General features: G+C 43.4%; 2 protein-coding genes, 1 long non-coding RNA gene and 1 other non-coding gene across 4 annotated transcripts; 3 read left to right on the forward strand and 1 right to left on the reverse strand.

The window, feature by feature from the left end:
• Positions 1 to 27981: 27981 nt before the first annotated feature.
• Positions 27982 to 107813, forward strand: GALNT2 (polypeptide N-acetylgalactosaminyltransferase 2). Its single transcript, XM_077346460.1, has 16 exons — positions 27982 to 28204; positions 73114 to 73204; positions 79721 to 79874; positions 84958 to 85056; positions 85162 to 85229; positions 85590 to 85655; positions 88434 to 88555; positions 89793 to 89880; positions 95135 to 95222; positions 96604 to 96707; positions 98714 to 98840; positions 100524 to 100616; positions 100800 to 100883; positions 101798 to 101924; positions 104208 to 104327; positions 104870 to 107813. Exons 1-16 carry the CDS (start codon positions 28094 to 28096, stop codon positions 105023 to 105025), a joined length of 1698 nt encoding a protein of 565 aa, XP_077202575.1. The 5' UTR covers positions 27982 to 28093; the 3' UTR covers positions 105026 to 107813.
• Positions 88936 to 89043, forward strand: LOC143828042 (U6 spliceosomal RNA). Its single transcript, XR_013227487.1, has one exon. It is a non-coding gene; the product is annotated as a U6 spliceosomal RNA (small nuclear RNA).
• Positions 107814 to 119717: 11904 nt separating the features above from the next.
• Positions 119718 to 225680, reverse strand: PGBD5 (piggyBac transposable element derived 5). The gene is made up of 7 exons (XM_077346467.1): positions 224971 to 225680; positions 163825 to 164252; positions 154574 to 154708; positions 140232 to 140412; positions 134096 to 134293; positions 132800 to 132905; positions 119718 to 130005 (listed from the first exon to the last, which is right to left on the reverse strand). Exons 1-7 carry the CDS (start codon positions 225665 to 225667, stop codon positions 129810 to 129812), a joined length of 1941 nt encoding a protein of 646 aa, XP_077202582.1. The 5' UTR covers positions 225668 to 225680; the 3' UTR covers positions 119718 to 129809.
• LOC143841916 (uncharacterized) lies at positions 149094 to 179272 on the forward strand. Its single transcript, XR_013232946.1, has 4 exons — positions 149094 to 149153; positions 152940 to 153044; positions 154963 to 155035; positions 179108 to 179272. It is a non-coding gene; the product is annotated as an uncharacterized LOC143841916 (long non-coding RNA).
• Positions 225681 to 261200: the final 35520 nt, after the last annotated feature.

Genomic DNA, 261200 nt, shown 5'->3' on the forward strand with positions numbered 1-261200 from the left:
ACCAGGCAGCTGGATGGGTCTCTCCGTTGCAACGAATCAACACAGATTCGTTGCAATGGGTCTGTTTTTTTTTTTAAACTTTCTTAAAGGGAAAGGGGCTGTTTGGGAGCATGCTAACGGCTGCCCATTGGCTGCTTGACGGCCAGGGGCGGGACGAGCTTGGCAAGAGCGCTTCCTTTCTAGCGATTTTTGCCGAGACCGGAAGCCTGTGGGAAACGCTACAAAACGCAACTGGATTCCACTACAAAGGCAGGTATGCATAACGACGAATTCCACTATTTTAAATGGCGATTTTTCATTCAGCAACCAATTTGCTACAAAGATCCTGGTGCGGAAAGCCCCTGAGTTCCACAGGGCTTGCAAGATGGAGCTCTTCTGCCAGGCTTTTGTTTGAGGCCGGGCTGAATACTGGGTTAATAAGAGCAGATCCTCCCCCATTCTTGTGAAATCTGGACACCCTTCAGGAGGGATTAATCATTGCCCCATTGATTTACATCTTTTTAGATAATACAACTGGGAATGGATGACCTGAGGAGTAATTGGTCTAGTAAAGGATAGTTATTGTCACCATCTATTAGATTCAAATGGGTAGCCATGTTGGTCTGAAGTAGCACAATAGAATCAGAGTCCAGTAGCACCTTTAAGACCAACAAAGATTTATTCAGGGTGTGAGCTTTCAAATGCAAGCAAGAGGGCTTGCACTCGAAAGCTCACACCCTGAATAAATCTTTGTTGGTCTTAAGGTGCTACTGGACTCTGATTCTATTGTGTCACCATCTATGTTATTCTATCCCACCTTCCTTTCTGTATTGTTATCTTGTCAGCAAGATGGCATAGTCTTATGGGGGCTTAGTGTTTTTATTGCTATGCTTTTATTGTACATGTACACCAGCACAAGCTAGCTGGTCCAGGAGTAGCAGTATAGAAATTTAATATATACATTTTTGAGCCAAATAAATAAATAGCTCAGTTTATGCTGACTTACTTGTAAACTGAAGCACAAATTTTAAGGACAGTATGGAAGCTTTGAATCCCCAAATAAGGTTTAGGCCACCATAAATCATACACCCCAAAGTTATCTTCTTGTGCCAGCTGACCCATGCAGTGATTGGGCCCAGGCTGTACCCAAAAACAATCTTTGGACCACCAAAAATAACCCATACCCACACTGCAGACATTGTCCCCTGCAAGAAGACATACAGTGGTGCCCGTTCATAACACTGGGTCTGGCACCATGAATTTCTATTGGGGTTAATCCCAAGAAGTCTACATTAAAAATAAAATTTGAATAAGGAACTGGAACAACTGCATGCCTTCTACACCCCAAAATGAAGGTTGGACCACCAAATACCTCTCCATGTTCTGGTGACTCTGCCCTCTTAGAGGACATGTGCTCTTTCTTGAACTAAAGCCCATTTCTTGTTCCAGCTGATCCGAAATGGGGTGCCCCCAGGGCAATTGCACAGACAGATACTGGGGCTAGGCTTCACCCCAAAACAATCTTTGAGACACCCCAAACGAAACACCCCCAACACCCCAACACGCCAAGCGAAACACCCCCACATTCTGGAGACTGTCCCCTGCTTTAGGATGCTTTTAGGACTGCTTTAGGATGCTTTGGGCTGATCCTGCATTGAGCAGCGGGTTGGACTAGATGGCCTATATGGCCCCTTCCAACTCTATGATTCTATGATTCTATACAAGAAGATATATTATGGTTCGTGGTTCAAACACCAGTTCTGGCACCATGAGAATCTACTTGGGTTGCCTCCAAGAGGCCACCATTGCAAAGAAAATTTGAATAAGGAACTGGAATGCCATTTGAACCCCAAAATATGGTTTGGACTGCCACATGTCATCCCCCCACCCACAAATACACATTCCGGAGACTGCCCTCTGAGAGGACATATGTTGTTTCCTGGGAAAGTGCTTGTTAGCCCATTCTACATGTGGGTGCACGCACACACAAATCACCACTTCTGAACCATGGTCTCTTTAATTTTGAAAAGACTCCTGCCTGTACAATCAGCTCTTTTCCTAGTGATGAACTCATGTTAACAGACTCATCCCACTTATAATCCCCCCCCAAGCCCCAAGTTTACATGATGGGAAAATTAAGCAATAGTGGAACTTGGACACTGGTGAAGGGGGGGGGGGGAGAGAATGCCGGAAGGTGCATAGTGGGAGAAATTATTTCAATACGGGTCATGGGTTGGCCTCTGGGAGGTGAAAAACAAGCAGTAGGAAGGAGGAAACCAGGGGAACTTGTATACTTTTGAATTCCCTTTGACTTGGAAGTGAAGCAAGGGAAAAACTACCATAAAACCTGGGGAAACAGCAACTGGAAAGCAACCTGAATGCTTGAAGGAGGAATGCTCAGCAGGAACCAATGCCTCCCGGCACTTCTCTCAATGGCCTGGTCAGTGACTGGCATAACAGACTGCTGACTGCCATTGATGAGATAGCTCCCCAACACCCTCTCCAGCCCCGTCTCAAGCGAGCTCCCTGGTACACTGAGGAACTTCGCAACAAGAAACAGGAACTGAGAGCGAGTTTGGAGGAAGACTCGTGACGAAGCCTCAAGAACATCTTATAGAATGCAGATGAAAGCCTATGAGATGGCGGTGAAGTCAGTAAAACGCAATTTTTACTCGGCTACCATCGCATCTGCAGACTCACGCCCAGCTCAATTGTTTAAGGTAGTTCGATCCCTCACTGCCCTGATTGAAGGGCAACAAAACAGTAGCCAATTGGACATCAGCTGTGAGGCATTTGCGAGTCGTTTTGCGGACAAAATCTCGACACTCTGCCACAACCTCCCTCCAACCTTAGATACTAAAAGTGAACTAGAGGCACCTTGGCCGTCTTTGGAGAAAACTATAAGTAACTTCAGACGACTCACACTGACCGAAGTGGACAGGATTCTAGCGACAACAAGACCAACTACATGCCCACTAGATCCTTGCCCATCCTGGCTCTTGAAAATAATCAACCTATCTCTAACAACAGGAGAATTCCCGGAGGGTTTGAAAGAGGCTGTGTTACGTCCACTGCTGAAAAAAACATCTCTAAACCCACAAGAGCCTAACAACTACAGGCCCGTCTCGCACTTAGCGTTTCTGGGCAAGATGATAGAAAGGGCAGTCGCAAACCAACTGACGGAATACCTGGAAGAAGCTTCGGTCCTAGACCCATCCCAGTCAGGCTTCCAGCCTTGCCATGGGGTTTAGACAGCGCTAGTCGCCCTGACGGACGACCTCCGTCACCAGTTGGATCGAGGCGGGTCGGCACTGCCGATATTATTAGACCTCTCAGCAGCGTTCGACACAGTCGATCACGAGCTTCTAGCTCGCCACCTCATCAATGCTGGAATACAAGGGACAGCCCTTCAATGGCTGATCTCCTTCCTCCAGGATCGTGGACAGAGGGTTGCAATAGGAGAGAAAACATCAGGCCGCCGGCAACTTACTTGTGGAGTCCCACAAGGAGCGGTCCTCTCTCCTATCCTATTCAACATCTTCATGCGCCCTCTCGCACAACTGGTCCAGAAGTTTGGGCTGGGTTGCCATCAATATGCAGATGACACCCAGCTCTTCCTCCTGATGGATGGCCGCCCTGACTCTCCCCCAGAAGCATTAGCCAGCTGCCTGGAAGCAGTGACAAGATGGCTCAAGCAGAGTCGTCTGAAGCTCAATCCTTCAAAGACGGAGGTCCTGTGGCTAGGTAGGAAGGGCCCATGCGAGGAAGCGCGCCTGCCTACCCTGGATGGCGTGCAGCTCTCTACGGCTCACTCCGCCAGGAACCTAGGCGTGATTCTGGACGCCTCCCTCACAATGGAGGCCCAGATCACAAAGGTAGCGCGGCTGGCATTCTACCATCTCCGCCAAGCCAAACTACTAGCGCCCTACCTGGCCCTGGAACACCCAGCCACAGTGATCCATGCGACGGTCACCTCTATACTGGACTTTTGTAACTCGCTCTGTGCAGGCCTGCCCTTAGCCCTGACCCGGAAACTACAACTAGTTCAAAATGCAGCAGCCAGGATCCTCACGGCAACACCGTGGAGGTCCCATATCCGGCCTATTCTCCATCAGCTGCAATGGTTACCAGTTGAATTCCGGATCAGACTAAAGGTTCTGGTAATTACCTTCAAGGCCATACGCGGTCAGGGCCCAGTGTACCTGAGGGCCTACCCTCCTATGCCCCCAAATGAGCTCTACGCTCTACTGCCTCCAATCAGCTAAGGATCCCTGGCCCTAAAGAAGTCCGTCTGGTCTCGACCAGGGCCAGAGCATTCTCTGTTCTGGCCCCTACCTGGTGGAACGAGCTCCCAGAGGAGATCAGGGCCCTGACGGAGCTTAAACAGTTCTGCAGGGCCTGCAAAAAGGAGCTCCTCCACCAGGCATTTGGCCGAGACCAGACGTAATCTACAGCGACCAAGGGCCCCTGTTCCCCCCCACCCCCCTTCAGAATTCAATCAATAAGCCACCCCCCTCAGAATCCCATCAACAATCCCTGGACCTGTTTGTATTACAATTGTTTACTGTTATACTGTGTTGTGTTCGGTTGCAATTGTTGGTTATCGATGTACATGTTCTACAGACTGTTTTATGTATGGTTCTCTGTTATAATGTAAACCACCCTGAGCCTCCGGGGAGGGCGGTATAGAAGTATGATAAATAAATAAACAAACAAACAAACAAACAAACATCAGTGCAGCATGACATGCATGCTGAAAGTGAGAGAAAATGCAGAACAAAAAAGAAAACCCAACGGACATGCATGGTGAAACAGAGGGAAAATACCCATGCGTAACAGGCCAAAATTACATAGAATATTCCTAAACAAGCCCAAACATAATCCCATATCAAAGCAACAGTCTAGCAGAAATCAACTGAAATGACTGCAATTTGGAAGAGAAGTTACCTTTAGATGTAAATATGAGAAACATGGAGAACAGGACAATCTCTGCAAGCAGAGAGTCTGTACCAGTTAGCAGAGAGAAACAAAATATCAGTTCTCTGAGGAATCTAAAACTGGCTCTAAATTCAGGCCAGCTGCCCTTCTTTTGTCCCACTCTGGATAATATGGGATCCTTTGAACATCAAAAAACTGGTACTTGACAGAAAAGTGGGAAAGCTGTGAAACTGAAAGTTTATTGCTAGAGGAGGAACCTTGAAGGTAGGTTTACATCTGAGATTAAGGAAGGCAGGTTTGCATGGCAATTTAGAAATCAAATGACAAAAGCACCTTTAAGATCAACAAAGATTTATTCAAAGCGTGAGTTTTCAAGTGCCTGCACTCTTCCTCAGACAACATACAATGCAACAAGGATCATGAAAGTACAGATATAAGAAAGTAAAAGAGTAGCAAATTAGTAAACTGTGTCATTACATCCAAATTACACAATGTGATAATCCTTTGCTAAAAAGGCTACTCAGTCTTTGGGGTTCAGTTGTAGTTCACAAAAACATTGGAGAAATAAAAATGTCAAGGTTAGTAATTAACAGCAAATTCATATTTTGTTGTGCTGCTTCAGACCAACATGGCTACTCACTTGAATCTAGAAGTCAAATGGTCAGTGATAGCAGCATATCACGTCAACATACTGCAGGAGGGCTAAGCTTTGCCTTCTCACTTAATGGGACTTAATGGTCTTTATCCTGTTGATACAAAGAAAGCAACAGATTCTAGGCTAGCTGATACCAAGGAGGGTTCAGAAAAATCAACACAGGCTCTCATCTATCACCAACCTAACAATTCCCCTTTCCCAGATTGTCACTGGCCTGCTGGCATCTTCAAGTGCATGTCCACAGTACCCACAGAAAGCCTTTGTTGGCAGGTGAAACATCAAAAGCCTACATTAATAACACATGGATGTTCTTGTACATGTGAAACTTACCCTCCCTTCAAGTAATGACATGAGTCCAGCAATGGGGTGGCAACTGGGTTGGTGCATTCCATGTTTGGGGTGGCACTGACCCTCCCCCCCATGCCACCCCGTCTCACCTAGGATGACACTACCAATGTTAAGTAGGAGATCATGCCTAAGGTTTTGATTTCTTCCTTAGGAACTTAATTCCTTTTCTACAACCACAAGAGATAGTAACATAGTATAGTATCTCTGCACTCATTTGTTAGGGTATATAACTACAATCATGATAAAACAGCTCATGCACATTCATGGCACACAAACTGCCTATCCAAGCAAACTGCAAGTTGAGCTAGATTGTGTAGAAGATGCCTACCACAATTGCAGCTCCTGTAATTACAGCAGTCTGTACCATGAACTTCTCAACAGGTGCAATTTTGGACTTAGAGCCAATGGAATGGATCTGTCATGTAAACTCTTGTAAATGGTAGCTTATAGAATGGAATGGGAAACCTCATCATGAACCTTGTTGCAATGAAAGGCCTGTCTGCTTGACTCTAAGTCCTGAAGTTTATCAGAGAGCCTTTTCTTCTCTGAAGCATCAAAACATCCTATTTTAAAAAATGAGACCTCTCCCATAGCACTTTAAGAACATCCCTCAATTCTCAATGTGGTATGTGAGATAATGAGATTTGGGTAATATGTGCTTCTCAAGAGTGGATTGTTCAAATGGAAGCAGCAATCCATTACTAAACGAGAATGGTGAAGTTAACAGTCCTTTGCTGTACTGTAGCAGGCTGTTCTGCCAAAATGTTTTTTAATACTGATGATTTATGAACTAGTGTGGACTCTGGAAGAGTATTGCAAAATATGGTAACAAAAGCAGGAAGATACTGACTGGTACTGAGCTGAGCAAGTATTGCTATTATGGAATATTTATTTAGTGCTCATGGCACTATACTATGGTCTGTACAAAACCCAGAAAGTGGCCCTGGGACTTCTATGACAAGATTTGGGAATAATCTGCTCTGCATTTCTACTGAGAACGTAATGCTTATACTGGCAGTGGTTGCCAGCTCTGGGTAGGGAAATACGTAGATATTTTGGGAGTGCAGTCTGAAGATGGTGGCATTTGGCACATAATGCCTTACAGACCACCTTCCAAAGTGGCTATTTTATTTATTTTTATTTATTTATTTATTTATTTATTTATTTATTTATTTATTTATTTATTTATTATAAATAATAGGTAAAACGCAAAAGCAGGAGATCTCCACCACCTGGAAGTCGGTAACTCTTTGTGGGAAGAGTTAACCAAGGTTGCCAATTTCCAGGTGGGCATATTATAACTGATATCTAGATGACAGAGATCAGTTCCCCTGGGGAAAATGACTGCTTTCAAAGGTCGATTCTATGGTATCATTTCTAGGTTCAATTCTACCCAAACTCTGCCCTCCACAGGCTCCACTCACAAATCTCCAGGAATAATCTAGGCCAGAGGTGACACCCCCCCCCTCCCCCTGCAACATATCAGTTTCCAATAAGGGAAGAAAGCCAGTCTCTGGTTTCCCACAAACCACGTAGTGTATCAGCCATTGCGGAAAAATGCAGCCTAATTTCTTCCTGGCACCCTTTCCTCATCTTGAAAACCTGCTCAAGTCCTGGAGCAATAAAATGGAACTCCAGAGTAAAGCTTAGAATGGGTAACGGTTGCAGAAAGGAGAGGGGGGGAGCACATGTAGTGGTAGAAAAATAAGTTCAAAGGCAGAACAACAACATGCATCTTTAGACTGCTTCCCCATGGGGAATATTCTCCACGTTTTCCTTAAGCTTGTTTATTAAACATTTTAATGAAGAAAAAAGGAAATAAAAATGAAAGGAAAAAAGGAAACAGGAAAGAAAAAAATTCTCAATTGTGCTTTCATTGCCATGGTCAGTGGCGAGGCATTTGCAGCAGTGAGAGAGGATCCACAGGGGTATTCTCCTTGCTGTCATCTCAGGCTCACCAGCCACCTTCCTTTAATAATAAAAAAGGTAGTTGGTACACTGCTATTATGTTATAATGCTATAGTAATATATGTACTGCAACACTTTTGTGAAGAAGGGGGGATGGTGGGCAAAAGGGGAAATGGGAGAGGAAATAGTGCCAAATGTAGGCGCAGAGATCCACACTGTCCTGTGCACCCTGTGACAAATTTCACTTTGAATACCCAGGATCATTATGCTATAACATATTAGGGGAAACTCTCAGAGGAAAAGAAAAACCTGGGGGCTGGAGAGTTGCATAACAAAGGCTGATTCCACACGGCGGTGGCTGTGCCGGGCTGCTGGCGGTGGATTGCTGCAGAGCTGCATGTTCCACAGCAGTCTGTGTCCACACGCTGAAATATGTCTCCCTGGGAAACAAAACAGTAGTGGTTTGGTTCTGCCACACAGGGGCCCCTGCACGCACGTGGGGTGTGAGTGTCTTTATTCTGCACGCAATCCCACCTTCCTGCAAAGTGACAATAAATGCCCCGGTACACGCCGCAAAGCCGACTGGGACATTGTTTGCCTCCTCTGGGCCACTGTAGGACAGATTCTGTCGGCCCTCGCAGTGGGCTGAGGGAACGCAGAAAATTCCATGCTCCCTTAGCCTAGGGCTTCTGGGGTCTGATCCACACCAGGCCTGTGTGTGTGTGTGTGGGGGGGGGGGTGTGGCAGCCTGGTGGCAACATCATATAGAAGCAGGGATTTGTCCTCTCGGCCTTTTCTGTCCATGCATAATTGGCCAAAGTCACACAGCAGCTTTAAAAAGAGACTGCAATTTGGTAGGGAAGTGTGGCTCTAAAAGTCCATGCAGAAGCAACCTTATGCTGCCTGTCTTTTAGACAACGCAGTATACATTTACTTGGTGTGTCCATTTTAAGAGAGGAATATCACAATCACAAATATTTATGCTTTTAAAATATGCTCTTTGTTTTGTTTTACAAGAATGAGGTAGCTTTGAAATATCTGCAATTAAGCAACATCATGTTAATAGAAAGAGTGGTGTCATTAACCTTTCTTTTGCCCTCTGGATAAGGAATCCTGAGTAGGCTGCCAAATACCAGCTACTGTCAGACAGTAACAATTTTTGGTAATTACCGGGGCAATGACAGCCAGCGAACCTCCGTATTCCACTCCCGGTTCCCTGAACATGCCATTTTGCTGAAGAAGGCATTTTAGAAAGAGAACCCATAGTTAAAGTCAATTGAAGTTTGAAGGAATCAGGTGTTTTCTCCCCCCTTCAAACTGACAGCACTTTTAAAGCAGAATTTCACTGGGCATGTCTGAGAAGGTTGAAAGGGGGTGACAGGAAAAATGGAGAGGCGAGGAAAGAATTATTTCTATGCTGAAAAAGGGACTAAAACCCAAAAGCAGAGGATGAGTTTGTGTTCTTTCCCCCAGAGTGCAGGCAGAAAAAAAAACCAGGGTAGGAAATGAGGTGGAAGTATTGTTTATGTGGAACCTCAGGAAGCATCCTTCTGTCCCTTTTTGTCTTCCTTCTAATGAGGGACTCTGTTTAGTGTAATAAATGGGCAGAGTTGCCACTTTAAGAACCAATGGACTGAGAGGTAGGGTGGAGTAAATGAATACTAAGCCCACTTGTGGAAATGGGCAGTCAATAATAATAATAACAACAACAACAACAACAACAACATTTTGTGGCTATACTGACATCTATACCTCTGATGAAATATATTTGAATTAAAAATATTGTATTTAAAAAAACCTGAATTTTATTTTACTTTTGCCACCACAATCTGTTCTATCCAGAATCCAGAAACTGGATCCCAGCTCCAAAATGTCACCCTCTGAACCTCAAGTTACCTACTTTCTCTTAACTGAAAGCAAACATGGATCTTTGCTATGTCTATTTTCTGTTTACTGAAGCGAGGGAACTGATAGATTTCCATAAATACTGTCTCTGAGAAACTGGGCAGGGGAATCTCCTTCCAGAGCTGCTTTACTCAGAGGGTGAAAGAGGTCTCAATTTCAGGGATCCACCATGCCAGCCTCCAAGTAATGCCCCCTGTAGCAGCAACCCTGCTAGCTTTCCTTTATAACCTGGAGGGGGCAGCTAGACAGGTACACGGGTATATAGAGGAGGCAGTCAACAAGTGGTGCTAGCTGCTGCTGCACACATACCAATGGGTCAGATGCCCAGCTCCTCATTGTTTTTGCCAGGCATGTCTGCAACAGTGTACTTGCCTCAAAGCTCAATCCAAAACAGATGCCAGCAGTCCCTGTTAGAACCAAGGCAACAAATTCATTAACCTGCCATGTACTGAGTGGCTGGTAGCAGCTCTCCAGGGTCTCACGTAGAATCTTTCAAGTCAGCTACTTCTTGATCCCTTTAACTGCTAAGGATTGAAACAGGGACTTTCTGCAAGCAAAGCAGATGCCTAGTCATGGCCTCCAACCCTAAAAGCAGCAGACAGAACAGGCATTGGAGATGTTGATGTCTTCCATCAGTTTGCCAAGACAGGGAAGCCCTTGTCAAGACAGCCTTGTTGGGTCAAGGGATATTTATAACTAAGATGAATTCCTGGCTGTGGAAGAGGCAAAAACGCCACTACAGAGGCGGGCAATGGGGTTGGAGACTGTCCCTCACCAGAATACCTGCTATAAACTTGTTGAGAAGAGACAGGCATGGAGAAAGGAAACACATCTCCCACTTGGGAAACTCAGATGTTAGATCATACTCCAAGAAAGTCCTTCTCCTATTCCATCAAGAAAGAGCAAAAAGGATGGGAGTCTCTCTGTTGAGGATGGGAGTCCCATTATCCCAATCCTAACTGTTTTCTATAGACATGTTTGTCTCAAACAATCTCAAGCAGTACGGCATGTGGGGAAGCCCAGGTCCATCTTGTCACTTAGCTATCAGGCTGAATGTCACATTTTCCTGACATTTTTAATTTTAAAAATCTAGTCTATATTTTCCTAGAAACCAGCCTCCATGGTACCATACACGTTGTATCATACCAGACATTAATCGTTGCATCTGAACTGTTTCAGGGCTTGGGAAATTGTGAAAAACAGCAGCTAAACATTTGGCATGCTACAGTTGTTGGAGCAGTGAGGGTTCTCCCCCCACCCAATGTTCTTTGGTGTCACAATTCTGTTCAACATGTCATGATGTTGAAGTACATTTGTAGCCGGAGGACATTCTATTTTTCCAGTAGGTTCTACCTAAGAAAGATGGAGGAGGGCACTAGTTCATATTTTGCCCAGGGGCTACCAGGCTACCTGTCCCTCACTACCTTTCATCAGTTTTTAAATAATCCATTACATTTTCATGTCACCGTTATTTCAAAAAGCTCTGGGTGGCAGACACAATCCTTCCCTCTCCCCACTGTATCCTGTGGGGTAGGTTAGGCTGAAGGACAGTGACTATCCACATTAATCCAGTGCATTACTTCCACAAAATGAAAAAACAGTGTGTGTGTGGGGGGGGGGGAGGAGGAATCTTCAAAAGATTCACTGTGCACATTAAAATAAAATTAAAGTATACATACACTCATTCTACCCAACCCCTCATTACGTGGCACACAAATAACAACAATCGCAAAAATATTAAGGTATGGTTGCTAGGCAGGGGAGGAAAAAATCCTCATCAGTATATAAATACACCAAATACCACACCAAACACAGGGAAATGTTTTCTTTAAGATATACCCGAGAATGGTGAAATCATTCAAAGTTCACAAGAAGTAGGTGGTACTATGAGATATAAAGATCATAGAAAAAAATCTGGGGAGGCATCATTGTTTAAAAGGTTCCAACCACAAATCTCTACAACCTGCAGAAATAATTCCCCACTAAAGATCTCCCACCATGGGCTACTAGGTGGTAAATGTGGGAAAGACCTGTTGCTTGGAAAAGATCCCTTTACCACACATATTTTGTGTCACAGCAAAAAGGACATCATGTTTGTTGTCATACAGACGAACAAGCAACCATGCAAAAAACTCTACTGTGCTAATCTATAGTGGCTTCAGGAGTGCTTGGTTCAACTCACAACCTGTTCACCTGATCAAACTGGTTTGTTCATTTGTTGCATTCCTTCCCACGTACTCAGACAGCACAGAACAATCAGCAAAGTTTCATGCATGAGAATTCTCACACAGCTTACTGTGACTCCCACTTTTCCCCTCCCACATGGACCTATTGCTGCTGCATGGCACTTGGTAGTCAAATGGATAAATAAACAGTGATCAAATCCATCAGTCAGCCAGTGATAATAAACACTGTACTAAAAAAAACTACCTTGCCATTTGGTGTTCAGCTCATTGTTATTATTTCACACATGTGTATTTTGCACAACCTGATTACCTGACTTGACCATCTATGATCTTGGATCACATCATCTCATCCATGTCACAGATACAAAAGCTCCTGTAAGGACAGGAATAAAACTGTACCCCATGTAAACTAAACTCTTCCACCACGATTACCATGCAACTGTTAAGCAATTAGTCATGCAAGGTTGATGGCAGACAGATAAAGGAACTGGAGTTCTGTTTATGGGTGATCACAGATGTCAAATATGCTGTGCTTGAGTATTGAACATGTTAGCCACAGTGGTTGGGATTTTATATATGCATTGCTTTTCAAAGGAATTTGTCATTGTGAAATACAGACAGAAGTGAATTACCAAATATCGTATGCTGATTAATTGTCTGAAGAGCAATATTATTACGTTTTGCTCTTTGGGCTTGCACAATCCTAAGTAGCGTAGTAAAGAACTCATTACTTTCTTCTGCTGCCTAGGGCAGTGGTCCCCAACCTTATTATCACCGGGGACCAGTCAACGCTTGACAATTTTACTGAGGCCCGGGGGGGGGTAGTCTTTTGCTGAGGGTCATCTCCGCCACCTGAGCCCCTGCTCTACTTGCTTTCCCACCGCCTGCTGGGGGGCGCCAGCCATGGTGGCCGCTGGAGAGCACCAAAGGTGAGCTGGCGGCAGAGTGGCAGGGCAGCCCCCGAGGCAGCAGCTGGGGAGGAGGAAGAGGAGCCATGGCCCGGTACCGACTGATCCACGGACCGGGGGTTGGGAACCACTGGCCTAGAGTATCAATGAATCTGATAGATTCAGTACATTTTATTTCTTTAGAATATTGTGATTGTTGAAGACCATGGAGAGTTCAGAGAGAGAGAGAGAGAGAGAGAGAGAGAGAGAGAGAGAGAGAGAGAGAGAGAGAGAGCATTTTCCAGAGATACCTTTTAATCTCTGTTTTTAAGACTCAGTTGACCTTCTACTCATCTTCTCTGAAAATGATTACAATAATTGCACAGAGTTCTTCAGATAATAATCAGCACTTTCTTTGTAAATATTATTGGATATAATTAGCAGAGGAAATGTTGCATCCGTGAATGAAGTATAGAGTAATAATAGCATTAATAATAGCAATGAGAGGTCTCTACAGACATGCAAAGGTCTAATAATGAAGGACTAGACAAGCACTCGTGAGAGTCAAATGATACATTTGTGTGAGTGAAGTTCCCAATGAGGCTTGGCTCAGGTGTAACTGCAGTTGTTTTAGTATGGCTCTGGTTCAAACTAATAAAAGTGCAGTAAGTGGTTCAGTACACTTTTGGAATCCATTCAGTTCCAAGGTGAAACATAAATATGATTCATTTTAGATTGCTGATTGCAAACCAGAGTGGAGAAAGTTAATAGGTCTAATGGTACAACTAAAGTGTCAGCTGTAACCAGTAAGTACCATGAAGCAACCCAGAATATTAAATTCTCAGGCATCCAATTTAATAGGTTTAATATTCCCAGGAAGATTAATGGGCCAGATAGGAACTGCCACCAGGAACTTCCAGGCTAGAACTAAAAAGAACCAGTAGCTGGGTACCAGATTGCCAAATACAAAGGGCTGTAGAGTAGAAAGCATAATGTTAAAAGTAAATATGATATCTGAAGAATATTGGGGAATTTCATCATATTATATATATGTGTTTCCTAAAATGTACTGTTCTTGTCTATGTTCTTCTGGATCTAATTCAAGGACCCTTCACAATTTGGGTCCTGCATATCTGAGGAACAATCTTTGCCTGTATTAACCCATGTGCTAGTTACAGTTGGCATACTTCATGTGACTTTAGGATTGCAACTAGGAATAGTGTCTTTATTATCTTGACTCCTCCTAAACATCAAAATGATCTGGGGGGGGGGGGAATCAGAAAGTGCTGTTCTTTGTTTATCTTTCATTTAATCCTAGCATTTGGCTTGTATTTGACTGACTTTGCTTGGTAAAATTATCTCTTTCTGTGTGTTTTTTTTTTAAAAAACTATCCTGTTATCTAGAATTGATGTTATATTTGGTGTTATTTTTGTGTCCTAGAAATATTATTCTTTCAACTATGCCTCTACCCTAGAATGGAAGAAGTTTTTCTGGCCTAAGGTACCTTCATTCATCTTAAGTAGCTCATATGTTGAAGACTTCAAAGTTTGCTTAGCAGTGTGGAAGGATCCAGGCCTGAAAATGACACTGCTCAACCCCTGTGTATATTGTTCTGAGATCATGGTGAGGAAAACAGAATCCAGAAACGATCAGTTGTGTTAGCATGTTCCATAGACTTTTGTTTTCAGCCTTTGATATATGTGATGATTTGAACAAACACCAATTGTATCTTGGTTTGATCAGATTTCCTTGGTAATGCATACAAATGACCTGATTCCTATTTGCTTTGTATCACCTTTTCAAAAAAGGGACAATATCAAACAACTCTCCTTTGATGTTATCAGAAGGGCTCCTTGAAACCCAACCCCCCCCCCAAAAAAAAATTTCTGAAAGATTTATAGATAATCTACTGGCTAGCCATATGGCCCCTGTTCAGAATCATTGATGTAGAAGTTGAATTCGTCACATCACCTGTACAGCACAGCATAAACTTTGACAGGGCAACTGTCCCTAGTGAAACCTTGCCCTTGATCTGACAGGAATGGTGTGAATACCATCTGGTTTCCTAGACTCTTCCTCTGATGCCTTAAAGAGTCGTAGTCACCTCTGCTACATACTCTTGGCATTGGTATAAATACAAAGAAAAGCAGTCTGATTTCTGTCAGAATTCACTGTTAAGGCTCACGCAGAAAAAGATTTGTGACTGTTGCAATGCAGGACCTGATTGGGGGATCTGTCTTCAGTCATCTTAAAAAAGCAGGCAGGCATTTTCTTTTAAAGAACCAGGGTTCAGTGCATGAAATGTCAACCTTGGAAATTAAATACTAAAGCTAAAAACAACAAGGGCTTTTCTACATATCTTAATTTTAGTGTCATACTTACCCTCTGAAGATGCTATATTTGGGACGTTCCACATGACATTGCCAACCTCCAGCATCTGGCCTGCAAACTGCTTGCTATATCCGCCATTTTAAAACGTAAGTTGGTGAATCCCAAAAAGTGGATTCACTAACCTAAAAAGTGCTATCTCCCAGCGGACAACCAGGAGGCCACCAGCCAAAGAAATGTATGGAAGCACTACCTCCGTCTCCAGTGTCTTGCCCTTCACCCACCTCCCTCTCCCTTCTTATGGGGGAGGGGAGGTGCTTTTTAAAAATTGAGAACAGCCTGGAACAATGAATAGGCGCACAAGCATGCAGGCGATGCCAGAAATAAAAGTATTTTTTCCAAAGTTGTGACACAAAGCATGCCTCTCTAAAGTTCCCCTCCCCCAAAAAATATCAGGAATAAGATTAATGTTTAAAAGTATCTAAAGACTCATGATTCCCTAGGGGGTGGTGTTTTAAAAAAAAAACAGAATCAGGGAGTTTTGTATGGGGGGTGGGGGGTGGGGGGTGGGACTGGCATGTTGAATAAACTTCCTGCTTGGTCCAATGGGCATGTTTATGTTAACACTGCCCTGAGCCACCTGAGAAAGTGGTATATACATTCAATTAACAACAACAACAACAACAACAACAAGGCATTTCTTCAAGTTGCTGTGTTTACTCTCCAGTGTCAGTCAGGACACACTTATTTTTGTGACATGAGCTTAGGAATAGCCAATTTTTAAAAGTTTGTTTTTCAAAAGCCCAAAATTTGTACTGAATCTACTAGAATTGGCATGCAGAACTTGGAAGGGTGAAGGTGGGGTGAGGTTTGTTAAATTCTGTGATGGAAAGAATTACTGGCCAAAGCCAGAATCAAGCAACCTCTGTGTATCTAGGCTATGTCCCTCCCCCCTAAGCCATTGAATAGGCTGCAAACTAGCTCAGAAAAACACCATCTAAAACTTTCCCTGATTTGTTTTTAAACCAGGGAAGTGAGGCTTTTGCTGCCTCATTGGAAATGGGGGAAAAAACCAAACTAAATAAACCTGCAATGCAACATCGTGTTGGAATGGTTAAAATAAAGGAATCCAACTGTAGTGAATTCCCTTAATTAAATATTTTAAAATTGAAAAGATGGGAGGGGAAAGGAGGAAGGCAGACGGCAGTTCTTGGGAACGTGTCTTACCCCCTCCCCCCATGTGATGCTAGCATCAGGAAGAAGAAGGGGGGGCAGCTGGAGGGGATCGACAAAGCATGGCTTATCTATAGTTCTAACACTGAACCTCAATTCTCACAAACTTAAGGGGGGCTTATTTAGAAAATGAAACACTTAAGCTGTACTAGAAGGTGGGAGAACCTTACACTAAATGGAAATCCAGAAATGAAAGAAGCTTTAAGAATATCTCCTTATAATTTCAAAAGGTCCGCTGCCTGAAACTGACCAGTGAGCAGAGACACTGGCACAAATCAGTGGTAGAGGAGGAGAAAATTCAATGGAGGAGCTGCATCTGCTTGTGGAAGACTGTGTGATGGATGTGCATTTCTCACTCTTGGATACCTGTGTGTGTGTATGGGGGGGGGGGGGGGGATGAACTAACTCCATGGTGGAGCCTGAATATTGTGAATACAGTGCAGATGGAAAAAAGGGGGGAAACACTTCTGAGTGGAGAGCTGCAGTAGATGCAGAAATTTTATTTTAAACTGAGTGGAATGGACTGCTGAGCTGCAGGAAACCCCAGTACATAATCGGCCCTGGTTTCCCAAGTACAGAACACTGGTGTTTTATTAGAATAGTGATATATCTTTTCTCTTTTTGAAAGGATATTTGTAGCTCAAGTGGCTTCATAATAACTGACTTCCTGCTAATAAAGGGCACTCTCTTATCATTTGAAGTCCCAAATTAAGCTTGAATACATAGAAGCAATTTCTTCTGAAGTTAATGGTAAAGGAAATTTGATGGTGTCCTTCATAAACCAAAAGCAGAGATTCATCTCATCATAAGAAGACCAAAAGCTGCACATGCATTGTAAAACACAGGAAGATTGCAATTCAAATGTAAATCAGCTTCCTGCATGGCCATTAATTGATTCAGAAATGTGGTACAAGAATATTCAGAATTGCCTTTCTGTTTTTCTCATGTATGCAACAACTGTGGGAGCAGAGCTGAAAAGTGTTTTGTGGAAGTTCAACCACAGAGTTCTCCCTGTCTGCCTGGAGTTTTTGAATGTTCCTCATGTCTGATATTTCTTTTCCCAGCATTAATAAATGCAAAATATTAAAATGGTATGAACAAACTACCCAGCAAATTCATCTTGGCCCAGAATCCATGATTTTCACAGTGTACAGTTTTGGCTTTCTGACTGCAGAGTATTCTCAGAGTATTCTCGGATTCTCTTGTACAAAATTCTAATCTACACACAATAATAATACTTTGCATTTGCATAGCACAGCAAAATGTTCAAAGCACTTTGAGACCATTATCACAGTAATCCTTTCAATTAACCTGTAAAATCTAATAGGAAACTGGCTGATAACAGAATAAACCAGGCCACTCACAGACAAGATGGGGAGCCTGACATAATGGGGGGGGGGATCTCTAGATACATAAGACAAATATGATCTTGTAGATTAATCAAACTGGGGTGGGAGGAGAGAGATGCTCCAGAAAATACACCGATTGATATCTGAGGACAACACAACTAGGGACATAAGCCTGAGACAACCCACAGTAGCTAGTTAGATAAGTGGGAGAGAAAGAGTCTCTGGGGTACAGTATAGTGCACAAAGTCTGGAACAGGCTGAGGAACCTAAGGGCATTTCCACACATCGGGAAAAATAGCGTTATGCCAGCTGAATGGTGTAGCACTAAATATTATCGCGCCTCCCGGCCACTCTGCACCTTTTTGCTGTCTTGCTCTTGTCTGCAGCCTTTTCGTGCTTCTTACCTTCCATACGCGGCTGGAAATGGCAGAAGAGAGTAAGATGCTTTATACGTTATTCTTTTCCACCTGTCAATCAATTCAGGCAGGCAATCACCTTTCTCCATTTTTAAAGGTCCCGCGATGCCCACTAATTTTTTTAAAAACTTAATACTTCTCTGTTTAAATGCATATGCATCTAATCATAGATGCATAGTTTTTTTTTTGAACACCGCCCCTTATGGAATTATGATACTTTTAAAAATTAGTCTCATTCCTGATTTTTGAGGGGGAAGACTTTAGAGAGACATGCTTTGTGTTACAACTTTGGGGGAAAATATTTCTGGCATTTCTGGCATGCTTGTCTACCTATTCGTTGCTCCATTAAAAAAAAAATCCCGTCCCCGGGAACAAGGAAGAGGGCGGTAGGTGCAAGGGCAGGACGTTGGAGGTAGCGCTCCTTCACCTCTATACAGTTCTTTTGCTGCTGGCCTGCTGGTTGTCCGCTAGGGGGAATATCACTTTTAAGGTTGGTGAATCCACTGTTTGGGATTCACCAATCTGCCCTTTAAAATGGCAAATATAGCAAGCAGTTTGCTGGCCAGATGCAGGAGGTTGGAGACGGCATGCGGAGCAGCTGGAATATAGCATCTTCAAATGGTAAGTGCACAATTGCTCTTAGTATTCACATTGTTTAGCATTCCACCTCCTCCCCAATGGAAGCTTATAGCCTTCTCCCTGGTGCACTTAGAGATCACTGAGGCAGCAGTTGTATGCAAAACAATGGCTGGAGTTGTCAAATGGATGTGCAAGAGGTTGTCCTGTCCCAGAAAGGAAAAACAACCACTTAGCTGCTTCATCCCTGAGCCTATGGGCATGTTGCTTCAGCATTCAATCAACTTTCAGAGGGAGGGATAGAAAGTTGGAGGGAAGCACACCAGGAACTAGTTCAGGTCTGCTTAACCAAAGTGCTGACAGTATGAAGGGTAGCTCTGCCTGGTAGAGTGGTATAGCTCTGCCTCTGGGAGAAGATGGAGTACTCAGTTGTTAGGTGATGAGCAGACCTTATACCATTTAATCTGACTCTTGGGGAAGGGCATCTGGTGTGGGTGGAATCCTTTGTATATGTGTGTGAAAGTACCCAACTTAGTGGCTCGTCAGTGAAAGCCTGTTAGTACCTATAAGTATTAAAGAAATCACACTCTGTAGCTACAACTAGCTAAAATGTATGTGATTCTGCCAGACTTCATCTTTGACTGTCTGGAGACAGTCCTTAGAGGTCCTCAAAAAGTACTGCTTTACTTTCTGATATTTTCTAAAGAACTCAGAAATATAAGGGTTCATTTGATAAAAAAACTATTTAAACTTATGAGGATCAATCATATGCCAACCAAGAAAGGGCTGAAAAATGGAAATAGAAATGGTTCTATTTCCAAAGCCGAACTATTTGTTCCAATAATTTCCTGTAATTGTACCAGATAAACCATTCCAAAAATGGCAAACTCTTTAACTATTAATACATGGAACAGTAAGAGATCTCACCACAGTAAAAACAAAAACGTACATATAGTGAAAAGGAAGATGTATGACAACCAACTTAGAATGAACTGCAATGGAAAATAATACCAACAATAATAGCTTTCCACAAATGTTATTCATTAGGGCTACCGTCCTCACAAAAATAGACAATGTGTGTAATCATTTTATATTAATTACCATGAAAATATGGAGTCAAGGGATTAAGCAATTAGCATTATTGAAATCACAATAATAATGTATACAACCACCCAGAACATAAGAAAATGGATAGAAATTCTAGTTTTCGTTTTTGGAAACAGAAAGGAATTTTCTGCTTTGTTAACATTATATTAAAATGGCAATAAATCCAGCTCACTACCAACCTGGAAGGGTAGATGTAAATTGGTATCAATTATTACAAGCCCAGCACTTTGTTACCTATAACTAGATCTGTACTTAGATTACACAAAAACTGACAGGCCTGGAATAAATGCCCAGCTATCCTAGCCTAAAAGAATCAAATTGACTCCCATACAAATTGTTGCTCAAACTGTTCAATATGGTACCCATAAGGCACCAAAAGTATGTTGGGAAGCCATCAGTCGCATAATAGATCAACTACAACATGACAATTGCTTTTGCTCAGGATCTATGGAGGTAGTCAACAGTGGAACGTGGGAGGTGGGCTGAAAATGCTGATCAAGTGAAGAACAAGAAGAGTTGGTTCTTATATGCTGCTTTTCTCTATTAGGAGTTTCAAAGTAGCTTACAAGTGGCACCTTCTTTTAAAATTTTCAAAAATTGGGCCAATTGTTGAACCAATTATTGTTATCTATCATAAGCCTTGTTTGTGAGTGGCAGGATACAAATAGAAATATAATAATAATAATAATAATAAGAAGAAGAAGAAGATATAAAGAAGAATTAAAATAAAAGAAGATATAAATAGATGGGGAAAACTAAATTAATCGTTAATAGGAAGAATTTTTGTAATTAAATCAAATATTTTACCCAGAGTTATTTCTTTTCCAAAATATACCTACGTATTTTAAATTCAGGCAAACCACTACACTGTTGGCAAAAGATTTAGCAAAATTCACTTGGCAGGATTGAAAAACCAGAATTAAAATAAAAACACTCTGGCCAATTCTGTGTGGGTAGAAAAGACCAGAGCGGCATCAGTATGAACCTGGGGCTAATCCCTGGGTTCACACGATGTCGCCACCAGGCTGCTGCCCTCCTGGGCTTGGTGTGGATTGGGGCCCAGAAACCCCTAAGGGAACATGGATTCTTCCGCATTGTTTTGATGCTACAGGGACCAACAAGGCCAGTCCCATGGCAGGCCTTACGGAGGCTGGCAGCGGGCAAAAAAATGCCCTGGACACATTCACGGTGCTTCATATCGCTGCAGGGAAGACCAGGGCTTTTGTTTTATTTTGCATGGAATGCAACCCCACCTTCCTACAAAATAACCCCACCACCTGCGTGGCAGAACCTTTCTGCCTCCACTGTGTTTCCTGGGGGACAAATTTCAATCGGATACCTGGTATCCTGCTTAAATGTGTCTCCCATGAGGACACAGAATGCCACGGAGCATGTAGCTCCACAGCAACGTTCTGGTGATAGCTCAGAGTGGCACCACTAGTGCGGAATTGACTTCTGTAATGCTAAAGAGGAGGTCTAAAATTTTCTAACAAAACTTTACTTTGAAGCAGTGGCCCTCACCTGGTTTAAATATTGGCTATTACTAAAAAATCATTGACTCCTATATTTGGTATTGGTCACCATATATTAAGCTTTGATTAAACAGGATATGGAGAAAGTATAAGGCAAAATTATTAGATAAAATTACATCATGGCTGTCTCCTCATGAAGTGCTATCGAGGAGTCAGATGAGTATAGAGAGGAATCATGGCTTACATATACAGAATTATTGGTAGAATTAAGAGAAGATGGTAAGATAGAATTATTTTTATTTTTTTATTAATTTAATTTCTATGCCACTGCTCTTCTCCAGCTGGCCAATGGTGGCTCACATCATATGATAAGATAAAATAGCTGGCTGGATAGCTGGCATTTTTTTCACCACTGCCAAGCCAAGCTACTAGCATCCCACTTGGCCCCAGAACACCTAGACATAGTCACCCATGCAACGGTCACCTTTAATCTTGCTCCAGAAACTGCCACTGGTCCAGAATGCATCAGCCAGGGTTTTTACAAGAGAACCCTGGATAGTGCCCATTCATCATGTGCACTGGATCCCAGTGGAATTCTGGATCAAATTTCAAGTATTTGTACTTACCCATAAGGCTATTCATGGTCCAGTCCCTGCGTACCTGAGAGACCGTCTATCTATTCCCCCCAAAGAGTGCTTCGCTCTGCTAACACCAGTAAATAAGTGGTTCCTGGCTCCACAAATTGGTGTCAACACAGAGCCAGGACTTTTTCTGTCCTGGCCCCTACCTGGTTGAATGAGCTCCCAGAACAGATCCAGGTCCTGTTGGAACTGTCACAGTTCTTCCACTAGGTTTTTGGTTAGGGCCAATGACATGAGTAACATATTCCGATCCCCCTATTGCAAGATGCCCCAGACTGGAGTTTGGTTTTGGGAGAATTGAGAAAATCTAGGATTGTTGATGTCCAACCCAGATTGTCATTATTGGTTTCAATTTAATTTTACATTTGAATGTGTTTTAATTATTTGTATGTTCAGAAGGAAATTGATGTATGCTGCCCTGAGTCAGCTTGCTGGGGAGGCGGTATAAAAATGAAATAAATAAATATGATTATGAGTATTTGATAAGGTTGGCTGTATAGCCTTTAGAATAAGATATTATTAGATATTATTATGACATAATAAACTATGATATAATAAAATATTTTCTGTAAGAACTATTTCTCTGTAAGGAAAGCTGGAATTCACTTGTAAATTATGTTACTTTTTTCTCTTTTTTATATTTGTACTTCTTGAATCATTAACCTGTAACTCTAATGTAACTGTTTTGTATAACTAAATCATTTTAAAGATTTAAAATTAAGATCAAATGGATGTCGTATCGGTCCCCAACAAACACAGCGACTTTGCAGTAGCGTAGATGGACTTTCAGGATATCATTGGGTGAATGCTTGTATGTACTCTCAACTCACAGGAGGTAGCAATGATGCCCAACAGGCCTGGCTAGTACTTTATAAAAACCCAATTTACTCCTTTATATTTTATATATATTCTCTGTAGAGCTTTAGCTGCAGAGCCCATTGAGAGAAGGTGATACAGGGAATGTTTCTTATAATGGTGGTGGCAGAAAGTGCCAAGTCAGGCCTTACTTGTGGCAACTGAGTAGGGTTCTGAAGACAAGATATGTTTGGAGGTAGTTTGCCATTGCCTCCTTCTGTGTAGCCACCCTGGATTTCTTGATGGTCTCCCATCTAAAATACTAATCAGGACTGATTCTGCTTAGCTTCTACGAGCTGGTGATATTGGGCTAGCCTGAGCCATTCCAGTTAAGACTGCCTTAAGGTAGGAAGCCTGAAAACTATAGGCTGGCATTAGCTTGTCATGTACAGCTTGTCCTACTGGGAGAAAAGAAGCAGCACCTGCTGAAATTCTTTGTTCTATACAACTATTCTACATGTCTTCCTTTTGCACCTTATGGAGGTTACAATTTCACCCCTCTTGCTATTGCTATGCTCATTGATATGCTTGCAAGCAACCCAGCCAAGAAAAAAAAGTTAAAACTAGGGAAACACTGCAGCAACCCAACAACAAGTCCCATGATCTCACTCACAAAACCTCCACTCTGTCTGCAAATGTTTACTTAATTTTTATTAACATCTTGCAAGACCAATTGGTGTGATGAGTTTCAGCTCTGCATTTGGTCCTGGTCCAGGAGGTTCCTCCTCCCTCCAGAAGAACATTGAGTTAAAATACTGAATGATTAGAAATGGAAAGAATAACAGCTGTATTTACTATGCAGAAGTATTGACTTGCAGATGATTCACTCCAGTTGTTATAAAACATGAAAATGCAGGGCAGTAAGCCACAGAAATGGTCATGGCCTAGGACTCTGGATGATTTTGCCACAGCTGGACTCCAAGACTGAAAGCAAGTCCAGCTGACAGAAAAATCATCTCAGGAAACAGATGTTAGGGAAATCATATGCAAGTAGGGATCATTTCAAGCCTCCACTCCTTTGCTTCATTTTCTATGTCAGTGGGACAGATTTAGCTTTAAACACTTGCATAACTACTACTAAACAATCACAGAGGCTGAAGTTGCATGAACTGATCTCTCACATTTTAGAGAAGACTACGAATAGCAGCATTGGGAGAGCCTAATAGAAATCAACCCCTATGCTTTTTCAAAATGCAAAACTAGCCCCCACTGCTGCTGTTTGACCCGAATGGAAAATATGATCCCGGGGAGAACAACTGGAGGAGGTGAGATATTTACTTCAAGCAAGGATTAACACCTTCCCCAACACACATATATGGCTACCATGCCGTTTTCTATTCTGTTTTTTGGCCTCCCCATGACTGCTTTTAACATTTAAAGGACCACAGAAGATCCATTCCTGGATCTCCCACTACAATCCCTTTTGTAGCCCTTGTTCCCTGAGGATGCACATAGAAGGCCCGCATGAAGAAACCATGCACTGCTGTGGAAATGAACCCTACTGAATGACATGGTACCTACTTCTGAGTAGACCTACTTAGGATTGCTCCCAGTTTCCTCTTTGGAGGTCCTATGACAACAGCAATTTTATATGGAACAAAGGAAAGCACATCAAAACTAAACACTCATGCCTCGATTCTTCAAGACAATATAGAGGCAGAGAAGCAGATAGAAAAGACTCTTAATGGGATCCCTGGAGTCTCCCTGAAGCTTAGTTCATGACAGGCCATCTTCTTCTGTCTTCAACCCTATATGGACCCAGACATGTGACCCAATAATAAAGGGGCCATATGTAGAGTTGTATATTTGCTGAAATAGAAAAACCCTGGATTTGTTTTGGGTCTATGGTCTGCCTGAAAAGGAACACATATGGGAGAAGGAGGTAGGACAGCCTAAGGTAAAGGTATCCCCTGTGCAAGCACCGGGTCATGTCTGACCCTTGGGGTGACGCCCTCTAGCGTTTCATGGCAATATGGGGTGGTTTGCCAGTGCCTTCCCCAGTCATTACCGTATACCCCCCCCCCCAGCAAGCTGGGTACTCATTTTACCGACCTCGGAAGGATGGAAGGCTGAGTCAACCTTGAGCCGGCTGCTGGGATTGAACTCCCAGCCTCATGGGCAGACAGCTTCAGACAGCATGACTGCTGCCTTAACACTCTGCGCCACAAGAGGCTCTAGGAGAGCCTATCATAAGACTTATACTATGAAAAGCAGCATTACTAATTGTGTAGAGGAGCTGCAAGCAGTGAGCTGAATGCATTTAAGACTCACTGCAGATTTCACTGACCATGCATACAGTACATTTGGGGTCACTACTTCCCTCTGAATGTACCTATTGTATTTATTTAATTTGTTGTTGTTATTTTGTTTTTATATGCCACCCTACCCTATGGCTCAGTTTAAATATGCATATAGAGCTAGAATAATATGCAAAGTGCTAGAATGACTGGTGGAAGGGCCCATGTGGCTAACTGTTTGATATGCTTATGCTCTTAGAATGCTTTCCTTCTTTTCCAGTTCCCTTTATCTCTCCCAGCCACTCATCATCATCATCATCATCATCATCATCAATATTTAATGCATTTCAATCCACCTTTTGACCCAACTCAGGTTCCCCAAGGCAGTGAACATTAAGACTTCACACATTATAAACAGCATTTAAAATACAAGCGTATATAAATATTTTAAACACACATACAAAGAGGGAGGAGAGCTAATAAGAGTTAGTGAAGGAATGCCAAACAATATAAAAAAAGACTTCACCTGTTGGCTAAAGTTAATTATAGAAGCAGACAAATCTCCTTGGGGAGGGAGTTCCAAAGTTTTGGTGCCATGACTGATAATGCTCTTTCTCAGGTTGCCACTTGTCTAGCTTCAGATGTCAGGGGAACCTAAGCAGAGTCCCTTGGTGCAGCTGGAGGCTGGAATGTTGAAAGTTAAGGCAAGGGTCACACTTTCCTCTCTCCAGCTTTGACTTAAACTGTTTTCTAACCCTAGAGGCCTATTACCTTTAATTCTAATGGACAGCTTTCAGTCTAGCTGGCTAGTGGTGGTTAGACATAAGATTGAATGTCTAGGCTTTCCCTCTCACACCTTCCTCTCAATAGGCATGGACTCAGCTAGAAATTTGATAAAACAGAGAATTCAAGATACTGAATGGCAAGCAGATCTTGCTAGTGCTTCTATTTTTAGGTCATCATCCAGCAAAAGATATATTCTCTCCCCTGCCACATATCTTTTTCCTTTGGAAAGCAACAGCCACAGAAGAGCTTTTACCTTGGCTAGAAACACAGTGTTGCCATCTGTGGTATTGACTGGGGGGTACAAAAATATATCCTTCCTTGAAAGGTTATGCCCCTGTAAATCTGGCCAAGTGGAAGATCTCGATGGTTTTCTAAGTTGCTCTTTTTATGCTAAGGCCTGAGCTAAGTTCATCCATCCTTTGGTGAAGTAAAACCCGGGGTAAACTACATTAAATATTTCTGCTTTTAGTTTTAATCTTTGTCATAAATTTTAATTATGCAATTTTAATCTATTCATGTCTATATATATGTATATTAGTACATTTATACTGAAGCAGTGTTCATTGGCAAACATATACTGTATGTGATTGTTTTTTGTATCGTTCTGGTTTAAGAGTGGGTGAGTTTGGTATTAGTCACAATCTTGGACATTGTGGAAACTGTTTGGTATTTGGGTTGTAATTTTATTGGGGTTTTTACTGTAAGTTTTATTGTGATAACCTGCCACAAGCCATTGTGAGTGGCGGGATAGAAATCAATCAAACAAACAAACATACACACACATTAGCCTATGCTTTAAGTCAGTGGTCCACAACCTTTTTATCACCAGGGACTGGTCAATGCATGACAATTTTACTGAGGCCCGGGGGGGGGGTAGTCTATTGCCGAGTGATGTCGCTGCCACCTGAGCCCCTGCTCCACTTGCTTTCCTGCCAGTGCCCCTGACTTCCTGCCGCCTGCTGGGGGTGCTGCCAGCAGCAGCAGCTGTGCAGTGCCATGCCGAGGGGGAGCCCCAGCCATGGCGGCCGCTGGGGAGCACCAAAGGTGAGCCGGTGGCAGAGTGGCAGGGCAGCCCAAAGGCAGCAGCTGGGGGGGGGGGGGAGGACGAGGAGGAGCCACGCCCCGGTACTGACTGATCCATGGACCGGGACCGGTCCCCAGACCAGGGGTTGGGCACCACTGCTTTAAGTTACACCAGCCACAAGCCCCTTTTGTCCACTGAACCCCCCTGGCTCAACTGTTGGTCTGAATTTCCCCCCTTTATTTACAAAATCAGTTGGTTACAATTTCTGATGGGACAGTTGTGTTGCACTCTGACCTGGGGAGACTGATCATCTCAGATCTTGAAAGCTAAGCTAGGTAAGCCTTGGTTAGTAATTGGATGGGAGATCACCAAGGAAGTCCACGGTGGCCATGCATAGCCAGGAAGTGGCAAAGCAGCTTTAATAACTTCTTGCCTTGAAAATCGCTGAGGGGTTGCCATGTCAGCTCTGACTTGATGGAGGAAAGGGGAAGCTATGTGGCAGCAAAAGCAAGAGGAACACATGCACTGTGAGTGTTTTTTGGCCCGTTTGACCATGTGAAGTGAATTCTCAGCAACCACAAGAAGCGAAGCCAAATTGCAAAGAAAGAGAAATTCTAGTTATGCCATTTCTATGTAAAACCCAAAACTGTTTGCAGTTAAGTACAATAACACTTCCAACTGGTGATAATGACTTAAGTTATGAGACGCATGAGGAAATGCTCATTTTCTCACGCTCCTCTCCGATAAATTCCACCGCCACCGGCTGGCGCGGTCCCTTTTGTCAAAGGCTGTCTTTCAGCGGAAAGTGAGTGGCACCTTCTCCCGCCGCTCTCCCTGGCGAGGGGGGGGGGGGACTGAAGCAAGAAGGCTTGACACTAACGCAGAGGCGCTGGCGGACGGGAGGAAGCAGCGGCTCCGCCTGCTTGCTTTCTATCCGCCGCTGCACGGGCGGCCGGCGCCAGAACTTCGCTGCCCTGTACCGCATGGCCGCAGCCCGTCCGGCGGAATGCCCGGCAATCCTGCAGCGCGAGCCGGGGGGGGGGGGGAATGGGAGGGACCCCAAGAGGCTTAGCGTGTTGCAACCATGGCGACGCACCTGGCTCCGCCCCGCGCGGGGTTGGGCTGCCGGCGATTGGTCGGTGGGTGGGCGCTCGCCCTCTGCCCCCTGACCCTGCGCGGCGGCCGCGGCAGCGCCTGCTGCCCGTTTCCTGCTGGCCTGGCGGCGGCTGGTGCCGCTGCTGCAGCACTGGGCGGGCGGGAGAATGCGGCGCCGGTCGCGCATGCTGTTCTGCTTCGCCTTCCTCTGGGTGCTGGGCATCGCCTACTACATGTACTCGGGGGGAAGCGCCGCGCTCGCCGGAGGCGGCAGGAAGGTGAGGGCGGGAGCCGGGGCGGCAGAGGTGGGTGGGTCGCCCTCCCCTCCTCCCTCCCCTCCTCCCTCCGGCAGGGCGGCTGAGCCCTCGTGCCGGCGCCTCCGGGGCCGTCTTCCCCTCCGTCCCCCGAGCTGCTCCGCGGCGGCTCCCCTCCGGCCAGCCCGCCCGCCCGCCGCCTTGGCCGCCCCTCGCTCCCTTCTCCGACCCCGCCCGCCGTCCCCCCTCTGTGCTTCTCGCCGCGGTGCTCTCGGAGCCTCTGCAACTGGAGTTCTCGGCGGTGTTGCTGCTTTTTCCCCACTCCTCTTCCATGAAACATGGCCGGGGTTGCTGCCCGCTTCTTCTGCCGAGTGTGTGTGTGTGTGGGGGGGTTATTTCTGCCTGCCTTTCTGCCCCACAGCCTGCCGAAGCATCGCTTTCCTGGAGAAGGCGAGGCTCCCTTTTTCCGTGGGGGGGAGGAAGGGGGTGACGCTTCCCCCACTGTGTGTGTGTGTGTGGGGGGGGGTCCTACAGCATTACCGAGCAGTTTCCCGTCCCCACCTCAATATGACATTGGCACGAGGTGAGAGTTGTTTGTTCTTTACTCTCGAGAGAGGAGAGAGAGTGTGTGTGTGTGTGGGGGGGGGGGGGAGTCCGGAAACCCCTAGTACCAAAACGCGGACTGCCTTTAGCTTTTTCTTACCGCTCCTCTTTAGTGAGGGACGGGCAGCTCGCTTGACTCATCCTCTAAGCGCATTTCTTGTATATAAAAATAATTATGTGTATATAGATAGATATAAAAGGGCAGATAGGTTTCTTTGTGGACTTTAAACTAGCTTCCAACTCGTCATTGCACGAATCGCTTCCAAACCAACAAGCGTCAGCCACGTCGCAGATTGCGGGGAAATTCGTGTGGGAGGAAGTGATATTAGAAATGGGGAAATCTGGTAGGAATAATGTTTTACTCTGGATTCTCCTTGTGTGTAGGAGTCGCTTATCTCTTAAGAATTATGGTTTATTTTTTTAAGGAAACATGACTCCTTTTCCTCCTGAGTTAATGTTTTAGATTGTTTAAAATTATTACCTTCACTATTTGAGTAGTGCTAAAAAGAGGCGGCCCAGATCCTTTTTTTCATTGTATGCCCATTGAGCTGTGTTTAAGCATTTCCTTGGCATGCTTTAACAGTTCATTGGATTGGGATTACATTCAACAAACTGCTGACCAAGGAAGAGCTAGGTTTCTTGTTGATCAAATTACGATAAGTGTACATGAAACACCCTGATGTGGATGACTCAGGCTAGCCTGATCTTGCTCGATCCCAGAAGCTAAGCACAGTGAGTCCTAGTTAATGTTTATATAGGAGATGTGTGATAGCCAAGGAGAGCCAGGATTGCTACTCAGAGGCAGGCAATGGCAAACCACCTCTGAATGTCTCATGCTTTGGAAACCCCCACAGGGTTGCCATGAGGCATCAGCAACTGGCCAGCACTTTCCACCACCATACATGAGAAATCTCATACAAAAGAAACCTTGTTTTCCTGCTGAAGTGCATATTTGATTGGTGTGGTGTGGTATTTGAGTTCAACCGAATAATTTGGCAGTATATATACCAGAATAGCAAAATGGAATTATTTTATGTGGGAGCCAAAGAAGGTGAAAGATGCAAAGTTGTGGTTTCCTTTGTATATTTATAGTAGTTGTTGGTGTATAGAACAGATAAGTGCTCTTTTTTTAAAAAAGTGTCTAGGATAATTTAAACAAGTTATGTCAAATGCAATGTATTTAAATGATACTTTTCAACATTCATATAATGATTATACAATCATAAAGTAACTTTCTACTTACTGCCATTTATTTCAACATGATGATATTAGAGTCAATCGGCCTTGTGTGCCAAAAATTTACAGCAATGGTAATCAGCAATGAATTTCTTTGAGAAATAAGGATGCCCACTTAATGGTTGGAAAGAGTTTATTTACCGTATAATCTTATGCAGAATTCCTCCAGCATAAATACATTGATGTCAGTAGGTTTAGACTGTAGTAACTCTGAATAAGATGGCTGTATTGGTGATTCCTGTGGTTCAGGGATGTCAGTAAATGTATTGCATTTGGACTATGAGAGTTACTGTAAATACGTCAGCATTGTGTGGGCATTGTCATGCAAATTTTATCTTTGCTTTTGCAATTGTTATGTGTGAATGTTAGTATTAAGCTTGTTTTATGGTTTAGGAAATGAGGTTATATAGGAAAATTAAGGTTGGAAAAAGAGAACATGATTCTTTACACAAATCTGTAGTTTGGAAAGTATAAAATAATGGCACAGTAGGGCTGAAGGATGGACTCTGTGTGCATGTATGTATGGGGAAGATGAACAATTATATATGGCTTGGTTATTTAGGATTCTATTGCCTGTCAGTGAAGCATAACATTTCATCCTAGTCATTAGAGTAGTTTAGTGATTGTAAGTAGAAGGGTATGTAACAGTAATAGCGTTTGAAATTATTGTGAAAGGCTCATTACCAGGCCGTGAAATAAAACTGGTCTGTTTACTCTATGAATTATGCTGTAGTGATCTACCCAGTTTCCTTGAGTCTTTCTGTTATCCTAATTACTCCCAAACCATTGTTAAATATCAAACTATGCAGTTGGATTGTTGAATTTATAGGACTTGAAAAACTGTGACCAATAAGTGGCTAAGAGAGCCAGTTTGGTGTAGTGGTTAGGGGTGCGGACTTCTAATCTGGTGAGCCAGGTTTGATTCTACATTCCCCCACATGCAGCCAGCTGGGTGATCTTGGGCTCGCCACGGCACTGATAAAGCTGTTCTGACTGAGCAGTATTATCAGGGCTGTCTCAGACTCACCCACCTCACAGGAGTCTGTTGTGGAGAGAGGGAAGATGAATGTAAGTCACTTTAAGACTCCTTCAGGTAAAGAAAAGTGGCAAATGAGAACCAGCTCTTATTCTGATGTCTTATTACTGAGATAATGTTTTGCGTAGTATAGGCCACTGTGTTGACTAGTCTGCTTTATGGTTGTCACCTGGGATTGGTATCCTTGTGCTGTTGCTGGTCTCTGCTGATGCTTCTCTTCTGCCCACTGGCTTTAAAATTCCATGCACAAAGACATGGGATTAAATATATGGAACAAGTGGGGGTAGGGATAGAAACAAGATGAGAGCCATGAAAAAGAAAGAGACAGGGCATCAGTTGTTACAGAGGTTAATTTATATACAATTCAGAGGGTGATTAGAGGATTGTAAGTGAAAAAGTGTTATTTCTTGTGTACTACCCAGTTTCAGTTCAGCAATCTTTGTAACATCCTTGTGACATATTGTAATATCCTGCAGAACTGTAGTCACTCTTCCCACTCACACTGTAACAGAAAGTAAAAAAAAAAAAAGTGTGAGAATCAGATTGTCACAGATGACGTGGAAACACATTCCATCCTCCTGCGGTCCTGGGTGTGCCTTAACATCTACCACTGCTGCCCACCTTCCCTCACTGTCTTCCCCTGAGGCTGCGTCCACCACAAGTGGCCAGTTGCACTTGTTCTCCCTCTGTCGCAATGTGAAGATCTGATTCTTGCTTTAATTCTTTGTGGGAACATCATGGCCACGGGTGGTGGGGGGTCCTTGTGCACCTGGGTTGCCAACCTCCAGTTGAGGGCCTGGAGAGCTTTAGGTACCAATTGGAAGGGAGAAGAAATGAAGGAAGGAAAGAAAAAAAGGAAGGAGGAAGAGAGAAGGAAAGAAAAAGAGTGAATGAGGGAGAAGGAAGGGAAGAGAGCCTGCAAGAGGAAGGTAGGTAGGTGGGTGTCCAGCTATGGGCTCCTCAAGGGCCGTCCTGGACTCCTGCCCCTCACTGGCAGATTCTTGCCCCTCCAGAATGCATCCGAGGAACCCCCACTGACCAATCTGAAGGCCCACCTGATGCAGCCATCAGAGCTCCTCTGCAGGGCTGGCACACATCCCCATGCCGCTACAGCTTCGACCCAAGGGCTGGGTGGTGATGAACTTTTGGTGGTCCAACAGCCCTGGGTTGTGTTGGAGGCTTACAGAGAGTCAGACACCAGGCCTGATGATGGGAGGGGACACACACAATGGGGAATAGGAGGAAGAGGCTTCCCCCGAATAAGAGGGGCATGGGAGGGCTGGGGAGGGCGAGGGAGGGAAACACAAACAGAGGGCATGCAGCTGGGGTGAGGTAATATGGATGGTAAGGCTCTGGCCTTTGCTTTGCATGTGAGTCCATCCTGCTGCCTCACTGCTCTTCTACACATGTTCAAAAGTTGCCCCACAGCACCTTGGAGATCAGGTAAGCTTGGCACGGCAGGGTGGCAGGTGACTGTGTGCCCCAGGTAGTGCGGTGGAGGGCCAGGGCCCTGGGCATCCTGAAGCATCTGCTCATGTGACCCAGCTGTTTCCCTTCTACCCCTCCATGGCTGGTTGTCAGGGTCCCTGCAGGCTAGATGGGATCACTAACAGTATGGCTGTGATTGCTTATGCCTCGCTCGGGGGCTGGAGAGCAACAACAGGGGTGGAATGGATACACATTACATCCATAGTCATTTCCATTTCTTTTCAGTCTCCAAGTCTGCAGAAGATGTGTTTCCACACACTTTCCTCTTGCCGGCTTGCTGATAATTAACTTAGCAGATAACAAAATGTAACAATGCAGACACTTATGCCAGCTATAATAATTTGGAGGAACTAAAGTACATGGGGCGGGATAGTACAGAATATTATGGAGATGCTGGGTGTGGGGGGATGCTTGTAGAAGAAGAACTTTGGCGTAGAGTTGACTGAATCTATAATAAATCACAGGCAGTTTTGCGCATTGCAGACCACATGATCCTGCGTTGAGCAGGGGGTTGGACTAGATGGCCTGCATGGCCCCTTCCAACTCTATGATTCTATGATTCCATAGTTCTTGTTAACCTTTTTGAAACAAAATGTGTATATATGTTTTTTTGGCATCAAGCTGCATCTGACTGGCGGTGTCCAGACAGGCAAGAGATGAAAAGAGGTAGTTTGCCATTGCCTGCCTAGGTGTAGCAACTGTGAACTTCCTTGGTGGTCTCCCATCCAACTACTAATTAGGGCTGACCCTGCGTAATTTCTGAGATTTGATCAGGCTAGCCACCCAGGCTAGAGTTCACTTACAGCTATACTAGCGTGATATCAATTTACATTTAAGGATATTTTAAAATTATGAAATATCAAGCAGTATAGAATACTTACATGGGAGAAAGTACATATAACTTTTGCTTAAAGGCTCTGTGATAAATGCAGAGATCATCCTACACATCACTGTACTGAAGGCTGGACTAATTCATGAACTCCCATAGCCAAGAGCAAACAAACAAGTGTAGGACATCTGTTTCACCCTCTGAAAACAACTTTTACTTGAGAGTGGCAAACTTATGTAGTCTTGTTAATATTGATACAGCCACTAAGGTTCAAATACAATTGCTTAATGGGAGAACTATTACATAGGTTTTTTTTTTTAAATAGTTATGTGATGGTTTCTAGTGTTACTTAGCTGCTGTGGGGTCTCAAATCTGTCACCTTAAACTGGTCCATAAACAATTGGGGAGAGTTAATATGTTCTGCAAGATATAATCTGAAAGAGGGCCACAGAATACATACTTTTTCAAGCATCCTTTGCAGTTCTGTGCCAAGATTGAGCATATCCAGTTTAAAGGATTTTGGTCCACAGGGCTGGGAAATCAGAATAGATAATAGATAATACTGGGCAGTATGGACCAATGGACAGAGCTGGTATAAGAGAGTTTTATAAGGTCATATGCAACTTATTTAAGGAGAAAATATGGATCAGAGAAGAAAGGAAATGGGGGGCTGAATTTGGAAATTTGCTATCTGTAGCAATTTGTTACAAGGAGGGGTTTAGGATGGCATTGCATACTGTGAAGGTTTTTTTTTTGCCATTGCTATATCTAATTTTCCCCCTCATCCCCAGTCCTCTCAACTTCTTCCACTATTTTACCTTGAAATCAAGAGTTCTCAGGTCAGACAAACCTTGATGTCTTGGTGGAATTGGTCCCTCTGTGTTTCCCTGTGTTTCCCAATGCTTGTTTTCTTGAATATGAGAGTTCCACAATAAGCAGTGGTGGTTTTTCCAAGTGTTTGGCCTGTTAAGGATAGAGTTCAGCACATGGTTTTCCTGCTGTTAGATGCTTTAGTCACTTTGAAGAGTCTTTCATGTAAGATACTTCTGGAAATGTGTCTGTATTGAAAGGTAGACTAAACTGATATTTGGTGAAATGTAGGTTCAAAGGATGCTGGATTTAATTTTATTTGTAGTTCATGTGTGCTCATGAGGTAGAATCTTTGAAAGAGTTAGTGTTTTCTTTTAAAAATGTGACTCCCTGAAAAATCAAGGGCATGATTATTCTCTGAAACAAGGGCAGAATGATTAACCGATGGTTCAGCTGGCTATGAACCACTATGCACTCGTGATATCCCACCTTAAGCCATGTTTTTTCCCAAAACATCTTATGGATTCTTTGAAATACTGTATTAAGTATTCTGTTGGGACATTCTGCTTTTTCAAGGGCACGCATGCTAATATTGTGATGTATTAGAATGTGTTCTTGTTGAGTTTCCTACAAAGTGGAAGCTGCTCCTCAGCCTGAAGTATGATACTAAAAATACTTAAGCGGGCAAATAGGAATCTCTGTGTGTAAAAATCAACTGCAGATTAATAAGGTGTCATCTTTGTGGCTTGCCAGTCACTTACGTGGCTGTCAAATATGGGTGCTTGCCAAGTATAGAACAGTGGCTCATTGAATTAGACAATCCTAGCAGTTTTGTGATTACCTGCAAAGTTGTAGAATTATTTTAAGTCCCCCCACCATTTAAAAATATTGTGCTTCAAGAGGAAAACCATTTTGAAACACACATTTCTACTTGTCCTAAAAGAAACTATCAGTGAAATTACAAATGAATTTTTGTCTATTCCATTAGTATTTGCTGCCTGCTTCTTGGAAGATCAGGTGTAGTATTTCCCATCAGGTTATATATTCTTTTGTTCCCCCCACCCCGCCAATACTCCCTGCTGTTGGAAGATGAGCTCTGGGGGAAGGGAATATGGATAGAAGGGGCCTCACAAGGGAGTTGGGAAGATGTATGGATTTTCCTTTTGCCTGGTTTTTATAAATTAGGATCTTCTGAAATTTTCTGAGAAAGCATGATGCCAGTCTGAATTGAGATGGACCATATTTGTGAAAATACGATCCCCGGCCCCTGGGAAGGGCTTTAGGCTGGGGGAGGTGGAGAAAGCCCTTCCCAGGGGCCAGGGAGAGCGACCGCTGGCTTTAGGCTGGGGGGGGGGGGCGGAGGAAGCCCTTCCCAGCGGCCGGGGAGAGCGACCGCTGGCCAACATAGGAATGGCCGCCGTGGGGTGCAGGTTTGGCCACATGGGAGGTTGGGCAGGTTGGGAGCTGCTTGCTGGGGCAAGGAGCCAATCAGCAGCCGCGCTGTGCACGGCTGCTGATTGGTGCTTTGGGGCCAGACTGACGAGCGGAGGGCCCTCTGCTTGTCAGTCCGGGGGAAGGGTCCAATGGGCACCCTTCCTCATCCCGGACAGGGCCCACCCTAAGGGCCCTTAGTCTTTTATTTCTACCGCTCCCGCGGAGCGGTTTAAAGATGATTGATTACAAGATCAGTGACTAATTATACCAGGGTGAAATGATGTGACTTCTGTCCATACTGCCAAGAAACCTTCCAAGGGAAAACCATTTAGGCATGGATACCATTCTTAATAAAAACAGCTTTCTGGTTTTAAAGATCTGCAACATTTTCACCCAAAACGTGTGTGCTTTCATTGAAGTAACAGTTCTTTCATCACAGTGATTTTAAATGCATGTTAAATTGCCTAATGGTAAATTGTACATGTGAAATTAGTTACGGTTTTAAAAGGGTGGTTGCAAGAAAACAAATAGCACTCAATTATGTCAATATAGATAGATGTGTTTAAAGTAGTTCCAAGTGCTGTCCTTCCTGTCTCTAAAACTGCATAAAACTCATTCCAGTTAATGCTAACAGTTTACTTCTCATGCTTGCTGGCTGCTTGCCACAGTGCTTTTTGTGGGTTGATGGAAATTACACTGCTGGTAAAGCAGTCCCCTTTTATTTAGCTGATAGCTCTTATAACTGTATAAAAGTAGGTTAGTCTGCATAGCTGTGCATGAAACACAGTATGGGCTAGAGTTGAGTTCATTGATGAGTTAGTTCTTTGCATGTGGGAAGGAACCAAGTGTATAACCAGTGACTACGTACCATTGATTCTTAACTGAAAATATGAATAGTGATAATTATATTTGACTCCTGTCAAGAGATATCTTTATCCAGTGACATAGCTAAGTGCATAATTATTGAAGTGCTATGCTCGTATATTGCTTGTATAGTGTTGTGCTCATATACTGTTATGGTTAGAGTCTCAGATGATGACTGAGAGAAATTCCTGTTCTGCTCAGCGAGCAACCTTGGGCCAGTCACTCTGTCACTCTGCCTACCTCACAATGTGGTTGTGAGGATAAAAAGAGGAAGGTGTTGGAAACTGCTTTGTGTCCCCAATAGGGAGAAAAACAGGATATAAATTAGGAATTTTCCTCATGGGTTTTAATGAAGCTTCAGGTTGAGATATTCACATTGTCAAGAAGATCTAACTTAACGATACAATGATCAGCAAAATGGCAACTGGTTTTTCTCAGTTTAGTAAGCTTTATAGTGCTTTGTACATAGTGAAGTAGTTAATGGTGACTTTTGGGGGGAAGCTTTAATACATGTTCTCAACAGTCCCATTAGAGAAACACCTGACTTGCTTGATCTGTCTAGGTAACAACTGAATGATAATTATAAAAATGCAGAAACTAACCCGCTGTGAGAGGTGGAAGCAATTTTCTAAATTGTAGACTTACTATAAAAAACTGTATTAATTGACACAAAATGTGTTTGTATATTTATGTCAGAAATATCTATGGATAATTCACCTTATGCCATGGAAATATATCTGTGTTCCTATGTGTCACATGAAAGCAACACCCTAGTGTTAGATCTCAAGATTTATTTGCCATTTCTACTGCATTAATCTGGGGCAAGATTATTTAATGATGGTATTAGCTACTTGGGTCCTGTGCAGAAGACACAGCTGCAATGGCTTCCTCTGAAGTCCCGTTTTGATTCTTGTGTTCTTCTTCAGCAAAGCTGCTCTCTCCAATGGCAAGTTATCTGAGGAGGGCCAAGCCAGAATTTGCTACTTGAATGAGCATGGCTTCTTTCTGCAGGGCATTCTGTTATCCACTGATAACTCTGTGGTGACAATGAACATGTGGTGCTTTGCCCAGGGGATTCCATACTTTGCGGATATTAGAGTAGTACAACCTACACTGTTGCCCTCAGATTTGCCTAATTGGCACTCTTGGAGCAGAAGATAGTGGTAGTGCATGGATGGTGATGGAAATACCAGTGTGGAGGGTGTCGGTTGTATACAGTTGTCTTTTTATGTTTTATTCAGGCTAATCAGGCACTTCCCTGTCAAAATTAGTAATATAGCAAGCTTTGCTTGAGGGAAACAAAATCTCAGTCTCAGGCTTAGAGAGTTTTTTTTTCTTTCTTTTTTCTTTGGTAGAGCAGGCTACAAGTCAGTGTGGCCTAGCTAGAAACAACGGACAAGTGTTGGCACCTTCATCGGCTTCTTGCGTATGGCAGACCCATTGTCTGTCTGTGCCAGTTTTTTGCTTGTATGGTTGGTAACACTAGGAGCTTTTAAAAGAATGTTGCTAAATGTAAGCCTGAGCAGTACAGCTAAAGAATTAACTGGCACAGTTGACACGTTCATTACAGTTTCTTTATTGACGAGGATCTTAACTCAAATTTGAATTTGTATCAATGAAGAATAATGGACTTGTAAAAAGCACTTCAACTGTCTTGCCCCAAGTCTGTAAAAGTTAGTCATGGTATACCAAGAAAAGCTACTTTGTGGATCCCATAAGATGACAAAGTAGAATGTGGGCACCTACGCAGGTGATAATATTTCCCCTCGCTTCCCGCCATTGTTTCCGGGGGGGGGGGGGCGATCTGTAGAAGCTACTTAGCTCAGAGGGTCTAGCTTGCTAGTGGCTTGCTAGCATGTAGCTGAATCTGGAGAAGTGATCTGTTTTTTCCTGGTCTAAATTCAGCAGTAAGGCATAAAGAGAAGTGACCACTCTTTCCATAGAGCAATACAGTTACAGCATTTATGTAAAAAAATGGTCTTTTTATTATCGGATAAGGTAAAGGTAAAGGTATCCCCTGTGCAAGCACCGAGTCATGTCTGACCCTTGGGGTGACGCCCTCTAGCGTTTTCATGGCAGACTCAATACGGGGTGGTTTGCCAGTGCCTTCCCCAGTCATTACCGTTTACCCCCCAGCAAGCTGGGTACTCATTTCACCAACCTCGGAAGGATGGAAGGCTGAGTCAACCTTGAGCCGGCTGCTGGGATCGAACTCCCAGCCTTATGGGCAAAGCTTTCAGACGGCTGCCTTACCACTCTGCGCCACAAGAGGCTCTATTATCGGATAACAACCCCCTAATTAGTTATAATGTTTCATTATTTGCATTAGCAGCAAGGAACATTTAAGCCAAATTTACACCACCAGAGATCTAGAGACCTGAATTCTTATTGTCTTTCATCATCTATGGATGCATATATTCTAATTCTTTTACAGGTTTTTTATATCAACAGATATGATATTGCTGCCATTGTAATGGCCTATGGCTGGAAACAGTAAAGTCTAATACATACATACATTTATGTAAATTAATTATTTAAAATATTTATATCCCACCTTATCTCTGTACAGTCAAGATGCCCGTAAAGTTGGTTTCAATGAAACATCATGTTATTTAGTATTGAATATACAGAAAAACAACTGTTGAAGAAAATACTGTGGAGACTATAAGCTTTAGTATAATAGCTTTTGTTTCATCTATAGGTGTGGGTGACTTCTGTATGTGGCAAGTGATAATAGGGTAGGTGCATTTCACTGACTGAGAATGGATGGAGATGCTGCTCTGATAAGATGTCAGCAGTGAAGTCATGTGACAGGGGCTGGTTATTTCTTAGTGCCGACTTTTCTAGAGGACAGTGTTATTAAACTTAATTAGAATTCTGAGGTAACTGGGGATGTGTCTCAACTTTGCCTATCTTTTGAAGATAAAAGATTCTGTGCACTTCCGTATTCTTTATATTGCTATTTCACTGCTTGTCTTACTTTTCTTTGCCTGAAAAAAATGCAGAGAAGGAAGAAAAGCAAAGTAAAATGCTGAGTACTTCATGGGGGCAGCAGCGAAGAAAGAAGCAACTTTGTGTGCTGGGAACCACCACTTTGACAGGCTGGGATGAAAGAGACTTAGATGAATTAATGGCAGATTTTCATCTTAATGAGCTGTATTTTCGCCTGGAGTTCACCAACTCATAAGACTTTGGGAGACTGAATAGTAGAGTGAGGGCTGCTGCTGATACTAAATTGTTTGTACTCTCAGGCATCGATTAGTAGAAGAAACAGATACCTATAGTAAGCAATAGGCATTTTTTGCAAAGATAGAGTAGTCGTCTATACCCCTCCTTCCCCCCCCCCCCCCCAAGTCTGTTCTCAGTGATTCTACTGGAACCAGCTTAACTGTTTATTTTAAAATTAGCCGGGGAAAGTGTTGAAAATGACATGGCAGAGGGGAATTGCTTTTTAGATTCATTGTGGAGGAGGAAGGTAGATTAGGTTCAGGCCCAGTTACAACCTCCTTACTTGTGAATACTTGAGTGGTGTAGAGCAGTGGTCCTCAACATTTTTATCACCAGTCAACGCTTGACAATTTTACTGAGGCCCTGGGGGTGTAGTCTTTTGCCAAAGTAGTCGCCGCCGCCTCAGCCCCTACTCTGCTTGCTTTCCTGCTGTGGACCCTGATTTCCTGCCACCCACTGGGGGGCACTGCCAGCAGCAGCTGCGCAGTGCCACACTGATGGAGAGCCCCAGCTATGGCAGCCGCCAGAGAGCACCAAAGGTGAGCCAGTGGCAGGGCAGCCCCTAAGGCAGCAGCCAAAGAGGAGCGGCGGCCCCCCACATGCAACCAGCTGGGTGACCTTGGGCTCGCCACGGCACTGATAAAACTGTTCTGACCGGGCAGTGATATCAGCGCTCTCTCAGCCTCACCCACCCCACAGGGTGTCTGTTGTGGGGAGAGGAATGGGAAGGCGACTGTAAGCCGCTTTGAGCCTCCTTCGGGTAGGGAAAAGCGGCATATAAGAACCAACTCTTCTTCTTCTTCTACTGACTGGTCCCTGGACCCACGGGTTGGGAACAGCTGGCGTACAGAAACTACCTAATCTGAAGTGATCCTGTGGCAGAGAGGGAGGAGGATGCTGCAGTTATCTAAATTCCCTCTGTTCCTCTTCTTATTTGATTAATTGATATCAAAGGGAGTCTGAATTTTGCTTGGTTCTCTTTGAGCTTCCAAAGCTATTATGAAGAGAACTGGATTCATGACTGTGCCTCTGCAGGTTTAAGGTTTAAATTTGGTGTGCCATGGATGTTTATTACCCATGAAAATATCATCTTGCTGCAGCATGGAGGGATGTGCATGATCAGCCCTATGTTGTGAGGGAGGGGGAACACAGGGTTCTAGAACTTTCTCTCCTCTTGTGTACACAAGATGCTGAAATATAGTAATAGGTGAAGGTAAGGGAAAACATTAATGAAATTACTGCCATTTGCTTGCTTTGGGAAAATCTGAGGTACAAAAAGAAGAGAATCTATAAATATTAGTGTGACCTCTTTGACTGTGGTAATTGTGATGGCAACAATTTTGAAATCACTAGGATGAGATGACTTACTGGCTCTTTGTACAAGGCAGTAAACTGTTCTGTTGTGCTTTTATTTTTATCCCGCTGTTCATCCAGGAAGGCAGCATATATTATTTACTGTTTTACCCTTGCAGGAACAATGTGAAAGAACACCTGTCCCAGTGTCCTCTAGGGCAGGGGTAGCCAACCTGTGGTCTTCCAGATGTACATGGACTACAATTCCCATGAGCCCCTGCCAGCAAACGCATGGTTGAACGGAGATATAAACATGGATATCTTTTGGTCTGTCAACCACTTAGCCATGTTTCCAATCTGTGTTGTTGCTTATCACAGTTGTAGACTGTTATCTGACCAAAGAGCCAGGAAGAAAGAGTGTATGTGTCTTTCATCTCCTCATGTATAGGGTCAGCTGGAAGGCAGAGAGAATAGCTTGGCCAAGACCTTGTGTGAGGATTCATGACCCAGTGGGAATGGGAAGTGGGAACTGGTTTCTGTCATCTTCTGAATTATATATTCCAGCTACAGCTCAGTCTCTGTCACTCATTACTTTGCCTGGCTTGCATAAATTCCCATGCCTTGTACATTGTCTCCTTCAAACACATTGAGTGTTTACTTATTCAGTCTTTCACACTAACATGTACAAAAAGAGTCCATTTATATAAAGCTGTTTTTTTGAACAAAACTAAACTCATACAGTCACAATAGACTGACAGCATAGTTGGGTACCAAAGTAAATGTTTTAACATTGAAAGCACTGAGTTTGTTCAATAATGAATTGACATAGACATTACTGCAAATTAAATGTGACTAATATTTTCCATAATGAAATAGTAAAAATACTGAAAACGTATGCAGTTTACACAGGAATTATCAGTGCATTGGATGCAGTGATCCAATGGCTTTAGTAATGCATATACTTTTCTACTGATTTTCTTCACTGTACCAGCACTCTGTGGCTTGCCCAACATGCTATGCTTGTTCACGTCTTTTGTAATCCTAATCTATTGCTTAGTAGATGTTTTATTAGCTGTAACAATTTGTACTGTGTAGCCTTCTTTGAGTCTTAGTGAGAAAGGTGGACTATAAATATAATAACAATAAAAATAAACATAAAATAAATGTTCTTCTCACCCCAACTGTTCCTTCTAACTCTGTAAAGTTACGGCTTACAATCTAACTAAAGTTGATTCACAAGATTCAGGGACCCAGGTGAGCTAATAGCCACTGGGATTAGGGGGCTGTACTGAGAAGGAGGCTGTTAGTGAAATTGCCCCTTTTTCCTCAAGATGCTGGGATTGATCTCGCCTCTTCCTCATTGCTGCTGAAAATCTGTGACTTTAGACTCATGTAGTTTCTACAGCTCTGTCGGTTTTGGGGTTTTTGTTGGTTCCCACTCACTTCACAGTCTTTCTGTCTGAGCTGACAAAGGGGTCTTGAGGTGGTGCTGAGGACCCCTAGGTTGGCTGTCTTGAGGGATTTCAAGTCATGTTGATGTTGTCTTGTCAGGAGCAGCTCATGATTTCACAGCCTTCAAGAAATGGCCTTTCTCAAGTAATGACTGGCCCCGCACACTGTGCAGTTGACACTCTTGATATGGTATTTTATTCTCCGATTTTATTCTCTGTCGGTGGAAAAATTGATGATGGGTCCTTTGTCATGGATGTATCACTTTATTTATCGTATAGTGTGTATGTAAGTACTACAGCCAAGAGATCCTAAGATTGTCTGGCTGCCAAGAAAGAGATGTTTGAAGATGGCTTGCCATTGCCTGTTCCCATTGCTTGCATTTACATTTCCAGAGATACCAAGGCTGCAGAGTTGAGGGAATTTAGTAAAACAATCTGCTCTTGGTCTGGGATGGATCTGAATTGCTTCCTCTAGAGCATTTTCCAGTTATGGCTGGTGCTTCAGATGATGCCCTGATTGACCTTTGCAAAGGGAAAATAACCCAGACAGCTGACTCATTTCTGGACACCCTGTCTCTAGTCTTAGAGCTCAGATATTCCCTTGATTTACTCAGGGCCTTCTGCTAATGAAAAGGCAAATGAGATGACTAGTGTGACAGTGAAGGAAGACTTGGGATGAGACCAATAAGATCTGGGCAAAAACTAATTTTAAAGTTTTCTCATGGCTGTTATGGCAGCACAGAAATAATACTTTTCTGCTGCCATTGTGTTTGTGTAATGTAGGCCCATGGTGCTGCTTTGAGTGGTCAGGGGGCTGTTGGGCTCTGGACTGCAGGAAGAGATGGAGTGTTCAATGGCCTACTGTGACTGTATCACTCAGCACTTTTCAGATAAAAATATCTTGTGTCTGTTGTCTTTGACATACATTAGCAATGACAGGGTTAGACGGTTTGACTGTGCTGACCTGTCCTGTTATTTTCAGTTTATTCAGTCTGAGGATGTGGGCAGGATCCTTGGAGGTCTAAGGCCTACCATCTACTTGTTTGATTACTGTAATGCACTCTGTGGGGTCTGCCTGTGAAAAAGGTTCAGAAACTTTCATTGGTGCAGAATGCTGTGGCCAGTATAATGAGTGATATGGGTTCTAGGGATGCTATCACTTAAGTCTTAGCCCATCTGCACTAGCTCCCAGTTGGTTTTTGGGCTTAGTTGCTGGTGCTGACCTTAAAATCTGTACTTGGTTCGGGATCAGCATACCTGAAGGACTGCCTACCCACTTATGAACCCACCTAACTATTACAGTCATCTTTGGAGACTGTACTTTGTGTGCCCCCTGTTTTCTGACAATAGGTAGGTGGCAACTCAGGAGAGGGCTTTCTCACTAGTGGCACCAAAACACTTTAACTCTGTCCCCAAGAAGACTTTCCTTTTGCCATCTTCTGCCAGCAGGTGAAAACCTCTTTGTTTGGCATTCCCTCCATAATTTCTCCTTCCTGCCTTATGTTTTGATTGGTTTTATGATTTTATATGTATTTTAGCTCATGCTTTAGTTGTTGTGCCTTTTGTAGGTTTTAATGGTTTATAATGTTTTATGGTGAATATGAGGACAGAAATGCAGGATATAAATCTTCTTATAAAATAAAATAGAACAACTAAACTTCTTTAGGGTTGGAAGGGACTCCTGAAGGGGAAGTAACTGGGCAGTTGTCCACATCTGCCATACCTTCCATGGCCATGTTTTATGTAAAAATCTTCATACTGCACAATTCGAGTAGTATGAAATCTTGCTTCAAAAATCATCTCTCCCCACACACACCTAGTATCCGAATGAGAAAACACTCTGTTGGAACTTCTCTGGTTCTTCCTATGTTTTCCTTGGGGATTTGAAATAAAAGGCCTGTGGAGGATAGAATCAAACAAGAAAGCCTTGAACTTTTCTTGGATTTTTATTCTGGCTGCTTTTTTTAGGCCTTCATATCACTAGGTGTGTGGGTGATTGGTATGGAGAAAAGGGAAAGCTAGCATTATTACTGTAGCAATCATGGCTTAGTTGATAATCTCTCAACAATGAAGGCAAGTATTTTTAGGGCAAATAGCTGTTGCATCGGCCCTGATTAAAATTGGGTTGGGTCATGACCGTGGGAGGAGGGTTAGTCCTGAAAAAAAAAATGACAGGAAACAAAGATAGTTGCCTTCAAGGGCTGTTTGGGGCAGAGGTTGATTGTGATTGGTGAAATGATATGGAAGTGAAAAGTTAAAGTCAAGGAAAATTCAGTCATGAATCTCCCAGCATTTCATTTTGTCTCACTGTGAGCATGGGGCCTTAGAGAAAAGGCAGGTACTATATTCTAGTGCATTATTGCAAACATATGACTTCCGAGGCTTCATATATCTGTAATTCTGTAATTAAAACTTGACAGAATAAAAACTTCTAAAATAAATAGCCAGGTTAAAGTAAGATACCAGTTGCAAAAACAGTATAGTTTTCAATATATCTATAACACTTGCGCAAACAAGGTGGCTTTAGTCTTCAAAAAAGCACAAGTTTTTTTTAATGATCCTCACTCCTTCTCAAAAAGTGGACTCTGATGATGCAGTCCTAAGGAGAATTATATCCCTCAAGGCCCATTGTGTTCACTGACTTACGATGCAGTAGGAAAAGGTCCTGAAAAGCTTTGTGTTGGTATGATGTGGTTTCTAAGATATGCAGGGTCAGATGACAAAACAGCAATATGAATTTTGTATGGAAACAAAGAGTCTATACAGCTGCTTCAACACAGGTTGAATGTGTTTCTCCCTGTCAGGAGCCTGGGCAGGCTGGAGATGGTCCTGTGTAGCCATATCATAGAATCATAGAAACATAGAGATGGAAGGGGCCATACGGGCCATCTAGTTCAACCCCCTGTTCAACGCAGGATCAGCCAAAAGCATCCTAAAGCATCCAAGAAAAGTGTGTATCCAACCCTTGCTTGAAGAGGGGGAGCTCACCACCTCCTTAGGCAGCCTATTCCACTGCTGAACTACTCTGACTGTGAAATCTTTTTTCCTGATATCTAGCCTATATCATTGTACTTGTAGTTTAAACCCATTACTGTGTGTCCTTTCCTCTGCAGCCAACGGGAACAGCATCCTGCCCTCCTCCAAATGACAACCTTTCAAATACTTAAAGAGGGCTATCATGTACCCTCTCAACCTCCTTTTCTCCAGGCTGAACATTCCCAAATCCCTCAAGCTATCTTCATAGGGCTTGGTCCCTTGGCCCCAGATCACCCTCGTCGCTCTCCTCTGTACCCTTTCAATTTTATTTACGTCCTTCTTGAAGTGAGGCCTCCAGAACTGCACACAGTACTTCAGGTGTGGTCTGACTAGTGCCGTATACAATGGGACTATGACATCTTGTGATTTTAACGTGATGCCTCCGTTGATACAGCCCAAAACTGCATTTGCCTTTTTTACCGCTGCATCACACTGCCTGCTCATGTTTAGTTTACAATCCACAAGTACCCCAAGATCTCGTTCACACACAGTGTTACCTAGAAGCGTATCCCCCATCCAGTAGGTATGCTTTTCATTTTTCTGACCCAGATGCAGAACTTTACACTTACCTTTATTAAATTGCATCTTGTTCTCATTTGCCCATTTTTCCATTGTGTTCAGATCTCGTTGAACTCTGTCTCTATCTTCTGGATTATTTGCCAGTCCTCCCAATTTGATGTCATCTGCAAACTTGATTAGTTCCTCCACCCCCTCATCTAGATCATTAATAAATATGTTAAAAAGTACCGGACCGAGCCCTGAGTTACCCCGCTACTCACCTCCCTCCAGTCTGATGAAACACTATTGACAACAACTCTTTGAGTGCGGTTCTCTAACCAATTCCCTATCCACCTAACTATCTGAAAATCCTGATTGCAGTCCTTCAATTTATCCATCAGAACATCATGGGGAATCTTATCAAAAGCTTTACTAAAATCCAAGTAAATGACATCAACTGAATTTCCATGATCCAGCAAACCTGTTACTTGGTCAAAAAAGGAAACCAGGTTGGTCCGACAGGACCTGTTGGAGACAAATCCATGCTGACTTCCTTGGATCACCAAATTGTCCTCCAGATGTTTGCAGATCTCTCCCTTTAATATCTGCTCGATTATCTTACCCACAACTCACTGGTCTATAGTTTCCCGGGTCATCCTTCCTCCCTTTCTTGAAGATCGGAACAACGTTTGCTCTCTTCCAGTCCTCCAGGACATCTCCAGTCTTTAAAGAGGTCCTGAAGATGATGGACAAAGGCTCTGCAAGTTCTCCGGAAAGTTCTTTGAGCACTCTCGGGTGCATTTCATCCGGCCCAGGGGATTTGAACTCATCCAGTGCAGCTAAATGCCTCTCGACAACTTCTCTGTCCATGTGAACCTGCCCCCCAGACACTATCTCTTTGCTACTGCCATCTCTAGATGTGCCTAAACCCTTTGATCTGTGGGGAAAAACAGATGTAAAATAGGCGCTGAGCCTTTCTGCTTTCTTTGCATCCTCCATTAGAGTTTGTCCATCCGCACCCAACAGTAGGCCTATTGCATCCTTTACTTTACGTTTGCTCCTCACATAACTGAAAAAACTTTTCTTGTTACAGTGGGCTTCCCTGGCCAATCTTAGCGCACTCTCAGCTTTGGCCTTTCTAATGATTGATCTACAGTGCCTAGTAACCTGTAGGTACTCTTCTTTAGAGCTCTGTCCTTCCCTCCATTTCCTGAACATTTCCCTTTTCTTTCTTAGTTCCTCTTGAAGTTCTCTGTTCATCCAAATAGGTTTCTTAGAGCTCCTGCAGTGTCTTCGTCTTTCTGGGATAGTCATTGATTGAGCATGCAATAGCTCTTGTTTGAGTAGCGCCCAGCCTTCACATGCTCCCTTCCTTTCCAGCATTCTCGTCCATGGTATGGCACTCATCATGTCTCTGAGTTTATTAAAGTTTGCCCTACGAAAATCCAACATCCGCGTCTGGCTACAAGCTTCCTTGCCTCCCCATTTCAAAAGGAATTCCATGAGGACATGGTCACTTTCCCCTAGGGTCCCCACCTCCTTCACCTCATCCACCAAGTCTTGCCTGTTGGTCAGTATGTCAGTCTTTTGTTTCTGGCATTTGCTGTATCCTCTAAAATCAGAGGTAGCCCTGATACAAATAACCCGGGCTAGCCTGACCTCAGAAGCTAAGTAGGTTCCAATTAGTATTTGGATGGGAGGATGCCAGGAAAATCCAGGATCACAGAGACAGGCAATGGCAAACCAGCTCTGAATCTCTCTTACCTTGACCTTAAGTTCGTTTCGACTTGATTTCGTTTCGACCTATGCTGAAAATTCAGCGAACTTGGAAGATAAGAAAAATAAAGTGGACTGGAAGAGTTGAAATGAACAGGATGCTGCTTTCTGTTATTGGATATAAACTTTGTTAAGGTTGTGTGAACCAAGTTAGAGGATTTGAATTGTGCATGTCTACCACACATAATTGTCTCCCATAGTTAGTAGATTATACTAGAAATATTTTGAGGGACTAAAGGCTTGCACTGAAAAAAGCATTTTACTTAGCATTCTAAAAAAAAAATAAAGATATCAGTATTTTAGAAAAAGTAGAGAAGGACAGCATCACCCCATTCCAACAGGTGATGGGTGTGTGATTCTGAGTCCCCTTGACCCCCTCTCCCATCTTCAGAACACTATCTAAAATTGAATCACAAGATAAATAAAACTAATTAACATGATTGTTGTGAATGCCCATTCATGATACTTCAACTCTTTTTAACGGCTTTTTTTGCTATTTGTTATATTCTGGCTTGCTATGTTTCTTCTTCCTCAGATTTAGGTTAAAAGCTGTTATAGGTAATTCCTTTAAAAAAGCTTTTAGGAATGTGGCTGGAGAATTATGGATCTCTCTCCCTCTTCCCCATTTTAACATCTGTTTGCATTGGGTGTTCTGTTCTGAAAAGATTCTGGCATACCGTCTGAGTATGGTTTTTCGATATCCTGTGTGCCACATCAATTTAAGGTCACTGGAGTCTTCATTTTTAATTACTTCAGATACAAATGTTAGGGGGAAAGTGAAGAATAAGTAAATGAAGAACAATTGCAGAAGGCACAACTGCATTCTAAAGGACTTCTTGGCAGCAAAAGATTATTTCTCTACTTAATGAGTTTTGCAGAGGGAGCACTGTAGAATATAGAACATATATTTATTACCTACTGCAGTGCCATTAACAGGACTGCTTGCATGGGAAAACAATATTGTTGCTTGAAGGAGGAGAGCACCCCTGACTGGATGATTCTATTAATCTGATTTGAAGACATGGGTCCACAGCTACTTGTCTTCACTTTGTGAAATACCCTTCTGTTTGTTTCTTGTTTTGGGAAGGGCTGCAGGGTGCTTTGTTTGTTTGTTGAGAGCCCTTTTTACCTTGCTCCCAGGCTAGAATCCTTACATTCCTTTTCCAGCTTTCTATGTTTCTGTTTTTCTTAAGATTGTGTGTCATTCTTTCTACCTGAAAGAGTCAGTTGAGTGAACATTTAATCTATCAAATGACAAGCAAACATTATTAAGAGATAAAGGAATATATTAAAAGGTGGAGAGGCTGTCTTTATGACTGATGTCTGCCTGGATTCCATGGTGAATGAAATGGGATCTCAAATATGAATATATTCGTGAGGTACTGAAAACTCAGTACTGGACTCTATGGCGTTAGCAGACAATGGAAATCTGTTTGCATGTTGTGATCTTCCGACTTTTTCAAAAAATCTTCAGATTTTGAAACATTTCAAGTTCTGGGCATTACCATTTGCTCTTACAACTTCACTTGAGGGTCCTCATCCAAGCTGATGATGGTGACAATTTCATACCTCATTGTTTTTGGAAGTTGTTCTACTTTCGACTTGAAGTAAGGGTCTTGCAATAATCACTACTGCTTTTCTATAATATCTCAATAAGAAGACTTTGACACCTATTCCTGGCCCCCTGAGTCAGAACATGAGGTGGTTGTCTCTGCCAGTACCCTGACCATGAGTGCCCACTGTCTGGACTCCAAATCTTGGCAAAGCCCTGGACTTGCCCTGCTTTTTGCTAAAGGAACATGTTGCTTCTCTATCCTGTCTAAAAGCATGCATTTAATTGTTTCTGATTTCCCCCCAAGAGTGCATGAATCCATTTGCATGATGAAATCACCTCCAAGGAAGTGCAATTAAATTAAACTTTACATTTGAATATACTTTTCTTCTTTAAGCAGGCCTGTGTATAGCCATTTATTTATTTTAGATTTACATTTATAGACCTCTACTCTTGGGCCAAGCCAGCTCGAGGCAGTTTACAATAAAATCTCAATAAACACTGATAAAAATAAATCCCCAGGTGACATAACCCAAATGATTCTCCCCCTCCAGTCCAATACCCTGCACCCTCTACCAGTCCGCCTGGGGCGAGGGGAACTATCTTTCCTAGATGTACAGTGTGACCTGAGGAGGGGGCCTCAATCTTCCACACTCCAGACCCAATTGAATGCCTGGTGGAAAAGTTCCATCTTGGAGGCCCTGAAGTACTGTGCCAGCTCCGTCAAGGCCCTCAGCTCTCCTGAGAGCTCATTCTTCCAGGTTGGGACCAGGACCGAGAAGGTCCTGGCCCTGGTCAAGGCCAGGGACCACCAGTAGGTTCATATCTGCAGAGCAGAGAGCCCTGTGGAGGGCATAAGGAGGACAGGCAGTTCCTCCGATATGTAGGACCCAAACTATGGATGGCCGTAAAGGTTAATACCAAAACCTTGAACCGAATCCAGAACAGAATTGGCAGCCAATGCAGCTGCCTCAGCAAAGGCTGGATATGGGTCCACCAAGATGACCCAGCAGCTGTATTTTGCACCAACTGTAATTTCTGGGTCAGGGACAAGGGAAGGCCCATGTAGAGCGAGTTGCTAAAGTCTAGTCTGGAAGTTACGTTATGTGATGCTGCTGTGCTATGTTACTATACTTAGCAAAGAAAAGTTTATTTTATTTTTTATTCATATTTATATACCGCCTTCCCCGAAGTCTCCGAGCGGCTACCAAAAAATAAATTTGGTAATGGGATTTCTAAAGTGAATTGGGTTGAATCCCACCAACTTTACTGAAAGCAAAGGACCCTGTGATAAACAAAAAGGATTGTGGATTGTGACATTCCTGAGGACAGAGCTGTGGTGAGGACAATTAGGAATATGGAACAGAAAAGCTGGTAGGGTCCTGCCCACTTGGAGAGTAAGGATAATTTGCAAACAGATACTGACTTCTATGGGAAGTTCTTCCAGCACCAACTTCTCTATGCCACCGTCCTATAAAACTGATTTCTGCCTGGATTCCATGGTGAATAAAATGGGATCTCAAATATATGAATACATTTATGAGGTACTGAAAACTCAGTACTGAACTGGCTCAACAAGCTGGTTCACAGATAAAAGGAAAAAGAAAATCACGAACTCCTCAGACATAACAGTATAATAATACCACAGATAAGCAGAAAACATGCAAACTGCAAACATTAAATTATTACAAGGAGCAAAAACAAGTGTTTGCTTCTTCAAAGGCCTAATTAAAAAAAAAACACTTGTTACCTACTATCTAAGCTTTAAAGGTAAGAATCCATGCAAGTCCTGGACAGTACATTTTGAGTTTTCATAGATAAAATTTTAGAAGTGAAAAGAAATACCAAGCGAAGGTAGTTCAGAAATTGTACTTCAGCAACTCTTTCATGAGAATATATACAGCTTCCTTTTCCTCCCTTGCTTTCACATCAGACAGCTCCTTTTCAGAGTGCGCACATCAAACTACATTTGCCTGTAAAGACATGAATCCTGAACACAATCCAGTGAGAACCACATCAGCGGCACTTTAAATCAAGTTTAAGGGGAAAGTTTTTTGTACCCACCCTCAAGGCTAGATGTGGGATGGGAGCTGATTCTGTAGGACCAGAAACTCCTCAGAAGGCCCTATTCAGGTTCCAATCAGTCTCATCCCTTGATTGGTAAGAACTTTGCATTGGATACAAGAAAAAACCTCCTTACCAATTATCCCCTTCTAGCCAGAAGCTTTCAGTACAAGGATGTAGAGTGGTACAGAAAGTTTCAGAGCTGTTCGTAGAAATGGAAGACGAGTTTTGTTCGGTGTGAACTGGTTCGTGATTTGAGTATAGGTATTGGCTGAAGATGCAGATTGGCCTCTTTTTCTATCAAGTGAAAAACTTTGTAGCAGAAAATAGAGTTTGTTTAAAATATTTATATGCTGCCTTATCTTCTTAGACTCAAGGCTAACAAAGCAGTAACACACAACATATAAAAACAATATAATGCTCCATCAACAAGATAAAAGCACACAAGATAAAAACACAGCCTGATCTACCAGAACAATTTACTGCCCGTCAAATGCTCTCTCAGATAAAACTATTTTACTTGTCTTCATGAATGTAAAAAATAAAGGCACTCTCTGCATCTCTTGTAAGCCACTTGAAAGGATTGGACCTGCCATAGAAAAAAAGTCAGTCCTAAAAGAAGGTACTGCATGGAGAAATTGTGAAAAAAATGTAGGATACTGGGAGATGCAGTTAGGTTACATATTCATTTATACTCGTCTTCAGACCAATCTAGGTTAGGCTGGAACTGTACAGCTTACCCAAGGTCACCCAGCAAGCTTTCATGGCAAAGTGGTAATTTGACCTTGGCCAGGTTCCAGAAACGTGTGTGTGTGTGTGTGGGGGGGGCCCGTTTTGATAAATCATAGAATTGGAAAGGACTATAGAGCCAAAAGTGTCCCCATCCAGTATATGTGCTTCTCATCTTTGTTACCGTGATGTACTGTGCAATTATTCTAGTTAAATTGCATCTTATTCACATCTCACTTTTCCAGGGCATTCAGATGTCATGGAATTCTATTTCTATCTTCCAGTTTGTTTGCCTCTCCCTTCATTTTGGCATCATTTGGTAGTCTCTCTACCCCCCCCCCCCATCAGCATAATTTGTAAAAATATTGAAAAGTATTAGACCCAGAGCTGAGCCCCATGGCACCCCACTGGATACTTTCCTCCAATCTCATGAAATGCCATTTACAGCTTCTCTTTAGAGTGTGAATCTCCAACCAGTACCCTATTTGCCTAACTGTCCTCCTCAGACCTCCAATTTGCCCATCAGCAAGTCATGGGGAACCTTGTCAAAATTTTTAATGAAAACCAGGTAAACAATATCTACAGCATTTCCACGATCCAATAAGTTCATCTCTCAATCACAGAAGGAAATGAAGTTGGTCTGGCAGGACCTGCTGGAGATGAATTCATGCTAACTTCTCTGGATCACCAAGTTGTCCTGCAGATGCACACAGATTGACCCATTTAGAATCTACTCCAGTATCTTCCCTGGAATAGAGGTCAGACTGACTGGCCTGGAGTTTCCTGGGTCATCCTTCCTCCCTTTTTTGATGACTGGGATAACATTTGTCCTCCAATCTTGTAGCACATTTCTTACCCTCCCAGATGTTTTGAAGGTGGTGGACAAGGCTCTGCGAACTCTCTAGACAGTTCTTTGAGCACTCTTAGATGCATATAATTTGGTCTGGGGGATTTGTACTCACCTGTTGCAGCTAGGTGCCTCTCAGCCACCTCTCAGTCTGCCCTGAATGTCAGATCATGGAATCTAAACAGAATCAATGTTGGCTAGTATTTGGCTGCAAGACCTCCAAGAATTTGGGTGGTAGGTCCTCCGAAGAAAACTAGGGGTCATGATGTGGAGGCAAGAAATGGCAAAGCACCTCCAAACGTCCTTTGCTTAGCTGCCAGACAATCCTCAGATTTCCTGATAAATAATAGTAACACTTCTTTATCCATGTCAGCCAGCAGCCCTGCTTACCACCAGTTCTAGATAAACCTGTTCTCTTCTTCAGAAAAAAAAAGCTAAGGCAAAATAGGCATTGAGACTTTTTGCTTTCTCTGTAACAGAGTTTCTCCATTTTCAACCAACAGTGGACTTATTATCTAGTTTACCTTGCATTTTCTCCTCAAACAACTAAAGAAACAACTTGTTATGGCAAGTCTCCTTGGCCAACCACAGCTCATTGTGAGCTTTGATCTCTCTGATGGCTGATTTCCAGTGTCTGGCAACTTGCAGATTCTCTTCTTTAGAGGTATGTCCTTCCTTTGTTTCTTGATAATTGTCATTCCTGAACTTTCAGAGGAAATTAAAAGTAATGTTAAGGGCCTCTCCCTTCCAGATAGCAGGAGCAGGTGGGATGAGGAAGCACATCCCTGTCCCCAGCTGGTCTAAACTTTTAAACTGTGTTCATAGTTGGTGAATTTGGGCTCTGGAATCCAGTTCAGCTCTACTACCCATTGAAAATAATAGTGTTTAAAGGGGCCAGTGTGCTGCAGACCTGCTGAATCCTCTGAAATAGCAGTGGTGGCAAGGGAGCAGGAGAGAGAGTGCACTCCACAGTTAGGCTACACTGCATCAACCTCTTTCGAACTTTAAAGGGCCATTATTTTCCATGGGTGTTTGACTTGGTTTGCCAACTCCAGAGCCAAGGTCTACTACTCATTGAAAAATTATAGGCGAAGCCCATTGTTTCCAATATGTTCCAGCTGGACCATTGTGCATTGGTCATTTAATCAGGCATTCTGTAGGTCCAACAGTATCCAATTGCACACCATAGTAATAATCCTCTCTGAAGCTCTGGGTGATCCTTGCCAAAAAATCAACATAAAAGGTTAAAGAATGAAAATCCTAAACTGGAGAGAATTCTAGTTGTAACTCCCTTGGTACAACTAGTTAGAATTCAAGCGCTAAGCTGTTGCTTTTCAGCACAGTTAATGCATTTTCTGGCTAGTGGAGATTACATGGAAGCTAGATGACTACAGATAGTGGCAACTATATGAGCTTCTGTCCTTTGAAAGGGAAAGAAGAGTATTCTGCTCTCTGAAGCTGAATCCCTCTACCCTACCCCAAGAAAGTGGAGAGGGCTTTGCTTTTGTGTTAACCAGAGAGTATTAGAAGCTTTTTTGCTTTTTTGCTTCTACAAGTACTCACAAATGCCTGGAATACCCACCCTTCATACAGTTTGAGCTAGTTATATTTTTACTTCATGGAAGCTTGGAGAGTGCCTTGAATAGGTTTGATCCTTATATTCAGGTGTGATGCTGATATTCAGTGGCATCTACATTGCAGTAAGACTGTCAGTCCAGAATACTGAGGAGTTCATTAGTAAAAACGATGTATTTTAGATAAATTGACGACTTTTGACATAATGCAGTCCTTTGTCCCATAGGAAGGTACTGTAGTGGGATTAATTGAAATTTTGAAATCCTACTAGAGCACGAGAATGAGTTTTTAAAGTGTTTTCTCACATCTTTCTATTGTTTTAAGTGCAGAAATCTTTGGTTTACCCAATATTATTGCTCTTGTCAGTCTTGCTTAAGACATAACAATGGCTTATTGATCTGCAGTTATATTTATATAAGGAGAAGGGGATTGCAGTTTGGGCCTGTGACTGTCCTATAAAAGCTGCAGATGTTAGTGTTGCCTTATAGATATTCTTTATTACTAATTAGTTGTAAAGCCCGCTGCATGCAGAAATGCAGTAGGCGCTAGCATGAGCAAGGTGTGTGTGGGGGGAGGCAGGCCTGTGGAGGGGCAGAGTGGGGTCCCGGCCACTTGGCCATTGCCCCCTCCTCAGGTTGCAGGTAGCAGGTGTGTTGGCTTCCGCCAGCAGTGAGGTCTCCTCTCGGGGCCCAGTGGCGGCAGGACCTACCTTCAGACAGTGGCAGGGCCATGACCTCTCCGCCTTGCTGACACCGCAGCATCACCGCCGCCTCATTCTGGATGCCGTGGCCTCATCGTTTCCAGTGGTGGCCTTTTCGCTATCATGGCCTCCTTCGTGCCAGTGGCACATTCGCCGCTGGCATCCTCTCTCCACCGCCGTGTTCTCCCCGCTGCCTTCTTTGTGGCAGCGCTGCCTCCTGCTTGCCACAGCCGGCGCCTCCTTCCTGCCGCCATTGCCTTGTTTGCCTCTTCCTCGTCCTCGTAGTGAGGGCTGTCCACGTACAGGCTGGCCACACCCTGATTGGGCTGGATTCGACCCCTTCCCTCTGGGCAGTTTCCCAAATATATAGAGAAACCTTGGGTGGATAAGGATATTCTTTGTGTATTTGCATGTGTGAGATGAAATGTTCTGGTTTCTGTTATCTAGAGACAATGTTCTTTGTAGTTTTATTTTAGGAAATGTCAAGCTGCTGTGACAAATATTAACTTAATAGCTTTAACATGCAAAGTCAACTGCTTTTTGTTATGTGAATATTTCAGTTGTTCACTTGTAGATGGAAGTTTTTCTTTGCTACTGCTCTTCACTGCCTCTTTCTGTCTTGGGCTTCTTCTGCCTTTGAAGTACCGAGCTGTGGCACATATGCCCCATTCATTTCTCTTCTCACTCAAACCTGTAAAACTTGTCTGATGTTATTACTCTGATGCCCTAGGCTTATCTTTGACCATGCTGTAATAACATAAACACAATCATCCATGTTATTTAAATACAATTTAATGCTGTACTAGCCACTATCCTGCATGGTGTTTGTCTAGGATAAACACTTGTCCTGTAATTTCTTCTGCCACTTGCTATTTGAGTTCATAGCCTTTTTCCTATAGCTTTGCCATTTCCTCTCTGAAGTTGTTAAGCAGCTGACTGGATTGTTTGGTTTTAAAAGCTGGTCTAGAACACTGAATATATATTTAGCCCTTTGAAATAGTAGCATGTGAGTTTGCTAGCGATATTTCTGATATTTTGACCAAGAACTGAATAGTCTCAGTTATACAGAGTGATTATTGTACAATTTGTATCTGAAAGTGAAGAACCAAAATGATTCAGTTATTTTGCTCATAGTGAGGTTCTCCAGATGTGCTCTGGACTGTGCCCACTTAATCTGGCTTGGCAGTAGTTACGTATAACTCAAAAAATGTTTGGATGCAACTAGACAGGGGAAGAAGTTCATGTCCCCAGTCTTTAAAGCTGGACTCATTTAGAAGTCTCAGGTGGAACTAGGCTGTTTTTTGTGTCCATGCGTGCAAAGATGTTCAAGACAGTGTAATTTTCAGAGGTGGAAAAAAGCAGTGGAAAAAACTACTTATCTTCTAGTTTGTGTGGCAAGGTGGAATGAGGACTCTACACAAATGTAATTTTTGGCAAGAAACTGGCCACAACTTTTATTATGCAAACTAGGGGCAAAGCCCGTTGTCTCCAAGAATACAACCGGCGCTAGAGCTTGGCAGTGGGAAGAGGAAGGGGAGGAGTTGTCCAGTCTGTAAGGGCATGGGGTTGTCATGTGTGTTGTGTGGGAGGTTGTGGTGGCATGGTGGCAAATGAGGCCATGGTTGTGGAGATATGGGTGTCAAGAACCTGTGGTGTGGAATGTTCGTTGATTGTGGGAGAGGACTGACCTTTGGGAATTGTGGCATAGTGGTTACAGATGAGCTTTCCAGAGCCATGTCCTCAGATATGTGAAGGGAAAATCAGACTGGAGACTCTTCTTAGGGGAAGATTACATGCCAACCAATTCCCCCGAGTTCTGCGTCATTTCCCTTCTTGTGTGAATTAGGCCACATTCACCGAAATGCCCCTCTGCCCTAATACACATAGGGTAGTCACAGTACACAGGTGTCCACCCTGTTCCTTCTGTCTCCCATATTTTCACTGTTGGTAAAATGTCATGTGCCCACATGCTTCTTTCATGGTTGCTCCTTAGAAGAACGGATTTTTGTACCCTATTGCTTACTACCCAAAGGAGCCTCAAAGCGGTTTACAAAGACCTTTTCCATTTGTCTCTCCACAATAGTCAAGCTGTGAGGTATGTAGGGTTGTGAGAGATCTGAGAGAACTGGGAATGGGCCGCAGTGACCCAGCAGGCCTCAGGTGTCTCAAAGCATTTTCCAATCGTCTTCCCCTTCTCTCCCCATAGCAGACTCCCCATGAGGGAGGTGGGGTAGGGAGCCTCACAGGGAAGCTGGCAAAAAGAGGAAGACTGTCTGTGCACAGCAGTCTTGACCTTAGTAAGGTTTTTAATACTGTTTTTTTATTTGCCAGGCCAAGGTTATTTGCCAGTTACTATTTCAGTTACTATGTGTCTCCAGACATTTACTTGTTCTCTATTTAGTTTCAGGCTGTAAATATTTATTTAGATCTTCCTGCACTTTCCAGACTCACAGGACTGATGCTGGTCTGCCTGTCTGCGCCCCAGAATACAAACAGTTGCTGGTAAGGGCTGGCCATAATCCATAGGCCAGGAGGGACACTCCTGCACCACTCCCTCCCAACTGCAGGCAAAAATGGCTCCTTTGAAGGCTGGACTCTGAGGCATTGTATGATTTTTAAGTCCCACCTCCAAACCTCCAGGAATATTTCCAACCCAGGGGTAGCCAACCTCCAGGTGGGGCCTGGAGAGCTCCTGGAATTACAGCTCACCTGCAGAGTATAAAGATCAGCTCCCCAGGCAGAAAGGGCTACTTTGGACAGGGTTGTGGTAGAGAAGAAACATTTAAGGCTTCCCACACAGGTTGTTGTTGAATTGAAAGACTTGAGGCCTACTGCACAGGGTTGTTGTGCAGATGAAACAGGAGACAAAAGAGCCAGCTTCCTCTGCAGAATAACGCTGTGCAGTGGCCTCAAAACTGCAGAGAGTTGCAAAGAAGAAAGACACATGGCTTGGCTGTGGTTACCCCCGGCCAGAGCAGTATTTTAAGTGAGAAGGGGCTTTTCTGTGGCCTCCCTGTCAGGCAACTGTTTGGCAGAAGGGGGAAGTCCACCCCCCCTCAAAAGGAAGGCCCTCAGGCTCCCCTGCGTTGCTCTTGGAAAGGCCTCCTCCCCTCAGTCAGGGGCTGTCAGAGGCTCCTTCGCAGCAGGCCTGAAGGGGGGCAGGGGGAGCACTCTGCAGCCTCCTGCCAGCTCTGTCAGGGTTCTGAGGCAATTTGCAGTTGGACATGACAGTTAGGACAACCTTGGGGCGAAAAGGGCTGGCGCAGCCTCTGTTCTCATCCCCCTTGGCAGCCCTGCTGACCTCCTCTCCCTGCAGTGATCAGGAGCTGACTGGCAGCCGGACTGGGCTGGGTGAATGGAATTTTGGTCTGTCCTGGTGAGGGGCCAATAGGAAGGCACTTTGCGCGCCTCCCCATTGGCTGCTTGGCCCTGGATGGACACTCGGAGGGCCCAATCAGGAGCCGCTTCGTGGCTCCTGATTGGGCCCTCTGAGTTTTTATCCTGGACAGGGCCCGCCCTAACTCCTCCCCAGGTGGCCTTACTCTTTTATTTAATAGGACCCTGCCCTATTTAAAGATGACTGTAAGCACAGTATGAGGAGATCCAGCCATCTTGTGGCCAGCAGACCACAAGGAAGCCCACATCCCAGCAGCCACACTCATAAGTGCCCGTAAACACACATGCATGACACTGCCTACCCAGGGCTTGCTGAGAAGGATCCTTTGTTTTATCAGGGACTCTAGGAGCCACTGCTTCCTTAGTAATTTTCCTGAGGTTGTTGCTCCTTTTACTCCTAGAAACCTTGCCATAAGGGGGCGCAGTAGAGAAACTCAACACAAAATTATAAAAGCAGCAAAAATACACCAGGGCAGTAGGATCATTGCCCCCAAAAAATCAAGTTGGAGGAGCGGCAACCAAGGAAATTAACCAGCCACGCCAGGCATACCTCCCAATGAGGCACAAAGCAAGGGAACAGTGAAAAATTTACACAACAAAACCAGCATAAAATCAGAGTCCTGCTGCCCAAGTGATCACACTCTACCAAACAGGCCAGCAATTAAACAGATCCCCCCCCCCCCCCGTGAGGCAAGCCCAACAGCCACCAGTAAACACTGGCTACCTGATGCTCCCAAAACACCACCCTGACCACTAGCTGGAACCAAGCGAGGCTTTAGAGACTTCGCCCTGATGCTAGTTTTTAGCTTGCCTCCTTCAATCAGAAGCCTCCTGCTGCTGCAGATAAAGATACGCCCCAATGCCACAACTGCCACGTGCATCAGGCACCATTTCTGCTGTGTAGCAAGAGTGAGAAGGAGGAAAAGGCCGGGCCTTGGCAGGCACCTGAATTTAAAGGGTCTGCTGGCTTGGCTCCCACCTCAGCCCCTGGTGTTACCTGTCAGTTGCGCCAGCGCACAGGGCAAGCTGAGAGTGCCGCTTCAGTGGGCCACTTCTGGCCACCCACAAAAGACCTCTTCTGGCCCCAGAGTTCCATGTGTGTGGCCTAGGTGAGTAGTGGCTGCACTTTTCACAGGAAGTTGCTGATGTTGTAGCATTATCATTATTGTTAATACGTCACTCTCAGTGTAGCCAAATCAGTGGATACTTGAATGCTTGGAACTGGAGTCATGAACACACAGTCCAGATCTTTGTAGACTTGAGAAAAAGCCCAAGCTTTGCAGAAAGATCTGAAATCTGGAAGAGAAAAAAGAGGGAGTGCGTGTGTGTAAAATTCCCCTGAAATCATGGAAGCAGCACCTGTAGCTTTAAGAAACCAGTGTCATCTGTGTCCTTTCCTAGTAGCCCACATCTGTATTGCCAGTCTTAGTGTTAGCTTGTCTGGGGTGGGAGGGAGGGCCCTTTCCATGGCTGTTTTTGACCTTTGAGGGAGAACTTATCAGGGCCAGGCTCAGCAGCAACCACCAAGTGACTTGGTACCATCTGTAGCATTTTGCTCTTTTCTGCTACACCCCTTATATGTAACCTTTGTAAATGTCTTTCACTGTAGTATTCTGAGTTGAAGTGTGTTATGTTGCCTCCTTATCTTACTTCGTGTTCCCACTCATTTCCACAGCCACCAAAGGCTCTTGCCTTGGAATTCTTAGTGAGACTTAAAGGACATGATGGCTTATTTGTAGATGATAGATTGACAGAATGGTCAGTGAATGGGAGTGGCTATGAAGTGAAAGGAGATCCTTTACTCTAAAATAGTTGTTTCTCTTAAACATAATTAGATTGTATTTATAAGTAAAACAGTGTAATTGTTTCTGTATATAGTTAATAAGCGTAATAGTTTCAGATAAGTACATAAGCATAATGTTTCCTGATATGTCTACGATTCTTGTTTCTCTAAAGTTCTTAAATCTAGCTACGAAAGCATATTTCGTGGGGGGGGGGTGATGGAGTTAGTTATTGTTTGCCTGTTGCCTAACAATGTTGATATTGTTGATTGATCAGTTTTAATCGGTTTTAACTATGGATTTTATTGTAACATTTTATTCTGCAAACCGCCGTGAGCCTAAGGGAACAGCGGTATAAAAATTTAATGAATAAATAAATAAAATATTTTCCTCACCTGCCACATAGGCTAGTAACTTGCACAAACCTTAATTTCAAAATGTGTTGCCTAGGCTCATAACTTCCATACAGGCTTATTTCCCTCACTTACCACTTAGATTCGTAACCTCCACACAGAACACCCATTTCTCTCACACTCTGCAGAACCTCAGTCAGTCTCCTTATTCCACACACACTCTGTCTCTCATACGAAGCCCCTCAGAACTAAGCATTCAATAGCTACCCCACAAAAGCCAGCGGTTAGACTTTCACATTAGGATGTGGGAGACCCAGGTTCAAATCTCTACTCTGCCATAGAAGCTCACTTTGTAACTGGCCCAGCAATACCTTTCTATGACAGACTCTTTTTCAAAGAAAACCAGAGGACTTCAATAGGACTCAAAGACAAAAGAATAGTAAGAAGTGTTTAGGTAAACACAGGAATAAAAACCGCTCAGTGTAAAGAAAACTCAGAAACTAGGAAAAGCTATTAGAATAATAGAATCATAGAGTGGAAAGGGATCTCCTGGGTCACATAGTCCAACCCCCTGCACTGTGCAGGACACTCACAACCCTATCACTCATTCAGTGTAACCTGCCACCTCCTTGAACCTTCACAGAATCATAGAAGCATAGAGTTGGAAGGGGCCATACAGGCCATCTAGTCCAACCCCCTGCTCAGTGCAGGATCAGCCCAAAGCATTCTAAAGCAGGGGTAGTCAACCTGTGGTCCTCCAGATGTCCATGGACTACAATTCCCATGAGCCCCTGCCAGCAAACTGCCCGCAAATGCTGGCAGGGGACTCATGGGAATTGTAGTCCATGGACATCTGGAGGACCACAGGTTGACTACCCCTGTTCTAAAGCATCCAAGAAAAGTGAGTATCCAACCTTTGCTTGAAGACTGCCAGTGAGGGGGAGCTCACCACCTCCTTAGGCAGCCTATTCCACTGCTGAATTACTCTGACTGTGAATTTTTTTTCCTGGTATCTAGCATATATCGTTGTAATTGTAGTTTAAACCAGTGGTCCCCAACCTTTTTATCACCGGGGACCGGTCAACACTTGACAATTTTACTGAGGCCCGGACGGGGGTAGTCTTTTGCCAAGGGATGTCGCTACCACCTGAGTCCCTGCTCCACTTGCTTTCCCGCCGTCCGCTGGGGGGCTCTGCCTGCAGCAGCTGCGCAGTGCCACGCCGAGGGGGAGGCCCCAGCCATGGTGGCCGCCAGAGAGCACAAAAGGTGAGCTGGCGGCAGAGTGGCAGGGCAGCCCCCCAGGCAGCAGCCAGAAAGGAGGACAAGGAGGAGTTGCAGACCGGTACCAACTGATCTGCAGACCGGCACCGGTCCCCGGACCGGGGGTTGGGGACCACTGTTTAAACCCATTACTGCGCGTCCTTTCCTCTGCAGCCAACAGAAACAGCATCCTGCCCTCCTCCAAGTGACAACCTTTCAAATACTTAAAGAGGGCTATCATGTCCCCTCTCAAAAAAAGAGATAAGGTTGGTCTGATATAACCCGTGCTGAGTTTTTGAAATCACAGCTCTCTGTTCCAGCTGCTCAAGGACCGACTGTTTGAATATTTGTTCCAAAATTTAGCCAGCTACAGATGTCAAGCTGATGGGTTGGTAGTTACCTGGATCCTCCTTTTTCCCCTTCTTGAAAATGGGGACAGCATTCACCCACCTCCAGTCATTTGGCACCTCACCTGTTCTCCAAGAAGTATCAAAAATAATGGGCAGAGGTTTAGAGATGGCATCTGCAAGTTCTTTTAGTACCCATGGATGCAATTCATTTGGCCCAGAAGACAGTTAAAATCTGCTTTCCTGAAGTCCAGTCTGTACATCTGACTACATTAAGTTTTACTCTTTCCCAGAGTTGTAAATTCCAGAATTATATGTTCACTACTACCAAATGTTCCCACTACTTCTACCTCAACTAGTTTTTCCCTATTGGTGAGAATGAAGACTAAAGTAGCGGATCCCCTGGTTCCCACCTCTACTTTCTGGGAAATGAAGCTGTCGGCAAGACAAGCTAAGAAATTAATGGTGTTTGTATTTTTAGCAGAGTTGGTCTTCCAACAGATAGCTGGGTAAAGTCACCCATGACCCATGACTTCACCCATGACCACTGTTTTCCCCCTCTTTGAGAATTGTGTAATTTGGTCTAGGAGTATCTCATCTAAGTCCTCTGACTGACTTGGTGGTCTATAGCAGACCCCCACTATAACTCTCTAAAGCCTGTATTTTGTTGTTGTTAGGTGCGAAGTCGTGTCCGACCCATCGCGACCCCAATGGACAATGACCCTCCAGGCCTTCCTGTTCTCTACCACTCCCTGGAGTCCATTTAAGTTTGCACCTACTGCTTCAGTGACTCCATCCAGCCACCTCATTCTCTGTCGTCCCCTTCTTTTTTTACCCTCGATCGCTCCCAGCATTAGGCTCTCCTCCAGGGAGTCCTTCTCAGGAGGTGGCCAAAGTATTTGAGTTTCATCTTCAGGATCTGGCCTTCTAAGGAGCAGTCAGGGCTGATCTCCTCTAGGACTGACTGGTTTGTTCGCCTTGCAGTCCAAGGGACTGGCAAGAGTCTTCTCCAGCACCAGAGTTCAAAAGCCTCAATTCTTTGACACTCTGCCTTCCTTATGGTCCAGCTTTCACAGCCATACATTGCAACTGGGAATACCATAGCCCTGACTAAATGCACTTTTGTTGGCAGGGTGATGTCTCTGCTTTTTAGGATGCTGTCTAGATTTGTCATAGCTTTCCTCCCCAGGAGCAAGCGTCTTTTAATTTCTTTGCTGCAGTCCCCATCTGCAGTGATCTTGGAGCCCAGGAAAATAAAATCTGTCACTATCTCCATTTCTTCCCCATCTATTTGCCAGGAATTGAGAGGGCCGGATGCCATGATCTTTGTTTTCTTGATGCTTAGTTTCAAGCCAACTTTTGCACTCTCCTCCTTCACCTGCATCAACAGGCTCTTTAATTCCTCTTCACTTTCTGCCATTAGAGTGGTATCATCTGCATATCTGCGGTTGTTGATATTTCTCCCTGCAATCTTGATCCCAATTTGTGACTCCTCTAATCCCGCCTTTCTCATGATGTGCTCCGCATACAAGTTAAATAGGCAAGGTGACAGTATACAGCCTTGACGAATTCCTTTCTCAATTTTGTAGGATTTTGAGCATAATTTAAAAGCCTATATTTAAGAGCTACCAACTGTATTTATTTTATTTATTTATTTATTTATTTATCATACTTCTATACCGCCCTCCCCGGAGGCTCAGGGCGGTTTACATTATAATAGAAAACAATACATAAAACAGTCTGTAGAACATGTATAACTGATAACTAATAATTGTAACCAAATAACAACACAGTATAACAGTAAACAATATAGTAATACAAACAGGTCCAGGGCTTATTGATGGGATTCTGAGGGGGGGGAGCAGGGGCCCTTGGTCGCTGATTGATTACGTCTGGTCTCGGCCAAATGCCTGGTGGAGGAGCTCCTTTTTGCAGGCCCTGCGGAACTGTTTAAGCTCCGTCAGGGCCCTGATCTCCTCTGGGAGCTCATTCCACCAGGTGGGGGCCAGAACAGAGAATGCTCTGGCCCTGGTCGAGACCAGGCGGACTTCTTTAGGGCCAGGGATCCTTAGTATAACAACTGAGTTTTACTACAAAACTATATTTTATCTTGGCATAGTCATCTCGGGGTGGTATACATCAATTTAAAACCAACATATAAAATACAATAGTCACTTAATCTACAATAACAATTGGTCTCCTTTGTTCCTGGGCCCTGTTGCATTACTCGCCATGTTACTCTCTCACATTACTCACCTCATCCAGGGTGTTACAAGTGTTTTACAGGGGGGGGGGAGTTAGAAGTGGGGTTCTTACATGTGACTGGTGTCCCAGCCTTAACTCTGAGCTCTGACAGGGCCCATGTTGCCTCTGGGAGCCCATTTCGGCAGGTGGGAGCCAGGACCAAAAAGACTCTGGTCCTTGTTAAGGTCACGCGAAGCTTTCTTTGTCCAGGGACCACTAGCTGGTTAGAAGTGGAGGAGTGTAATGCTCTTTGGGGAACACATTTAAGATATATCACTTCATTCCATCCTACCCTCCTCTGTGTGCTAAATAATTTTTTTTGTTAGACTTTAGCATCATCGCTGTAAAGGGGGCTCTTAAATCTTCTCTTAAGGCTCCAGGGCTGAGTTAAAGCAAAATCTTCTGTCAGTGTCAGGGTAGGACTGCCAGCTTTACCATTTTACTAGTATTATTTTATTAATAGAATTGTATTGTATTTTGGATTTGTTGTCAACTGCCGGAAGTTATCTGGCTGGGATCAGCAGCCCACAAATGCAATTAAACAGACAAACACACACACACAAATTAAAAGCTTAGAGGGTGTTTGCCCCGTTCTTGCCCCTTTTGGGAATTGGAATTTGTAATCAGTGCTCAGCACTGTTAATGTTTTATTTCTAGCTTTCCTGTTGAAAAAACCTCTTGTGAAACGAGGGAATACCAGGAACGTGTCCAGCATTGCTTGGGTGATATATTTGTGTAACATTTTTGTCTGAATAATTTCCTCTGGATTATTCTCATTCTATATTAAGATTTAAACAGGAAATAAAGAAACCTTTTAAAATTACTTGTGCTTTATTGTATAAATAGATCCCAGGTCATAGGTTCTTTGCTTTCATAGACCATTAGAAGGACAAAGTGAGAAGAGCGACTTCTACTTTCAGAAACCAAGAATACTATCACCCAACAGCAGAACTATGAGGTTTCATGAGTGTTTGTGCTGTGGGCTCATGAAGCTGGAATACCTCCATCTGATCTCTAGTCTTTAGCAGCTTTATGTTGGTTGGAGCAGTCTTTTAGACACTGGTCCCAAGTCTTTTAGAAATTTGAAGGATAAAACCAATGCTTTTGAATTTCATCTATGAACTAAGTGAGACCCTGTGCAATGGATGCAATACTGATATTTTATACTCGTCACAGGCAGGTTCAATTCAAACACTAGTTTCTGGACAGCCCAGTATGTATGTAGAAACACTAGTCCAGTTCTAAAGCCCCACCAGTTCTGCTTCAATTCTGTCTTGGAACTAGGGGGAAAGAGAGAGTAGAGTAAAATTGGCGTTACTGATGGCACTGGAGTCCAGCACACCGGAGGATTCTTCCAAGCAATTCCATGTAGATGTTAATCAAAATGGAACTTCTAGCAGCACATCAGTTAGCTATCAAGCAGCTGGCTAGAATACAGCTAGAATTTTTAAAAGCTGAAAATTCAGGAAGAGTCCAGATATATAAATGAAAGGCCGCAAAAGAGATAGCTGTCCATTTGATAACTACTGCCCAACTTCAGTTCCCAGAATTTATTCCCATTTATTTATATTAAAATATAGATTCCATGAATCAAAGCACATGTAGCAGATGGAAATACTTGAGCCAGGACTGAGTCAGCTCTTAAATGTGAGTGAATCCAGATAGAGTCAGGTAGCAGAAACAATCATTGTATTATAGTAAAAATGATATCTTGAGCTGGGTAACCTCTGCCTCTGAATTTGCAGCTTTCTTTATAGTATCAGGTATATTTGCAGCATTTCTTATAGACAACTAAGGTATTTGTACTTTTAAATTAAATAAATATGACAAATATAATTTTAGATGCTTACTGAGTTATAAATTATGTAAAGGTAAAGGTAAAGGTATCCCCTGTGCAAGCACCGAGTCATGTCTGACCCTTGGGGTGACGCCCTCTAGCGTTTTCATGGCAGACTCAATACGGGGTGGTTTGCCAGTGCCTTCCCCAGTCATGACCGTTTACCCCCCAGCAGCAAGCTGGGTACTCATTTTACCGACCTCGGAAGGATGGAAGGCTGAGTCAACCTTGAGCCGGCTGCTGGGATCGAACTCCCAACCTCATGAGCAAAGCTTTCAGGCGGCTGCCTTACCACTCTGCGCCACAAGAGGCTCATAAATTATGTGGTTTATGTTAAAACAGTATAATAGGTGTAGGGTTGATAAGTATTGTCTATATTTCAGTTTTCCCCCTCTTTCCACTTTTTGAAAAATAATTAGGAAGGAAAGGTTTTATTTCTCAGAAATTTTTCATTTTTATTATTGCTGCCACAAAGTCTATGATAAGCACACATTTTCTGGCTATTCTGATTCTTTATCCTTCCTGTTCCAATTGGAACAATTATAAAAGTGTAAATTCCCCCATCGGGGAATATCTGCAGATCTTATGGTGTGATTTTCACATCTGCCATGCTGATGTTACTGCAATATATATTTAAAAGTTGTATGGGTTTAAAGAACTGATTGGAATGAGATTTGATGATGAATGGGGCAAGAATAGTGCTGCATGTAGAAACACTATAGACTTCTGATGTCCTCGCCCCATGTCTTTTAAATGCCATTCACAACTTTAATAGCATGTGGCTCCCATTTCCATCGCAAGATCAGTGGTGTTTATTTTCTAGTGGGTTATTGAAGTGACTGTCACTGCTAGTCTGCAGTGCTATCTGTCTGCTTTAAATTTTAACTCATAAAATTGTCTTGGTATGCTTGATTTGTTCAGAATAGTTAGACAGATGGCTAGTCTTAATTCCAAAGGGATGCCTTGTAGCACCTTAGACTGGCCTTTTTCAACCTTTTGACCATAGAGGAACCCCCAAATAATTTTTCAGGTTACAAGGCACCTCAGGAGTGATGTTCTGTCTTCTTGCCATACACACCAGAAGTGACATGTCACTGGAAGTCACCACCTGTGTTAACAGACAGACTCAAGGGGGGGGGGGAGAGGAGACAGTTTAAGGTGTGAGTAGGTGTGCAGATTCCAGCCCCTCCCAGCTGCGGACACCATGAGAGAACCCTCTTTAAAATCTACTTTGCAACTGAATTTTACTGTGTGGAATAGCAAATTCCACTTGCAAACAGCCACAAAAGTGGATTGAAACAGCATTATTTAGCAAGCACCCTGTGACTTCAGGGTCTCTTTCACTCTCAGAAAGTTTAGATGTCATTACATTATACTTAAAAGCTGGGATTTTTTTGTTTGTTGTGATGTGCTTCACCTTACACTGACCAACATTAAACTTAATTTGCCCCATTGTTGCCCACTCACCCAATCTGTGGCGCTTCTTATGGAGCACTTCATAATCCACCTTGGTTTTCCCCATACTGAATAATGTGTCATCTATGGGCTTGGCTATTACTCTGCTCACCCCCAGTTCCAGATCATTTATGAACAAATTAGACCTAATGCTCTACCTTCCTTCCATTGTTAGAATTGTCAATTTATTCCTATTTTTTGCCTCCTGTCATTTTATCAGTGTTTAATCCATAAGAGTACCCAGCCTTATCCCATGACTGCAAAATTTACTCAGGAATCTTTGGTGAGGTACCTTACCAAAAGCTCACTTCTTGTCCACCCCAGAGGGATATCCTCAGTACCAAAGGATATTGGTCATGCAAGGAGGTGTCCCTGATGTCCTCCAGTCCTTAAGACTCTAACTCTCCTCAACAGCTTCCTGAGATCCAAGAATTCCACAGAGTGTACACCTAGGATTTCTGCGGTACTCTGCAAGAAACCGGATAGCTCCCACTCAGCTGCTGACTTTCTACCTTCATTGCTAGTTCGATTATTTTAAAATATTTTAGGGTCAAATAATGTTCATGATCTTAATTTTTTAAATTCTGTTTTATTAACATAGTATAAGGTCTGATTAATGGAGAAATTATTGTTACAAGTAATGCTGTAATGGGATTAAATTTTGCAGATAGTGAATCAAAATTGCTCGGCTACCAAATCCATCCATCGTTTTTTGAATCCCTGTTTATTTGAAATATTTTTTGTAAGTCTAAACATGGGCATGATGCAGGATGGATTGGAATACACTTATTCTGCAAAAGACTTAAGCATAATAGGCTCGCCAAGCACTTTGAAGAACCTTGACTATGCAAACCTAGTATCCAGCCAGTTGTCTGTGTATAATTGCTTAGATAGGGGATAGCTCTTATTTTGGATTCAAATGATTATAGGGAAGTGTGAAGTTCTAATCTTCGAGTGAAACCTTGCTGCAGTAAATTGCACAGCACATTTGAGTTGCAGAACGTAATGGTGGGTCAGGAAGGAGCAAGATTTGTCAATGTTGACTATATTTAAATACAGATATAAATTATGAAGTACAAAAGTTGTAGTACTTATTCAGGGAGTTAGCTTCCATTACACCGTCCAGATTAGAATGTCTGTTTAGACTTGTATCTGATCTATTTCTTATGTACCATGAGTTGCTTTTGAAGTCAGTGAACCTACTTATCAACAGAGCAGACTTGCTGTTACAGATACTTTCTTTGAATTGCAAGAAGACAGTTACCAAGATGGAACGAGGACTCCATACAATATAGTTTTTGTAAGAAATTTGGCCACAGTTGTATTGTTATGGAAATTAGTGTAGGTTCAGCATGGGATTTCCAGTCATCATGTGGCCAGCCAACCATAAGGCAGCCCCCCACATCATCAGCCAGAACCTCAAGCAACCATCCATACATATGCATGATTCCATTTCCATAAGGTTTCCTGGGTATGTGGAAAGTGGCAGGCAGATTGGGGAGCCTGCAGGCATCAGCATCTACTAGGTCCTCCATGCCATCTGGAAACGCCCCGGGGATGGCATTGTGGCTCCACATCTACACAACCTCCAAAAGAGGCCCCCTCAATTGAGGGAGGCTGGAGAACAAGGTTGACCTCCCCCCAAAACAGCACTGTAAAGCAGGGGTAGTCAACCTCAACCTGTGGTCATCCAGATGTTCATGGACTACAATTCCCATGAGCCGCTCATGGGAATTGTAGTCCATGAACATCTGGAGTACCACAGGTTGAGGTTGACTACCCCTGCTGTAAAGCACTGTAAACCTCCCAGAGCTGCAAAGAAATGGGCGGTATAGAAATCTAAATAAATAAAGCATGGTGAATATTGTGCAGCCACATGTCAAGTCCCCGGTCCGACAAGTGTCCAACGTTGTTGCAGAACAAAGGTAGCTGCTTGAAGCTAATGTCAGGGTGGGAAAGCAACCATCCAAGTCACAAAGGTATTGAGCCATTGCCTTTCAGAGGTGTCTCCTGGCCAGATTCACACTAACAGGTGCCACCATGCCCTTCCAAGGCTGGGCAGACCGAGTAGTGTGGGCACCAGGTAAACTGCCAGATGGTCTTCTGATCCTAAGTGATGGCCGTGGAAAGGCAGAAAATTCCAGGCAGGTCATTCTCCCCCAGCTCAATCATGAGCACTGCTGGAGGCCTGGAGTGACAAAACATTGATGCTAATGACCCCAACAGAGGAGACCACCACATATCACAATGTCCCACCCAGAGGATGCAAAGTTGGTCCCCAAGACACAGATCACTGCCCCAACTAGATGCTGACATATAACCGGCAGCCCAATGCACAATACTGTGACCAATAATAAAAAGGACTGGAGGAGGCAAAAAGAACATGTAAGAAAAACAGGAGATGACTAAGAGGTTGGACTGTACATAGCTCTTATAAGCAGAATAATACCTAGCACCATGCTGCATGTGACATCCAAGCCTGCATAGCAGCCCTAAACTGAAAGGAGCTTATGCCTAAGTGCTCTGGCTGGAGACCAAGTTTGTCAGTGTACTGCCTCATAACTGCAGCAAACTGGTACCTGGACAGGAATGTGCCATCTATCTGTGCTAGGAGCGGGCTTGAAGCCGATGATAGAATAAGTACACTGTACCCTAAGAGTTTTGGATTTGCAGAGTCTGATTGCTGTTCCATCCCTACCACATCCACATTGTGAATTACCTACGTCCTGAGGCTGAGTGTGATGCAGAGAGTAGCTTACTGCTGCAAAAAGCATTGACGAAAACCTGCTGCTTGGTGTAGTGGTTAGGAGTGCAGACTTCTAATCTGGTTAGCCTTGTTTGAATCCCTGCTCCCCCACGTGCAGCCAGCTGGGTGACCTTGGGCTCATCACAGCCCTCATAAAGCTGTTCTAACCAAGCAGTAATATCAGGGCTCTCTCAGCCTCATCTGCCTCACAGGGTGTCTGTTGTGGGGTGAGGAAAGGGAAGGTGATTGTAAGGCTTCCTGGTGTCCTCTCTTCAGGGTACCAGCTTCTTTCATCTGTTTATTGCTTGCTGATCTAGAAAGGGACTGCCAGGGTCCCACCAGTTCATAAGATTGCAAAAGAATGAAGTTCTGCTGAATGAACATTCATGGCCTTTGATGTGAGCCCACAGGTATGCAGATGAACCAGGCAATGCAAAACAGCCTCATCTGAGGGGGGCAAGGAGATAAACAGCCCCAAGTATGAGAGAATTACTCATATCTATAAATTCCCCCATCATAAGTCCACTGAGAAGTTGGTGCCAAGGATCCCATCATCCCTTTCACAATGAGACATCACCAAGGCTCTAAAGCTCCTCCAGGAAGGCGTCAGGAGTGTTGTTTGCCGATGGCACCAGAGCCTGGAACTACTCCTCCTGGAATCAAGACAGGGTGTCTTCTGTGTCATCACTGGAACCTGCAATACTTCTCAGTGAAATAGATTAGAATCCAAGCAGATGAAGAATAAACCTTCAGACCAGGTGCATAACCCACTCAGAACATGAGGATTCCCTGTTCACAATATGGACCACTGCCTGATTATCGCACCAGAAGAACACCCTGCAATCTAGAAACAAGTCCCACTGGATGGTGACCATTACCATGATGGGAAAAAAACTCAAGGAAAGTTAAATCTCTCACCAAATCCATTCCTTGCTGTGGGGCCATTATAATACATGGCAAATCCTAGACTACCCATTGTGAGTGGCATCTGCCAAATAGCAGTACCATTGAACTTGGCCAGAAATTCTGACCATATAGACAAATCCCCAACCATGGACCTGCTCAACGTGGCACAAAACACCCTGCCAGGGGTGACTGCCTTACATGCAAAGTTGAGATGCCCTAAGAGGGTGCACTTCTTCATGTCCAGCATGCCCATGAAAAGCCCCCTTAGAATCTGTAATTTGTTCTAATAATTGATTTTGGAAATTTAATGATTTCAACTAGCCAGTATGAACTGGATCTAAGAGCAATTTGCTGACATTTTTATAGTGATCCTTGGCAGTAATTGATGTACTACTTGTTTGATCGGTCAACAGAACATATTTGAAGTAAGGGGCGACCTCTTTGCTCACTAATTCACCTTACAAAGATTAAGTGTGCATGTGCATGTGTGGTGCAGGCCGTGTGTGTGTGTGTGTGTGTGTGTATTGCTAAAGTGAACTGCTGAACACGCTGTTATCGCAATGCAAGTAGAAAGCACAAAGAACAATAGCTGCTTGTACACTTACATGCAAGAATCTTCTGGGTTTGAGTACTGGCCTGAAGGCCAAAAGAGATACATGGATACATGTTATGTGCCAGTGACGTTAATAAAAGATGCCGTTCTTAGGGGGGAGCACGGCTGAAAGTCGGGAGACTTCCCTTACACTCGGATACCTGTGTGTGTGTCTGAATCTCTCACATCCCAACACACATGAAAGATTATACCTTGAATAAAACTTGGTTGCTCTTAAAAGTGCCACTGGACTCAAACTTTATTTGGCTGCTTCAGACCGATACGGCTATATACCTGAATCTAATTTATGGAGATAGTTAATTTTGGATTTGAAATTTAAAAACATATTTATTTATTTTATTTATTCCCTGCCACTTGCGAGAATGGCTTGTGGTGGGCTACAACATCCAATAAAACCCCATTAAAATGGACAACACTCATAATACAAAAACCGGCAACATGACGATAATGACTCTGTACAATACTCCCCCACCCCCACCCAATCACTGTCTCTGAAGGGATGGAAGGAGGGGTCGAGATCTCAGACTGATTGCTGGCTGACTGGGGGGAGGGGGGATTGATCTTCTTCGCTGCCCTGGCCTCAACCATAGACCTGGCGGAAGAGCTCTGTTTTTAGTTTCAAAATATATTTGTGTTATGTGCTATCAAGTTGCTTCCAACTAATGGTGATCCTGTGAATTATTTACCTCCAAAATGTCCTCTCATTAACAGCATTACTCAGGTCTTTCAAACGGAAGGATTTGGCTTCCTTTATGGAGTAATTCCATCTCATGTTGGATCTTCCTCTTTTTCTACAGATGTCTGTTTTTCCTACCATAATTGTCTGCTTTATATTCTCATGATGATGTGGCCAGAGTATGATTGCCTCAGTTGTAGAAGTAGCCATTTATCCTCTTGGTAAAAATTATTTGATTTAATGATACATCTGCCTTTTCCCTTTCTCCAGGAGGACCTAAATAACATTGCATTAAATAAGAAAGATCAGCGTAATAACAATGGGGATGAAAAGTCACAAGGCATGGAAACCCTTCCACCAGGTATTTAAATAGTGCTTATTATCTAACCTTGAATGTTAGCACTGGTAGTAAAAGCTGGGTGGAAAGTCAGTGGTATCAAAGTATAAAAGTAGGTACAGGAAATTGGAAGTTAAATGAGAGATTGGCAAGCTCTTTTGCCAGTGCGTATGCTGGTGTTGAGATTTCTCAGTGAAAGCTATATTTATGACATACTTAGTCTCTGACCATCACAGAGAACTTTTATATAGCAACAATGCTTTAAGGGTTAACTCCCAATGACTCCAAATAAATTTTCATTTCATAACTATTGAATTAGCAAATTCCAGCTGTCTGGATTTCTAGTTAGCTCTGCTAGTAAGGATATGCTTACTACTCATCAACCCAGAAGCCATTTTCTGAAAAAAGAAACATGCCAATAGTGAGACACTTGGCTCCAGAGCTGTTCTGGAATATTTGTGGCATACACAGGCAAAGCAAACATGGAACATAAATAAGTGAAGACAAAAAGTTGTATACATGTTAGGTTCCAGATGAGGTATTTTATTACAGCTCAGCTAGCAAGATTATTTTGATACTAGTTTTTTAATTGTTAAAAGAAAGAGCAGCAGCAAATTAATATATGCAGTAGCATTTCCTGGCTGTATTATTGCTATACTACTCTAACTTACGATTATCTGTTTGGTACATTTGGAACCAACATTTCCTCCAGGGAGCTCAGAGTAGCACTCAGAGATCTCTCCTGTTGGACTATGATCTCAGGCCCTGATTTGATTGCCCACTCTGCTAAGTGACTGTGGCCCCACCAAGGGGCAACAGGTGTAGAATAATGTCTTCCATGGTGTTTTTTTGCAGGAGATAAAAAACTTGAATTTACAACTGGCTGTTCAGAAAAGATTTATATCCAGCATTGTGGATTAATACTCTCCAGTCCATATGTATTTGTATCATTCTTAAGTTGTACTAACCATTAATGGCCATACTTTTAAAAACTAAAGCTTCTTAATATACCTTATTTTTTCTATTAAAACAAAAAATATAATATTGGGACTAACTAAGTTTAAAACAGTCAAGCACTTTATTTGTTTATACTGATTGATTGATTTTTTTACCACCACTCTTCCAGTGGTCTCGTTGTGGTTCACACAAAATAAAATGATAAAATACAATAAAACCCCATAAAACACCCCTTACAACAATAGACAGGAAGACAGACACACAAATAGATGGCGACTTCTTATTCAACATCCCCAATCCCCTCCCTCCCTCCCTCCTCCTCCCCACATTCAACCGGAGGGTCAAGTTTTCTTCCGCTGGGAGTGAGGAGCCAGATCTAATAAGCCTCGGGGGGGGGGGGAATCCTCTGATGAAAACACGGGACTCCACCTTGGTCTCAACCATATATCTTGCAGGCCCTGCAAAAAGCTGACAACTCTGGCAGTGCCCTCAGTTCTTTTGGGAGCTCATTCTACCTGGTTGGGGCCAGGACCAAAAACGCACTGGCCCAGGTCGAGGCCAGGGGGACAACTAGTAAATTCATACCTGCAGAGTGAAGAGCTAATGTTTCCTAACTTGCCAGTTTTCCTAGTACAGACAACTTAATTTACATCTATTATAAAAATTGATCAGTCCTGTTTTTGTAATGAACCCAGGTTCTGTAGGTATATTGACTTAAAGCAGGCTACTCTGATGTAGTGCTACAAATGTGGGAGAAACATTCGATACTGGGGCACTTAGTTTATTGGATAATATATATGATATGAAGTGGTCCTAAAATGCTGCAGGGCTTTCTCCCATATACATGTTTTCCAAAATGTGGAAACTGTGGTATCTTCTGTCACTCTTACAGAATTTAATTACTGTATTTTCAGTTTGCTTTTCTCACTGAAACCCAAGGCATGTATTTTACATGCCATCAAATCACTTCTGACTTATGGCAACCCTGTGACCTCCAAAACATCCTATTATTAACAGCCTAGTTCAAGTCTTGTAAACTGAAGGCCATGGCTTGCTTTACTGAGTAAATCCATCTCTTATTGGGTCTTCCAGTCTTCCTGCAGCCTTCAGTTTTTCCAGTGAGTTTTGTCTTTGTATCTGACCAAAGTTTGATAGCCTCAGTTTAATCATTTTAGCTTGCAGGGAGTATTCAGACTAGATTTGATCTAGAAACTACTTTATCTTTCTAGTGTTCCATGGTACCTGTAATACCTCAACCTGTAAAACTGTTCTCCAACAGTAAATCTCAAGACTACATTTTACTTCTTTGTCAACCTGCTGCACTTTGGGCCTGATCACAATGTTCAAATCACCACTTTAAAACAGTGGTGGTACCCCCATGGCCTAGGTGGGTTGGTGCTGCTGTTCAAATCATGTCTTGCTGGTATCATGGGATGCTTTCCCAACGCCTAGTTGACATGAGGATACAAGGACAGCTTTCAAATCCACAAGACTGCCTCCTCCATTTTATATCTTCTGTATAGTCCTTCAGTTTAATGTTCCCTTTTCTTTATTTTTATTTAATTTGTTTATAATTGGATTTATTATTGGCCTGACCGGCTTGTGGCGGTTTACATAAAATATAAAACGTATATTAAAAAACCCTCTGCCTGAGCCAACCAGTCACTGCTTCCAAACAACTGGCAAATGATTCGGAGGGGGAGGGGAAGTCTGTCCGACCATCCATCAGGAGGTAGAGCTGGATGTCATCTGTGTATTGGTGACATCCCAGCCCAAAGCCCCCAGATCAGCTGGGCCAGAGAGCACATATAGATGTTGAAAAGTGTAGAAGAAAGTATCTCCCCTTGTGGAACTCCACACGGGAGTACGAAGGGGTCAGGGAATTTTGTTCAGTGAATGTTTCAGCATGCTTAACTGTGGTTTAAATTTCACTCTGATTTCTTGAATCTTGTGAAATAGATATCTTGTTATTCTTTTTTATGTTTTTCTTTTAATTCTTTAGACTAGTTGTTATAATGTCTTTGTCCCAATACACAAGTAGCTGTAACACAGCAAGTACAACCTACATATCTACAGACCTGCGTTCTTGTGTGCCAGTTATGGTTTTCACCTGCTTGTTATTCCCCACTCAGAGTAGCCTGCCATGCATTAGCTACATCCTCGGCCTTTTCATCACAGCTCTCACATTGCAGGATGCATTCCATGAAGTGGTGAGGGGGTCCTATAGTTGAAGCTTGTTAGGAGGCACTGCAAGGCTTGCTTTTGTGCAAAAGCTTGAACAGCAGACATCTTGGGGGTTGGTGGGTTGGTTTTTATTTGGTTTTAGTCTGTATAACATTTTAATAGCTACTGGTCAACTGCCTTGAACCAAGAGATGGGGTCAATACATAAATTAAACAATGCAATAAAAATTAGAATAAAAAACCGAGAATGTAAAAAAAAAATCACAGTATAATATATAAAATAAAACAATGCAGTAAAGACAGTACCCCCTATACACTAACTGCCTCTCCTGCCTTTTCCAGTATAGTGATGTTGATAATGATAGATTGTATACAACTACTGCAGAAAAATAACTGTGCTGTATGCTAATGAGAAGATAAATGTGTCTTCTAAAAATATATAAGGCTCTTTCTAACACTAGCAAGTGAGATCTGATCTGCATGATAAACAACCAATTTGCCATCTGGCCTGGGAAAAAGAGCAAATTGGTGTTTTAGGGCTATAGTGCTATGGAATTTGATGGGGAGGTCTGGATAGTAACAATGAATTCAAGAAAATGCTTACTTAAGAGAGGCTCTGCTAAGTACTTGACTTGACATTGCTAAAATATGAATACTGTTTCAACTGCAGTTTATATTGAAATTGCCGTACCACACATGGTAGTTCTGGAAGCTAAGCATGTTTTTCAAATTAATTGACTATTAGGAGGGGTTGCAATTTGTTAAAGAAAATCCATTGTTAAACAGGGGATTGCAAACTGTGTTTTGGGATGTAGAATATATGTGGATTGTGGAATGTATGTTCAGTATCTATTCTAGTATGTGTAGCTGTCCTATATATGTACGGGATGCAGGTCATCTATTTATTGCATTTATATCCCATCATGGAACAGTGGCTTACACAGGAGCCTGGGAGGAGCCTGTTCAGTCTCTGCCCACACTTAGAGCAACAAGGCTACTGTATGATAAAAATATTTCAACCATACCCTGGGACTCCCTACCTGTTTGTATAGTGTAAGGGTCTATTTCCTAGTTCTTATCATAATTTGCTATCCTGCAGGTTCATAGAAAGAAGACTCAGTCATTGGAGAGCTTCAGTAATGTTAAAATGCAGCTCCTTCAAATTAAATTTTTCAGCCACCTATATAAAATTTATTTGACGTGTGATCCAGCATTGCTCTTGCAGTACATGCACCATATTAAATGGAAGTATGGACATACCTCAAACTTAAACTTTGTGTCCTACTGATATTTTTCTGCAGCATCATGTCATTGTAATTTGCAGAATATAGAAAGGATTCCAGTAAGCTTGGGTTTTATGGTCCCCCTTGAGGTCATACAGCTACTCATAATTTGGGTATGTTTGATTCTTGGGTACCCCGCAAGCTTTTGATGCAGTTATGATACCTGAAGCAAAGCCTCTTGGGTCTCAGCTGATACAATTCTTTTGTGATGGGTACTTAACAAATCTGGCTATTCAGCATATCTGTAGTATGAAGGCAAGTGCTTGTTTCTGTTGTGTGGTAACTGTCGATGGAAAATATATCATGGTAGAGCAGCAACTTCCAGTTTGTCCTTTCTGCATCAGTAGAGATTATGGGAAGATTGATCACTCTCACCTAGACTGAAGGCTAAAAATCCCAGTACACCATCAGAACCCCTATTTACTGCTGGACATCTTGGTTTAAAGATTATCTTCCAATGTGCTGTGTTACTGTGCAGAAGCTGTTCAGATTTTGGACTATAGTTAGTGAGAATCGTTAATTAAAAAAAATATTTATCTGTTTATCCTATAACTGCACTTGGCATAAACCCATTTACTAGATTTTGCAGCTTTGTGTTCTGGGTCTAAATCTGACAAAACTGGCTGAAATCCACATTGAAAAGGTGGATGTAATTTCCCATTGTGAGGGCAACCACCAGCTTGCCACAAGCCCCACAAGGAAGGAGTCTTGCACAGTTTCATGAAACAAGGGGAAGGTGCCACATTGTGGAATGCTGCTGATCAGAGCCACAGCCAGCATGCCAAATATCCACATATGGCTCCAGAGCCGCTGAGTGAATATCACTGTCTGAGAGGACAAAGGATTGAGTGAATTACCAAAAAGATTACGGAAATTGTGGATAAGTACAACTGTGAACAAATTCTTTGTATTTGTTTGTCATCAGTCTGGGAGATGTTGGGCAGGTGACAGAATTCTTGAGTCAAATATAAATGTCCAGAGAAGTAGCCACAGGGCTAATTGTGTGGTCTATAGCAGGCTTTCTCAACTTTTTTACCATTGAGCAACCCCTTGAAACATTATTCAAGCTTCAATAAACCCTAGAAGCGGCATGATATGGTTGGGAATCATAGCTGTGTACATGCCTAAGGGTAACCATGGGGGTGGGGGGAAGCATTAATTACAAGCTTGAAATTGACACGCTCGCCTGATATTATTCTGGCAGTGGCATCCATCTGGCATGTGGGTTTTCCAGAAAGATTTTCTTATTCAAATTTAAATGTTAGCAAAATTTAAAGCATGTTACCAAAAGAAGACAAATATACCATGTACCAGCCCAAATAATATACAATTGCTTCATATCCCACATTTAGCCTGCATGATTTATTTGTAGCACAACATTCCTGACAATCGTATGCAAGGACTTTATTTACACATGTGGGGTGAAAAAATATAATGCTGCAAAATTGTGTGGACAATTTTCTGGCACACATCACTGGTATCTGTTCATTGCTACAGATTTTATGAAACAGTGGATATTTAGAAATAGAAAACTGTATGCAGAAAAAATATTTTGAGCAGATTTTCTACTCCTATTTCTGATTGAAAGAAACATTTGAGTGGTCTTAGGCAGCTTCATACATTCATGTTGAAAAAAAAAACCTTTTGAATTAACTTGAAGATTACCACCTACCTTATTTAAAATTTTGGCCAAACTAAATGTGACAGCATCCTTGACTCTGCTATAGGGGTCCCACTACTGTTTTAAAGTGATCTGAAAATTGTAATGATCAGGCACAGAGTGCAGCAGGTTGAGGTGTTCGTGTTTCAACCTAGCTACTTTTCAGGTGCTCAAAAAGTGCTCCTAAAGCCATGTGTGTGTGACTGCTTGAGGCACGAAAAGGCTTGAGGAGAGAACAAGAACGCATCAGCCCAACAAGCTGTAGGCCTGATCATGATCTGGCCATCACAATATGTTTAAATCAATTTAATATTGGGACAGTGTCCCTATATTGGACCCAGGGATGCTGTTATGTCTAGTTTGGCCCATTGTATTGGTTTATAGCATGCATGTTGTTGATAGAAGACATAGAGATTTGTTTGAATCGGTTAATTCCTAGATTTTCTTTCCTCCTTAGGAAAAGTTAGGTGGCAAGATTTCAACCAGGAAGCTTATATTGGGGTTACTATGGTCAGAGCTGGACAAGACCCCTATGCTCGTAATAAGTTTAATCAAGTGGAGAGTGATAAATTACAAATGGACAGAAATGTTCCAGACACTAGACATGATCAGTAAGTATCAACAGTAAGTAACCACTGTGTCATCTTAAGGGGGTAAATAAGGCAAGTTATACAGTTCATTGTGGCTATCAAAATTTCAGTCTTTGTGATGTCTGTAACTGAATTCCAAATAAGCCAATTAACAGTAGGAACAGGGTAAATGAAGCAATATACAGGGGTCCAGTTGACTTGCAGCATACTTTGCATGTGTGTGCCTCCCATCTTCTACTTTCTCCACAATGGGAACTTAGAGCAGCTTACAGTATTCTCCTCTCCTCTATTTATCCTTGCAACAAGACTTTGAGTTAGGTTAAATTGATTATGTATGTGTGGCCCAAGTTCAATAAGTGAGTTGCCATAGCAGAGGGGGGATTTGATCCCCAGTCTCCTGGACCCTAATGTAACCTCTACACTATGCTGGCTTCTTGGACAGTAGCAAGCAGCCAGCCCTGAATGAGTCATGCACGTTGTGTGGTATCAGGTCACCAGTGTTTGCTGCCAGGCCTGGCCTTGATGAGTCCTCTCTCAAAGGATATGACCAGCCATGTAAAGGGCCCTCCCCATGCCGTTTACTGACAGAAACACGGCCTTGAAGACTGGCCCTATTGTTATGGTTGTCTAACAAAGGGCATTTTCCCATAAAGATACAGGTGCTGTTATAATTTGGGGGGACGGACCCCCGGGTTTTGTTTTTTGTTTTAAAGCTTTCAGCTTTGTTTGCAAACCTGGAGCTTTTTCCAGGTTTTTAAAAAGGTCCCTCTTGCCATCCTCAGTCTCCAAATTTAAGTATCCAGAAATGGGGCTGTGTTATGAATTAGATATACTGAGGAATTATCATTTCTTGTTTCCTGTGTTATGTATAAACTGCCCTGATCCATAAGGGGAGGGCAGGAGATAGAGAGATAGAAATAAAGAGTTTAATGCTGTGGGTTGCCATTTTTTTCATGTAATCCATTTTCCATGAGTAAAAGCTTGCCAAAAAAGCATTTAGTTCTTTCCAATTTTTTTAAAAAGCTTATACTGCTTCATTCAGTGCTCGGGGAATTCCTGAGAGGGGGGGAGGGGTTTATTGCACCTCCCCAGGATTTCTCTCCTGGGCTTTCACATATCTAAGAATGACAGACCATGTGTTCAAATCTGCAAGTAAAACAGCAGCATATATTTGTGTAGGTTTTTTTCATCCAGTAATGTTGAGCTGTATTCTTACTTACATTATAAGCTGCCTTATCTAGAGGGAAATGAAAGACTCCAAGTAGCATCAGGTGAATCTGTTGGTGTGATTTTGTTGAAAGTTCATGTTGACCCTAGAATTGTATAGTTTGACGGGCACAATTTAAAGTTATAATGCTGACAGTACTAGTGCATGTAATGACAGAATAAATGTTCAAGCCCAAAAATACAGGGAGGGAAATCTAGATGGTAGAATATTTTTAACATATATATTTAAAATAAAGTTGCTAAGGGAATTTACAGAGCAAAGTAAATCTCAATGTTTGTGGTTTGGATAGTTTTACGAATATAATGTAAGTGAGAAATCAACACAGTTCTTGACAATCAAAATATTGCTAGTGTGAGAGGGCTGGTTTTAGTTAGTGAACCCATGTGGAAATGTAATTTTCAAACCCCCTCTCCCCTCCCTATGTGGCCCTAATTCATATCAGTGCCTTGCAGTTCCTCTGAAAGAGATCATGATATCCTCCCATCTAGTTTGATCCTGTGGATTTTTTCAGCTCCCCCAATATACATAAAGCTGAAATGCAGTATGACTGTTACCAGATATTCTTCTCAGAAATCTGTTGATGATTCAGTCATTCAGTGCCTGATCCCATAATTCACTGGTGTCTCTTTGATGCATTCTAAATCCTGGATGCTATGTTTATAGATGGTCTGCATTGTGGAAATGTCATAATCCCTTCGACCTGCACATTTTTCCTTGTCATGCTATATTATGGCAGATTTAAAGCTGCACAGTGATTGAGATATTTGCATGCATGTATTTGACAGAGAGATATGAGATGTTCCGTGATTCAAAATTTAATACGATGATGTAATAAAAAGTGTGAAAGCAATGCAAACTGGTCCAGACATGGTGGATCTTCATATGCCTGCCAAAAATTTCAGAAGGGTGGGGTTAAATGAATTTTCTGTTTGTGCTGTACACCTGTTTCTCCCTATCTCTCCCCCTCCCTCCAAGGTTTAGCACTGAACGATGCTGCAAAGTTTATGTTGTTGGGATAGAAAGAAGGGTTGCCCCTGCATCGAACTTGCCCTGAGAGGATAGGGTACCTGAAACATCTGATGTAGTACAAACACTGGGTCAGATCTGGATTGATCACAACTGTCTAAGGAGGATGAGATAGGAGTGGTTACAATTCATCAGTGGATATATGCCAAAGATGGAGATTGGATGGAGCTGGTTTATAATCTGAGATGGTGTGAGGCTCTCCTGTTTTGGAGTTTTTTAACTAGTAAATGCTCAGCCATTGTAACTAGCAACCTACTGTTTTCCAGAGGAAAACTGAGGAATTGTCTCCCCATTCATTGAACTCTTTACAAAACTGACTTAAGGTTTGGTACTCTCCAGAGCTGCCTTTCTCAGATTTTTTACCGTTGAGAAACTCCCTGAAGCATTCTTCAGGCTTCAAGAAACCTCAGAAGTGGTGAGATCATGCAAATATGGTTGGGAAGCATAGCTGTGTTCACATCCATCTGGAGCTCCTCCCCTTCCCACCCCCTCCAGGCCCACAATTGGCCACTTTGGGAGGGGGTGGGTGGGTTGACAAGACCCTATATAGTCATATCACAGATAAATGTTTAACAAATTTAAAAGATATATTAAAAATTAATTAACTCCCACCCACTTTGGAAACCCTTCCAGGGCTGTCAAGAAACCCCAGGGTTTCACAAAACCTTGGCTGAGAAAACCCGCTCCAGAGTCTGAATGGTAATTTACCATTGTCTATGTCTGCTTCCCAGCAGCAGTGAACTCAGGGTAATAATATATATAGGAAAGTGAGAACTACACCTGTCAAATGGCACTTTTACATTCCTATGTTACCCTGATTTTTCTGTTGCAGCTTCCTCTTTTTTTAAATTAGGTAGGAACAGAGATCTCAGACAGGGTTTGCAAGGATGAGGAGGGAAAGAAGGATATTATGCCTTTAAAATGAATATTCTACAACAGTCCCAACTTAGCCTGCAGAGGCAAAGCAGCCCCTTCACAAATCTAATTTGTGGCTAAAAAATGAGGACTGCAAAGACAGCTCAGGTTGCCAAAGTCAGTGCTATATAAGGAAACAGTGTGGGCAGTTACTCAAAAGATATAGGGCATCAAAAGAAGTATGGAAAATCATGGTAAAACAGAATGCAGAGGGTAAATGAATTGGATAAATAGTGTGAAAAAGTACAAAACAACCCATGCTGTACATGAGCAAAGAAACTGAGGCATAAATGCCTCTTAAAAGTACCCTCTGAGATCTCCTAACCATGATTGAATTGGACAACTTTAATGCTATCATCTTTGTTTATTGCTGTGAGTGGTATTGTTATAATTTCCAAGCTCTGTCTTTTAGGACCTGCTATGCATAAAAGCAGCCATACATGTGTGCAAGAAAAACAATATTTCCTAGGTGCTGTCATATTGTTCTCACAAAAACAACTCTCTTTTTTGAGACATACAAAATGTGTAGTCTGTGAATTGTTGCAGGCTTTCACAACCGGAGTCAACTGACTTCCAGCCTCACAGTCTGGAAAACCCACAACAGCCTGTGTTGTCTACCTTTATTATGGTAATCTGGAGGTGTAGCTTTCAGATTTATAAATATATTACATCAGGATAGCCCTCAGTGCAGAAAATACATTTTTTTAATGTGAGTACGTGAAACTGAATCAGACACTCAGGGTTAGTGTTGCCTACGATTGGCAGTAGTTTCCCAGGATTTTGGATGAAGTCTTTGACATCACCCACCATCTGATCTTTTTAACTGGGGATATTGGGATAGAACCTGAAACCTTATTAATATCAAGTAGATGCTCTACCACTGTAATTCAGCCCTTATCTTCCAAGCCTATCAAAATATATGAAATAGATGAAAGAACAAAAGAAGACATTCCCTTGCTGTATTTCATATGTTTAAAAGAGGACCAGAAATACATGAAGCTTTCACCTACGATTAATTCTGCAGGGGAACAAACAAAGGATTAACAGAGCTTTTCAGTCTTGTTGCCAGTGAGACTTTTAAGCAGCTTAATTTTTATATAGCCCCTGCAGATTTTTAAATATTTGAGGATTTGATTGACTTGGAAAGACCTAGATTCAACTCGAAGTATTAAAGCTGATCAAATGAGTTGCTTTAGGTAGATTATTCTAAAATTATTGGCTCGATTAGGTTTTGAATATAACTGAACGAATGTTGCACTACACTGCTCTCAGTCAAAGTCATTAATAGGTTTGTTTTTGATTAGGCTGATAGACCAAGGCATCCCAGTGCAAATGATTTGCAACCTCTGAGTCACAACAGATGACCTTAAATTTTCAAATATTGCAAAACTTACCTTGCATCAGGGCAGGAGATAATTCTAGCTATCATCTTAATCTAATCTATTTTCCATGCTGTCTTCAGAAACCAACATGTTGCCTAGTACTTGACAAAGCTGCACCCATGAAAGCTGCTACCTAGATCTCAAGGGGGTGGGAGGAAGACAGAAGCCTTTGGACCCATGTGATGATGTGCTTCAGAAAACTGAGTCTTAAACCTTAGTATAGTGGCAGGTTCTCATGCAGTGAGCTCATGTACAGAAGTTCCAGTAATACAAAAATATCATCCAGGCAACAGACATCCACATAAAAGTGCCTCAGGCCTCTCTCCCAAAGAAAGCCCTTGACATAGTCATCCACACCTTTTAGTCCTTAGTAGTATTCTTTGTGTTTATTTTAAACATAGGATTTCTGTTTTTGAAATGGCAGTTATTGGTATGAGTCATTTTGTGGCTGTTCCTTCCCTAGAACCTATCTGCTATCTTGTTGCCTGTCTTTTAATAGGAGCTCAGCTTAGATGGCACTAAAAGTTGCATAACTTTTGTCTTGTCTTTCAAGGTGTCAGAGAAAACAGTGGCGGATAGATTTGCCAGCTACTAGTGTGGTGATCACTTTTCACAATGAGGCAAGATCAGCTTTGCTTCGTACAGTTGTCAGGTATACTTGGCATTTGTCTATGAAAAATGTCTCTGATTTTGATTGTAATAGACAGATCTTACATGAAAGTGTTCTTCTGATTTCTATTTGCTTGTTTGTTTTCAGTGTTCTTAAAAAAAGTCCCTCACATCTTATCAAGGAGATCATATTGGTAGATGATTACAGTAATGATCGTAAGTACTAACACAGGATTCTGCCCCAAAGCCTTGTTCTAACAGCTGATTGAAATGTAGTTATTTAAAAGGCCTTCATGAACCCCTGCTGAATCGCTCTTTGGCAGGAGTAGGCAGGCATGTGTTAGTCAGCTTCTTAATTTAACTTTTCTGGCATTATGATTGAAGTTACTTGTCAAGAGCAGTCGCAGGTAGTGAATCAGATCATAATAAGAGCAGTCTTATCCTTTCAAGTTGTAGTCAAGGTGACCTTGTCATTTGTGGGTGTAAATGGCTTGATAAGAAATAACTTTTTGTGACCCCCCCCCTTTTGAGCCAAGGTGAATAAATAGTTAACTAAGGTTTGCCCTTTTTTGACAGCTGAGGATGGTGCCCTTCTGGGTAAAATTGAAAAGGTGCGGGTCCTGCGGAATGACCGCCGGGAAGGTGAGAACTTTATTAAGAATGGGGAAAATATGAAGCTACAAACTCCAGGCAGAAGTGCATTTTATAACAATAGAAACAGTTTACCTTTCTTGCAAGTGGTATATGTCATTGCATAAGAAATTAATGGTGATGAATTGCACAAAGCACCTATTTAGACTGTTCTTATTTCTGTCTCCTGACTATCTTTTTTCTCTCTCTTTTCTGTCTCTCTTTTTTGTTTATTAATGCTTATATCTTCTTATATAAAACAAAAATGTAGCAAATCCAACAACGTACAGAACAGCAACAAAAACCCAAGAAAAAAACAAACATAAATGGAGCAGCTGTTTAGTCTGCTGTTTATTATTTCTGTCTTCTGATTCACTTTCTAAGGAGACATTTTATGGTATCAACCCGCATATTAACAGCTTCCTGAGCATAGAGACTTTATACAGATGAGGTATAGAAATGATTAAATAAAACTGGTAGTCTAGTTTCTTTGGTGGATTGCAGTAGGTTATGATAGTTGATCCCACTGAAGCGAACAATTGGATAGATGCTTTTTATGGGAAACTACTGACCAGGTTAATAGTATTAACAAGCTAGAATCATTACCAGCAAATGTTTATGAAATCAAATTATAGTAAATTCATATATTTTGAAATATGCCTTTTATCTTGCAAAGATGAAATAATGATGCTTAAATTAATGAAATAATGATGCTTAAATTTTTAAAATAAGCATTGTAAACAAAGAAAGGATTCTGACTTGTAATACTAAGAGAAACTCCTTCAAATTAACCATTTTGGTATAGTGGTTAGGGGCACGGACTTCTAATCTGGCAAGCCAAGTTTGATTCCTCACTCCCTCACATGCAGCCAGCTGGGTGACCTTGAGCTCGCCACAGCACTGATAAAGCTGTTCTGACCGAGCAGTGATATCAGGGCTCTCTCAGCCTCACCCACTTCACAGGGTGTCTGTTGTGGGGAGAGGAAAGGGAAGGTGACTGTAAGCCACTTTGAGCCTCCTTCTGGTAGTGAAAAGCGGCATATAAGAACCAACTCTTCTTCTTCTTAATGTTGGTTTGTTTTGCTTTGTGACCATTGCTTTGTCTTTAAGAAACATCTAGTAATGTACCTCATATCCCTGAGGAAGGGATATTAACTAATATTTAACTACTGGTTATATTTAACTGTTCAAAACAAGTAAACCTTTGAATCTAACTGGCATTGATCAATTATCTGCAGAACCTCCTACTATAAGCCTGGAATAAATTGTTTAACAGTATATTTATTTGGTGTTTTATAGAAAATAAAAGTTGTTCATATTGTGTTTTGCTAGCATGTTTTGATGTACAGATCATCCATAAGAGTAGCATTAAATAAACACATGTAGGATTTTTTCTAGAAATGAAAACTTAACCCTCCAAAGCTGGGTTCATAACTGATCGTAAAAACTCTTCTCCCTTAACATGTGCATCTTCATATTACCCTTATTCCTTCAATACATACCTCATTTTAATTTGAGAGGATTCACCAAAAGGAAATTGCAATTAGATCCATGGCTGTGCCAAGATTTGGAGGTAGTGTTGGTTGAATGACTTCAAATACTTTCCAGAAAAGGCATTAAAAGCTGTAGCTGCATAATGATGATACTACCGTTAAGATGTCGTTTACATTCCAGTATTTCTTTTCAGTTTAAAGTCATAACCTCCTGGAGGTGTAATGTATAATGATTAAGTTGTTGGGATTTTTTTTTGAGATGCTGCATAGGAAAAAAATTAGCAGCTATTGTATTGCTGTGTTTTGCAGCACTCTAGAAGTTCAGGTAAGACATCTCAGTATTGGCTGTAATAAAAATTACAATAGCTGCTTTTTCTTATTATTATTATTTTTGGCACCATCAAGTCACAGCTGACTTATGGCAACCCCTTAAGAGTTTTCAAAAAGCAAGCGTCATTCATAGGTGGGTTGCGATTGCCTGACTCCACATCAAGATCATGGTATTTCTTAGACATCTCCCATAGAAATGCTTAGCGTCCAAGGTCTGATGAGATAAGTCTAGCCTAGGCTATGCTGGTCAGTGCATAGCAGCTTTATAATAATGTACAATATTCTCTTCCACCAAGGGGGTTGTATAGTACCCCACAGAAGTACCAAAAACTCCCATAAAATATTTATTGCAGATGCACTATTTCACATGTTGCTCAAGGAGTCAGTTGTGCCCCATTTGTTATGTGTGCAACCCCCCCCCCATTATTAAGGCTAAAATTGGAACACTGATGGGGTATGCTTAAAAATTAGTGTTAAAATGTTTTGCTATATTAATTTTAAGTAGTTTTCAGTTAAATTTTGTCAACTGTAACTTAATTGGGGTATATCCCATCCCAACAACTAAATAATTCAGTTGTTTTTTAAAGGAGTGTTAAAGTAATGGAACGTTAGCCTTTTCTGTATGTTATTTTGATCATAGGAATGTAGCGTAGACAGAATAAGGGCATCCAGGGGAAGTCCTTTGGAAGTAAGTTTTCTAGAAGATTGCAGCTTAGGAGGAAGTCACAAAGTAACACCAGGACAGCTTCAAAATAATTTATTAAGAGTATATTATATAAGTAATTTTAAATTGTATGTTTGATATTTACCTCTTAAATTTTTTTTGTAATTAGTATATAAGTTCAGTATTTTTGCTGAAATGTTATTTGTTTATAGTTTCTGTGTCTCTGTTCCTGAAATATGGAGTTTTACCCGGAAATGCACTTACTGACGCAGAGTTTCTAATGTGGGTGCTCTTGCTTTTCAGGCTTGATGCGTTCTCGTGTTCGAGGGGCAGATGCAGCACAGGCCAAAGTATTGACATTCTTGGATAGTCACTGTGAATGCAATGAGCACTGGCTGGAACCTCTTCTGGAGAGAGTAGCTGAGGTTGGTTAAGAGAAGCATGGATTACATAATACAACTTGAGTGCTTTGTTGGTATGCAGCATTTCAGGGGCTGTATTTCCAAAAGGAATCCTAATGTATAGATTGGAATTTAATGAGCACGGACAGATGTTTTTGTGCATAAACACACAAAACATATAATGGGTTTCTAGATAAAAGCCATTTCAAATAATGCTTTCTGACAAATACACAACAATTTTTGAAAAGCATGTACAACCAGTGCATTCAGTGTTAATTGGAGGATCCAAAATGCCAAGCATTAAAAAAAAGAGTAGGGGGTAATGGAGAAATAGAGCTTCCTGTGTCCTTAAGTCAGTCACTAGAAGGAAAGTAATACACATGAAATTTCAAGTACAGCTAATTGTGCTCACTTCGGCAGCACATATACTAAAATTGGAACGATACAGAGCAGATTAGCATGGCCCCTGCGCAAGGATGACACACAAGTAAAGCTAATTGAGGCTAACTATCTGAAATGGTTACGAGTGGTGGTCTCTAATCAGGAGAGCCAGGTTTGATTCCCCACTCCTCCATATGCAGCCAGCTGGGTGACCTCGGGCTCATGACAGCCCTGATAGTGGCGTTTTCATAGAGCAGTCTTGTCATGGCTCTCTCAGCCCCACTTACCTTTGAGTCGCTTTGAAATTCCTTTGAGTGGTGAAAAGTGGGGTATAAAAACCAACACTTCTCAGGAAATGATAAACATGAGACAGGAAAGTAGGATATTTTACATTGTTACTGCAATGCCAACTGTTTTAGGAGTGCACTAAAAAGAGGTATTGTCTTGCATGGACTTAAGAGCATATATTTATTTATTTATATTTGGTTTTATACACCACCATTTCCTAGCAGGCTCATGGCGGTTTACAATGTAAGAAAGAACTGATGGTGAAGCTGTACTTTACATGGCTGTCACAATGGTTCCTGGTGCTGAAAAGATGCTCTTTGTTTGAAAACAGCTTGTGTCTCTGGTAATAGGAGTCATTGTACCCCCACAGTTGAAAATTGGCTACATAAACAGGTTTTTCCTATATGAGTATGTCTTCTGTTTGGTTTTGGCTGGTTTATTTAGTGGCTGGAGAGATTCAATTTTTTTTTAGCTAAAGTGCTTATTATTAAAATCTTTTCACATGAGTGTTTGGGATGCTCACATTGTTCACATTGTCGTATTATATAGTCATCACTGTCTTACAATTTTTTTTTGTCAATGTCTGTTTTAGGACAAGACCAGAGTTGTTTCTCCTATAATTGATGTAATTAATATGGATAACTTCCAGTATGTGGGGGCATCAGCTGATTTAAAAGGCGGTAGGTACCTGAACTAAAGCATAAGGTTACCTCTCAGTATCTGATAATGTAAATACTTCAGAACATCTAAACATACAGTTGATGTAATGTTTATTGTTTTATACTGCTAAGTACTGAAGTTCATGGGGTTGAATCCAATGGAATGCTTTTTTTGTGAGGAAGGATTTCTGCTAATGCCCCACTCTTGATGCAGCCTAGAATGCCTTCCAAAATGCTGTTTCCCCCTGCCACTGGCCTGCTTTGAACAAAATTCTTTTATTTAGCTGTCTAAGTGAAGGTAGGGCATCTGGCATCCTTCCTAGTGGAAAATATAGACGAAAGAAAAAGCCTTTTCACTCTCTAAAGATAGCAAAAGCTAGAACAAGGACTCTGGTGGTTGCAGTATGGGCAGTCCTTCAGGTGTCCTATTCTACGACTGTTTAGGGCTTTAAAGGTCAACACCAGCACACTGAATTGTGCCTAGGAATCAGTTGAAGGGTAGAGATGCTCTAACTGAGTGTGACATTTTCATTGTGGAAGTCCCACTTACAAAGAATGTACATTAGCTCCCATGGGTGCAAGGATAGTATATTGAGCTTTTACACAACTCAAATAGGCAGTCCAGAGAGCCAGTACTGCAATTACATAATTAAATAGATTTTCTTCTTTGTGATTTAATTATTATATGTAGAAAACATAGTTTTTGAAATAAAATGCAAGCGAATTGAATGGTCAAAATGGTTTCGGGCCTTTATTTTCAAATAAAAGGTGTAAACATAGAGTTGGAAGGGGTCATACAGGCCATCTAATCCAATCCCCTGCTTAATGCATGGTCATCCTAAAGCATCCAGGATATGTATCTGTCCAGCTGCTGCTTGAAGACTGGCAGTGAGCTTTTAACATTTTTAAAGCTTTGACTTTTTGTGGGTCTAATGAAGATACTTTAATTGTCAAGTTTTAATATTTACCCAATTAATTTTTTCTTATCGGTCTAACTGTTGAAAAACAATATTAATGTTTAAATGTTCAAACATATTTTTTGAAACATTTTACAGTGTTGAGTATGGTTTCTAGAAATATGAACAATTCTTCAGTGTTGATTTTCATTCTGGAACACCAGGGCCAATCTACAGTGTCAAATCTTTTATTTAAAAAAGAAACTAAAACACAAAGAGTTTCTTACAAAATACAGAAACAGCTTTGTTGTGCATGCTTTAAAGTGAATAACTATGCACAAATGATCCTTGTGTATCATTTGCTATTAATCTCATTGTAAGCAGAAACTTTTCTAATCAAATTGGATTGATGCATCCATATCAGATTACTTTTCCTTTAATCCTTTTTAGCATTTCAGGATATGTTACACTTTCATTTGTAGTCCAGTAGAGCCCTCTAATGTTCAGTCTTGTGTTTGCCACATCAGACTCACCGATGTCATCGAAACAGATGTTTCTGTTTGTATTTTTGTTTTGATGTTTCACATTGTCTTTTGGAAAGACTAATATCTTATTTCATTTGAAGCAGTCTTTAAAAGTTTCTGATTGGCTAATTTAGTGCTGGCAGATGTTGTTACTGCAATTGTAGGATAACTAGAAGAATGCCATTGTAGTATGTACAGAATGGGCGGGGGGGGGGTTACAGCTATTTGTTTAGGGCCATCCCTTTTTGGAGTGAGATAGATGGTGCGCCTGTTGGTAATAGTGACCGCTGTGCTGCTAAGTTCACCATTCAGGCCAGTGGAATGTTACTCCTCATGTCCCAAGCAGTAACATTTGATTTCAAATGAAGGAACTTTACAAAAGTGAGAGGACTAGTTCGAAGAAAGTCCAAAAAGGAACTTGAGAGTTAAATTCCTACAGAATAATGGGAAGCTAATTAAGCCATATTAATTGAGACCTATATAGAATGATTGTCCATGTTAGGAAAGGTACTGCCAGGTCTAAAAGAATGCCTATGTGGTTAATGACTGAAGTCAAGTCCTGCCCCTCTGGCCTTAAGAAATTGAACAGGCAGGTTGGTAATGGTGACTTGGCAGACACTGTATACTTAGATTTTCAAAGCTTTGGGCAAAGTTCCTTGCCAGAAATTCCTGAGTAAGCTTAGCAGACATGTGGTGAGGAACAAGTGAACAATTCTCTCAAGTGAGCAGTGGAGTACCACAAGGGTCTGTACTGGGGCTGGGGCTATTTAATTTATTCATAAATCATCTGGAATTGAAGATGAGCAGTGTAGTGGCCATGTTTGCAGATGGTACTGAGGTATTCAGGTTAGTGAAAACCAGGAGGACTACCGGAAAGAGCTCCAAAAGAATCTCCACAAATTGAGTGGGTGGCCAACAGTGTGGAAATGAAGTTCCGTGTAGGTCAGTGAAAAGTAATACACGTTGGACAAAAAAACCCACAACCCAGCTTTTAAATATATGCTAATAAGGTCTGAACTTGCTGAGAGGGAAAGAGACCTTGAGGTCATAGTGGATAGCTCAATGAAAATGTCAGCCTAGTGTGGCTTAAACTCCTTTCTGGAGGTTTATTTGGAAAGGGGTTGAAAATAAAATATCCAAGAAGTCCCTTTATAGATCTGTAATGCGGCCTCATTTGGAATAGTGTGCAGTTTTGGTCACTGTATCTCAACAGGGATATTGCAGAATTGGAAAATGTACAAAAGGGGGTAACATAAATGATTAATGTAACTTTCCTATGAGGAAAAACTGAAGAGTTTGGGATTTTTCAGTTTAGAAAAGAGACTAAAGGTAAAGGTATCCCCTGTGCAAGCACCGGGTCATGTCTGACCCTTGGGGTGACGCCCTCTAGCGTTTTCATGGCAGACACAATACGGGGTGGTTTCCCAGTGCCTTCCCCAGTCATTACCGTTTACCCCCCAGCAAGCTGGGTACTCATTTTACCGACCTCGGGAGGATGGAAGGCTGAGTCAACCTTGAGCCGGCTGCTGGGATCGAACTCCCAACCTTATGGGAAGACAGCTTCAGACAGCATGTCGCTGCCTTACCACTCTGCGCGACAAGAGGCTCTAGAAAAGAGACTAAGGAAGACTATAATTACAAAATTCTACACAGAATGGAAAGAATGGATGGAGAGAACTTTTTCTCTCTTAATATACTAGAATTTCCGGATGTCCAGTGGAGTTGAAAGGCAGTAATTTCAAGATAGGCAAGTGTATGTACTGCTATGTTCAACAAGTGATTAAAATGTGGAACTCACTGCCACAGAATGCTCCAGGCAGAGAGAGCTTAAAAGGGGATTAGCCAGGTTCATGGATGATAGGAGGCTGTGGCGACTCAAGGCAGCCTCTGCATTCAGAGGCAGTATATCTCTGCAAACCAGTGCCAGGAGGCAACATCAGGGAAATACCTTGGCTTCTGTGCCACATTGTTAGATTTCCAGAGGAACTGTTTGGCCAGTGTGTGAGACTGTATGCCAGACTTGATAGGCCACCGCTCTGATCCAGCATAGCTATGAGACTAGAGGAAAAAATATCCGACTTTCGATAATTGCTATCAGTTGGCTTTGGCTTACAGAATACTGAAATTTCATTTAAGTGGGAAGTGCCTAGATGGCTGCAGCTGAATTATTTATGTAGAACAGTGGAAACCCTCCTCCTGTCCTTTCTCCTGTGTAGAGCAAAGTACTTGTTGGAACATGTTTAAATATATCAAGTCTGGGCAGGTAGAGGGGCTCACTGAAGGAAGGGGGTAGTAACAGGGCTTCCTAATTACCCTTGTTTCTCTTAGCCATGTGTATGTTTGTAGAATGATAAGCAGTTTCCCGTCTTCTCTATCTCACATTTAAAGGAGTCTCTTCTGTAATTGGTTACATAAACATATATATGAATATCATTTTGCTTATTTATGTTATTTATAGCCTGCCTTTCCCATGCATTTTGTGATCTTCTGAAACTGCTGTTAACCTTGAGTATATGTGTGAGACAACGGGCATTTTCCAATAAGTATCTAAAGGCAAACATCTGTTGCACTAGCGGTGATCATATGTCTAGACTCAGGCTAGTCTCAGCATTTCCAGGCCAAAGCTTGCAGTGTTATGGAAATCTGCAAGCTCTTAGAATGGATATTATAGTGGAGCTCTCATCAAGAATGTGTGTACTGTTCTATAAATACAGAATTCCCCCAAAAAGAGTACATAGCTACAGACTGAGGCATGCTGCCAAATTGATTTGACTGATCTAACAGGCATGGCAAATTCCAAATCTTTGGTTTTTAAAGATTTGCATGGAGCTGCTTGCTACGTAAATCAGTTAATAAAAAAACACCATGAAACCTGTGTACCACAGGGAATGTGGCATGAAATGCCATTCCACAGAAGCTATGGAGGTCTGTGCAGGCCATTGCTTGGGTTTGAATGGGGTAGATGGTCATAATTATTTTGCTTTGACGGCATAAGTAAATCTACTTCTGGATACGTACAAATATTCAAACTTGATTTAGGGTATATTTCTATCAGCTGTGGACATTCCTTCATTAAGTGTTTGCCAAGAGAAGCCTGCATTTGTTTGAAACCAGAAATGTACATTAATGTTAAAGCACTTGTAGGGGTTCCTGGCAGTCATTAACAGGAATGGAGAACCTTCTGAGAATGGCTGGGGTGGCAAGGAAGGTTTGGTGCAGGATTTTGTAGATGTTCATTTCCAGTGCAGCTGAATGGAGACTGAGCAGATGGGGGAAGAATGGCAAGCATGTCCTCTTCTTCATAGTCTTTAGGAATTGTTTCTAATGGCTCACCTTGTGGACGGGGTGGTGGAATGTATCTTGATGTGCATATTCACAGACACACGTAATAAATGTAGTAAAGTGAAACAACTATCAATGTAAGACAGTCGTAAACCATTCAAAATAAAGTGTTTTATAAACATGAATATAGTTTGTGCTGCATGTAACGTGTACCAAAAAATGAAAATGTAGGATTTGGATGGTCTTTGCACTGCATACAACCTACCCTCACCATGAACAGGTAGAAATGCGGTCATGTAATTTGGCAAGATGGGAGAAAAATCACATTAGTATTGATAAGTCAGAATAAATATGAATGCTCAAATATCCTGTTGCTTGTAGTAGCCAAGTTGTAATTACACCAAATCGAATTGCAAAGTGAGCCTAGTTTTGTGGATGGGGTTAAATATCCATGCAGTTATTGAAGAATGATGCTTATTCAACAGTTTACTTTTCACCTTTTCTTCTAGAACCATTTACTCCAAAGAGGAAGGAAGCAAACTGATGTGATATCTATTCCCTCTCTCTTTTTAGGCTTTGATTGGAATTTGGTATTCAAATGGGATTACATGACCCCAGAGCAAAGAAGAGCACGGCAAGGGAACCCAGTTGCTCCCATCAAGTATGTTCCTGCCATTGCCCTTCCCCTCCCAAAGCGATCCCTTTGCTCTTAGTAAGTGAACTTTCGGAGTTCCCATCTCTCCAGTTAGGCCTATCAGACTGCGCTGGAATTATCTTGAGTATCATGAATCTCCCTGAGAGCTACTGGGAGAGAGTTTACAAGGTAGAAACAGTTTAAATAATTAAAATAAATGCATACACACGAGAGGAAATGACGTTGGTTTAATGTGAGTTGGGAATACTGCTGGATGATACGTGGAGAAAAGCTAACAGATTCGCAGTGGAAGCAGTCATTGCTAGTGGGCCAAGTTTTTCCTTATGAAAGGGGTCACTTGCAAGACACTACAGCTGAATGTTGTCTTCATGTCAACATAGGCTGAGATTGCATCATGTAAAGAAAAGGGAGAAAAACACTGCTTGAACAGCTTGAAGGGTTGAATCCTGTTCTGTATGCATTTTAGTGACTGAACTGGACTGTTACACACAATTTACTGACAAAGTAGATTAGGCCAGAGCAGATTTCTCTGATTAGTTCTCCCTAAAATGACATCATCAAAGGCATTGTACATTTCATAAGTGACAGATACTGTCTTTTCTGCAGAACTCTTGTTTCCTGGAAATGGCTGTTTTGTCTAAAATTGAAAGCAAATTTCTAGTCCATAAAAAGACAAGTTTGAATGTTTATGGGCAATGCTTGGTGAATTCTCCAGAGCAGAGAGCTGTGTGGGATTTGTGCATCTGATTCAATGTCCCTCCTAATGAGCAGAAACAGCAGCAGCATGATCAAATATATGGAAATGTTTATAATTTATCCATATGGTCCTGGTCTATAAATAGGTATTAGGAATAGAAGAAGAGTTGATTTTTATACCCCACTTTCCTCTACCAAAAGTGACTTATAATTGCCTTCCTTTTCCTCTCCCCACAACAGACACCCTGTGAGGTAGGTGAGGCAGAGAGAGCTCTGCTATTACTGCTTCATGAGAACAGCTCTGATAGGACCATAACTAGCCCAAGGACACCCAGCTGGCTGCACATAGGGGAGCACAGAATCATACCCTGCTCTGTAGTTTAGAAGCCGCCACTGTTAACCACTACACCAAGCTCTGCATTCATTTGCAAGGTGCTTGATAAACATCAGAAGATAAGAATTAAATTTAACTAGCTTCAAACTAATCCTAAAAATAAATAGTAAAGCAACATTTGTTCTTTTAACAAGTTTGAAAAGTGGCTATCCAGGTATCTAGCTGTCTTGGCCACATTACAAGTGACACAGCAACTGAATGGATTTAGTTCTTAGATATGGGTAGAAAGTGTTCAGCCAGAGGGTTTTAATCTGATTATCCCATATAACACGGATTCTTTGCCTTCTGTCTCATTAGAACACCAATGATCGCTGGTGGACTCTTTGTGATGGACAAACTCTATTTTGAAGAGCTAGGAAAGTATGATATGATGATGGATGTGTGGGGTGGAGAAAATCTAGGTATGCACTTTTCCTTTTAGAAATGTTTTGAAAAGAAATTGTACTGTCACTCAGTTTTCACGAATTCATAGCCTTCAGATGTCTGTCTGGAGAAGATTGAAATGACAATGCTTTAAGTGGATTACTGGCAAACAATTCAGTCTAAACAGAGCTGTATTTTAAAATCAGAGCTTAATTTTGGAAAAATGAGAAAAGGGGGAGGTGCTAGAGGGCGCCTGAGTTAAATAGCCTTTGTACAAGAGACCAGCAAAACAGCCAATGGAGGATGGTTCTGCTGTTTCTGATCTCATGGTCATCTGTGGTTTGTCCCAAAGCGGGAGGGAGGGGAGGTGGGAGTCGGGTTTTACACAGATGAACTCAGATGATCCTTAGCAATTTGTTTATGTAGTAGCATGGCATAATTTTTCCATCGTGTTTGAACCATGGCATTGAAAAAATAAAAGTCATTAAAATTCAGTGTTCAAAGTGCCACATTCAACACGTCTTGCGAAGTTTAAAGTAGAATTTAGCATTTGTGGGGTTAATCCACTTTTATATGCTGTTTCAACTATAAAAGTGACATGCACTGATTCATATTATCAGTAGACAATTGGCACTTTAGTTGAAGGTGAATTTATGATATTTTTAGCATCATCTCTGGTTTACTTGTTTGTATTAGAGCTGGATTTGAGTCCGTTAACACCTCTTAGACCAACAAGATTTCTAGGGTATAAACTTTCAACAGGCAAAGCTCCCTTTATCTGATATGAAGCTTCAACGCTCAAAAGCTTATACTGAATTCTGGTTGGTCTTTAAAGTGCTCCTGGACTCAAATCTAGCTCTTCTCCTGCAAACCATTGCGGCTACCCTCCTGAACCTTGTTTCTATTAGTGGTCTTTATCAAGTGCCAAAATTCTATCAGATTTCCATTTGGTTGTGTTTGCCTCCCAGATTTGGGATTTAAAAATGCATGTGCTCTTGAACTAGACCATGCTGATATACCATCATAAAATAGACAGCTTGAAGGTATCCTAGGGGTGTGAAATTGATCCTGTCACAGCCAGTGTGTTGTAGCAGTTTTAAAGTTGGGCTAGGATCTGGGAGGCTCCAGTTCGAATCCCCACTTGTGCCACGAAAGCTTGCTGGGTGACCTTGGGCCAGTCACACACTCCCGGCCTCCCGTACCTCACAGGGCTGTTGTGAGGATGAAACGGAGGAGAGGGGAATGATGGAAGCTACTTTGGGTCCCACTGGGGAGAGCGGCAGGATATAAATGCAGTAAATTTTTAAAATCTCTAGGGAAGCTGAAATTAGGAAGAAACAGAAAATGAGATCAAACATCCGTGTTAGGTGTTTGAAACCAGTGGTGAATAAAAATGGGCTGAGGTAAAAAGAGCTGTGAATGAAAGCAGCAGTTTTGCCCTTGCTAATGTCCAATTCTTGTATGAAAGTGGGTTTATTCGACTATATTCATATGCCACCTTCTGATGATATCCCACCTTTCTCCCCAATGAGACCCGAAGCAACTCACGCTGCTCTTTCCTCCATGCTATCCTCACAACAACCTCTGTGTGGTAGAAGAGACTGAGCTATGTGACTGGCCCAGGGTCACCTGACCCAATTCCACAGCAGCATGGGAGTTCAAACCAGGGTCTCTTGAGTTCCCAGACTGACGCGACTGCCCCACATTGGCTAGCCGGTAGTGTCAAAAGGTAGAAGCTGCATAGGAAAGTAAGCTAATTCTTATATACACACTTCCCTTTGATGTTAATATTTCTTATCACAAAATCCTGACTTTCCAGTGTGACTTCTACTTTCATGCATTACTAGAGGAGTCTGGGATAGAATCTCAGAATCTTCCCTGAAGGGCAGAACCAAATCAAGGTGTTAAATGCTGACTTCAGATATTATCACTGTGGTAGAGACTGCTGAAAGATTAATTTTCCCATCTGGGTGGTTGGATGAATAGGGATGGGAAAGTATGGCTACATTTTCTGTTCACTCCATTGCTTGTTTTCTGATGGTAGAGATTTCATTCCGTGTGTGGCAGTGCGGTGGGAGCCTTGAAATAATCCCATGCAGCAGGGTTGGCCACGTGTTCCGCAAGCAACATCCTTATACCTTCCCTGGAGGAAGTGGTACTGTTTTTGCAAGGTAACTTTGGGAGATGGCTATAACGAAAATGATCAAAGCAGGAATTGAGTCCTTACTCAGAGATCCAGTGAGTGATTTTCCTTTTAGGACACCCTACTAGCATGTCAAACTCCTTGTCACAAAGTGAAATCTTGCAGATGTTTCTTCTATGTTCGTTTTAAAGATTATCACAGCATGATATGAATTGAAATGAATTTCTGTCAGAATGATCAAATGAGATTAAATCTACAGCAAACATTAACATTTATTTGGACTGTCAAGTCAACTGGAATTCAACATACACATTGTTCTAACTGCAAAGAAGGGAAAAGAAAATCCCTCAAAAACACATCAGACAAATCATGAAGTTGGGAAAACAATATACCTGATTTACCTTAACATCTGTTTTGGTGCCTTAACATCTGTTTTGGCTGTCCATGGAAAAGGCACATCTGTCCCAGTCATAAGGAAAATTGCATTAAAGTGTATTGATGGCTACAGAATCGACCCTGTTCAGGACAGTGAGGTGCACCATGGTTCAGCACGTCACTTGGTTAGTACTTCTACACAAGAAAATTTTTCTAGGACTTGTGCACCTCTTCATCCTTTGCAGAAGTGATCTCCTGCCAAGCAGACCATGTTCCTCTTGCACTGAGTACTTTTCAGCTCCTTGAAAAATACATTTGGCATGAGCAGAAGTGTCTAGAAGTGCCAGACAAATGCACACCCCTCAGTAGAGGACTGCCTCCACCATGGATAAAGGGGGGCACAAGCAGAAAAAAGGTATTGAATACAAGTCTATGATATGGATCATACTAAACACTTACCAGTGAAGGTTAACTTACATTACAGGAAATCCGGAGACAGAACAGGCTAATATGCTATATTAGCAGTAACCAAAATAGTGAAAAACATGTTTTTCCCACAAGAGTCAGACGATGCAGGTGTGAGCAAGGGGGTGTGACCTCTCTTCTCTTTGAATCCTGTTACTTGTAGCAGTCTTATTGATTTGCACAAATCCAAAAGAGCCTCTTGTGGTGCAGAGTGGTAAGGCAACAGACATGCAGTCTGAAAGCTCTGCCCATGAAGCTGGAAGTTCAATCCCAGCAGCCGGCTCAAGGTTGACTCAGCCTTCCATCCTTCCGAGGTCAGTAAAATGAGTACCCAGCTTGCTGGGGGGTAAAACGGTAATGACTGGGGAAGGCACTGGCAAACCACCCCGTATTGAGTCTGCCATGAAAACGCTAGAGGGCATCACCCCAAGGGTCAGACGACTCGGTGCTTGCACAGGGGATACCTTTACCTTTACCTTTTAGTTATCCAAAGACTTTTCAGTTCTCATCTGGATGAACACAAGGCTATTTTTCTTAGCTTTTATAAAGGATTAATAGTTTACTTCAGTACCTGAAATAGTTTTGGAGCACTCCTTGATCTTCACTCTGTGTTCATTTGTTCCCCTAATGGCAGAAGTAAAATAGAACCATAAAATGCACAAGGCCCTTTCTACAAACACAAGATTTCCACTACAAAAGATCTTAAGAGGGTTAGTTGTAGTAAACATCCACATATTTTGCTTGTGGAGGCATTGTGATATCTTTGTTTATTGCAGTATTCTTAGTGTAAAAGGATCTGTGGCATGGGAGAGTAACAAAGCCTCATTACTGTCACAGGAGCAAAAATAATAATGTCTTGCATTATTTCCAGAAACACACGCAGGGCAGCAGAAGTCTGGATGGATGAATACAAAAATTTCTATTACGCAGCAGTGCCTTCAGCCAGAAATGTACCTTATGGCAAGTAAGTCAAATTGCTGTCTACTGTTCATCCATTTAGAAATCATAGTATTTGGGGGACTCTGCACTCACGTTATAAAAACTGAACATACTCTGTTTTCTCTGTTAAGTCATTGTTAACATCTGTAGTTTTGAAATTGTGCCAGTTTAAATGCAGTTATTACGAAACTACCCTTTCTCTCAATAGTATTCAAAGCCGATTGGAGCTGAGAAAGAGACTTAGCTGCAAACCATTCAAGTGGTATCTTGAGAATGTGTACCCAGAATTAAGGTGAGTCTTTTATTGTTAAACTGGCTGGTGAAAAACTTGCTCCTGATTTTGACTTCACTTTGGGCTTTGGTTTCTTCAGCTACATCGATAGTTTCATGCAAACACTACAGATGTTTCAAACAGTATTGCTTGCTGCTTTATAATATAGCCATGTTGTGGCAAAATAGCTATGGATAGATATCCTAGAACATTGATGGCGAACCTTTTATATACTGAGTGCCCAAACTGCAGCCCAAAACCCATTTATTTATCGCAAAGTGCCAACATGGCAATTTAACCTGAATACTGAGGTTTTAGTTTAGAAAAAACAACTCATACATTAACATCTTTTCTCTTAAATAAACAGTAACATAGCCCTTTGTTGTTGGACCGTTTATTTTTGGGTTTTGTCGTCCCCCCGCCCTTTTCCCCCCTCTGCACCTTTCCCTTCCCTCCCTCTCTTTCTTCTTCATCTTTGCTCCATTGAGGAGAGGTGGCAAGGCTGGGTGGGTGGGCAGCGACATGTGGCCTCTCCGGTGGGGTCTGGCCTGGCTCTGCTTTCCCCGGGCTCTGTTCAGCGCAGGCTTCCTGCTCCCACCAACACTTGCAGACGCCAGCCCAGCTGAGTGACCCAAACCAGCCAGTCGCTTCCTGGGTCAGGGAACTTGTGGGAAGAGTCCTCCCCATCCTCTGGGCGTTGGGAAGCTGGACTTCGTGCAGGCTGACTCAGCAAAGTCTCTGCTGGGGCAACGGTGCGCATGCCCACAGAAAGGACCCTGAATGCTGCCTCTGGCACCATACCATATTTTCGCCACTGCTGTCCTAGAACAATCTCTAGATGGATGTCCTTGCATAGGCGCTGTAGGCACCTCTGGATTCCTTTTAGGGTCAAGTGATTTGCAGGGATTTTGAACTCAAAGATGTTTGTTTTTCAGGGTACCTGATCACCAAGATATTGCTTTTGGGGCCTTACAGCAAGGAGCCAATTGCCTTGACACATTAGGCCATTTTGCAGATGGCGTGGTTGGTGTTTACGAATGTCACAATGCTGGGGGGAATCAGGTTAGTCGTTGCTAGCTGCTATTACCATAGTATTAGAACTGAATATTTTTTCCACTTAAGAAATGAGCTAGTTGAAATAAATTCCATTTCTAATCATTTGCAGCACAACAGAGTAGCACGTTCTCTAGTGCAGGGGTAGTCAACCTGTGGTCCTCCAGATGTTCATGGACTACAATTCCCATGAGCCCCTGACAGCAAACACTGGCAGGGGTTCATGGGAATTGTAGTCCATGAACATCTGGAAGACCACAGGTTGACTACCCCTGCTGTAGTGCATTCTCTTTTTGTCTGACTTTTGTGCACACAATAGTGAAGAAGAGCATATATTTTATAGTCTTACTATATTTAGATTTGGGTTACCGTAATTTTTAATTTTTTTGTCCAAAACAACTTTTCCAAAACGCTGCCTTGATTTTTTTTTAAGCTGTTGTTTGTTAGGGCTCTTTAAATAATATGTATCAGCTACAATAATGTTATTGGAAAAAATCCTTGTCTATATTTTAGAATTAGTATCTCCTATGTTAAATAATGTAACCTCTTTGGTAGCTACCCTACCAATCTTTAACCACTCCATGGGAGCGGTATAAATACAACAGTAAGGGCCCTTGGGTGTGCCCTGTCCAAGATGGGGAAGGGTGCCCATTGGCCCCTTCCTCCCGGACTTTGCGCCTGCCGATTGGGCCCTCTGCTTGTCAGTACGGCGCCAAGGGCCCAATCGCAAGCCGTGCACAGCGCGGCTGCCGATTGGCCCCTTGCTCTTGGCCTGACGAATCAGGAGGCGCAAAGTCGCGATCCCCCCCCCCCGTGGGCCACCTTCGGTACATGGCCGCCATTACCTGCCTGCCTGCCGACATACCAGGTAGGCGGCGGGCCTTGGCTGAGAGGCGGGGGGGGGGGGGCTTCAGGGCCCTGCCTCTTTCCCGGCTCCCAAGCCAGGGCCTCGGGTGGGAGGGGGCAGGAAAGAGCCTTCGGGGCTGTGAAAGAGGCAGGGCCGGCACCTCAGGGGGGGAGCCCAGCCCTTTGCACGGGGGGGGCAGCCCTTCCATGGAGGCTGGGAAGCATGGCCTCTGACTCAAAGACACGGCCTCTGCGCTTTCCACCTCCCGGGAAGGGCTTCAGCTGCGAGGTAGGGGGGAGAGCCAGCCCTTCCCGGGAGCCTGAGAAGCGAGGACGCCGCCTTGAGGAGGCGCTGTCTGTGCTTGCCGGCCTCCCGGGAACGGCTCCAACTGCGGGGGGGGGGGGAACCTTGCGAAGCCCATTTATTATAAATGGGCTTTGCAGCGGGGTGGGGGTGGCCCTGGCGGGAGGGCTCCCTGGGGGCCACGGGGAAGGAGAGGGCATGCTAAATCTAGTGTGTGTATATACAGTATTTGCTGGCGTATAAGACTACTTTTCCCCCCTGAAAAACATGCCTCCAAGTGGGGGGGTCGTCCTATACGCCGGGTGCACTTCAGTTGGGATAGACATAGCTGCCCATAGTGGCCCATAGTACTGTAATGTAATGTAACAAACTCTATATTTTGAGTATAATATACATATATATATATATATATATAATGTAGCTAAATACTGTCTCACCTGCTGGAAATTCAGTTTAAAGCACTAGCAGTTTAAAGGTGCTAGATATATTGTGCGCTTTTATTTCTTGAATTCTCCAGCATCTGAGAATTCTTTCAACCCAGCTACTTGCTAATTTGCACATTCCCATAAAGTGTTTTTGATCAGAGTTGGTTTCACCTTATTGAATGTTGCTGTGCTTTAAAGCCAGTAGAGGGAGTATAGGACAGCTTTTATAGTCTCATTTCTTAAAGCACCAGTACAGTTTCAGGAGTTCAGATGTATTACTGAGCTTCCTACTGTAGAGTATTCCTTAAATAAATGCATCTAGAACTGCTTGCTGTTTCTGGGTGGCTATCTGAAATCTGGATCATTGTCATCTTAACCGAATTGGCACACTGTAGATTAGGTTGTATGGGAACAGCTGCCCATGTAGACAAGTTTTAGAATTATGGACTTTCTTCATTATGTTTGGAATAACAAATGTTAACAAGGGGGTCCAACCATATGTATGCAAAATGTTGTAATAAAAAAATAATGACTTCCTGAAATATTTCTTACTGTGGGGAAGAGATGAGTCAAATTCTGAATCTGGTTTTCCAGTTCCTAGAGAATTTCTGTCTTTGTAGAAACATTGGCACAGAAATATGTTAGTTAAGTACGTAACAGTGGATCAGCGAAGGGATGCCTGGCCCACTTGAATATGTTATCTCATTTATGTTTTAGGAATGGGCCTTAACAAAGGACAAGTCAGTGAAGCATATGGATTTGTGCCTTACTGTTGTGGATCGAGCTCCTGGCTCACTCATAAAGCTTCAAGCCTGCAGGGAAAATGACAGTAGACAGGTCAGTATTTTGCAGCTGAGGGCTTGAGGCCACACCAGTACAATGTATGCGTTGTGTAGACATTTATTTCTGTTCTGAGGAGCCCAGTGTGCCACTGCAGCAGACAGCCAACGTGTAGGGAGGTTCAAGACTAGGGCTAGGATATCCAGGCTGAAATTTCTACTCAGACATGAAGCTCACAGGCTGACTTTGGGACACTCATGCATGCTCAGGTTAACCTTCACAGTTGTTGTTGGGTTTTTTTTGGGGGGGGGGGCAGGGGTTGCTGGTAAAACCATGTCTGCTGTCCTGAGCTCATTAACAGCCTTGCTGACTGAAGGCTACCAGCTAACCCTGGCCGGTACTGCACAGAAGAAGGCAGTGGTAAACCACCTCCAATCTGCTGATTTGCAATCTGCTTTTCTTTAGGCTATGCTACACATCCTGCATTTTTGGGCAATAGAAAATGCCATGAGGTTAAGTTCCTTGAACCATTTTCAAATGTTTTTATGGGATGACGTACCTTTTTTTTTTACAGTCTGCATTCTGTTCTTTCTTTCTAGAAATGGGAACAAATTGAAAGCAATGCCAAGCTGAGACATGTGGGCAGTAATCTGTGTTTAGACAGCCGGAATGCCAAAAATGGTGGCCTGACTGTTGAAGTCTGCAATCCTTCGCTGTCACAGCAGTGGAAGTTCACACTTAATCTACAGCAGTAGAAGGGCTTGCACACAAGTACTGTCACATTTCCTAAACCTTGGGCAACATTTTGCTGATTGCGTTACGGATACTTTATATACCTCAGTATTCCATCTTTTTGAAAGCAGCTGACAGCAACTAAAGTGAACAAAAGGGAAGCAAGCAAACCTTACCATTGTTTGACCGAATACAGCTGCGGCACAACGCGCTCCCTTCTACCGTAAAGGCTTACCGGTTCCTTTCCATCTTCAAGCTAGCACCTACACGGCAGATGATTAACATCCTTAGAAACAGGTGTACAGTATAAAACTGCTTTCAACACACAGAGGGTGGGGAGGGAGGGAATAGTTGGGGTGGGTAAATTGCTTGGAGAGGATCATTGGTAATCTTCATATGCATAGAAGTCAGTGTTTGTGGTTTCCAGAACTCAAAGCATCATTTTTGAAGGTTTTTTGCCATGTGTCCTTGATATATTTGACCATGAACTTTTCTATGACCGGACTCTGAATATAACCATGTATGTATACACGCACACACAAACACATACACAGAGAAATATATTGTCAAAATCTACAACCTCCTAACAGTGTTGGCCATCTTGCAATTTACTGAGAAAGCGATTGATCCTTCACTGGAAAGCGGACTGGATTGTTACAGATCAACTCAAGTTTGCAAAGGTGCAGATTCATGCTGCTGCGTCATGTTCACGCGATCTCCAGATGCTTCTGCTTGGCAAAGTGGCGCCTCCTCCTCTGCACTTCCTCCTCCTGGCAGACTTTGGAGCTCTGGAGAGGAGGACAGCAAGACGGCAGGCGGGAGCTTGTGCGCTTCATCTCCACCAGCATTCTCACCTCCCTTTGCGGGATTCATGCCCCGTTCTCTCACTGTCTGTAGACTTGGTATTTGTGTTGATCCATTCTAGGCTAATTTATCCTTTAAGTACTACTTAAAAAAAATAATGCAGCTAGGAGGGTGAGTCTGTCACTGGCTAGTGTTTGTATTGGTATGTTTTTCTTTCTCCTGTTAAGAAGCTGTCAAAGTGATGGAACTGACCGATAGCACAAGACCACTGTAGCGTTTCTGGGGAACCACAAACTGCTATGAAGTGTCAGCACTGTAGCTGTTATGCTCTTGGGGCATCATGATTTGGGCTTTCACTTTAAGTCTGTCTTTCTAACCAGATCTTTAAATCTAGGCTATAGAAAATAATTGGAGAGGAAGTAGTTCATTGCAAGCAGTAGTTTCCGTCTAACTGGTATTTTCATGTCAAAAGATAGGACTTGGTGGCATCTTGGACTTGTTTTTTTTTTCTGGACTGCATAGACTTCTTAAAAATGAAATCAGGTGTTTGCAAGATACTGTTGAAAAGGAAATAGCATTCATAAGCAGCCATCTAGGGATTACCAAGAATATAGATAAAACGATTACTAAATTATGCCTTGATTATGTTTTTTTGTTGCATAGATAAAAGTATTTTTATGAATTGTATTTCCCCTTATAGCTGCAGTATTTACCACAAAATGTGGGCATCTTTCCATGCATACAGACTTCATCATTGCAGAACACTGAACTCAAATAAGCCAATGAATGCTTGGAATCATATGGCATGTCTGTGACCTCTGCAGGAACTGTTTTGAAATGATGTATGAATACTATGGCGTTTGAGCTTACAATCCTTTTTCCTTGGATATGTAATGAGCCAAAGGGAGATCCTCTTCTGCCCTGAATTTTTTCCCTCCCTAGTAGAAATTCAGCAATGTGCTGCGTCCCGTTTAAATACATCTTTGGTACAACAAGAGTGCAAGAGAGAAACCTTAAAATAGCTGTGGTGGTGCTGGGGAGGGGGAGCAGGAAGGTGGGATGTGGGAAGGCTTAGTTACTGGGGGATGTTCACTTGCGTGGCCCCCTCTGCTGTTGAAAGCTGAAGAACTCATTGGAGGTAGTATGATAGTATTATGTATTATTGAAATTGAGAATAATTGGAAATAATGCAATACTTCTAAAGGAATTAATGCATCCTAAGATTTTATCATACTCTGTTACTAGTCCAAAACTAGTTGGCTGATTTACCCACTCTTTGCTAAATTAAGTAATAGAACCTTGACTGTTTGCTGGCAAGATTTCTCTAAAGAAGTTTTTGTCAGATTTGCATTGTGAAATAGGCGATATATTTTTCAGTATCTGTAAGCATTGCGTGGAAGGGATCCCGCCACAAGCCATTTGGGAGTGGTGGGAAATAAATCGAAATAATAATAATCCCTGCTTTAGAGGCTGCAAGCAAGATGTGAGTCATGGTCCCTGGTTCTGAAGAGAAATGTTGTAATGTCCCGTTAAGCATGTTTACATGACACCGTGTGCCAAAGTGATTTACTGTGACTCCATTCTTTTACCGGTCCATGGATTTGGGAATGCAGTGCTCCCAAGTACTGCTGCTGTGAAAACATTCTTTATCAATGAGCCCGGCGAGGGAGCCCTATAAAGAAATGAAAGTTGAGAGTATGCAGCGGTGGTGCATCTGACCCCGTCTGAGAAATAGCCAACACCCCACCCCGCCATCTTTTAAAAATAAATTACTAGAATCCGTTTAAAAAACTGCAACGTTCTCTCGGTTCTAACCATTTATTAGCGCCTTCAAAGCAGAAATGATGACGGTGGTACATGTGAGTTGATTTTGCAAATTAAATATAGTTTGTCATTTCAGTTGGTTTTTAAAATCTGCTGTACAGAGCTTGTACTTTGTTCATTTTATAGATGGAAACCATCCTTGAAAAATGTTTGTTTAACTTAAAATAAATACTTTATAGATAAGATAGCCTGGCTTACCGTCATTCCCTTTTGGTGTACACATGATATGCAGTCAGTATTTCAGCAAAACAAGCTCTCTCACATAATATCTGCAAACTAGTTTTAAAAATCTAAAAAGCATAAACTAGAACATTGGATGCATCCAGTTTTGGACTGAATGAACAATGCAGTACCTCCACCAATGTTGTATCCCAGATTGTTTTGGAAATTCCACTCAATTTCCAAAGAGCCTTACAATTTTCATGGAGAAGTGGACTGGTGTTCAAAAAGCATGTGTCCAAAACCCATTTGTTCAACTTGCTCAGTACTTAGCATTCAGCACTATGCATTACTTTAAATCTTTATGGCCACTTGGACTTGGCAGGCTTTTTGGAACTGGAAGATGGTGGACTCTTTTCCATGCCAGGTTCAAGCACCAGGTTTAATATTGCATGTAGTCTCCAATCATTCAGCATCATTACTGTGGGAGAGTTATGTAAAAGGTAATCTGTGCTGTGCTGTCCTTATCTAATATGCCCTTTACCCATGATCAAGGAAGGGACTGATGAATCAAAGACTCATCCAATTATTGCTACATGGATTTTCCCATAGTGAAAGCATTCAGGGGGTTGTTAGTTGAGGAAGTGATAATAAGGAAGTAACTGCTGCAAACAAATTAACCTTGATCAGTGAAATGTGATGAATTTTCCAAGGTAATAGGTGTAGAAATATAGATGAAAGACAAGTATTTACATCTCTTAGTTTTGAAATTCTAGTTATGGAAATCTGTTAAAATATTTGCAACCAAAAATTAACTTGGTAATACAGTTTTCCAGAACAAACTTTAATTTTGAAATAATTTCTGGTGGTCCATGAGGCCCTTTTGACTCCAAATAAGGTTAGCCATCGGATCCACATAGGTGCTATCCATCCATTCCCTAGGTAGAGGGAAGGGTATGGCCAGTTCTAAATGGATGCCTGCATGGTTAATGACCCATGGCAAGAAAGCCATAAAAAGCAAAACTGCTTATTTTAAAAAAGGGAAGGTCTGCCCCAAGAAGGGAGCAAAGGCTGGCAAAAGGAGCTTCAAGACCATAAATAGCTCTGTAAATAAATAGCTCTGTAAAGCAGGGAACCAGCGAGAGAAGGGAGTCTGAAGAACTGGACCAAGGTGAAGTGATGAAGTTCTAGACTTATTGAGGGAATTAAAAAACAGTTTGTCTCCTGGTCCTGAAGGCATACAACAGAGTTCTTAAGGAACTCAGATGTGAGATAGTTGATCTATAGTGCTAACCTTTATATGTGTCTTGTCACCAAAATCCAGCAATGGGCTGGATCTGGTGTCAGCCATGACGACACTAGGGCTCTCGCCATTTGTGTTGGCCCTACCCAGCAGGCAGGCCACACCCTGGATCTGATTTTTGATGTGGGGCTGAGCGTGGATCCGGTCACAACTACTGCCATGCCATGGTCAGACCGCTATACTCTCAAGACCTGGCTTAGGCTGCCACCCTCCCCCTCAGTTTGGCACCGAGCACATTTCAGCTCGCTCCCGGATTCTTGAATGCTCTGCGGGACCCAATTTCTCTAGATGGATTGGTCAGCGACTGGCATGGCAGACTGCTGGCTGCCATTGATGAGATAGTTCCCAGACGTCCTCTCCGTCCCCGTCTCAAGCAGGCCCCAAGGTACACTGAGGAGCTCCGTGGGAAGAAAGGGGAACTGAGACGACTAGATTGAGTTTGGAGAACGACTCGATTAAGAATCAAGAGCATCTTATAGAACGCAGTTAAGAGCTTATGAGATGGCAGTGAAGTCAGGGAAACGCAACTTTTATTTGACTAGCATCACGTCTGCGCACTCACGCCCAGCACAACTATTCAGGGTAGTCCGATCTCTTACCACCTTCAATGAAGGGCGCCAAAACAATAGCCAATTGGACATTAGCTGTGAGGCATTTGCAAGTCACTTTGTAGACAAAATCTCGATTCTCCACCATGACCTCCCTCCAACTTTGGGCACAGAAAATGAACTAGAGGCCCCTTGGCCGTCTTTGGAGGGAACAATGAGTCACTTCAGACGACTCTCACTAGCTGAAGTGGACAGGATGCTAGCAACAACGAGGCCAACCATGTGCTTAAAAACAACAGACATAAGAATAGGAACCCCCCCTCTGGGAAATAATCAACCTCTCCCTTTCACCGGGAGAATTTCCGGAGGGATTAAAGGAGGCAGTGGTATGCCTGTTGCTAAAAAAAAATAATCCTTGGCTCCGCAGGAGTCTGACAACTACTGCCCCGTCTTGCATCTGGCGTTTCTGGGGAAGTTGGTTGAAAGTTCCTGGAGGGAACTTCAGCCCTTGACCCATTTCAGTCGGGCTTCCAGCCCAGCCATGGGGTGGAGACAGTGCTAGTCACCCTGACAGATGACCTCCGCCGCCAGCTGGACCAAGGTGGGTTAGCACTGCTGGTACTATTAGACCTGTCAGCAGTGTTTGACACAGTCGATCATGAGCTAGTTCACCACCTTGCTGACACTGGGATATGGGTGACAGCCCGCAAATGGCTGATCTCCTTACTCCAGGGTCGCGGACAGAGGGTAGCAATAGGAGAGAGAGTATCTAGCCGTCACCAGCTCACATGTGGAGTCCCACAAGGAGCAGTCCTCTCTCCTATCCTATTTAATATCTTCATGCACTCTCTTGCTCAGCTAGTGCAGACGTTTGGGCTGGGCTGCCACCAATATGCAGATGACACCCAGCTCTTCCTCCTGATGGATGACCGCCCTGACTCCCCCCCCCCCCCCCCGAGTCTTTAGCCAGATGCCTGGAAGCAGTGACAAAGTGGATCAAGCAGAGTCGTCTGAAGGTCAACCCTGCAAAGACGGAGGTCCTGTGGTTGGGTAGGAAGGGACCATGGGACGGCGTGCAGCTCCTAGCATCTCACTCCACCAGGAACCTGGGCATGATTCTGGATGCCTCCCTAACAATGGAAGCCCAGGTCACAAAGGTAGTACGGCTGGCATTTTACCACCTCCGCTAAGCCAAACTACTAGCGCCCTACCTGGACCCAGAGCACCTAGCCACAGTGATCCATGCGATGGTCACCTCTAGACTAGACTTCTGCAACTCGCTCTACACAGGCCTACCCTTATACTTGATCGGGAAACTACAACTGGTGCAGAACGCCGCGGCCATGATTCTCACTAAGACATCATGGAGATCTCACAACCAGCCGGTACTCCAAGAACTCAGCTGTCTCCCAGTTGAATTCCGGATTAAGCTTAAGGAATCACCTTTGAAGCCATATGCGGTCTGGGCCCAGTGAGACAGTCTCCCTGCCTATACCCCCAGAAGAACTCTACGCTCCGCCACTTCCAACTGGCTGTGGATCCCTGGCCCTAAAGAGGCACGTCGGACCTCAACAAGGACCAGGGCCTTTTCAGTCTTGGCCCGCACCTGGTGGAATGAGCTCCCCGAAGAGATCAGGGCCCTGCCGGAACTTCCACACTTCTGCAGGGCCTGCAAAAAGGAGCTCTTCCACCAGGTATTTGCTTGAGGCCAACTGACCCATAGCATCTACAGCCCCCCCCCCTGCCCCAGTCTAAGAGGTTGAACCTACCAAGGAAGTGTCAAAGTTATGGTTGTCGAAATACTGTTCTAGTTCTAGTTGGTATGTTATTGTTGTTATATTGTTATATTGATACTGATACTGTTCCATGTAAATATTCCAAAATATTTTCTGTAAACCGCCCAGAGCCATAGGAAAGGCCAATATAAAAATCTAAATAAATAAATAAAATAAGCATCCATCCTGGCCTGGAGGAAATTCACCTATCATCCCACAGTGGTGATCAGCAATTCCCTGGGTATGCAAGGAAGGGCCACAAGAGACAAACATTGGCATATCCCTTCCTGCCCACCCACTCACCATCTGCTTAAGTTGATAAAATCAGCATTTCTGTCAGATGACTATCTAGCCTCTACTTTTAAAAACTTCCCAAGGAAGAGAGTCCACCACCTCCTAAGGAAGCCTGTTCCACAGAGGAACCACTCTAATGGTCAAGAGCTTCTTCTGGATATTTAGCCAAAAATTCTTTTGAATAAACTTCAATCAATTAGTTCTGGTCTGATTCTCTGGGGCAACAGAAAACAACTCTTCTCCATCTTCTATATGACAGCCCTTCAAGTAATTGAAGATAGTTATCATATCACATCTTAGTCATCTTCTCTCCAGGCTAAACAAACCAAGCTCCCTCAACCTTTCCTCATACGACTTGGTCTCCAAACCCCTCACCATCTTCATAACCTTCCTCTGGACATGCTCCAGTTTCTCTACAACTTTCTTCAGTTGTGGTGCCCCAAACTGAACACAGTATTCCAAGTGAGGTCTTACCAGAGTGGAGTAAAGCTCTAACATTACCTCATGTGATCAGGACACTATAGTTCTTTTAATACAGCCTAAAATCCCGTTTGCCTTTTTAGCTACTGAGTCACACTGCTGGCTCATGTTTAGTGTCGGGTCTACTAAGACCCCCAAAACAGTAATACTGCTTGCCCATACTATAGTGATGCATATGATTTTCCCTACCTAAATGAAGAATAAATATAATCACTATTGGAATTAATTTTAGCCCAGTTTTCCAGCCTGTCAAGATCATCTTGCATTCTGATTCTGTCTTCTACTGTGTTTGCTCCCAGTTTAGTATCATCTGCAAATGTAATAAGTCCCCCCTCTATTCCTTCATCTAAATCGTTTATAAATATGTTGAACAACACAGGGCCCAGAACAGATCCCTGAAGTACTCCACTCGTCACTCCTCTCAAAGAAGATGACAAACTATTTACAAGTACCCTATGGGTGTGATCTGTCAACCGGTTCTCAAGCCACCTAACAGTAATAGGATCCATACACCATTTTACCAACTTGCCAATAAGAATATCATGCGGAACCATATCAAAAGCTTTACTTAAATCAAGGTAAACCATGTCCACGACATTCCCCTGATCTAGCAAGGTAGCAACTTCCTTAAGAAAAGAGATAAGGTTAGTCTGACATGACTAGTTCTTGAGAAAGCCATGCTCCCTCTTAATAACTACAGTCATCCGCACTCGCTGCTGAAGGACCAACTGTTTGATGATTTGTTCTAAAATTTTGCTAGTTATAGATGTCAAGATGATGGTCTGGTAGTTACCCAGATCCTTCTTTTTCCCCTTGAAGATGGGGACATTTATCCACCTCCAATCTTTTGGCACTTTACCTGTTCTCCAAGAATTGTCAAACATAATGGACAGAGGCTCAGAAATTACATGTGCAAGTTCTTCTAGTACCCTTGAATGCAGTTCATCTGGGCCAGATGATTTGGTTTCATTTAAAGAAACTGGGTATTTCATTTAAAGAAATTATGTGTTTATGGACTACAGTTATCCTAGACCACAATTCCCATCCCTCATCATGTGAATTGATTTTGCAACATTGAGTATGATTCCCCTCGCAAGAAAAGACTGAGGAGAAGTAGGAATAGAGCAGTTCCGTCCTCTCTTGGTTACCTCCTTGTCCCTGCAATGTTCCTACCATGTCCCTATTCTTTTTCTTACTTTGAATATAACTAAAGAACCCTTTTTTGTTGTTTTTAGCATTTCTTGCTAGCCTAAGCTCATACTGAGCTTTAGCTTTTCACCAAATCTCTCTCTTTGCTTGGGCAGCCAGCCTCCTCTGGCCCTGCACTGCGTCGGCTGCACAGAAATGGCCTAATCTCTGTTGTCTCCATAACCTCTTATTCCAACATATTTCCATTCTTTGCTGCAGTGCACCTACTTCCCAATTTTGATAACTATTGTTTTTGCGGTTTTGCTTTGTTTTTCACTCATCCTCAAAATAGCCCTTCTCGCTAATCTTTATTTCTGGCATTGCGACAGGAGTAAAATATCTGTGTCCCTCACCCATGTGCACACTATCAGATCCTCTGCTTTAAAAAGACACACCTCCTTAATGATGTTCAGCAAAATAAGATCATCATTTGTGACACTGGTAGCAATATTTAATTACAATTCTTGCAATAGCAATTTTATTTGTGTTCATATTGCTTTTAATTATTTTGTAAGCTGCCTTAAAAGCCATTTAGCTGAGCCTGGAAATAAAGTGCTAGAAAACTTCCCACTGTGCTTGTTTGATTTTTATTTACCTACAGATGCAGTTCCTTGGCGTAAGTCCCAGTAATGTCAGTGAGCAAACACACATAGGACTGGGCTGTTTTTATTAGGCTGTGAATAGGCTCCTAACATGTGCTGCCACTGCTTCTTCGACCCACAGTATTCCCCATCTTTAAAATGAGTTATATGCTTGAGAATGTTGATGCAGCTTGCTGTTCTTTTAAAAACTGCAGGTCAAAAGCATTCTCTGCCATGGGCTCATTGTTGGACCTTGTAAACAATGAGTTTTAATAGATTGTTGTTTGACAGTCTTTGTATTGCTGTTTAAGGGGCAGGGGATGGCAATATTACAGTCTCCATTCCACAGGGAATCTAGATTTGTTTTTTATATAGGCCAGTAATCCCATTCAAGATAGAAGCCATCTTAAAGGAATTTCCAGCTAAGTTCGCTATTCTCTGATTTTCTTCAGGTGTTTGGCACCCCCCCCCCTACTGGTGGCTAATCATCAAGGCCATCTGCTCAGGTCTAGGGTTGCCAGTTCTATGTTGGGAAATCCCTGGAGACTTTGGGGGTGGAGCCAAGAGTGGGCAGGATTTGGGATGGGGAAGGACCTCAACATTTATTTATTTATTTAAATTTATATACCGCCCTCCCCGAAGGCTCCGTGTAATGTAAGGTGACCGCCCTTAATACACCAGAACATGGTCATCCTTGACAGCTATGCTGCCTTGATCAAGAGAAAGAAAGAAAGAAAGATACGTCCCATCCTCTGGCAGAAGAGCATTTTAAGTGGCTGTCTCTTGTTTTAAACTGTTTTGTGTATCTTGTATGTAAGCTGATTTGAGGCCTGGGGATGCACCATGGAATAAACATCTATAAAAATGTGACCTTTATACAAACTGGGTATCTCTGTGGAGGTAGAGTAATTAAAGCTGCCCAGCAATATAAGGAAACTGCTAGACCATAAGAATATAAGGAAACTGCTAGAGCATAAGAAGAAGTTTCCTGCATCTCTCTTCCTTTCCATTTCTCGGCTTTGTTCTTCCCACTCCTGCACCTGTACCACATTCCAGCTCTTGAAGTCAACAACCCCGCTTCCTTGAATACACTGTTGGTAGGCTTAGTTTCTGGCACTGCAAGTGAAACTAGATCTCAGTTTACAAACATCCTAACTGTATATGCAGGGAATGATCTACTGGAGTGCAGAAAGCAAGGGAATTGTGGGTTATAAACCCCTAACTTGAAAATGTGTTTCTTGGTGGCTGCCTGCAATCCTCTCTTAGTTCAAAACTTCCGGACACCAGAGCTTTGGAGATGTTTGTGCTTGAATGAAATCCAGCACTGTCAAGTAATGTTGTAAACAAGGCAATAATATTTAGGAATAGAACTCCTTTGGTATTCTGTAAGGGTTCTGTGTCTCTGTAAATGCTGTCTTGTGTCCAGTAAGTAACCTAGAAAAAAACATCCTCAGTCTAACTCAAGCCATTATTGAAAATGCAAATCCTTTCCCCATGTATCTTTTTAAAACCACTATAGTTCTTAGCTGTTTGAAGTCCAGACCAACATAAGCCGTAAGGTAGTGTTAAAAAAAAAAAAAGCAATTCATTTTTATCCCTCCCTTCCTTTATTTTATCTCCAAAACAAATCTTAGTGGTAGGTATCCCAGATCCTGCTTGGTGTTATTATAACCACTGCGCCACATTCTTACCATTTGAGTAGTTAACAATCAGATTTTGACCAAAATATAGCTTTCTTTCTCTGTTTTTCTAAAGCAGAAATAAAAGACATTATGTTTGCTAGGATGTGTAGCACTGACAAATGAAATTATTGGCAGAAAGAATAACCTACTTTCAATATTTATAGAAACAGAATCATTCTGTTTGGCTTTCTATAATCTTCTTATCTCTAAGGTCCTTCAAGGACATTTTTAAATAAAGGTCCTGAAGTTTTATTCCCTAAAATGGCCCTTTTATTTCCAGTTCTGAGCTCTTTATACATTCACTTAAAGAGCTTTGAAAAAACTAATCATTGTTCTCCACAGGACTCATTGTGGCTGTTTGGATTCTTTGGTAGGGCTGGAAGAGAAATGAAAGGAACATCCATTCCAGTGTGCTGGCAAAGATTACAGTTTTACCTAACAGACATGGAAGGCTTGCTGTTCCTGTTTTTAGGGTAAGCTTGGGTGCTATTTAGAAAATAGTTCCATAAGTGTTCTTGCTCTAAACTCCCAGGGCCCTTGTTTTTAAGACCTGAGAAATCCTCGGTATACTGAGCCAGAGGTGGAAAAGGAATCAATTTGTGATGTGCAATTTAAGATGCCAGTGCATAATGATGCAGGCTGACTCTCATGGTAACTTCCCTACACCCTAAATCTGAGACTCTCAAATGGGCCAGGACTAATCACCAAGAATGGTTTGGTCACTAAGGCCACCTGAAAAAGTCCTAGTGGGGACAAGCTGGGGCTGGGGTTAGGGACCCCTTTTCCTGGGCTATTTTTCCTCCCAGTCTGCTCCCTGTTTGCAGGGAATAGCTAGGCACTCTGGACCACTTAAGAATTTCCCTTACAAGGGAGACTTCTCTGGGAAACTAATCAAATAGATAGGGGGAATATGCTTTAATTTCTCCTGTTTTACTTTCCCTCTTGGAACATTTCCCCGTGCCCATTTTTAATTCCATCCTCTTAGCTTTTCTCATTCCTTTTTCAGTTTCTGGCCTGCTGACCCTTTACACTTTCAGACTCCATAGAGTGTCCTGCTCCCCTTCCTGCTTTTCCCAACATCTTATAAATGTGCTGTAAAAGAGCCTTTTGTCTCCCTTCCAATTTTATGCCCTTCCAAACCTCTCCACCATTTTCAGATGCAAGATAGATAAACATGTACATCATTATAATTAAATTCTTCATGACTTGAGATGTGGCAATATGTATTTTTTACAGAACCCACTAAATTTGAGAGTGTTTACTATTCATTGTAAATAATAGTCACCTGGAGAAGGTATTGAAATTAGTAGCTTTTTTCAATTAAAAACACCTTCACCAGTCTTAGCAATTTCTTACTCTTATACACTGCTGGTCATCCCTTTACCACTTTTAGGGGCAGGTTGAAAAAATAAATCCTTAGTAACACATTAAATGTTTTTAGCTGGATGCTGTGAGTAAAAAAACTAGTTCCTGATTGCAAAGTAGAAACATCTACAGTGATTAGATGCAGGGATAAGCAAGCAGATATTGGAATATACCAAATAGACTCTTTTCCTTGTAACAAAATGGAATTGGTAAACAATTGGTAATAGTTTTAAAATCTGTATGAGGATGGTATTATTTATAGTATAGAGTTACACACAGGAAGCATATCTTATACATACTGACAACATACTGAAGGTTTCCAAGACTCCTATTGGTGGAATCTCCTCTCCCCAGGGTCAATTGCTGCTCTTGCTCAGGATTCTGCCCTTACTAGCAACTGTTTCTATTTTGGGGTGCAAACAGACTGACCGACCGAGCACCATGGGTCCTGTGAGTCTGGAAAGTGCAGAAAGATCTAAATTAAGAATATTTACAGCCTGAAACTGTAAGTGGTGAACAGGCAGGAGAGACATGGGAACTGATGTGACTTTTTCAAGCTCAGCCAGGTAAATAATAATCAGGTAAATATTTGCCAGGAAGGTCCTACAAAATCAAAGGCATAAGTGGTCCAGAATTTCAAGTGGAGTTAGCTTTACAGGAAAATAGACAGTGAGACTTTGGGAGGAACTAGGACCAATTCTGCAAAGACAGAAAATTTTGCGGTGGCACTCTTCTGGCTGTGTGGTAATTTTCCATCTTCGCACAAAAATTGGGCTTTTCAGGTGCAGATCAGGACTCCCCTGCTGCAGAGCCAATTTGCAGCAATCCAATATGTTTGGTCTATATTCGAATTTGCTTTCCTCTTCTCTCCCCCGGCCTTGCCTTTGAAGCCCACCTCCTCCAGCTTTATGCCTTTTTTAAAATTCTGTTTTGAGCTAGGACAAATGGTCGGTAACCAAGCTGCTAACCAGAAGGTTTTAAAATAGATTTCCTCCCCCTCTCGCTTCCCTCTGTTGGTGTTCTTTGAACAATCATCTTAAACTTTTCGCCTCTGCAATAGATCGATCAATCTCGTGGCAATGTTTTTACCTCTCTAAACAGAATCCCATTTTTTAAAAAAAACAAGCCCTGACTTGTTCTCACAATCTCAACCTGTGCATGCTTCCAAGCTCCACTGAAGGTTTTAAAAAAGATCCCCCCCCATGGTTTGTACTAAAACAAATGACAAAATTGCCCATTGGAAACAATGGGAGACACTGGAAGACCCATTGGAAACAATGGGAGGCATGAATGCCATTTGACTTGCATGGGCTCCATTGAAATACATTAACGTGGGAAAAGAGTTGCAAAGAAAATAAGGAATGGATTTTCCATTACAATAAGACAGACTACTCAAGGCCTGGAATGACTGGTCTCAGAGTGGAATGACAGCCCCTGGGAGCACAGAGAGATCTCCTCTTAGGGTTGTCAGCTTCCAAGTGAGGCACTAAACCCTCACCAAAGGATGAGCTAGCGTCCATTGCACTACAGAACACAATGGGCTTTTTCTACTAGTAATAATATAAAATATGTAGCCAAGTAACCACAATGGCTATACAGATCGACTGGGCAATCCCCCTATATACTAAGCCAGCTTGGTGTAATGGTTAGGAGTGCAGACTTCTAATCTGGCGAGCCGGGTTTGAATCTGCGCTCCCCCACATGCAACCGCCTGGGTGACCTTGGGCTCGCCACGGCACTGAGAAAACTGCTCTGACTGAGCAGTGATATCAGGGCTCCCTCAGCCTCACCCACCTCACAGGGTGTCTGTTGAGGGGAGAGGAAAGGGAAGGCGACTGTAAGCCGCTTTGAAACTCCTCCAGGTAGAGAAAAGCGGCATATAAGAACCAACTCTTCTTCTTCTTCAAATATCTAAGTTTTGAATCCACTCAGTCACAGCTTGCCATTCAGCTGGCAAGCTGGTCTCTAATGAAGGGAACTTTGAATCACAAAAGTTTATACCCTGGAAATCTCATTGGTCTTTAAGGTGATCTCCCCACAAAAAATTCTGAGCATGTGCAAAGAAGCTGCCCATTCAAACTGATGAGTCTCTATCAGCAATGACAAACAGAATGCAAGCCAAACAAGCAAGCTTTCAAGCATCCCTATCACCACAATAGAGGGAAGAGGGGTTGTAGTTGTTTGCGGGACCAATATGGAAATATCTCTGTTAATTTAATTTTCCTTCCATATGAGTAAGGAGCCATGTAGCCAATTTTGTTGGCTTTGGGCAACTAAGTTGGCTGTAGTGTCATACATGGAATCTGCAGAGTGCTGAGCGAGGTGTTATTTCTACACGTACTTTTGTTCACAGCTGAAATGCCACGCCTCCTTTCTCTCTCACAGCCCTCTTCTTTCTACTGCTATGGCCACCTTTCAAACACACCCTTTCCCCCTTCTCTAGATTCAGCAGAATATTAGACACTGGAGGAAATAAACAGCTGATCATACTATAGTAGTGAATGGAAACAGCAGCTGGTTGCCATTAAACCTTTCCTTCTCCCCTCAGTGTTTGCTCCAGAAAGCTAGTAGGTTGAACAGGCATTGCTTTCTGTGCTACCCATGGGCCACTTGTGACTCTTTTAAAGAAAGAATCTAATTTTAGATGTTAAGGAATAATTCAACAGATACCCAACAGCCTGTCCCCGATGCCCGTAAAAATAAGACCCGGACAATTTTTTAAGTTGTGATTTATATTTAACTGTATTTTTAAGTTGTTGATTGTAAACAAACTTTGTTGAAAGAAAAAGAATCACATAACAAGATATCAGAGTGATACTAAAAATCCATTCAATTATTTTGTTGTTACCACACTTCACATTTTGGAATGCAGAATTTAGCTCATGGTGTAGAAAACTTGTAAAAATTTATTGCAAGCGTGCTTTTGTGTCAAACAAAAACCATAGACAAGTTGGGTCCTCCCATGAACCAAAGCGCTGGAAATATAGCTGGGCACTTTCCTCAGCTGTAGAGTTTCCACTCATGCATTTCTTGAACAGATACATATGTATAAAATTTGCTTGTCAGAGTTTTTCAACCCAAATGTGCAACAAAACAGCACCTCACATTGAATTTAACATGAATTTGAAACACATTTTTGGGTGAGGGAGGAAGAAAACAAATGCTTGCAACTGAGTCACAATCTTGTGTGTGTGTGTGTGTGTTGTGAGCATAGCCTGATTATGCACAGTTAGATGAATGCACGACTCACAACAACAGCACTGCAATTGTGTTATGTACAGTCATTTCATTTGATGGAATGTATGTTGCAAAGGAAAGAAAAAGAAGAGTAAGGAAGTGTAGCCTGCCGTCTGTCATTTCAAAACAGCAGGTATCCTGGTCACCCTTTTTTTCTTTAACTAACATCTGTTCTTTCTATAATGTGTTGACCAATGATGCAGCAGTCATGCCTTAACAGGGATGGAATGTATCAAGAGGGCCCTGTGCAGTTTCAGAGGGCTACAGGATTAAAGACCTTGTTATCTGTGACTTAAAAAAAAACCTTAAGGACTTAACTTGACATTAAACATATGATGCTTCCTTATGCAGAGTTAAATCATTGCACTCTTTAGCCTAGTATTGTTTGCTCTGCTTGGCAGCTCCAGTCTCAGGGTCTCCAGCAGAGTAGGGCCTCTCCCACAGACTACCTGAAATATCCTCACTGGCGATTCTGAGGACTGATCCTGGTACTTTTTGCATGCAAATGTGTGTTCTGTCAGTGAACCATGTTTCCTCGCCATGAAAACTGGAATTTGAAACCGAGTCACAATCATGTGTTAGGACAGCTGCAAGAACTAAGTCCATCTTTCCAAATCTTAGAAATTCATTTTAAATGCCTCTTCTTGCAATGCCTCAAACCATTTGCATATCTATCCTTTCAGTGTCAGATGAAGTTAATTCAGTATTTTTGTCATTTTAAATTCCATGATTCTGTTCCCAGTTCACAGATTCTAGTTGGTATATTAAAAATTAGCTAGAAATCCAGAGCCAGTGAAATGAGAATTACATCTAAGCTGTAAATAATCCTGATTGAGCAATGCATTGCTTGCATCTTCCTTACATTTTCTCCTACAGTTTTGTTTTGGTGACCATACACTTTGTGTGAGATTAATTTGATCACGCTGTGGACAGTTTTAGAATGACTGACCCCCAGCACTCCCTAAAGGTCTGCTATTTGTATTCTCCATTTGTGCCATTAAATGCTCTACTGGAGCTGAGAAAAGTGGTTCCCTTCAGTGGCAACTGGTGTGCAGAAGTGATGTTGTCTTCTTTGCATCTCACTTGTGAAATCTCCCTCTCTCAGATGAAAGCTTGGATGCTAGGAAAGAAAGAACCTCATGTTGCTTTTCAGTTCTCACAGCTCCTGGCTGAGGTTCTGAATTAGGAGGTGCAGTTTGGTTGCCTTTAGCACCTGTGCCTAGTTCTAGAGGCAAGTGCAATGAGCTCTACTTCCAATGCAGTTCATTGCCCCTTCCATTGCCAATGGACCTGGGAAGGTGTAACTCTGCTCAGGATGACACTGTGTCAGGTTGCACAGAAAATCCTACATATCCGACAAAGCGGTCTTCCTCCCCTGCTGGGCAACATGCTGCACCACCACTTTCCCTGCTCACCCTTCCAAGTCAGGGTGAGCCATCCAAGTTCTGTGCATACATTAGAACAAAAATCCACGTTTGCAATAACATTAGGCAAATGGTTGAGGCAAAAGATTTTTTTTTTTACCATTTGGAGTTGTACAAAAAATCCACTTTAATATCTAACACATTTACTACATGAACAGTGATATGCGTTTATTGATATCTAGAGGATGTGTATTCCATATAGTGGTCTATGTATTTCAAAAGAACATGCCAGGATCCTGTTGAGCAGCAATCCGTGTGGTGGGAAATTACACTTTCCATACAATGTGCGATGATGTGTGTGTGCTGCCTCTGATAATTTTACTAGGGGCTCAGTGGAACCCAATAAGTAGCCCATAGGTGGGCTCCCCTTACCGATCTTTGCCCTAAATCCCTTGATTTAGGTGCGGCATACAAATGTCCCTGTGTAATTAGACATCCCAAGATCCTGATTCCTCAACACGCAAGGTGATGTTACTGGGGAAGGGGGCGGGGGAGACTAAGCATCCGTGGGAAGGGTTCAAGAATTCAGGATCAGTCTGTACGGAGGACTATAGTTTGTTGATCATCACTCTTAAGAGTTAGCCATACTTTGAAAAGTGAGATTTGACATAATGAATTTTTATTAGGGTGTATAATATATAAATAGTAGATTCTTTAAAAAATATTATTGAACAGTGAGAAATAAAAGAACTCTCATCTCTTCAAAGGGTTTCCCCATTAGAAGTGCAGGGTATACCTGTGGCATGCCAGTCTGCAAAGAGGATCCAAGCCATCTTCCAGAGAGGATGCAAAGTGCAATCAACTTAAACACAAACAGCAGCTAGTTCTATTGATCTGGAGAAGAACATGGAGCAAAATTAAACAGCACACAATAACCAAAAAATGAAATAGTTGTTAGAGAAACTCTTAGACATAGTAGGACAAGTTAATGGTAAAAAAAAATTGAGTGTCTGTGAAGACTGACTTATTTTGTAATGCCACAGAATTGCTAGTCAGGTGAATAACTTCGCTTTGAGCTGGATAAAGGAAAGTAAACTGAGGAGGGTTGTTGGGAGCTTTACTAGTAGCCCGGACACGATCAAGGTTACCAGTACTATTGCCGTAAGTGTACTAAGAAGGAAGTGTGTGCTTCAACAGCCCTCCACCCTAGTATTCTGCACTTACCTGTGCACAACTCCATTGGAGTCATTGGGCTAATGAACAGCTGACTGCCTAGGAATGGCCTATTGCATCTCTAAACAGACTGAAGATGATTTAAAGGCATTTCCCTTAATTGTGTAACTGAATGGTCTTTCAAATATTTCAGAACAGTCCCAGCTCTGGATATTGTCCTCTTTGTTTTACTGTGTTTTCCCTAGCGACTGAGCCATGCCTCCCATGCTAAGGTAAGTTCAGCATTCTCAACTAGGGTCCCTTCCAGGACACTGTGATAAGCTATTTTGAGGTATCTCCAAATGTTTAGATGACTGTGGTTTCCCTACACATTGTGCTTCCTCAGTGTTCATTAAGTCTCAGAAAGGCCTGTCTCAGCCTTCAAATTCCAGATTTTAAAGTCGACATAAATGTCTTGGACCCTAGCACTGTTGTTCTCTTCTAACAGTGCATTACAATGTTTTCCTCCTGCAGGACTTATTTTAGAAAAAAGCTTGTTTCCTTTATGGCTAACTCAAATGTCTTTCATGAAGTGAGCGAGATGAAAGGCTGTTCAGGAATTTATTAAGTGACACTGTTTAGGTGGTTATGAGTTACTGCTAGGTGTTATCTTCAATATCATTGCCCTATAACCCTGTAAAACTCACTGGCCAGCAATAGAGAGGACCATGACATAACTTAGAAGGTGTCTATCATCATCTTCCTATGACAGTGGGTGGAGCCTTCTTTTAGAGTTTTTCCAAGCATTCTGGTTACTCTATTGGACTTCCTTGCTACGATGAATAACAAAGCATTAGGAATGATTCCTTATTCTGACCATCTTCCATTTATTTCTCTGACAGAAATACTGCCTGTTATCTCTCTATGGAACCTTAATACTTAGAGCGGGCACTCGTGACACAGCACAGGTTGTTTGACCTGAGCTTGAAGTTTGGGAGTAGTTATTTGCCTGCTGCCCCACTGTTTTGTGAGGCATTCAGGCCTCTTCAAAAGTGTCTTCAGGTTTTCTCTGACCTTTTCCAAACCTGCTTTGCTCTTTGATGAAAATTGTTGTGAAGCCTGGGTGGTTCCCCTGTAGAATCAGGCTTTTCCTGGTCCCTTCCGCACAGCGGCCATTTTCCTCACAGGTGATTTCCTCTCCCTATCACCATGGCTTTCTTTTTTAAAGGCAGCTATACAATGTAATATCAATATATTATTATACCAACGAGGGCCAATGTGGCATAGTGCTTAAGGTGTCCGACTAGGAACTGACAGAGCCAGGTTTAAATCCCCGCTCATGCCATGGAAGCTTGCTGGGTGACCTTGGGCCAGTCGCATTACTCTTAGCTTAGCCCTCATCTGGGTAGCCCCAGGAGAGCTAAGCAGGGCAGGCAAACACAAACCACATCTGAACATCTCGCTGCCCTACAATCTTAGGGTTTCCTAGTTACACTGTGCCAAAGCATAAACAAATAACGTGTACCAGGTTCCCTGACTTCTCAGTTCACATTTTTAAAAAGTCTCCAACCCCTTTTGTTACAGAGGTATATAGGAAATGGCATATCTCTGCAATCAAAAGGACATAGGATTATGCCAGCATAATGCTATCCAATCATCAATTTTTTAAAAAATGCAGGAAATCTTCTGTGTGGAAGCCCTGTGGCTGTTTTGCTGTAGTAGCAGCTGTAGTAGCAGTGAGGAAACTACTCAAGGCTGTTTGGGTATGGAAAACCCCATGTTTTCTTTGAAACCCTATTCGGTGGCAGTAAATAAGCTTTAAGCTGTGGAAGTAAACATAAACGAATGTAAACGAGGTATCATCTATCTGTACTTCAAAGGTGGCATCGTGACTACTGAACCCATGCTATCAATTCTGATGCAATCCTTAATGTTTTCTTCTTACCTTAAAAACAGGAAGCATAAAACTCCACTACCCCAGTGTGTACATGGCCAGGGCTAATTCATTTGTGGGTTTGAAAAGTTCTAGTTCTCCAGATGGAAGGCAATTACAGAAGTGCAAAATGTTAATACAGTCCTCAGTCACAACTGATAATCAGGCTCAGCAGGGGCTGTCTGTACCTGGAGGAAGCAGAGGAATAAGCTGGAAGAAGTCTCATTAGTTACCCATTCAGGAATGAGTCCATTAGGCAATTGTTAGGAGCACAAAGCCATCAATAGGATGGCAGCACCAACCCAAAGTACTAAGGATGTTGGTTTTAAGTCTCTGGCAAAATCCTGGAAATGTGTCAACTAAAGTCTACATAATGCAATGATATGCCAAAATCAGCTAGGCAAGTGAATCAAGGTAACTGTGTAGGAACAGGGATTCCTTAAAAGATGTTACTGAGAACAATGGCAACCAGTGATGGCTAAGAAGGCAGAGCTCACGAAGTGAACCAGAGAAGCTCTTCTGATTGTTAAGTGCATCAACAGGCGACAACCAAACGTGACTGGGTCCAACAGTCCAGAGGGCATCTGTGGCAAATATCACCTTTCTTTTCCATTGCTGTTTTAACTTTAGTGATAAGAGCCTAATATTCTTCTTCTTGTAGAAAGAACATCTTAACAGCACATGGAAGGGCAATCCTTGTGCTATGTATAGAGGGTAGCTTGCTCATTACCCTGTCTGCCTGGTATTCTCAGCCCACTGAAACGATGGGAGCAGAACTGCCACACACGAAAGCTGTGTTCCAGTTGGGGTTGTCAGGTCCCCCCGGCTACCATCAGGGGATGGGGGGAGAAGGGTGGACAGATCCAGGTTGGGGAAGCTCCTGGGGATTTGAGGGTGGAGCCTGGGGAGAACAGTGAGGTTCAGTGTCATAAAGCCCACCCTTCAGAACATCCATTTTCTCCAGGGAAATGACTTGTAATTCCAGGGGATCCCTAGATGCCCCCTGGAGGCTGGCATCCCTAGTTCCAGCCTTACTCACAGGTAATAAAGTTTGCATGACAATTGGTGGCCCAGATGGAGGATGCATTCAAAGCTTCGAGCCATTTCATCAGTCGCATATGCTTCAATGTTTGCTTTTGGGGCATGGATGGGGCAAGTTGTGAACCAAATTACTTAAGTGGGACTTTGGGGCAACATCACTTCAAGGGGCACTCAGCACACAATAAGCGTATCTCTTATTCTATTGCTGGACGTGACAGTGGCCAAGGCTCTCTGATTGATCACAAAGTTACTGCAATTGCAGTTTTACCTGACCAGGTTATCCAACATTAACTGTATGGGAATTCATCTTTGGACAATATAGCACAAATGCTAATCTGCTAATTAAACTCAGGAAACCAGCTTATATTAGTGAGAAGGGGGGCAGGGTCATTTCCATACTATTTGAAAATTCTTGCTGCCATTTTGCAATTTTTCCAGCTAAATCATTACTATGAGAAATGGTTTCCCAGGAATGGTTGACCCTGTGTTTATCTGCTGTCTGTATTAACTCCATGGATAAGTATTCAGAAGCCAACCCTTGAGGCAAAATTAGGCCTGATGGAAATTTTAGAACAAGCAAGGAGTTATGTCATTAAGTCCTGTCTCTAAATTGCTATAGATTTCTCAGAGATTGTAGCTTGGCCTTATAGAAGGCAGAAGGCTTTGTTCAGTGCTTGAAAAAGAATTCACTAGGTGAATTCATAGGGTCACTGAGAAGAAATGTAGGAGCTGAAAATCATGAGCCCCATGCACCTGCGATAACAGAATCAAAAGCGACAAGGACTTTGTATAGCATGAATCGTCTCTGAGGCTTCACTTCTCAATTTCACACAGCTGTCTTTCCTATTCTTTCTCCCACCAAGGTCCTATGAGGTACTTCCTGAAAGTACAAAGCTTACCTTGCAAGATCCTGGTGGGAGGCAGGAATCACCCCAGTTCTCCTCAGAGCACCCACCATGGTGCATTTTCAGAGGAGAAATTCATGTTTTTCAGGTTGCTAGGCAGAAGTAATTAACTTCTTCTCTGTGCCTTTATTTGTGACATTTGGTATTGAAGTGGGAGACACTGTCTCCAGCAATGAAGGCCATACTTGAAATCTATAAGTGAGATTAAATTTGCATATTTTAGTGCTATTTAATGCTGTTCGGAGTGCAAGGCAAGCCATGGCAGTTTTCAGAGTCCCTTGGAGATGGCTGACATAGTTTGCTTGCAAACTGTTGATATTGCCACAAACTGGATGACCAATTTAATGGAGAGAGGCACATCTTGATGTGAGGAGGCACTGCAGAGGACAGCTGAGAAGGGCTTTGGTCCACAAAAGCTAATGCCACAATGAAGTTGAGTTTAAGGTGCCATTGGTCTGTTCTTTTTTAACTCTAATAAAAACAAGACTTTTGTGTCTTCCCTTCTAGAATTTATCATTATGAACAGCTGCTGACTACAAGAGAAGGACAACTAAAAACACTACTGAAACATTTTTACTGGCAGTGAATATAGTGGAATGGCAACGTACATGTCACAGGCCAATGCTGATATGTGGAGCTAGTTGGTACTCTGCAGCAAGGCTAGAAATGCTAAGTCTCTTTGGACTGGCATTTCAAGAAGAAGTTAAAGATGTGTTTTTGGGTTGGCAGTTGACAAAAGGCAATGGGCCTGGATAGCCCCGGCTACCCTGATCTTGGCAGATTTCAGAAGTGAATCAGGGTCAGAATAACAGGGTCATGCCAAGGAATCAGGACATGGCAAGCCCCATGCCTTGCAAACTCCATGGGGTCATTGCAAGTCAGCTGTGACTCGATGACAAAAAAAGGGAGTGGGGACGGCAAGTGCCATTCCAAACATGCTACAACAAATCCCTAATTATGTCTGGCCATTTTTCTCTTAAGCGTATTCTCTGATTATCTGATAATTCTTCATTTATCTAGGCCTGCTGATGTTTGTCTATGACTCAGGATTCATCTATACCAAATTTCTGTTTCCTTTAGTGGAATGCCAAAGAGTTGTAAGCCCAGATAAGTTGCATGATGGGCTTTATGAAGCAGGCTCGCTCCAATCTTGTTTAATTGTCTTAACGCAAATTCAAATGTGCAGTTAGAGCGCGCAAATGTCACTCGTTTCCTGATGTGATAAAGAGCAATGGTCCCTGGCAGAAGGTTTATGCATTCAAGTGAGAGCGGACAGGATCGTACAGAGGTCATAGCACAGGATTCCTCTTAAATTCTTCAATTTATTATGTGTTTAAGCCAGTTTTTTTTTAAGAAACACCAAAGGGATATTTCATTTCAATTTGTTACTAGGTTGTTCCTTTCCATTCTCAGTGGAATCCCATAGGATTTTGTAAGGATTGGCCACTAGTGTAGTCGTTTCAAAGTGTGTGTCCCATTACAGATTACACAATATTTTGTTTGTCCCTGTGATCCCTGTATGACTTCTTAAGATTGCATACTTGTAGAACACTTGTAGAAAGTCTCCATTATGAACTCATACAGAGCATCTGCAGAATGATAACACAAAACAAGTGTGTGTGTGACTATTGAATATAAACAAAGTTCATCAGTCTTGAATAAAAAAGAATAAAGAAAATAGAGAGAAATAGTGCATTACACTATGGTTCCAATCCAAATATGCTCATATGTAACAAATTATTATGAGCAACAACTACTACTGTATGCAAGGAACATATAGGCATTGCATGTGGATATACATCTGCAACAGCACTGAGAGAGACTGAGGTGAAGGCTGCCCCTCCTCTGCCCAGGGCATGGGTCATGGGGTCACACCCTTAGCTCACATGCCTTAGCATTCATAACACAGAGGGCAGGATTTTCTTCTTTGCCCTTGTGTTTTGGGTGCATTTGTAGACATGAGATCTTTTCACATAGCGGTTTCCTCACAATTTGGGTGCTGATCTGGAGAGCCCCCCCCCCAAGCTTCCTCATTTTCCATTGGGTATCCTTCTTCATAATTTCATTCTGCTTTCTCAAATTAGATCATTTGTTTTGAAAACATGGAGAAATGACACGGAAACAACAAAAGATAACAAGCGGGAACCGAGGGAGTGAGGGAGCTTTGAGACAAACTGCTGCATGTCAGCAACCAAACACAGGGAAAACGATATGGAAAAGACCCCCATGAAAAAGTGCACAACACCATGTCTGTGTGATCCCATAAAATACTTAGACAATTCTTTGAACAAACAGAACTCCTGTCTAATATCAAGGATAATTAATTTCTCAGATATTCTTTTTACATTTCTCTCCCTGTATTCTGAGCAAATGCTGCTGGGAAAACAATGTGCCATATTTCTTTTTGAAATTCTGTCATGTATCTAATATGGCACCACTGAAGTCAACCTGAAAGCTCACACTGGCTTCAGAGGTGACAAAATATCTTTAGCTCTGATGGGCAAATTGTCCAGTTGCTGGCCATTCATATATTTATTTTTTAAAAAATGTTTTTCCCTACATACACCCTGAAATTATATTTCCTGTTACAGCATTGCAAGAAAATAAAATCTTCATCAGTCCACTAAGACCCCTGCCTAATAACAGGCTTGCAAAATATATTTATACCATTTTAAAAAATATTTCTCTTCTAGCAACCTCTTTGTGACCCCTTACCAAGTGCTGAACGTTCTCAGCACAAAACAGCAGGTGTCTTCTCACGGTGTGGTGACAACTATGTGGTCAAACAGTGTTTGCCATTGTCTGTAATGCCCTGCTTGAGCGACTGGGCTGCTTCCGAGTGGGAGGGGCTAGGGAAAGGGGCTTGTGTGGCAACTAACACCCTGTTTGACAAACAGCATTAAGAAAGAGCTATTAACGTAAAATCATCTCTGATGTGCAAGTGCCCAGGGAGCATTCACAGGTGCACCTTTGATGTGGTGCTCTCTTCAGGGCTCCTTGACCACCAGCAATGCCTTCTGCAAAACCTCTACCATCCTACTGGTTTTCCAGCCCCCACCCCCTCCTTTGCAAAGGGGAGCAACTTGGTTAGTGTGTTTGACAAGTTTCCCATTTGGATGGTGTGGAGGTGTAGTCTCCTCCTCCCCTCCCCTAAGACACAAGGAACGATCCATCAATGAGAAGGTGAAATATCTTCCAAGCCCAGCAGCTCCTTGACAAGTTTCTCGCCAAACTGCACACGGCTGTACTTTTTCACGTGATAGGCATCTGACATTTTGTAGAGGATGTAAGCATTGTTTATGGCAATGCTGATGGAAAACCAGAACACTTGTTGCCAGGTCTTGTTGGGTTTATGAGAAATGAAATACCTAGAAAGCATATGAAAAGAGGAGTGGGCAGAACGTTATTTATTACATTTAGAAGACAAGAAATATCCCTGCTCTCAACGGTCAGTAATTCAGCCATGACAAACTGTCCTGCTCCTTTGTCCTTCCTTTGCTTGGCAAAGCTAGATGTGATTGGCAAGCTGGACCTACGAACATATGATGAGCCCTGCTGGATCAGACTATCCATGCCAGTATCTTATCTCATCAAGTGGCCTGCCTGCCCTAGGTGGCCAACAAGTAAGGCGCAGGGGCCAAGCCCTAGCATTAGTATTCAGAGGTTTACTGCCTCTTCATACGGAGGTTGGCTAGCAGCTATTGGTGGATATATCTTCCATGAACCCATCTAATCCATTTCAAAAATACATCTCCGTCAGCGGTGATCTCTGCATCGACTAGAAGTGAATTTCACAATTAAATTACACATTGTGTCAATAAAGTATTTCCTTTTGCCTGTCTTGGACCGTCTCCTTCTTCATTAACACAGCCGTTGAATAGATTACATTCAACACATGTTTCCAGGGGATGATCCTGGAGCTGCTTTGTCCTGCTTTGCCTTTCTCACAGCAGCCCTTGTGAGTGCTGAAAGGAGGGTACCAGGAGCTGGGGGAGATCCATGTAGATGAAAACCCATGTGCAATGAGCAGCTGCAATGCCTCTTAGCCGTGCAGAAGGGAAGGTGGAAAAGATCTGACTCTGTCTGTCAGTGCCATCTGCTGAAAATGCACAGGATCTGACCCCTGGTTTTTGTGTTTGAGCTCACTGGGCACAGAGACAGAAGTCGTTAACCACTTAAAGTGCTAGCTTTTAATATAGTTTATTAAAAAATACTTCTGAGGAGCTAAACTGTTCCAGTTAAAATGCTAAGGTTTTAGAAACACAATCCCTACAAATATGATTTAAGTATGCATGAGAGGGTCCGTTCCTGCTTGTTAAAAGCCTAAAATTGTGACTTTTCATTCAAACTCCTGATCCAATCTCATAATCAGCCCCAAATAGGAAACCTTTGCTATGATGAGTCTCGGGAGTGTCCCAAAGAAGACTGCATCTTCCTTTGGAGCACAGAACATGACCCGTTCCATGCAAAAGCTTTTTCATGACTTCTAGTTCCACATTCCACACTGGTGTCTTGGCAGACTGGCCCCTACTGAGCTGGTAAAAATAGAGCAACACATTTGTGCTCCATTTCTAAAAGATTTGCATACTGAATTTCAATGGCAAGAAGAGAAAGGTTTCCCAAACTTGTTTTTGCCAAGTCTTTTTGCCCTTGAGAGAATCAGGGGGTCAGTTACCAACTACCCCCTCCCCCAAACATATTCTCTCAAGTCTTCTTTTGGTCTTTGTCCCCTCACTGAACGTGTCACAGCTGCAGGCTTGTGCCTCCTTTTCAGCTAGGGACTCAGTGGGCCACTTTCATGAAAGAAGCTGTTTTGCCCTCTTCTTACAACCCCACTGTTATGTTAAGGATGGTCAGGGAGGAATGCACATGCAGGACTTAAGTAAATACTTCCTACCATTGGGAAACATCTGCACGCATCAGCGGCTGAATTTGAAAGCTCCTCATTTTGTCTGATTCAGGACAGGTGAGCCACCTAGGTTGTGTCTCTGGGACCACTGAGTCCTACCCTAGCAAAACACGTGTTCAAACAGCTAGTTCCAATGTATAGCAGTCAGATTGTATGATATGGATGTAGGTGAGGGAGTCAGGTGTTTGAACACTTCCCAACATAAATAAGCTAGCATATCAGGGAGAAGTCAAGGCAACAAATATAATAATAATAAATAATAAAACAACCGCCTCCATTACTGTGTTGACACTGAACATTGCTTGACAGGACTGTGATCATTTTATGCCTAAATTTAATTTGAATGATCAGGTCAGATCTTGGAAGCTAAGCAGAATTGGTTATTGGAATGGAAGAAGGTTGGTTTTTATACCCCACTTTTCACTACCCAAAGGAGTCTCAAAGTGGTTTACAATCACCTTCCCTTCCTACAACAGGTACTTTGTGAGGTAGGTGAGGCTAAGAGAGCTCTGTGACTGGCCCAAGGTCACCCAGCTGGCTGCTTGTGGAGGAGTGGGAAATCAAACCTGGTTCTCCAGATTAGAGGCCAACACTCTTAACCACTACACCAAGCAGTCTAGAGGGGGGGGGGAAAGCTCTGATGTTGACATGATGGCTCTTCACAGGAAGAAGCATCGTAACATAGTGGTCCCCAACCACCGGGCCACAGCCTGGTACCGGGCCACGGCGGCCCTGGCACCGGGCCATGGCTCCCTCTCCCCGCCCCCCCCAGTAAAAAACATCCCGGGCCGCAAGCTTGCGGCCCGGGAAGCTTCTTAGTGTGGGAGGGGGGAGAGGGAAGCAGGGTCACGCACACGCATTGTGCATGCATGGCCGGGCCGTGCATGCGCATATGCGCCATGCGTGGCCAAAATTGCGCGTGCACGGTGTGTGCAATTTCGGCGCGCGGCCAGGCAATCGCCTTCCCTGCTGCCACCGGTCCCCAGCCTCAAAAAGGTTGGGGACCACTGTCGTAACATACAAACACTCATCCTTCCAAGAATGAAGTGGCTATGCTATTACAGCATTTTGGGATATAACTCTTGCTCATAAAGCTGAAATAAATCCACATATAGCAAATGTACATCAGAAGCTTTTTCGCTGCCCCTGATCTATAGGACCAGACATTTCTGAAACAGAAATCCATGTGTTCCCATCACCCATGATTACAGTGCTCTAAGGGTGACCCTTTCCCCAGCCTCCTGCTCACTTACTTGCTGTACTTGTCATCATATTTGCAGATATAACTGAGATGAGCAGCAAATGCCTCTACTGCCAGCGGGCAGGGGATCTCTCCGCTTTTCCGCTTAATGATCACTCCTGTTTCAATGAAAAAGAAAAGCACCGTTTGTGCTCAGTCACAGTCGCATCTTAGCTATGTTTTGTAAACTGACAGCACGGCTAACGCATATTTATTCAGCCCTTCATCCCAGGAGCTTGGGACATCACACACATTTCTTCCTTTCCCTTTTGTCCTGACATCAGTCCTGTGAGGTGGGCTGAGGTTGCGAAAGAATGACTGGCACTCAGTGAGCTTGGATCTTTGTCTGAGATTCTAACCACAACACCACAGACTGGCATGCTGTGCTTTCTCACACCAGTCCCTTGGCCGTAAACTGAGCCATTGATATAATGATATTTGTTTCCCCTGCCAGGATAATCCTGTTTCTGAATAGGAATGAGAAGTAACAGGATCATTCCCAAACAACTAGAGTAACCTCAGAAAGAATAAGTCATGCAGCAAATAGAGGGTTTTTTTTAATTATAGGAACAAATATGTGGATTTTACACCTCTACTAAAACAGATCCATAACCATTATGAGCTTGCATGGCTTTTTATTAACTCAATACACTTATCCTAGCATGGTGACCTAGCATGGAAGATATCACCAAATATTTGCAAAATTTTCCCTGCTTAGTAATGCAGAGGGAGATTCTGACCCCCAAAGGGCATTAATTATATGAGCTGTTTGGTGGTGAGAAAAGCAGCCTTGAGAGCCTGCGGGCCCTTCTTCATTGCAAAAGGTTGGATGGATCTTGTGCCCATAAATCCAGATTATCACCTTCTCAGGACAGAGACTGCCATTGATGTTATGGCTGCAATCCTATGCACATTTACTTTGGAAATAAGCGGCAGGGAAATTAATGGATTTTCTTCCATGTTAACAAGATTAGGATTTGGTGGCACGCCATTTTGACCACTGATGGTGCTAAAACCATAGCTAAATGCTTTATAACACAGATCTGATGATAATGGCACATAGATTCTAAGTAGAGATGACTTTTTCATGCAGAACTGGTTGATGAATGTGCTTGGGTGCTTATATCTGCATTAAGCAAGTGCCATCTAATCTAAACTTGCAAATAAGACACATGTACGCACAAGCCAAAGTCTTTTAAAGCCCCATTGATTTCAAAAGGAGGGATTTAATCAGGCATTTAACCCTTCCCTTAAAAATCCATGAGAAGATTTGTATGTAGGATCATCATACTTCATGCATACTGCTCACCTTGTTGTACTGGGGAATAAGCATTGGCCAAAAACCGAAAATACCCTTTATTGTACCAGCAGATCAGGGACATATTTCCTTTCATCTTGATCCTGTACTGTCCTCGAGACTGAGGCACATCTGGGTTGTTTAGCATAGATGGAGGCAAACCAGTGCAGTCGCTTTTCCTTGCACTTAGCAGCCCACAGCAATAAATCTCTGCAAAAAAAGATAATACGTTTCTATTAAATATGCTGTGGTTCAAGAGTGGAAAAAGAACACCAACAAACCAGGATGGAGAAAGGTTCCCCAGTCACTGACCAATGACCTATGGTTTCCAAGAGGAAATATTCCTTGTACCTTGGGCCAACACAACATGCCTGACAATATTGACACCCAAGCACATTTTTATCTAGAATAATGTTTGTTTGGAATTCTTATATTCCACTTTCCCATGTTGTCAAGTATGTTCTAATTGTCATGAACTAATCTAAGAAAGAAGGAAAAGAAATAACAATTGGAGGAGTAACTGGGGAACCACTGAATATCATCCACTGAGGTAACTGTTGGCTTGGGGCAGCAAAAACAAAATATCCAAAATATAACCCAAATTTATTCCTGCATAACTATTAGTGAATTGGACCCTATTTCTGTAGGTGCAATGAGTGGGCTTTCACTCAGCTGCCATTTTATGTAGTTGGTGTTTTTAGAAGATTAAATGTGTTTTTAGAGTAACATAACATCTGCAGAGGGGTGGAAAGATGCTTTTAAAATGTCATTTTAGAATAACACAAAACAGTTGTGGAAATCAGCAGCAAAATTCCTAAGGTTGCATCTCAGGAAGGGAAAAGACAGATCTCTGGTCATCTGTATTAGATTCATCCCATCATTTTGTCAAGCTGTCACAGGAGTTGAGATGCATCAGGTTTAGCTTCTCTGCTTGGTGCCTTAACCTTCTTATCCAAACTTTTGACCTGATTAATCAAAAGCAGACTTGGACAGAAAACTTGTATAAATTCTTATTGGTCTGGAAATCCTGCAGGAGAATCTCTACAACTTCTGCTCTGGGTTAAAATCCTATTTCAGTATTTTGATCATAGAATGATTCTGTCAGGCTGTGCCAAAGAGACTGTCTTGAACCCATTCCTTAGACAGGAATGTAGTAGATGTTCTTATATAGCTATGGAATGAGCTAGCAGTGTACTTTGGATTCTTTTCATGGGGCCATTCTGCACAGTGCTGATGTTGCTGAAGTGTAACTGTTGTGAAACACTATTTTTTAACATTATGCATGACATCGTACACAATTGCAACACTCCTGCAACACTCCCGCAAAAAGCGCTTCGATGTAGCACTTTTCGGGGAATCATAAAAAGTGGATTCCCCCTAAAAAAAAACGCTTGACTCCTGAGAACAACCTGCAACACATCCGAAAAAGACATGTGTGTTCTCAGTATAGTGGTAGGAAGAAGGTTCCTCCTTCGCTCCTGACCCCAAGCTTCCGGGAGATGGGGAAGGCTTTTTCCCCTTCAAGCTGCCAATAGCAATGAACATGCGAGCACACGGCTTCTTTAACTGAAGTTCCTGAACAACTAATGCAGCAGTGCCAAACAGAAAGCACCCTTCTTCAAATATATTAAAACTTTCCAAGTGCCATCACCCACAGTCATTGCTCAAAAAAAAATTTTTTTTTTAATGGAAACGCGTGTCAACGAATACACGTGAGCGCGGCATGTTTTGTCCGATAAAGGAATCTTTTGGGAAGGGAAACCAAAAGAGGCTTTCTATGGAGCAATGAGTAAACACATATTCGTTGCCACTTGTATTTTTGGTTTTTTTCAAAATAAATAAATAAAGGGAAAAGAGTTTTTTGGTGGCACTAGGACATTGATTTCATTGGCTCTTTAGTTTGATTGACAGCCAGAGGCCAGCAGAAACACCACAAATTATGTCTCGTTTGTAGCAATTCAGGCAAGACGGGAAACTTGTGGGTAACAAAACAGCGCTAGTGGGAGAGCCTTTTTACCGCTAGAAACGGCTGTGTGTGTTATCAAGACCTGCCATTATTAATTTTAGCGCTTTACAATAGCGCTTACATTTAGCTACATTGGCAGTTGTGCAGAATGGCCCTTAGGATTCTGCCAGTAATTCTGTCTACTGATTTTTCTCAGTTATCTATGTAGTTATTAAAAAATCATTTTATTCATGATCTTTGAATGTGAGTTGACTGTAGAATCTCACCCACATTAGCCAGCTGCTCTGCAATTTCCTCTAGGGATAATTATCTGGGTATCAATTGTAATTCTAGTACTGATTCTGAATGGGGAATAAGCCCCACCTTACTACTCACATGGTGACAGGGCAAATTCCCATGTCCCCGTGACATAGGCACTGGTCTGGTGCCAACCAAGGGCTGGCCCAAATCTGGCCCCCAGGCTCCCTGCAGAAAGGGAACACGGATTCTTCCATGGTCCTTTTCATGTTGTGGGCCATGTGGATGGGGAAGAGCCAGGCCTGGAAGGCCCAGCTCCTCCCCTGCCTATGGCATCTTGGAAGGGACAAGAAATGCCCCAGTCAGCTCTGCAGTGCTTCATGGCAGTGTAGAGTTGTATGAGGCATTAATTTTTTTTTACTAAGTTGGGATTGCGAAACACTACCCTGGCTGCCTCATGTGGAAGCAGAAATCCAGGGCAGACAGGGTCCACCACTGAAACCAGTCCTCCATGGGGACACAGGGCAAAAGGCCCTGTTGCAAACTCCTGGTGGTGGCCAGGTGTGGCCGCTGCCATGCAGAATCAGTGAAGGAGAACTCCAGACCCCAGATGAAGGTACCCCTAGTGGCAGGTTAACTACTGAAGGACAAGCCTTCATTAAGCCTCTTAATGAATCCAGTTTTAGCCTCCCATACTGGAGTCTCACTCTGAAGTCTTTTTGTTGAAGGGAAAATGAAGAAACCAGAGAAAGTCTACCTCAAGATAGCTCCAAATAGGTAAGCAAAGAACAGCACTGGCTGTCCAACACATCATCAATGATCTACACTCCATCCTGGATGGGACTGCCAACTGTGGCTTGTGAAATTCCTGGAAATTTGGGGGCATTGCCAAGAAGGGTGGAGTTTGGAAAGATGAAGGACTTCACTGGGGGCATAATTCCACGCAGTCCTCCCTCTAAATCCACCCTTTCTACCAGGGAAGTGATCCTTGTAGTTTAGAGATCAGCTGCAATTCCAAGAGAACTCCAGGACCCACTGGGAGGATGGCAACCATAATTCAATAATGGCATTTCTCTTTTTGCAGGCCTTGGACGGCAAGCCCTTCTTTGCTTGCAATCAGCCACGTAACCAAACCTAAAACAGCTTTTTATCTCATTTAGCTCAAACACTGGTTTCTAAGGTACTCAAAGTATTTGAGCATGTTTTGGAATAAAAAACAGTGCCATATTAATTAATTTTGTCAGATGGTTATTACAGACTGGAGCAGGAGACTATGGATTGGACACAATCATCCCATTCTTTTAATAGAATCATAGATTTGGAAGGGGGCATGCAGGCTGTCTAGTCCAACCCTCTGCTCAATGCAAGATCACTCGAAAGCATCCAGGATAAGTCCATCTGTAATAGATCTAAGGCCTATGCCTAATTCCTGGGTGTAAGCTCCATAGGAGTATATGGGACTTCAAGTAAATTCACTGAGGATCGGGTTGAATGTAAGGTACCTAACTTCTGTGTGGGACTTGTTTTTTTCCTGGCATTACAGCAGATCTTCCGACTGCAAAAATCAGGCCCCAAAAGGAAATAGCAGCTTTGGAGAGTGTTATATCCTCACTGAGATCCTTTCCCATATTGTCCCCAACCTCCAGGGATTTCCTCAGCCAAAAGTGCCACCTCTGGCTGCACGATATCTTCAGGATCAAGTGAACTGTCAATAGCCCCACTATTCAAAACAACAACAACAGTGAGACTCAAGACCTCCTGGCAAAATGCAGGTCTCTGCAGCAGAGTATGTTCCCACTAGGAAGGGCTTTGTTTTAAATGGTCAGTGGAAATTAGTCATTGGAATCCACTGTTGTGATAGTAACGTGTAATGAAAATTAAATCCATCTGGATCGATAGCTTTGCTCTGTCTTATTAAATCTGCATCACAAGTCCCATCTGATAGTGTATTGAGCCTGTGGCTGTGAAGCCTTGACATAAACCAGGCGCACATCAGCCAGAGAGCAGGGGATGGAGAAGAGAGCCAGAGACAGGTGGGGGCAGACAGAGGCTTGGCAGAGGCTTGGCAGCAACTCAGGCTTGCCCATGCTTGCTCAGAAGGAGGCCCCATCAAGTACCAGGTGGGCGCTTGTCATCTTTGAGACAGACTGTGCCACTCTCATTTAGTGGTCTTTGGGTCCCACTGTTTGCAATGCTGAGTGCTGTCTAGTTTCTGGGAGCTTTCTTGTTATCCTTTTAAAATCATGGTGAGAAGCCTCCTGTTGTCACATCTCTCATGCAGCTACCCCTTTTGACTGTCTAGGATCTTCCATTCCATTTCCAAGTGGATTTAATTTTTTGAAACTTGGAATGAGTAAATACTAGCATAATGTTAGATTATTGTGGCATTTTGATACAGTGGAGAGACACAAAACTTTGTATGAGATGGTGCCTCTCACTTCAGGACCTCTGGTAAGACAGGATTAGTGTCTCCTGCTTCTGGCCTTTCCACCCTATCTGGGATAACAAACAGGACATCAGAGTCCCCCATAGCAGACAGGAAAGACAAGGAGCCAACCTGATCCTACAGGGAGCCCCTGCTACTCTTACAAGCCAGTGAACCTACAGAGATACCCTTAAGGCCAGTTCAGAGGACCATTTAATGGCAATTTTGACACCTAATGACAGTGCTCTGGTTGTGTTACGTGTGAGGCAGTAACTCTCACAATGCCATAGTGCCAAATAAAAATAAGCATCTGATTGTAATGTATGAAGTTGGTGTATGATGACAGTACGAGTTGGGGCTGTTTAGTAATGTTTCGGAATATTTTGTGTTAATCATTTGTTTGGCTCCTGAATGAAACAGTCATCTTCTGGCCTCTTTTATGGGTTTATTTAGCATAATTATCATGGACTAGAGGCTACCGTCAGATTAATGAAGCATATTCCCAGCTGGCAACAGAGGAAACACAGCACAGAGGAAACAACAAGAGTAGCTGTGTTGGATCCAAATTCAGGTGATCATGCAGCATAGGCCTCCCATGTTCTCCCTGGCCACCGCTGGGATCTGGGGGAGAAGGGCTGCCAGTTTAGATTGGGCGGTGCCTGGAGATTTGGAAATGGAATCTGTGTGGAAAGGGACTTTCAGTGGGGCACAAAGCCATACAGTCTACTCTCTAATGTATCCATTTTCTGCAGGGGGATTTCTTAAAGCCATGGCTTCAGTAAGACATGGACACTCAGCTCCAAAAATCACAACTGTACTAGAACCTGAAAACACTGCACAACAACTACCAGAACTGTGGAACTTAATACACAGACTTGAGCCTCCCACCAAGATACACCATTGGCTGTTAACGGACACTGGTGACTGGTCCTTAAGTCTGTTAGGTGACTGGCTGCAACCCGGGAACTGGTGAATCCTTAGCAAGGGTTCAGGATCCCAGTCTCCACTCCCAGATTCAAGATCTCTGAATGTCCACAGACACAACAGAACTGATCTCTGTAGGCTGGAGATGAGCTGTAATTCTGGGGGATCCCCAGTCCAACTTGGAGGCTGGCATTCTTAATGCAGAGGGAGAGGGGACTTTGTGGATACAAACTCACCATCTACCTCCTTGTGCTTTTATTAACCAACAGAAGGTGGGAGAACTCAAGCCCCTCTAACTGTCCATTTTCCCCTTCCAGAGTTAATGATGGAATAGAGTGAGGTTGGCTCTGACCGATGGAACATATGCCTTCTCTCCCTGTACGATACCTTCAGTCCAGACTGGGGCCCCGCCCAGCTGCTAGTGCACTTAAACAAGAGAAATTCTGGGATCTTTCATTGTCTTGTATTTTTAGACCCTTAACTGCTTGTGCAGCACTAACAGAGCCCTGAGACTAACAATTTTACTGTGCAAAAGCTTTCTTGGACTAGAGGCCGGAAGATTCTCTTTTGCTGTCAATATGTAGGCCATCACAAACCTTGCTTTTCAAACTCTTCGAAGAGATTCAGGCTAGTAATACTGGGGCCAGTGAAGATGATGTAGTTTTTCCCTGCAATGTTCTTACACAGATTCTTGGCCACCATGCTGTGGAGCTGGGTTTTGTTCTTCAAAGTATCCAAACCTTCAGCACCGCTTCCTTCTTTCAGATGGACATAAATCTTAACAATCAAGCAGAAAGAACAGCAGGAGAAAAGTTAATTTGTGTAGAAGCCAACGGCAATTCTGTGGCCCTTCTTGGAGACCGATTTAATAAACACAAAGAGGGAATACTCGATCAGTGCTATGGACTATTCATCCTTTATAAACCTTCTGTTGCCATTCTAGTAAGAAAGAAATTCAGTTCCCTAGAAATAGAACAGTAATCCTGCTCAAAACATCATTTGAAAAAAGCACATTTTGACCTGGTCTCTTGTTACAAAAGGATAGATCCACGGAAAAAACTATTGAGGGTGCAGCTAGATATGCTTGTTTTTAAGGAGCCAGTTCTGGGCTCTGATTAAATGGCATTTAAAAACCAGAGAGCTTGGAAAGCCACTTGCAGGCAGGAAATCTCTGCCTCCCCCAAACATTTTCTGGCACTGAAACAGTGCGTCTATAGGGAATTGCTTCCCAATTTTTGCTGTTCCTCATGCATGGAATACTTTGCATGGAGCAGCCAAATGGGGAAATACCCTCCCCCCCACACACACACACCCAGAGTACTGTACAAGAAAACAGATTGTGGACAGGGAAAGTAGGATTGCCAGGCATGACCTAGCAGGCATGACATTGCTTCTGAGTTTTCCCAGGAAGTGAGGATGCAGGGGTGGCCCAATGGCCATCTTTCCAATGCTCCAGTGAAGCGGTATAAATAAAAGGCTAAGGGCTGAGGGGGAGGAGAGGGGGCGGGCGCTGTCCGTGATAAAAACTCAGAGGACCGAATCAGGAGCCGCGAAGTGGCTCCTGATTTGCTCCTCCGAGTGGCACTCCAGGGCCAAGTGGCTCCCCATTGGCTACTTGGCCCGTCTAAGAACAGCATGCCGCCAACTTGCCAGTCCTCCCAGGCAGCCGTCCTCGCTGCTGCGGCCTCTGAATGGTGAGTCATCTCCACCGGAAAGAGCAGGGATGCCACGTCAAAGGCGCTGCATCCCTGCTCTTTTCCCACCACGCACCAACAGACTTCGGCCGGGGACGGGGATGGCCGCTGGGGAGGAGGTTCACCCCATGCTGCTGCACCCAGGGAAAGCAGCAGGGCTGCTGCGTCGAAGCGACAGCCCTTGCCCAGGGAGGGACCTCCCTGCTACCTGCAAACACCCCCACCCCCACCAACAACACCCTGCCCGCCCACCGATGCATGCATGCAACTTACCCCCGCCAACACCCGATCCTGCCCGGCCGACTCAATGTCCTGTTTCTCCATGCCCGTACTTATGCTTCTCCAATTCGGCTGCTTTGCCGGCTGTTCCCTCTGCTCTCAGCCAGCCCCGCGTAGCCAGCACTGTGACCCCGGCTGAAACCATGCAGGTGCAGAGTCCTGCGCCTGCGTGGTTGTGCCTGTCATCATGCTGCTGCCCGCGCTGCCCTCCCACCTTGGATGCGATGGGAGGGAATGGCCAGCAAACCGTCAGCATCGTACCCCCGACATCTGTCCATTTTTAGAAATTGGCTTTACTTCTAATTTTACTATATTTCTCCCATTGCCACTAACAGTGCCTGGGAACAGGGGACTTCCTGCTCCCAGCAGGAGCATGACAATTTGAGGCAGGTAGAGGGAGTAGGAAACTTTCCTTCCCCACCATGGCATTCTGAGCCAAAACAGGTTCTTTAGTTTTTAAATGCCATTTCCACAGCTATTGAGTGGCTGTGTGGAACCAAAGTTGGGTTGGTGGGACCTTTAAAAGCAGAACATCTAGTTGGGCACTCAGCTCAAAATGTGCAAGGGCTTGTGGGTAATTGCCTAGATAACATCGAAATTGTTCCACTCCTCTGTGAGTGCTGCAGGAAATACAGTCCACAGGTACATGAAGGGCTTTCCCTTCCTTCGAACTTTAATAGATGTTTGCCACTAAACAGAGTTCCACCTTTTAAATTCAGTTGAATGGGCATAGAAGGGTGCAACTCGGTGTAAGACTGCATTATTAAGCCCTTTGGCATCAGACAACCACATAGGATTGCAAGATTAAATCAGGGATATCCCATGCAAGGGAAGGGACTGAGAATAAAACCATAAGCATCAGAATGCCTTCATGTACATTTTTGGTATATTTTTGGTGCAGTGTCAATTGGAACGCTTATTACAGTTCCACTTGCTCCGTCCTCCATCTAAAACAAAGGTCATCCTAGAGCTAGAAGGGGGGCAGAAATGGAGGTTGGAGCATTTTTGCTATGAGGAAAGGCTAATAATTTGGAGTTTTTCTGGAAGAAGATGTGATATACAATCATGTAGGGTATGCAGAGAGCAAAGAAAGAACTTTCTCTTTTCTTTAATACCAAATTTCAAACAAATGACAAAGAGGTAGAATCTGAAAGAATAAGAGATTTTTATCCTGCATATGCATTCATGAGCCAAGGTCCCTGCTGTCAGATTCATCTTCATCCACCTGAAGAAATGGCCTCTGGCTCAGCTTATGCCACAGCAAAACCCAGGTGCCACCACTTGGTTGCAGTAATACTGCTGCAGTCCCCCATGAACTAGATGGGCAGTAGATTCAGCTCTGACATAAGAAAGTACTTTTCACAAAATACATAATTCATGGCATTTACTGCTGGAAAATGCAGAAGAGGCCTCTAGCTCAGATGGCTTTGAAAAGGAACCAGACAAATCCATGGAGGTCTGTACATAAGAACTGGTTTTCCCCAGGAAGCAGAGCCCAGGGCAGTTTCAGGGGCATGTTAGCAAACAATGATAAACATTAAATAAAAATATTACTTATTACTTATAATTACAATAAAACACAAGGCACTCCCTTGTAGGCGGTAGTTCTCTTTGAAGCTTCTCACTTGATTGCAGAGGCATTTGCTGTGGCAACAGAGCACCCGTACAGCAGTTTTCCCCAAACTTTCCTGACCACAGACACCACTCCCCATCCCCATGGCCACTACTCCATCCCACTTTTTCAGGTTTTTAAATGGCTATTTGCGTATGGCTAAAGCATTATAATAATCTATCTGCTGGGACCTCTGACTTCCCAGCTTTTGTTTTAAAAAGTACAATTTTAGCTCTTTTACTTTTGGATGGATGAATAGATGGATTGAAAGGAAATCTGTGAGTTCCATGGCTGAATAGAACTATGAATGTAGGTCTCCCTAGTGATAGTCCAGCACTCTAGCCAATATACTGTTTCCTTCTCCATGCTGTCCTGCAATATGGGTGGGGACAGTATAGAGAGCCCCCTCCCCCAACTCTGTGTGGAATCACATTCCCACTTCAGTTTAGGGAGAGAGTCGGAACTTGGCCCTGGAAAGGAACAGTATGCAAATTCAGTTCTTGGTTTCTCTGCCATACCCCAATTTCCCCTTTCCTCCCTTACACTTTCACAATGGCAACAATATAGCCCTTAGCACTAATTTATGACTACCGTTGCATAATAATCACCTTGTGCCCTTGGAATGTCTCTACAATAGTGTATCTTTTGTTATACTAGCAGTGTGGATTTGGCTGTGGTTGTACCCTTGTCCAGAGAATATAATTGCAACCTAAGCTGCTATAATTAATGATGAACCGGGAGAGCCAAAGTCTGTTGTGCTCTGGGAAATGATCAAAGAAGAATTGCTCCTGCACAGTCCTCAAGGGAATGAATCAGGGTTCATTTCAATGAGGCTTGCACACGAGAACTTCCTATTGGATCATGCCCTTGAGGGTTCATTGCTTTTATAGTCAGCTAGACAACATATTTATTATTGCCATTTTTAGCTGGACTTAAATGGCCCTTCCTTGGCATTAAATTATCCTCTGTAAAACAATTGCAGGAAAGGAACCCTGGCTGTGGTTACAATTTTAGTCTGCTTTTAGAGTCACCAGATCTAGTTGTATCAGAAGCAATTGTCAACACACAACCTGGGTGTGCTTTATAGAGAAGATTGCCTACCCAAGTGGATTTGTAAATCCCTATTTTTATTAATATGTAACATGGATTTCTCAGATGCTCAAGGAGAGGCACAGGCAAAACTGCAAGTGACATCAAAAAGTCTGAAGCCAACTGAAAGGACCCATTGTGGCTCTGCAGATGCCCAGGAGAAAGGCAGGACTGGGATCTGGAGAACCCTGGTGTCTTCCCAGATATGCATGAGTCTGGTTTGGACTGGGACCACAGGAAGAGGAGGGCAAGAAACAGTTCCAGGCAACAGCTATTTGCCCAGCTGGGAATCTTAACAAATTGATGGATAGGATACAAATGATATCAAGGGTACAGCCTAACTGGGTGAGGGGGCAAGCAGCTGAAACATCCAAAATAACCAGTCTCCACACCAGACGTCCGCATATTTGTCAACCAAGTCCTCTGAACATCATAAAAGGGACAGATGGACAAGCCTCCTTCAACTCTGCCCTTGAAAAGCACATTCACCCCAGGCTCTGTCTAGCACAGCTAGTAAATCAATTAGGACTTCATTAGGAACAAATAAGTTTATTCATGATGTGAGGACAGTCAAAGTCATCCCCATTCTAATGGAATGCCTTGCCAAGTTTGTTCAGGCCTGACATGTTCAGAGAGCTGCAGTGACTCTTTATAGCTGGCTCAATGTAAATGGAGTTTGTATAACAAGACTTATGGGGGAGAGAAGAAGGGGAGGAGACAAAGAAAAAGGGGTCAATGCCCCCTCCACAGCACAGTAACCCTGCATCATTTTAGAGTGCATTGCCAGAAATGTTGCCAAGACTGAAGAAGCTATCAGTATTCAAACTACAGAGTAAAGATGTGATAATACTCTGTTCTAGGTCAGACTATTGGTTGCTCTAGCTTCATCTAGACTGGCTAGTAGAGACAAAATGTAATCCTTCCTGGCATCTGCTGCATAAGAGCCTTTATGTGGAAATGCCAAATGCTGAACACGGGAAAGAACACTCTGAGCCACAGCACCTCCTTGAAACAACCTGGACAGAAAGAGCATGGCTTTATATATGTATGTAAAGTGCTATCAAGTCACTATTGGCTTAGGGCAATCTCACCGGGTTTTCAAGGCAAGAGAGGTTCAGAGGTGGTTTCCATTCCCTTCTTCTGCAGAGTGACAGTGGAATCTCCCATCCAAATACTGATGAGGGCCAGCCCTGTTTCGCTCCTGGGATGAGATGGAAGTAGCCTGGGACACGCAGGATAGGGCAGTTTTAAGTAGGGAAATCTTATCATCCCCTTCAAGGTCTTTCTGCAAAAAAGCAATCAGGCCATTCTACAATACTGCCACAACTGTATTTTTCTAGTATTGTGTAGGATTTGAGAGACCTAGGTTAAAAATCTTCATTCTGCCATGAATCTCACTGCGTGCCAGTGCACCAGTCACTTTGTTTCAGCTGCACAAACTTGTTGTGAGACTAAAATGGGAGAGAGTAGAACCATGGGCTCCATGGAAGAAAGGTGGGATAAAGATTTACGAGATGGATTTCATGATACTCTATGCCTATGCCTCAAGTTCTAAGCTATGAGTAGAAGAAGAGTAAGGGAGTTGGTTTTTATACCTTGCTTTTCTCTACTTTAAGAAGCCTCAAAGCAGCTTACAATCACCTTCCTTTCCTCTCCCCACAGTATTACTGCAAGCCATTTCTCACTGGAAGGTCCATCTCTGGGTTTTACTGGATTATTGCAATGTGCTCTACTTGGGACTACCCTTTAAGAGCATTAGGAAACTGCAGCTAGAGGCCAGCTATTGGGAGCATAAGTCTCCAATACTCCTCCAGGCATTTGTGAGGTAGGATGGCCGGAATGCTCTGCGGGACCCGATGCCTCCTGGCAATTCATTGAACACCATGGTGAAGGACTGGCAGTCCCACCTGGCTGATGTCATCAACATGATTGCCCCTAGACGTCCTCTCTGCCCTCAACTCAAATGGGTGCCGTGGTATACCGGGGTGCTTCGGGAGAAGAAGAGGAAATTGAGATGACTAGAGTGAGTGTGGCAGAAGTCTCGTGACGAGGCTGCAAGAACATCTTATTGTACGCTTATGCGGGCAGATAAGATGGCAGTGAAAGTGGCAAAACGGTATTTTTTTTTGCAGTGAAAATTGCGTCCGCAAGCTCTTGCCCGGCTCAATTGTTTACCGTAGTTCGATCTTTAACCACCCTGGAGGATGAGCGCCAAAATAGTAGGAGATTGGATCTTGGCTGTGAGGCATTAGCAAGCTTTTTTGCGGATAAAGTCTTGTCGCTCTGCCATAACCTTCCTGCCACACTTGATACAGTAAATGAACTGGAGGCCTGTTGGCCGGCTTTGGATGTGGTGTTTGATGGCTTCAGACTGCCAAGATGGAGGCTCTTTATACCCGAAGTGGACAGGCTGCTGGGGAAGGTGTGGGCAACTACTTGTCCTATGGATCCCTGCCCTTCCTGGATCCTCAAGGAAGGGGGGCTGAGGGTAGGAGAGCAGCTCCGTGACATTGTTAACTGCTCCCTCCAATTGGGGGAGTTTCTGGAGCTGCTAAAGGAGGCAGCGGTCTGCCCGCTCCTCAAAAAACCATTGCTGGATCCATGAGACCCAGCCAGCTACTGCCCAGTGGCGCATTTAGCGTTCCTGGGAAAGGTAGTTGAAAGGGCCACAGTGGACCAGCTCCTGGCGTTCCTGGAGAAAACTTTGGCACTTGATCCATACCAGTCTGGCTTCCATCCTGGCCATGGGGTGGAGATGGTGCTGGTCGCCCTGATTGAGGCCGTTCTGCTGTGTTAGTTCCATTAGATCTGTCGGCCGCATTTGATGTGGTCGGCCATGTGCTACTAGCATGCCGCCTCACCAGGACAGGGATAAGGGGTATAGCATTACGCTGGATATGCTCCTTCCTCCTAAACCGGATCCAGAGGGTGACATTGGGGGATGAGTTATTGAGTCCATTTGAGCTCCCTTGTGGAGTTCCACAGGGCTCGGTGCTCTCCCCCACACTCTTTAACATCTTTATGCGCCCTTTGGCCCAGCTGATCAGGAGTTATGGCTTGGGTTGCCATCAGTATGCTGATGACACCCAGCTTTATCTCCTGATGGACAGCCGCCCGGATTCCCCCTCGGATCCCCTCGTAGGGGGCGGGAACAGGAAGCATGCTTGCCCACCCTGGGAGCGGCGCATCTTACCATCGCGTCCCAGGCCAGGAACTTGGGTGTGATCATTGATGCCTCCCTGACTTTGGACGCACAGATCAAAAGAGTAGTGGGCCAGGCATTTTTCCAACTTCGCCAGGCCCGACTACTAGCGCCCTACCTGTCCCCCGAACACCTGGCCACGGTGATCCATGCAACGGTCACCTCCAGAATAGATTTCTGTAACTCGCTCTACGCGGGCCTTCCCTTGTCCTTGATCCGGAAACTTCAGCTAGTGCAGAATGCAGCTGCTAGGGTCCTAACTGGTACACCTTGGAGGGCCCATATCCAGCCAGTGCTGAGGCAGCTGCACTGGTTGCCGATTGCTGCCCGGATCCGGTTCAAGGTTTTGGTTTTAACCTTCAAGGCTTTACGCGAGTTGGGACCCACATACCTGAGGGACCGCTTATCGCCTTATGCCCCCCGCAGAGCTTTACGTTCTGCGGGAGAAAATCTGTTGGTCGTTCCTGGCCCTAGGGAAGCACGCCTGGCCTCGACCAGGGCCAGGGTCTTTTCGGTCCTGGCCCCTGTCTGGTGGAATGAGCTCCCGGGAGAGCTGCGGGCCCTGCGGGACCTTCCATCGTTCCGCAGGGCTTGCAAGACGGAGCTCTTCCGCCAGGTTTACGGTTGAGACCTGGCTTAACATCTATGCCCCCCCGGGACCTGAGGATTGGGATTAAAGAGACGGGTACCATCAGTATCCCTTCTCCACCCGCTAGTGGGGGAATGGGTAGTCGATTAGCCGCTCTTGCCAGGCAGCTTTTAATTGTAGATGTGTCAATGGGATTTGAATGTATTTTATGGGGTTTTATACTGTTGTAACCCGCCACGAGCCGCAAGGGAGTGGCGGGTAATAAATCCAATAATAATAATAATAATAATAATAATAATAATAATAATAATAATAATAATAATAATAATAATAATCCATTTGCCAGATGTTTGGAAGCCATGGCTGAATGGCTCGAGCAGAGCTGCCTGAAACTCAACCCTGCCAAGACGTCCTGTGGTTTGGGGGAAAGGGAGCAGTTCAGGAAGCGCGACTACCCACCTTGGCTGCTCCTGGCCTCGACTAGGGGCAGGGCCTTTTCAGTCCTGGCCCCTACCTGGTGGAATGAGCACCTGGAAGAGCTGCGGGCCCTGCTGGATTTGTCAGCTTTCTGCAGGGCCTGCAAAACGGAGCTCTTCCACAAGGCCTATGGTTGAGGCTGACGTCCCCTGGTAAGATCACCCCCCTCTTCTCAGGGCTATATATCCAGTGATCCTTGGTCTCCTCCCTGGGAATGCTGCCATTGCCGGGTTGGTTGGGTCGGACGGTGTATCTGTTTTGTAGGATGTTTTATGTATTAGGGGTTTTATGGGTTTTTATATGTTGTTACCCACCACAAGCCTTAGGGGAGTGGCAAGCTATAAACTGAAATAACCATAATCATAATCATAATCATAATCATAATCATAATCATAATCATAATCATAATCATAATCATAATCATAATCATAATCATAATCATAATCATATAGCTATTACACTGGTTACCAATCTGCTTGGGACTGGGATATCTGAAGGACTATCTTCTCCCATCCATGAAATTGTGGGGAGATGCTTGTTTGGAGGACACATGAGAGAGGACCTTTGTTGTGGCAGGTTTGCCATTATGGAATAATCTTCCCATGGAGTAACTCCTGGCCCTGCCATTAGTGACCTTCAGGAGGTCGTTAAGGACCATTTTGTTTAGGACTGCATTTTTATTAATTTAGATTTTAATATGGACATTCCTAACCGGAGTTTTTAATCTGTGACTTTTCTAGTTTCATTATTGTTGTTTTTACAATGTTTCATTTATATGGTGATCTTGAGTTCTGCAAGGTCGAAAAGGCGGCTAACAAATGTGTACAATAAAAGAAAAGAAATGCTGCCACAGGCCGTTTGCCCCAGAGGTTTAACACCAAGAGGATTTTTTCTCATTTAGGAACTGAATGAGAACAGGGATTAGTTTGTGTTTTCATTATTTTGGTTTGTTTCATTGCTGCCCTGAAAAACCAGCAAATAGGATATAGAGGCTGTGACCTCTCCCTGAGGTTGCCTTCTGGTGGTGGCACTCACTCAGGTGTTTACCGACTCTGTGTCTGTTCCGAGTAAGACACAGTCTTCCTTTTCATAGGGGCTGGATCAGCAGATAGATTTTGTGTTTGTTGGGGATTTAAAGATATGTAGTAGGGGACATCGCACTATTTGTTCAGTTACTATCATGCTGGGAGGAGACAGGTCAGGTAATGGTAGGTGTGGGAGTAACCAAATCATGTTCCTCCCTTTATAACTGTCCTGTTCTTAACCAGCAATACATCACTATCAGCTCCGAAAGTGCAGTTGCTGCATGCAAGGTCAGCCTATGAAAGAACATCTGTCATCCAAAATTTAATCCTGGATGAAAAGGATTGTCTTCTGTACATCACTGAGTAAATGAAGGGGTAGAAGGAGATTAATCTCTTTCAGCCCTGTCCATTAGGATATTTAGGCCAACATCAGCCTAGGATTGCCAGCTCTGGGTTGGGAAATTCCTGGAAATTGGGGGCTGAGCCTGGGGTGGGCAGGATTTGGGGAAGGAGAAGGTCCTTAGTTGGGCTATTGTGCCATAGAGTCTACCCTTCTAAGCAGTCATTTTCTCCAAGGGAACTGTAGTCTTGTGCTTTCAGAAGATTTTCAGGTCCACCCTGGAGCCTGGCAGCCCTAGCCTAGATTCAATAGGGAGGGGAAAGTGACATGGTCTGTCATAATCATATCACTGGTCCCCTTTGGCTGATATTTGGCACTTTGGCCACATTCTATTGGTTCTTTACTGCTGAACAATCTCCTGAACTGAACTGCTTGAAGAGGTCTTGGTCTGGTGTTGAGGTTACCTTGATTTTTGGTAGTAGTAGACCAAAATCCTTACCCAAGCCCCTTTGTCTAGTCTAAGGATCTATGGCTATCTTGACAACTATGGGACTATCCCAGAATTTCTTAATGTGCCCACATGTATACATGAGTGGTTGACCCTTGCCTGTCATGGCTTAGTGAATACTTCTTTGAAGGAGGGAACAATCCCTTGGAGGTGGTAGTCATGCAACCTGGCCTCAAGAAGCCACCGCTATACCTGGCACAACAAGAAATTGGCAGATATTGCGTTCTTGATTTCTTGGATAATTTTTGTCCACTGATCATGGCATCCTTCTGGATAAGAGATATAGTGGCACTGCACTCCTGCGGTTATGGGACTTGATGAATATCAAAAAGTACTTCTGGGTGATATATATCATGCTCTGAAATCCTACATGGTTCCTTCTCTCCCCCACCCCCCAACACTTAAAGAGGTTGTGCAGAAATTTGGAGTGGAATTTCATCAGTATACTCTCTCTTTCGTTAGCTGAGTCAGATAAGGCAATTAATATCTGGAACAAGCAACTGGAAGCCATGATGTTGGATCAAACCCAATAAACTGAATTCCAGTCTAGACAAGACTGAAGGGTTTTTGCTCAATAATGTAGCTAATTAAGAGTTGTGAAGTCATCCTGTTCATGAACCGGTGGAAGGAGGGGGCACACTATTAGATTTGTGTTTGTGGATGCAGTCTCAAATCTTGTCTACAGCACACTTAGGCTATTTCAGATCAGTGGTGGTCCTTCATTAGAAAACAATGACCTTTTCAAGGAGGACTTATCCATGCTATAATCACATCCAGGCTAGATTACTGTGCATTAAGGAAAAATGACTGCAATGGACGTGAAAGAGGGGCTGCTTTCAAAATGTGAGCTGGTTCAAAATGTATCAGGAAGAAAGATGCCTGGTGCAAGTTATAGTTGACGTTCCTCCCCCCCCCCCCCATTACAGGGTTTAGATTATTTTGTTGATTCTGTTGTTGATTTTGCTGACACTCTTAATGCATACAATCATTTTGTGCCTCAGTCCTCCCGCAACCAAAGTTCTTCCTTTTCTGCTCTGGTTTTACTGTCGATCATGCTGCTGACAATCAGTTCCGTTGTTACATATCTTTTATGAGAGTATGGTATTAAACATAATGGATTATTTTTCTCTTGATAAGAGAGAATGGCAGAGAATGCCCTTATACATAAGATTTGCGAATACTGATCTATGGAAAGCATGTGGTAAGCTTTACATTACTGCACGATTAAGCTATGAAAAATCTCTACTTCTGGTTGTGTTTGAAATTGGAATGTCTTACAAACTGGTGACCCCCCCCCCAAAAAAAAAATCTGCCTCTAACTTTGAGAACTGATTCAAATTCTCTTACTGACCCGTTTTCCTGTTTATGTTTTTAATTGCTGTTATATGACTGTATGTATTGTTTCTTAAAGTTGATTAAAAAAATTGTCTGCCACCTTGAGAGCCCTAATTGGTTGGAAAGGCAGCATAAAATTGTTTTGAATAAATAAAACAACAAAAACGTTGGACATGGCCAAAACCTTGGGTACACTAAATGTACCCTTTTGGGCCCTAGCCTTTATTTACACAAATAATTTTGTTGGGAATATGCAATTACATGGGCATGCCAGAGAGATTACCATTTTCTCTCATTTGGATCAATTATCCCTTTATAGGAACTAAGCATTTAGAATTAGCTAAAGTCTCTTTTTGGCTCGTGGAGTAAATTACTGTTTTCCTCCTCCAAGGAGCAGCAGGCATCCTCCAAATAAGTGGTTGACTTCTACATGGCCTTTATATAAAAGGACTAGGAAAGTCTCAGTATAAGGCTGAGTGCAGTATTTAAGTCTACAGGCACCAGGGGAGGGAAATTTTGTATCTGTTCTTGCAGCTCCTGTTATTGATGGCTTCACACTTGGAAGTGTTCATTTTCACAACTTCTTTTAAATCCTTTTTCACCTGACCTTTCACAATGGGAAGGCAGAACTGTCAAAATGTGTATGGACATCAAAGACTCCCAGGATTATTTTGGAGGCTATTTGGATGCAGAGTCAAACACAAGTGTCAACTTCATTATTTTACGCAGACTTCAGCTCAATCCTGTGATGTGCCAGGAGGCATCCATTTTCATTGACTCTGACAGCTTGAAGATGTATGTTAATAGAGATGGGTTGAGGGCAGAAAATAATTCATATTTGGAGCCCAGTAGGATATGTGGAATCTCTCCAGCGTGTCTACATTCTTAACATATTCAGTTGGTCTGAAGTAGTAGAACAAAATTTAAGTCTAATGACACCTTTAAGACCATCAAAGTTTTATTCATGGTGTGAGCCTTTGTGTGGCTCACTCTTCCTCATACAACATTTAATAAAACTTTGTTGTCACTGGACTCAAATTTTGTTCAACATTCTTAACATTTTTGCTTTGTGATCTGTGGGCTTTTTTCTTTACCAGTCCATAAAGACAGAAGGTCCGCTTCTCAAGCAAATAACAAATTCTTATATTATCTAGTTGCCATGGGAACTGCAAGAGTGTGACTTCTTCCCATCCCACAAAAGAACTCTACAATCACATGGAAGGAGCTGGCTATGTGGTGTTTTCCCATACTCGTGGAGGGTAAGTAACTCTGGCATGGAAAGTAACTACACTGATTGTCCTTCCGATGTGATTTCAGCATTAACAGAGCATTAATGAATGAAGTTGGCTATAGTGCACCCTCCCCCCGGTTACTTAAAGAGAGGCCATCCGAACTGAAAGTTGCCTTGGTTCACTCAAAATACCTGAAAACAAATCTTCCTGACTCACTACAGTCCTCCCTTCTTGTAATGCAGGCTGTTCATTCATTCATTCATTCATTCATTCACTCATTCATTCATATCCCAATTTTCTCTCTATGAATCTCTGTACTAGTGCAAATAGCAATGGACCTACTCCAGAGTGACGTAATGGTGAAAGAGCTGCAGACTCTAATCTGGAATACAAGGTTTGATTCCCCACTCCGACACATATTGTCAGCTGGTTGACCTTGGGCCAATCACAGTTATTTTTGCAAAGCGGTTCTCTCACTCAGTCTCCATCTTCCTCACAGAGTGTCTGTTGTGGGTAGAGGATAGGAAAGGTGTTTGTAAGCTGCTCTGGGATTCCTTCAGGTAGTGAAAAGTTGGGGGAAACCTTCTCTACTCCTCGGAGCATCTAACCCAGCATCTAATCCAGCCTTTCTCAACTTTTAAACCATTGAGAAATCCCTGAAACATTCTTCAGGTTTTGGGAAATCCAAGAAGTGATGTTATTGTGCAGAATATGGTTGGGAAACCTACCCCCCCCCCCACCTCCAGGCCCATCATTGACCATCTGTCTGATGGTTCTGATTTTCTTAACTTTGATCTATGTCAGGTAAGTTCTGGACAAAGCATGTGTAATATCTGCATTTATGGCTGCACGCATGGTATTTGTACATCTTTGGAAGAAGTCCTCATCTTGTAACAGACAGGAACAGTTAGAGAAAATAAAGAATTACCGTATTTGCCGGTGTATAAAACGACTGGGCATATAAGACGACCCCCCAACATTTCCACTCAAAATATAGAGTTTGTTACATTACATTCCAGTAATATGGGCCACTATGGGCAGCTATGTCTATCCCAACTTGAAGTGCACCCGGCGTATAGGACGACCCCCCCACTTGGAGGCATGTTTTTCAGGGGGGGGGGAAGTAGTCTTATATGCCAGCAAATACTGTACTTAAACATTATTAAACTGGCTTATTTTCTGAGCTCTAAATGTTTAACAGACATGGGCAATTGGAGGAAGAGGCTTCTGTGGATGGGTAACTTAACATATCCATTACATGTTGTTTGGGTTTATCTACATTTTTCCTGTTTCATTTGGCATTATCTGTTTTCTTTATACAGAATAAATTTTCAAAAATTAATCATGCAGGGCATGTGGACTGAACTTTTTTCTGCCTTTAAAGATCTTTGGACAGTTTCAATTGGGCAGGGATCATGCATGCTTAGATTCAGGTCTGAAGAATTTTTCTTTGCAGTCAGAGATTATCCCATTGTTCCAAAGTACAAATTCAGATTATCCTCTATCCAGCTGCTTCTAAGTGAGCAAAGATTAAATCATAGGCCTTTGGGTCTTACCTGACAAATAAACCCAGTTGATGAGCACTGCCGTACCCAGAGACTGAATTTCCGCTTTTTCCTCTTGCGTGACTCTCGTTCTGTACAAGTGGCAATAAAAATTGGGTCTTCATCAATCAGAGGTTCATGGAGCACCTGCAATAACATTAGGTTATATTAGACAGTGTCTTTCATGTCTCTATGATAAGATTGGAACATCCAAGAGTCTTTGGAATTTGGTAATCCATACTTTGCCAGAAACTTACCAAATGTCTACTGTTGAATTCACTGGGTCGTCAAGGATAAAATGGGATTACTGCAAGGAAGTCAAGACTCAGATGAGATTAAATAAACAAACAAACAAAAAACCCACGCTTCTCTCTCTCTTTCTGCTCTCCCTTGGTTTGCAGAGTCAAGTCATCTTAAATTTGATGTACTAAAACACAAGAAACATCTAGAAAAATGGATATCCAGACCCCACAGGTAATCTAAATTGCAACTAATTTTGGAACACTTAATGTCCACTGTAGCAGACAAACTCAATGGTCACATCTGCCTTTGTCTTAGAACACCCTTGTGGTCTCTGGAGCCCTCATTATTGTATTCTGGAATAGACGGAGAAGCCAAAAGCTGTTGCTTAAACTTTAATTGGTGTTAGTATCCACTGATATATTTTTTTAAATACACATAGACCTGCAGACTGCAAGTGGAACAAGGAACAGCTTGCTTATGAGCCCGTTCTCTCCAGAGGGCCTCCTCTTGGTAATTGTAATTCCCTCTACAGTGCCTATCCTTGGCTAACTGCATGTCGGTTCTTGCCAGCTTTGTTCCACTTCTCCAGCTGCCCAATAGAATGATAGTAGAACTTTCAAAACAAAAGGTCACTCATTTGAAATCTGTATCTGTTTTGGAAAGCATGTTTCACGACAGCTCAGTGCATTGCAGGATTCATCATGACCGTTATTCAAAACATGTTAACAGAGGGGAGAAAAGTTCAAAACAGAAAATGGATATAATCTTTTTGGGTGTAATATTTGTAATCAGTATTATAGTATGGCCCTTCACCACCACAGATTTGGCTCTCAGTGTCCCCTTGCTTCCTGAGACATAGTTCCAGAAGAAGCAGCCAAATACTACTATTAACAACTGAGAGATGCTGGGAGTATATCCTGAATGACATAGCTGGTTTGGAGGGTGGATTCTATGGCGTTATACCCCACTGAAATTTCTCCCCTCCCCAAACCCTGCCCTGCCCAAGTTCGACTACCAAAATCTCTAGGAAGTTTCTAACCCAGAGTTTGCAATCCTGTTTGCAGCTTTTTATTTTACAATATCAGGATAAAACTATCAGAGCAAGACTAGGAAAGGGAATAGTGATGGCAGAAGAGAGCCAGCTTGGTGTAATGGTGAAAAGCAGCAGCCTCTAATCTGGAGAACCAGGTTTGATTCCCCACTCCTCTCATACACATAGCCAGTTGGGTGACCTTGGGCTAGTTACAGTTCTCTCAGAACTCTCTGAGCCCCACCTACCTCACTGGGGGCCTATTGCAGGGAGAGGAAGGGAAGGAGATTGTAAGCTTCTTTGAGACTCTTTCAGGAAGAGTAAAGCAGAGTATCAAAATCAATTCTCCTTCTCTTCTTCAGAAGGCACCCCCATTCCATATTAGCAATTTTGTTCTCGAAAGGACAGAACCAGCCAACCCCGTCCTCACACTCTGCTCAAATATCAAGCTGTCCAAGTTGTTATCTCATAGAAGGTAAAATCAAAGGACATTACCACAGCTTATCTAAAGTGTGTGATAGAAGGTGAGAGCATAAAGACAGACAACACCCATTTTTTAATATTTTATATATAAATTGCTATTTTCTTCTCAGCCAAATTATTAGCCCCAAAGGTGTATCGTTTCAGACTGACTCTAAATCCACTGATGTTCATTAAAAAAGAAATCTCTCCCACAGCAGAAACTAAATTGTTTGTAAGTATATTACTGTACTTCTTAGTGCTCATCGCTAGAGGTCTAGCACTGTCATTCCCTGTATCACTGTGAATGGAAGGGGATTGCAAATATCCTCGAGGTTGTTATAGTCAACTGCTTAATTCCAGAAATAGGTGCTTCCTTTTAAAAATGTGAATATTGATAAAAAATAACTACACCCCAGCATCCTCATGTCTACACATTTTAAGCTCTGGGTCTGGTGCGCATGTTCATTCACAGAGGCCTTAATGGCTCATAAAACATTTACAGCATCATATGAAAGCACTTTTTAAAATGTACAGATTCAACTAAAAATAAGAGTAAGGTGATCAGATTTTAACATTGGTAAAGCGGGACACCATTGACCGGGGGGGGGGGGGGTTCTTGATTAAAAATTTGGTCTATATGGAGCAACAAAAAGGTTCATAGAATGCATAGAATGCAAAAATAGTATTGTAATATATATATATTTAAATTTCAACATAAGTACAATTTGCCAGGTGCAAATTGGGACAAAAGTGGGACAATCTGGTCACCTTAAATAAGAGATGCACCTGTGCTGATCTACACAAACTCTATTTGATATTCAAAAAAACTGAGAAGTTAGACCAGATACTCAATGCACCAGGTTTGTTCTTCAACAGCGAATAGAGAACAGTCAAAAATAAATAATATAAACACAAGGTGTTTGTATATCTGGAAACAGAAGCAGTAGCTTGGCATCTCAGGAACAAATTATAAATAAGGGAGGTAGAATCATTTGTTTAAATCTAACTCTGCCCCAGTCACATGTTAACTGGAAGATAGGAGTTTAATTTACAAAGCAAAAGGCACACAATGGGGGCGGTGACACATCTATTCTCCATCCAACCATTTACTCCCATGGTGTCAACCTACAAGAGGGGCATAGGGAAAGTTGAGCACCCATTTTTGCTCTAAAATTGAACACTCTTCCTCTTATGTCTACAGCAGATTAATTAAATCACATTAACTTGGTTTCAAATACTCTATTTAGGAATGGTTGTGCTTTGCTTGTTCCTAGTGACCTTGTACAATTGTTGCTTCAGGTTTTAAAGCAATTTAATTTCCATTGTGTGCTTCCCCCCCTCCCCGGCTAGATCTTATTTTTAAAGTTTATTTTAGAGCTTCTATACTACCCCTAATTTTATGTCCTTAAAGGCAATTCATATCTACATATCTATAGATACTATCCCTCACAACAGAGTTGTTTCTTATTACTTTCATAAGGGTTGACTTACACATGACTCCTCAAGAAAGGGAACACAAAATATCAACAGTTGCCTATGCCCGAGCATATTTGGTTGTGGTTTTCATCTTAGAGATGAGCATAAACCAAATCACAAAGCAAAACAAATCATGATTTCCCCCCCTGTTCATCATTTACAAACAAACATTTGTGACAGATCTATCATCGTGAACATCCATGAACTTTTAAAGCAGTTCATGATGGTTTGTGGTGGTTTGTGGACAGAGCAGGAAGAAGAGGATTTAAGGGATTTTAAGTCCCATTAAACCTCTGCTTTCTGTCCCCCATGGAAACTGCAAAAAACAGCTCAACCCCAGGGAGTCATTCCCTGCTGCTCAGCTGTTTCAGGCTATATTGTGCAGACTCTTTAAACCGAAAAACAGCTGAGCCCACAAGGAGCACAATACAGCTGAACCAACAGAGAGAAGTCACTTCACCAGTCCAGGTTCACGTTTTCTTGAGCAACCCTATTTAAAGGGACTACACAAGACAGCACAAGACAGTTGAGGCCATGGACAGAATTTCCCTGCCAGTCCAGCTTTGGTCTCTGTTGACTCCCTGGAGATCTGCTGCTGGTCTGAGCAGCTAATACTGACTTTGATGGACCAAGTGTCTGATTCAGGATAAGACATCTTCATGTATTCATGGGGAGCAAAACCAGACGATTAAATGGCTCCCAGTCATTTAAACCCTTCCAATCTACTCCTTGCCACCTTGAGTGGTGAGCAAAACCCCTGCTTTCTCCTCCCTGTTGCATTTGCAAAAAGCAGGAGGGTTAAACTTTAAATGGCTCACAAACCTGTACAAACCATTTCAGTTCATGAACCCGAATATCAGTTCATGCAGTTCATTGTTCAGTCCATGTTTCAGCCACAAACCCCGAGTTGAATCACAGTCTATCCCTATTCCATCTAGTGAAAGGATCGGCCTGAGGAAGCCAGAAAGAATCTAACATTTCTACTACTCTGCAGAATGTGTTTCTGGGTCCAATTAAGGTGGGCATGGAAGTTTTTCTCCATTTCAGAAACACTAGTTGTACACCATTTGTGTTGTTGTTTTCACATGAAAACATATGAAGCACATGTTAACATGAAGACACCTTATACTGAATCAGATCATTGGTCCATCCAAGTCAAGATTTTTTCATTTGGGGTTGGGGGCCTGTCAGAATCCCAGGAATTCTCTCATAATGATTGTGATTGAGTATTAGAGCTGTCCGATGTTGCCAGGCCTGTGATGCTTCCCAGTTACTGTTTCTCCTTTGCACCTCGAGGCTGAATTCCTTAGTCTGTAGTTTATGACTTTGGTTCTCACACCAAAGCTTCATGGAGTTATCTCCACCCACTTCCTGTGTCTCCCTGTGTTTTGTACTTAGATTGTATAATTGTTTGGTCTCCCTTTGAAACCCAAGTTATCATCTTCCGAAGAGAGGGAGGGAAGGGAGTGTATGCAATCCACATTTGGCATGAAAGTGAAACTAAGACCAACAAGGTTGAAAAAACCTATTATCTTGTGCCATGTGACATTGCTGTTACAAGTGTAAATGAAACAACAATCTCATGGGCAAGAAGTCCACCATAGGAAAATGCATTCATGTGGAATGACCCATGCTGGTTATAATGTTTAAAGCCCTTTACAGCCTAGGATCCTATTATCTAAAAGACCATTTTCCCCTATACATTCTCATGCACCACAATTCTCATGTCCTCAGTTTGTCACCTGCTAGTGGTTCTTCCACATAAGGCAGCCTGCCTGACATCAACCCATCCCCTTTCCCCACTGTTAGTCCTGCTCTGTGGAACAGACTCCCAGAGGAGGTGATGGGGGGGCTGCCTTTCGACATTTTTGCAAGGTCATATTGTTTACCAAGTTCTTTTATGAAATAAAACTGAAGCTACCTGTAGGGTGGGCGGGGTGGGGGTGGGGGCTTAGGGGTTTCTTATTGTAATATTTTAAATTATGATTTATAAGTCATCTTGAACCTTGAGAAAAGGCTGGATATAAATATTTTAATAAACAAAACTCAGTTATTACTGAGTTGCTACTATACAGCTGCGCTAGGGCGTCTGCAAAAATACTCCCCATTTGTTTATAATTTAGTAATACAAGAGTAAAAAAGCTTTCCATAGCTTCTGCCAGAGTACTCCTCCCCCATATAGTTTGTGGCCTTGTGCAAAGCATGATGGAGTTGCAGCTGTCTTTGTTCAGGTGTGCTCGCGTGCACATACATGCACATTGCCAAATCACAGCTTGCACTGCCAGTGTCAATGGGTTCTACCATGCTTTCTGTTCAGTCTCATATTGTGAGATTGTGTGACTGTTTCCCATTTTTCACAGTGGCTGATAACACAACAAGAGAATTCTCTGGCGCTTGGCAATATGGAAAAATGACTTTGCAGCTGCTTGTTGTTACTTTCAAAAAAAGATTTGGGCAGTTCCGTCCCCCTTTGCCTGTGTTCCTTTCTGTTCCCTTTCATTCAACAAACTAATGCTAAAATGCATGTGCAGAACCTGAACCACAAGGATTTAAATGGAAGGTAGTCTGCAGTAAGATGGGGGTGCATAATGGGCCAAAGGCAAGTTTAAAAGCAGCAGCAGTCTTCCAGGAAAAGCCAAACACAGGCATACAGACTGAGCTTGTTGTTGTTGTCGTTGTTAGGTGCGAAGTCATGTCTGACCTATCGCAACCCCATGGACAATGATCCTCCAGGCCTTCCTGTTCTCTACCATGTCCAGCTGAATTTCTAGCATTATCTAGAGCAGTGGTCCCCAACCTGCGGTCCGCGGCCCGGCACCGGGCCGCGAAGGCCACGGCACCGGGCTGCGGTTCCCTCTCCCCGCCCCCCCCGCAGTAAAAAACTTCCCCGGGCCGCAAGTTTGCGGCCCGGGAAGCTTCTTACTGCGGGGCGGGGGAGAGGGAATCAGGGCCGCGCATGCGCACATGTGCAATGCGTGGCCAAAATCGCGCATGCGTGGCACTTTAGCACATGCGCAGCACTTTAGCACATGCGCAGCCCGGCCACGCATGCGTGCTGCGTGGGCGGGGCAGTTGCCCTGCCGGTCCCCAGCTGGAAAAAGGTTGGGGACCACTGCCAGCAACCGCGCTTCCCTCTCCCCCCAACCTCCCACAAAAAGAAGCTTGCCGGGCCGCAAGCTAATCGAACGCTTTGGCGGCCGATTTGCTTGCGGCCTGGGAAGTTTCTAACTGCGGGGGGGGGGCGGGAAGAGGGAGCCGCAGTCCAGTGCCGAGGCCTTTGCAGCCCAGCACCAGGCCACGGCCCAGTGGATGGGGACCACTGCTCTAAACAAAAGGACTGAGAAATGGAAGAGACAGAGTTCAACATAAACACCCCACTTTAAGCCTTTGCTCTTTCAGCACAAGTAAGGAAAGATTCAAACATTTTTGAGAATTGGCTGTAGATTCCAATGGCCGTCTGAAGAGCACATTTTAATGTGTTTCCTTCAGCCCTTCTTGAGGGCAGGTTTCTCAAGCAATCATTGGAGTCACATTTATGCCATGTTACACTGAGAGAATCCCACATTCCCTTATCCATGGTTCCTCTATATATTTGTGAAACAGCCTGGGGGGTGGAACGTGTCCAGCTGTCTGAGTTGGAATAGGGCCAATCAGGGTGCAGCCAGCAACGCCCTGCCTCTACAGCTCTCGCCCTCCCTGCCTGGACGCTAGCCACGTTCCTCTCAGACACGCCAGAGACAGAGGGAGACACACAGCGACCTGCCAGACCGAACACAAGCCTTCATTCCCTCTATCTCTCCCGCTGTGAGGGAGGCAGAGAGAGAACAGAAAGAGCTGCCCCAACTTGCACACCAGCCCTCCTTCCCTCCTACAAACACTAAAGTCTCTGAAATCAACTGATTAAAGCCGATCACACCATTGCTCCATTTAATACCTAAACATACTTTGTCAAAAAGACAACTTGTCTTAACGATATAGTTCCCATTTTCTACATATATCTAGCTAATCATTTTAAAGCAAATAATATATTTAGAAAAGACTAAGGTGATTCATGATCAAAAAATTCAAACATTTAGCCACTGCCAGTAAATTATTTTGTACCTACAATTTAATGCAATCATATTCAGAATTACCCGAGTAATTGAAATCAATAGATTCAGACTGGAGAGACTTTGGATAGGAATCCACTGCAAGTTATTGAATTTCCAGTGACTGATTTCATGTTACTTACACTGTAGGGATTAGCTAACCCTATTATTCCATCAAAGACATTTTTGTGAAATTCTGCAGAACAGGATCTGAAGGGCAAAATAAGGTTAGAGGCTAGGGCACACGATTATCAGGGTTCCTGTCATTCTCCCCCATTCTTAGTGCTGTGAAGGAGGGCATAGTTCTACAGTATGATGGCCCCATCTCAGTTCCGAATACTATATTATGATATGGACAAAAGAGAACACATCAGTTTATATGGTACAGTGCAAAATTCAGCTTGGTTCTTGCTACCACTTATACAATTTCTATTTTAGTGATTTTGCATGTTTACAATATTGTTGAGGAGGAAAAATTATGCCGCTTTTTGATGGCAAGTGCTGTGTTCAACAATGTAAATAGATATAGATAATTCATAGCCACTATTCCCAAAATGAGCCTCTTGTGGTGCAGAGTGGTAAGGCAGCAGAAATGCTGTCTGAAGCTGTCTGCCCATGAGGCTGGGAGTTCAATCCCAGCAGCCGGCTCAAGGTTGACTCAGCCTTCCATCCTTCCGAGGTCGGTAAAATGAGTACCCAGCTTGCTGCTGGGGGGTAAATGGCTGGGGAAGGCACTGGCAAACCACCCCATATTGAGTCTGCCATGAAAACACTAGAGGGCGTCACCCCAAGGGTCAGACATGAGCTGGTGCTTGCACAGGGGATACCTTTACCTTTACCTTTATTCCGAAAATAATGTGAGATCCTTACTTATATGTAAGTAGTTCTGAGAAAGATGCAGCCAACCAAGGGGCACCAGGAAGGGCCCAATAGGTCTCAGAACTGTCTGTACATTATTACCATTATCCTTTCATGTGTGGCCTTGGTGACATCAAGACTAGACAGCTGTCTTGTGCACTATGTGGAGTTGCTCTTGAAAAGCGCTTAGAAACCATAACTGGTCCAGAATGTGACTGCTAGGGTTGCCAGATGCTTCCCCCCCGCCCAGTGGAGGTGGGAGTTCCTAGCTGACAGGCCCCACAACTCTGCCACTGATCAGCTGACCAGCAGGGTGGACATACCTAAAAAAAGACCAAGGCCCAGCTGACATTGCAGCAACATGTCTATGTAACTTCTGGCATAACCTAGAAGTGACATTATCACATCAGTGACATTGAAGTGAGACTCTGATATATGGGCAAAAAACTATGGCAGAAGCCAAATTTATCATAGAGTTTTTGTCCAAATACAAGAGCGTCACCCCCAATGTTGCTGTGTGATGATGTCCTTTCTGGGTCACATCCAAAGTGACATAGACATGATACAGTAACACTGGCTGGGCCACCCTCCCACTCCCAGTAAGTCTCCCCATCTTCCACTGGTTGCCAGCAGAGACCCTACTAACTGCCTAACTATGGACAGAGACCAGGCACTTTAATCATATCACTCCAACTTTGATTCAGCTTCACTGACCCTCCATTTCTTTCCAGACTTAATTTAGCTTTTTAACATTTAAACTGTTGGGGAGTTTGTTCAATGCACATCAGATACCCATATAACCTTTTTTTTGCTGTTATAGAATGAAATGGTCTCTTAGACCAAGGGTTGCCAGCCTCCAGGTGGGACCTGGAAATCTCCCAGAATTACAATTCACTCCAACCTACAGAAATCAGTTCCCTTGAAAAAAATATGGCTGCTTTGGAGGGTAGGGTCTATAGCAATACATTCTGCTGAGGCCAACTCCCCTCTCCAAACATACCTTCCCCAGGCTCCACCCTGAATCTCCAGGAATTTCCCAACCCAGAAATGGCAACTTTTAATGAAGAAACCTAATGTTTTTCTGCATCCAAGAAATTAACTCTCACCTGGGTTTGGGAAGGCTTAAAAGCAGAGTCAAAACTGTGCTGCAGAGAGTCCAGAAATGGCTGGATTTTGTAGAGGCCATGGGTCGTCTGACTGGAGCGGAAGGCCACAATATGGAAGTACTTGAGAATCTTCTCAAATCTTGACTGAGTCATGATCAGTGCTATGCTCTTGTTGCTATAGAAACCACTACTCCAGATGCTGAGGACCGACTCACAGTGGTGAGTGCTTGTGGAGATCATGTACGCAAGGAAAGCTTTCATTTCTATCAGGGTGACATCAGTCCAGGTGTCATCACTCCCAAACCGTTCCTGATACTTCTTGGCATACATATTAGTTTGCACCACCATGTTCTTTAGCACATTGTCTGGGACAAACAGTTGGAAGAAGTCCATGGCACTGGAAGCTGGTGGCATTTTACGAGTTGGGCCTAGAAAGCAAAAGGAAAAATATGAAGCCTATTTTTGTACTTACTTATATAACTGTATTATAATTTTTGCTGTTGTTGTTATCACCAGATTTTTATCTTCCCCTTCCTTTGAGGAGCCCACAGTAATGAGTGAGTTTATGGCCTCTTCAGTGAGTTTATGGCACAGTGGGGATTTCAGTTTGTCTCCTCAGTCCTAGTTTAATACACAGCACCCTGGTTTTCAGTTAGTTCAGCCAGGCAAGAACAATATTCAGAATAAGAATGAGGAGACCTAGGTTCAAATTCCTGTTCAGTCGTGAAACTTACTGATTGAACTCGGGCCATCCATTCTGGCTTTTAGCCTGCACTTCCTTGCAGAATTATAGGGAAGATAAAATGGAAGATATCTATCAATCACATTTTTATCTTATCCTTTGGATAAGGGTGGGATAAAAATGTGATTGATAGATAGGTAGCTTACAAATAATGGCATAATCATAGGTCATCCCTCTCAATTTCAGAAATGTTTTTTACTCCTACTACGTAGGAGTACTATGTAATTGCCCAGAGCTGTAAAGAATGGGCGGTATAAAAATCCAAATAAACAAACAAACAAACAAACAAACAAACAAATAAATAAATAAATAAATAAATGTGTATAATAGCTGATAACCAGTTTTACTCACTCTATGCTTAAGAAAATTAAAATTCAGTGTCCAGACCTACCAGATTTCTAGTTCCATGAGAGCCAGTGCAATGTAATGGTTAGAGTGTTGGACTAGAATTTGAGAGACTCAGGTTTGAATCCCCACTCTGCCATGGAAGACTGCTAGATAACCTTGGGCCAGTCACATACTCTTAGCCCAGACTACCTCATAGGGGTGTTGTGGGGATAAAACAGAAAATGGAGAGTGAAAGGTAGAGAAAAGGGATCCAGACAGCAACTGGCAACCAGTGCAGCTGCCTCAGAACCTGGATATGGGCCCTCCATGGGCCCATATAAATTAAAAATATAAAATTCAATAAGTGCACTTTATGTAATAAATATTTGAAAATATTAAAAATTATTTTTGCAGCTCATCCTTTTGGTTCCTAACTAGTATGAGAGAGTATCTGAAATCTCCCAGCTTTCCCGTTATTTCAGTGTATCAGGACGCCCATGTAGATCTATACAAACTGCTCCTCGGCACTTACTATTTAGGACTGTAGCCTGTACTAGTTTAACCTAGGTGGCACTGAGGACTAAAAGGGAATACATGGATTTTTCCCCCCTTGGAAGAAATAGCTTGAATCAGGATTCTGAAGTCAGAACATTAGTATTCATAGCATGTAATGCCCCACAAAGGCAAAAGAGCAGATATAAAAAAATATGCACATGGCAGACTAGTCAGAATAGACAGGCAGGCAGTGGAAAGTGTAGAATTTGCAAGTTTTTTGCATAATTATATTTTCAATACCTGGAACTCAGAACGGCAGCTCTTTTTCTGATAAGCATTTAAGAAGCACTCATTTACCCAACTGTGCAAATTTCTGTCTGTTTTTATTAATATCCAAAGAGGTTTGTTATGAAATAAAACCTAAGGCCCATGTTCATCCCATCATGAGCACAGGTCAGTCCATGGAAAAATATCTAAATAGATTAACATTTTATCCCCATTTCTACCTGTACTCCCCCGTGTGCAAATTTACAGTATGAGAGAGGGCATGTACTAACCATATGCCCATCCAAAATTTCACAGCCACTCCCATTCTTTTGGGAATGCTGAGTCATCCTATCAAGTATTAAAATAACTTTCACCTCTGAATGAAGAACATAATCACTCCAGTTCATCCTCCCAAAAGTCAGCCGTCATGGTTGAGAACAGACCTCTGTCTGAACCACAGAAAGGCACTCACCCATATCTCTAAAGTCAGCTTTCCCCCTAGCTATGGTGATCTTTTCACCCACAACCTTTTTCTACTCACTCACTTCAACATGAGACCCATACTCTTCCAAGCAGCCTTCCCATTTTGCTCTCTCCATGACCTCATTTTCCAACTCAGCTGCTTGAAACTGGTCTCCTAGGCAACTGGGTGTCCCATATCACAGTCTTGTATGTTTCATATTGGAGAATCATAATCTGAAGAAAACTCTGTAAGTCAAGTCTAAAGGGCTTCTAAACTACTTGAAAATCCTGGACAGATGCTTCAAAGATTCTTGCAGCACCCAGTTCCTTGTATTGTAAGTATCTATGGACTAGAAGTTATATCACAGTGAAAGTGTCAGAAGACTCTACTGTTGTTGCTTTAGAATATAGGCAAAAAAATGGAAAGCTAAATATGTCATTTAAATGGACATAAAAGAAAATGTATGGACACACAAATCCGCAATTTGCACTAGCTAAAAACCAACATGCAGAAAAATTCAAACATATTCAAACAGATCTTCATAACCAACAACTTTCAGAACATCAAAACATTACAATATGCTAATATCCCACAAAACAGAGCAACTGCACAAGCATGACCAGATGTCCAGCAACATTGGGTAAAACAAAACACACACAAACATGCACAGAGAAATTTAGGTTATTCTCATTCTGTGACTACTTAGGCACTAGGAATGGGCATGAACTGGCTCAAGAACCAAAGTTCGTGACAAATTTTCGCAGGTTCATGGTTCATGAAATGAAGTTCATGGCAGGTCAACTGGCATAAACTTCCCATAAACCTTCAAGCTGTTCCAAGAGATTTGTGCATTTGGTGAACAGATACATTTCCAGACATGATTCTTCTTAGGAGAAAAATTGCATGTTGCCACTTAAATTTTAAAACTATACTAAAATTCCTTGTGAACATAGGCAAGATGTTATAATTTTATAATTATTTTAAACTAGCCACACTAGTAGTCCTCAACTGAGCACCAAGCTGGAACACAAAAGCACGAGCCCTGTTCACATTTTACAATGAATGCGCACACAACCTGCATATACCAGTTCGTAAGAAAGAGACAACATGAATTACAAATGAAACCAGGGATCAGTTTCAGTCACACATTCAGCTGTACATGAGTTGAGTGTAATATGAGAATTTCTCAAAGAAAAGTCAAGTGTATCTTGTATATAGATTGTACATGTGTTTATTGTAACTATTTTCTGACCAATGAAAGCACAGAGGATGTGGGTGTAAGGCGGGTGTAAGGCCCTGCCCACGTGGTCAGGTTGCCCTTCCCCCCCTGAAATGGGAGGGGTTGGAATTATGTCTTCTTGTAGCTTGAGTTACGGTTTAATTAAGATGAGCAGATTAATTTTGGATCTTTGATACTAAAAGACCACCCCTGTGGGGTGGGCACGTGTAAGGATTTTACAAGCAGAGTCTCCTGGCACAAGCAAATGGGAGAAAAGCTGATCAGAATGCCCCCTGGATGGTGCTTAAGCATTGGCTGTATTTTTTATCCTTGTTAATTTCAAATTATCATTGTTGTTGTTAGGTGCGAAGTCATGTCTGACCCATCGCGACCCCATGGACAATGATCCTCCAGGCCTTCCTGTCCTCTACCATTCCCCGGAGTCCATTTAAGTTTGCACTTACTGCTTCAGTGACACCATCCAGCCACCTCATTCTCTGTCGTCTTCTTTTGCCCTCGATCACTCCCAGCATTAGGCTCTTCTCCAGGGAGTCCTTCCTTCTCATGAGGTGGCCAAAGTACTTGAGTTTCATCTTCAGGAACTGGCCTTCTAAGGAGCAGTCAGGGCTGATCTCCTCTAGGACTGACCGGTTTGTTCGCCTTGCAGTCCAAGGGACTCGCAAGAGTTCAAAAGCCTCAATTTTTTGACACTCGGCCTTTCTTATGGTCCAACTTTCACAGCCATACATTGCAACTGGGAATACCATAGCCTTGACTAAACGCACTTTTGTTGGCAGGGTGATGTCTCTGCTTTTTAGGATGCTGTCTAGATTTGCCATAGCTTTCCTCCCCAGGAGCAAGCGTCTTTTAATTTCTTTGCTGCAGTCCCCATCTGCAGTGATCTTGAAGCCCAGGAAAATAAAATCTGTCACGATCTCCATTTCTTCCCCATCTATTTGCCTGGAATTGAGAGGGCCGGGTGCCATGATCTTTGTTTTCTTGATGTTGAGTTTCAAGCCAACATTTGCACTCTCCTCCTTCACCCGCATCAACAGGCTCTTTAGTTCCTCTTCACTTTCTGCCATGGTATCATCTGCATATCTGCGGTTGTTGATATTTCTCCCTGCAATCTTGATCTCAATTTGGGACTCCTCTAATCCTGCCTTTCTTATGATGCGCTCCACATACAAATTAAATAGGCAAGGCGACAGTATACAGCCTTGCCAAACTCCTTTCTCAATTTTGAACCAATCAGTGATTCCATGTTCAGTTCTCACTGTTGCTTCTTGACCTGCATATAAGTTTCTCAAGAGACAAATAAGATGCTCTGGTATTCCCATCTCTTTAAGAACTTGCCACAATTTGTTGTGCTCCACACAATCAAAGGCTTTAGCATAGTCAATGAAGCAGAAGTAGATGTTCTTCTGGAACTCCCTAGCTTTCTCCATGATCCAGCGTATGTGGCAATTTGATCTCTAGTACCTCTTCCTCTTTGAAATCCTGCTTGTACTTCTGGAAGTTCTCGGTCCACATATTGCTGGAGCCTAGCTTGTAGGATTTTGAGCATAACTTTGCTAGCATGAGAAATGAGTGCAATGGTGCGGTAGTTTGAACATTCTTTGGCATTGCCCTTCTTTGGGATTGGAATGTAAACTGACCTTTTCCAATCCTGTGGCCATTGCTGAGTTTTCCAAATTTGCTGGCATATTGAGTGTAGCACTTTTACTGCATCATCTTTTACTGCATCGTCTTTTAAGATTTTGAAGTTTTGATTTGTGACAAGCAAATCTATATATTTTTTTCCTCCCAGCCTTTCTTAGCATTTTTTGGGTATAAAATTATTGAAGTTTTGATTAGTGACAAGCAAATCAATAATTTTATACCCAAAAAATGCTAAGAAAGGCTGGGAGGAAATTTTTTCACCCGTGACAGTTTCTCTTTAAACTCTTACTCCTTCAGATCCACAAACTGCTTTTAGGCATGTGGATAAGTCTGCATTTGAGACTGCCTGTATATTTACTAATGGAATTCAAAGTTTAGGTGTATGCATACCCAATTATTAAAATAACTGAATCTTAAAGTCTACGATTTAAAACTCAATAACCCACACCGCGCTTCATTTCGGGGGACAAGAAAGAGACAAGTTCCAAAAAACCACCTGAGATGCTACCTGCTCTCCAGTTATACCAAAGAAAAATGCCAATACTGTGATTTTCAATAGATTATTGGTAACATGGGGAGTCCTTTTTTGATTTTTGATTTTTTTTAAGCAGATGCCTGTGTCAATTGTAGCCCCCAGCGGATCGCTCTCATAGTATTGATAGTGATACATTTATTTGTATATAGCCATAGGCCTTTACAAAATATAAAATACAAATTTATAAACAGTAAAATAGAATAAAAGAACTGTATAAAAATATAAAATTTAAGACCAACGAACTGAAGCAGCATACATGAGTACAAAGTGCAAGAGTATTAAGAGCTTGCCTTAACAGCGTTTGCCCTTATTTTCCTTGCAGCCAAAGCAAAAAGAGCAGTTTTATATGACACTCGCTCTCATGGTAAGCAATGTCTCAAATAGATAATGTGCATAGGAAACATAAGCTACAGATTTATGATTTCCTTTACTGAAATAGATATTTTGAGATGCACTCTAACTATCGATGCAGAGATAGGTGTACGCAGTCAGTCTGAGTAAACAAATCGTCTGAACTTTAACAGGAGGCTGGGGGGTAAAATCAGTGTGAGCCTGCAATGTCAGTGCTGCTGTGCTGACAGTGCTTTACAGTAGATACTAAGGACAGTCCCTATGTATGAAAGTCCTTGACTGGCTATTATTTTATTAGCAGGATTCCCCTCAACTCATGGTTTGTTCTAAAGCAAGCCAAAGTGCAATTGAAAAGCAAGCATTTTGCATTAACCCCCCCCCCACACACACACACAATTGTAGCTCCCTTGCAACACACCCTGTGAGGCAAGCTAAACTGAAGGGTGTAACTGCTCTATACCAGAGAAGAGTTTGCAGGATCCATGTCTACCACTCTGGTCTCTGGAACTTCCTGTTGTGGTGAAATATCAAGGGGCTGAAATGAACATTACATATTCATAGTTTAGCTGAATGTATATCCAATTATTAAAATAACTGAATATTAAAGTCCACGCTTTAAGCCTCTATTACCCCACTACACTTCATTTCAGGGTTCGGTGTACGGAGGGGGGGGAGAGCTCGAGGTTTTGCAAGGCCACTATTGTGTTTGAAGGAGGGGTGGATGGGGGGGAATTGCCTGTTTTTTTCAGAGGCCTGGACACAGTGGAGGAATCGTTAAGACACATACCCTGTTTTTCACAGAGGGATCTCTTATCAATACTGAAACAGATACAGGGGCCTCAGCCTATTCCCACCCCATCTCCTTACATATCCGCTAAAATAACGGAATCTTAGGGCCTTTACGCACGGGGATCTTTCTTGCAAATTGTTTGCGGAATGAAAAATCGCCATTTAAAATAGTGGAATTCATCGTTATGCCTTTGTAGTGGAATCAGTTGCGTTTTTTAGCGTTTCCCATAGGCTTCCGGTCTCGGCAGAAATCGCTAGAAAGGAAGCGCTATTGCCAAGCTCGTCCCGCCCCTGGCCGTCAAGCAGCCAATGGGCAGCCGTTAGCATGCTCCCAAACAGCCCCTTTCCCTTTAAGAAAGGTTTTTAAAAAAAAAAACAGACCCATAGCAACGAATCTGGGTAGATTCGTTGCAACGGAGAGACCCATCCAGCTGCCTAATGTGAGCTGTCGTTTGATCGTATGATCGTTGCCACGCTGCCTCGAGTGATAAAAAAAAAAATCCCCCCCCCTCTCATGGGCCCGATTTTCGGCTGAATTAATGTGTAAAAAATAAAGGGACTTTATTTCAGCAAACGGGCTTTTATGTGGTTTGTGCTTAGTGACTAAAGGTGAAGGACTGAAGCCAGGGAAGCCTCTAAACAGAAAGAGGCTCGCTGGTGCGTTTATCCCCGCTTGCTCGGAGAAAAAAAAATGGCGATCGCTTCGCCGGAAGTTTGGAGGACAGGCTCAGGAGGAGGGACTTTGAAGAAACCGCAACAATGTTAACGCACAGGTCTTTATCGCTAGTGTTGCAGATTGGTTGCAGGAGTGTATCGCTTTCCGGAGGGTGAATCCACTTTTTGGGATTCCCCTGAAAGCGCTACAACGAAGCGCTTTTTGCTGATCGGTTTCAGGAGTGTTGCAGATTGTCTACGACGTCGTGCGTTATTCCAAATCAGTAGCGTTTTCAATTAGCAACCATTGTGCTATTTTGAAGCCGTGCAAAAAGCCCCTTAATGTTCCCCCCCAACCCTACTTTGTTCTAAAGCAACCCAAAGTGCAATTGAAAAAGCATTTTTAGAAGGCACCCTGTTGTACAGAGAGCTGTCTGTCCACACCTGTTTGCACTGAACATCCTGTTCGAAAATTTAAAAGACACGAATGTCAAGCTATGTTGGAGACCTCAATACCAAATTGACGGTCTGAGTTGCCCCTAACTTTGTATATCTGAACAAACTTCTGTTCAGATTGCTGACAGCAGGATTTCAGAACGTGTAGGAACATTGCTGTTATCGGGTATAACTTTGTTTAAACATTGTATAAAAATCCAAATAAATAAATAAAATTCTTGATTAAATACGCTGTGTTGAGAATATTTTGTGGGAGGTGTAGGGGGGGGGTCTGTGTTCTTTTACACTCTGTCTATGTTGTGGTATTTATTATTTTGTGAATTTCACCAGTATGAGATGTGGCATTAACACAAGACTATATACAAAAAGTACCCATATTGGGGGGGGGGGGGGAGCCTGATTTTGTGGAGTGGCAAGAGATGACCCAGGAATAGCATCTAGGAAACAGACACAGAGCAGAAAACTGAGCATGTAATTTGGCCCTAGATCGAAGTTGAGTGTGTGTGACTAGATTGGTTTTGTTGGTAATGAGGAACTTTCTCCTTTCCACCTGTTATTTACCCCCATTGGAAAGCCCTTCCCTAGGTCCATTATGTCCTGGTATAGGAAAAATACAGGCATTTGTATTATGCCCAACTCCCCCCCCCCCCACACACACACACAGGCTTGGGGAAGGCCATTTTTCTTTTTTTTTTAATTGGTGAAACGACTTTGGGACAAAAGTTAATCACTTCTGTTTTCCACGTCTCCAGTTCACATCAGATCTCCTTTAGCGGCTTTTGAGAGCCAAATTATTGAGTTCGTGTTCCAATCACAAGACCTTCCCTAGAATGTAGATCTAATTCTCAGTGAGATGGTGATCCTCCATGTGGCTTACCAGGCAGACTGCAAGTGAGAGCTCACACGTCTGAGGGCTTCCTTGTACACACACACACACACACAAAATACCACTGCATAGAAAATCTCATGGAATTAAGATTGCTGGGAGAGGCCTGCCTGGCTGTCCCAGTAACCAAAGAAGCATATTTGGTGGTTATATGAAAAAGGGCCTTTTCAGCGGCAGCCCCACACTTGTGGAACAATCTCCTCTGGGTTGTACACTTGAACCTCCCGCTTTTGGTCCTTACTAAGCAGCTGTCAGCTTTACTTAGTATTGCATCGGATTAAAGTAGTCCTACATTGTGGTTTTAAAATGTGCTTTTGTATGTATTTTATGTGATATATATTATGTATTTTCTTTATATTGTGAATCTCCTTGGGCACCCACCCTCCAAAAATAAATCAGTCAACTCAGAGGCTCTCACATCGTTGACTGTATAGCAGCCAGCTGCTCTGTCTATCAGGGGGAAAAGGCCTGCCACTTTGAAATTAACAAGAATAAAAAACTTCATGTTGATCAGTTTTAAGAGTGCACTCAGAAATTCCTATATTCTATTCCACGAATGATCAGATATCCCCCCCCACAATAGAAGGAAAAAAAACATTAGTCGTACCCCACCCTTCTACTAATCACATCGAAACACACTCGCCAGACACCCAAGCTCCAGCAAGCCACAATCAACACTCCCTGACGTTTCAGGGGGGGAGGGGGAGAGAGCCTAACCAGCCTTTTCCTTTCTGACATATGTGAGGTATTCTGTAGGCAAACTGGCTGAGCAATTCCTTAGAAAGCCAGATCATACAGGCTGAGAGCTATGTGTTTGAACTGATATATATATATTCATCCTGACTCTGTGGTAGATATGCTGGTGTGGTTTCAATTGGGCAGGGGGTTCTGCAGTAGCAGAAAGCACCCTGGATGCCTTCCCTGTCTCCCATTTGAAAGGCAGTCCCCGGCCAGAGCCCCACATGCTCGTTAGCACATTTAAAAGCTGGTAGCATGCGTGTTCCTGGAGCTCAAAAAAAACCCTTCCTAGCACCCCTGGCACACTCTCTGAGACTTTTTCCAGCCACACAGAGAACCCCTTTGGAGTCCCAGAGCACTCCCTATGTGTAAATCTGTACAACAGCCCGCTCTGCAGGGCTGGCTTTTAGCACCAAAGATCCAAAATTAAATCATGTTGTTATTTTAATCAACCCATAGTTGGATGCTGAGTGTAGAGGGAAGAAATGCAGAGGTGCTTTTTTATATGCCCTCCCCCGAGCCCCAAACTCTCCCCCCTCCACCTACCATCCCCTGGCACACTCTCTGAGACTTCTTCCAGCCACACAGAAAACCCCTTTGGAGCCCCAGAGCACTCCCTATGTATAAAACTGTACAGCAGGCAGCACTGTTGAGGGATGTTTTTTTTTTAAGCATCAAAGATCCAAAATTAATCTGCTTATTTTATGCAGGCTATGATACTTTGAAATTAACAAGGATAAAAACTTTGGGCAATGTCCAAGTACCAACTATGGGACATCATGACTGCTTTTTCGCCCTATGTGCTTCTGCAGGGGAGACTCTTCTTGTAAATCCTTACAAGAGCCCGCCCTGCAGAGTTGGTTTTTAGCATCAAAGTTCCAAAATTAATCTGCGTATTTTTAAGCAGGCTATGATACTTTGAAATTAACAGGGATAAAAAATACAGCCAATGCTTAAGCACCATCCATGGGGCATTCTGATCGGCTTTTCTCCCATTTGCTTGTGCCAGGAGACTGCTTGTAAAATCCTTACACGTGCCCACCCCGCAGGGGTGGTCTTTTAGTATCAAAGATCCAAAATTAATCTGTTTATCTTAATTAAACCATAACTCAAGCTACAACAAGACATAATTCCAACCCCTCCCATTTCAGGGGGGGAGGGACAACCTGACCACGTGGGCGGGCCTTACACCCGCCTTACATCCGCCTCCTCTGCGCTCTCATTGGTCAGAAAATACTGCATGCATTGGCTGGGGCACCTGTCATGAAGGAAGAAAGGTATACCCTCAGTGCTACTGATGACTTTTTCTCTCTCTTTCTGACAAATACAAATCTATGTTTGCAACCAAATGCAGAGTACATATCGCATGCCTATTACCCTACACACACATTCCTGTTTGCTCAAAGGTGCATATAAGCGTTTTCCGGTTAAACTAAATTTGGTTTCCTCAAACACTGATGAACCTTGGCCTATCTTTCTAAAATGCATTTTTAACGTGCAAGCAATGCCTCGCTTAATGCTGCTCAACAGGATGCCACGTTTATAATCACACACACACACACACAAACACACACACATCTCCCCAAAGCTAGTTTTGAAGTCAGCGTTAGAAAGCTGCTCGCAATTAGAGTCTCTGGAGATTTAGATTCAGGAATGGGCATGACAGGCGCCTCGTATGCCTCTGTACACTGTGTTCTGGCTTGGATAAGCACGCCTGCTTGCTGCAGTCTTCTTGCTGGATTCAGTACGACGGGTGGGGGAGAGAGAACAGGCTGCACAGCCTTATGGTACAAAAAACATTCAGGGCATAGTTGGGACCACAGGAATATGAAAATTATCCTAGTGAACAAAATGCTACGTGGAGGCAAATTCTCTTTTTGCTCATCTATTATATTGGTTAACTGATCCCTGCTTAAGTACAATGGTAAGGCCAAGAAACATTGTTTACTACATTTCTGTACCTGCATGCAAAGGAACTGATAATAATTCAAAATAAATCCTCTGCATTTAATATATATGATAGAAAAGGAGAAAGGAATTGACTAACAGAAACTCTCTAGGGTCTCTATATACTTGTTTCACCTGAAGATTCCAGAAACTGAACATGAGACCATCTAAAGCTGATGCTCTACCATTGAGCCACAGCCCCTCTGGGGCATTTTGAACATGCAAATTCTATCAGGATGCCAAATTCATCTCTCTCTCTTTCTCTCTCTCTCTCTCACACACACACCTTCCCTTAATAGGGCATGTTGCATACTGTTTACATAATACCCAAAGGGAATGGATACTGCAGTACTTGGGATTGAGTTGGGAGGAACCAAATGGCGGCTGATCTCAGCCTGGCCAATCATCAGCCTCTTGTTCTTTCCTCATAGTACCAGAGTTAAGATCCTCAGACTACTGTTATTATGTTTGAAGCATGCCAGGAAGGAAATTATGCTAAGGTGAGACCCAGAACAGGATAGCCTTGAGGAGCAGTAAGAAGAAGAGTACAAGGCCTTGTGCAGGTTAGAAACTGTCTACCCCATTATCAATAGATACAATTTGTTGAGTCCCAGGTGCAGGAGCATCTGAGAATTGCAAGAATGACAATGGTTCAATGACCATTGGTTGGGGGCCAAAAGACATTCATACATGTGAGAAACCTGAATCACTATTTTTAACAAACTCAGTTAAAAGTAGCAAGAAAACTAACATTTGTTAGATACTCTAAAAAAAAAGATAACATTGTATGGTGTTTGAAGTTATAAGACAATGAGATAGCCAAGAATATGAGCCCTAATCAAGTGGGACTAGAAGATGATTTTAAATTCCTGTGCATATGGAAAGTTGTACTGAGCTTTTTCTCAGAATGAGCTCCTTTCCTGTGCCTGCTTACTTTTGGGGTAAGGAACTCTAATGGACTCACGGAGTTGCTGTTCTTTAATTTTCAATGCAACAGTGATAGATGGACAGTATAAAATAAACATCTGTGGGTTTAGTTCCTATTAAGAACACAATATGCTTTAATCAAAAGGCTTAAAATGGAAGCAAAAATTCTGTAATAGTATTTATTTGTGGACTATACCCAGAATGAACCTATAGCATTACTGAAGTAAACCTCTGACTCGGAGTTAACAAAACACCTAAGATTTCTTGAGTGTACATTTGAACCTGAATTAGACCTGACCAGGGTCATCCAAAACATACATTTTATGATGGTTTAAAAGGCCAAATCATATTTCTCATGTTTACAGGTAATGAGATTGGATTTTACTGGATTATGTTAACAAGAAACTGGATGTTTTCTCTCCCATCCAAGAGTAAAAGTTCAATATCCTGAAATTCCATTAATTTCTCATGGGAAATTTAGGCTAAACAAATTTCTGATTTGTGCTGAGACACACAGCATAGTCAACCTTTAGTGCACTTTTTCCAGTGAGACAGAAATGATTTTCAAAACCTCCTTCATGACCCCATCCACTCCAGCTTAGTATATTCCTGTGGCAGCATTTTTCCATGCAGATTCCTAAACCTTCCCTTCTTTAAAGCTGTAGAGAGAGTCAAAAGTGACATAACAGCATGCTGTGGTCCCCATTGTCCATACCCATCTCCTTTATCCCACTGTCATCTCTAGAAAATTATGCTTTCCCTCTTTCTCAGTGGGAAATGGCAGCAATGCCTCTCTCATCCCACCTTCAACTATCTGGCAAAGTTACAATCTATCTCCAACTTCAGATTAGAAGACATGAAGGTGTCATTTGCAGTAGATGCTCCAATGGACTTATTCATGGGCTTGAGAAACCATCTCTCCTAAAGTTACTTATGAGGTCTATCCTTAGCTGAAGCAGGATGTGCCATGCCAGTAATGCGACTGAAAAGTGATGATCTTGCCTAAGTAACACACACTAGGCAAGGTTCATATTCCTTGCAATGACTTACATTTTAGCCCCCTCCCCAGTGGGAGGGAGGGGATAATTGCACAGTAGGGACAGCATCATGGATTCCCATCCACAGGCAAGGTGCCCTGGAGGGTCCACTGCCAACTCCTGGACAGCATCAGTCAGTCACCACTGCCCACCCTGTTTTGCTGAATGGCAAAGCAGGACTGAACCTACCTGAGAGGCATAAATCTCCTCCAGATCCACCCTATTCATTCACAGCCTAAGGGCTGTTGTGGGGACAATGTCAGACAGCTTGGAAGTGAGGAACTGAAAAGAACATTCCCCTGATCATTGTTGTACTAGGACTCCAGTGAGCAGCCAAGAAGAATATAATCCCCCATTCTCTATCGCCTTGGCAGGTGGGAGTAGATTGTGATTGGCTGCTGCCATGTTATGATTTTTAATGTCTTTTAATGGGGTTTTAATTGGGATTTTTAAGACAACTGTTACCCACCACGAGCCTACCCAGGGAGTGGTGGGAAATATAATAATAATAATAATAATAATAATAATAATAATAATAATAATAATAATAATAATAATAATAATAATAATAATAATAATAATAAAACAATCAGAATACAATCAAAATGTAGTAGCACCTCAAGAAGAAGAAGAAGAGTTGGTTCTTATATGCCGCTTTTCCCTACCCGAAGGAGGCTCAAAGCGGCTTACAGTCGCCTTCCCATTCCTCTCCCCACAACAGACACCCTGTGGGGTGGGTGAGGCTGAGAGAGCCCTGATATTACTGCTCGGTCAGAACAGTTTTATCAGCGCCGTGGCGAGCCCAAGGTCACCCAGCTGATTGCATGTGGGGGAGCACAGAATCGAACCTGGTATGCCAGATTAGAAGTCCGCACTCCTAACCACTACATCAAACTGGCTCTCTGGCTCAAGGCATAAGCACTGGGGGGGGGGGAGGAATGGGACATGTATATTCACAGCAGAGAATCCAAAGCATCCATGGAGAAACATGAAGCCCAGAGGCTGGAGATTGGGGGGAGGTCATTTGGGCATGAGATTGGGGTCACTAGGAATAGGCAGGTAGTTGTGAGTGTCCTTCATAGATAACTCTGGAGGTCCCTTACAACTCTATGATTCTATAACCTGCCTTCTAGTTTGAGTTTGGATATACACTACCAAGGGGCCCACAGGATTTGACTTGTGATAGAAAGTATGGAAGATGTCTAATAGAATATGGATACACTTTTGCAGCTGTGCAGACTATTGTTGAAATGGGGCAAAATACCAGGTCCCATTGTGATTGTGGTGCAACTCACCAAACTATTTTCCATCTGTCACAGGAATGTGAGTGCTGTACTTTCCAGGGATATGTGACAGAGCTCTTTGAGCTCCTCCCAGCTGAGATTGAGTGGATTGAAAACTGAGTAATTTGTATTTAGGGGGATTGTCCAATCTGTCTTCATAACTCTTGAACCTACTTGGCTCCTTTTTAATATTATGCTTTCTGTGTGTAACTCTGCCATATGATAAATAAATCATGCTTCCTTATCAGCCAGAGATTGAGAAGAACAGTGGCAAATGCCCCGATCACCAATATTTCTGTCTAGGGTAGTCTGAGTCAGTTATTTCCACGTGCTGAAGGAACCCGAAGTAAGGATGCAGTTTCCATGGCCAGCAGGTGGGTTATCCTTGCAGCATCCTGGAGTGGGGAGGAAAAAAAGATGCCCCACTTACTTAAAATCTTATTTATCTCCATGCCATCACCTGCCCACTTCTACACTTGAAAACTCTACATTATTTCCCTTCCAGATTGTTGGCCTTCCAGATTGTTTCCCTTCCAGAAAGAGGAGCCACCAAGAAAGAAAGAAGGAGAGCAAACAGCAGAACAGAATAGGACTGATTTAAATCAAGCTCAGAAGAATAAAAACTAAGAGTGGACCTCCTGTTGCAAGTTGTAGTTAAAGAGAAAAATGTTTAAAAGCCACTCATGCATGGTATTTGCTAAGATTTTCCTTTTCATAACATGTATTCCCACCATAACAGAAATCAGACGTAGCCCACAGGGCATGAGTGTTTTAATTCAGCATCTGTCTCAGTACATTTTTATCCCAGCCACCCTCCAAGGAACTCTGGATGATGTGCAACCCCTCCATTTTATCTTCACATCTCCAGAAATTAACACATCATGTTGACCTCATCTAGAAGTGGCTTTGGTACAGTAGGGGCAATGCCCTGGTTTGGGGGTAAAACTATATAGTTAGAAGCTAATTCTACCAGAGAGTTTTCCCCAAAGCCAGAGCATCGTCCTCGACATTGCCACTGTGCCAACATCACTTCTTGGTGATGTCAGCACATTTTGGTGTTCCTCCCCACTCCGGGAAAGTGCCCCCATCCCCATCAGCAGCTGGGGAGACCTGGCATGTGGTATTCTTTCTAGTTAGGCATTTAAGCTACCATTAGTACCAAATTCAATTATATAACCAGGTCCCATCCTATGAGTCTCAGGGTTTGCAAGACTCCTACTAATAGTGAATAGAGAGCCAGCTTGGTGCAGTGGTTAAGAGCGGCGGCCCCTAATCTGGAAATCAGGTTTGATTCCCCACTCCTCCTCCACATGCAGCCAGTGGGATGACCTTGGGCCAGTCACAGTTCTCTCAGGGCTCTCCCTCAGTCTCACCTATCTCACAGGGTGTTTGTTGTGCAGAGAGGAAAGAGAGCCACAGCTATCAGAGGTTTAGATAACACTCATCTAGACAGACAAATCACTGGGGCTTTCCGCACTCCTTCAAAATCGCACAATGGTTGCCAATTGAAAACGCTACTGAATTGCCATTATGCACAACGTCGTTGACAATCTGCCACACACCTGAAACCGATCCGCAAGAAGCGCTTCATTGTAGCGCTTTCAGGGAAATCCCCAAAAGTGGATTCACCCTCCGGAAAGCGCTACACTCCTGCAACCAATCTGCAACACTAGCGGGAAAGTTCTGTGCGTTACCATTGTTGTGGTTTCTACAAAGTCCCTCCCCCTGGCTCTCTCCTCTGATCTTCCGGCGAAGCGATCACCATTTTTTTTTCTCCGAGCGAGCAGAGATCAACGCACCGGCGAGCCTCCGTTTAGAGGCTTCCCCGGCTTCAGTCCCTCCCCAGAGCTGTTTAGTCACTAAGCACAAACAACAAAGAAGCCCATTTGCTGATATATTTTCCCTTTATTTTTCACACTGTTTTCGGCCGAAAATCGCGCCCGTGAGGGGGGGGGGATTTTTTTTTTTCACTCGGGAGGAGCGTGGCAACGATGAAACGGCAGCTCAAACACACCTGCAAGCTGGATGGGTCTCTCTGTTGCAACGAATCAACACAGATTCGTTGCAACGGGTGTGTTTTTTTTTAAAAAAACTTTCTTAAAAGGGAAAGGGGCTGTTTGGGAGCATGCTAACGGCCACCCATTGGCTGCTTGACAGCCAGAGGCGGGATGAGCTTGGCAATAGTGCTTCCTTTCTAGCGATTTTTGCTGAGACCGGAAGCCTGTGGGAAACGATACAAAACGCAACTAGATTCCACTACAAAGGCAGGTATGCATAATGACGAATTCCACTATTTTAAATGGCGATTTTTCGTTCAGCAAACAATTTGCTACAAGGATCCCGGTGCAGAAAGCCCCACTGAGTTGGGCCTAACTAGAAACTTCCATTTACAGCTAGCTTATATTATAATGCCCAAAATCAAGACCATGTTATAGGCTCTGAGTTTTTGTCATATCTGATCAGCAGTGACAATAGCCTGTAGAATCACCAGAGATGCTAAATGCATGGCAGCTTTCTATACTGTTGTCTGTTCCGGATTTAAGACAGAACCAGAACCTTAATGAACTGCATTTCCCTGCAGTTACAATTGTAAAAGAAAATGAAAGTTTTATGGTGTGACCAGTGAGTTGGAGCCAGGGAAAAGCTCTCAGCAGCATGCATTTATGCTGTTAATTATATGCATAGCTGGTTTCTGTTGTGAGTTGTACCAATCTGTAATATCAGCACCCAGACAGATGCTAGCCTCCCACACTTCGTGTCTAGTGCCTTGTGGATAACATTATGTGCATCAAGCTGGAGGCTACATAGCAGAGTTCACAGAATTAATATAAAGTCTTTGGTATTGGAGTTATACTATAAAGCGGAATCAATGCATGCAACAATCATGACACTACATCCATGTAGTCACCGGGACCAGGCAAATGTCATTAAGTCTGGTCCTTATAGCTTTTTAATTGTCAATGTTTATCCATCTCCCCATGACACCAGATTAAGGGCAACTCACACTAGAAGGGGCTTTGTCTACTATAAAACAGGCAAAATTTCTTTCTTCTTAATATAGGGAGACGTTCCTGGAGAGTACACAAACTGTTTTGGAGTGTGGAGCTAGAACCATTTCGTCCTGACATCACATAGCCTGTGGAACTACCAAATGCACTTGAAATTGGGGGCACCCCAGGTTAGTGATCACCTACCAGACATCTTGGATATAAATATTGAGAATCAATGAGCACATGTGTCAGAGAAATTTAATATTGATTCAGATCCTGACTCAAGCAATAGAAGTGTATGGACTGGAAAAATAAACCAGCAATGCCAAGAACATTTCAGCTCAGACAAAACATTTCAACTTCATTAGGATGTGACTGCCACTAGCGCAGCCATGAGGGCAGTGCAACCTTAGGCTTAACTCTTGGATGGTCAGAATTATTTTCAAAAAGACTTCTGTCTCATAGTGCTGTGACATTTACAAAAGTTAGACTGAAAACCTAGTTTGATTTAGCATGTCTGGCAGACAAAAACTGTCTACTGGTCCAATTTGAACAGGACAAACTGAGTAATGATAGATCAACTCCCCCATCATTGAGAACCCAAAAGCAACAATTAAAAAAAAACTCATAAAAGAAGAAGAAGGTGGCACTACGGGATACTTGATTCCGGTTGAGCCAAGCCCCCAAATCAAATAATGTCTGTGGGGAGAGGAAGGGAAGGCAATTGTAAGCCACTTTGAGACTCCTTTGTGTAGTGAAAAGTGGGGTATAAAAACCAACGCTTCTCCTTCCATATTACAATGATTTTAATAAACTCCCCTAGAAGATAGGACCAATTCTATACTTCCCTCCTCTTTTCAGACTCCTCTAAAAAAATACCCCATAATGTAACAACATTTTGTGTAATGACATGTGCAATACAAAAACAGATGGTTGAGGCTTCAAATAACTGAAACCCTCTATGGTGAAATATCTGTACAAGTTTTGAAATGATGGAATAAAATGGCATTTATAGTCTTTGTTGTTGTTGGTCTTGGTGGTGAACATGATGGTTTTATTAATACTCGCCAATCTGATCATGAAGTTAACTGAACTAAAAGCAGCATCAGCTGCCCTAGACACAAAAACCTACACAGCTTGCCTTACCCTGCCCGTGCCCCATGAGGGCTTCACTGTTGAGGTTTAGCCAGCAGATAGGGTCAGTTCACACTGGATAAGGTGTAGAGGGGCCCACACTTACCATTTTTATCAGAAATGAGGCCTACATGTTTGAATATCTATTTGAACAGAAGCCTCCCAGGTCCAAGACCAACACTCATTCCATATCATCTCACTGTAATCTACTCTCTAAGCCATCACTATCCACACACAGCAACACTCTCTTCAACCACCACACCTAAGTAAATTGCTGCTGGAAAAGAGCTGATTTATTTGCTACAACTGAGAGACTGGCAATTTACTAGGGATGCCAACCTCCAGGTGGGGCCTGAGGATCCCCTGCAATTCCAGCTCAGCTCCAGACTACAGATATCAATTCCCCCAGAGAAAATGAATGCTTTAGAGGGTGGACTCTATGGCACTTTACCCCACTGAAGTCTCTATCCTTCCCAGGCTCCAGCCCCCCCCCCCAAAAAATCTCCAGGAGTTTTTCAACCTAAAGCTGGCAACCCTACCACCACCCCCCCCATCCCCTGCTGATAGCGAGGGAGAAACTAGCTGTCCAACCAGTGATACATGTCTGAGATAATACTGAAAGTCTAAGACTCAAAACCTTTTTTAGTCTACTGACCCACAAGCCCAAATTTACTTGGTATGGTGACTCATTCTTTAAAAAAACGACACACAAATCAATGAAACTACAAAAGCCTAGGACTCATTTGCAGCTCATCTATGGGTCGGGACCTATATGCTAGGAAACACTGCTCTGAATAACTTATTGCCCCTTATCTCCTAAGAGCACATTCCTAGCTATGTCATCCATGAACCAAAAGTTTAGGAAGAGATTACATGATCTTGGCAATTGCCCTACAGGTATAGGATCCTCTACCTTACAGAGCATTTCCTATACATTCTATGAGGTTGTCTTTGTAGTAGCTACTAGAGGCAGCAGTTAAAAGGCATTTGAGGGCAGCATTGGAGTTTTTATCATGCTAGAAACCAAGAGATTTTCTGTGATAGCTCAGTTAATTATACTTTGGAAATTTGTCTGCTTTTGATTTCACAATGTCCCTCTTCTTGAAATTGATATTTTAGACACTGTAAATACATTGATGGTCAAGGCACGGTTGCTTCCTCAGAATGCTGGGTAAACAACGAAGAGCTGGATTTATTGAGGAAGACTTGGAGACATTTGCAAAAGAGGCCAGCAATGCAAATTACAGACAAATAATCTGATCATGTCAGAGCAATGTCTAGAAATAGCATCAGAGCTCCTCAGCAACAGAACACCACCTCTGCAAACTCCTCTCCAGTAACTGTATGCAGAAGGCGTAACTGAACAGCATCGATCAAGAAGCAACTGTCAAGGATTTGACAGTACAGCGGCAGCTTGTCATGGCAGGAAATGGTGGAATGCCATGATGGAATGCCGGAAGACTAGGCCAGGCTCACAAAAGGTAGAAACCTCCCCACCCTTTCAAGCAATCCTACGTGACCTCTCCCCTGCTCCTCAGTTCTGACACTGTCACAGTCTACACTCTTGAGAGGAGGATAATCACTTTAAAAAGATGGCAGAAACAGAAGGTGCAAAAAAGAAATGTGAAGCATTTATCATTGGTTTCTCATTAATTTAGTGCCATTGAAAGATGATCATAAAAATTTTTGCATAGAACATTTGTCAAACTGATAGCGATTCCTGAGATTATTGGTTTGAAGATTACATTAGTCAGGTTAGGTTTCCAAGAGTGATTTAGCCAGAATTCTTTATCTGAAAACATGAGCAGTATAACTATATTCGATAGCACTAGGAAGGTCATGAGATGGACAACAAAAGCAATATAATCCCCCCCACACACACACACACACACACAACTAATGGGAAAATGAAATCAGGTGCACTTGTTATGAAAGTCCCCATAATTTATTTTTCAAAAAATCCAAATATGATAGTTTTATGCTAAAACATACCACATAATATCTACCAGTTTGGTGATGGAGTGCACCGTTAATATATGGCAACCTCATAGGGCTTTCAAGGCAAGAGATAACCAAAGGTGGGTTGCTGTTGCCTCCCTCTGCATAGCAACCCTGGAATTCCTTGGTGGTCCCCCATCCAAGTACTCCCCAGGACTGACTCTGCCTAGTTTCTGAGATCTGATGAGATTGTTACCTGGCAGATGGCCCAGACTAGCATAGTCTAACATTACCTGGAAACAGTGGTCAGCTCCCTGCAAACAGAAAAGCTAAATGAAATCTCCAGCAGAATATTGTATAGAAGGATATGCAGTTTATGAGATTGTGTGTATGATAAAACATGACTGAAACTGTGACATCATAATAATAAATCATGAATTTATATTATTCGCTATTTATTCTTCTTTCAGTCACACACTTTCCTGATGTCTCTATCTTCACCCTTCCTATTTGGCTTTTCATTAAGTCCATCTTTATTACATTCTCTCTTTCTTCCATGTCCTTTCCCTATTATTTCCTCTTTGTGTGCCCTATTTATTGAAACTGCCATCCTTTCCATTTCTTAATGAAAGTTTTGTCCTTTTTTAATGGCCTTAAAGCCATAAAAGAAAATGTAAAAACAAGTAAGAAGTATTTGAATCGAAGGAGCTGATTTCATGTATATCAAGCTGAAATATTTGTTGGTGGTGGTTGTCAGCCATTCAGTCATGTCCAATTCTTGGGCTGTTTCCACATGATGGGCTAGAACATGAGTGGCCTCCTGCTTGCAAACGTGGGATTGTAAACCTCATGTTTGCAGCCCTCCTCATGGGAGATCCTTCCCAAGTTTTCCTTCTGCCTTGTGGTGGTTTCTTGTTTCCCGACGAGGCTGCAAGGGAAAACAAGCCGAACTTCTCCCCCCCCCCACCCGCTCCTTGGCATGTCAATCACAGCAAGACACCAATCACAGCACAACAGTTGTCTCATGGAGTGAAACATTCTTCCACCCTGAGCCCCCAAATTAATTTTTTTAAGGTACTTCCACATTGCTATGTGGTAATGCCACTACATAGATGCATTTTTAATTTTAAAAAACGTAACACTTCCATGTTGCTATAGAGAAACACCAAAATGATACAGCATTCTCCCCTCTCTTTTGGGATTCATGGTGCTTTGGACTCTATATCTGGGTGGATTTGTGAGAGGCTGGACATGGTAACTGGAGCTCAAAGACTGCTTGTGTGTGAACGGTAGGTTTAAAAACAAAGTACACAGATGCCTGAATGATTGGGAGAAGACTGCTTGATCACGCATTCCCTCCCCCCTTTCCCCATTCATTCCCCACGGCCAAAAAACACAAACAGAACTGTGTTTTGCCTGCCTGATTCAAAAAAGACACTGAACACTTTAAAGAAGATTTTATTTTACCTTTGACAATGTAGCTATGTGTTGGCACTGCATTGCGGACTGCGCCATTAAAAAAATTAGAGCAGGATATGGAGAGGGGAGTGTGGGTGCAAGGATGGGAAAATGCTACAAAGACTATCATGCCATTCCCCCTCTATACAGGCTTGCCTCTGGTTGCTCACCAATGGGATGAGAGATTATAATTGGCCAATCCAGTTTTTGCATTTCCCTCATCCTGAGGCAAATGTGGGCAAAACTTTAGTGAGCCCCTGGACAGCCTTGGAATGCAGGCGACGTCTTGTGAAGGGGGCTCTAAAACCCACCAAATATACAAATACAAGAACTAACAAGTAGATGGGAGAAGAAGCGTGTTTCCAGTGGCAGCCCCAAGGTACCCAGAGTTGACTTTGTTATTTACTGCTGTTATGGCACCCTTTGGACATTTAGGCTCACAGGCTTGGAACACTCCAGGTTAGGGCTGCCAGCTTCAAACAGGGAAATACCTGGAGATTTGGGAGGGGGGCCTGGAAAGCTAGGGTTTGTGGAGGGGGGATCTCATTGGGGTATTATTCTGTAGTGTCCATATTTTAAAGCAGTGGTCCCCAACCTTTATTAGGCTGGGGACCGGCAGGGCATCGGGCCGCGCCCACAGGGCCCGCGCCCGCGCGGGCCACGCCCACGCTTCGGGCCGCGCCCGGCCGCGCCCGCGGGCCGCACCCGCGGATCGGGCCGCGCCCATGGGCCGCACCCGTGGATCGGGCCGCACCCGCGGGCCGCGCCTAACCCGCAGGCCGCGCGGGCGCGGCTGCACGGGCGCGGCCCGGCCCTGATTCGCTCTCCCCGCCCTCCCGCAGTAAGTAGTTTCCCGGGCCGCAAGCTTGAGGCCTGGGAAGTTTTTTACTGCGGGGGGGGGCGGGGAGAGGGAGCCGCGGCCCGGCGCCATGGCCTTTGCGGCCCGGCGCCGGGCCGCGGCCCGCAGGTTGGGGACCACTGTTTTAAAGCAGCCACTTTGCTACAGGGAAACTGATCTTGGCTGTCTGAAGATCAATCGCAACAGTGGGAGTTCTCCAGGGGCCCCCCGGAGGCTGGGCAATCCTACCTCAGATTTCATTTTGCACCCAAATCTCCAGAGTAATTTCTGGATAAATTATGATTCTAGTGAAGGGTGGGTCTTGCAACGATTGTATATGCCATTCATATTTTGGATCTCTGCTCCTACAAACTGCGCAAGACTGCCCTAAAGGACAGCTTGTAAAGCTTAGCTGAAGCACATATTTAGTGCATTTGTCATCCTGCCATCCTTCAAGGGCAGAGTCTGCACTTACTTTCTTTATTCCATTGTCAATCCTGTTGAATTCAGATCGCTTTGAACTCGAGTCTTCCTCTCCCCCCCCCCTCCCCATTGAAACAGGAAAGTGTTCTGCACGTGTTTAGGGAGGCTCAGAAGAGGGGGGGGGAGGCAAATGGAGACTCTTTATTTGTTTTCTTGAAGGGGGGAGAGAATCCAAGAAGTCAGAGGAGGGAGGAAAAAATCCTTTCTTTTCTTGAAGGGGGGGGGCAAGAGGATCAAAGAAGACAGAAAAAAATCCAAGACCAACAGAAGTTGAGAGAAATTAGGGGCTTCTCCTTTAAGGCAGGCTTATCATATGACCACCTATGGCCAATCATGGGTTCCCTACCACGGAGGAGAGCCCAGATTCAAAACAATGCGATTTTAAAATATATTGAGCATTAAAAGCACTCCAAGATATCGCACAATAAAGGTAGGGTGACTCCGGATCAATCCTTTTTGCTGCAGAAGGAAAATTTAAATAGCCCCAAATCAAAACGGAAATCGCATTCTGTGTAGAGGGCAGGGACTGAATCGACCTGGGGTTGGAATAAAAGCTCCGTGCAGTTTACACCAAGGATCTCACAACAGAATTTTATCATTTCAACAAGCTTTCCTACATTCAAATTTCAGCCACTTAGTCCAGCTTTGACCAGGAAAGCAGCTGCCCCAGGAACTTTTCATATACATCCGCAAGTTCACAAACAGACTGGGGAAGGGCAAACCACCCCGTATTGAGTCTGCCATGAAAACACTAGAGGGCGTCACCCCAAGGGTCAGGCATGACCCAGTGCTTGCACAGGGGATACCTTTACCTTTAATATCAGACCTGAACCTCAGATTTTCACAGGAAAGCAACTCCCACTGCTGTTAAATGTGTAACAATTCATTGCATCTTTGTTGCTTCTTTTCTCTTGAACTTCCTTGGGTTTTTAATAATGACATTTGAACAACGGAAGCATGCAATTACAAATCTGTAAGAATCCTAGACAACTTTTGCTAGTCTTTCCCTAGTCAGAGGTAACCTTTGTAGGAAGAGTGGAACAAGGAATTTTCAGAAGGTAAAGAGAGGAAGCAGTCAAAGCCCCACAGGGATATTCTGTGCCTCTTCTTATAGTTTTGAAAGTGTTTTTAAAAATACTTTTCTGCTTTCACTTTTCCTCAAGCTTCTCAGTGTGATAAAAAACACATAGGTTAAATATTAATTTTCTTGACTATGTCTTTTTGAAATTGCTGACCATTATCTCCCAAAATAAACTCATACGCAACATCTTGCTTCAGCATTTGCTGCTTGGATGCAGTTTTGCCCTCTTGCATACAATAAAATGGCCTGAAAATGTAATGCTGTTCTTTTGACAGCAGTTCAGAACTACATCCTTTCATGAGTTTTATGGCAGCAATTTCTATCGGGTTTAAGAGAGAAGATTTCTATTGCATTTTACCCAGGCTTTCTTCCATGGAGTTCAAGGCAGCAGACAAAAGTTCTTTTGCCTTTCATTTTATTCTCACAATAATCCTATGAGGTACACTAGGTTTGACTATGCCTGGCCCAAAGTCATGTAGGCAGCATCCTGTAAAGTGGATACCTTAGACCTAATCTTTCTAGTCAAACACTATACCACTATAGATTCAAATGAGCAGCCGTGTTGGTCTGAAGTAGCACAATAAAATCAGTAGCACCTTTAAGACCAACAAAGATTTATTCAAGGCGTGAGCTTTCGAGTGCAAGCACCCTTCATCAGAATATGATCTTCTTACATGACAGGGAATATATAGCAAAAATCAATTCTGTTACATCTCTGTCACAACCAAATACAGCCAATGATAATTCTTTGTCAAAACAGCCAATCAATCCCCTAGAATTCAGTGTACTTTACAGAGAGAAACCAAAATGCTGCTATAAATCTTTGTTGGTCTTAAAGGTGCTACTGGACTCTGACTACACCACTATGATTGTCCATAGATGTATGTTGTATAGATGCCTGTTATGCTGAAGGGCTTGTTCCCTTTTCAGGAAAATCACAGTTCCACTGGATTAGACTGAGACTAAATTTCCCATTAATGCAGCCACATCCATCTGCAGAATAGAATGGTGCTGCTGTCCACTACACTAAATGCACCCTCCCGCCAGAGGATTAGACAATTCATGGAATAGCCCATCTATGGCTATTAGCAAGGATTAGTAAACAGAATCTCCATATTCAGAGGCATAAACCTCTGAAACCCAGTGCCAGGAGGCAATGTCAGGAGAAGACTTTGGCCTCGGTGCTGTGTTTGTTGCCCCTCCAGTTGGCCTTTGTTGCCCCTGGTTGGCTGTTGCATGAAACAGGATGCTAGACAAGATGGACATCTGGTCTGATCCAGCAGAGCTCTTTTCTTAGGACAGAAAATCATTTTGGGTAGCTCAGTGGGTAGGAGCTAGGAGGCAAAGGCATTCCATTCTGTTATCAGAAACCAAACTTTGATCTAACTTGCCATTTTCTTTTATAATAATATAATAAAATAATAAGAGCCTCTTGTGGCACAGAGAGGTAAGGCAGCAGACATGTAGTCTGAAAGTTCTGCCCATGAGGCTGGGAGTTCGATCCCAGCAGCCAGCTCAAGGTTGACTCAGCCTTCCATCCTTCCGAGGTCGGTACCTCCCTGCTTGCTGGGGGGTAAACAGTAATGACTGGGGAAGGCACTGGCAAACCACCCCGTATTGAGTCTGCCATGAAAACGCTGGAGGGCGTCACCCCAAGGGTCAGGCATGACCCAGTGCTTGCACAGGGGATACCTTTACCTTTAATAAAATAATAACATTATTTTAATTGTAAGCTTCAGCCAGCAAGACCCTGGAGAGGTTGCATAAAAATCTCCTAAATGCAGGGGTGGAATGAATGAACAAGTGAATGAATGAATGCAAGGTTACCTCAGTCTAGAGCCAATGAAATAAATCAGCTTAAATTGGAATAACCCTGCATGGAATTACACGGCTGACCACAGAAACCTCGGGAAAACGGGAAGGAGATTTGCAATATGGAAATAGTTCTATTATTTCAGCCCTGCTCTACCTTTCTTCCATCAAGGAAGCCAAAGCAGTCTACACAGAGGTTCCTGGAAGGACTCTCCAGGTCTTACTTGATCCAGTTTTCTGCAACAGCATTGGCTTGTCTGCATACTGCCTTGCCTGCTTAAAAGTTCCAGTGGGTAGCTGGAACTGTTTTTCTGCAGTAGAAGATCTAAATTCAAGTCCAGTAGCATCTTAGAGACCAATGAGATTTTGGGGGTATAAACTTTCATGATTCTAGGTTATGTAAAGTGCTTGGAACACCTGACATTCTCTACATATTAATATATTTATTCTGGGATTTGTATTCCGCCCTATCTTTGTGGACTCAAATGCTAAATATGCACTTTGAAAATGAACACACGCCCACCCATATATTTGAATGAAAATGCATATCAGTGATTCACTGGACCTATTCAGATATTCACAAATTATTTTCCTCATGACATTCCTATTTTTAGCGACATTCTCTTCACAGAGTTTCTTCATCCTGAAAGCACTGCATGGGAAGCAAAATGTCGCCCTTTTCTGTTTGGCAGAGCGGCTCTGACTCATTGTCCGGACTATTAAAATGGGGATTCTGTAATTAAGGCTAGAAGGCTTGGAAGTGCAAGCAGGGAGGCCTTGAAGGGGATTCTGAACTTGAAATGTACAGGTAGAACGGCTTGAAATGTACAGCTTGTAGTGGAGATTTACACAGGCTTTTCACTAACTTTACCAGCCAGGTCAGAGGTAAAATAACCAGATCTAGCAGAAGGCAAAGGTAGAAATATATCAGAATTTTCTGGTCCTAAGAAGTAAAACCTACCAAAATTTATTTATTTTCTTTATTATTTGATTTATAGGCTGCCCCTCTGTAAGCAGGCTTGGGGCAGTTTACTTCAATAGATTAAAGCATCCTAAATATTAAAAACTATCCAACAAAGCCTCACCACCACCCCAGCCATCTTCAGGAACTGGCTGCAGGCCACGCGCATGTGCCCAGCTTCAAAGAAGGGGGGAGGCCCTGGCTCTGCCCAATGATTAAAAGGATTTAATATTATGGTAAAGATTGAAAAATGCCATTTTTTGTGCTTGTGGTTTGTTTAATGTTTAAATTACTTAAATGTATTTTTAAAATGTAACATTAATAGAAATGATGTTTAAAATATATGGGGACTAAATTCAGACTAACTTTTCTACTAATGGAAGGATTGAGGTAATTCCCACTAGTCCCGCTTGCTGCCACAGCACCCACCCCCCACCCCAATTTGCCTCCCAGGCTGTTTCTGAGGAATAGTATTTTGGGTTCGTCAGTGGGTTGCTGAGGAAGGGTGGGAGGCAAGAACATTCTGTTCCATTGACAGAAGTCCCTTGAGCAGAAAATTGCCAGTGCAATCCTAAAGACACTTTCCTGTGAGTAAGCCTCATCAAATAGTCCTGAATAGGATTCAGAATAGGCCTGTTTTGGATTACTGCCTTAGTTTGGATCCACTTTGTATGGGTCTATTGAATAGGATTCGAGGCAGTTTCTTAACCTCAAATGGGTGACATAATGGTAATGACTGAGAACATTGGGACTGAATTCCTCTTTCTCCAGTAATTTATGCAGAGTAGAGACTATCTGCTTTGAATGCAGACATCCCCTGGTTTGCTCCCCAGCATCTCTGGCTAAAAGGATCAGGTAGGCAGCAATATCAAGGTCTCTACTTGAGACCCTGGGGAGTTACTGCCAGTCAAAGCACACAGTGCTGACCCAACAGTCATGACAGCTCTTAGAGTAAGTGAACAGAGACCTTTTCCAAGAAATTGATTTCTTTTATTTTAAGATGCTATATTTCACAAAATTATCCTTGCAAATAATGCTGCGCTCTGCTAAGATTACCCCATCATGCTTTCTCCTGACAACAGAGACCAACGGGGGCAATAGGCCCTAATTCTATGCATCTGATTGTTTGTCCTTGAAAAAAATCTCATGACCCTTCTAATGGCTGGCCTTTTGAGGAGGGGGGGGGGGTCATAAAAGGCTGCCGGGAGAAGGACCAGATGAGAACAGATCTGCCACACAGGCCATAGGATGCAGCCCTCTGTTTTCCTAATGTTAAATTTTCAGTACATTTTCTTTCTGCATTTTGTTGCTTTTTTGGTTATCAGCTGATGCAATTCAGTCACTAAATAAAACTTAATCTTTTGAGGGGGGGAAAGAAACTATCATACACAGATTAAACTGCAGATCAGTGGTCCTTATCTCCTGTGTATACAGTGTGGATTAACAAGCAAATTCAAATGTAGCTCACTAAGGGTAGTCTTCCCTCCTCCTGTGACCTGATATTCACCAACAATCAACAAACAAGTGATATTATGGACTAGAGCAGGGGTAGCCAAACTGCGGCCCTCCAGATGTCCATGGACTACAATTCCCACGAGCCCCTGCCAGCGAATGCTGGCAGGGGCTCATGGGGATTGTAGTCCATGGACATCTGGAGGGCCGCAGTTTGACTACCCCTGCGCTAATGTCTTATCTAAGCAAAAGGGGACTGGTCCATCACTGGGAAATTGGCTTTTATATTATTTATGTAAAATATTTATATGTTGTCTTTCTGCCTAATAGGACTGTCAAGGCCGAGTATAGTGCATGCCAGTATATAGAACAGAAAGCAAAATAAAAACCACATGGAACCAAAGCAACACAACCAATAGCTTTAAAAGAAAAAGGAATGGAAATGTTATCACCCCACAAAGAGTCACAGACCCTCCCACCTAGCTGGACTCAAACAGGAATCCCACACAGCCTTCTGGTAATTCTCGGTTAATAAATATAATTCTCAATAATTAATGCCCTAAAATGTTTACCACACTTGTTGGCCATTTGAGTTAGAATCATAGAATCATAGAATCACAAAGCTGGAAGGGACCCTACAACTTTACAGGAGGTAAGCCATGGAGATTCTTAAAAAAAACATTTAAAAAAATACTCATTCAAAAAGTAAGAAAATCCAGGAAAACAACGGGAAATGGAAACATTATTAAACTGTGAAATAATATGGGGAGGATTACAGTAAAATTAATAGCAAAAATATGTTTGACACTCTTATCCATCAACAGATATAAAATAAATAATAGTAATATATGCAAAATACAAAGTCCTGACCCGAGGAGAGTTTGATGGTGAAGACAGAGGACAAGGAATGGAAGGGGGAAAGGAGAAGCAAAAGATATTTGTAAGATAACCAAATTCAGATGGTTAAATCCCAGGTTAGAACCCTACTTTGTGAAAGGAACTCAACTCCAGTTTGCCTGTACATGCATGTGGACACTGCAGCAAATTGGAGCTTAATCAAAATGAGATGTTCAAGATCCTGATGGCAGAGAAGGACAGTAATGAGAGGCAAGAAGGGAGTCCACAGGCATTGTAAAGAATCTGTGACCATGCTGGACATCAAACTACTTTTTAATTAAAGTTTGCCATGACATCTACATGCAGCACTAGATTCACGTTTATGCTTTGTCTTGGTGAAGGAGTAAGTCATGGATCAGCTGGGTGTGATAAATTGATACATTCCAGACCTACAGAGACCTATAGCTGACAGCACACATTTTCCACTGAAATCAGCATAACTCTGACATTATTATACTCTTGTTTTGAGAACTGTTGCTTCTCAGTGAGGGCTAAATCCTGCCCTATAAGCACATTTTTATCAGAAAAGTTCTGTTTTTGTTTTGAACAGAACTGCCTGGATTCACATCTTTGCCTCCAGTTGTTTTTCCCCCCATTTTTGGCTCTGTGTGACCAGTAGTACTGGGGGTCTAAAATGAACCTCCTTTTCCCATTCCAAATGTAACTATTGTTGTGAGAATGAGCCATTACCTGGAGGTCCAGAATCTGGGACCTGGAACCAAAAGGAGAGTTGTGGGCAGAGTGGAATAATTCCTGGGACACATCAAATGGACTCCTCAGGCTAGGGAGCCAGGGATGGGAACAATGAGTTGGTTAGAAAAGGTTAAGGAAGCCTGAGAAATGGACACCTCAATTTCCTTGATGATATGGCAGCTGTCTGGCAATTTCTTTCAGTAGGTTAATGGTGATATAATGTTTTGGGGCTAATGGCTAGGAGAGAAGTGATCAGACTTTGCATTGAAAATATTTTAAGAAGAAGAAGATGATGTGTTAAAACACACAGACACACAGTTCTAGTTTGGACTGAATACGAGACATGGTGGTGTCAACTCTTTATCTCTCTATCTGCTCCCCCCTTCCCTGGAGAGCTAACGTGAGATGCTGGATGTGTTCCCTCCTAGGAATGTATCTCATTGCCTCCACCTGTGCTCGTCTCACCTATTAGTATATAAACAAGTGTTACAAAACACACCATATATTTTCTGCACTGTCATATCTAAAGAAAACCAATCCATACAGTGCTGCTCTCAGGATATCCCACTACTTGGGAACGTGGGAAGCAAATGTTAAAAACCCCTAAAGTACCAATTTACTTCCTTCATCAAGCAATACCTATCCACATTTTCTACAGAAATGATGGCTGATTCCTAAGGGAAGATGTAGCAAGAAGCATTTATGTTCCAAGTCACCATAGCCAAGTTGCAATCATGAATCTACTTCTTCGATTAGCAGAAGACGGAGCAGAAAGACTTTAGATTATCAGAGGAGAGAAGTAATAATGACATTTAAAATGTGAAGAGTTGTTTCTGAAGATTTTCAGTGAAGGTTGCACAAATCAGTGGCAGGGGAAAAATGATATGGTTGATTCTTCTCTCCTCTCAGCAGTTTTGACTCACTGCAGATCTTCCCCAGAAAACTTTCAGGTTTGAGGGAGGTAGCTCTTCCCCTCCCTCTCCTCCTGTCCCTCCGGTCAGCACATCAGGCAATGTGGAAATTCTACTGGCTATGGGTTCACTTTTGAGCCCAATTCAAGATGGGCTTTTTTGTCCTTTAAAGTCCCACATGATTTGGGTTTTGGGTATCTGAAGGAACATCTTCCCCCATACATTCCTGCATGGGAATTGAGTGTGGAGAGATGCCTTCCTGATTGATCCACCAATTGGGTACCCAAGGGAAGGTTGTTTCCATGGCTGCTGGACCATTGCAACATCCTCCCCAGGGAGGCATGCCTGGACCCCTCATTGTCGATCTTCAGGAGACAGTTGACAGCAGCTTTATTTAAGATTGATTTTGCTTTTGTTTGATAGATTTCACATTAGCGGCAGTGCTAATAGGAGTTTCTTAGCTGCAACTTTCCCCTTCAAGGATCGCTGCTTTGTCATGGCGAAGGGGCTTGCATGGTTCAATGAAGCTATGAGCTATGCCGTTCAGGGCCACCCAAGATGGACAGGTCATAGCTGAGAGCTCTGACAAAAGGTGATCCTCTGGAGAAGGAAATGGCAAACCACTCCAGTATCTTTGCCATGAAAACTCTATGGACAGTTCCAAAAGGCAAAATGATATGGTGCTGGAAGATGAGCCTCTCAGGTCAGAAGGTATCCAATATGCTACTGGGGATGAGCAGACGGCTAGTACAAGTAGCACCAAAATGAATGAAGCAACTGGGCCAAAGCCGAAAGTGGCGAAAAGACAGTCCGATGCTGTAAAGACTTTTTCCATAGGAACCTGGAATGTCAGATCCATAAATCAAGGCAAACTGGACATGGTCAAACAAGAGATGACAAGACTGAACATTGACATTTTAGGAATTAGTGAACTAAAATGGACAGGAATGGGTGAATTTAATTCAGATGACCATCAGGTATACTACTGTGGGCAAGAATCTCTCAGAAGAAATGGAGTAGCCTTCATAATCAATAAAAGAGTAGGAAAAGCAGCATTGGAATACAATCCCCAAAATGATAGAATGATCTCAGTCGAATCCAAGGCAAACCATTCAACATCACAGTGATCCAGGTCTATGCCCCAACCACTGCTGCTGAAGAGGATGAAGTCGACCAGTTCTATGAAGCCCTACAACACCTTCTAGAAACAACGCCAAAAAATGATGTGCTTATCATCATGGGAGATTGGAATGCTAAAGTAGGAAGCCAAAAGATTACCAGGATAACAGGCAAGTTTGGCCTTGGAGTACAAAATGAAGCAGGGCACAGGCTGGTAGAACTTTGTTAAGTGAATACAATGGTCATAGCAAACACTCTTTTCCAACAACCCAAGAGACGACTCTACACATGGACATCACCAGACGGTCAACACAGAAATCATATTGACTATGTGCTCTACAGCCAAAGATGGAAAAGTTCTATACAGTCTGTAAAACAAGACCAGGAACCAATTGTGGTTCAGATCATCAGCTTCTTGTTGCAAAATTTAGGCTTAAATTGAAGAAAGTAGGGAAAAGCACTAGGCCACTCGGGTATGAACTAAATCATATTCCTGACCAATATACAGTAGAGGTGACAAATAGATTTAAGGAATTAGATCTGATAGACAGAGTGCCTGAAGAACTATGGACAGAGGTTTGCAACATTGTACAAGAGGTAGCAACTAAAACCATCCCAAAGAAAAAGAAATACAAGAAAGCAAAATGGCTGTCTTGAGGAAGCTTTACAAATAGCTGAGGAGAGAAGGGAAGTGAAAGGCAAGGGAGAAAGAGAAAGATACACCCAACTGAATGCAGAATTCCAGAGAATAGCTAGAAGAGATAAGAATGCCTTCTTAAATGAACAGTGCAAACAAATAGAAGAAAACAAAGGAATAGGGAGGACCAGAGATCTCTTCAAGAAAATTGGAGATATAAACATTTCATGCAAAGATGGGTATGATAAAAGACCAAAATGGTAGGGACCTAACAGAAGCAGAAGAGATTAAACAAAGGTGGCAAATTATACAGAAGAAATATACAAGAGCGAGCTTAACATACCTGATAACCATGATGGGGTAGTCACTGACCTGGACCCGGACATCCTGGAATGTGAAGTCAAATAGGCCTTAGGAAGTCTGAGCAACAATAAAGCTAGTGGAGGTGACAGCATTCCAGCGCCAAGGAATGTTCAACTACTGCACCATTACACTCATTTCTCATGCTAGCAAACTTATACTCAAAATCCTACAAGCTAGACTCCAGCAATATGTGGACCAAGAACTTCCAGAAGTACAGGCAGGATTTTGAAGAGGCAGAGGAACTAGAGATCAAATTGCCAACATACGCTGGATCATGGAGAAAGCTAGGGAGTTCCAGAAAAACATTTACTTCTGCTTCATTGTCTATGCTAAAGCCTTTGATTATGTGGAGCACAACAAATTGTGGCAAGTTCTTAAAGAGATGGGAATACCAGAGCATCTTATCTGTCTCTTGAGAAACCTATATGCAGGTCAAGAAGAAACAGTGAGAACCGGGCATGGAATCACTGATTGGTTCAAAACTGAGTAAGGAGTTCGGCAAGGCCTTGCCTATTTAACTTGTATGCGGAGCACATCATGAGAAAGGCGGGGTGAGATGAGTCACAAATTGGGATCAAGATAGCAGGGAGAAATATCAAGAACCTCAGATATGCAGATGATACCACTCTAATGGCAGAAAGTGAAGAGGAACTAAAGAGCCTTTTGAAGCGGGTGAAGGAGGAGAGTGCAAAAGTTGGCTTGAAAACCAACTTCAAGAAAATGAAGATCATGACATCCAGCCCTCTGAATTTCTGGCAAATAGATAGGTAAGAAATGGGGGTAGTGACAGATGTTATTTTCCTGGGCTCCAAGATCACTGCAGATGGGGACTGCAGCAAAGAAATTAAAAGATGCTTGCTCCTGGGGAGGAAAGCTATGGCAAATCTAGACAGCATCCAAAAAAGCAGAGACATCACCCTGCCAATGAAAGTGTGTCTAGTCAAGGCTATGGTCTTCCCAGTTGCAATGCATGGCTGTGAAAGTTGGACCAACACAGCCTGAAATTCCAGACCAGCTGAGCAAAGGGGCACATGTAGATGTTAGATAACATTGGGGGAGGTAGTAGTTCCCTGTGGGACCCCACAGGGGGTTGATTTTCTGCTCCTGAATATGAAATAAATACTTCATTGAAAAGAAGGAACTTTCCTTGTGATGTCTTTTGCACATGTTTAGGAAAATACTTTCATCATACCATTGACTTCTTTTGTTTACTTTCTGTGTGGAGAGGGCTGTGAGTGAGTGAGAGAGAGAGAGAGAGAGAGAGAGAGAGAGAGAGATATGGGGGGAGCGGGAGAGAGACAGAGACATATCACACCAAAATAATTTGGCATGTGTTTAAGTATACCATAAAGGGATATGCATTCAACGTTATTGAAATGAACAACTGTGACCCCACAATTAAAAAAAAGGAAGTCTTAGAGATGGGAAATACATAAAGACTTAGGGACAGGGTGTGCTAGAGCAGTGCTCCCCAACCACTGAGCCACTGCCCGGTACCGGGTCGCGGAGGCCTCGATGGGGGAAGGGAGGCACGGGCGCGGGTGCTGGCGAACCAGGAGGTGTGCCTCCCTACCCCCCCCCCCAGCGAAGCGTGCTCGCTGCACCGGAAGTGATTGGCCACCTCCCAGCGCAATGAGTGCCATGCTGCGGGGGGGAGATGCGGGCACCAGCACGCCGGTGCCTGCAAACGCGTAGGCACGGACCTGCCATTCCTGCTCGTTTGCGGGCCTCCCCCCACGAGTGCTGCACCGCAGGGGAGAGGGGGGCGCACCTCCCTTCCCCCCCAGTCCCTGGGCCTCCCTCTCCCCCCCAGTCCCCAGCCTGAAAAAGGTTGGGGACCGCTGTGCTAGAGGACAGGCCTGTGAAGTAAGCATTTGCATTGTGTCTTTAAAATAATGGATACAATTGCCAAGTGACTAGGAAAAATATGTCATGTTCCTTAACCAAAGCATAAACTATGGAAATAGGCAGTCAAAACTTTCCGTGGTAAATTACATCACCTGGTATTTGCTGCAGATCAAATTAACCTGAAAGCCAAAGCTAGAAGGACTAGTTTAGGTTGGCAAAGCTTTCCATGGAACTAGTTAAAATTGTATTGTCTTATGATGTAACCCACCCCAAGATGGCAGGGCCAAGAGGGGTTCTATAAATATGACTATAAAGAAATAAAATAAGCAAAAGCACTTTCACATCACCTTACTCTAAGCCACCCTTTCTCAACTTTTATACTGTTGAGAACCCCCTGAAACATTCTTCAGACTTCAAGAAACCCCAGAAGTGGCGTGATTGTGCACAATATGATTGGGAAGCATAGCTATGAACATGCCCACCTTCCCACCCCTCCAGGCCCATCATTAGCCATGGGGGGAGGGGGAGGTCAACATGACCATATTTGGTCATATTTTTTAAAAATATATTTAAAAATTAATTAACCCCCACCCTTCCAGGGCCTTCAAGAAACCCCAGGGCTTCATAAAACCCTGGTTGAGAAAGCCTGCTCTAAGCTTTAGTTCATGAGAGCTCATTAGGCAGACATTTATGGATAAAGTCATGAAAGTAAAAAAAATGCCCACAGCTGAGTGATGGGGCCATGAAATACAGGCTGAGATATATCTATGAAAATTCAAATCATTTACAACAGCACTAAGTGGCATGGCAATCTAACTCCTCAGTTTTGCTAGGTAGTGGTTTTAGGAAAGCAACTTTAGGCTGCACTATTACCAGGATTAAGTCCCACAGAACTCAGTTTGGCTTACTTCTATTAAACCTTGAACTGGGTCAGACTTTAAGAAGTAGGACTGTCCCAGGCAGGTGGCCTGATCGCCCCAGTTCATGGCCAGTGGCAGTCTGTTCTTCCAGGGTTCTCCAAGGAAGGAATCTTAAGAAAAAATGGCCATTTATATAAAAGGTAACTCTGTAGTTATAACTGATTGGGTAGCTTGTCCTGTTGGTCTATATCTGCTCTCTGTATGTGAGCAGGGTTGCCACCAGGCCAGGAGAAAAATATTCTATCAATGGTGCTCTTGAAGAAGAAGAAGAAGAAGAAGAAGAAGAAGAAGAAGAAGAAGAAGAAGAAGAAGGAGCTGTTTTTATATCCTGCTTTTCACTACTTGAAGGAGTCTCCAAATGGCTTACAATCGCCTTCCCTTTCCTCTCCCCACAACAGATACCTTGTGAGGTAGGTGGGGATGATAGAACCGTGACTACCTCAAAGTCCCCAGTTGGCTGCATGTGGAGGAGTGGGGAATCAATCCCAGTTCTCCAGATTAGAAGCCAACACTCTTAACCACCACACCACACTGGCTCAACAAGAAGCTCAGTGTATAGAGATCAGTAGTTGAAGCTTTTCATGGCATGGAAGAAAATATCCCTTGGTAAACAACATTCCATTAAACTTGGACATTTTTATGCAGGCAGTTGGCAACCCTAATCAAAGGAAGGTCAAGTTTAGAAGGTCTGTTAAGATCTTTAAACTGCTATTCTATGCAACACCCTGGATCTATAAACTGCACTGTTTGCTAACTTTTGCATGCTTAGTGAAAAGTTACATTGCCTATTATTCTCAAAGCAGAAGAACAAGTTTCCATGCCAGCAGGGTTTCTCGGCTCAGCTCAGCTCATGCCAGCAGGGTTTCTCAGCTCAGCTCAGCTCAGCTCAGCTCAGCTGTGCTTTGTTGCTGACTTTATGCTAAAGACAGAACTTTCATAGAATCATAGAGTTGGAAGGGATATACAGGGTCATCTAGACCAACCCCCTGCACAATGCAGGAACTCACAACTACATGCCCACCCACAGTGACCCGAATTTCATGCCCAAGTGATCCCTTTACCAGAAATCTCCAATATCCAGCCTGGCCTGGAGGAAATTCACCTACTATCACACAGTGGCAATCAGCAATTCCCTGGGTATGCAAGGAAGGGCCACAAGAGACAAACACTGGTACATCCCTTCCTGCCCACCCACTCACAATCTGCCTAAGTTCATAAAATCAGCATTTCTGTCAGATGACTATCTAGCCTCTGCTTAAGTGTTCTCAATATTGTAAGAAGCTGAGCCTGTCTATTTGCCACTCATGATCACAGTCTCCCACTTAAAAAAGAAAATTTCTAACTTTTCATTGCATGTAGTTGCATGCCAAGTGGAGTTCTCCCCTCTGTTAAGAGAAGCTTAGCTTTAGTCTTCTGCCCTAAACAACAAAGCAGCTGTTGGGAGTGGCACAATGAGAAATGCACCACAAGAATCAGCTCAGCACAGGAGGAAGCGACAAGCATCCCTTGATTGCAGTGACAAAATACCTTGAACTGGACCCGCCTTAAGAAAACATCAGTGTTGTTCAGGTATCTCATGTCCAATGACATGTATTCAAAATGGGGGCCACATAAATTGCAGTGGGCTACTAAAAATATCCCTGCCATGAAGTAAGGGGTTGTCACATGTATTATGGAATATGTTGGCATCAGCAGAGTTCCTGTATCGCCTCCTTGGGAGATTCGTCTCCTATTAACAGTCACGCAGAAAGACATGACCAGCTTCACACATCCTTACCATTATCCTGACTAATATTTACAAAAAGCCCCTGTGGGCTGCCATGCTGCCCAGCGGCCACAGTGGCCAGGCTGCCTCCACAGCCAGCGCCCCAGCCTCCACCAGGGTGACACGCTTGGCTGCTGCACGCCACGACGGCTGCCAGCCTGGCCCGCCCTCCAGCAGCACTTGCTAGGCTGCCCGCCTCCAGATGTCTTGCCCCAGCCGCCGTCTGCCACTCCAGGTAGGCCGCCAGCGCTCCATTCCGTCGGGGCACTCTGCTAGAGCCTGTTGCATTCCTGCATGCAACGGGCCTTCAGGCTAGTTTTTATATAATCTTATATTTGTAACATTATGTTTCTTAATTAATTGTGATCATAATTTTAATTGAGTTTTGATTAATTAATCTAATCAATTGACTCCCTCCAAAATGACCCTTATGGTTTCATGCTTTTAATATAATAATGTATTTGGAAAGTCATGAGAGGTTAGGAGACACCTGACTCATCTCAAATACTGTCATTGAACAAGAGACCCCTAAAGCATTCATCCAATTTTTCTTTGCAACTTCTGACCAATCACAAATTCTTAACATTATTAACGTTCTCTCTTGCCCCGGAGGGACGGACCATAATCAGTGGGATGAAATTAGAATCATAGAATCATAGAGTTGGAAGGGGCCATACAGGCCATCTAGTCCAACCCCCTGCTCAATGCAGGATTAGCCCTAAGCATCCTAAAGCAAATTAATTCAAAAGAAATTCTGTCTAAACATCCAGAAGAAGTTCCTGAGCGTTAGAACAGTTTCTCAGTGGAACAGGCTTCCTCGGGGGGGGGGGGGAGGGCTTCCATCTTTGGAATTTTTAAAACAGAGGCTGGATAGCCATCTGACAGAGAGGCTGATTCTGTGAAGGCTCAAGGGGGTGGCAGGTTGCAGTGGACGAGCGATAGGGTTGTGAGTGTCCTGCATAGTGCAGGGGTTAAACTAGATGATCCACGAGGTCCCTTCCAACTCTACTATTCTATGAGTCTATGATTCTACGATTCTGTTCCTGCAGGGGAGCATCTGTTGAAAGAAAGCCAAAGTCCCATGCATAATCAAGGACACAGAGCACACATCCTATATGCTTGTTGCTGCTGGGATTATTTCAAGTGCAAAAAAGACAAGACGAGGACCAAATGAACATTGTAGCATGCATGGAACACAATGCAGCTAGAAATATCATAATATGTTTATATTCTTTTCTCTTTGATACACTATCAAGAAAACGCAGTGAAAGAGGACTTGGGAGGGGAAGTAAAATCTTTACTGATCCACACTGCATTTCGTCAGTAGTGCTCTGCAGTTCTAGCAAATATGGCACTGGCTAGCTACCAAGCCAGCTCTCTGCATTAATCAAATATTACACTTGACTTCCTGGCATGAATGTCTACACTATGCTGCAGCAGTACAGTCATATGGGCCTGGTCATTATCTCTCCATCAGAAGCGATTATCTGTTTACAAGCATCTAGCTAATTTGTCTTTAGCAAAGAAGCAATAACATTCTCCTGAATACTTCCCATTAAGCCGATACTCGTTTGTGGATTGTGGCCAATTCTTTTTTCCTACATATAATAATCATAGAATAACAGAGTTGGAAGGGACCTCCTACAATCTACTCTGTAGATTTCTTTCCATGTTGGGGGGGGGGGGGGCGCCACTAAAAGTGGAATGTGTACAATGTGGAGCATTTCATACTCATTAGGAAAACTGGATGATAATTCCAGACACAATCCATGTGAAGCGCTTAGGCCTTCAGAAGCTGAGCGATCTGGTAATTTGCTGAGCCCTTCCAGTAGCCCTTGGTTCAAACATTACTTCTGGTGTGGAACTCATCTTCTGGTGCACCCCCTGGGACAGAAATGAGTATGGACATGATTCTGTAGTCCTGCCCCAGATGGCATGCCAGAAGTGGCCGGGGCAGCCATGGGGCAGCACGGGAGGAGACTGAGCCAGTGCCACCACTGCCCAAGGAGGCTGGGAGGAGGCCCACCAGCTCCACTGCAAGAGGTAAGGAGATGGGAGGAGGGGAGGTGGAAGGGAATCTGGGTGCGTGACTGAGGGAGGGAGAGAGACCAGGGAGGAGGTCAGGGAAGTGAGAGGTAACGGGGGCAAGGGCAGGAGGGAATGGGAGGAAGGGGTTTGTGTGTGCATGAGAGAGAAGGAGGGGGAGGGACCAGGGAGGAGGTCAGGGAAGCAAGAGATAAGGGGGGAGAGGGCGAAGGAGTCTGTGTGTGTGCATGTGCACCTGCGTGTGTGTTTGTGCATGTATGTGTGTCTGAGAAAGGGGGTGGGGGCTAGGACCAAGAAGCCCTGGACCACACATGTGTCCCACATACTTTGTGAGAGTCAAATTGTCACTAATTTATTTTCACATGGGACACCCAGAAACGTGACATGAAGGGCTCTTGAGTTCCATGCCAGCCCTGCTTTATGTGTGGAAGAAAGCATCGATCAGTTGCAGCCAAGTTATGGTGCCCTGTAGGGTTTTCAAAGCCAAAGATGATCAGACGTGGTTGGCCATTTCTTGCCTCTGCACAGACTTCCTTGGATAGGACTTGTCTCTCATCCAAGAACAAATCCACACTGACCCAGTTAAGCTTCCAAAATGTGATGAGATCAGGCTAGCCTAGAACCATCCAGGTCAGACAGCTTGTTTTATAAAAAGATGATTATCATTAACAAAGACAGAAACAGGTTTTCAGTACCATAGCTTCTTTATACCTAAAGGGCTGGATCTTTCTTTACAAGCCTTCCAATTAGGACCTGCCTTAAAAGCCCTGCTCTCTGTGCTGCCACCTGCAAAGGCGAGGCACATCACAACTAAAGACAGGGTATTTTCAGTGGTGGCATCTTTTCTGTAGAAAGCCCTTCCCTGAAGTTCATCTGGTTCCTACCTCACCGTCTTTTAGTTGCCAGGTCAGAATCTTTTCTTTTTATCCAGGTTTTTAGTTGAGCAGTTTTATCTTTAGTTATTTTTGTAATTTGCTTCTAGCTGTCAGTCAGTCAGTCAGTCAGTCAGTCAGTCAGTAACCTTTTATTGGCATAAAATGTATAAGACATATAAAAATAGGGTTTAAAATTTCAACAAAATAATAAAATGGGGTTACATAACCAAACAGATCTTAAAATGATTAAATAAACTATAAAAGATAAAATACTAGGCAGCATATTATAAAAGCATCTTAGTTAAAACTCTGGCAACTAAAATGGTTATCTCTGGGTCTTTGTCAGAGAGCAGAAATTGCAAGGTCATAGATTTACTTACAGAAGGCTTGTTTCCCAGCAAAGCAACAAAGCTGTCATCCCGACACTGCTCATATAAGGGGCAATCTAACAAAATGTGTGAGACAGAGTCAGGGAAACCAGAACCACACGGACAGAGTCTCACATGGTATGGGATATGGTGGAATCTTCCCTCTAAGACCTTTGAGGGGAAAGCATTCATTCGTGCCAGGAGAAAAGCTCTTCTCAGGGGTGGGACATCAAGGAGATGCAAATATGTAGGCATAATATTTCTCTGCATAATTATGCCAAAGAATGCTGGTGAGCAGACTCGAGGCTGGGTAGGTATGAGTTCCTGCTGCTCATGGTCTAATATTCTCTGTTTAATAATCCGGAAGATGCATTTTTCTTCCAGAGGTAGTAGGGAGTTCAGATCGATGCCAATGGAGACTAATTTTTGTTCAAAGGCCTGGAACCATTGAAATTTAAGAGGGTCACTTTTTAGACAAGTTAAAAGGCTGCCAGTTTCTATTCTAAAAAACAGTCTGACCCAAAATTTAAAAGTAGCTATCCAGGCCCTTGTCTCTACCCTAATTTGGCCAAATTCTGCGCAAATGGCATAGTAGGAGACACAGTTGGGAACCCCTGCAATTTGCCTATAGAAAGCAGATTGAACACCCTCAATAGATTTATTAAAGGCAGGAACCCATAAGGGGCATCCAAACAGGAGCTGGGACATTACTTTGGCATTAAAAATTTTAATTGCTGCAGGGATAAATTGGTTACCTTTTGCAGAGAAAAATAACTGTTTTATCAAGGAAGTTGAGGATTTGGCCAGATTGATAGCTCGTTGGCAGTGGGAGCTCCATTTCTGGTTATACTGGAAGGTAACACCTAGATACTTAAATGTTTTGACTTGTTCTAATGAAGTGCCTCCAATAGACCAAGTCATTGCATGCCAGCCCTTAGAGAAAACCAAAACTTTTGTTTTACCATAGTTAATTACTAACTTATTATCTTGGCAATATTGGTAAAAGGTGGATAAGTATCGTTGTTAGCCAACCCTTGTATATGAGAGTATTGTAGTATCGTCGGCATACAACAACAAAGGAATATGCTGGGAACCAAGTTTTGGGGGATGACCATTAATAGGTTCCAGTTTTAACGCTAAATCATTAATGAATAAATTAAACAACAAGGGGGCCAGAATACAGCCTTACTTAACTCCAATGGTCGTTGAGATCTTAGAGGTTAAGTCTCCCTTTGAAGAATACCGGACTTGGCAGGAGGTAGACACATAAGGTTTTTGGATGAGAAACACAAGTCTCGGTTCCATACCCATTAATCGAAATTTATTCCAGAGCATATCCCTATCTATCTTATCAAAGGCACTTTTAAGGTCTATAAAAGCTTCTAGCCTAAGTATGTTTTACAGATAATTTTAAACTACTGAATTATTATTTTATGCTGCTTTTATGATACTGATAAATTGTGCTGTTGTTTTATATCATTTTTATCTCTGAGATGCCTAAAGCAATTCTTTGTAGTAGCACCATATAAATTCCACAAACAAACAAACAAACAAAGAAGTTTGTTGATTCTCACAAAAATTTTAAAAAAGGTAAAGGTAAAGGTATCCCCTTTGCAAGCACTGGGTCATGTCTGACCCTTGGGGTGACGCCCTCTAGCGTTTTCATGGCAGCCTCAATACAGGGTGGTTTGCCAGTGCCTTCCCCAGTCATTACCGTTTACCCCCCAGCAGGCTGGGTACTCATTTTACCGACCTCGGAAGGATGGAAGGCTGAGTCAACCTTGAGCCGGCTGCTGGGATTGAACTCCCAGCCTCATGAACTCCCAGCCTTCAGACTGCATGTCTGCTGCCTTACCACTCTGCACCACAAGAGGCTCTTCACAAAAATATAAAGCTACAAATTCTGGTGCCATTTCTTTAAAAGTATACTTCTACATAACTTTGCTTTGAAGTTTACATTCTATCTTTTGTTTTCGTTCTTTTGATGGATGACTTCTGTGTTTTGAACAGGCCCATCATAAGTCAGTTTGGTGTAGTAGTTAGGGCACACTGGGTTCGATTCTGCACTCCCCCACACGCAGTCAGCTGGGTGACCTTGGGCTCGCCAAGGCACTGATAAAGCTGTTCTGACTGGGCAGTGATATCAGGGCTCTCTCAGCCTCACCCACCTCACAGGGTGTCTGTTGTGGGGAGAGGAAAGGGAAGGCAACTGTAAGCCACTTTGAGACTTCTTCAGGAAGAGAAAAGCAGCATATAAGAACCAACCTTCTTCTTCTTCTTCTTCTTCTTCTTCTTCTTCTTCTTCTTCAGCAGAAACCAACAGGCATAGCTTATATCCCCTTGGTAAGGAAATGTTACAATTATAAAAAGCTGTGGGAGGCCAAGGTATGAACAGGAGACATGCCAGAGCTGTCTTGCTGAAGTTAGCCCCACTCCCTGGCTACTCTGGCTTGAAAGGAGCTGTTACTTGGGGCTGCTTGGCAGAGGAGAGTGTTCCACCACTGGCTGAGTTCTTCCACCTGCTTCGTACCACATCCTGGCTACTATTCTTGTTGTATTGTTATGTTAGACTGTTGTTCATTTTTTATTTTTACAAGCTGCTTTGAGCCCTTAAGATAGAAGTCTGAGACAGACAGACAGTATGCTCCTACAAGCACCATGATGGAAGAAAGGCTGGGTATAAATAAGCAAGAATTATATCCAGAAATAGATGGCTGATGATGTCTTTTACTAAGGTTTCAAAACATTTGCTAAAGAGTTGATGTTATGAACATGCTACCAAGCTTATCTCTTATTACCATGCTGATAGTCAATACAATTGGAAATGAAGTTACCATGCCAAGCAGAAAAATCTTATTTTCATCTGTTTAGAAAGCTATAGGATCAGTAAGCTAGGGAGAAATAATTTTTAAAAGGATTTATAGGCACATGGTCAAGAAAGACCAACTTGGACAAGCATACAAAAATAATAATTCTAGAGGGATGAGAACAACTCATCTATCAACAATTTGCCTGTCTGTTTATCTTTGGTCATTGTGAATTTCACAGCTCAGAAGAAAGGTAACTCTTGGGTCATTAGAAGCAGTCCTGTATAGGATTGCCAGCTCATGCCTAGCAAATTTCTGGAGATGTGGGAGTGGAATCTGGGGAAGTGGGAAGTGGAATTGGGGAGGGCAGGGACCTCTCTAGGTATAATGCCATAGAGTTTATCCTTCAAAACAGAAACTTTCTCCAGAATGATTTTTTAAAATCCTACTGGGGAAATTGTTATATTGGCCTACTCAGAGAACCAGCGCACAGCAGTGTATAGCATGTTATCCAGCATCATCAGTTAAAACACTTCATTGAAATTCATTTATAAAATATGAAATAAATAGATTTTAAAGTTGAATGATAGTTTAGCTTAATGCCCAATCTCAAAAACAAAACAGCAGCATCAACAATCTCTGCTTGTATTCTTTTCTGTAACTGGAGTATGGTCTGGGCCTACTTGCCCAGCCTTGAAAGATCCCTTTGGAGCTTCTCACAGGCCCCCCTGATTCTCACTGTCCTGAACAACTTAGTGTCACCCACCAAAGTAGCCACTACACTGCTTATTCTCAATTTCAAATCATTTATGAATGAGTTAAAAAGCACCCATAGTACCCCACCTTCCACTGTGAAAAGTGCCCATTTATACTCTCTCCCTATTTCCTGTTAATCAATCATTTAGTTCACAAGAAGGCTTGTCCTCTTATTCTATGAGTGCTGACTTTACTTAGGAGCCTTTGGTGAGGTACTTTATCTAAAGCTTTCTGGAAGCCCAGGTAAACAGCATCTAGTGGGTCACTCTTGTTCATGTTTGTTCACTCCCTCCAAGAACTCTAATTGGTTTGTGAGACAAGATCTTTCCTTGCAGAATCTATGCTGATTCTTCCTTGATAGCTTTTGTTCATCAACATTCTTCCTAATTCTATCCTTTAAAAAGATTCCATCAATTTTTTCAGTATGAGGATGAACCTCCTTTAATCCCCTTAAACTGAGCTGTACCTCAGGCTTGGCTAGGTGGCATGATTAGGCACATAGGTAAAAGCTGTCTAACCATGCCAAATATCTTTAAAATTAAAGATCTTTAACAACGAAGCATAAATCCCAAATGAGCCAAACACGGACATCTGGGAATTAATCAGAACACAATTATGGATGTTTTCAGGGTACTAGAAAGAAACCAAAAGGAGAATAATTAGTGAATCCTAAATGAACCATTATTCTACAGCAACATTTCTCTTTCAGAAATGGGCACAGGGTAGCAGAAACGTCAACAAAAGATGAGCTCTAGCCTTGAAACAAGCTTGATTCTTTGTCCCCTCCCCTCCCAGTTCCTCTCTCTTGGTGCATGTCAGTTTTATCCCTTCATCTCCAGTTTAGGAGGGTCTTTGTGAGCCTAATGTGGGACTCAGCTAAAGTCTTCCTGCCAAACCACTACCAAGCAACCAACCAACCAAATATGTGACAAGGATTCTTAGGGCATATGAGCTGTGAATTACAAGCCACACATCTTGGCTCTTGGGCTGTTAGGTTAAGGTGACCAGATTGTCCCACTTTTGGAGGGACATCTGGGGGCAACTGGCAAATTGTATTTATGTTGAAATTTAAAAATATATATTACAATACTATTTATGTGTTCTATGAAACTTTTTGTTGTTCCATATAGACCAAATTTTTAATCAAGAACCCCTCCGGTCAATGGTGTCCCACTTTACCAATGTTAAAATGTGGTCACCTTATGTTAGGTCAAATGTCAATTTTGGGCTCCCCGGTCCATCCTGTCTCTCAGCAAATCTGTCACTGAAAAATTGTCTCCCTGTCCCCTTATGGAATCATTTCGGAAGTCCCTAAACTCTCTCATTTTACAAACATCATTTAAAGACTTATTACCACTATATTTTCTACCCTTCAGATATTTTTTTAAAAACCAGACGTTTTAATAGCATATTATTATGATAATAACCCACAGACAAAACTAACCACATTGAACAGAAATAATGTAATTTTAACAGGAAATAATAATATGTTATTGAAAATAATGGCATAGCTCAAGTCTCTTTCCTTAATCAAAATCCACATTTGAAAGATTCACAGCTCTGCCTGCTTGTGTGCTGTTTTCCCCAGACTTTTGAGTTTTTCCAGCAGAAAATCACCAGCCAGCCATGCACATGCACCCCTCCCAGATTTCATTCTCTATTAGGGCAGAACTGAAGGCCACAGCTCTGAGCAGAGCTAGCAGGAGCAATGCAAGGTGCTGAAAAGGCTTCAGGGCTCCCACACAAGCTGGGTGATGAACACCTGATTCTCATCTTAACTGAAAAAAAGGGGGGTAGCTTGTGGGATAAACACACCTTTCTAAGGCTGCCATGGAATAATGGTCACACTGTTCTAAGGGTGAGTTCTTTCTAAGCAGAGACCTGATTTTCACGTAGGACTGGTGAAGTGAAAGAGCTTTCCCATGAGACTTTGTACTGACTCATTTCTGCATGCTCAGTTGATAGTGTTGTCAACCTCCAGGTGGGGGCTGGAGATCTTCCAGATTTACAACTGATATCCAGACAACAGTTCCCTTGGAGAAAATGGCTGCCTGAGAGGGTGACCTCTGTGACATAATGCCCTGGTCAGGTCCCTCCCCTTCCCAAACCCACCCTCCCCAGACTCTACACCCAAATCTCCAGGTATTTCCCAAGTGGGAGTTGGCAACTCTATCACTTTACATATCACAGATCTCTAACCCTTTCCTGATATTGCGCCAGCATACCCAAATAAGTATGCATCAGCAGTCAGCAAAGGTTGCTGTGAAGTTTAAGCAGCATCCTGAGGCCATGTCAAGGCTGCAAGGGGCCCCTCTTCGCCTCCCAAGGCTCACGTTTAAGTCAGGCTCGGTAATCTGTAGCAGAGAAGGACTGACTGAGAATTCTCACTGGTTCCACATAAAAATAATCACTGTCAATCACAAGCATTATTTCATTCTGATGTCTGCCTTTCTGAAGTAATGAGTCAAATCCAAAGTTGTCAAGTAAAGGATTTAGCTGATTAACCAGTCAATAGAACAATTCCCTCCCCCCCTTTTTTTTTCTTTTTGGCTATTCTAGCTGGATAAGGCTAGGTTTGAGAGCCATCATGGTGTAATGGTTAAGAGCAGTGGTCTCTAATCTAGAGAACCAGGTTTGGTTCCCTGCTCTTCCTTATGCAATCAGCTGGGTCACCTTGATCTCAGTCCTGTTAGAGCTGTTTTCACAAAGTAATTCTCTCAGAGCTCTCTCAGCTCCACCTACCTCATAGGGAGAGGAAGGAAAATGTGTTTATGTGAGGACTCCTTTGGGTAATGAAAAGCAGTGTATAAAAACCAGCCCTTCTTCTTCAGGCTCAGGACTAATGCAGCCACCACCAGGTATTGCTGGGCTGGACTGTCCATATTGCCCCAGCCTTCCTATTCTGTTTGAGATGAGGAAAGAAGAATTAAGTCACTGGCCGCGATTCGGCCACAGTCACCATTGATGGTTAAGAATTATTCTTTCACCAGAGAGCAAGCCAAGATAGGCTCAAATAGGAGCGTCCTTAACTGACACATTCACCAATGAAATGTGGCCTCCATGAGTCACTCGGGTATAGCAAGAATTAAATGAAAGAAAGCTTCCACCTCTAGCTGCCACTGCAAAACCAGTCTTCATATGACTGTCAGCCTCTCTCCTATTCAGCTCTCCCAGGATGGCAATAGCAGAGCCACCACTAATATGTAAACCCCGGATATCGCAGTTGTCCTAAAAAATTTAAATCAAGCAGGTGTCAGGATTGTAGAATTTCTGCCATAAATTAGCCTGAGTTCCTCCATGTCAGTTATATTGCTTGGCGCCTGGTTGCCCCAGGTCCTGTATTCTTGCTAACCATAAAAGTGAATAATTTGTTTTTGTAACCTTATCACATGTTGTGGCCTCTCGGCTGAGCTGGGTTTGTTATCACCTAGTCAAGGCTATGAGAATGTATTCTTGTTTTAAGTACACATGTGTCTTTTCTCTTGCTCCCCTCCCTTGGGAACTGTCAAGTTTTGAGCGGGAGAATTGTATTGATAAGCTGAAGCAAATCTGTACTCTAGTCAGATTTGACTTCTCAGTCCTTAGCGTGTAGTACTTTCCAATAAAGCTTTCTTTAATCAAGAAGCCTGTTGTGAGTTCTCTTCACGTTTGACATTAAGTCAAATCTGACAACCCCTTTCGCCTGCCAACATGCAGGACGAAGGAAATACCTATACTGAGCAGGGAGAGGGCCTGGATTGGGACCTCTCCCAAAGTGACGGAGCCGGTGCAGGTCCGTACAGCTCGGGCATGATCAGAGCCTTGGGAGAAGCAACTCCGGGTCATGCCGAATTCCTGGAAAAGCACATCACCGAACGCAGGCGGTTGTCGAAATACGACCACCTGACGGGGGATGAGCAGTGGCCGGATCAACTGGGGATGCCCAGCTACGGGTCGGAGCCCACCGGTGAGGTGCGTGATTTGCAGCACAAATTGGACAAGGTGACCAATTGGCTACAGGACCTCTCGGGCCGGTTGGATCCGGAAGAGCAGCGTGAGACGCGGCGCCTGCTGCGAGAGCTGCACGGAGGCTCCCGCGAATCCAGCGGTCGGAGGCTGGGGGATCTTCCCACCCAGCGGGAACGCGAGGAGGTGGCGATGCAGGCGGCAGCCGAGACTGAAGCCGCCGCCTTGGCGAGAGCGCGGAGGGAGGGAGAAGAAGCCGGCCTCGATGGTGCCGGGGCTGGTGGCGGCGGTGGAGCCGCTGAAGGTGCCGGGGCGGCGGACGGAGCGGCGGCGGACCGAGCGGCGGCAGACGTGGACGGAGCAGAGGCGGCGGCAGCGGTGGCGGCGTGAGCAGCGGCGGCGGCACGAGCAGCGGCGGCGGCGCGAGCAGCGGCAGGAGTAGGTCGAGGCTTGGGCCGTGGAGCGAGGGTCCCGATGGATTGGGGACCGGGACGACTGCCTCCCCATCTCCAGGGAGTGGAAATGCGGAGCACCTACAAGTTCAAAGCTAAATTCTCGGGGGACCCGTCAACCTTCCCTTCGTTCCTGGTGCATCTCCAAGCCTACATGATGGACATGGGATTTACCTTCAACGGTGATGCCGAGCGCGTGCGTTTCGTGGGAGAGTGCCTGGAAGGGAAGGCAGCAAAATGGTTCATGGACCTGTACCGTTACAACCCAAGAGCCGTCCGTAATTACAATCACTTCCTGAGAACCATGCGCCAGATGTACGTGGAACCGTTCGAGAAGGAGACAGCGGAGAAGAAACTCAAATCCCTGAAGCAAGGGAAGCTGACCGTGGCCGAATATGCCAGGGAATTCAAGGAGCTGTCCTCAGTGGTGCTGGATTGGACCGAGCCCCAACGAGTGCACGCGTTCGTGGGGGGCCTCTCCGGGGATTTGTCCAGCAAGTGCCTTCTTTTAGAAGACCCCCTCACGGTGGCAGGTTGGGTCCAACTGGCAGGAGAGATGGAGAGCCGCCTGGAAAGGGCGGCCCGAATATCAAGGAGTTGCCGGCAAGGCAGGGGCAAAGACCTCTACCCCCGTGAAAGCCAAGCCAAAGGCAAAACTGGAACCGAGCGAGCGTACTCGGCGCATGGAGAAGGGATTGTGCTTGGGTTGTGGTCAGGCTGGCCACTTCCTCATGCAATGCCCATCCAAGACGTTGCCCAGCGCCAAGTCGACGGGGGGGACCCCGACCAAAGCGTCCCCTGCCAAGAAAACGGTCCCGAAGAAAAGTGCCAAGGCCCTGCTGGCCCCAGCTGGAGCCGCGACGGTGGCGGAGGAATTGGAGGAGGGCAGCGGCCAGGACGGAGAGGATCAAGCGGAGGAGCAGTTGGGAAACGAAGACGGTCTGCTGTAAAGGCGCCCCGCCAGCAGGCCTCCGGCAGGGGCAAACGAGTGGTGAGTGATTCCCCCCTGATACTTTTGCCTGCAACCCTCACGGAGCCCCAGTCGGGACGGAAAGTGGGGGTTCGTTGCATTGTGGACTCAGGGTGTACCCAGACCCTAGTAAGCCCAACGCTAGCCGAGACTTTGGGGGTGGGCAAGGTGCCGTTGGGTGAGCCCCTACCTATTACCCAACTGGATGGAAAATGCGCTCCAGGGGGGAGGCCACAGTAAAGACGCTCCCCATGGAATTGGACGTTGAGAAACATTGGGAGCATATTCAACCCCTGGTAGCGCCCCACTCCGCGTTCCCGTGTGTTTTGGGGTTGGATTGGTTGAGGGAGCATGATCCCACGGTGAAGTGGAAAAAGGGAACGGTGAAGTTTTCCTCGCCCAATTGCAAGCGGCATGTACGGCCCCCGCTCGCTCAAAACGACCGGGCTGTGGCCGCGATGGGGTCCGCCGGGGGGGCGGCCATCCCACAGGAGTATCAAGACTTTGCAGATGTGTTCGCAGAGGCTGAATGCGATCAACTTCCCCCACACCGTAAAACTGACTGTGCCATCGAGTTAAAGAAAGGGGAGCCCCTCCCCAAAGCCAAACTTTATTCGATGAGCCCGAGGGAGATGAAAGAACTCAGGGAGTTCCTGGACAAAAACCTAGCCCGGGGATTTATTAGACCGGCGACTTCGCCCTTGGCGGCCCCGGTCCTTTTCGTGAAAAAGAAAGACGGGTCTTTGCGCCTCTGCACGGACTACAGAGGGCTGAACGCTGTTTCCACTTGCAATGCCTACCCGCTGCCTTTGATTAAGGACTTGTTGGGTCATTTGGGGAAGGCTCGGATTTTTACAAAACTGGACTTGAGGGAAGCCTATTACCGGGTCCGAATAAAGAAGGGGCATGAATATTTGACTGCTTTTAACACCCCCTTGGGCCAATTTGAGTACACTGTCATGCCGTTCGGCCTCGCCGGCGCTCCGGGTATGTTCATGAACATGATAAATGAAATTATGCATGATTTGTTGTATCAGGGGGTGTTGGTGTACATTGATGATATTTTAGTGTACTCTGAGGATGTGGGCAAGCACGCCAAATTAGTCCGCGAAGTGCTCCGCCGACTGCGGAAGCACCATTTGTTTGCCAAACTTTCAAAGTGTGAATTCCATCGGGATGCAGTGGAATTTCTGGGGTTCAGGGTCTCTCAAGCAGGGGTCGAAATGGACCCGGGCAAGGTGCGTGACTTGTTGGCCTGGGAACCACCCCGGACACGACGGCAACTCCAAAGTTTCTTAGGATTTGCAAACTTTTACAGAAAATTTATCCCTAGTTTTGCCAAGGTGGCATTGCCTCTCACTGACTTGTTGAAAACAAAGGAGGGGGGAAAAGTGGCCAGTCGACCTGGCGCCCCACTCCAGTGGACCCCCCGGTGTCAGGAAGTTTTCGAGAATCTGAAGCTCCTGTTTACATCTGAGCCGGTGTTAGCCCATGCTGACCCAGCTAAGCAATTCACCGTGCAAGTAGATTCTTCGGATGTGGCAATGGGGGCCGTGATCCTACAAGAGGGGGAGGATGGAAAGTTACACCCATTAGCTTATTTGTCTAAGAAGTTTTCCGGGGCAGAACGCAACTGGGCAATTTGGGAAAAAGAGGCAGCGGCTGTAAAGTTGGCCCTGGCTACTTGGAGACATTGGCTGGAAGGGTCCGCCATCCCGTTTGTAGTTTGGACAGACCATAAAAACCTCCAAGCACTCAAGCAGCCCCGCTCGCTCTCGGCCAAGCAAATGCAGTGGGTGGAGTTTTTCTCTAGGTTCAACTTTACTCTCAAACATCTGCCAGGCAAAATGAACTTTTTGGTGGACGCTCTATCCCGCTTGCCCCAGTACAACAGCAAGCGCGACCCATTGGTGGACACCGTTTTCACTCCCGCCCAACTGGGAATGGCCGCAGTGACGCGCAGCCAAACGCGAAAGGGAAACTCGATTCCTGGTGGGTGGGTTCAAAAGGAGGTGTTACTGGACTCTGAGTTTGCTTCCCTCCGCCCCGACCTAACCGACAAGGGGGGCCTGTTCTTTAAGGGGGAGCGTCTCTACGTCCCCGTGGCAGCGCGCGGGGACGTTTTAAAACTTTGCCATGATGCAAAAACCGCAGGACATTTTGGTTTTGTGAAAACTCTGCACCTGGTCAGGAGACATTATTGGTGGCCAACATTGTGGACCGATGTGGAGAAGTACGTGCAGGGTTGCCCCACCTGTCTGGTTTCAAAACCCTCCGGTGGGAAGAGACGGGGGTTGCTGCAGCCCCTGCCCACCCCCTCCCGGCCTTGGTCTGATGTCACCATGGATTTTATCACGGACTTGCCTCCCAGCCAGGGCAAGTCAGTAGTCTGGGTGGTGGTGGACGCCTTTTCCAAGCAAGCCCATTTCATTCCTTGTGCTGGCTTGCCCTCAGCGGCCAAACTGGCCTCCATGTTTGTGACCCACATAATCCGCCTACATGGGATCCCAAGGTGCCTGCTCATGGATCGGGGCCCCCAGTTCGTTGCCAAGTTCTGGCGGGAGCTCCTGAAGTTGTTGGGGGTGGAGCAAGCCTTGACATCTGGCTACCACCCCGAATCCAACGGTCAGACTGAAAGGGTGAACCAAATTCTTGAGCAGTACCTGCGCTGTTTTATTAACCACCAACAAAACGATTGGGTTACCCTCTTGCCTCTTGCTGAGTTCGCCTATAACAATGGGGTGCATGCCTCTACGGGAGTGTCACCTTTTAAAGTGGTGTACGGGACAGACTTAGAGGCTGCACCCACCTGGGATCTAAGCTCCACCGAGGTCCCTGAAGTTACCAAGTGGGCTGCAACGATCAGGGATGGTTGGCCTGACATTGTCTCCAGCCTCAAGGAGGCAAAGCAGGCTTATAAAACACAGGCAGATAAAAAACGTGCACCAGCTCCCGCGTGGAAAGTAGGTGATCTTGCTTACCTGTCCACCAAGAATCTGCGCTGTCAGCAAAAGTCAAAAAAGTTGGGTCCTAAATTTGTGGGACCTTTTCCAATTGTGAAACTGATCAATGCTGTAACTGTAGAATTATGCCTGCCTAAAACTTACAGGAATGTACATCCGGTTTTTCATTCCAGCCTGCTGCGGCGAGCCCCTGTGCCTGATGTGTGGCACCCCCCGCTCTCAACACCAGTTCCGGTCTACATTGATAAAGACACTCACTACGAAGTCAACCCAATTTTGGACTCCCGTGTACACAAGGGGCACCTCCAATATTTAGTGGATTGGATTTTCCTTCAGGGGAAAGGGAGTGGGTGGAGGCAGAAAATGTCAAAGCACCTCGCCTCCTCCGGGCTTTCCACCGCGCATTCCCTGATTGCCCTCGTCCAGTGGATGCGGGCTAGAGTGGGGGGGTCATTTTAGTGTGGAGGGATGTCAGGATTGTAGAATTTCTGCCATAAATTAGCCTGAGTTCCTCCATGTCAGTTATATTGCTTGGCGCCTGGTTGCCCCAGGTCCTGTATTCTTGCTAACCATAAAAGTGAATCATTTGTTTTTGTAACCTTATCACATGTTGTGGCCTCTCGGCTGAGCTGGGTTTGTTATCACCTAGTCAAGGCTATGAGAATGTATTCTTGTTTTAAGTACACATGTGTCTTTTCTCTTGCTCCCCTCCCTTGGGAACTGTCAAGTTTTGAGCGGGAGAATTGTATTGATAAGCTGAAGCAAATCTGTACTCTAGTCAGATTTGACTTCTCAGTCCTTAGCGTGTAGTACTTTCCAATAAAGCTTTCTTTAATCAAGAAGCCTGTTGTGAGTTCTCTTCACGTTTGACAGCAGGGTTCTTCTGGATGCTGAAACAATCAACTGGATTATCCATAAGAAAGAGAGATAATGTGAACTCATGCCGGATTAGAGTAGAGAGATATCCAAAAAAACAAAAACAAAAACAGGACACAAATGATCCAATGCTATCTAACTGGATATACATATAATTGTACAAGCTGAATCCACAGATGAATGCTAGGGTAAATCACGTTCACAGGGAGAGTGTTTTCAGTTTAAAATGTCAGTGTATTTCAGGACACAAAGGACCATTAAGGGCAATCAATAGCAAACAACTTCAACATATCATGAGGGGCAGGACTCAAACTCCCTTATAGGACCTGGAAGTCGCATACAGAGGAAAGAACCCAACATTTCCTCCCAGAGGTGATGGATGCCTGGTGCCCCCTTGGAGCTATTCCAGAGAGCCCCCCTGAGCTTGAGTGGGCTTTGCTGGAGTCAAGAGGAAGAGGTCCCATTCACAGATGAACAGCCACACATGCTGATGTACAGACCCACCAGAGTTAACAACATTTAAAAATCATACACACTAAACAATGCTCCATATAGTTTCTTATAAAAATACTGTTTAGCTCTCATTGAAAAACTACGGAATAAATATAAGCATTTAAAAATAAAGTCTATAAAATAAAAAACTGGAAGAAGAAGAAGAAGAAGAAGAAGAAGAAGAAGAAGAAGAAGAAGAAGAAGAAGAAGAAGAAGAAAGTGGGGTTTTATACTGCACTTTTCATGATCAGAAAAAAAGATTTACAATGCAACCCAAAACTGAGGTAGACCCTTTTTAAACCATTGACTTATTGCTGTTGGTTAGGATTTCTTAATTCATTTCACTTCTACACAAGCAAAAGAGGGAACTGTCTAAAATAAATCCCAGCCTTTATTATAATACTAGGGGCAAAGCCCGTTGTCTCCAAGAATACAACGGGCGCTAGAGCTTGGCAGTGGGAAGAGGAAGGGGAGGAGTTGTCCAGTCTGTAAGGGCATGGGGTTGAATGTTGAGGCCTACTGCACAGGGTTGTTGTGCAGGTGAAACAGGAGACAAAAGAGCCAGGTTCCTCTGCAGAATAACGCTGTGCAGTGGCCTCAAACCTGCAGAGAGTTGCAAAGAAAAAAGACACATGGCTTGGCTGTGTCTAACCCCTGGCCAGAGCAGTATTTTAAGTGAAAAGGGGCTTTTCTTTGGCCTCCCTGTCAGCCAACTGTTTGGCAGAAGGGGAAAGTCCCCTCCCCTCAAAAGGAAGGCCCTCAAGCTCCCCTGCGTTGCTTTTGGAAATACCAAGATTCTTTGTCCCGCTTCGCGGCTCCTGATTGGGCCCTCTGAGTTTTTATCCTGGACAGGGCCCGCCCTAACTCCTCCCCAGGTGGCCTTACCCTTTTATTTAACTGCAGGAGCGGTTAAAGATGGATAGAAGTTCCTTAGTATTCTGTGTGGGGTAGAGACACAGAATTCCTTAAGAAAAATTAGTAGCATTTCAGTTTTTTTCTCCCAGTATTTCTTCTCTGTGGTCAAATGTCACCAAAATGAAAGCAGCCATCAACATGACTGGAAAAATAAAGAAGCCAGGAAAAAGTCCTATAGTGAATGTTAAGGAAATACAGCATTTAAACAAGAAGGATTTAAAGATGTGTTAGCCTCTTCCACATGAAATATAATGACACTAATGAGCAGAGTTTATATACCTGTGAGGCCATAATATATGAAATCTCTCGAGAGTATAGGTGTTATTTTCCTTTTTCTTCAATATCTGTTCTGAGGCTAAAGGTAAAATGTAATTAAACACATTAGAAAACTGCCCAGCTAGAAAATAATATGCAGAGCTAAAAATGAGGTTGGAGGGGTTGCTTTTTTGTAAGGTTAGGGCGCAGACAGTACAACTGTTTATGAAGAGTTAGGAATGTTGTGCTCCTTCATGCTTATTTTAATCAAGCCATAACCCAAGCTACAGCAAGTCTGGAGATTCAAGTTGACTGTGTTTAGATCTCTGGACTCCAAGCAGCTCACTCTTTTCTCTTCTCTGACAGAAAGAAGCCACAGGCTCACAGTCGTACAAGACCAGGGGACTCATGAAACACAGTTGGGGCTCTGGGGCACATCTTCAGGACTAGAATCATAGAATAACAGAGTTGGAAGGGAGAAGAATAAGGGGCCTATTTTTACAAGCAATTTGACAGGTGCCATTAGCCAATGAGAGAGCAGTGTTTTCTAACTAATGAGAGAGCAGAGGAGGCAGGTGTAAGGGCCTATACACGTGGGCTGGTTCCCCCTCCCATCTGAAATGGCAGAGACTGTGATTATGTCTTACTGTAGCTTGGTTTATGGCTTGATTAAAATAAGCAAATTAATTTTGGATCTTTCATTCTAAAAAAACATTTTTTATTCTTGTTAATTTCAAAGGGGTAATCAGAGGGGGTAATTAAATTGAATATTGAATATGAAAATAAATTGAATATGAATATGAAATGAATATATAGGAATTTCTGAGTGCACTCTTAAAACTGATCAATTAAAAGCAAACAACAAAAAAAGGAGAGTCTCCCAGCAGAACCACATAGGTCAAAAAGCGATCAGAATGTCCCATGGTTGGCACTTAAACACTGACTGAACTTTTTATTCTTGTTAATTTCAAAGTATCATGGCTAGATTAAAATAAGCATATTAATTTCGTGGAATCATTCTGAAATTACATCCTTATTCTCAATGGTGATTTGACAATCTATATGTAGATTGTGACAATTCAGGCTGCAGGAAATTGCAGTGCAGAAGGATTTGTGGATAAGCAACACTTGCAGTCATTAAAAATAGCATGTTAAGGAGAAAGCTTGATTGCACCCCTCCTGCCAAGCCTTTATTTATTTCATTTAAAATGTTTATTGGTAGGTTTTCTTCTTTATGGTGCCCAGATTCGCAATATTAAAAAATGCATAAAATATATCACATAAAATACATACAAAAGCAAATTTTAAAATCACAATGTAGGACTACTACTTTTATGCCAATAAGGGTCAAAAGTGGGAGGTTCAGATGTACAACCCAAAGGGGATTGTTCCACAATTGTGGGGCTGCCACTGAAAAGGCCCTTTTTCATGTACCCGTCAAATGAGGTAATGTTATTTACCCAATGGGGTAAATAACAGATGGAAAGCAGAACAATCCTCATTACCACAACACCAATCTAGTCACACACACTCAACTTCTATCTAGGGCCAAATTAGATGTTCAATTTTCTGCTCTGTTTATGTTTCCTAGATGCTATTCCTGGGACATCTCTTGCTACCCCCACAAAAGTTAGAGCAAGGGTGGGCAAACTGTGGCCCTCTAGATGTCCATGGACTGGAGGATAAACAAACAGGACCACAGAGTCATGGCCAGCATTGGTATTCAGAGGTTCTGTGTCTTGTTTGGCTTTTGATGCAAATTTCTCTGTTTGCTTAAACGTCACTATACCTAATAACAAATTGGTTGACCCTTGCATGGATAGCAAAAGTTGTGCAACAGGGCCATTCAACTCAGGGATTTTCTCTGATCCACAGGGGGAAAAGAAACTAACTAAACTGAATTAAAAGCGGGGGGGGGGGGACAACCCTTAAAAACAGCACCATTCAAATATAAATAGGTTCCAGGTGAAAGCAGCTGAGCAGAATAGGGTGAAGGAAAGCCTTCTTGAGGTTTTAAAGGATTATGAAGGGGGAGATTTTGAAGTGGTGCAATGTAAGCACTGTTGCCCTCTTCTATGACTCCTTGCAGCACTCCCTCCTCCCTCATAAATGGTTGCATTGCTGACTGTTCTGAGGCACAGACATTTATCAGATTTAGATTTTGCCTCTTTCACAGTCTGAGTGGCTGTAAGGGTAGCTGGGCTACCTACTAGGTCCCTCCCCAATTCCTCTATCTCAAGATGTTTGTGTGGGGAGGGGTAGACTAGGCCCCAGTTACTATACTAGTTTCTGAACCTGGTATTTGTTACCCACTGTGATGCTGAGAGGCTTTTGATGATTTAACTTCTTGCATCCATTTAATGTTTTTCTGGAATTAGGTTGAGTAATTTTAAGAATTTATGTTGAATGGCAGGCTAAAATCTTAAGTGCACTTTCTTGATCAAATACCCTTAGGGTCAGTGCACAATTTGTAATATGCAGCAAGTATGATATTAAAACCGCCAGAAATTATAGCACAGTTATAGCCAAAGGAGCAATCTTATACTGAGTCAGACCATTGGTCTGTCGGGGTTAATACTATCCAGTCTACTTCAGAGTCTTAGGCGGAGATCTTTCACATTGCCTACTACCCGATCCTTTTCGTAAGCGATGACTGCAACTGAACCAGGAACCTTCTGCATGCCAAGCACCTACTTTGCCATGGCCCCTCCCTGTATCGTCTGAAGTAGGCACATATTCTGGAATTTTCCATGCATTGAGATTTTACAGTTTTTAGCATGAGTGTAGGAACTCCTCTCATTGACATCAGCGAAGCTCCTAAGTAAGCATGCTTCAGTATATTCATCCTTCCTCCCTGCCCATATAAATTCACTGACTATGAGGATCCTTAGGAGGAAGGAAATGGAGCGAAGAGATGATGCATCCTGTGGGTCACTTCCTCAGAGGCTACAGGGAAGCCAGCAGCAGGTCCTTCTTTTCCTTCAGCACAATTCCTAATTTTGGAAGCTGAGACTTTCCATCTGCATGCTGCACTTGGCTGCTGACACTCTCATGCAGCATGAGACACGTGAAGGAGAGATGCTTGCACAGACCTCTGCCACAACCCTTCCAACAATGTGGGTAGGACGTGAGAGGTTTTTCCTTCATTCCATGACACACCTTTTCCTGTGACCTTTGATATGCCTTGCTCTGGGTGAATCCTCCCACTGCAGTGGACCCCTAGTGCCCCTAGTCCTCTTCATGGTAACAACCATCTTAATGGGACTGGGAGGGCAACAATGCAATAAAAGGGCAAAGGTTAGATTCAACCTATTGGCTTTTAAGCACTTGTTATGACTATTGGCTTATAACTGGGAACAAAACAGACTGTGTGTACACACAGTGTTTAACCCTTTCCCATACAGGAGCATCTAATTATTTTTATTCTGAGAAAACATCTAGCAATTTTCAGTCTAGAACTGGTCCACAAGTGCATACATATGTACAAAACAATAAAACCTGGCAACCATCAGCTTCACATTTATTGACTGCTGCTGCTAATCTCCTTCACCCCTTGTATTAAATGTGTCCAATACAGCTGTCAGGCACTGCATTCAGAACACATCAAACCATTTTAGCCAGATCAAATGAGACTCCCATTGTGGCACATGTATAAAACCTGATATTTTATATAACCGGGTTTCACACCTCTTCACTGTGTCACTGGAGTTCTAAGCCATCAGACATCTGTCCAGTCCTTGATTCTACAGCTGTTAGATAGGGACTAGATGCAAACAAGCAGGACCTGTGGTTCGTGCACAGCTGCAGCATGCCAGAGAACACTGCATCATGCATCATGTGCCTGGTTGTCCACAAGTATCTTTCACGCATATGTATCACTCAGTGTTCCTTGCTCAGCAACTCTCTTTGGACACAGCTGGAGTCTGCGGAGGGAGCAAAGCCACAGCTCCGTGGCCTCTGTGTGACACGTGGCCACTGTCTCCCCCATGCAAGTCATCACTCGATGCGGCAGCCACCGTGTGCCGAGCATTCTTTTTTGCCAACTCACCCTGGAATGATCCAAGAAGGACAGCAACAAGTCCCCTGCCCCTCCTGAACACCAGGGCTCTCCACCACACAAAGGCAAGGGCAACTCACCCTCCAGGTCCCAACCCGAGGCCAGCCCTGCAGCCAAAGACCAAGCTCTCTAGTCCCAAGTGCTGGCTGCCTCTGTGTCTCATTTGAGTCACAGCAGAAGCAAACTTAAGCCTCTGCCCAGGAATCTCCTTAGACAACAACCATTCCCGAAAGCAGGCAGTGATTGAATGGCCCGTCTAACACCTGCTGCTTTTGTGCAGCTGCCCCCCCACCCCCACCCCCAAGGGCATGTTTCCCTAATGACTGAAAGACACGATGAAGTGGAGTCTGCCCTACAAGCCAGACCTTTAATGAGGCCAGGATGCAGCCAGACATTAAAGGCTGGGCTGTCGCACCAGCTCTGGTAAGCCAGCTTCCATGGCAGGCATCCCAGAGAGAGAGAGTTCTGCCCAGTCCCTGCATTGAGTTGGCCTGGCTCATTGGAGGAACTTCCAGATGCCTGCAGACAGCAATTCCCCAGGGGAAAGAGTCAGCCTGCACATAGTTTTCATTTGTCCTTTTTATTTTAGGGGCTATCCCAGCACAAGACATGCTCCCAAGACACCTTGTTTTGGGGGTACAGAGCAGACAGGCAAGGGGCCCCTGGATTGGCAAACAAGCACAAACAAGTGTGTGCGTGCGTGGGGGGGGGGGGAAGCTGGACTATTTTCCTACCAACTACGGCTGGTGAATGAGAAGGCAGGTATAGACTGGCAGTCCAGATTCTGCTCCAGATTTCAGGAGCACTCCGGTATCCGCTTGGACAGCAGAGGAGGACTCTGCGGCGGGGCTGGACTCGAGAGTTGGGCTGCTTGGAGGGCGAGCGCTGTGTTTCCTGAGCGAGCCCAGGAGGACAGCGCAGTCCTTCCTAGGGCCGCGCTGACGGGGCTTTTGCAAGGAAGGGGACAAGGGCCTTGGAAACCGGGGAGCCCCTCCCCAGAAAGCGGCCCTGTCCGGAGCAACATCTCCCCTAAGCGCCCGCCTGCTTTCCGACCAGGAGCTGCTAAGCAAGTCCGCCTCAACCTTGGGTGTCCCAGGGAGCGGCCAAAGGGCTTCAGTTTCTCCAGATCGACCCCCAGCCCCCCCCCCCCACGCGCCCGTGCAAAGCCCAAAGCAAAGTAGCCCTCCGGGAAGGGCAGGGGAGCGGGGGCTCCACACGAAGACCCTCCAAGGCGCGGATCTGGCACCTCTGAGGCTCGCCCCTCCCCCGGCCCCCATCCCCGCCAACTTACCGCTGGTCTCCGTGAAGGCCGGGGTCGCGGTGTCTGGCAGGCGGTGGCTCCAGCCCCTCGGGTCTCCCGCGCCCTCTTCCCCCTCCTCCCCCTCCTCCTCCTCCGCCGCCGCCTCCTGCTGCTGCTGCCCCACGGGACGGGGGTCACCGGTGGCCTCCGAGCCGCCCCGGGCTGGCGGCAGCTGCTGCTCCGGCCAGCCTCTGGAGCCCCGCCGCCCCCCAGTCCTGCCCCGGGGACCGCGTCCGCCCTCCGGCGCTGGGCGCTCGGCGTCGTCGCCGTCCTCCTCGGAGGCCGAGTCGGCCGTGGTGCTGTAAAAGGGGTTCCCGCTGCTGTCCTGGCCCGACTCCCCGAAGACGTCGTCCGAGATCTGCAGGCTCTCGTAGCGGCAGCGGGCCGCCTCCAGCAGCGACAGCGCCTTCGGCCGGGGCCCGACGCCGCCCTCCGCCATCATCTCGGCCGTCGGCGGCAGCAGAAGCCCTCGCTCGGCCGCCGCAGCCTCCGGCCGCAAGCAGCAGCCCAGCAGCAGGAGCGGCTCGGCGAGCGAGGGAGGCAAGCAGGCTGGGGAAGCGCCGCCGCCGCCGCTCTCTCCTCCTCCTCCGCCTCCGCCGCCGCCTCGCAGGCCAGCCTCCCGCTCTCCGCGGCACCACCCGCCCCTGTGTGTGTGCAGAGCCATGGGTGGAAGCAGCCAGCTCAACATCTCTCCCTGCGCCTCCTCATCTAGCCAATTATAGCTGCGCTCCTCCAACCGGAGGTGGGGTTTTATGGGCGCTCCGGACGCCCGGCGCCCACCCATGCCCCACCCCCGAGGGGGGAGGGTCTCCGCCGCTTAAAACCACAGGGCTGATTTTTGAGAAAAGCCAGATGCGGCGCGAAGGCCGGGCTGCCCCCCGAGCGGAGCCTTCTAGGCGCCCACCGGGCAGGCAGACCTCTGGCTAGGAGCGATCCAGGAGCGCTTTGGCCAGCGGCGCGCCTGTTCTCCCCATGCCCCGACCGCGGCTTGCCAGGAGCTGTCCGGCACCTCTAGTGCTGACGCCCACCCCCACCCACCCATCCCATCTCTCTCTCTCCCTCTCTCTCCAGTCTCCAGTCGTGCTGAATTGTCAAGGCGACCTCATTAGCCCATATGGTTTACGGTGGACAGGGGCTGAGGTCATGCTGAGTCACAATTTTTATCAACAGATTTGGCCCCGGGTGGCAGGCAGTAGCAAACAAGACAAGCAGGAGGACCCAGCAGGACCTGGGCCAGAAGCTGGCATAGAAACAGACAACCTGCTTGCCTTTCTGCAGTGGGCTGTGGTGTGTGTCAATCAGCTGGCAATAATAAGCATCCTGTCATATCCTCTTCATCGATAAGAGCATCTGCAACCACACACATTGCGCTCGGCGGTGATTAAGGTCTTGAAGCCACTTTCATGTCAGAGTGAACTGCAGTAGCATTAATGCACACTTTCCATCTCCTGGGAAAGACTGCAAAGAGGGAACAGGTTGCTCTACGTCCCCAACACTAGAAGTTGCCAAGGCTGTGAGAAAGATGCAAAAGTTAACTGTCTTTTTTAAAATGTCTGCACCAGACATGACTGCCAAACAGGTGGCCTCTGCGAACATAAAGATTTGTGTCATGTGCCAGTTGCCACAAGTGTCCCACATGGTCAAAGAAGCATTTGGTGTGTCGGTGCTGACTAATGCTTTACAATAAACTTTGGACCATCCAGTCCCTGGCTCTCAGGAACCACTTTGGTGATTTTGCAAAGTCCTTTCACTTAATTCAAAGTATGTGATACATATCAACATTTGGTAGTCAGAACCTGTGTCTAGTGAATATAAAAAGTTATCTGAAACCATTTTATTAAACAAAGCAGAATTTCTAGTTTTAATCTATTTTCAGCAATTTCCACTGCTGGAAGGAGAAGTTCTGGAGCGGAATTATATTGTTTATTTTGTAATGCTGCCACCCTTATTTGACCAGAGATGGAAGGAGATAAATGAACTGAATATGAACACCATGAGAAGCAAAAGCTGTGCCATACAACTTTCAGCTATCTTAATGTTCAGTGTTTGCTTCTAGCTTCTCCTCACACGTAAACAAACACACAGGCAATGAGGGCCAGCTTGGTGAGGGGTTAAGAGCAGTGACACCTAGTGAGCTGAGTTTGATTCCCCGCTTCTCCACATGCAGCCAGCTGGGTGACCTTGGGCCATTCACAGTCCTGTTAAAACTGTTCTCACAGAGCAGTTCCTCTCAGAACAATTTCAGCCCCACCTACCTCACAAGGTGTCTTTTGTGGGAATAGGAAGGTAAGGTAATTGTAAGCCACTTTGAGACTTCTTTAGGAAGTAAAAAGCGGGGTATAAAAAGCAACTTTTCTTCTTCTGACCCAGTTACAGATACAGACTACTGATGCTGCATAGCAATGTGTAGATATGAATGCTCATCCCCATCCAAATCAAGAGCTGCTCCCAGCCAGTGCCAGTGGGTTTGGTTGAGCATTGTAATAGATATGGGGGAATTAATTATGGTACCCACCACACCCAGAAGGCTGCTCACCCAGGATCGCTCTCACAGAACTGATTCAATAACTATAACATACATTTAATCTAAACACCATTAATCTGTTTAGGATGAGTATGGAAATGTGTTTCAAACTGGGTTGCATATGTGTAAGCAGAAAGGCAGTTTAGTTGTGACTCTCAAACAAGTTATTGTTGAGAAACATTGCTGAGGTTGTTACTCTCCAAAGAAGTGGTGTGGGTACTGAAACTGAGTAAAACCTAAATTGGTTTTAATCTAGTGGGCCTCTGGGTATAACATCCAGCTTTCACGTTGTCATGCTTGTGTTTGAGTCCTCAGAACGGACAGAAACAATACATAGAAGTCTGTTTCCATGCCAACATAAAGCACAGATTTCAGATAACCCAAATACAAATCATCCCTTCCCCCCTTTCTGTTCTTCCCCTTAGGTCAGCTAGCACTCCATGTATGCTATGCTAGGTTGCCGCCATTCTCATTGTCATATATGTCAATTATTTTTAATCATTTTATGGGGATTTTAATTGTATGGATGCTTTTATTGGGTTAACCGCTGCAAGCCAGTTATGGGAGCAGTGGTATAATAGCAACAACAATAGTAATAGTAATAATAATAACAATATTTCCTGGACAAGTTAGTCCACAACTTTCACTTTCTCAAATTGACATCCATTGATTCACTAGCCATAAACGTATCCTTCTACAAATGTTGAGAATCATAGTACTATTTTGAAACATTACTGATCCTTGGACCCAATTCTGAAGCCACACAGTAGCTGTGGGGAACTTAAAGGGACTTAGGTATTAGGCAAGGCTCATGGGAAGGGCATTCCAAAGTGGGGATACCAACATTTAAAAAGTTCTTCCTCAGGTCACACACCCCTCGCTTCTTAAGGTGGAAATACAGACAGCAGGACTTTGGAACAGGATCTGGAGTGGTGGGCTGACCGATATGGGAGTAGGCATTCAATCAAGTATTCCAGCCCAAAGCTTCTCAAGAGCTTATAGGTAAGAACCAGCTCTTTGAATTTGCATGAAAACAAATAGCCAGCCAGTGTAGAACTTTCTACCCCAGTTTCATTTGGTTTCACAAATTATTCATTTGAGTTCTGTTATCACCTTCCTGAGGTGGTATACCATGTCCAGCTTGTTTGTGGTTTTCACCCTTCTGTCTTCATAAGCTTATTTTTAAAAAAATCTTAACCATTCTAGGTTGGGATTCTATCTCCCTTCCAGCCTATGCTGGCTAAAATGTCCTGTTCTGCTGGGTCTTCTAAGAGTAGGAGGAACATTTCCTCCCTTGCTGGGATCAGAGGTCTGGTCAGGTCAGCATGTTTTTAGGTCTCCTTGCAGTAAGGTTTTCTTAGACACATTTGTAAGAGACACACCGAATAAAAGCGTGGCTGAAAACTTTGACCAGTTTTTGGGACCACTGAGTGTGGGAGTGGACCAGTATCACTATGTGGTCACTCTAGATATATAAGTAAAAAACTGGGATCAGTGCTCTGATATATAGAACCCTTCCCAAAATAGACTAGCTCTTAAAACAGTTGTAGCAGAGAAAGAGTAGAAGAAAGCAAATAGAATCTGACAAAGAAACTGCATTTGAGTGTTAAAGGAATAAATGTGTGTGTTTTTTAAATCTAGTTGAGTCATGAGCTTTAGAAAATTCTTCCACTGTGTGTGCTGTTTTTAAGAGTAGCAGTAATATTAAGTGTCGTTGTATAACATCTAGAGAGAAAACAAACACTTTGCTCATAGGTCCCTGGTTAAGACAGCAAGGCGTACAATTATTTATGGGCTATTTATGGTGAAATGATTCAGGGCCCCTTTAATCACACTTCTCTGATGATGACATTGGGTCTATCTATCTATCTATCTATCTATCTATCTATCTATCTATCTATCTATCTATCTATCATCATCATCATCAGTAACAGCAGTGGTTTCAACAATATTACAGTAACTGGTGGTTAACAATTTGTTGTTGTTGTTGTTGTTGTTGTTAGGTGCAAAGTCGTGTCTGACCCATTGCGACCCCATGGACAATGATCCTCCAGGCCTTCCTGTCCTCCACCATTCCCCAGAGTCCATTTAAGTTTGCACCCACTGCTTGACACCATCCAGCCACCTCATTCTCTGTCGTCCCCTTCTTCTTTTGCCCTTAATCGCTCCCAGCATTAGGCTCTTCTCCAGGGAGTCCTTCCTTCTCATGAGGTGGCCAAAGTATTTCAGTTTCATCTTCAGGATATGGCCTTCTAAGAAGCAGTCAGGGCTGATCTCCTCTAGGACTGACCGGTTTGTTCACCTTCGCAAGAGTCTTCTCTAGCACCAGAGATCAAAAGCCTCAATTCTTTGATGCTCAGCCTTCCTTATGGTACAACTTTCGCAGCCAGACATTGCAATTGGGAATACCATAGCCTTGACTAAACACACTTTTGTTGGCAGGGTGATGTCTCTGCTTTTTAGAATGCTGTCTAGATTTGCCATAGCTTTCCTCCCCAGGAGCAAGCGTCTTTTAATTTCTTTGCTGCAGTTCCCATCTGCAGTGATCTTGGAGCCCAGGAAAATAAAATCTGTCACTATCTCAATTTCTTCCCCATCTATTTGCCAGGAATTGAGAGGGCCAGATGCCATGATCTTTGTTTTCTTGATGTTGAGTTTCAAGCCAACTTTTGCACTGTGTTCCTTGACCCGCATCAACAGGCTCTTTAGTTCCTCTTCACTTAAACTGATTAACTATGATCTCATATGTTGGTCAGTTTGTGGGGAGGAGTTTTGGAGATCAAGCAGATGTTTTTGGTTTGGTCAACCTCAACCAAATACCTGGAAGAAGAGTTCCATTTTGCAGGCCCTGCAGAACTGTGCTAGCTTCGGCAGGGGCCTGATCTCTTCTGGGAGCTCATTCCACCATGTGGGGGCTAGGACAGAGAGAGCTCTGGCCCTGGTTGAGGTCCAACATGCTTCTTTGGGGGCAGGGATCACCAGCCAGTTGGAAGGGGTAGAGTGCAGAGCTTTTTGCGGGGTATAGACAGTGAGGCAGTCCCCCAGGTACACTGGGCCCAAACAGTGTATGGCCTTAAAGGTGATCACCAGAAACTTATGTCGGATCCAGAATTCATTTGATAGCCAGTGCAGTTGTTGGAGAGTGGGCTTGATGTGGGACCTACATGGTGTTCCTGTGAGGACCCTGGCTACTGCATTCTGGGCCATTCATAGGTTCTGGATCAGGGTTAAGGGCTGTGTAGAGTGAGCTACAGAAATCCAGTTTAGAGGTCACCCTCACAAGGATCACTGTGGCTAGCTGTTCTGGGGCCAAGTAGGGTGATAGTAGTTTGTCTTGGTGCGGGTGATAGAACACCAGTTGCACTACACCTGTGTCCTGTGCTTCCATAGAGAGGGAGGCATCCAGGACCATGCCAAGTCCAGGACCATTCCTGGAGGAGTGAGCCACTAATAGTTGGGCAAACTATCTTTGTTGCTTAGATTTTTCCTGCCCAGCCACAGGACCTCCATCTTTGAAGGTTTGAGAGCTTCAGATGACTGTGCTTGAGCCACTTGGTCACTGCTTCCCAGATATCTGGTAAGGCTTCTGGGGGTGAATTAGGGCAGTGAACCATCAGGAGAAAGAGCTGGGTGTCATCTAGAAAAATGTTTTCCATGAGAAGGAGGGAGGGCAGAAGGAGGTCAAGTATACTGCAAGGGCTACATGGGGATAAACATTATGCCATTCCTGTAAATGGATCTGGGGCGGATTCTGCATTTTGTTTTTTTCCGGTGTAGATCCTGTTGAATTCAGATCGATTTCAACTTGGTCTTCTTCTCCCCCCCCCCCCATCCCCATTGAAACAGAAAAGTGTTCTCCACAAGGTTAGGGAGGCTCAGAAAGGGGAGGGGGGGAGACAAGCCTCTTTCTTTCTTTTCTTTTCTTGAACGGGGGGGGGGGGGGAAGGAAGGAAGACAACAGAGAACACAACAGAGGAGGGAGAAAAAAAACCATGAGGCAAATCTCTACCCTCAGGGCTTCTGCAGCTTTTGCAGAGAAAAAATTAGGGCTTTTTCTTTAAGAAAAGCTAACAGCCTGGGCAGCCTTGGCAGCCTTCACCAATCAGGGCTTCTCTACCATGGAGTCAGCTGGCCAATCAGGACTTCTCTACCATGGAGTCAGCTGGCCAATCACTGCTTCTCTACAACGGAGCGAGTGCTTTCTCATGCTTTCTCAATCCAATTATTTCAATATTGAGGGTTATTTCCTCTCTTAAATATCATGGGGAATAGGTAGGGTAACTCCGGATCAATCATGTTTGTTGCAGAGGAAAAATTTAAATTGCCCAAAATCAAAATGGAAATCACATTCTGTGTAGACAGCAGGGATTGAATCCACCTGGGATTGGAATAAAATGTTCCTGCAGCTTACACCTGGGACTTCCTGTGCCAGCAATGACCAACAGGATCTCCCTATGTACTGCCAATCTGGTGATGGCCTCTAAAAGCAGCATTTCATCTAGTAGACAAACAGCAAATTCATTTAACCGTGAAAAGTCATATTATTTCTTCAAGCGATAAATTTCATTGATGGAAAAACCTTTTCCCTAGCCATTCATCACATTATTAACTTCAGCATCAATAGCAGGTGCATGGTTTGCACTTAACCCAATAATATGCCCAAAGCAGGAAAGAAAATTGGTTCCATTCCTTTCTAGAGCTGAAAGCAATAAACAGATTGTGCTATGCCAGAAGTCCTCACCACTACGGTAGCTCACAACCAGCTGAGGAAAGAGGAAAAATCACACAAGAGTGCTTTGTCTAGTGCTACTCATCACTTTAGTGCTTTGATTTTAACTTGGAAGTAGATATGGCTAGCTCCAGTTCTGTTTGGGGCAAGCTGTGCTAGCTTTCTTTTACATGGTCTAAACCAGGGTTAGTCAACCTGTGGTCCTCCAGATGTCCATGGACTACAATTCCCATGAGCCCCTGCCAGCATTTGCTGGTAGGGGCTCATGGGAATTGTAGTCCATGGACATCTGGAAGACCACAGGTTGACTAACCCTGGTCTAAACTGCTCCACCAAAGTTGCTGTTAGCTTTTCTAGAAGAAAAAAACTATCAGTAGAGACCAGGAAAATAACATGGAGGGGAAGGGTTAAATATCACCTTCCCCAGCATATCTGCTGTGATTATAATATAAGTTGTCTTCTAGGAATTTTTTAAAAAACATTGGGAGGTACATTCATTTGTAGCTCAACCATAGCTACTGTCTTCAAATCAGGGTGACCAGCGAGTGGTAGCTTTCCATATCTCAAATTATGCCAGAAGAATTCACTTACTCTTTTTCTCTGAATAATCCTGCTTCATACCTACATCATTTTACTCATTTCTTAGCTGCACAGGATCTATCTATCTATTTATTTCTATACCACCGCTCTCGGTTGACTTGTGACAGTTTACAATAAAATGATAAAAAGACAGTTAAACCCCTAAAAACACCCCATAATACAATTAACAATTAACAATATGGCAGTCAATAGGATCTGTCAGTCTGTTATATTGCAGACTAGTACACAACAACATCTATGCACAATGCAGCCAGGTATTTTCATTCTGTTGGACGGAGGGATCAGTTTTTTGTCTGGATTGTTGCTTATATTGTGTTTAACTGGAAGAAATATATTTCTGTCTTGTTTGAAGCAGAAAATTTATATGCATTTAGTACAGAAGTCAGAATCTTTGGGTGCTTAAAAACCACAGGTAATTAAAATGATTGCTATCTTTGCTGAGCTAAAATTAAATTCAAGACTGAGTAATACATTTCTAGGGTAAATAATCTTATGTGCATGTATAATTAATTTTCATGGCTTTAAATGCTTGATCGTAGAGAACATTGGAGCTCCAGATAGTTCAGGGGGTAAAAAAAAACCTAAGGACAGTTGATTTAAACCTTGTTGTTAAATACTTATCATTTTGGTTCATTTTGTACCTTTGGTTATTTTTGTAATGTACATGCATTTACATGCATTCTGCCATGTTAATACATTTCTACCCAATTGAAGCCTTTAAATATATTTCAAAGATACACATGATCAGACCCACATTTGTTGAAGAACATTCTTTGATGATCCAGTGTCATTCTTTAATAAACAGATTTGTGTGCTGCCCCAGCTGGACACACCCAGTGGCAGTCCAAACAGATATACTCTTGGCCAGTAAGCCAAGCCCAACTCACAAATCAGAGTCCAAGTCCAGTCCACGTTTTAACACCAGCCAGTCAGAACAAAGTCCAAGGGAGAGCTGGGGGAGTACTCCTGTAGCTAGCTGAAGTCAGGAACCAGGGAGTCAGAGCCAACACAAAGTCCAAATACCAGAACTGTAGTCCAAGAAGCTGTAGTAGAAGTCAGGAAACAGGAGATCAGTTGAGCAGAGCTTCGCTGAAGCAAGGGCAGGTCAGGAACCAGAGTCAAGGCAGCAGATGGACGTGCGCACAGGTTGCACCCACAAGGAAACATAATTGCAGCCTTGCTTAAGTGCAAACTTCCTGGGCGCTCCTGCAGCACACTGTGAAGTCTGTTCGCCGTGGCCTCCTACAACACTCTAGTGAACTGTCTGGACTGGGTTGGGGTGAGGGCACCACTGGGGAAGAAGGCAGCTACATGGAAACTGGAGGTGGGGCTGCTCTTGCTTGAGAGGCTGCTCTTGCTCGAGGGGCTGTGGTGGTAGCCGCCTCTCTTGAGGGGCTGCCATTGCTCTAGAAGCTGCTCTTGCTTGGGGTGCAGCAGCAGCATGACACCTGCTTGGAAGTCAGCTGCACTGATTTTAATGGGATTCTCTTCCAGGTGCATGTCCTGAGGCATACTGCAGGCATGTATTCTAGACCTATGCACTGCTACCAAGAACTACACCCCATGGTGGTCAGTGAGGCTTACAAGACTAGAATGGCAGCTGAGATTCCAGATCTCAGGTCAAGAGCTGCTGCTCAGTAGTCTAAGCAACTTGCTTTCTTCAAGTCCAGGCCATGTTGTGACAACCTTATTCTTATTTCCATTCATATGTAGCTTGACTGGCCATTTGGGGCATTCAAAAGTACTTTCTAAGTAGGTAAAGGATTTTTCAGAAATGTATAGGTAAAGGTAAAGGTAAAGGTATCCCCTGTGCAAGCACCGAGTCATGTCTGACCCTTGGGGTGACGCCCTCTAGCGTTTTCATGGCAGACTCAATACGGGGTGGTTTGCCAGTGCCTTCCCCAGTCATGACCGTTTACCCCTCAGCAAGCTGGGTACTCATTTTACCGACCTCGGAAGGATGGAAGGCTGAGTCAACCTTGAGCCGGCTGCTGGGATTGAACTCCCAGCCTCATGGGCAAAGCTTTCAGACGGCTGCCTTACCACTCTGCGCCACAAGAGGCTCTATTTTTATACAGAAATGTATAGTCACGATTATTGGGTAGTCTCTACAGTCCTCCTGTATTTTCTCTTATACAGTTTCCATATTACAAACAACCTCCAGATGCTCCCTCTGCTGCTGAGGCAGGAGATCAGGCAGCAATGGCTGCATACTGGTACATTTTGCATACATTAGAAGATGCACTTTAACTGCACTTTAGAAGTAGCACATTGAAAGTGCATGACCAAGACATCATGAAAAATTCTAGTTTATAAACTCATGGTTTAATCAAATCCCAGTTGCTTCTGACACCAGAGTGCAGGTGGTGAATAAACTGGTTTGGCCCTGTCTGGGATCTGAAATTATAGTGGATTTATTAACCATGGTTAGGATTAATTGTGGCTTGTGATATTTGGATTCACAAATCACCGTTTGCTAAGTAGTAATACTATCTGACCCCAATTTAGGAAGAGTAGTATGAAGAAAGTGTGAAGAACCCAAGAACCCAGGCAGTGCTAGATCTTTTAAGGTGACAGTTTCACCTTCTTGCACCCAGGACTTGGTCAGATCTGGCAGGTCCACACCATGCCCTATGAAATAATCTTGCAGGGTGGTAGTCTTTTTCTTAATTGACCGGGCATTACAAAGCATCAGCAATGGCTCCACCCTAGACCTCTCTCCTCCAGACCTGGGGATGGGACGGAGATTTAAAGGGCAGCATATTTATCAATTAAGCCACCGACAATGGAAACCCCATGATCAAGGCCTTCTTAGACCTGTGTAAAACACTGATCCCCTATTATTGAATTTCCTCCCACTGCTATATCTCCCTTTTCCCCAGGAAAGGGCAACTCCTCCTCCCCCCTCCCCTCCTGTCCTGCCACCCTGTCATGGCTGATCACCAAGCCTAAGGGCACCAAACCCCATCAATAGTCAGGCTTCAGGACATCAGTATTACTCTCCACACCCCACTAGTGGAGCGGCTGTCACCCTCTAGCCCTAAAACTAACTACCTAGCTGCCAACTAATCCTAGTTGCTAAAGAAAAAAATCTACCCTAACCCCCCCCCAAAGAACACCCTCCATCCAAAAAAAACCCACCCTTCCCAAACCCACCCCTTCCCCTATACCTAACAATTAATCTAAAATACTAACCTTCTTTGGAAGGTATGCCAGATCCCACCTAATAGGGGCTCTCTGGCACACCTTCCCCTGACTAACTAAGCTACCCCCCCCCAGCCCATCCACCCCCAATCTTCTGAGGAAGCTCAGGGCGGTTCCCATGAAACATAGGAACATAACAATACAGAGAAATTGGTAACCATGAATAGCAGTAGAACAATAATAAACAGTGAGAACAGTAGATTCACAACCATGACATACAAAGCACCTGTAGTTGGTCAGTTCAAGATATTGAAGGTGAAATCCACTGAAATTGATGGGAGGGAGGCTCAAGGGCCCAGTGGTTATGGCAAACACCACAGACTAAAGACATCATGGTTTATTAACCTCACCAGCAGCAAACCAATGGCTTTCTTCTATTTCCCTGTTTCATAAACCCCTTCTTCCCTGCTTGCTGTCCGGTACCCTTGAAATCTTGCTAATTGAGTCCTAGTTTAGCTTGTCTTGCATTTGGGCAAGTCTAGCCAGCCCCAGACATTAGCAGGGAATGACCAATTTATCACAAGTGTATCAGTTCAGCTCTGACTGCAGGACGATCAGCAACATGCTAGGGATTCTGCAAATGTTAATCAACCAATAATTAATTCTAGAAGTTATGCACATTCGTGTTACCACATTATAACTGCAGCCATTGCATGAATATATATGAATTCACTTGGAGTACAGAAGTATGCCAGTTCCCCAAGTGATCCCTTGTTTCCTCTGGGATGATGAATGTATTATTTTTCCAACCCTTCTCCTCCCTTAAACGTCTTAATGCTTTAAAAATACATCCTATTGTCTACGATATCATGATGTATAATGGAAAAAAATAACACTTCAGTGTCACTATAAATCAGACACCATGCTCTGTATGTCAGGAAGGATGCATAATTTCACCCAGTAAATGAGAAAAATGTGAAGAGTCTGGAAAACAATTGTTTCTGGCTTTAGAAGTCATATTTATATGCTTACTTGTTCTTACATATTTTCATTGATGTAAAGTGATGCTACATTTATTATATTTCTATTACTGCAATTTCTGCTTGTAATAGAAAACCTCAGTGTGTGTACCTATCCTCCAAACATGAAAAGTATTATAGAGATAAAATCTTGAATTCCTGAAGGAGGAATTCTCACTTCCCTCCCCCCCTACACACACACTTCACAGGTGATTGGCAGTGTCAGTCAGAAGTGACATCAGTACTAATCATATGCAAAAATGTCGAGTTGGATTAGGAATTGGGTCATTTGTTAAATTCAAAGCTTGACTCGGATTCTTTCATACTGGAATCAAAGCAGTTGTGACTTCGCAGTCATCACAAATAGTAATAGTGATAAATGTGAGTGTGGTGCCAGTGTGGTACTGGGCTTCAGCCATGAAACTCAAAGGAGGATTTTGGATCAGGCATTCTCTGTGTGTGTGGAGAACAGGATGCAGGATAAGGATAACATCCAGGAAAGCCAAGGTCAATTTCTCCCTAAAGTGGAAATGCCAGTTGCCACTTTGGGCAGATTTCCTTTGGTTTTCTTGGAGAGAGGCATCCGCTGGACATGAAATTGGGGTCACTGTGGGCGGGCAGATAGTTGTGAGCTTCCTGCATTGTACAGGAAGTTGGACTAGATGGCCCTGGTGGTCCCTTCCAATTCCCTGATTCTGTGGTTCTAAATATGATTAATATGCAGCTTAGCGCTACTTCGGTGCCTTTCCTATGTTATGACCTTTCAAGATCAACATATGCAGTTTCTCTTACAGACAGATTCACACTTATTCCTATTTAAAGATCAATGCATCAAATCATTTTCTAGCAAAATAGTCATTAACTGCAACAGCAGCAAACCAATTTATTTCCTCAAGATTAATAATCTGATAGCATTGTTCTTTAATCTTCTTGATTTTTCTTTCCCATCATTTTCCAGCCACTCAATGCAGTGAATTTTATTGGATGTACATTCTAAAATAAATCTTGAAACATTTCAACTCTGTTTTCTGAATAGTTACGATGTGAAGGTGAATGGAGTTCAAATTTCCCTCTGATGACTGTAATAACATCTCTTTCTGCCAGTTTAAAGAAGCAAAATTCCCCACAAAAGTGGAGTGAAAGCTAAATGAAAAGGGGGGGGGATTCTAAATGTTTATCTGTCTTGAATATGTCTTTCCAGATGTATTTCTTTCAGGATTTATGTGGCAAAGCTCCTTAAACCATTCTACCAAGCACAAAGAACCTTGCACCTGTGGATTTTAATTAAAGAACTGTTGATTGAACAGTCCTCTCAGAGCACTCTTAGCCCCACCTACTTCACAGGGCAACTGTTGTGGGGAGAGGAGGGGAAAAGTGTTTGTAAGCCACTTTGGGACTCCTTTATGTAGTGAAAAGTGGGGTATAAAAAAACAGCTCTTCTTTTTCTTCTCGAAGCTTCAGCTTCCTCATGGTGGGGAGAGGGGTAAAAAAATACCTTGACTCATGTTGTTGTTAGGTGCGAAGTCGTGTCCGACCCATCGCAACCCCATGGACAATGATCCTCCAGGCCTTCCTGTCCTCTACCATTCCCCGGAGTCCATTTAAGTTTGCACCTACTGCTTCAGTGACTCCATCCAGCCACCTCATTCTCTGTCGTCCCCTTCTTCTTTTGCCCTCGATCGCTCCCAGCATTAGGCTCTTGTCCAGGGAGTCCTTCCTTCTCATGAGGTGGCCAAAGTATTTGAGTTTCATCTTCAGGATCTGGCCTTCTAAGAAGCAGTCAGGGCTGATCTCCTCTAGGACTGACCGGTTTGTTCACCTTGCAGTCCAAGGGACTCGCAAGAGTCTTCTCTAGCACCAGAGATCAAAAGCCTCAATTCTTTGACACTTGGCCTTCCTTATGGTCCAACTTTCGCAGCCGTACATTGCAACTGGGAATACCATAGCCTTGACTAAATGCACTTTTGTTGGCAGGGTGATGTCTCTGCTTTTTAGGATGCTGTCTAGATTTACCATAGCTTTCCTCCCCAGGAGCAAGCGTATTTACCTCGTATAATAGTGGCAATGATGAATTCAGTTCTATGTTGTCTTCTCTTGGGTCAGCGCATTGGTCTATCTAGCCCAGTATACTCCGTAGATCTTCAGGAATTTAGCAAAGGAGTCTTTCCTATTATTTCTACCTATGACCCTATAGATTGGATGCCAGAACTTCTGAACAATGGGCCCTCCCCTTAAACATATACCTTTAAACTGATGTAGGAGTGACCAGTGACTTCAGTGCTATGCTGGATTTTTGGATCTTTCTGCAACAGAAAGCAAACAGATGGATGCTTTTTCATGTAAAATATTTGGACTGGGAATAGTAAATTAAACAATTAGGCATTATTTTCACATTCATCTGGCAACATCACTTGGAGAGTCTGTTGCAAAAATTAAGAAGCAATAATATTAAACTAGTTGGTTTTCTCCCCGAAGCTGCATTGTTTTTTACATGTATCTAGAAAAGTTACCTGGAGAAAGAGTCCCTGGAAACATTGCCTTCCAGTTCAAGATGATTCCCTAGTATCTGTTTCTGCCTCTAAAATGATTCTATAATATGCCATTTAGCAAATGTGGCCATCCATATTTTTGACAATTCTCCTATTTAAGATCAGTGTCATAAGAAATGGGAGCACATGCTTTGTATGAAGATCTCAGGTTTGATCTTAACTCTTTAAAAGGGGGATGGGGGGATCAAGGAGGGTGGAGCCTTCAGCTATAATTAGCCATGATGTCAATATTGAGTCTTTCATGCTTATGGTTTTCTTGAAACAGTTTATCTAAACTCTCCTTGAAAACCACAGAGCATGTTCCACAGTCTCCTTGAGCAATATTTTATCTTTGTGAAATCTCCTGTGATTGGATTCTAGATGGGAGGGGGGCAGTCTTTGCTAATCACAGAATGTTTTCTGTTCTGAGACAAGAAATTAAACATAACCAATGTCAACTCAATGATGGATTGTGTGCTGTTCTTGTCTTTGTATGATGCAGAGAGATCGCTAGTTCACACAGATCCAGCAACATCATTGTTTATCTGCAAGTTCTTAAAATGAAGGGTCTGCTAGAACCAGGACCACTACAGCCAGCACGGTATAGTGGTTAGCTTGTTCAACTGGGATTTGTAAGACCAGGATTCAAATCCCCACCCTGCCATGGAAACTTGCTGGGTGACCTGGGACCAGTCACCCTTTCTCAGCCTAACCTACCTCATAAGGTTGTGAGGATACAGTGGTACAGAGGAGAATGATCCCAGGCATTATTTAATTCATTTGTTGGAAGAAAATGGAAATAAAACATATAGTGAACTTATAACAATAACTCCCCACCACATTTTGCTCCCATTCAGACAACCAAACCAATAATGGATTGGTTGTTCATACTGAGACCTTTTCTGCATGAGGATTAAAATACAGGCCAGCGCTCAACTGGTAGAAGGGCTTATTCCCACTTCTACAAGACGTCAGCACTATCCTGGGCCTGGCCTGAATCAGGCCCTTCATTACTCCCTAACAAGGAATTGCGGATATTTTTGTGCTCCCTTTTTCTCCCCAGGCACCAACAGGGACTATCTCAGACCAGGCCTATATGTAAGGCTCCTTCCCTGCCTATGGCATCCTGGAAGGGACAAAAAATGCCCCAGTTGGCTCCATGGCACTTCACAGTAGCGCAGAGCTGACTGGGGCATTTACATTTTTTTTTCATGAAGGTAGGATTGCGTAACAACACAATCCCACCTTGGTGAAAATACCCTTCCCACTACCACCACCACAAAGCATGGCGAAACCTCTCTGCCCTGACTGCTTCATGTGGAGGCAGTAATCCAGGGCAGAACAGGTCTGGTGGGGAAAATCTGGACCCAGGAAGAGGCAGAGCTAACTGCCCCATTGCAAAGAACCGGCAGCAGCCCAGAGCAGCACTGTCAGTGCGGAACGGGCCTGAGTAAAACCCTTGGAAATCTTTATGCTTGCACGTGGCAACCCCCCATCCCCAATTCCCATTTGGAGGGAAGATTAGGATATAGAAGTAAAATAAGTAGAACTATTCCAGAAACATACAACCCTGATCTCTCTGAAAAAAAGGAGAGATATATAGCCCCCCCCCATAAACAAACTCTGAAATGAATGCCATGGAATTATTATTATCTCCCCCAAGAGATCACTGAATATATCAAAAACAAAGATTTATCTGTAGAGGAAATTGCATCAGCTTGTTCCTTTGTTCCATAGTGTCATGAAACTCCATCAGGACCAACTAAAATAGAAACATCCTAACAGACAATAGTTTATATTCGTTTCCCTTGGCGTACAGACAGCTCTGGCAGTTTTAGCATGTATAGTATTTCTTTACTCCACAGAAGAAACCCTGCAGGGGCCAAATGATCCCATGAGGAATGCCAAATGGCCAGCAGCCAGAGGTTTTGTTTAAGGCCAGGGTGGCTTCCAGGCATAATGGAGGAGGAAGAGGCCTTACAAGCCATTGTAGGGCAGCAAAAAATCCAAATACTAATGGCAAATGTGCTTCGATTTAAAGTTATTTAATTCATTTGGTTGTAAGAAAATAAAAATAGAATGTACAATGAACTTACAACAATACTTCCCCAGCACTTTTTGCTCTCATTCATATAAACAAATGAATAATGGATTGGTTGTTCACACTGAGGATAAACCCTTGAAAATCTTGGGCCTTGTACCTCTCAACCCCCTTCTGTGCAGCATGGAAACTGACACCTTCCTGGTATGGAATCAACCACAGCTTGTTGCAACATCTAAGCTATACAAAATGACAAACTACAAAAAGAAAATTGTCACCTCTGGTTTGTTTAGTTGTCTGAATGCTGCCAGCACTTGTTTATAGTGAACAATTAGGCAGGATGTCACTTTTACATTTCATGTTACATCCCTTGAAATAAAAAGGACTAAATATTTGCTTTTAAAAGAGAAACTAAAGAAATGGGCTTGGAATATTACTGAGGGCAGCAGATGCTACAAGTCCATTACTGACAATGGCAGTTTAATCCAGTTGATCAAACCCAGGTGAACCTCACCTGACTCTACAGGAAGCATTATTTGATTCCTTGCAAAAGGTACAGAGGATCTGGATTTGTGGGGATGGGGAAAGGGGTCTGCAAGACTGGCTCCACATAGTATTCAGCTAGATCTAGCCAATATGGCTCACATGTGAAATTATTCTCTTTGGAAAAGAAAGGCAAAATAATAAATTAGAAGTTGAAGGGGCTTTAAAGATTGACACAAAAAACCATATGGTTTTTAAAGGTGCAGCTAATTGGTATGAAAAGCAAGAAAATCATCAGCTTCAGAATACAGCTGGCTTACTGAGACAAGGGTGAATGTATCTATTATTTATTTTATTTTTATTTAAGACATTTCTACCTGCCCTTCTGCACTTGGCCACCAAGCTGGTTTTTGGAAGTTAATCCAGGATGTAAGCAAACAACAATGAAAACCATTTAAAGCCCATATCTCAGGGTCTACATAAAATCAGACATCTAGGTTGACATATCCCATGCATAATAAAGAAAACAATTTTGCACTGCTGAGGAGCTGGATTCTGTGGCATAGCCTCCTCAGAATACCCTATGTTGTCCCCAATTAATATCAGCACATAGAACTCAGTCGTGTGCTAGGGAAACTGACAAAATGAAGGCTGCTTTGCCTTAGCTTTTTAATTTTTTTTGAGTGAGTAAACTATTTTCATCATTCACAAATATGCCCCTTATGCCCCTTATGCCCCTTGTAGGGCTCTTTTCTCTGCGGGTTTGAATCGGCTGATGGTCCCTGGTTCTCAGGAGGCATGCCTGGCCTTGACCAGGACCAGGGCCTTTTTGATCCTGAGCCCAGCCTAGTTGAAAGAGCTCCCACAAGACTTGATGGAGCTACTACAGTTCCACAGGAGGGCCTACCAGATGGAGCTCTTTTGCCAGGCATTTGGTTGAGGCCAGGCTAAGGAAGACTGGAATCCCTCCACTAGAAGTCCTTAAAGGACCTCCACATTCTGGACCATCTAGGCAGGAGAGGTCTCCCCTGAGGTGGGTGGTTGTGTATTGGGTCTCAACTGGTGAGGTGGGAAGGAACAGACAGGATTAGGCCACCAATAGCTGTATTTTATTCTGTTTTTATGGGGGTTTATGTAAACCACCACGAGCCGGCATGGTCCGGGAGTGGCGGTCCATAAATTCAAATATAATAAATATCTTATATACTTGCGTATAAGCCAACCCACATATAAGCCACGGCAACCAATTTTACCACAAAATCTGGGCAAACTTATTGACTCGCATATAAGCCAAGGGTGGGAAATGCTCCATCATCACAGGCTCTCTCATCTCACCCCCCCCCCCCAACAAATACAGAAACGTCAATAGGATGAATAGCTGCTGTTTTTTGTGCCCTGCTTTTCACCCACAGAAACCAAAAGAATAGCTTGGAAGAAGTGATCAAGAAGAGGAAGAAGTGACGGTAAAAGGGGTAAAAAGATCAGAGTCCCTCAGTCAAACCGCTGATGTCCTACAAGCTGCCAGAGCAATGATTAGGTGGCTGGAGCAGGTTTTTATTTCAATTACTGTATATACCTGCATATAAGCTGAGGAGGGCTTTCTCAGTGTAAAAAAAGGTGCTGAAAAACTAGGCTTATACACGAGTATATAGGGAAAATAAATAGATATATACATACACACAAACACGCACACACATACATATGCAGGAACAGACAATGGTTGCTATGACTGATTACGGTCCTGACAAATATTTTAAGTTTCCAAACAGAAAAATTAGAAATGACTTTAAAAAATCTCTGGTATTTGCTAAAAGGTGTGAAATTCTGCCTTTAATCCTACAGAGGAGAGCATTTTCAATAGTATGCCAAGCTTTCTTCATCAATAGGATTACAACCATTTTTCCCCTTCATTAAGTTGGGGCAATACAGTCCTCGGTGGCCAGGAATTATTTAAAGGTTGAGATCTGGCAAAAAAACATTGCATCTGAAAACATTCTGGCTGTGCAAAACAAATAAAAATGCTGACAGGCAGCCATCGGAAAATTAGCACTTTGCCACAATGTTCCAGTTGCTAAGTACTCTCCGTTCTTTCATAATGAAGCTTTCAACATATGCAATTATACTAACAAGTGGTGCTATGCATCCTTTCTTAGTAAAAGGAAGCAACCTTTTTTCTGAGTCTATGGGTTTGATCTGAAGTCCAGCTCTTCTAGTAGGAGACCTCCTGCACTAAGGGGGGTGAGCTTTGACAATTCCCCCTTCAACTGCAGACCCTATATTGCCCTCCATGCTGTTCCTGAGAGTCCTCTGACCCCTGGAAGCACCATTTTAGAGAGTGATCCCAGTATTTCATTTCCTTTTTCTGTCTGCAGAAATATGGTGTACAAAAATGCTTTCTTTCTTTCTTTCTTTCTTTCTTTCTTTCTTTCTTTCTTTCTTTCTTTCTTTCTTTCTTTCTTTTACTAATTGGTTGCCAGTTGCCAGTAACAACATGGAGACACTCTCATTCCCTGTCCCTGCTTTGGGACTTCTTGGCCCAGTGGGAGACTGGCTGTTGGACTGGATGGACCAGTGATCTGTACTGGGATGAGACATGGAACAGAACTGTATAGACCAGATAAACCAAGAAAGCTTTTGTTTCAGGTGGCCATCACTTCAACAGGGTGCTTAAGAGCATACCTGCAGAAGACCTGTTTATCCTGTAAGTAGCAGGAAGTAAGTATAACATAATTCTACCCTGGGCTGATTGAAAGGGGCTGGACTGACTGCAGAGGCAAACTTTTGGATTACCTGGTAGGAGACTGTAAATGTGCATGTGGTTTTGCAAAGAAAAATGCCAGAAATATAACCACCAAGTGATTTGAAGTGGTATGACCCCCAGGGGACATATCTGCATGTGTCAACCAGCCTGACATGCATTTGGGTTTGTAGTTAAAGCTGAAACTGATTCAGAATACCACTGACATTTCAGGATCCTAGAATATCAGGAACCAGAGTACTCTATTATAGTATCTGTTCTCTAGTACTTCTTTATTGGCTTATAAGGAAACCACAGTCAGATAGATATGGTACACTACGAAAATAGACTATTTCTCTAATTCAGGACAATTTTATTCATCTGAAAGCATATAGGATCACTGAATACTGAAAGGATACAGAGAGAAAAGAGAAACAACATTTTTATAAAGTGATTTCATTAATGTGAAATTTGGCTTCTGCCAGAATGCAATGTTAGAAACAACCAGCACCTTAAAAGCACACAAAAATAACAGAGGTCTATTATCAAAATAAAACAGTCAGATGTACTATCAGAATAATGAAGCTATACAGGGATGTTTTATTGAATCAAGTGTAATGTGACCTACATTGGAAGCTGAAAGAATTATGATGATCATATTAAGATTATGTTAGAAAGCAGCTTTGCTGCATTATTAAAACTAGAATGGAGCTGCTTTAGCTACAAAATGCATTGCTAAATAGTCTAGGACAGAAGCAAATTATACTAAGGAAAGGGGAAGAAGGATTTGACCATCACTCATCATCCATCTAGAGAAGGATGGCACAGGTAAAGAAAAGACATCACTAATCTTTCTAATGAAGGAAAATAAAGCTACAGGGGTACAGGAAAAGCTCTTTGATCAAGTTTAAATACATAGAGCTAAAATACAAGGAAGGAGAATCAATATAGTTAAAAGGATATGAAGATGGATAGCACAAGATACTTCCAAGATGATGAAGATCCATTTTATATATAGGCCAATCCCTTGTAGCAGATGCCCTCCTATAGTAAGATAAGAAAATAGGGGAATGTTTGAAGCAAATTCTCTTTTTTTCCTTTCAGGCTTATTTTGAGGTACTTGGTAATGCCTAGTGATGTGAACAGGGGGGGAAAATCAGTACTTTCTGGATTTGAGGTTTCCTGATTCCATGGAACTTGAATCCACTGAATCACTAATTCTCTATATGGTTTTAGGTTGCCAGATTCGAGAAACTTGAACTGATGCATATGAAACAGCTGTCAGACAGTTGATTTCCAGACATCAGCTGTTTGGCAGGGTCTTTAAATGTCTCCCTACAGATCCCTCCGAGGCTGCGGAGACTGGACTCTGCACAGCCTGTGTGTTTGTGTGTGTGTGGGGGGGGGGGAAGCATTTAAAGGGCACACCAAACAGCTGAGCCTAAAGATCAGGTACCCCTCCCCCAGCTGTGGAGAGCCAGCTTTCGGTAGTGAAGGCCCATTCTGCACACATGGGATAATGCACTTTCAATGCATTTTAGTCACAGATTATCCTGTTCTGCACTGGAAAATCCAGCTGCAAAAGCACACTGAAAGTGCCTTATCCAATATGTGCAGAATGGACCCTGGAAAGGGTCTGGAGGGAGGCAATTCTCTGATTCAGCCAGTTTAAACTTGTAGGACACTTGATTTGACTTGGATAAGCCCCAAAAGTACTTAAATCAGCCTTGATTTTTGTATTTGGGAGATTATCCAATCTGATTCATATGCCCCTAGTAATATCTTGGACCAGGGGCTGACTGGCCATTTAGCTTACAAGGAAAGTTTCTGGTGGGACCAAGAAAAATCGCTAGCCATATGGAACAAGCAGAGACAAGCCCAATAGCTCTGCCAGCCCTGCAGGGGCCATTCAGTTTACAGCTGACAAGATGAGCTCATCTGCCTCCTTCTGCACCCATTTCTGGAGCCACTTGTCACACATGAACTGAGTTGCCCCAGTTGAACTGGTTTTTCTAGGCCATTTTAACTTTCCCAGTCAACCCCCTGCTTGGATCCAGCATATCTGAGAGAAAGGCTCCAAACCATGGCCCACTGCAGTTCAACCATGCACCATTGAGGTGTCCCATGACAATTACATGGGCACAGAGAATGTGTTTTCAGTGATCATCTCTTATCTATCAAACATTCTCTCTCTGGAGATACCCCCCTCCCACACACACACACACACCAAATTCCAAGGATTTGTCCTTTAGAATGCAGTGTCCTTTGGTTTGTGGCTGAATGAAACAAGTCACATCAGACCTGGCATGGTCACAGGCAGCACTTCCTGGTGAAAAACGCCCTTGTGCAAACCTCTGCCAGTTAATCCCACCTGTCAATGAGGCCGAGTGAGTTCATATCCTATTTTCTCCATACAGCAACATGCATGGAATGGTTCCATGTGCACAATTTTACAGCATAAAAGCATTTCCACAAAGGGTACAAGGCTTCCTTTGCCTGATACATGTTAGATAAGAAGTGTAATGAGTTCTTTTTAAATGTTAGGACTATATAACAGCAATTACAGAAAGCAGCAATTGCTTGTGAATGTGCTTAATTTGCATTATTAATTTGCAGAATCCAGCCGTTCTGGCATAGATTTTAAGTAGCTTGCACAACATTCTGATCTGGGCTGTTCTTAAAAGATGCCGAGTATGCAGAGTGCTGTCAATGCCTTGTCTGGTTTCCCAGGACAGGTGGCACCTTCCTGCTTTGCATCTGTTTTCACAGCCATTCTGTCAATGAAATTAATATCAGAATATAAGAAAGTGAGTGATGAGCTTTGGGGGGAACGTATTATACAGAGTCTGTCTGCAAACCAGCAGAAGGTACTGCATCAGAAAGAAAGTGAAAGGCAGCTCAGATATGATAGAAGCACAATATCCATGGATCTGAGACTGTGCTATTCATTCTCTTTTTTTAATGAGTTACCACAGCAATTTAAGCAATATGACAAGGTTGAACCTGGTCACAGAGACAAGAAGCAAACCGAAACACCTTGAGGAATGGTCTGTATTTGCCCCTCAGGGACAGGCTTCTTCTGTCATGCAAAGTGGGGTGGAAAAATACTCTCTCTTGAGAATGATGCAACACACAAGCTGATGAAGACAATGGAAGCCGATTAGCAGGCTATTAACTGCAGCACAAAAAATGTCCAAGAACCATTTGTAGCAGTCATACACCCCTGTATGTGGCAGAGACTTGAAAAAACTACATGCATGAACTTTTGAATACAGAGACATGTTCTTGAGGAGATGGGGAGGAAGAGAAGAATGGGTTCTTATATGCCACTTTTCTCTACCCAAAGGAGTCTCAAAGCGGTTTACAATCTTTCCTCTCCCCACAACAGACACCCTGTGGGGTGGGTGAGGCTGAGAGAGCCCTGATATCACTGCCCAGTCAGAACAGTTTTATCAGTGCCGTGGCGAGCCCAAGGTCACCCAGCTGGTTGTATGCGGGGGAGCGCAGAATCAAACCCGGCTCGCCAAATTAGAAGTCCGCACCCCTAACCACTACACCAAGGAAGTGTCTGTATTCCATCAGCCTGAAAAAGGCTTAAGGGTTTGCTGTACCATGCAGTATCTGCCAAATGTGTATAAGACGACTGGGCGTATAAGACGACCCCCCAACATTTCCACTCAAAATATAGAGTTTGTTACATTACATTACAGTACTATGGGCCACTATGGGAAGCTCTGTCTATCCCAACTGAAGTGCACCCGGCATATAGGATGACCCCCCCCCCACTTGGAGGCATGTTTTATACGCCAGCAAATACTGTAACTAACTATAACATTAATATTATTAACTGATAATAACAGAGTAACCGTATAATATTAAACAATAATAATACAAACAAACAGGTCCAGGAGTCAAGATGTGTTCAAGATGTAAATGTGAATAGCAGCGGTTGGGAACAGGAGCCATAATGCTATTGCTTAACATTTATGCAAATTGGGAGTTGCCCCCCAAACACCAGTGCAACCACATTTAACTGTAGAAGGGAGTAACTTCTCTCAAATGAAGGGGATTGTGAAGAAGAAACTGAATGGAAAGGTAAGAAGATAAGATCTCCTCCACATGCAGCCAGCTGGGTGTACATGGGCCAGTCACAGTTCTCTCAGAGCTGTCTCAGCCCCACCTACCTCAAAGGGTGTTTGTTGTACGGAGAAGAAGGGAACAGAAATCAGGGGATCTAAAAGGCTCATAAACCAATACAAACTGATTTGGTTCATGGACCAGCATGTTGATTTGCTGTTCAGTTCATAGTTCAGCTGCAAACCGTACACTAAACGGAATAGCAAAAACATAGTTCATGGACATCCCTACCTACTATATAATTTCTGCACCATTTAACATGTCAAATTAATGCTTACACTATGGTTCAGATTCTTACTTGGTTTCAAAATTATACACCTTAAATTTTACCCAATTAACTTAAATTGTAATCTGCCTTAAATTTCAAAGAGATAGATTATAAATAGCATGTGTAAGTAAATACAATTATTTCTTTTTGTAGCCAACTAAATGAAGTTGGTAAAACTGCATTAAATCTGTTCATCCCTGCTAAAACTGCAAGGAATCTGGGACTTAAATACCATGGCATTTATTGGATTCATTTCTGAAGTGGCCAAGCCAGCCATAACAAGCATGGATTGATTTTGTGAATCATGAGCATACCCAGGGTTCAGATTCATAGGGAAAGATAAATATTTTATTTTCAAGCCAAGCAAATAAGAACAGTTCGACCACATTTTTGAAACACGTCTGGTTTTATCTGCTGAACAAATTCCATTGAAATGTCCAGATCCACTTCTGTGAAGCTGTAAATGTTATATTTTTCTTGCTTAGTCACTACAGGCTTGATGACTAAAGATATTGCAAGGAATCTGTGATTTTACCATCATTATGGACATAATCCAAAAAGCTACTTTATCTACCCAAGGTGTTTGGCATGGACATAGACTTGCCTTTTTTCCTCTGAATAATTGGCTTCCATGTTGTATCACAAATTACTTTTGAGTTTCTTCTCAGTTTCGGGACTTTTATAGCCATGCTACAAAATCTTGCTTTCTGTGGATTGAGCCCACAGCATAATAGTCACTAAAGACCCCAGACCATGTGGGTGTGACCAGCCATGTGAACTCTCATCATTAATACATCAGTGATTTCCCATTAAGGATCTGTGTATTCAGTGGCATGAACACATGTAAAAGCAACATTCATGCAGCATGCTAAGTATTGTGAACTACTGTCTCTCCAGTCATTCTGTCTACAGTCATAGTAGATTTCACAGACATGGGGGGAAGCCAGCATGAGATATGGAAGGGGAAGGAGAAAGAACATGCGGAGGGGGAAGTAGAGGGAGGCACACAGCTGTAATTCATTTGTCTTGGCCTTAAACCTGGTGGAAGAGTGTTGTTTTGCAGACTCTACAAATAATTCTACCAGGCAGGAGTCAGAGTCAAAAATGCCCTGCCTCTGGTCAAGGCCAGTAGGATTTCTCAGGAGCCCGAGATCACCAACAGATTAGTATCCATGGAGCATAAAGCTCTTCTGGGGGCACACCAGATGAGAGATGATCCTGCAGGTTCACAGGGCCCAGGCCACAGGCCTTAAAGATTAACACCGGCACCTTGAACTTGATCTGAAACTCTACCAGTAGCCAATACAGCTGGGACAGGGCGGATAGATGGGGATCCCTTTTGAGATGGGGAGCCAAGGAAGCTTGTAGCCAGACGCGGATGTTGGATTTTCGTAGGGCAAACTTTAATAAACTCAGAGACATGATGAGTGTCATACCATGGACGAGAATGCTGGAAGGGAAGGGAGCATGTGAAGGGTGGGCGCTACTCAAACAAGAGCTATTGCATGCTCAATCAATGACTATCCCAGAAAGACGAAAACACTGCAGGAGCTCTAAGAAGCCTATTTCGATGAACAGAGAACATCAAGAGGAACTAAGAAAGAAAAGGAAAATGTTCAGGAAATGGAGGGAAGGACAGAGCTCTAAAGAAGAGTACCTACAGGTTACTAGGCACTGTAGATCAATCATCAGGAAGGCCAAAGCTCAGAGTGAGCTAAGATTGGCCAGGGAAGCCCATTGTAACAAGAAAAGATTTTTCAGTTATGTGAGGAGCAAACGTAAAATAAAGGAGGCAATAGGCCCACTGTTGGGTGTGGATGGACAAACTCTAACGAAAGATGCAGAGAAAGCAGAAAGGCTTAGTGCCTATTTTACATCTGTTTTTTCCCGCAGGTCAAAGTGTTTAGGCACATCTAGAGATGGCCGTAGCCAAAGGATAGTGTCTGGGTGGCAGGTTAACATGGATAGAGAGGTTGTCGAGAGGCATTTAGCTGCACTGGATGAGTTCAAATCCCCTGGTCCGGATGAAATGCACCCAAGAGTACTCAAAGAACTTTCCAGAGAACTTGCACAGCCCTTGTCCATCATCTTCGGAACCTCTTTAAGGACTGGAGATGTCCCGGAGGACTGGAAAAGAGCAAACGTTATTCCGATCTTCAAAAAAGGGAGGAAGGATGACCCAGGAAACTACAGACCAGTGAGTCTGACCTCTGTTGTGGGGAAGATAATGGAGCAGATATTAAAGGGAGCAATCTGCAAACATCTGGAGGACAATTTGGTGATCCAAGGAAGTCAGCATGGATTTGTCTCCAACAGGTCCTGCCAGACCAACCTAGTTTCCTTTTTTGACCAAGTAACAGGTTTGCTGGATCGGGGAAATTCGGTTGATGTCATTTACTTGGATTTTAGTAAAGCTTTTGACAAGTTCCCCATGATGTTCTGATGGATAAGTTGAAGGACTGCAATCTGGATTTTCAGATAGTTAGGTGGATAGGGAATTGGTTAGAGAACCACACTCAAAGAGTTGTTGTCAATGGTGTTTCATCAGACTGGAGAGAGGTGAGTAGCGGGGTACCTCAGGGCTTGGTGCTCGGCCCGGTACTTTTTAACATATTTATTAATGATCTAGATGAGGGGGTGGAGGGACTACTCATCAAGTTTGCAGATGACACCAAATTGGGAGGACTGGCAAATACTCCGAAAGATAGAGACAGAGTTCAACGAAATCTGAACACAATGGAAAAATGGGCAAATGAGAACAAGATGCAATTTAATAAAGATAAGTGTAAAGTTCTGCATCTGGGTCAGAAAAATGAAAAGCATGCCTACTGGATGGGAGATACGCTTCTAGGTAGCACTGTGTGTGAACGAGACATTGGGGTACTTGTGGACTGTAAACTAAACATGAGCAGGCAGTGTGATGCAGCGGTAAAAAAAGGCAAATGCCATTTTGGGCTGTATCAACAGGGGCATCACATCAAAATCACAAGATGTCATAGTCCCATTGTATACGGCACTGGCCAGACCACACCTGGAGTACTGTGTGCAGTTCTGGAGGCCTCACTTCAAGAAGGACGTCGATAAAATTGAAAGGGTACAGAGGAGAGCGACAAAGATGATCTGGGGCCAAGGGACCAAGCCCTATGAAGATAGGTTGAGGGACTTGGGAATGTTCAGCCTGGAGAAAAGGAGGTTGAGAGGGGACATGATAGCCCTCTTTAAGTATTTGAAAGGTTGTCACTTGGAGGAGGGCAGGATGCTGTTTCTGCTGGCTGCAGAGGAGAGGACACGCAGTAATGGGTTTAAACTACAAGTACAACGATATAGGCTAGATATCAGGAAAAAGTTTTTCACAGTCAGAGTAGTTCAGCAGTGGAATAGGCTGCCTAAGGAGGTGGTGAGCTCCCCCTCACTGGAAGTCTTCAAGCAAAGGTTGGATACACACTTTTCTTGGATGCCTTAGGATGCTTAGGGCTAATCCTGCGTTGAGCAGGGGGTTGGACTAAATGGCCTATATGGCCCTTTCCGACTCTATGATTCTGTGATTCTATAGAATACCCCTCCAAAGAGGCCTTGTGAGGACCCAAGCAGCTGCATTTTGCACCAGCTGTCACTTACAGATCAAAACCAAGGGTAGGCCCACATAGAGTGCGTTATAGTAATCCAGTCTGGAGTAGACCATGGCATGCATCGCATGGATCACTGTGGATAGATTTTCTGGGACCACATAGGGTGCTAGTAGTTTCCCCTGGAGGAGATGGCAAAATGCCTTTCGAGCTACATTCATGATCTGAGCCTCCATAGAGAAGGAGGAGAAGAAGGAGAAGCAGCAGCAGCAGCAGCAGCAGCAGCATTAGTTCTTATATGCTGCTTTTCTCTACCAGAAGGAGTCTCAAAGCGGCTTATATTCGCCTTCCCTTTCCTCTCCCCAAAACAGAATCGAACCAAGCTCACCAGATTAGCAGCCCGCACTCCTAACCACTACACCAAGCTGACTCTACACCAAGGAAGGCATCAAAGATTACTCTCAAATTCCTGAAAGAATGCAAAGTTGTTAATTGTACTCCATCAAGACAGGGGAGCTGTGCTTCTTTTTCTGATCCTTTTTTCCACAGCCAAAGGACTTCCATCTTCAAGGAGTTAAGCCTCAGAGGACTCTGCCAGAGCAATCCAATCACAGTCTCCAGGCACTCTAGTGTGTCCCATTAGCTACTCATTAATAGATAGAGCTGGGTGTCATCAGCACATTGATGACACCCCAGTCAATATCCAGCTGGACCAGCTGTGCAAGAGGGCACATAAAGGTAAAGGTAAAGGTATCCCCTGTGCAAGCACTGGGTCATGTCTGACCCTTGGGGTAACGCCCTCCAGCGTTTTCATGGCAGACTCAATATGGGGTGGTTTGCCAGTGCCTTCCCCAGTCATTGCCGTTTTACTCCCCAGCAAGCTGGGTACTCATTTTACCGACCTCGGAAGGATGGAAGGCTGAGTCAACCTTGAGCCAGCTGCTGGGATTGAACTCCCAGCCCCATGGGCAGAGCTTTCAGACTGCATGTCTGCTGCCTTACCACCCTGCACCACAAGAGGCTCTTAAGAGGGCACATATAAATGTTAAATAACATCGGGGACAGAACCACATCTTGTGGCACTCCAGAAGAGGGTGAGTGTTGGTGTGTAAATATTCCTCCTCAATAGCTACCCTTTGTCCTTGACCCTGGAGGAAAGAGACCAGCCATAGCAGCGCTGACCCCCATATCCCCACATCAGTGAGGTGGTGAGCTGGCAGCTCATGGTCAACTGTGTCAAATGCTGCTGTCAGATCTAATGACACCAGCAGTGCTGACCCACTTGAGACCAGCTGCATTTGGAGATCATCTATAAGAATGACCAGAGCCATTTCCATGCGATGGCCTGGTAGGAAGCTAGACTGGAATGGGTCCAGGACTGCTGCTTCCTCTATGAATGCCTGCAGTTGACCCACTGCCACACGCTCAGTCACCTTGCCAAGGAACACTAAGTGCGAAACCGGCTGGTAACTGGCGGGGTCACATGAGTCTAATGATGCTGAAAGCGGCAGCAGCATAAAAGCAGTAAACATATTGGACAGTATATGAACAGAAGCAGCATAAACTGCTACCAAGCCAATCATGCAGAGATGATATTAAAAAGGGTGGCCAAAATCTAGAGTCCAATTTGAATTTGAGATTTTAAAGGTGAGATCTCTTTGATATTTGGGTAACTTCCCAAAAGAGCTACATCTGCACAGCTCGTGGGTGGTATTTTTACAACATGCTTTCTTATTGCTTAGCATTTGAATGCAAGGCAAAGCAAAAATCTCAGTCTCGGATATGCAGATCTCCATTCAAGATTACCACTAGCAATGAAACAACCTGACCTGATTGTACCTATGTATGGAAATTGGGGGCGGGCACAAAAGAGACAGTGAGAAAGAGAGCACCTTTCTGGCATACTCTGGAGCAGGATGGAAACCCAGTGTCAATTTTGAAACCAGCTTCAGTGATCAAATTCCCTGTTCCATGCTGAAACAATGAACTGTTGCTTCTTTCCGAGGGGCTATAAATAAAACTGAAGCGCTTTAAATATACAACATCACATGGTTATGACTGAGGCTGGCTATTACGTGTGTGTTGGGGTGGTGGATACTGCTCATATCTACTTAGCAAAGGAAATATGAAGAGCCTGAGGTAAATAATCACTATGCTCAAGGGAAACAGTGATTGAGGCTCCAGATTCCCACCACTTCCTGGGTTGTGTGTGGGGTGGTTATCAAGTGGGACTTGGACCTAAGAGATCTGGTCTCAACTCCAGAAAATTTGCAGGTTTTACAACACACTCCTACTCAGAATCCTATTGAAGTCTACTCAGTGACAATCACTACAAAGAAAGTGTCCTTAGAATTGCAGTAACACCTTAGAGACCAACAAGACTTAACAGTCTTGGTTTCACCTGGGGAGCCCTCATGGAGCCACAGGGCTCCAGGGAACCCTGGCTGGGAACCCCTGTCTCATACTATTCATCTGTAGATGAGACCCAGTGTGCTGTGGTGTTTACAGTGCCAGCCTAGGCTCAAATCCCCACTCTCTGATAGAAGCTTACTGGGTGATATTGTTTCAGTCACACACACCCTCTGGCTCCAAGTCACCCAGTGTACTTCCATGTCAGAAGAGGATTTGGACCCAAGACTACCAGATTCTAGCCTGATACTGACTCCCATGAGAGCTCCCCAACCTTTCCCCTATATCCTGCCTTAAAGCTATTCCTGGCATTGCTGTGACAGTAGGGAACCGGCTGCTTCCATTGATCTGGGGGTGGTGTTCTCACTTGGTTACTCCTGCCTCAAACCATCTCCTTTCTCCCCCTGCCCAGTCCTCCTTGAGCATGGCAGGGAGGCTCCATTCCAGAGCTCCCTGAAGCCTGAAAAAGATTTCAAGGGCACCTCCACAGTCAAAAGGTTGAAAAGGCTAGTATAAGAATTATAGCACAATCCAAAATACTTTTATTAATCTAAATTACGCCTCATCTTTTTTCATCAAGCTTAGAATGATAAACCAGGGATATTTCAGACACCTTCCCCTCTGGCTTCTTAGGTCTGGTACTAGACTGACCTAGAACCACTGTTTATCCACCCTTACTGTTCCATCTCTGGTGGTTCCGGTCCATTTATGCAACTGCTTCAGAGGTTGATGGAATGGTTTTTTTGTGCTAGGCTGTAGAATATACTGCTGTCTTGTTACGTGAAATTGGAATTTGTGTTTTTTTAGTATGTTTTTATGTATTGGTGTTTTTACGCTTGTGATTTTATTATGATCTGTTTTTATTGTATGTATGGGTTGTGAACCACCACGAACCAGTGATGGGAGTAGCGGTATACAAATCAAATTATAAATAAAAATAATTTTAAAAATAAACATCAGGGTAGCCCCATTTTAGTCTCACAAGCACCTTGTAAGAGAGGGTCTCATTCTTATGCTTACATAGAATAGTTTGAGACAAGGCAAGCACAGAGCAACCCCAAGCTCAACTGCTTAATCACTATTACTTCCCTCTCCTGCTGCCAAACAAGCTGAATGTCACATGCCAGGGAAAGGATGCATATGCAAATGAACTTGCTTTGCAGATGGGCTGAGCTCAGAATTTGGCAGGGTTTTTAAAAAACAAGTTGAAACCTAACCAGCAAAAACGTGACATTTAGAAGAAAAGCTGTTTTTTATACCCTGCTTTTCAGTACCTGTAGGAGTCCCAAAGCGTCTTACAAACACCTTTCCCATCCTTTCCCCACAACAGACACCCTGTGGGGTAGGTGGGGCTGAGAAAGCGCTAAGAGACCTGCTCTGTGACAACAGCCCTAAGAGAACTGTGCCTAGTCCAAACCCATACCTAGCTGTATGTGGAGGAGAGAGGAATCAAACCCAGTTCTCAAGATTGGAGTCCTCCACTCTTAACCACTACACCAACTGTTAGCATAACTAGATGACGCATTGGTCCTAAACCCACTGCAATCTGGCTTCCTGGCCATGGATTTGAGATGGCTCGGGTGGCCCTGAGGGATGATCTCCACAGGCACTTGGACGAAGGTGTGTCAGTGCTGCTTGTGTTACTCAATCTCATGGCAGCGTTTGATGTACAGATCTTGAGCTTCTTGCTCACCACCTCATCGAAGCGGGGATGCAGGGGACAGCCCTCCAGTGGCTGATCTCCTTTCTCCATACTTGAGGACAGAGGATCGCTATCCAAGAGAATCAGTTACACTGCTGTCAACTCCAATGCTGGGTTCCACAGGGTGAGAATCTCTCCCCGACATAAACATCTTAATGCATCCTCTTGCGCAGTGGGTCAGGAGTTTCAGGCTTGAATCATCAATATGCTGATGACACCCAGCTCTATCTCCTGATGGTTGGTTGGCCAGACACCCCTCCGAGCTCATCAGCAAGGTGCTTGGAGGCTGTGGTGGAGTTCCTCAGAGCAAGTCATCTGAAGCTGAACTCCTCAACAATGAAGCTCTTGTGGCTAGACAAGAAAGGGCCAGATCAGGAAGCATGCCTACCTAGGCTAGATGGAGTGCAGCTTTCAACTGCACACATGGCCAAGAACCTGGGCTTCATTTTTAATGTCAGATTAGCGCATATTTCCATCTTTGCCAAACTAAACTACTAGTGCCCTATCTGGCCCCAAAGAACCTGGCCACAGTGATCCATTCGATGGTCATCTCCAAGCTTGACTACTGTGACTCACTCTATGTGGGCCTTCCCTTGTCCCTGCTCTGGAAACTGCAACTAGTGTAGATTGTGGCTGCACAGGTCCTCACCCAAACACCTTGGATGACATATAAGGCTGGTTCTCCGGTGGCTGCGCTGGCTCCCAGTTGAATTCTGGATATGGTTCAAGGTTTTGGTATTAACCTTCAAGACCATATATGATCTGGGCCCTGCATAAATGTATTTGAATACACCCCTTGGAATGCTCTTTGATCATCTAGTGCCAACCAGCTAAAGTCCCCTAGCTCCAGAGAAGTACATTTGACCTCAACCAGAGCCAGGGAGATCAGGGCCCTGACAGAACTCATAGTTCCGCAGGACCTGCAAGACGGATCTCTTCTACCCTATGGTTGAGGCCAACAAAAACAATAGTTGAAACATCTGATCTGGGCCTCTCTCCCCCACGCCTTCAGCACTTATGGGGCCATCATTTTTAAACTATTTATATTCTTAACGTTTTTAACTATGCTTCTATTGATTATGTATCTTTGTTTTTGTGTCAATTGTTTTGTACTGAGTCTGTGCTGTTCACTGCTCCAAGATGACCTTGTAAATAAATAAATAAATAAATAAATATGTACATAAATACACCCACACACACACACACACCACCATGCTGGCTCTGCTTATTTTTGATGTGGGACACATCTTCTGGCATGCCTTGTAAAATGGAAATGTAGACGGATGTGATGTCCATAGTCCCTCCCACAAATTGTGCCAGAAAGGCCCAGCCAGCGGCTATGCTGGCCCTGGGGCCTAGGCAGCCATTGAACAACCCACGGGGGCTGAGGCAGTGGTGGAGGAGCAGGAAAGCAGGATAGGGGAGGGGGGAAGTGAAAGGAGTGTTTGTGTGTTTGCTTGGAGGGAGGGGGCCCTGACGAGGTAGCTTCAGAGCAGGTAAGTGTCCCACTTACCCTCTGAGAGTCAGACTGTTAGGACAATTTTTTTAATTCCCTCTTCTACTCTTGCCTAGTTCTTATTCAGCCTCGGACTAAATGCAAGGTGGATTCCTGTTATTCTTTTCTCTGGGGTTCTTTTAATGCAAAGCAGCATGGACAGATTGCAGTTCTGATCAAAGATGGGCACAGAAGGGGAGGCCACTTCATTTTTCCGTTTTTTTCAGTTCAAAATAATCTTTCCCAAGCTGCTCTTCCATCTGCCGGGATTGTCTGAGATCTTCCCCAGTTTTCCATGTGCAAGTTTAAATTTTTTTTTATATTATTATACTCTTTTGGTACAGCGGAACATTCAATTATGTGAGCCTCCCATTGATTTAGTTTGATTGCCATATTGAGAACTAGCACGTCTCCAGTCACTTACACGATGTTTTTTAAAATAGAAATCTCACCAATACAGTAAGAGGAGAAAGAATTTTGGGTTGCCTTTACATGTAATACTAGCTCTTTTGTGCTCTTTATAATATCTCTTTTCATGTTCTCTGTGCTTTGCTTCCATTCACATCTCAGTAAGGACTGTTCTGCAGAAATCAATGGACATTTCTAAATAAAGAACAGACAAAGGACTTTGCTGTCATAATATTAATCGCTTGTCAGGAAACCTCAAGTTGGCATGTAAAGCTGGCTTTTCTTCATTCCCTATAATAATTCCTATAACCATACTTTTAAGGATAGTTTTTCAATGAAATAATACATCACTGCTGATTTATGTCTATCTTTAAATTAAAGATACTGTAGGGGAAAATAATAATTAAGCCATTGCACAGACAAAAATAGGTACTACTTAATTGCAAGAAGTCTCGCCAGCCACTTTATTAAAAATTAAGAGGTGAAAGTACAATGATGTATTGTTTTAATCAGTCATACTTAGGGCTTCCAGATGACCTACTGCCATGGCACGTCCACCAGCTCTCAGGAAACTATACACTAAAAACAAACACTAATGAGAACATGGTGTTGTGAAGAAATATTTGGAACTTTGTCATCCAGTGGCAGCCTGGTTCTCACCATTCTTCTTCTGCCAGCAGTTTCAGAGCATCAAGGTCTTGGCTTATATGCACATCCATGCGCATGCTTATTCTGCCTGACAGTAGGGAAGCATTATGGAAAATGAAGCATGAGATGAAATGTATCTTCTCACAGCAGGAATACAATTGCATAAAATCTGCTGCATGGCTTGACCGTCTGAATCATCCACACATCCATGACTCAGACTCAAAGGTACTATTAGACCATGATTTCGTCAAGCAAATAAGAATGACAAAGAAGTAGCTATTAAAAACAAGAGACACTACTGCACCTTCTTAGTAGCAGATTCTACTTGAACAAATGCTAGATTAAACCAATTCAGTGAAATGTTTTAAAGAAGCAAAATAGCATGGGTTGTTTATTGAAGGCTGGATAGAAACAAATACAGTTATTCACACAGTTTTTGCCAAAATTATGGTCAGGATCTAAAAAAGCATACCTTTGGCCACTAAATCACAGGAACAAGCACTTCTTCTAGAGAACTATGCTTCTATTTGCATACTATGGTAATGATTTAGCAATATTTCTTTGCTAAGCAGTTTAATACTTGAATTTGAAGTGTAGCTTCTGTGATTTAATGTTGAAAAACCAGAAGGGTAGCATCCAGGAACTGTCAGGAAGGGCAGATTATTGAAAATGATGTATAAATATAACAGAACCATGCTAAAATAAAATCAAAAGAGCAACAGCTTAAAATGAGTCTGGAACAATGCTTCAGCAATGCAGAGGCACAAAATAAGCACAGGCAGCCTGAAGCGTGCCCTACACAGCTTGTGTTAGTTACCGACAGCTGCGAGGTCCCACAGGGCTAGAGCATCTTGCACATCTGGAATGCTGGAATCAGACAATAAAACTGAGCACCTCTGTGGAGCTGGAAGGATCACCTAGGGATATTAAAAGCTGCTGTCATCCCCACAAAACTGTACAAAAAACAGTAACTTTTGCATTGGTTCAGTTCAGCAAATTCACTTGTTCAGCATTCAGTTCTTCTAAGATTGTAACTCTTCAGCAATCTTCTTCTTCGTCTTCGTCTTCGTCGTCTTCGTCGTCGTCTTCTTCGTCTTCTTGGGTCTCCCAGATACTAGCCCACCATTCTGACCACTGCACCATGCTGGCTTTGAATACGTCCACTTTTGTTTTGAATGCTTATAGTGGTCAGGTTATCATGTAGATGCAAAAACCATAATATCAGTAAACTATTCACCACATAGATGGTCTTAACATAAAAGCATATAAGCCTGTTCCATGTTACGCTTATTTCATTATGATGCTTAAGTTGTATCTTATATTTCTCTGTATCTGCTATATTTACATTGCATGCACTACAGCAAGCCTGCAATTGAAATCACCAAGTACTCTTTAGGAGGAAAAACATGTCTAGAAAAACCTTTTGAAAGAGACTAGAAGAAAAAAAAAATTGGGGGGGGGCATCGTGACTTAAATAATATATATGTTGGAAAGAGAGTATTTCAGACAAAGTAGATTAATCACTGGAACCTATCAAAGGGAAATTATTCCATTATTAAGGGAAGAGTAACTTTATAACATTCAAGGTAGATTTATTCTGATATAGATGAAAGCACTATTATGATCTCTTAAGGTAGCAGTGTGCAGACTTTCCAAACCTCTTCAGTCTTTTACATCATTTGACAACACTTCTGCCACAATTTTCACGACTTTGAGATGTTCACTGGTGGTCTTCCCAAGAGTTTCTAGAGGGATAGGTGACTATTAATCCAGTGCCATCCAA

The sequence above is a fragment of the Paroedura picta genome, chromosome 1 (genome assembly GCF_049243985.1).
Source record: "Paroedura picta isolate Pp20150507F chromosome 1, Ppicta_v3.0, whole genome shotgun sequence".
Classification (NCBI taxonomy): Eukaryota; Metazoa; Chordata; class Lepidosauria; order Squamata; family Gekkonidae; genus Paroedura; species Paroedura picta.

Excerpts from the sequence above, each read along its gene's own strand:
- GALNT2 (XM_077346460.1), top strand. The coding sequence starts at position 28,094 with ATGCGGCGCCGGTCGCGCATGCTGTTCTGCTTCGCCTTCCTCTGGGTG. Across the intron at positions 73,205-79,720 it reads CATGGAAACCCTTCCACCAG|GAAAAGTTAGGTGGCAAGAT; the intron begins GTATTTAAATAG and ends TTTCCTCCTTAG. Across the intron at positions 100,617-100,799 it reads AGAAATGTACCTTATGGCAA|TATTCAAAGCCGATTGGAGC; the intron begins GTAAGTCAAATT and ends TTCTCTCAATAG.
- PGBD5 (XM_077346467.1), bottom strand. The coding sequence starts at position 225,667 with ATGTTGAGCTGGCTGCTTCCACCCATGGCTCTGCACACACACAGGGGC. Across the intron at positions 164,253-224,970 it reads GGCCTTCACGGAGACCAGCG|GCCCAACTCGTAAAATGCCA; the intron begins GTAAGTTGGCGG and ends TTTGCTTTCTAG. Across the intron at positions 134,294-140,231 it reads CGAAGAGTTTGAAAAGCAAG|AGATTTATTGCTGTGGGCTG; the intron begins GTTTGTGATGGC and ends CTTTTTTTGCAG.